This window comes from Tamandua tetradactyla, chromosome X (assembly GCF_023851605.1).
Source record: "Tamandua tetradactyla isolate mTamTet1 chromosome X, mTamTet1.pri, whole genome shotgun sequence".
In the NCBI taxonomy this organism is placed as follows: domain Eukaryota; kingdom Metazoa; phylum Chordata; class Mammalia; order Pilosa; family Myrmecophagidae; genus Tamandua; species Tamandua tetradactyla.
The window spans coordinates 155,685,514-155,948,854 of NC_135353.1; the positions used below are offsets into that span (position 1 = coordinate 155,685,514).

General features: G+C 42.1%; 2 protein-coding genes, 1 long non-coding RNA gene and 2 pseudogenes across 11 annotated transcripts; 3 read left to right on the plus strand and 2 right to left on the minus strand.

The window, feature by feature from the left end:
* The first annotated feature begins 22,953 nt into the window (after positions 1–22,953).
* On the plus strand, positions 22,954–156,751 carry ADGRG2 (adhesion G protein-coupled receptor G2). 4 transcript variants are annotated; one of them, XM_077145079.1, is made up of 30 exons: positions 22,957–23,013; positions 30,257–30,312; positions 61,775–61,821; positions 80,306–80,424; positions 108,907–108,942; positions 111,675–111,722; positions 111,821–111,844; positions 113,289–113,327; positions 115,257–115,298; positions 117,530–117,583; positions 120,591–120,646; positions 121,498–121,553; positions 128,486–128,525; positions 129,035–129,072; positions 130,609–130,703; positions 131,252–131,318; positions 136,389–136,780; positions 138,984–139,155; positions 139,343–139,499; positions 140,317–140,460; positions 141,146–141,268; positions 141,913–141,958; positions 142,081–142,184; positions 142,975–143,096; positions 144,419–144,687; positions 147,088–147,187; positions 147,773–148,056; positions 150,330–150,431; positions 151,218–151,370; positions 154,965–156,751. In XM_077145079.1, exons 3-30 carry the CDS (start codon positions 61,781–61,783, stop codon positions 155,147–155,149), a joined length of 3,108 nt encoding a protein of 1,035 aa, XP_077001194.1. In that variant the 5' UTR covers positions 22,957–23,013; positions 30,257–30,312; positions 61,775–61,780; the 3' UTR covers positions 155,150–156,751. The 4 variants fall into 4 exon arrangements, with proteins under 4 accessions (XP_077001195.1, XP_077001194.1, XP_077001197.1 ...); XM_077145080.1 differs by lacking the exon at positions 30,257–30,312 and having other exon boundaries at positions 22,954–23,013; XM_077145082.1 differs by lacking the exon at positions 151,218–151,370.
* LOC143671039 (kidney mitochondrial carrier protein 1 pseudogene) lies at positions 102,137–104,339 on the minus strand (annotated as a pseudogene).
* On the minus strand, positions 119,984–176,519 carry LOC143670346 (uncharacterized). The gene is made up of 3 exons (XR_013169329.1): positions 176,459–176,519; positions 175,510–175,646; positions 119,984–120,092 (listed from the first exon to the last, which is right to left on the minus strand). It is a non-coding gene; the product is annotated as an uncharacterized LOC143670346 (long non-coding RNA).
* Positions 160,984–241,439, plus strand: PHKA2 (phosphorylase kinase regulatory subunit alpha 2). 6 transcript variants are annotated; one of them, XM_077145074.1, is made up of 33 exons: positions 160,984–161,200; positions 181,318–181,476; positions 183,839–183,886; positions 185,037–185,205; positions 186,994–187,076; positions 189,356–189,436; positions 190,527–190,625; positions 192,651–192,797; positions 194,448–194,501; positions 195,097–195,219; positions 198,059–198,154; positions 209,570–209,677; positions 211,863–211,941; positions 214,582–214,716; positions 215,369–215,478; positions 216,633–216,777; positions 217,041–217,119; positions 220,611–220,780; positions 221,560–221,739; positions 225,309–225,397; positions 226,316–226,449; positions 226,851–227,007; positions 227,801–227,880; positions 228,255–228,333; positions 228,432–228,561; positions 229,187–229,288; positions 232,459–232,577; positions 233,421–233,450; positions 234,931–234,984; positions 236,802–236,972; positions 239,254–239,307; positions 239,945–240,145; positions 240,755–241,439. In XM_077145074.1, the coding sequence occupies exons 1-33, from the start codon at positions 161,123–161,125 to the stop codon at positions 240,923–240,925; spliced, it is 3,714 nt and encodes a 1,237-aa protein (XP_077001189.1). In that variant the 5' UTR covers positions 160,984–161,122; the 3' UTR covers positions 240,926–241,439. The 6 variants fall into 6 exon arrangements, 5 of the variants coding, with proteins under 5 accessions (XP_077001189.1, XP_077001190.1, XP_077001191.1 ...); XM_077145077.1 differs by lacking the exon at positions 160,984–161,200 and adding an exon at positions 163,707–163,838; XM_077145075.1 differs by lacking the exon at positions 234,931–234,984.
* On the plus strand, positions 179,011–180,500 carry LOC143670345 (elongation factor 1-alpha 1 pseudogene; annotated as a pseudogene).
* Positions 241,440–263,341: the final 21,902 nt, after the last annotated feature.

Genomic DNA, 263,341 nt, shown 5'->3' on the forward strand with positions numbered 1-263,341 from the left:
ATTTGTTATTTTTCACAAAAAGAAAAGAAAAAAAGTCAATTCTGATGATAAAAAAGACTTATTCCTTCTAGCCGCCAATGTTCTGGAGCAGCTAGAAGGAAACATCTGAGATGATGGTGTGTTGCCCATGACAAACTCTGAGATCTGTCCTGTAACTACTTGTCGAAGAGTGCTTTGAAAACTATTGCTTTTTTCTTTCTTTGCATTGTATATATATTATATTATACAATACAAAAAGTTAAAAAAAAAACAACTTGATTATTCCAGCAAATTTTAAGAGTAGCTTATTATTTCTACTTAAATAAATGTTTGGTACTCACATACTCAAACTTGTCTCACTAAATTGAAAGTGGCAAATGTGTTTTTTTAAAGGGTAGTCATGTTCTGTTGAACTCATGGTTTTAAAAAAATTCACGAGAAAAAATTTAAAATAGCATCAAGAATCAATTATTTATAATAAAGCTTTTGAAATAGTAAAAGTGCTCCAGAAATTTATCAAAATGTCAAAAAAGATTGAAAAACCTTTAGAAAACATAATCAGAATTTTCAACATTGTCTATTGTTTAGCTAAAATTGATCAAGCTTTTTCAGAATAGAAATGTTTATGAGAACTTCAGAGAAAGAATAATATTGAGATGAGCCTATCAATGCAATCTAGAGTTAAGGTCCTCTTTTTTGCAAAACCTATCTAGTGAAATGAGAACACAATTTTTAGGAAAACATATGAAACAAGGAGATAAAGTTTTCAGTAATCAAAGGTGCCCCAACTGTTTCACTTGAAAATACTGTAACAACTTACTTTAAATATGAAATCCATGATTCTGAAATAGTTCAGAGTTTTTTTAATATTATAGAATCAAAGGAGTAATATATTAAATTCTATTATTGGTGCTTGAGAAAAATGATTTAAATGAGAAGCAATTATGAAAACTTTATTTCTTGATTAAAAGAATAGAGCTTTAAGCCAAAATTTTAGGAAACTTTCTGAACATTTTATTTTGGAAAGAAGCCATCATATTCAGTTATCTTTGGTTGATGCAGTAAAAATGTAAATCAAGGAAAACGGAGGACATTTCCTGAACCCATGGGCCAAAGATGGGCCTGATGCCTGATTTTGTAGGGCCTGTGAACTGAGAGTGGTTTTTATATTTTCAAATAGTTGGTGGGGGGGGGGGGGATTTAAAGAAAGAGAATAGAATAATACCTTGTGGCACGAGAAAATGATATAAAGATTCAAATTTCAGTGTCCATAAATAAAGTTTTATTGGAACACAGCCATGCCCTCTCATTTACATATTGCCTATGACACCGGACTTGTGTGATAGCTATAGAGACCGTATGTCCTGCCAAGCCCAAATATTTACCATCTGGCCCTTTCCAGAAGAAGTGTGCCAACCCCCAAAGTAAAACATTTTAAATCCTTCCTCGGTAAATGTTATAATAGACTACCATGCAAAAATAGTGATTGGAAAGAATCAAATAAAACATCGGAAAATCTGGAAATTGAACTAATGTAAATGGGAAGAATATTCAGAGCTCATTGGCCACCCTGTAAAGCTGGAGCTCCAAAAGCAGTTTGGCGATGATATCAAGCCTTGTACAGCCACTTTAATAGAAGTTATGAAATGAAATTAGTTAAACGCTGGGAGCATGAAATACTTTTAAGAGATGTGGCTTAAATCGATGGTATACTAACCTAGGTGTCAATCATTTTCTACAGCACTACAAGAAAGAAATGTCCCACTATTAAAGTTGGCAGAGTAATTAGACGAAGGGGGAAAGTTATTGAATTTATGAAACAAAATCAAAATGTGAATGAGATTTAGATGATATTATAGAAGTCAAGAATTGTAACATACCCTTTGAAACCAAACTATCAATTCCAAGAAGAAATACTATTCATTTGCCTAAAAAATTATTTAAAAGTGGATTTGTTGCTTAATGACAAATAGGAGGACAAAATACATAATATTGAAACCTGAAACTTGACCAAATGGTTCCTGAATCTCTGGATTGAAGGAAAACATTTAAAAAGCTAAGCGACTAATTTTATATAAAATTTCAATAAATGATTTTCATGACTTAGTCATGAAGTGTCATGAGAATAAAAGAAATGTTGCATATAGAAAAATCTCAAGCAGAATTACAAGAGGCCAAAAGTCTTCAAATGTCAGTGCTATAAGTTCAGTAGGTGCTCAAAGAGGTTTCAGCACCAGGAACGATTTGACATTAAGATGAATTATTTCTGAATTGATACAAGTCACATATTGACTATCAATTTAACGGTGAAGTTGTCAGAAGAAACTAATGTTGGTTGCTGTGTCAAATCATTGCTCACTCGGGGGCATCATTTGGTACTTATAAGAACCCATGTCCAAACCAAAGACTACCCCAAGATTTTCTAAAAATCGACAAATAATTTAGAAATTATGAGAACTATCTGATGAACGATTTAACAAGCAGTTTTATAATAAATAAACATATGGAGTTTAGTTAGAGAGTAAAAGGAGTTATATGCATTTGGTTTTTTTGAATTAATACATTGTATAATATGTATCAAAATATACATTGACCTCTATCTCCATCTCTCTCTCTATATATATATCATATTGCTATATTTCTATATCCCACATCTCTATATCACTATACCTGTTGTCAAATATTTTGACCATCACTCCTAGGCACAACTAACAGTCAACGCTAATTTTCTGTCCTGGCCTCACCTTTTGGATGGCACTCATGAAATTGACTTCCCAGCTCAGACCTTGGCTCTACTCAAGAACTATTCTGGTTCTCCCCTGCAGCTGGCCTCACTGCCTCAGCCTGCCTCCAGTCCCACCCCTTTTAATCCAGCCCAGGCCTCTGGACCTTCCTTCCCTGGCACAGCCATGGGGAACACCCCCCACAAAGGAGCCTGTCCTCTTCCTTTCTGTCTCTATCAAAATTTGCTGCCTGGGAAGCAAGTGTCTGAACTCTCGGCCAGTATGCTCTTTTCCCAAGGGCCATTTTCATTTCACGTCTTGACTTCAGTTACAGAAGGAAAAGCTTTATTCCTTTATAGAAGAATTTCAGGCATTAAACTCCGATGGGGAAGAATTTTGGGAACTGAAGAATCTAGAATGCTAGTGTTTTATGAGTCCACCTGCAAATCAAAAAGAGAAAAAAACTTGGGCGTTTAACATATTATTTTTCCAGAGGGGGAAGGAGAAGTCCTTCCACATTTTTGGGTTTGGGCTCTATTATTCAAATGGCTTGTGTGAGTGTACAGCCTTAAATGAGATGAAGTTGCCGCCTGATACATCACTTGCTGTGTCCTGAATCATAAAGTCCTGCAGTTTAATGGAAAAGGCAGCTTTGAAAAGACACCGTGTAAGCCAGCTTTAAGAATCGTGTTCAAGGGGTCAGAGATCTTAACACTGATAAACTGCCCATAACTTGAAACAAGTGAATATGTCCGTATGTATCTTCAATAGCCCATACAATCAAAATAGTAGCTAACATTTATTGGATGTGTCTTCTATGCCAGGCACTGTTAAGCTTTAGACCAGCTCTGGCTCATTTAATCCTCATGTCAAACTTAGGAGGTAGGTACCGTTTTTATCCCTATTTGCACATTTTATGGTGTGCTGGGCATCCTCTACTCGAATGCCCCTTCCTGAGCCACCCTTGGCCCATCTGGACCCTGCTCTGTGCCCAGATTCCCTTTCCCTCTGGATTCTGTCTGCATTTGGCCAGTGGGAGGCACCACAGGAGACTGGGGGGTGGGAGGAGAGAGAGGTTGGGGATTTCTTCGCAGCTCCCTCCCTGCTCTGAGACCGAAGTTATTAGAGCACCTGCATCCTTTTACAACTACACCTCGGGTCCCTTGTCCCTTCTGTAGCCCTAGCGCTTCCTGGGAGCTGTAACATCATGTCATCCCCTGACTACTTCCCACTGAGGGTCACCAAGGGTTTTCCACTGCTGCTAGTAGGCTCCCCCAACATACCTTGTTGCTGGCATTAACCCTGCCCGCACCTCTGTAAATACGCTTTTCATTAAATTGTCGCCACCGATCCCAGCTGAATGTGCCTTCTGTCTCCTGCTGGAACCCTGACTATAAGTTAGTATTTGATCTCAGAACTATCTGTTTCAGATCCTTTCCACTTAACTTCCATACTACTGCCTTCTTATAAATGCTATATTTTGGTTCATTTATTTTGACACGTCTGTTAGTCTGTTTCTGGAAAGGATCATGATTTTATACATAAAGTTACCTGTCTTCAGGTGGGTGCTGATCTTTTTTTTTTGACCCTTGGCCCCAGAAACCATCTTCTAGTAGCTGTATGTAGGTATTCACAGATGTTTATTCTCTCCAAGGGGTTACTGCTTATTATTCATGAATGTGTAATTACACAGTCTCAAGGGCTGGTATTGAGTCTGACACAAGCACACATTATAGTAACCAGTGAGCAAGTTTTATCCCTTTAAACCAAAATAAACATTTGGGGGCATTTCTGGAAAATGCTAGGGAAATTTCAGCAAGATGCTGTTCATGGCTTTAGCAAGCTCTGTGTGGAGAAGGACCTTTTTTATTGGTACTAAAGAGGTTCAGCATCTCAATTGTGCTCCTTGGAAAACTTGAATATTTACCATATGAGTTAGTAGATCCTTGTGTCTGGGTGAATTACTATGCTTTTGAAATCAGGGCAGAGATAAGAAATAGAGGTTTAAATTGCACCTTTATACAAGCTCCCAATTGCTTAGAGGTTAAGTACGAAATATATACTTAAATATTTGTCCTGGGATCTATATGCCTAGATGTAACTCAGTGTCAAATAATGGTAAGACAACCACAAACATAATAGATTCGTAATATCACACAACGTAATCCAGTTTTCCTTTTCCCAACCCTCATGATTCATATTTTCTTAGCCACTGGAATTCTTACATATAGTTTCCAAGTTGATAGGGTTGATATTTTTTAGTGTTGGTGTGACTAAGCAGAGATAGCTTCTTGTTAGAGCTACATTGCTCCAGGCACCAGTTCACCACCTGGATTATGTTCTGCCATGGGCTTGTATACGTTAAGATAATTGTGGTTTATCAAAGTCTGATTCTTGATTTTTATTTCCCCAGCCCAAGACCAGGAAACAAACAAAAAACACAGGTTATAAGAATGTCAAACCCAAGTCTGAATGGCTCTTTTAGAGAGGTCTTGGATTTTTATCAAAACCAATCAACTTGATAATTGAACATATATTTAAACACACACACACACAAATTTTTTTTTTTGGCTTGAGCATTTAAATGAATGATTACAAAAGACATGAAAATAGCATTTTAATGTATAGATTGAATATCATTGCTGAGTTGCCAACGGAGACAAAAATTACAAGACACACCTCCTAATTTTTATGGATATTTAGGTTAGATTTCAAAAAGGATCTCAAAATCCCAAAGAAGATCAAAGACCTTAAAATCCTACCTGCATACCAAAAAACACGTAACAAATGCAAACATTCCTATTTTGAGCATTCCGTTCTACATATATAATCGGTGTTCAAAATATCATCACATAGTTGCATATTCATCATCATGATCATTTCTTGGAACATTTGCATCTATTCAGAAAAAGAAATAAAACAAAAACAGAAAAAAAAAATTTATACATACCATACCCCTTACCCCTCCCTTTCATTGATCACTAGCATTTCAAACTAAATTTATTTTAACATTTGTTCTCCCTATTATTTGTTTTTATTCCATATGTTCCACTCGTCTGTTGACAAGGTAGATAAAAGGAGCATCAGACACAAGGTTTTCACTATCACACAGTCACATTGTGAAAGCTATATCATTATTCAATCATTGTCAAGAAACATGGCTACTGGAATATTGTAACTTTTTTGAAGAGCTTTAAAATATACCTGATTTTATTTTTTTCCATGCCTATGTAATTAAAAGATATTAGACTTTTTGTAATGTAATTTTAATGAGAAGACCGCTTTGGAAATTTATATCCATGGCTACATTCCACCATGAGTTGTTCCTAATAATAAGACACAATGATTGTAAGACTTACCATTATTTCATGGACCACTAAGAAATAAAAATACTGCTAAGCAAGCTATTAAAAAAAAAAAAAATCCTACCTGCAGGTTTCTGCCTAAAACTTTGGGACAGATTTTCATTCCTCTAGGTTAAGTTTTTAATTTCTGTTGAAGTGCAAATGTTACCCCTGGAAGATATTGAATAGAATTAGATTTGGCTGTGTATAACAGAAAACCCAAAGAGCAATGGCTTAAGCACATAAGAGTATATTTTCCACTTACCTATAATAAATCCAGAAATAGGCAGTCTGATACTATGAGGGAAGTCCCACGATCAACTGGAACCCAGGCCCCTTTCCTCTTTTTGCTTTATCATCCTAAGCACACACATTCTATCTTCAAGTTACCCTCAGAATCCAAGGAAGCCATGGAGCTCAAGCCATCATATATGTATTCTAGTCAGCTGGAAAGAAGAAAGAAGGTAAGGAAAAAGACATATGCCAGCTTCGGACCCCTTTCTAAAGGGATTCTGAACATCCCATTTAACAACGTCTTTTTACATCACATTGGCCAACCCTAGCTGCAAGGTAGGCTGGGTAGTGTAGTCTTGTCACTGGACCCATCATGATCTAGGACAAAACTAGGACTCTATACTTAAGGAAGGTAGGCAATAAATGGTCTGAACCACAGAGGGATAACATTTTCAAATTTTTATCAGTCACTTATGCATTAGTGGGGATAAGTTATTTTAGGAGAGACAGAAAAGCAGTGGGATCTAAAAAGGGTAGAAGGAAGAGAGCAAAACTGGACTGGGAAAAGAAGGCTTAAGAAAAGATTCAGAGCTTGGCACCCACTAATCATGCAAGAAGAATTTGTGGAAAGGAGGAGGGAGGAAGAAAGGAAAAAAAAGGAAGGAATGAGAGGAGGAGGGAGGGAGGGAGGGAAGGAAGGAAGGAAGGAAGGAAGGAAGGAAGGAAGGAAGGAAGGAAGGAAGGAAGGAAGGAAGGAAGGAAGGAAGGAAGGAAGGAAGGAAGGAAGGAAGGAAAAATGGATTGCTCTTTTGTAAATGAACAATAATAAATAAAACAAGGTCTCTACCTTGTTTTATTTATTGTCTTATCCTTAAAAGGTCACCAGCACAGGCTCTTGTCATTTAGGTAGTTTTGAATGTAATGCTCTCCTTTCTTGGAGCTCTGATACATTTTGCTTTACCTTGATAATATCACAGCAACTTGTCATCATTTCCTCACTTGTATCACTCTCTCCCACTAAACCGCACATTCTTAATGGAAGCAGTATGGCCCTGAAGGGGACAGAAATTGGTTCCTTGGGGTGTGGGCAAAATAATCTTAGACATTATAATGGTTTGTGGTCCTGCAAAGGGCCACAGTATAGAATTAGCTATACATTGGTGGGGGGGAGGGGAGGTGTCAATTAGGAAAAAAATATCTAAAAAGTTCCTAATGGGGCGATAAAAAAAAAAAGGCTTGAGAACTACTGCACTAAACTATGATTTTCTAGACGTCTGGAAAGAAGTCACACTCATCTTTGTGTTCCCAGAACCTAACGTTTGGGGAACAGTTTGGGGTTAGCCCTAACCACTGCACTCAACAGCTTTACCAGAGAGCAAATAAGCTCGATCTGCCCATCCCAGAATGTATTCATCTCAAACAAATCCCATGCAAGGTAACTGATGGAAGAGAGACCAAAGATGCTGACAGAATTCATGTAGGAGAAAAGGAGTAAAAAAAGAAATACTTTTTAAAAGCACCCAGAGCAGGAAAGAAAAGGCCAAATTGAAGAATGTGGAAAATGTTCTGTGCCCATATCTCCTTATTTGTCTTCCTCTTCACCGTTTTATTTTAATATCTTCTTCTTTTCTCCTTTTGTTTAAATTCTTAATTCTGAGTCAACATGCAGGAAAACCGTGAAACTTCAAATATAATGTGTCGTTTGGAACACGGAGGGAAAATCTGAAAGGTACTTCTCACATCTGAAGCAGTGACTCCCATGGTTTTTTGAGTTTTGCTGTATGGTTGCTCAAACACACGGACAAACTGTAGATTCTGTATAAGCACACACACCCACATGCACAACTGAAGAAAAGTGTTCTGCGGTCCTGTTATAAAAGCCTAAAGAGAAATACCTTGGGTGCGGCTTTGCAGTTTTCATCACCCTAGGGAGCCACGGTATATTCTTTGGAGTTAAACAGTTCAATATCATTCATTCCAGATGATAAGCCAATGCTGTCTTTAATTGTTTATTTATTTATATGCTGTACGGCAGGGGTGCCATTTCATTCTTTTTCCCTGTGAGTATCCCGTTATTGCAGCACCGTTTGTTGAATTTTTGTTTGTTTTTGGTTGCTTTCTCTGTTTGGGAATTGAACCGGGGTCCCCCACATGGCAGGTGAGCATTCTACCACTTAACTACCCTTGCACCCCCTAATTGTTTTTAAAATAACAGCTTTTGTGAGATATAATGCACATAACATACAATCCAACACTTTTTTAAAGTGGAAAAGTCGATGACTTTTAGTATATTCACAGAGTTGTGCAAACATCACCACAACCAGGTTTAGAACATTTCGTGACACCCCCCCCCCCACCAAACAAACCACATCCTCATTAGCAGTCAGTTCTCATTCCCCCCAAACAACCGCCTCCCCCAGCCCTAGGTGATCACTAATCTACTTTCTATCTCCATAGATTTGCCTATTCTGGACATTTTACATAAATGGAATTATATAATACATGACTTTATGAATTATACAATATGTGAATTTACGACTGGCTTCTTTCACTTAACCTAACAAAGTCAAGATTTGTCCATGTTGGAGCATGTATCTGTAGTTTATTCGTTTTTATGACTGAATAATATTTTATTGTATGGTATACCGCATTTTGCTTATCCATTCATCAGTTGATGGGCATTTGAATTGCTTTACTTCCTGGCTATTATGCATAGTGCTAGTTTGAACATCAGTGTACAGGTTTTTGTGTGGACATGTTTTCGTTTATCTTGAGTATATACTGAGGAGTACAGCTGCTGGGTCATATGGTAGCTCTATGTTTAGCTTTTTGAGAAATTGCCAGACCGTTTTCCAAAACAGATGCACCATTTTACATTCCTGTCAGCAGTATATAAGGCTTCTAATTTTACCACATTCTTGCCAACACTCGTTTGGTTATTTGGGGGCGATGGTGGTGCATGGTCCAAGAATCAAACCCAAGTCTCTTGCATGGAAAACAAGCATTCTACCACTGAACCACCTGTGCACCCTTGTCTTTTTTTTTTTCCCCCATTGGCAGGCACTGGGAATCGAACCCGGGTCTCCAGCATGGCAGGTGAGAACTCTGCCTGCTGAGCCACGGTGGCCCGCCTTGTCTCATTGCAGTTTTGATTTGCATTTCTTTGATGGCTAATGATTTTGAGCATCTTTTCATGTGCTTATTGGTCGTTTGTATATCTTCTTTGGAGAAATATCTATTCAGATCCTTTGCCCATTTTAAAAAATGGTGTTACTTGTCTGTTTATTGTTGAGCTGGAAGACTTCTTTATATATTTTAGGTATAAGTCCCTTATATATGATTTGATTTGCAAATATTTTCTCCTGTTCTGTGGGGTGTCTTTTTCATTTTCTTGATGGTGTCCTTTGGAGCACAATAGTTTTTAATTTTGATCCCATACAACTTATCTATTTTTCTCTTTTATCTATTTTGAGTTAAATTTTTATGTAGTGTAAGGTAGAGGTCCAATGACTTCATTCTTTTGCATGTGGCTATCTAGTTGCCCCAGCACCATTGGTTTTCCCCCATTTAATTGTCTTGGCACTCTTGTTGAAAATTGATTGCCCATGAATGTAAAGGTTTATTTCTGGACTCTTAATTCTATTCTGTTGATCTATATGCCTATTTTTATGCCAGTACCATACTATTTTCATTAACGTAACTTTTTAGTAAGTTTTTTTTCTGTTTTGTATACTGTATGGCGGGGGTCACATTTCATTCTTTTTCCATGTGAATATCCCCTTATTGCAGCACCAGTTGCTGAATTTCTGTTTGTTTGGTTTTTCGTTTGTTTGTTTGTTTGGGAAGTGCTTGGGCCTGTAGTAAGTTTTGAAATCAGGAAGTTTGAATCCAATCTTGTTCTTCTTTGTCAAGATCATTTTGGCCATTCTGAGACCCTTGTATTTCTTTGCAAATTTTAGGATCAGCTTGTCAATTTTCTTCCAAAAAAAGCAAACTGAGATTTTTACTGGGATTGCCTTGAATCTGTTGATCAATTTGGGCACTACAGACATCTTTACAGAATTGTATCTTCCTATCCATCAACCTGGACATCTTTCCATTTATTTAGATTTTCTTAAATTTCTTTCAACACTGTTTTGTGGTTTTCAGAGTAAGAACATTGCATTTCTTTTGTTAATTTTATTACTAAGTATTTTATTTTTTTGATGCTACTTTATATAGAATTGTTTTCTTAATTCCATTTTCTAATTGTTCATTGCAAGTATATAGAAATAAAATTTATTTTTGTGTGGTGGTCTTGAGTCTGGCAACCTTGCTCAACTTGTTTATCAGTTCTAATAGTTTTATGGTGAATTCCTTGAGATTTTCCACATACAAGATCACATTATCTGTGAATATAGTTTTATTTCTTCCTTTCCAGTCTGGCTATCTTTTACTTCATTTTCTTGCCTAACTGCCCTGGCTAGAACCTCCTGTACAATGTTGGACTGAAGCAGCAAGATCAGACATCCTCGTCTTGCTCCTGGTCGTAGGGAAAAGCATTCAGTTTTTCACCATTGAGTATGATGCTAGCTATGGGTTTTTCATAGCTGCCCTTTAAAATATTGAGGAAGTTCTCTCTTATTCCTAGTTTGTTGAGCATTTTTATCATCAAGGGCTGTTGAATTTTCTTCAGCTGCTTTTTCTGCATTTGAACTATGATCATGAGTTTTTGGTCCTTTTGTTCTATTAATACAGTGTATTACATCAATTGATTTTTTTTTTTTTTTGGTATGCTGTATGGCAGTGGTCATATTTCATTCTTTTACCATGTGAGTATCCCATTATTGCGGCACCATTTGTTGAGTTTTTGTTTGTTTGGGTTTTGTTTGTTTGTTTGATTTTTTGGGAAGTGCATGTGCCTGGAATTGAACCCAGGTCTCCTGCATGGCAGGTGAGAACATCAATTGATCTTTGCATGTAAGACCAACCTTGCATTCCTGAGATAAATCTCACTTGGTCATGGTGTATAATCTACTTTACATGGTACTGGATGTGGTTTGCTAGTATTTTGTTGAGGTTATTTTGCATCTATGTTCATAAAAGGTATTGGTCTATAATTTTCTTTCCTTGTGAAAAAAAAAGAACATGCTTTGTGGGGTACATAACAATTTCAAGCTAGCACAATAGTTTCATACAACATCTTCTTGTTCTATATTTAAAAAACAATTCATTTAGAAGATTATTGACACTTTATCCTGAATATTTATTTTTCCCCCTCCCAAAACAAAAATTTTGTCTTACTATTATACTTTTTCTTTTTTTTTGAAGGGAATACTTTTCCCCACATTTTCCCCCTTGATTTTCTCATTTTTAGTCATACATTTAGTCATCATTCCAGAAAGTGATTTTTTTAAAATAAGAGAACGTAAGACTGTTCCTCAGATGCTCCAGGGACTATGTGTAAAACCATCAGTGACGCCCCTTATGAGGAAACTTCTCATTGTCAATGTGAATTTTTTGTGTGTCCCCAGGCATGGCTTTTGCATGCCAAAAACATTTTTCAGGGCGGTGCGACGGTAGCTCAGTGGCAGAATGCTCGCCTGCCATGCCAGAGACCTGGGTTCGATTCCTGGTGCCTGTCCATGTAAAAGAAAAAATGCAATTGCTCTCAAATCGTGCTAATCAGACTCCTAGCAATCAGTCCAATGATAATATGTTTGTTATATAGATTTAAAAGTAATTAATGAAAGAGAACATTAAAAAATGTATTTTTCAGAGACTAATTTGTGTCTTAGAGTTAATATTAAATTCAAATAGAATTAGCAAATTAAAAAACCGAGTTCTTAATCTTCTAATTTCATTGTACAAATCTCATTATTTTCCTTATAAATATAATTACCTTTCATTGATACCTTTTCTGAAACTTTTACAATTTAATTATTTTAATTAATTTAAGCCAAATTTATACATTCAATATATTTTATTTTCTATTTAAGTCCATCAAATGTTTTGTAACAACTTCCTCAAAATGCCACTGATTCTTATAAATCTAACTAAACTTCTAAATAAGTTCTTCTGAATGTTCTAATACTGTTTACAAGTTTATAAACTTGTCAACTCAAGCGTAAATTGAATATGCAATTTCAATTTACAGATTTTAAATTAGGCTAATCTATTACATAATCAAATAATCAAAATTATCTTAAACATTGCAAGTAAATATACACAGAGAATTCCTACACACAACCCCCAAATATTAATACTGTGGGTTTGATTGATTGATGAATTCATCTCTATACTTAATTGTGAATCTTCTTAGGGTTAAAGCAGTGTTCTCAAAAAGGGGCAATTTCTCCCCACACCTCTGCCCAGTGTAAATCTGGAGACTGCTTGGGTTGTCACAACTTGCTGGGGAGGGTGTATGTGCTACTGGTGTCAAGTGGGTAGAAGCCAAGGATGCTGCTAAACAGCCTATAATGCACAGGGAAGCCCCCAACAACAAAGTATTGTCCAGCATAAAATGTCTTGTGTCCATTTTGCAGATTGGGAAACTGAGTTCTAGGGAGATTAAGTGATTTGCCCAAGAACTGGGGCTGGCATTCTGACTCTAAGGTCTACATTTTTTCAGTTAGAATCACTGAGCCAGTGGTTCTCAACTCTGGCTGCACATCAGACCCACCTAGTGAGGTTTAAAAATTACTGATGCTGCCACCATTTAAATTGGATTTTGTCAGATGTGACCTAAGCCTAACCAACCATAATACTCCACTCCCCTCACACTATGGTTGGTTCAAGCCAGTCCAATCAGAGTTTGTTCCTGGGATTAATATACATTGAACTGCGGAGAGAAAGTTCTTTTTCTTCTCTGGGACTGCTATCTGGGCTAATACAAGCTGGAGGCGGGTGCCACCATGCCCCATGCTACTTAGGTTGTAAGAAACCCTCGTGTAGAAGGAGATTGGGACCAGCTACAGAAAGAAAGCAGAGCCAAGAGGAAAAGTGGGAGAAAGAATAAGAAACATCTGATGACATAATTTGAATTCCTGTATCTAGAATTCACTCCACCTCTCCTTTCCAGATATGAGTTGATAAATTCCCTTGCTTACTTCATTTGAAGAAAGTTTCTGTCACTCGCAACCAAAAGAGCCCTGACTTATCATATACTCACTAAATGAATAAGTCCCATGGACCTCTGAGTTCGTCTACTCCAGTGGCTCTCAAAGTGTGGCCCCTGGATCAGCAGCAGCAGCAGGAGCAGCATCTGGGACCTTGTTAGAGATGCAAATCCACACCTACTGAATCCGAAACTCTGGAGGTGGGGCCCAGCCATCTGCTTGGACAAGGCCTGGAGACGATTATGACCCCCACTAAGTCTGAGAACCTTTACTTGAATACATCCTTTCCATGCGATGTGAAACCAGCGGCCCAGCAAAGGGAGGTAACTTGTTGAAGGTCACAAAGCCAGTTAATGGTGGTCCCAGACCCTCTTAGCAATCCAAGGGCTGTGGGGTTTGGGAAAGGATGGCCACTTGGAGTTTTGAGGGAAGTAACACATGGATTGGCAAACAGGAGGGGGAAAATATTTTGGGTCAAATACTACAGTACGGTTGGAAATGCTTGCTGTGTGTTTCCACAGGAGCTTAGAGAAGATTTTACTCATCTTGGCTCCCCAGCTCAGCCAACAACAATGTGTTAAAGCTCCATGGCCAATGGCAGGAATCCAGGAGAGTCCTTTACATGTGCCAGCAAAGAGGAATTTCTTAGAAGAGCTACAGAAATTATGCTACTATCACATTTCACTTTGTGGATTGCAGGACTAAAGAGGGTAAAACAAAAAGCAGAAGACCAAAGTTATTCCTAAGAGTCCCACTTCTCCAATTGCGAGAAAGGGATTTTATTGTTGTTCTGACCAGAGCAGCAGGTTCCCGGAGGGAAACTGGGCACCTAACCTGGTGACTTGGAGAATAACTTGCGTTTTTTTAACTTTCTTTTTTTTCAGGTGGAGGGAGAGAGCAACAGTGTTCCAGAGTGTCCCTGGAAACTCTATTTAGTGGCCTTCTTTCCAACAATCTGTCCTGTGTGCCCTGGGGACATGGCCCCTCAGAGACAAATCTAAGAGAAGAAAGGACTTGGCACCAATATTTCTGAGGACTTCACTTAGTCTTTCCTTCTCTTCTGCTTGAATGTACAGGTGGGCATTGCAGGGAGCAAGGCAAAAGATCAAGGGCAGTTGCTGGCACGGCCGATTTTGCTAATAGTCAACATATATTTTTCCATTGAAACATTCATTCAAGCAAGGCCAATGCCATCCAGCAAGGCACCCAGTAAAAACCAAGCCAGAAAGCACCAAAACACACCCAAACAAAACAAAAAATTCCAAAGCATTACCATGTCTCTTCTAAATTCATGGCTCACACATGCATTTGGTTATTATGTGGTGACTATCAAGTATGTGCCAGGCACAGGTCTAGGCATGGGGGATACAGCAGCAAGGAAAATAGGTCATATCTACAAAGACTTTATTTCCACATAAGATCATATTCATAGGTACTGGAGCTTGGGACATCAACATATCGGGGAAAGGGGACACAATTCCACCTACAACAGTCATCAAACCTCAAGAAAGATCTGTTGAAGCTGGAAAAGATCCTGAGAAAAAGACTCACCCTATCAGTCAGTATGAGTATGATAATTATTGTGGTACAGACATCCAGCGCTCATCAACTATTTCATTTTCCATTTCCCAGCCTTCCTTGCAGTTAAGCTGGAGCCATCGGACTAGTTCTGGCCAACCGATTGTGAGTAAAAGTGACATGTGTCATTTCTGGGCTGAGAATTTAGAACTCCAGGTGCTGCCTCTACCGTTCTCTCCCCCTCCTTGACAGTCTTGGAATGACATGTTCCTGATGGCTTACCTTTCACATGAAGAAAGTTATCCTGTCCTGCCTCAGACTTCATGTGACTGAGAAATACGCCTTTGTGGATTCAAATCATTGCATGTTAGAGTTGTCCCTGCAGCAAAGCCTAACTTCATTTAACAAATACTTCTACTACATCCAGATACAGAGGTGAACACTGTAAAGAAAAAGGAAGCAGCAGGGTTTGCCCCCAAGGAACATTCAAACTCTAGCGTGGGCCCTCAAATTCTAGTTGAAGATAAAACTTAAGCTCAACATCCAAGGCCATGAAGCATCACTGCTTAATCAATGGAGCAGACAATGAGGGATTTGGGAATTCAAAGGATGGAAGGATATCCAAAGTTGCCCAGCATCCAGGCCTTGGGCAAAAAATTGTAGAATAAATGAAGGTGAGGGCAGAAGAGGCTTTGAAGAAGTAGAGTTTGAGCTTGTCCTTGAGAGAATTGTAGTATTCAGAAACAAACAAACAAAAAAATGAGCAAAAGACACTTTAGGTCAGGAGTGGGGCAAATGCAAAGTTAAAGCTATACACATGGACAAGGCACAGCCCAGGCAGTGTGCTGAATTCATAAAGGGGACTAGGTTGAGGACAGATCATGAAGGGCTTTGAGGGACAAGCCAAGGAATCTGGGCTTGATTTTTCAGTCGATGGGGAATGCTGTGGATGGATCTAGGCCAGTTGGACCATTCACGATTGATATACAGGGAAATCTGTTAGGAAGTTACTGCAGCAAGTAGCTACCAGGCAGTGAAGGCCTGAACCAGGAAAATGGGGATGTAGTGCCTCTGCCTTCAGAGTGGAGTCTATGAACCAGCAGCTTCAGCACTGCCTGGTAGAAATGCAGAATCTCAGGCCTACCCCAGACCTACACAAACACAATCTGCACTTTAGTAAGAACTCCAGGTGACTTGTATGCATATTGAAGCTTGAAGAGCCCTGGTATGGTGGAACCAGCTGATGGTGTACGTATCCTGAATCCACTCCTCTCTTACCCCACTTTTCTTTCAGATATTCACCCTCCCCCCATGTAGCCCAGTGACCCCGGACACACTGGCCCTTTCTGTAGTTGCAGAAGTTGGGTCTTGATGGGTTTACCCAGTGGTTCTCCAAGTGCAGTTCCTAGGCTAACACTATCAGCAACACTTGCGAACTTGTTAGAAATGTAAACTAAAGGAACGTAAATTTTTTGCCCGGCCCAGACTATTGAAGCAGACACTCTGGGATGGGCCCAGCAACCTGCATTAAAAAAAAAATTATTAAAGAAGTATATGAACAAGAGGGAAGCCAGGCAAAGGGCAGAGCTGAAAAGATCACAACAAATAGGCTTCAGAATCCTTGCACTTTGCCTCTGGTCTTCCTTTTCCCTGATGGAATGCATTTCCTTATGGTTTAAGCCAGTTGGATTTGTGGCTTCTGATCTTATAGCCAAAAATGCCCTAACTACAAGTGAGACCAAGGAAGTAGGGGGCTGATGGGCATACCAAAAATATTATTCTAGGTTGATGACAGATATATTTAAGAAAACACAAGAACGAGGTAGAATAAGTGTTACAACATGAGAAAAGCAACTTAGAGCAGATCAAATGGAGCATTATTTCATGCAGTGGGTCCCCCAGTTGGTGAATTGGCTAAAAATACACAAATGGTTAAAAAAAAGGGGGGGGGGATTTTTGTGGTGCTATTCCTAGGTGAATTGAAAAAATGAGCCTGGAGCATTTTGTGGTGCCAGAAAGTAAGGATGTGCTCAATAAAGGATGGGGTCCTGGGGAAGGGGCCCAGGAGTCACTCTGAAAGAGTTTCCAATGGCCAAGGCTGGAACAATTTGAACTACAAAATAAATAATGATAACATTAGATTATAACCCAGGGAATAATTATCCATGAATCTGCACCGATATAAAGAAAGAATTGAATAAGTGAAGAGCTGGGAGAGAGAGGGCACAGCTCTTTCTATAGAAGAATTCCAATGAATAAATGTAGAAGGAATGAGGGAAATAGACAATCACACCACAATAATACTTGGTGCAGGCATGATCCACTGATGGGTGCTAAAATTAATGGGAGTAGATTTAAGGAGAAACAGGATATTCTCATAGTCTCAAAGTATCTTCCCCAAGGGAAAAATGGATACCAAAGGCAAACTAGGCAGTGCTTGGGGTGTGTCTGCCCAGAATTCCCACCTGAAATGTGCCCTCTGGTTTCAGAGTCAAGTAAACCAAGAAATCTGGTTTCAAACTGCACGGTCAGGACTTCATGGGTCCTTGGAGAAACAAAAAGGGCCATTGCTGTTCAGAGAGCTTCAATTAAGACAGAGTCAGATGTGGCCTGGCCCACAGAGATATCCCCAGTCTCATTACTGAAGAACCCAATGGGCTCATTTTTCTCCCCCAGCTCCCTATCCTGACCCCAAGGCCCAGGATGGCTCACTTCCAGACAGGTTGGTTGTGATTTTCACAAGCTAATCACAGCTTGCAGATCCACTGGGTTGCCTTTAGTTTCCTCTGGATTTTTTGGTTATTTGTGTTGGCCCAGGACCATGCTGAGCTCTTCCCAAGTTGGAACACATTCTCAGAAAGGGCTGGTCCCACCACCTTCATCTCAGTTGAGGCCAAAGTCTGGTTTCATTTTTCATTAAACTGCCATTTGTAACTTTCATCGACAGAATGACAACATGTTCAACTGTCTCCATTCAGTAGTTTCATAAGAGAGCCTTTTGGTCTCCCATGAGAGTGTCTGATTTATTTATCTCCTCCATTGTGCAATATGTTCAGCACCATTACAGCTATCACAATGTTCTGGAGAAAACTTTTGCTGTATCACACAGTGACTTCACTCACATTTGCATGATCTGTTTCTTACCTAGAGCCACCAAAGCCTACATTACAGTGGAGTAGAATGGTCCCCTGGGACTTCAACTGTCTGGTTGTGGATGTGGCTGGGACGGTGTCTTGCCCATCTCCATATGCCCAGTGTCTGGCTGCTAGTAGGTGTGGTAGTCATCGATGCTGCTCACCAAATATTTCCCCTTGTAGGGCTGCACTTCCTGGCCCACTCTTCCTGGGCGCGACTGTGTAAACAGCTCTGGCTGATGAGTTGGGAGCAGAGGCATTGCACATCGCTTCTGGGCTACAACATTTAAATGCTTGTGGCACAGAGATCTCTTTTTCACTGTCGGCAATATGTGAGACGGTGGGTCCTTGAGTGACTCCAACAAGTAGATTCCCTCCCCCCTTCTAAGCTGTAATGAACATGTAATGTAAGAAATAAACCTTTATTGCACTAACCACCGAGATTTGTGGGGTGGTTTGTTACTGTGGCATGATCTGGGCTATCCTTATTGATACGGTACGTCTAAAATAAATGTTTCTTGAGTGAATGAATGACTTAAACCAGAAGGGACTTCTAGCAGTGGCAGCTGTAGAATTTTGTTAAAGGAGAGGCTTAGGGATAGCAATCTGATTACAAGTGTGAGGGAAGTGGCTAGGGGACTTTTCTTGTTTTGTTTGCATTCTACTCTGTCTTTACTTAGATGCCTTTTATTTGGGTTGTGGGAGTGTTGCTGGAGCTTATGGGGAGCCTGAAGCACCCCACGTCCATCCTTGGTACTATCCCTGGACTTTAGACTGACCTTGTCACACCCCATGTATTTTACAAACAGAGAAACTGAGACCTAGAGAGTCTATACCAATTAGTGGCAAAACTGGCAGACCTCGAACATCTCATTTTCTTATTCTCTGCCTGGTGCTTTTGCCATCGTTATACTGCACCTTACATACCCAGGCGTTAAGAGTGGCTTTAGAGTCCCACTGTTTTGGTTTTAAAGCCGGATAGCCCTGGGAGTTCTCAGAGAAATCGAGACCTCAACCAAGGGCCAGTTCAGTGCGTACAGCTCACAACTTTAATGCGGTACTTTGAAACTTATCACTTAGTTCTGTATATATGTTATATTTCACAATATAAAATGTTAAAAAAAAAAAAACACCTAAAACTCCTTCTCTCCTCAGGAAGCTAAATATAGAACTGCCATGTGACCCTGCAATCCCGCTGCTAGGTATAAACTCAGAAGAACGGAAAGCAGAGCTACAGACATGTGCACACTGATGTCATAGTGGCAGTATTCATGATTGTGAAAAGATGGATACAACTCAAGCGTCCATCAACCGATGAATGGATAGACAAAGCGTGGTATATACATATGATGGGATACTATTCAGTAATAAGAAAGAAGGAAATCCTGGTGCATGCAACAACATGGGTGAACCTGGAGGGAATTATGTTGAGTGAAATAAGCCAGACACAGAAGGACAAATATCCTAGGATCTCACTAATATGAACTAAACATAATGAGCAACCTGATGAAGTTCATATTTAGAATATAGGTAACCAGTAGAGTAAGGAAAGAGAGTGGGGAGCTGACACTTGCGCAGAATTTCTAATTAGTTTGGTTGTAAATGTTTGGAAATGGATACAGGTGATGGTTATATATTGTGAGTATAAATAAAAATGCTCAATTGGGTGTGAATGTGATTGAAAGGGGAAGTTTAGGGTTGTGTTTATCAGTAGAAGGAAAGCTAGATGAGGAAACATGGGCCCATGTCACACAGTGAACACTGTGGGGGACAATGACTGTGCTTTATTATACAAATATAAGAATGTTCTTTCATGAATTGTAACAAATGGGCTTCACTATTACAAGGTGTTAATAATGAGATGGTGTATGGGGAAAATACACATAATGCAAACGGTGGACTACGGCTACCAGTAATATTAGAATATTCCTCCATCAACTGTTAACGAATGTACCACACCAATGCTAAGTATCAATAATACGAAGGAAAAGGGGCATGGGGTTTTTGTTTTTGGAGTGATGAAAGTGTTCTAAAATTGACTGTGGTGATGAAAACACAACTCTGGTTATACTATGAGCCATTGATGTATACACTTTGGATGGATTGTATGGTGTGTGAGTAAAACTGCTTTAAAAAAAACGACAAAAACAAACAAACAGCAACAACAACAAAAAAACCTTTGCTGCATAGCAGAAGTACACACTCTAAGGAAGATGAATGCAGGCATTCTCCAAAGGAGGTGAAGCAGTTTCAAGTCCCCCTAGCATTATAAGGACTGAGGGGCCCTTCCCTCTCAGGCTACCCTAAGGAGGCATTGGTGAGCTGGGCCTTTTCTTGTTCTTTTCAGATGCTAACCTGCTAACCCTAATGAGCGCTGGGTGTGTGTGGGTCTTAGGGTCACTTCCCTCTCCCTCCTCCCTCACTTAACCTGCCTCAGTTCCAGTCCTTGCACTACCACTTGCTGGCTGTGGACCTTGGGAGAATCTATTTAACCTCTCTGTGCCTTGGTTTCTTCAGCCATGCAGTCCTCGGTTGGTCGCTGTGAAGATTTAGTGAATGAAGTATACACTATGTGAAAACTTGACATGCCTGGCATGTAGTGAGCATAATATTAGTTGTTGGTTGCTGTTGTTATTCCAGATCCTCATCCCATTGTCTTGACTTGCACCCAACTCCCTTGTTCTCTTGGTGCTGGATTTCCATTGGAAAATGGTGAATCTGTTCGAAGCCATCGTGCAGTCATTTTTAGACTCTTTGGCCCCAGATAAAGTGGCACTTAAAGTTCTAAGGGTAGAGCCAGGCTTTCGTCCTCTGCCATCTCCCTCTGCTGAGTACCCATGCCAAGGAATCCACGATGGGAGGGAGCCAAGGAGACAAGGATTTCTGCCCTTCCTACTCAGTCTGCCATGCTGACCGAGGTCTAGTGATCAAACCCTGTCACCGGCTCAAAGATTCTGTGGGCTCAGAACCAAAATCACCCACTCTCCAGCTGCTGGGACATCATCAGCCTGCAGGCTCTGGAGATATATTTAACTACAAGGCCTGAGCACACACAGCCTTCCTTCATGCTCCCAGACAGTGGCTGTGTAGGAGGTGTGTGACCACAGTGTAGATGTGTACGCACACCTCCTGAATTCCACAGGGCTGCCTCTTGGGGCCCTGGAATCCCAGCCTTTTCCCTCTCCTGTTGGTCCTGATGTCAGGGTCACATTGATCTGAGAGTGTGTGTCAAGGAGAATGAAAGCTTGGCTGGAGTGCATCAATATATGAATTTTTAATTTTAGGGTATGGACGGTTTCATTTTTGTTCTTTTTAAAATGCATTTCCTTAAAATGACTTTAAAAAAAACCACAAAAAAAACAAGATTGCTTCCAGGAAAAGGTTGCCCATTCTAGTCTGAAGCTTTAGAAATGGAGGCAACTTTTAATACGAGATATACATATTTTAACTTTTTATTGAAGTAAAACATACATACAGAAAAGTGCACCTATCATAAGCGAACAGCTCCATGAATTTTCACAAAGGTAAAAATTCGTGTAACCGAAACCAGATCAAGATGCAGGACATTGCCTGCACCCCATAAAGCCCACTTGCCCACTTTAAGCCTTTGGGGTAACATTGAGTCTGTTTATTAGAACACCTTGCCTCTTCCCTCAGCCTAATTATGCCTCCAGCTTTTTATATAACCTGGATGAGCTTCTTGACCTCCATTCCCCCTTAATTAAACCAAAGTTGCCCTGAAAACACTTTCCATTCATCTAACCAGCCAGAATGTTGTGAGTGCTAATAAGTTGGTGTTTGCAAAGCAAATTCAACCCTTTCTGCAAAAGCCAGGAGTATATGGCACAGTGGAGTGTCTGATATGGCAGAGCTAGCCCGGAGGTGCTCTGCATTCCGAGGCATATCTTCTGGGTTTTGTTGTAAAGAAAACAAAACACTTCCTACAGATTGAAATGAAAGACTAAGGTGCTTTTTGCGAATGGAGGGGTTATTTGCCTATAACCCAAGGCCTGGAGAGGGTAGTGGGGGCAGAGGTAGGAAAAAGAGGCTAGGAGGGAATTCAGAGCCCCTGTTTTCCCTGGTCTCTACAACTTACTTCTATAATAGAACGGAGTCATCCCCTTATAGGCCTCAGTTTTCCTAACTGTAAAATGGGATACTTCAACAAGCCGGTTAGATGATCTGTAAGTCTTTCCAGATCTAGTTTTTAATTTATCAAGTGTAGAGGAAGGAGATGCTGACAGAGAGAAAAGGTAGAGGGGACCAGGGACACTGACCCTCCAGCAGGCAGCACCCCGGGGACCCCCGTTTCTAGGTACTGCGTATATTATATTCTTCATCAGGAAACCATGGAGCTGAATCCTTTCCCCAAACATTCTCTGTCCCTTTCACCGCTCTCTATAATCCCCCTCCCAAGGGCGCCGACAGTTGATCGCTGCATTCAGGAATGCTCTGGCAGCAAGGCGACCTCGGGGTTCCTACCCATCACAGGGCACGGCGCAGAAAGCGGTGGGAAGGGCACTGGGCACCAGGGCGACTCCTAAAGGTGAGCAGCTGGATCTCGAGGTTGGGGCCATGGAGGAGAAGCGTGCCTGGCTGGAACCTGGGCGTCCGAGGGTCTCGGGCCCGCCGGGGTGGGTAGGCCTCTCCCCCCACTTCCCTGCCCACTCCCCATCCCCCCCATCCCGGAGCTCCCGCCGGGCCTCGGCCCGCCGCGCCGCTGGCTCACGCCCTCCTCCCTCTGCGCCCCGCCCGCTCCCCACCTCCGCGTCCAGCCTCCGCGCCCAGCCTCGCCGCCGCTGAGCGCCGGACGCGCCACGCCGCTGGGCAGACTGCAGGGCGGGCGGGCGGGCGCGCGGTCCGGGAGCGGCGGGGGCGGCGCCGAGCCCGCGGGGCGGGAGGAGGAGGGACACGGCCCGAGGGAAAGGGGAAAAGGAGGCGAGCCGGAGGGCGCCAGCAGCCACCCGTCGGTGGGGACCCGCAGGTAAGCGCGCAGCGCCGGCGTGGGTCCGTCCCCGCGGGGTCCTGGAGACCGAACCCGGGGGAGTTGGCGACCCGGCGCGGGAAGCGCGGGCGCCGCGCGGGGACCTGGAGGGCGACGGGACGGCGGGGTGGATGTTTCCTTCATCCGGCCGCGATTCTGAGCCGGGGTTCGGGGTCGCCCTGAAAGCGCCGAGCTCCGGGTGCCGGCACTCCGACCGCGGGAGACTGCGCGCCGTGGGAAAGGGGGCTCCGGCCGCGCGTTCTCCGAGGGTGGGGACTCGGATGTCCCAAGCCTTTAAAACTCAAACTCTCCCTACTCCTCGGGGAAACGGAGCCACGAACCTGGCTCGCGCGGGCGGTGTGCGAGCCGCGATTCCCGGGGGATTCCGTTTAGCGCGCCGGGCAGTGGGTGCGGCGGTGTCCGTGGAGCGCGAACGCGTCCCGGAGCCCGGCCGGCCGGGCGCTGCACTAACTGGCGGGACCCAGAACAGGTGGCCCCGGGCGCGGCGGAATGGAGCAGCTGCCCGGAGCCAGGGTGAGGATGGGGGCAAGGAGGAGGCTGGAGATTCCGAGGAATCGCGTTTCGACAGGGACTTGCAGGTCCCCCGAGACCCAGATGAGGTAGGCGGCAGAGGTTTTTCCGTGACCGCCTCTACAGTGACACTTCTCGGTCTGTATTGTGCACGCGAGTCCCCTGGGGATCTGGTTAAAATGCAGATTCTGATTCAGCAGGTCTGGGGTGGGGCGGAGAGTCTGCAGGTCTAACAAGCCCCCAGATGATACTGGTGCTGCTGGTCGAAGGACCAGGCTCAATATGGTAGGGTCCTACAGAAATCCTTTCTGTCAAACAGGCTGAAAACTTGGGACGGGTAGGAGACTGGGAGGCGAGGTCCCAAGAGTTTACAGCCTCACCCCAAACACACATTAAAACTCTTCCTATTCATAAAATTACAAAAGGCTTTACTTTTCTTATCAGGTTACTAGTGAAATATAGTGTCTAACAACAGAGCTGGCTTCATGGGCTTGCAGCCTGTACTTGGTGTAATACTCAGCTGTCCCTGCCTTGCAATTCTTCATGATTTTTGGACGAGGCCCTGTATTTTCATTTTTACACTGGGTCCCACAAATTGTGTGGCTGGTCTAATAGGCACCTCAGGTAGAAAAAGGACCGACCCACTTTTATCAGCGTTCCTGGTGGGTAGGTGATAGGGAGTGAAGGTAAATTGACTGCAGATTAGCCTGGTGTCACAGTTCTCCCAGTCTTTCCCAGCTTTTTGTCAGCTATTGCAAGACGATATTTAAATAAATATTTAAATAAATATTGCACGACAATATTATTGCTTTTATTAGTACTGCTTACCCCCAGGTTATTAATTGCTTAATTATTAATGAGCAATACAATTACTTTTGATGTCGCCATAATCAGTAAATTATGTGTCAAGGTGTGTGCTATTTCCAGAGGATTTGGGGAGTCTTTATTTAGTCTCATAAAGTTTTGCTCAAAGATCTAAAATGAGCTGAACATTGCTTGACTTGGCTGCTTTTACAGCTCAAATGCAAAGCTGGAAAGCAGAAAGGGGTCAAATTTTGTAGCTCTTCAGGGGTATCATTTTACCAGGCCCCAGTGTGCTGCCAGCCCCGATCGGATTCCCTCTGCTTTTATCATTCCCATATCCCTGCAAGGTGACTCTCATTAAGAAGGGGATAAACGTAGATTTAACTATTGAGAAACACTGAAGAAACACAGGGCCAGCATCAGTATTTTGTCCGTGAATAATTCTTGTCACTCAGATTCCAGGTGTGTGTATTTTTCTTAAAAAAAAAAAAAAAGTTGGAAGCATAGGAAAGAAAAAAATATTGAACTCTAATTATGGATATGATTTTGTTCAGTAGAGGGAGAGAAAGCCTGAGAAATGGAATTTCATTGGCGGCTCTGGCAGGGAAAAGAGAGCCGCTATGTTTTTGGTACCCGGAACAGCCTTCCAGAAATGGCAGCGTGGGTTTGCTCAGGTGTTAGGGAGACCCAGTGAAGAAATGAAGCTTTTCTTTGGCCCCTTGAGGGCTTTTTGTGGGGGGGGGGGTCTGGACTGGCCATTAGTTGGGACACAAAGTGGGGAGCGGGGGGGGGGGGGGGAGGGCTCACTACTTTATGCGCCTGCTGTTTTTACTGTTCAGATGAGGCTGACAAACACATTTTTTCCATTTTGTTGCCTGAGAGTGCCAAGTAACTTTCAAATACACGGTACAAACTGGGACAAGCACCATTAAATTTAAAAAGAGCTGGGGGGAATGTGTTTCTGTGATGTAATAGTTCAGAAGATAGAAAGGAGAGTTCCTGCTTTCAGCAAAAACCTGGGAGCTGGTTTTTATGGCTTCCTGAGAAAGGACTGCCTGCCTTACCTCAAGATAGAAAAAAAATTATCTTTTGCTAAAATACTTATGTAAATACATAGGTCTTTAATCCACCTGGAACTTATTTTCGGTGCGTGGTGTGGGGTAGGTGGTGTTGGAACTTAAGTGTATTGTCTAAGTACTGGGGGGAAATTATCATAAAGTAAGTTCCCTCATTCAGTTAAGAGCCTTGTGAACACTGTGTTCCATGTTATAAATCCATTTAATTAATTCTTGACTATTCCATAATTTTTAAATCGAGGTGTAATTTATATTAAAATTCACTCTTTTCAGTGTACAGTTCTGTAATTTTTGACAAATGTATATAGTCATATAACCATCACCATATCAAGATATAGAAACATCTCATTACTCCCGAAAAGCCCCTGTTGGCCCTTTATAATCAACCCCTCCGTATTGGCACCTAGTTACCACTGATCTGTTTTCTGTCCCTAGAGTTTCGTCTTTTCCAGAATGTCATGTAGATGGAATCATACACTGTGCAGTCTTCTGAGACTGGCTTCTTTCACTTAGCATAATGCATTTGAGATTCATCCATGTTGTTGAGTAGACCAATAATTTGTTCTCTTTTATTTGTTAAGTAATATTCCATTGTGGCTATACCGCAGCCTGTCTGTGCAGTCACTAACTTTGGGCGATTATAAATAAAGCCACTATAAATATCCACACAGAACTTTTCGTGTGATCATAAATTCTCATTTCCCTCGAGGAAGTACCTAGGAGTGGGATTGCTGTGTTGTAGGTTTAACTTTATAAGGAACTGCCAAACAATTCCAGAGTAGCTAAACCATCTTACATTTGCGTTAGTCCAGCTGTTCAGCATCTTCGCCAGCACTTGGTATTACCGGTTTATTTTGTTGTAGCTGTTCTAGTAGGCATGTGGCAGCCTCTCTTTGTACTTTTAGTTTGCCTTTCTCTGATGTCTGATGATGTTGAGAACCTTTTCACCTGCTTTTTAGCCATTCATATATCTTCTTTTGTAAAGTGTCTTTTTTATTAGGTTGTTTATTTTATTATTGAATTGTAAGTGTCCTTCTAAATCTGGATATGAGTTTGTATTGCATATATTTTCTTTCAGTCTGTGACTTGCCTTTTCATTTTCTTAATGATGTTTTTCAAAGCACAGAAGCTTTTAATTTTGATAAAGCCTAATTTATCAGTTTTTTCTTTTACAGATAACACCTTTATTAAACTGTCTAATAAATCTTTGTCTACCTCAATATCACCAAGATTTTCTCCTATGCTTTCCTGTAGATGTTTCATAGTTTTGTCACTTACACGTAGATCTGTGGCTTCATTTCAAGTTAAATTTTTTTTTTTGCGTGAAATAGGGTCGAGATTCACTTTTTTTCATATAGATCTTCAGTTGTTCCAACACCATTCATTAAAAAGACTGAACTTCCCCCAAATTGAATCCTCCTAGCCCCTTTGTCAGGAACTGACTGTATATATGTGGGTCCGTTTTTGGATTCTATGTGCTGTGCTATTGATTCCTATGTCCATCCTTATGCCAATACCACATTGTAGGTCTTACACAGTCTTGTAAGGTGAGTTTCTAGATCATATTATGTGTGTAATTTTAGTTGCTTTAAAAAATTGTATCCTTTCTTCCCATTTCATTTTCTAATCCCTATTGCCGGATATAGGAAGGTTATTTAATTTTTTGTAGTGTTCCATCATATATGAAGCCATTTTACTGAATTGTATTGGTTCTCATTGTTTTTTAATTGATTTTCCTGGATAGAGCATCAAGTTATCTGCAAATGGTAATACTATAGGATATCCCCCCACCAATATTTTTTTTAATTTTTTAAATTAATTTTAAAATTAAAAAAATATAGGACAACAAAGATACACAAATAGTTTTAACATACGATCATTCCATCCTACATATATAATCAGTAATTCACAATATCATCACATATTGCATATTTATCATCATTTCCTAGAACATTTGCATCAATTCAGAAAAAGAAATAAAAAGACAACAGAAAAAAATTCATACATACCATGCCCCTTACCCCTCCCGTTCTTTTTTTTAACTAATTGATTTTTTATTTATGATACATAACCACATACAAACACAAACATTCTTATCATATGATCATTCCGTTCTTGTTATATAATCAAGAGCTCACACTATCATCACATAGTTGTATATTCATCATGATCATTTCTTAGAACATTTGCATCAAGTCAGAAAAAGCAATAAAAAGAAGACAGAAAAAATTCATACATACCATATTCCTTACTCCTCCCCTTCACCAACCACCAGCATTTCAATCTAGTAAATTTATTTTAACATTTGTTCCCCCTATTATTTATTTATTTTTAATCCATATGTTTTACTTGTCCATTGATAAGGTAGACAAAAGGAGCATAAGACACAAGGCTCTCACAACTACACAGTCAAACTGCGAGAGCCATATCATCATACAGTTATCTTCAAGAAACATGGCCACCAGAGCACAGCTCCCCATTTTCAGGCAGTTCCCTCCAGCCTCCATTACAACTTGACTAACAAGGTGATGTCTATTTAATGCGTAAGAATAACCTCCAGGACAACTTCTCGACTCTGGAATCTCTCAGCCGTTGACACTATTTTGTCTCATTTCACTCTTCCCCCTTTTGGTCGACTAGGTTTTCTCAATCCCTTGATGCTGAGTCTCAGCTCATTCTAGGATTTCTGTCCCATGTTGCCAGAAAGGTCCACACCCCTGGGAGTCATGTCCCATGTAGACAGGGGGAGGGCGGTGAGTTTGCTTGTTGGAGAGAGAGGCCACATCTGAGCAACAGAAGAGGTTCTCTTGGGGGTGACTCTTGGGCCTAATTTTAAGTAGGCTTTGCCTGTCCTTTGCAGGATTAAGTTTCATATGAACAAACCCCAAGATTGGAGGCTTGGCCTATTGCTTTGGCTGTTCCCACTGCCTGTGAGAATATCAAGAATTCTCCACTTGGGGAAGTTGAATTTTCCCCCGTTCTCACCATTTCCCCAGGGGACTCTGCAAATACTTCCCTATTCACTTTTCAAATCGCTCTGGGATTTATCTGGGCATCACTCTGGACACACCTACAAAATCTCATGCCCTACGCAGGGTTCCAAGTACTAGGGTGTTCGATTAAGCTGTCCACATAAGTTATATTAGGAAATGCACTAGTCATGGCTCAGCAGGCAGAGTTCCCACCAATATTTTTCACCTTATCTTATTTTCTTGCCTTTGTGGCTATGCTTACCAACAGGATAATGTTAAATAGTAGTTTCTGATTTTGGTGGGGATGCTTCTAATAATTTACCGTTAAGTATTATGCTTGCTGGAGGGTTCTAGCAGTTATCCTTATTACCTTTGGGAGATTCTGTTCTGTTTTTAGCTCACTAAAAGTATAAACTTTGTTTTAAAAATGCCTCATTCTGCTTGGGAATGTTTTTTATTTTGCTTGGTTTTTCATTGAAATTGTAATGGCTTTGAAGCCAATCAGTCTTCATTATTTTAGAGGTTCGCATTTTGATCTCACTAGAAGAGAAGATGATGTAGAACAAGTCAGTTCATTTTATCTGGACGATGAAGAAAGTACCTCGGGAGCTTTTTCATGATGTTCTCATTTAGCTGGGGGTGGGGAGGGCAATGAAGAACGGAGAGAATGGGGGCACAGTTTATAACTTACTTAGGTTTTTCAAACTTTTTTGCCCACCATTCACAATGAGAACTGTATTTTCTGTCTTAACCCCGTACAAGCATACCTATGTATAACTGAAACAAAATCTCACCCAGTAGTGTGTGTGTTTTTCCTATGTGCAATGTATTATGATATTTCCGGTTCTCTTCCGTATGTTCTATTTCATTGTTAAATGTTGATCATGACCCTCTAAATATATTTTACCACCCTTTGATTTGTTTTCATGACCCACAGTTTGAGAAACCTTGGGTTATAACTTGTTCATTTCATTTTTAAGCCCCAATCTGCAGAATTGCTTCTGGGACAGATTCATTTAATATAAATCGTGTTAGGATGCAAAGTGAGTTCATTTATAAGACTCTGGGATAAGTGTAGCTCCCCATGTCTCTCTCCCGAATTACTGTGTAGCCCCTAAACCAGCCTCCCAGGTTTCACGCTCGACCCCATAAAATAACTTTCGCCTGCAAAATGCCAGCTGCTGCATTTACTTCGCTACCTGCCTGGAGCACTGTTGCGCCACCTATTCACGGAACTTCTTCCCTTGTTTCATTTGTGGCTTTTCTAGCCCTCATGCTACAGTCACGGGCCATCCCTTTATCCTACTTTTGTTTTCTTTTTGCCATTATTGCCTGCAGTTGTATTATTTAATTATTTGTTTGTTTATTCTCAGGACCTAGAACAGTGCTTGGGACATAGTAGGCGCTCATTAAACATTTTTGAATGACTGAGTGCGCTTAGAATCTAGAAGAGTCAGACACTAATCCTAGAAGAAATTGAGTACACATTGCCTTTCTGTTCAGATTTGGTGTGGAAATTTCTTTAGGTTAAACTTGGCATATACGTATATATATATATTTTCCTTTTTTTTGGGTGGGGAGTGGGGTATGGGCCAGGAATCAAACCTGGGTCTCCTTCGTGGCTGGTGAGAATTCTACCACAAGTCTACCCATGCACCCTTTGAAATAAATTTTAATGTAAGCAGTTTACCGCTCGATCATCTGGTCTCCATTACCTTTCTGACTTCGTCATAATAATAATAATAATAGCTAAAATTTATTGAGCAGGCCCCAGTCTAGGTACTTTGTATATATTAACTCATTTAATCTTGCCAACCTCTTGAGGCAGGTACTGCCAACCTCTTGATCATTATTTTACAGACGAGGAAACTGAGGCACGGAGCAGTTAACTACCTTGTCCAAGGTCATAGAGAAAGGTAAGTAATGGATTCAGGATTTGAATACAGACCATCTGATTTCAGAGCCTGTGTTCTCAACCACAGTGCTCTTCATTATGAGGATAGCAAGGGTCATCCACAATTCCTGACTTTTAGAGACATGTAATGCTTTTATGGCTTTTGTCTCCTTTCCGTAGTGGTTCTCATCTGAGGGTGATCCCTACCCCCTCCCTGCCCCGGGGAACATTTGGCAATGTCTGGAGACATTTTTGGTTGTCCCAAATGGGGGTGGGGTGGGGCTGGATGCCACTGGTGTCTAGTGGTTAGAGACTTGGGATGCTGTTAAACACCCTACAATATACAGGCGAGCCCCCCACAACAAAGAATGATCTGGTACACGTTGTCAGTGGTGTTGAGGCTGGGAAACTCTGGCTTAGCACAGTGGTTCTGAAAGCTGGCTACCCATTAGAATCACCTGGAAGGTTTGTTTTGTTTTGTTTTGTTTTTTTAAACATCAATATCTAGGTCTAACTCTTGACCTTAGTAAATCTGAAGTGAACTTTCATCAAGATCCAGCAATTCTACCAAGCTTGCTTAGTAGATTTGCTTTCCCGTTCTCCAAAACCAGCGGTTTCACACTTGTTTTTTCTTTCCTCTTTCGCTTCCCACCGCAGCGGCTGACTGGTTCGTATGCCATTGAAAACTAGCATTGATTAGCAAGGAACCTCCTATTCTCGCCACCCAAACTCCACCTTGCCCACATGTGTACAAATCCTCACTGCATTCCCCTCTGTTAACGGGAAAATGCTCTTTGCCTTCTCAAGGACAGAACTTTTTCTTTCTTTTCAGGCTTTTTATTTGGAAACAATTTCAGATTTTGCCAATAATTTGCAAAAATAGAAATACTACAAAGAATACTCATATATCCTTTATCCAGATTCATCTTTTAACATTTTACCCTATTTGCCTTGTCATTTGCTCTCTTGCTCCCACACATCTAATTTTTTTCTGAACCATCTGAAGAGAAGTTACATTCATCAAGGCTCTTTACTCCTAAATATTTCAGTATGAATTTTCTAAGAATAAGAAAATTCTCTTACATAACCACAGTGCTCTTATCAATGTCAGTAAAGTTAACATTGATACATTAGTGTTATCTAATCTACTGTTCCTATTCCAGTTTTGGCAGGATATCTGATAATGCCCTTTTCAGCATTTTCCCCTTTTAGTACAGGGCCCATTCTAGGGTTAGGTACTGTGTTCGATTTTCGTGTTTCTTAGGCTCTTTTAATCTGGAACATTTCCACAGCCTTTCTTTGTTTCCATAAGATTGATGTTTGGGATGAATACAGGACTCCCCCTCTTTTTTTTTTTTTTGTAATAGAACATTTATCATTTGAGATTTGAGCTGTCCTTGTGATTACATTCAGGTTATGCACACATCTTGACCAAATTCTACATAGATGATGCTGCACCTTTCTTAGGGTATCACGTCTGGAGGCCCTTGATGTCCCTCTACCCTTCATTGGTGATGTTAATTCTGATCACCTGATTATGATGTTTTTTGATTTTTTCCACTGTGTGTTACTGGTTTTCCCCTCCCTAATCAACAGTCTATGGGGAGAGAGAAGCATTCTGCTCCTCATCAATATTTCTATCTAGATTAAGCGCCCAGTGGTGATTTTTTTTGCCTGACCCAATCTGTAATAGGATGGCTGAGAAAGAATGATTTTCCAACTCTAGCGTGCCCTCCACATTTACCGTAAGAGCTCTTTCTTCTCTCCCATTTATTTATTCTCATATTTATTATTGGTATGGACTCATGAATTCCTCTTTTTTCAGTGGTTTATAATTCATTGCTGAAGTTAATTATTTTGGCACTCAAATTGTGAAGGACTTAATCTCATCCCTCTCTCTTTCCTCTTGACAATTCCCTCTCTCTGTTTTCTGGATCATTCCCAGCAGCTTACCATCATGCCCTAATATCACTTGTCTTTCAGAAAGCCTTCTTTTGACTCCACATTGCCCTCCAGTTGCCCTTCATACCTGTTCTCCCCTTCTCAGAGAACCTCTTAAACGGCTGCTCATACCTTATTGCCCCACCTTCTTCCCTCACCCAGTCTAATCAGGATTCTGTCCTGAGCGTTCCCCTGAGGCTTTTCTTGTCAGTCCTCAGTGAATTCCATGTTGCCATATATGCTGGTCATTTCTTTGATTTACCATCCTTGATTTTTGCAGCAGCATTTGAAATACCTACTCATTATCTCCTTCTTTGAACACTTTCTTTTTGGGGCTTCCATTAACTTCCACTCTCTCGGTTTTCCTACTCTTACTGGTAATTCTTTCTCTGTCTTCATTTCTGGCTCCTCCTTTTCTGCTCAATCTACAAAGTTTGACATTTCTCCAGGACACTGAGACTACCTTCTCTTCTCTTTCTATGTACTCTCCTCAGAGGACCTCATCTAAACCTATGGCTTTTCTTTCTACCTACATGCCATACCTCCAACCAGGAACTCTCCTACCACTCAAGACTTACTAATGCATGCAGATATCTAGTAGGCATCTCAAACTCAATATTTCCAAAGCAGAATTTTGTTTCGCTGCCACCACAGCCCCAAACTTGATCCTCTCCCAGTGTGACCCATCTCGGTATATGGCACCACCATCCAACCCATTGCTCAAGCCCCAAACCTGCAAGTCTCATGGCCCACATCCAGTCCATCAACAAATCTTGCCACTCTGGCTTCTGAAATATATCCCTAGTGTGTCCACCTCTCTGTACCCCCATTCCTTCTCCATCTCCTTCTTGGATGATTGTACTGGCCTTATATTATCCAATTCGTACCCCACAGCTAGAACACTTTTTAGAAGCATAAACTGGATCATGTCACTCCCTACTTAAAACCCTCCAGTGGTTTTGGTAAACCCAAACTGCTTGCCCTTACGTACCACGCTCTGTCATGTCCTAGCCCCTGCTTCTCACCTCTGCCCCTTGCCAGCCATACTCCTTGTTTTGAGTCTTGCAGCACATCAAGCTCTTTCCGTGTCTTTGTACTAACTGTTCATACTTCCTGGAATGTTCTCTTCACCTGTCCTCAGTCTTTCTAAGGCTGGTTTGGTATCATTCATTTAAATATCATTTGGATATCACCTCTTTGATCACCTGATTAAAATAGCCAGGTCACCCTTTGTTTCATTCTCACCTTATTTTAATTCTTAACATTGGGCTTAACATTGTCTTTTTTCCTGTTTATTTATTTGTGTATTTAGCACATGGTAAGCAATCAATAAATGTTCTTTTCTCCCATGAGTACACTTGTGTTTCTGGGGCTAGCTTCTGGTAAGGACAGTGACTGGAGTCATGTGTTAGGATCCTAATAATTAGTTTCCAAACAAAGAAGAAACATTTTTTACTAAGGGTAAAACAAAACTGATTGAATTTCAGAAATCACCCGTGTCACATTTTTTGAGTAGGGGCTTTTCCTGACCCTCTTTACCTACAAGATTGGTTCTCAAATTAAAAAAAAAAATTGACATTTACCTTAGAATTCAGGCATACAAATTCCCCAAACCTTTCATTTTGGACAGTTGCTTATAGATATACAGGTGGGAAGATTTGGGGCAGAATAGAAAAAATTCATCTGCCTAGGATTATAGTATAATTTGTGGTGTCCATTTCAGCATTAACTCTGGTGTAAAATAAGTGATAATCTGTGTGTGTTGTTGAAATCCGGAAAAAGGACACACACATAAATGTACTTGTACTTAGTCTGGTCTGAAAGTCTGTGCTGGTTTGAAAGAAAGTATGCCCCCTAAGAAAAGCCATGTTTTAATACAAATCTTATTTCTTAAAGGTAGAATAATCCCTATTCAATACTGTATATTTGAAACTGTAATGAGATCATCTCCCTGGTTGATGTGATTTAGTTAAGAATGGTTGTTAAACTGGATTAGGGGATGACATGCCTCCACCCATTTGAGTGGGTCTTGATTTGTTTCTGAAGTCCTATAAAAGAGGAAACATTTTGGAGAATGAGAGATTCAGAGAGATTCAGAGAGAGCAACACTACAAAGCAGAGAGTCCACCAGTCAGCGACCTTTGGAGATGAAGAAGGAAGACGCCTCCCGGGGAGCTTCATGAAATAGGAAGCCAGGAGAGAAAGCTAGCAGATGATGCCGTGTTCGCCATATGCCCTTCCAGCTAGAGAGAAGCCCTAACTGTGTTCGCCATGTGCCTTCTCACTTGAGAGAGAAACCCTGAACTTCATCGGCCTTCTTGAACCAAGGTATCTTTCCCTAGATGCCTTTGATTGGACATTTCTTCAGACTTGTTTTAATTGGGACATTTTCTCGGCCTTAGAACTATAAACTAGCAACTCATTAAATTCCCCTTTTTAAAAGCCATTCCATTTCTGGTATATTGCATTCCGGCAGCTAGCAAACTAGAACAAAGTCACAAATCGAATATATGGGGGAGGAAGATTGAGTGGATGTATATTGAAGTAGTGTTGGGGATTGAATCATGTCCCCCACAAAATTTGTGCCCAAACTGAAAGAGAGAGAGCCTTAATCCGATATGGCTGAAGTCCTTATAAGCAAAGGAAATTGGACACAACAAGGAGAAGCCATAGGAGTAGCCAAAAGCTGAAAGTCAATGGAAGCCGGAAGTCAATGGAAGCTGGAAGTCAACGGAAGCCCGAAGAGGAAGGACAAGAGGTTGCTATGTGCATTGCCACGTGCATAGCCATGTGATGGAGAAGCCAAGGAGTCCCAAAGATTGCTGGCCAGCCAGAAGATACCAACCTGGGAGGAAGCAAGTCTTCTAGCCTCTGAAACTGTGAGCCAATAAATTCCTGTTGTTAAGCCCCCCCATTGTATAGTATCAGTTTTAGCAGCTAGGAGACTTGAACAAGTGGTTTCAGTTTCCCTTTGGGCGTGATTTGAAGCTTTGTTGTGGTGTTTAAAAAATCTTGTAGCAGATTCAATTGGTACTAAAGCTTTCAAGGAAAAATCAATACAAATCAGCTTAATTTCTTATTTTGTCATCTAGATGTTTGATTTTTTGATACAATCTATCATGTTTTGGGATATTTGAAGAAGCCATTACCCTTGATCCAGGAGGATTTTTTTTTTAATTAAATTGGGCCAAGCACTCATTGTATTTAGAGTTCATACATGAGTCAAGACCTGTGCTATGTACCATTGTTCACTCTGTGCAATTTATCACTTATGCATCATCATTAGTCTTTTTCTTTCTAGCAATCATCCTTATGAAAGTAAGCGAGCTGAGTAGCTCTTCACAGATATATTTAGAGTCTTCTCATTTGACTCATCTGTGAAAATGGTTGTGTGTGTGTGTGTGTGTGTGTTTGTGTGTATGTATTTATTTAAGAGTAAATTTTGAAGTACAACCTACAACAAAAAAGTATACAAATCGGGAAGTGCGATGGTGGCTCAGTGGCAGAGTTCTTGCCTGCCATGCCAAAGACCTAGGTTCGACTCCCAGTGCCTGCCCATGCAAAAAAAAAAAGTATACAAATTGTGAGCTGAGTATACAGCTCAGTGACTTTTCATAAACTGAACCAGCACCCAGATCAGGAAACAACCTGAACAGCCTCCAGGGACCCCCTTCGTATCCATTTCCAATCACTACCCCTCAAGAGTAGCTACTTTCCTGACTGTAACGCCATAGATTTGTTTTGCCTGTCCTTGAATTCCTTATATATGGAACCTCATGAGATCTCAGACTTTCACTCAATATTATTTATAAGATTCATCCATATTGCTGCATGTAGCTGGAGTTGGGTCATTCTCACTGCTATATTGCATTCAATTATATGAATAACTATGATTTATACATTCTGTTGTTGATGGGCCTTTGGGTTGTTTCCAGTTTTTAGCTTTATGGCAAACACTCTAGTATGTTTCTACTGTGTGCATTTCAGCTGGCTAAATACCTAAAAGAATGCTTTAAATAGATTTTTAATAATTTTAATTGTTGTTAATTATTTTCTCCTGAATGCGGTCATCTTTGGACATAACTCACACATCTGTATCCCTATACAAAGTTGAGGCATTATTTTCCGTAACTTCTGAGTTGATTTTTAACCTTGGTTTTTAAAATTTACCTTTTTCTAGGAGTCTGTTTCTATGCTAATTTATTCCTTTACCAACTACCTACATCAAAATGTCATTTCAAAATATCTGAAGAATTTTGGCTTGCTTTTTTCTCTCTGCAGCACAAACCCACACAGTGGTATTTATTTGGAAATGAAAAGCACTCATGGAACAGCTGGATGTGTTTTACAGATTTGAGGCAAACATTTGTTCACCTGAACAGCCTTGGAATGGTACAAACTTATTAATTTTGCCAAGGAAAGGAAAAAAGGGAAAAAGAAGGGAAAGGAAAGGAAGAAAGAAGTAAATGAAGGAGATTTTGAAAAAGCGAAGTATGCTTTATTTATCTGCACTGCAGGCGGGTCGACACCGCTGTCTCCCAGGTTGCATTAATTTGCTCCATTCATCAAACCTTAAGTTATTTGACAAACTGGAGAGAGCAAATATGGCCTGAAATATGAGAAAATACATTCCACTTGCTTTTGGTAGGAGACACACAGCCCCTGAATGCACTTTTTATGCAGATTTGAGAACTATTAGTGAATAGTATCATCTGTAGCTGCGCTTTTCACATTCTAATGTGCAAAGGATCTCCTGGGGCCCTTGTTAAAATGCAGATTCAGATTCAGGAGCTGTGGGGTGGGGCCTGAGGCTTTTGCATTTCAGCTCCTAGGTGCTCCTGCTGGGCGGAGGACCGCACTTGGAGTCGCCAGGCTTGAGAACACCGCTCCTGCTCTGTTCCTGGAGATTAGGTATTGTCCGTTTAGGAAGGATAAACATTCCCTGCCCAAGTCTTCCCTGGGCTGGTCCTTCCAGCCCGCACCGAAGAACTGGGTCACGCACGGTCTGTCCCACAGCAGCAGACAAAGCCCAGCACTCTTTGAGCTTTTGTTCTAACCTCAAGTAGCAACTTCTTTTAAACTGCCCCCCAAACTTGGTCGCTCCTCAAACATTCCAAACACCTCAAGAGAAACTACTGAACTCCTCAAACACAGGCCAAACTGAAACACTCTCTCTCTCTCTCTCTCTCTCTCTCTCTCTCCCAGGTACTGACATGAAGAAAGGAGTGGGGTGGGGCAGGCATGAAACCAGCCTCTTTTCTCTCCTGGCTTCAATAGTTCATACTTTCTCATTCATTCCAGAGAGACTGAGTGTCCATTTCCAGGGCGTCAGTGGACGCCACAGGTGCCTAGCCCACTGCCCTCACCCTGACCGCTTGGGTGCCACCAGCGGGCCTTCTAGCTGCTAGCTGCTGTATTTCTCTGCCTCAGCTCGCTCACCTCACCCACGTGGCAGGCCCGAAGTGCCAGGGAGTGAACACTCCCCTACCCCCACCCGGGAGCAACCCCCTCCCCCCAACCAATGGTTGATGAAAGTTGGTAGGTAAATACCCTAGCCCCCTTGCCCTTAGGTAGAATACCTCTGAGACGGGTATTCTATGCTGGCTCCCAAAATTCCCTAGAAAAATTAAGCCCCTGTTGCCCTCAGTGGTGACTGGCTAGGTAGCATACCCTGTATTAGGTCCCTTCCTCCTTGCCTCCCCCTTCATATCCCCACTTACCTATGTGTTTCCTGGGATCACATCCTAAATAAACGACTTGCTCTTAAATGCTTGCCTCACAGCTAGTGTCTGGAGGAACCCAAATTTAGACACGGCTTTTCAAGGCCAACGTCAGGAAATACATTTTTTTGTTTGTTTGAATAAAACCCCATTGCAAGAAAACAACATGTGATCCCCATGGGGTTTGTTCGGGGGGGGGGGGTTAGCAGTGTCTAGGTGCTTTGTTGGTATGCCACCTACCTTTCGGATGGCTGGAAATAAGCCAGATAATGCATGGAGAGAGCGTGTTTGTGTTCCTCAGCCGTTCTGGGATCACATGAGGAACATGTGTCTCCCTAGAGGAACAGGTTTTGGTCTTTCTGATCCCCACCCCTAGAGTTCTGCCTCAGCGCCCTTGACCACATCCTCTGTCTCCTGCAAATCACATCCAGGCTACCTCTTATTTCTGTGCTCTTTTCCATGGGCCCCCCTCACTGGGTTTCTCTGTTGTGGGCTCACTGCATAGCTCCCTGGGACAAGGAGTCCTTTCTGGGACCTTCACTTTACTGTGTAGAGACCCTGGACATTAAGTTTCAAAGCCATGCCCTCTACTGTTTTTCCACTTTGCATCAGTGGCCACTGCTCCTCCTAGCCATGTCCCCAGCTTGTCCGTGTCCGCCTGTCTTCTCCCCTTGACTGAAGGTGGATCTGAATCTTGGCATAATTTAAGTCTCTCAGTGCACTTTAGGGGATTTTAGGGCTGCCTGGGTCCAAATTGGGGTTCTTAGTCCTTCCATGTGTTCATAAGTGTGCGCTGACCCAACCTTCTCCTTTCAAGTCCCTGTGTCCGGAGTTCCCCACTCAGGTTCCTTAAATGTTCAGTGCCCACAGCAGGTGGGGATGTTTGGGAGGATGGCAAACTGGGCTTGTTTGACCTGGCACTCTGGACTGGATTTCTCACAATCCAGCTCTGCCTCTGCCAGGGTGTCCCACCCGCTGGGCTACACACCCATCTCTCTGGGCTTCTTGGGGGCTATGATTAGGGACTCTTGGTCCTTTGGATTTGGGTTGATAAATAAAATTGATTCAAGGCCATCTCCTTCTTTTTTTTTATTTGTTATTTTTCTAAACACTTCCCCTTCCCCCTTCATCTTGTCACCTCCAATCCACTTTCTATCTCTGCAAATTTGCTATTTCTAGTCATCTCTTGTAAGGGATATCATGCAGTATCTACCCTTATGTGTCTTGTTCATATCATTGAGCAAAATGTTTTCATGGCCCTTCCATGTTGCAGCATGTCTCATAACTTCATTCTTTCTCATGGCCAAATAAGGTTCCATTGTGTGATTGTGTGCATGTAACGCATTTGTTGATGGACACTTGCATTGTTTCCACTGTTTTTTGGCTGTTGTGAATAATGCTGCTGTGAACATTGGCGTACAAGTATGTTTCAGACCCTGTTTTCTCTTTCTTTGGGTGTATACCTAGAAGTGGAATTGTCAGGTCATATGGTAATTCTGTGTTTAACTTTTTGAGAAACTGTCATACTGTTTTTCACAGTGACTGCACCGTTTTGTTATCCCATCAACTGTACTCTAGAGTTCCAATTTCTCATGTCCTCTCTAATACTTGTTATTTTGTTTTTTAAATAATGGACATCCTAGTGGGTGTGAAGTAGTATCTCATCATTTTAATTTGTATTTCACTCATGATTAATGATGTTGAGCATCTTCTCAATATTATTGCTGATTGCAGTAATGCTTAAATTAGTGCTTATTGGTCATTTGTATATCCTGAAAATTTTAATTGTTGGCTTTCACAATAATTTTAGTCTAATTAGAATTGAGAAAGGAATCTATGTGAGTTGTTTTTCCATGTGGATAATCAGTTGTGGCAGGACCATTTATTGATAAGTCGATCCTTGCCCTCCTCAAATGCATCTGCCATGGCCCCTCCTTGGCTATAGCAAGTGTCCATATATGCGTGAATCTGCTTCCAGGCTTGAACTTGGGTTTATTGTCTGTTTGTCTAACTCTGTGAGATTACTACATGGCCTTCATTGCTCTAACTTTCTTATAGTAGGTCAAGTCCTCCTTTCTTGTTCTTCTTTGTCAAATTGTCTTGGCCTTTTGATTTTCCATATACACCTTAAAATGACCTTATCAAGTTCTATAAAGAACCCCATTACGGTTTTCAGTGAAATTGCCTTGAATTTGTAGCTTTATTCATTTTTTCAAAAGTACTTCCATAGAGATTCTCTCATTTGTATCTCAACAACTTGGGAGGTAAGTTACTATTACCCTGTTTCTCAGATAAGGAAACATATTAAAGAAATTAAATGATTTGTTCAGTCCTGGCAAAGCTAGTCAATGGCAAAGCCAGGCCTTCTACTTCTTCTTTTCTTTTTTTAAAAAATTAAGTTGTAAGTCATGTACTATAAAATTTCCCCCTTTAAACTGTACAACTCATTGGTTTTTAGTAAATTCTCAAGGTTGTACAACCATCACCACTAACTAATTCTGGAACATTTCATTCCCCAAAAGAACCCTGCATCCCTTAGCTGACACCCTAGTCTCCCCTCCCCTTCAGCCCCTGGCAACCATTAACCTATCTACTTTTTGTCTCTATGAATTTGTCTATTCTGGACATTTCATATAAATTGAATCATACAGTGTCTTGTTGTGTCTGGCTTATTTCACTTAGCATCGTGTCTTCAGGGTTCCTCCATGTTGTAGCAGGGTTTAGAAGTGCATTCTTTTTTAAGAATTTAAGTCTTTTGACTTTGTCTGGTGGCCTTTTCACAGTTACGGTATTAAATCAATCAGTAAGGGGAAATTTATGTCTTCAAGGAGTTCAGGTTGCCATGAAATTATTACCCACGAGTCTACCAGTTAAGTGCTTCAGCCTCTCTCCTTGTTGGCATGCAGTAGGCATCCAAACATTGAGCCAAGTGTACCTGAATAGAGGATGATTGTCAGAGTTCTTTAGAATAATCTCGCCAATGTGGTTTACTCTGTGCTAAGCCAACATTTTGCTAAGCACTGTTTCTACTTTGGTAGATGGAAGTGGTATTTTCATCCAGAGAACATCAGGTAGGTAAGTCAAGTGTATTATATAGATCTTATTTGAAAGAATTATGTAAGGCACCTTAGATAAAGACTGTTTCTCTCTTTAGATGTGTACTTATTCAATTAACTTAAATATAAATGAGCTTGAATTGAACTGTGAAGAAAAAGTTTGAATGACCAACGTGACAATTTGCTAAGCCCTGAACTAAACTAGACACAAATATATACATTTTCCCTGCAAAGGCTGCTAAATCAATTCCTTATTGCTCCTTCAAACCACTCCCAGTGAACAACTGAACCCACATTTTCCAGGTGGGAAGGAGTATGCACAATTAGTTGATCTGGGAGTAAACTGCAAGCTTTTCTCTTAACTAAACCTAAATCAAGCCACTGATTATTTACTTGAAGTCCTTGATTTTAATTGGCTATTGTAGAAATTGTTTTATATAGCTTTAGTTTTCCAAATGTTCACAACCCACAGAATTGGTTTTGGAAATAACCTTTCCCTCTTGCCTGCAAGGAATCACAAAGTTATATTTGGGTTCATTTTCAGTGGCTTTTCTTTACCTAGGTCTCCAGATATTATCAAAAAAGATGTTCCCTTCGTTACTTGTATGTTTTTGCCCTCCTTTCCCAATAGTATGTCCAACTCCTTCAACATCTCTCCATTCATTAATCTGTGCATTCTTTCAACACATATTTATAAAGTGCCTATTATGTGCCAGGTACTGCTCAAGACCCCGGGGAATCAGCAGTGAACCAAACAAACAAGCTCTGTCTTCAGCGAAGCTTATTTCTTTGTGGGGGAAGCAGACAATAAATAAGTAAAATATACAGCGTGCTAAATGGTGATTAGGGCTATGGGTGTTGGAAAATTAATTGGGGAAGAGGCACAGGCAGTGTTGAGGGGTTACACTTTTAGATAGCATTGCTGTAGACAGGAGTTGGCAGATTGCAGCCTGTAAGCCAAATCCAGCATGCCACCTATTTTTATAAATAAAGTTTTATTGGAACACAGCCACATTCATTCATTTACAGAGTATCTATGGCTACGTTTGCGCTACAGTGGTAGAGTTCAGTAGTTGTGACAGAGACCATATGGCCACAAAGCCTAAAATATTTATTGCCTGGCCTTTTACAGAAAATATTTGCTTTCCAGTCTTTTGCAGAGAAAATGCAGATTTTTACATATAGCTTTTTTTAAAAAAAATATTTTTTGTAGACAGATCACACACATACAGTCCATACAGATATACAATCGGTGGCTCACAATATCATCACATAGTTGTGTATTCATCAGCATGATTATTTTTGAACATTTGCATCACTCCAGAAAAAAAATAAAAAGGAAAAACTCATATATCTCATACCCCTTACCCCTCCCTCTCACTGACCACTAGTATTTCCATCCTCCCAATTTATTTTACCCCTTATTCCCCCCATTATTTATTTTTTATCCATAATTTTTTGCTCATCTGGGCATACCCTGGATAAAAGGAGCATGAGGCACAAGGTTTTCACAATCACACAGTCACGTTGTAAAGGTTATATTGTTATACAGTTGTCTTCAAGAATCAAGGCTACTGGCACACAGCTCAACAGTCTCAGGTACTTCCCTCGCCACTCCAATACACCATAAACTAAAAGAGGATATCCGTATAATGCACAAGAGTAACCGCCAGGATAACCTCTCGACTCTGTTTGAAATCTCTCAGCCACTGAAACATTATTGTGTCTCATTTCTCTCTACCCCCCTTTTGACCAACAAGCCTTCTCAATCCCTTGATGCTGGGTACTGGCTGATCCCAGGAGTCCTGTCCCACATTGCCAGGGAGATTTACACCCCTGGGAGTCATGTCCCATGTGTGTGTGTGTGTGGGGGGGCAGTGAATACACCTGCCGGGTTGACTTAAAGAGAGAGGCCACACATATGATAACCATTTTTTTTTCTTTGCATGGGCAGGCACCGGGAAGCGAAGCATGGCAGACGAGAACTCTGCCACTGCCACCACCATTGCCCACCCCATATGATAACTTTTTAAAATTAGTATCCACATTGTGCTTTTCAGTTTCCAAAGTATTTTCACAAACGTTGCCTCATCTGATTGTTACAGCAGCCTGGCAAGGCGGGTATGCGTAGGTTTGTTTTTCAAGTGACTGAACCTAAAGCTCGGTAAGATTAGAGGTTAATGTGGGGCTGTTCAGGGTTGCTGGCCTTGTAAAGTGGAGGTGTTTAATTCCTAGTATGTGGAACACAGAAAGATAAATGCGGTGTGGTTGCTGAGAGTTTAGCTCTGGAGCTGGACTTCCCAAGTGGAAATCCTTGCTCTGTCACTGACCTCTGTAACCCAGGCAAGTTATTTAACCTCTCCGTGGCTCAGTTTACTTTTCTGCAAAGCAGAGTAAGGAGCCATGACACTCACTTCCTAATCCCCTTCAGCAGATGTTTGCTCACATGTTCTCTTTACATGATGCCTTCACAGGCCACCTCCCCAAGATTGTCACCCCTCCCCAACTTCCTATCCTCTCACCTGCTTTATTTTTCTACTTAATATTTATCACTATTTAACATACAGATCTTATTGAGTTACTAATAATGCTTTAGTATAAGTTTTGTTTCATTATTACTTGAATAGGGAACCTGCCACGCCCACCCCCCCAAATACTCAATGCCTGTAAGAAGATTTATTTTTCTGTTTTTAAGAATGACGTATGTTTATTGTGAAAATTTAGGAAATTACAGAAAAATCCAACGAGACAAGCACAACCCACCCATGTCCCACCCCCTAGAGTTGTCATTTTGATGACAAGAAGAAAGCAATTTCACACTAGCTAAAAGGGAATGCGTTTTCTATTCTACTCATATACCTTTATTACAAGCACATGAAGATCTACCATGTTTTTCTCTAAGTATTATGGTTTTGATTCTTTTAGATGAAGTTTTTTTTTCCACCCAGATTTTCATCTGAAATTGGTCTGAGAGAAAGTATGAAATCCCTGGTCCAGGCTCATCCTGACTTTTGAGGTAAAGAAAAACAAATCCTAGAAGTGCAGCTGGGTAAAAAGGAATGTTCCCCCCCACTTGGAGTTAAGATTTCCTGGCGCATCAGCAAAGCATTAGCCTGAATCCGGCCAAAAGTAATGTCTTAATAGCAACTATCATGTAGTGACATACTTTTTTATTTGCTGACTTCCTGTATAATTTTGAGTAAGTTGTACATTCTTTCTGTATCATTGTCTCCTCTAAGAAGATAATTTTAGGCCATAATATAATGGTGAGGAATAATTTCTCTCATTTGAAGTCTAACAGTTGCATAGGTCAGTCTCAGGGACAGATGCAAAAAAGTAAAAAAAGCACAGGGTGAATAAGAAAGAGAATATTTTTGTCCGTCTCCAAAGTTCTCATTGGAAAGGGTGGAGTTGAAAGGAAATGGGCTGAAAATGGGCTTGAAGTTCCAAGGCTGAAAAGGAAAGTCAGGCAACAGCCAGTGGGGTTTCTCAAGAAGAAATATCCAGTAACTTCCTAACCCCTTGAAAAGAAAGGTTGCCACACCCCTTCACAAAGCAAGATGGCAGAGCATTTAAAGGGGGCATATACTCTGGAGACAGAGCCCCTGCTTTGAATTCTGGCTATACCACTTGCCAGCCCTCAAAGTCTTGGACAGGTTAGTCTCTCTCCTAACCTCAGTTTCTCTATCTGTAAAATGGAAATAATAGCAGTAGTATGCATCCTGTGGGTTGTTGGAACACATAAATGTGCCAGTCCATGAAAAACACCCCAAAATCCCAGGCACATAGTCAATGCTCAATAAACAGTAATTATTGCTATTGAGTTAGGAATACAGATTGAAAAATATCATTTGATGGGAAAATGATTCTACCTGAATACAGAAGATGTTGCATAGTCATGCAAGTAAAAAAAAAAGCATATAATATCTGAAAATATCTGCTTTTAAATCTCAGTTTCCAGAAGTGTAATCAGCTGCCTTTTGTTATTCTCTTGTAATAGCGCCAAATTATTGACAAAATTGTCAAAGCATTTTCACATGTAGGATACTGCAGAGAAAAGGGAGGTGTAGGGAGGCAGGAAGATATTTTTATCAGGTTATTCCTAGAGATGACAGTAATGGTCAGTTTTTAATTTTAGCCCATCACGAATTGCAGAATAAAGCAGTCACTGTACCTTGGATTCCTTGGCGGTAGAATGGAGATAGTCATCATATCTGTGTCCTAGAATTCTTGTTTTGTTATAGGTAAAACACTCAGCAAAATGCTTAGTTCATAGCGTAAACAGAGAGATACCAGCTATTAGTATTATCACCTTTATTAGCCACTTAGAGTGTCAGGCACTCTGCTTGGGGCTTTACATACATTGACTATGGGTGCAATTAAAGGTACTTCTCTAGAAGAGACCTTCTCTTCATTCCCACCCCTTCAAAACTGCTCCCCACTAATGCAGATGATGGCAATGTTGACCACCCCTTAGTGTGGAGATCCTAATGGGCTGCCTAGCTCAGGAGGCATTTGCACTCAAATCCAGCCCAGATGATTGAATTAATGACTTAGTCATTTGTTGAAGGAATTTGGGGTGGGTGGAGGTGGGAGAGGAAGTGTTGGTGATAATGGCCAATATTTAATTTCAGCTTAGGGTCCAAGGTCACCTTTTAGGGGTTCCCTCTCAGATGTAACAAACATCCACTGGGGAGAGGAGTCTGCCCCTTAGTTTACCTGGTGAACTCAGATATATGTGGGCCCAGCTTGGACTCAAGTCAAGAGCACCTGAACCTCCTCCTCCTGCAAAAGCCCAGGCATTTTTCCCCTTGTGCAAAGACCTGTTTAGATCATCCCCTCCCTCGCTCAGTCTCTCTGCTCAGCCCCTTTCTCTATTCTCCATGCAGATCTGAAGGCAAGAGCCTGCTGGAGAGATGGGCTGGCATCAGCCAGGGAAGCAGGAGGCCTGGCCTTTACCATTGGCCAAGGTGTGATTGATTGATTGTTCGATTTGACAAGCATCTCTGTGTGCAAGGGACTCTGGACAGTACTAGAAAAGACGGGCTCAAAGATGAGTAGGATAGAATCCTTACCCTCAAGCAGCTTATGGCTTGGTGGAAGGGCTAAGAAGACCCGTCTACCGACCTTCACCTTAGGGGTTGGACAGGTCACCGTTCATCTGGCAGGGTCTCACTTTCTTCCACTGCAGGTGTTCTACTCTCTGATCTGTGAGGTATTACCTCCTATGATTCTGTGATTGGTCTTCAGGATACTCAGTTCATTCAGGGACTGGGTAAGTTCTGAGTCACCTCAGATAATTTGGACATATGAGTCCAAAGTAGCCAAAGGCCTCAACCAGGTTCCGAGAAGGTAGTTCTGGCTCTCGGGTGCCGCAGGGAAAGCCCAGGGTCATGTTCTTTCAGATAGAGGGTCAATTTCAGCTCCAGGCTACTCCGTAAGTAGGATGATCCCCTGGAAAGCCTGCTAGCTATTTGTTTGAAATTCCTTTACCAGGTTTGAAGCTTTTAACTCCTAATTAGCCATAAGATTTAAAATGTCATTGCCTCTCTAATTGAAGTAGAAAACTTTCGCAGTAACATCCACATAAATAGCTTATATATGTTTTTTTTTTTAATGAGGTATCTCCATGCACATACAGTCCATTTAAAGTATATAATCAGCGGCTCACAATATCATCACATAGTTGTATATTTATCACCATGGTCATTTTTAGAACATTTGCACCACTCCAGAAAAAAGAAATAGAAGAAAAAACCCATACATGCCATAACCCTTGCCCCTCTCTCTCATTGACCGCTAATATTGCAATCTGCCCAATTTCTTTTTTTTACTCCTCATCCTACCCCGTTATGTATTTATTTTTTGTCTTTATTTTTTTTACTCACCTGTCCATGCCCTGGATAAAGTGAGTGTCAGCCACAAAGTTTTCGCAATCACACAGTCACATTGTAAAAGCTATATCGTTATACAATCGTCTTCAAGAATCAAGGCTACTGGAACACAGTTCAGCAGTTTCAGGTACTTCCCTCTAGCCACTCCAATACACCATAAACTAAAAAGGGTATATCTATATAATACATAAGAATAACCTCCAGGATAACCTTTGAAATCTCTCAGTCACTGAAATTTTATTTTGTCTTCATTTCTCTTTTCCCCCTTTTGGTCAAGAAGGTTTTGTCAGTCCCATGATATTGGGTCCTGGCTCATCCCTGGGAGTCCTGTCCCATCTTGCCAGGGAGATTTCCACTCTTGGGAGCTGGATATCTGTCTTAAGGGCAGGTTTCCGGGCAGGGCTCTGGGGCTGTAAAGCAGGGGCTCTTATGTTGAAGGTTGAAGCTAGGTGGACATCCCAATTTTTAGAACTGCTCCTCTGGAAACCTCTGAGTCTGTCATAAGTCTCCTTAAGACTGCTTGGGCCATGATTACCTTGTCCAGAATTAGACTTCCCTTGCTATTCCACTGGAATGACCTGGGTGAAGCTGAGGACCTTAACCCTGGGTCATCCCCACCCTGGCCCAGGTGGCTGGACAGGCCAACTGAAAAGTGGGTGAGTGTGCTCTGCTGTGGCGAGGCACCTTCCCATTCAATAAATATTTATTGAGTAAATAGTATGTGCCAGGTACTGTGTGAGACACCAAGAACACACTGGTGAACAAGACAGATACAACTTTGCCCTGCTGGCCAGTGGAGCACTCAGACAAAGAAAAATATAAATGGACAAATATATGAAAGAATCATGAGTTTTAAAGAGAGCTGTGAAGCAAAAACTCAAGGAGCTGATGCACGGAGATGGTGGTTGACATGGAGACCCACTTCAGATAGGGTAGTCAGGGAGGGCCCTCTGAGGAGGGCACATTTAGGCTGAGCCCCAATGGAAGAGAAGAGCCAGGGATGGGAAGGGCCCAGTTTGTGTTAAGTCCCCCAGGTAGAAAAGAGTTTAGCAGGACATTAGAGCTGAAAGAAGGTGAGTGGGGCTGGAACTTAGTGAGCCAGGGAGAGAGTGGTGAGTGATGAGGTTACACCAGGGTTTCTCAACCTTGGCATTATTGACATTTGGGGTTGGATAGTTTTTTGTTATCTAGGGAGCTATCCTGTGCATTGTAGGGTGTTTAGCAGCAACCCTGGACGGTACCCGTACTCACTTGTTCTAGTTTGCTAGCTGCCGAGTACATGGTGAGCAAGGCATCATCTGCTAACTTTCTCTCCTGGCTTCCTGTTTCATGAAGCCCCCCGGGAGGTGTTTTCCTTCTTCATCTCCACAGGTCACTGGCTGGTGGACTCTGCTTTTCATGGCTATGTTGTTCTTCTCTGCTCTCTCTGAATCTCTCATTCTCCAAATTGTTTCCTCTTTTATACTCCAGTAAACCAATCAAGACCCATTCAAATGGGTGGAGAAACACATCTCCCCTAATCCAGTTTAACAACCACTCTTGATTGGGTTACATCTCCAGGGAGATGATCTAATTACAGATTCAAGCATACAGTATTGAATAGGGATTATTCTGCTTTTACGAAATGGGATTTTGATGAAAACATGGCTTTTCTAGGGTCCATACATCCTTTCAAACCAGCACACCACTAGATGTCACAACCCCCTCCCGGCAAGTTGTGACAATCAAAATTGATCCATAGATTACCAAATGTTCCCTTTGGGCAAAATTGCCCCAGGTTGAGAATCACTTGGATGGAGGGAGAGGCGAGCCCTGTCCATGTTGGGTTGTGTGGGCCATGGTTGAGAGTTAGGAGCAGATTGAGTTTAGTGGAAAAGCACTGAAGGGTTTTAAGCCAGGGAGTGATGTGATTCAATTCATCTTTGAAGAAGATGGCTTTTGACGCTCCATGGAGAGAAGCCAGTAGATCAGGTAAAAAGGTGCTTGTAGTCTTTTAAGTGACCGGGAGTGATGGCGGTGAAGATGAGGAGGAAGAGTTCAGAAGAATTGTGGAGATGGAATCAAATGGCTTGAATGTGGGGAATGAGGGAACGGGAGGAATCCAGGATGATCCTATTACTGCTCTGGTGGTGTCCTTATGAAATGAGGGTTACCTCTTTAATATGTTGCCCGTGCTTAGCAGTTGCCTGGGTTTGATTGTCTTTGAAAATCAACCAGTGTTATAAATGGCTAGTTGTTGGGGTGGTTGCAGACTGCCCTAAACCAATTTGATTATGCAGAACTCCCAGATGCTTTCTGATAGATAATAGTAACAGGCAAAGACAGTTGAAATAAGTGAGGGTTAAGGACTTCCATACAACTTTGTTAACAGAATTGATTAAAAAAAAATTAGCCTCAGCTCAAAGTCCACCCCACTTAAAGACATGCATTGAACAAACAGTATTTAGCAAGTAGGCACAAAACAGTTCTTACAGCTTGTTCTGTAAGCTCAGTTAAGTCCTAGCTTTCTGTCTAAGGTCTTCAGACCACACCTTGTATAAAAGGTTGTCACGAGGCTGACACAGTAACAGTCCAGAGGTAGGATTCTGTACCCTCTAGCTTTGTGCCATCCAATATGGCAGCCACTAGCCACATGTGGCAACTATTGAACCCTTGAAATTTGATTAGTCTGAGTTGAGATGTGCTGGAAGTGTAAAATGCACACCAGATTTCAAAGACTTAATGTGCAAAAGAGAATCTGAAGTATTTCATTCATAATTTCTCATATTGATTACCTGTTGAATAATATTTTACTTGCTACCAGACCCCAAAGACTCTCTGAAAACATTAGGTTGAATAGAATACAGTATTAAAATTACTTTTAGTGTTTTTTTAGCGTGACTACTAGAAAAAAATTTTTTTACATGACTGCTTTTTTTTTTTAACATGACTACTAGAAAATTTCTAATTTTATATGTGGCTTGCATTATATCTCTGTTGGAGAGTCCTGCTCTGGACTTTTGCTACTGAAGAGTGTGGTCCATGGACCAGTAGCATCAGCATCCCTGAGAGCCCCCACCATAGATTTATTAAAAAAAATAATCTGTATTTTAAGGCAAGATCCCCTGCTGTTCGAATGTACATTAATCTTTGAGAAGCTGTGCTGTAGCTGGCATCATACGATTACAAATCACCAGATATTGTGCCTAGGGGGTAAAGGTACAGGGCTTCATAGCTTCTTATACTCTGTTCAGAAAGGTTGAGGCATGTCTCGAAGCTATTTTAACCAGTTCACACATTTTGAAAACCAATGAGATCACTTTTTTTTTCCATGTCTAATGAGATCACTTTTCAGACATTCATCATTCTAGTTGATGAGTCACTAGTTTTTACCAGTAACAAATTTTGACAATCCATATGCTGATTACCAAAGTATGGGTTGTTGATCAAGGTATAGCTGGCAGAAGCACCCACAGGAGCCACCTCGGGAGAGTGAGCCTTCTTATATAAAGTTTGCTGACCACCCATAGAATTCAAGTTTAAAGGAACTGGCACACACATAATATCACACTGCTTGTTCTGCAGAATATTATAATGAGTTCTGAACCTTGGAACCTGCAGGCTCAATGCGCCTCAGAGTTCAGAGAGACTTTGGGGTCTGGTGGCAAGTAATTAGCATTGAGAGTAGTAACTCAACTCGGTGTAGTCTGCTTCCATTTCCTCAAAACATCCAGGGAGTTAATCTCTTACTGCAAGGAAAAAAGAATACTCCCATGCCACTTGGAACATCTCCATGTTGGAAAAATCATTTTTAAAAAATGCTGTGAAGCCACCCGTGCTGCATGAGTGCAGGAAGGTCATTTGGGAAAGGCAGTGTACAGACATTTGTGGGAGGTAGGATTTTTATGGGCTGTTTGTATGTCCAGTTTTTCAGTCTTCAGAGGACTCCATTCAGGCTGTCAATGAAAACCATTGAACCTGTCAAGTTGTTGTTTGCCAGGCCTTCTGGAAAAACACGCTGAAAAATCTTAGCCCTGGGCGGTTTAAAAATGATCATGCTAAAAAAAGAAGAAGAAGAAAAAAAAGGATGGCCTTGCTCTGGTATGAGGCCAGGGCCTGGGGCTGCAGCCAAGTTTCCCTGTGATAGAGGAGTTTCCACCATCGGAGCCTTCCCGCTATGGCTTTCCCCACCCTACCTCATGCCATCTGGACTTCAGAAATAATTCCACTTCCGGTGGGGCCAAGTACAGTCATACGAAGGTGATGCAAGTGAAAGGAGCAGCTAGTTTTGATGCTTTAAGAGAGAACATCCTGATGAGGAAGGAGAAAAAGAAAGAAAACAGGGAAAGGGTCAGCCAGCCGGCACCTGGGAGATTTTCTTTGATGTAGGAGAACTGTTGGCATGGCTGTGACTTCCAGTTTCTAAGAACGAGCAGAGCACACCTATAATCTAGGCAAATCCCCTCTTTGGCCATCTCTTCCCCTTTGTCCCTCCTCCTTTACCCTCTTCTTGCCAAACAGCAGGCCTTCCCAACTCAATGCTCCTATCTTGGCTGATCCCATTGGGTGCTCCCCAGCGACTATGCCTGGGGTATCCTTACTCTCCATCGAAGCTGACTTGCTGAATTAAGTCACACTCATCTGTGAACGATGACAGTAATTGAAATTTTGCCTTATTATTATTGCAGCAATGCCTTAAAAAACAAAAACAAAACAAGCCTTGCAAGGTGGTCTTTTAACTATCAGTTCAAAATTAAAGAGAACGTTTAGAGTAGGAGAGGAGTCCTACTGTAGAAGCAAGCTTTAATAGGTTTTCCAGGTCACCATCATCCTCCAAACCCTCTGATATAGAACTTGTTTTTCTGCCCGCCCCTCCCCCATCTCACGCAAGGTAGAATCAGTCACCCCCATCTTTGCATCCTCAAAGAGGTTCCTATATGACTGAAAGTGTTTACGGCACCATTCATCAAGGTGGAGGTGACCAGAGAGGTTTCTGGCCTTCCCAGAGCATACCCCTTTATCCTTTCCCTGAGCAAACCTGGACTGGCCCCCATTTAAAAGAGAGTCTTCATTAGAAGCCTCAACTTCCTGAAGCCCCTCTGAGAAGGCTAAGTGACTTATGGGTTTGGCCATATGGAAGTCATGGGCAGCCTTGAAAAGAGAAGCAGAGAAGCCTGATTGAATCAGCTCATGAGAGATTGGGCAGAGAGGACGTGTATTATGGCCAAGCCTCGGGCAGGTTCGGGGAAAAGTTTTGCCTTCTCTAACGATTGTTATGTTTTCTCATCTTACCAATAAGATTTCGGAACCGAAAATGATTTCCTTTTCTATTTGGTCACCAAGGAGCCATGTTTGTGGTTTGATAATACAAATGAGAAGACCTTTTATGACCTAGTTATTTGTTTTCTTGTTCTCCTCCCTGGTCTTTATCTCTCTCTCTAATTTGTATTTTCCTTGAACCTGGTTTTTTTTTTTGAGGGACAGTATGGGGAATACAAACTGCCATTTTGTCATGCGTGGTCCTGGTTGTCAGTTGCCTCTTAGTCATCATGGAACAAGAAGGGTCTCTAAATAAAAGTATTACTAACGATTCTGAGACTCAAGGCAACATGTAGAATTCCTCTTCTACCTCCCTGGAGACCTCCTGGGCTGGGTCCTGGTTCAAGGTGGGTTTGTGTAGTCCCTATAGGTGGATGGACAAAATTTGAGATGTGGAGAATGAAGGGTTAGTTCAGAAGACCGGAGCAGAAAAGAACGGCCTGTGCACCCTCAAATCAGAGCTCCACAACTGGTTTCCTGTGCTTCCCAGACCAGTCTGTGTGCCTGCCCCGGCATAGGAAGTGTGCGTTCTCATACCTGCCCCCTTGGGCTTGCCAATCCTCCTCCTGCCTTTGACCTTCCTCATTCTCTCCAGACCCCTGACTCCAAGCTCGTCTTTGTAAAGAAAGCTGTTCTCACCAGTTAATTCCAACCCCTATGATTTCTTCATTCTTTGCCCCACCTACCCCTGAAATTAGGCATTAGCTGTCTCCTATGCTATTTTTTTTGTCATTGATAACTTTCTTATTTTAGGGTTGTCTCATGTGGGCTGGTATAAGGGGAAAAGCTGGGAATTGATGTTAACCCTGTAGAAATTATACGTGACTATGAGGGAGAAAAGCATTTTGAGGGAGCATCCCATACACTTGTAACCTAGCACTGTGGAGCGCTGGGATGCTGTGGGGGCTGGGATGGAGAGCAGCAGATTGGGTTGCCACAGGGCCAGTGGCTGTGGGGGAAAGGCACACGGGGCAAGGTGTTGGTAACTTCCTAGCTCTGAGCTTCAGTTGCCTCAGCTGAAAACTTGGCAGTGCCTGCCACTCTCTCACCCTTAGTATCCAATCCAGGCCCAAGTCCCACCAACTTTTCCTCCTGAGTACCTCTCAAATATGGATCTCTTCACCAACACCACTGCCCCCATCCAAGTTATTGTTATCTCTTACCTGGAATACTATAATCACCTCCACACTGGTATAGAGCAGGGGTTGGCAAACTATTGCCCACAGGCCAAATCTGTCCCCCGCCTGTTTTTGTAAATAAAGTTTTATTGGCACACAGCCATACCCATTCATTTACATACTGCCTATGGTGACTTTCACACTAATCTGTACAGTTGAGTAGTTCTGGCAGAGACCCAATGGCCCACAAAACCAAAACTATTTATATGTCTGACCCTTTACAGAAGAAGTTTGCTGATTCGTAGTATAGAGGAAAAACTTACTCATATTTTGAATTTTCCTCCTTTTTCTGAACTCTAGTTTTCCTTTTATTTCAGTAGATTTTCTCAGTGTGCATATACATGCTATCACATAAACATCTATATTCTCTACGTCTATATTCTCTATTTCCTCACAATTTGGGTTTGTACCTCACACTTTGGTGTTTTTTTTTTTTGATTGAATTGCTCACACCTTCTGAACAGTGTTTGAGAATGGAGAACAGAAATACCTATTTCCACTCCATCCTTTCCCAATCTGTTTTCCATGCAACAGCCAGTGCAATCTTGTAAAAATGTGATTCTGAATACATTACCCTCTTTTTAAAATCCTTCCTTGACTTTCCATTGCTCTCACAACAAAGATGCAACTCCTTACCTTGGCCACCAAGCCCCTGCATGAGTGCGCCTTGTCTGTACTTCCAGCCCCATCTCTCGCGGCCCTCCCCCTCCCCCTCTGTGTCCTGCCCACCCTGGCCTTTTGACAGTTCCTTATACAGGTCATACTGCCATAGCAACTTTGCACAGACTTTGTCCTTAACTTGGTCTGGTCTTTCTCTGCCTCTTTGCTGGGTTAACTCTTCCCACAAGAAAGCTTTCCCTGACCCCCTAGGGAAAATCACACTGTCTTGTCTACATTTCTTGGTGTCAATTTTTGCATCGTGTCTCCCTTTTCCCCCTGCCCCCAACCCCCACCCCACAGGACAATAAGTTCTGTGGAGCTTTTTTGCTCTCCAGTGTATCCCTGGTACTTAGCACAGGACTAGGAATCTGCCTGGCAGGTACTCTGTAAACATTTGTGGGTCAAATGGGATAATGTATGAAAAGCATTTTGTCTACTGTAAATCACTGTTCAAATGGAAGGGACGGTTATTATTAAGGTGAGATGGAGGAAAAGTAATTCTCTTAAGTGGAAGCTTCTGTCTGCAGTTTAGGAACATAGGTAGGGAAATATCGGAAGGTGCTTGAGGCAGTGCAGTCTTCCCCTGCTCTTCCAGGGGACCACATTGGAAAACCAAGAAAAATCTGGACTGTGTTCCTGAAGGTCTGCTCCTGATTTGCACTTGTTGGAAGCCATTAAAATCTCTGCCTGCCTGGCATTTTGGTGGTCAGTTGTGAAATGCATTCACACATGTACCTCAAGAACAACTTTTCTAGGGAATCCTAGGGGAAGAAAAGGGTCTCTTTTAAAACAGCATCAAAAGAAAATGAATATTTATACAATCCTGACATCTAATTTGACCTTTCTAAACATTAATGTCATAACCACAAACAAATGCCAGGTTCCAGAACAGCAGGGAAAAATAAACTTTTAAAAAGTCCAAGAAAACATCATTCAGGGAAAAAAAATAAGTTAGAGTGGGAATAAAGTAAAGGCTATAAATGTGGAAGAGGAAAGAAAAGCATTTTAAGAAATGACCTTCTCCTGGATTCTGAGTTGTACTGAGTAGTTTGATGTCATTAGCAAGATGACCCTATTGATTTTCTTTTATTCATGTAGTAAACAAGTGGAAATCTAAGCACTTTACCACTCACAGTGCGTTGTTTCCTGTAGTTATAAATACATTTTCTGATCACTTAGCCCGGGGAACCATACGAGGGAAGGCCATGCCCCTTTACCCTTCCTTGGGTTTCTGGAGAAAGGGGAGGGCCAGAACACACCTCATTAGTCCACTCCCCAGGTCACAGTAAGAAATGATTGTCCTGGGGAGATTATCAACAGCTAATACCCAGAGATGGGCTGAAAAACTCTGCCAAGAGTCTACCCTAGGGACTGCTGGTCCCCAGAAAAATCTTGATTAATCATTCTGTGAGTGGGACCCACAGACCCTGAAAGGTCTGGCAGAGTCTGCTTACCTGGTGTCAGAGGGAATAGTTTAGAAGAAAATAGGGCAGACTGAATGAGAAATAGCTCATCCACATCTTATACACTTAAAGGGATCCTTGTAGATGGAAAAGAAGAGAGCAAGAAGAGTGGGGGGAAGTCATGGAAGGAAGACAAAGTAGAGAGCAGGAGAAGGAATGTGAAAGAAAAGAAAGGAAGAGAGAAGATATGTAAGTTAGCTTTTGTTATGTAACAAAACACTCCAAAACTTAATGGCTTAAAGCAACAACGATTTAATTAGTTCTCAATTCTGAAGTCAGCATCCTTGGCTGGGTTAAACAGGATGGTTCTTCTGCTGGTCTAAGTTGGGTTCACTCATATCTCTGCAGTCAGCTGCTAGCTAGATAATTCTGTTCCTAGGAGTTGTCTGGCTGTTGGCTGGAGCAGTGGGGGTGACTGGGCATGTTTCTTCCATCAACTAGTAGGCTAGCTCAGCCTTGTTGACATGCCTACATGTGGCTTAGGGTTCTAAGAACAGCAAGAGAGACCAAATGTCCATGATCAAGCACTTTTAAAGCTTTTGCTCCATCCTGTTTGCTAATGTCCCACTGGCCAAAGCAATTCATGAGGCCAGTCTGCATTCAAGGGGGCAGAGAAATAGACTCTACCTTTTGATAGGAGGAGTTGCAAAGTCACATTGCAAGTAGGCAGGCATACTGGGATGGGAAGAATTTATGGCCATGGGAAAAAATTATGGCCAGTGTTGCAATCTTCTACAGAAGGGAAGGGCTAGAAATTTCTTTTGCTGGCAAAGCCGGCAGACACAGCAATCTGGAGGTTGAGTTTGAGGCTTTCATATTGAATTAAAAAATAATATTAATAAATCACCAAATCCCTATCATCCATGGTTTATTTGTCAAGTTGGGCACGATAATAATTTAACTTCTTACTCATTCCCAGTAGGAGCAATAAAAATGTTATGGGCAAGAGTTTCCTTGTCTTTTACTCTCTGGAATTGAACTGAGGAGCAGCTAAGTATTTAGTATATCTCAAGTGGCAAATATATTTAGAAACAGACAATTTTTAATGTACTAGTCTTAATTTCTAGTCCAAGGCTCAAATATATGACAAAGACTTACTAAACAAAGGACAAATTTACATGTGTGATTTTCCTAGTTAACTTGATGGGACCCATCCTACTTGTACAATTGTTTCTACTTTCCTCATCTATGTATCTTTTAGTTATTAAATTTTTTTTCATTATTGAAGATGCTGTATCAAAACACAGTTTAAATAGAGAGAAATGTCAACATTGATTGTTACCCAGTGGAGAAAGAAGTTGAGAGATAATCAGAAAATGTCAGGCATGGCGACTGGGATTAGGGTTGCAGTAGTTATCTAAATTCATTTTTCCTGGTGAATTGTTCTCATAAAAATAGAAGGAAAGAAAGTTCACCTCTAACTTGGTATGAATAAAACTTAATATGGGACTTCATTTAAGAAATCAAATCTGTATGTATGCTTTCTATGAGATAGTAAATTTCTGCAATAGTAATTCTGAGAAGGAATTAATTCTTTGTGTATGCATCTGCTTGTGAGGGGGGAGTTGTTTACACCCTAAGGAGAGTCATGACCTGCTTTGAGGCACGTTTAGTTCTGCCATGTTAGGTAAAGGGCTTGTGGTTGCCAAACCTGGAGCATTGAGACTGGTGGTCAGTGAGTCATTGGCAGGTGGGTACTTTGATACCCCTTTCTGCTGCTCTGGGCAGAGGCAACCTGTAACATTCCCTCTCGTCCCAGGAATAGACTTGGAGATCCTCAAGCAAGGGAAGGGTTAGGAAAAGAGGGCAGTTGTTGGAGGAGAGGAAGAGACAACTGGAGAGAAAAAAACACTTTTGGTGATGTAGAAAAATAGCTTGGTGACGGTTGCAAGAGGTCCACCAGCCACTTCTCCTGGTATGGTTTGTCCCACCTCATCTCACAGTCTTGTCCAAGTGACTAAGAGATCATTTTTTTAGATATTTCTGAAAGTAATTCCAAAAGCTCTCTTAATTGCTTCTGCAATTTAATGATCACCATTACCAGGACATTCTTCCCTCGGGCTGTGGTGTGAACCACTTTTTTTATTGTTATCATCTTCTGCCCATGGCTGAGATGGAGAACACCCAGTCACCCTTTTCTTTCTGCGAGTGCCTATACATGTAGTGAATATTATTCCCAATCCATTTAAACCTCCATCTGAACATAAAAATTTGAGTTTCCCCCAACCTTTTCACAGATGGTACTTTAATACCTTCCATGGGTTTTCTGCTCCATCTCTCCAGCAAGAGCTCCTCTTGCTATCCTCTGCTTTGTTCTTTATGCTTCAGAAACATCAAACTGACTATAAAGTCTGGCCCACTCCACGCCAACCCTTGGTCCACTCCTCGAACCCTTGGTTCAGGCTGTTCCCTCTCTTGGGAATGCTCTCTTTGGCATGCTGTCTTCCATTTCTTCACGTAAAGGGAGTCATACATATTTGGGATGCAGCCTGATTGCTACCTCCTCGAGGAAGCTTTCCTGGATCCATCTCCTTGCCCCAGGTCAGATCCCTTCCTCAGCCCGCCCAATTTTACCAGTGATGGGACCTCCAGCTGGCTCATATGGCACCTTTAAAAAGCCCCGCATCCTGGATTCAGGCCCCAGTAGTTCCCTTGGCCAGGTGTCCTTGTGAGGGGTGCAACTTGCACAGCCATGCAGTGTGGCCCTGTTTGGGAGCACATAGTAGGCACTTGGTAAATTTCATTGAGCTTTCTAGAGCTGTCTCATGATTTAACTCCTCGTGAATGGTGGTACCCAGAATGGAAAAAACTAGCCTACACAGCTAAGGGTCCTATTAAGCAGGGTCCTGTCCGTAATGGCAGCACCATGAGGTTCTTGAACCACCTTTGTTTGCTCCTCGGTGAGAAGACCCATACCTTCTATATGTACCCATGAGCCTAACCTTAACTGTCATCTCCATTTGTGCAATTTGGTTTTCCTACCGTATTGGAGAAACTTCTCTTAGCTTACTTCTGGCTCCATCCCCAATTTATCAAAGCCTCTTTGTCCTCTGGTCCTTTCTTCCATGGAGTTGCTGTCATCTCCAGGAACTGCTGGCTGGTCTCTGTCCCTCAGTCTGGGGCACTAAGTAATCATTAGTTTCTAAAGTGCTGAGCCCTCTAGAACATGCATGTTCTAGGCTATTTTTTTCTGTTGATCCTTGGACTGATGTCACAGTCCCCTGGAGGACAGGGAGATAGCTGCGTGGGCCTGCTGTTACCAATGCACTTTCCCTGTTGGGGTACTGATTATCCTCAGGATGCCTGGGGTCGGTGCACCTCACCCCTACCCCCCCAGGCCTCTGCACAGTCTCTGAGCATGGGAGTTCTGATCCTTAGTTGCAGCCTTCCTGGGATCTTCTGCATTGGAGCAAGGCTTGAAGTACACCCAGAGACAATTACCTTCCCACCCAAACCATTAGTAAAGTGTGCTTGCCTTTTTTTTTTTTTTTTTTTTTTTGTCACACTGGTATTACCCTGGATTTTAGCCAGCTTGATAAATAGAGGACTAGAGGAAGTTGGATGCGTTCCCAGCCTCCCAGATGATGTCATGGTTTGGGGGGAATCTACAACAGGGGAGATTGCAGTTAATCCTAGCAATCGGTGAGTTTGTTCTTCTCTGAGAAGCTTCTCTGTTCAGTGCCATGTCTTATATAAGTTGATCTGGTTCCTTTTGTGACTTGTCCTTTCCTTTCCTTTCAATGATGTAAGATCCCAAAACATTGGCAGTCACTATGTTTTGTTACTGAAGTGCTGGTGGCCGATCGGATCTTAATTCCTGCTTAGTTTCTCTAGGAGACAGAAAGGATGATGGGTGTGTTGTGAGGAAAAAGGGGCAAGGAGGGATCCGTGGGCTGAAGGATGAACTAAATTTAAGCCTCTGCATCCGCCAGGCGTTTGCAGATCATTGTTTTTGACATTCTTTTCCACAACTTGCTCAAGTGAGTCTCTGCTCCCTGCTGGGAAGCTGGTTTCTTGGCTCTGAGACCAGAAGTCCTGGTGCTCTCAATTGGGCCTTCCTAATTGGGTTAGAGCAAGGCGAGGGCTGATGGCATTCCTTCCCATTTTCCCTCCCCCTGAGCTTCGCTCAAGGTTTAAGAGCTCTGTTTGGAGGATTTGGATGGCTTGGCCCTCCCTCTGTTTTGTTTTGCTTCACTAGAAGAAATGTATTTAAAGTATAAGTAATACATTAGTACATGTTTGTGTTCTACAGTGTAAAAATTTGGCTTTCCCCTCTCCCCCATCACACTTCTATCTGTGACTAGTTGATGGCTTTCTTCCAGGCTTTTTTGTATGTCTCCACCCTTGTCACTGTAAGAACAAACATATGCACATATAGCTTTGTTTCTTGACATGGTCTAGTCTATATATTATTAAGAAACCTGATTTTTTTTTTCATTTGACTTATTCATATTGACAACCTCTATATGTCAGTATATATAGGTCAACTTCATTGTTTTAAACCATTGCACAATATTGCTTAATATGGATATATCATCATTTAACTTAACTGTTCTACTGATAGATACTTAGACTTTCTTTTTTCCTGCCCCACACAAAGCTTCAATGACTGTGTGCATGTGTATTTTTGTGCATATGTGTAAATATTTCTGTAGGGACAATTTCGGGAACTAGAATTTTTGGATTAAAAGGTATGCACATTTAAAATTTCAAGACATAGTTAAGCCCCTCACAGTTTACATCTCTACAATGTGTTCATTTCCCCACATGCTCTCTAGCTTTGGATGTTACTAGGCTTTGTAATTTTTTATCCAGTGGGCAGAACAGATTTCATTGTTGCTTGCTGTATTTTTCTTCCTGAAAGAGTTCCAAAGGAGCAAGTGGAACCTCCTGTTGCTTATTAATAAACTTTATTACCAGGAACCATGAAGCATGCTTTATTGTGGTCATCAATAAGGTTTTGGAAGAGGTGATGTACTTGAGCTGTGAAAATTCTTCAAAATATTATGAGAAGTTCCTATGTAGAAAATCCTCAATTTCATGAATGTTACATGATATAATTTCTATATTCAAGTCACAATTGATTTATTTCTTTCATTATTTTAATGTTTTTCCATTGTCAATTCTGCATTCATTCCATGTTGAACACTGGGGCATGTGTTTGTAATTTGTTTATCCTTGGACAGGACAACATGGTTGGCCTTCATTTTTGTCTTTAAACATTGTTTGATTAAATTAAGCTTTGTGCTTTAATTTATTAAGGACATTTATTCAGAGCTATTTCTTATTTTTTTTCTCTTAAAGAATCTATTGTGATCAATAGAAATTCACCATGACTCCTTTCTTCTTCTGAATTCATATTCTGGATTTCTTCTTGAGTACTGAACTTCTATTTTAATAGTCTGTTGCCTGAAGCCAGGAGTATGTCAGCTGGTTCAAAGATGGCCCTATAGATTGTTGCCTTTCGAAAATCTTGATTTGTAAGTCATATGTCTGTAATTTACATGGGCCTAGGGGGTGGGAGACCCTTGTGTGAAGTGACAGTCATTTTCAAGTAATAGATGTACCAGTGTTTGGGTTTTTGAAGTAAAGTGTGATGGGATATTCTGAATGAGACAGGTCAAGGTGGTCAAAAATGTCTTCTGCTTGGGTGGACACACTTTACTTTCCCAGCCTGCATCTGACCTTCTCCCTCACTCTTGTCACTGCCAGTGCCTTTCCAGTCATCTGTAAATTGTCCCTATCCATCCCCACTGTCACCCTTTCTTCTCTGGACCAAAGTTAACAATCAACAGATAATTATTTATTCAGCCCCTTTATGGAGAAAGGATTCTGCCTCCAGCTTTGGGGGCCACAAGAGACATAAACGACATCAAGGAGTTTATAACCTAGGGAAGTTAGGTCACAACAGCATAAAAAGACACCTAACCAAGCCTGGTCTTTGAGGGGACCGCTGTCACCCCCACCTCCGATCTGGCCCCTCTGCTGCTGTTGATGAAGCCCCAGTCTGAGTAGTAGTAATATATGCTACTAAAGCATCGACAAGGTCAGTCCAAAACTGGCTTTGGGCTTGTCCTTCTAGTTTATAATAAGTTCCTTAAGAGCAGGGTTTGTAGCTCTGTTTCTTTTGTAACTCAACAGCCAACTTCAAGCCTTGCTATATAGCAGGGGTCCATTGGTTCTTGGCTGGTGGTCTAACTACAGAATTGAAGCATTATGGGACCAAAAAGACCCACCTTCCATTGATCGGATTTTCTTTTATTTTTATTTTCAGATTTGTATGCAGAGTTTCTCTATCTTTTCTCCTGAACATCCTGTCAGGTGAGTAAGGCCATCTTTATGTGCTAATGTCTTGGAAACGATTAACATGTTTGGTTTATTTTCAAAATTTTCACCTTTATTCCAAATCCCATCCCCATAACAACTTTATTATTCGTCTAGGTTTGTTTTGTTTTTAATCCCTCACTTCCACTTTGAGCCCTATTTTTTAAAGGTATTTTTCTTTTCCTTGGGGGTTCTTCTGTTGACCTGTTTCTTTATGTTTTTTTGCTTTTGAATAGACATTCAGTAATAGGTACAGACTTTGAAATTTCATTTTGCAGTCAATTCTGGAAAAGGAGAATGATCATTTACAGGGAATCATTTGGGCTTTTGCATCAAGATTTTCCCTTTTCTACTCCCTGGACTTGCTTCCCTGTCCCCAAAAGCCCTGCTCACATTTTGAATCGGACAGTTGATGTCTTACCTAAAGTGTGTGCATGGGCAGCTTGCAAAGGCTCCTCCCTACCAGAGGAGGAGCCCATTCCTTTCTCCCATTTCCTTTCTAGATAGAAATTCTGGACTCATTACTGACTTTTACTCTTCCTATTTCCTTTGAGACTCATAAATAGCGATTATTTCTGGGATCTCGTTGATATAAATCATTGAAATCTTGTAGACAATACAAATAGTTATCATTATAATTAATATAAATTTATATTAATATAAATTGTAATGGTTCTATTATAATTTATACAGTAAATAACCCACATCATTATTATTATAATAAATAACAATAAGCTATTATTATAAATTATGTTTGAACACCTGAGTAGGGTCACACAGCTAGTAAATGGCCGAGCTGGGACTTAATAAAGCAGGAGCTGACACGGTGTGATGATAAAAGCAAGGACTGAGGCAGGGCATCGGGGGGGCTTTTACTTTTCCCAGGACCTCATTTTCTATTAAATCTGGTCTTCTGAGCCCCTCCAGAATGATACAAATCCTGTGCCTCTTCACTCCCCCTTCCCCACTCCCGCAGTACAAATGAATACCCCAAGGATGCTTTTAAGGAATGTCTCTATTTCTCTTCTCTATGTATCCATCCAGGATTTTGCAGCAACAAATTCTGGACCAAAGCAATTAGAAAATCTGTTTTGAGTGCATGCATGCTGTGGGCGCAGTTGCATGCTGCAGGGGTAGGAAGGGGAGATCGTGTTCTGGTGCCTTGTTTTTGTTTTCAGGCCAAGTTGGGTCTCATGTTCCATGAGGACACTTTCTAGTGTCTTTTAAGTTAAAAAAAAAATCACTATTTATTTGCCCACACCAGTGACCAATGAATCTAAGTCACAGCTATAAGCTCTTGTGGGCAAGAAAGAGACCTGTTGTGAACCATTGATTGTATACTTTGGATGGACTCTATGGTGTGTGAATATATCTTACTAAAATTACATTAAAAACCAAACAAAGAAGAAAGATACTGTCTTGTTTATTGCAGTGTCTTGAACCTAGCATAGTCCATTGCATGTAATAGGACCTCCTATCATAAGTAATTGTAAAACTGGATGAATGAATGAATGTGTGAAACAATCCCCAAATCTATTCACCTTTAGCATTGGAGTGTGCCATAAACTTGTCTGCTGATAATAATAATAGCTAACACTGTTGACTATACTGAGATCGTTAGTATGTTACCTCTAATCCCTAGAGCTTAATTCCTCCGAGGTAGTGCGTATCATTACCTCCGTCTTTCAGATGAAGAAATTAAGGTCCGGAGAGGTTAAGGGAGTAGCCCAAAGTTAAGCTGTAAATGGTGGAACAGGGATTGGAAGGCAGGCAGATGGCTCCACCGTCCCTGCTATGAAACCTTAGGTCACTCTGCTCCAGTGGGTGTGTTCAACATACTTACTAGTAACACTGGGGGAGGAGCCTGCAGAGGGAGGGGAGAGAGATGAAGTAGGCTTTCTCTTTGCCTTGGATAATCCACACACAGATAATCAAGAGTATGCAGATTATAGGTAGGAGATTGGAGAACTACGGAGATGAAAGAGGGAGCTAAGAAAACATCACACCTTTCACAAAATTCTTTTGGGAATACATGTTTACTTTATTTTATTGTTATTTTTTTCACATGGGCAGGCACCAGGAATCAAACCCAGGTCTCTGGCATGGCAGGAGAGAACTCTGCCTGCTGACCCACCGTGGCCTGCCCTTTTTTTCTACATTTTTTTAAAAAATATATGTTTACTTTAAGTGTCTAATATATTTCTAATCTTGCATGACTGAGAGTGATTCACTTCTTGTTGAATGACACTCTTTTGTCTGCATTAGAAAGCACCTAATGCTGATTATGAAAATCATTTTGCACTGTAAAGAGGAAACCAATCATTTTCCTTCCTTTTGCTTCTAGAGACGTGAGAGCTTCACATTGCAATCATGCTGGGCATTCATCATTGACTTTAGTTTGGGCTGTGACAAATGATACACAAAGCTGCCGTTTTAGAGTTCACATTCAGCATTTACCAGTTAGCCTAGTTTCTCTCATTTTGAGGACATGTGTTTTTTTGTTTTTTTGTGTTTTTTTGTGTTTTTTTTGGCACATGGGAGACTGTTTCTCTTACTGCAGCAATCCTGGCTTTAGTTCTTGATGACCTTATCCTTAGAAAATTTTGCTGCTGAAGTTCGAAATGGTTCCTTTTATCCTATATTTATTCAAATTAACTCAATTTGCAAGATTGGAAATTGCTGCTAGACATTTCTGTGAGTATTCCAAAGAATTCTGGAAAAGGCTCGTTTGATTTATATAGTAGGTAAAACAGCGGGGACTTCCCTTGTCAAGTTTTGGCATCAGGGTTATGCTAGCCTGGTAAAAATGAGTTAGAATATGATCTCTTTTTCTTTTTTCTGAATTCTGTTAGTTTGGAATTCTCATTCCTTGACTACTTGATAGCATTACCAATCGGAGTCTGTGGTTTTCTTTGTGGGAATTTTTTTGAGACTTTTAATGGTTATATGTCCAGTCAGGTTTATTTTCTTGATAAGTTATATATTTTTTTTTACTAGAGATTTGTCTGTTTCTATCTACATTTTCAATATTATTGGAAGAGTTGACTCTAAGATCTTTTTTTTTTAAATTAGAGCAGTTGTATGTTTAAAGAAAAGTCATGCAGAGAGTACAAAGTTTCCATATACCCCCCCATTTTCCCCTATTATTAACACTTTGCATTAGTATGCTACATTAGTTACGGCTGATACAACAATGTTCTTGTAATTATGCTATTAATTTTAGCCCACTCTTTACATTAGGTTCTACTGTTTGTGTTGTACGGTTCTATGGGGTTTTGCGCATGTTTGTGGTAACTTGTATATAACCTAAAATTTCCCTTTTTATCCCTTTTGAAATATACAATTCAATGGAGTGGTGTTAATGGCATTCACAAAGTTGTGCCTCCATCACCATCATCCATTGCCCAAACTTTTCCATCATCCCACACAGAAACTCAGTACCAATTAAACATTAACTCCCCATTTCCCACCCACGCCAGGCCCCTGGTAACCGAGTCTCTGACTCTGTGAATTTGTATGTTCTGCTTATTTCGTATAAGTGAAATTATACAGTATTTGTCCTTTTGTGTATGGCTTATTTCAATCAACAGGATGTTTTCAAGGTTCGTCGATGTCGTAGCATGCATCAGAACTTCCTTCCTTTTTAGGCTGAGTGGTATTCCATCACATGGATATATACCACATTTTGTTTATCCCTTCATCTGTTGATGGAAACTTGGTTGCTTCCACCTTTTGGCAATTGTGAATAATGATGCTGTCTGTGAACAGTGGTATGCAAATGTTTCTTTTACCCTTGCTTTAGATTCTTTGGAGTATATACTTAGAAGTGGGATTGCTGGGTCATATGGTAATTCTATGTTTAACTTTCTGAGGAATTGCTAAACTGTTTTCCACAGTGGCTGCACCATTTTGCATCCCCACCAATATGCAAGTGTTTCTGTTTCTCCACATCTTCTCCAACACTTGTTATTCTCTCTCTTTTTTTAATAGTAGCCATTCTGATGCATATGAGATGCTATCTCACTGTGGTTTTGATTTGCATTTCCCTGATGGCTAATGACCTTAAGCATCTTTTCATGTATTTATTGGTTATTTGTATATCTTCTTTGGAGAAATGTTTATTCAAGTCTTTTGCCCATTGTTTTGGTTTGCTAAAGCTGTCAGAATGAAATATACCAGAAACAGGTTGGCTTTTTACTTATATACTTTTCATTAGGTTACAAATGTATAGTTCTAAGGCCCTGAAAATGCCCAAATTAAGGCATCAAGAGGAAGCCACCCTCTCTGAGTTAAGGCTGCTGGCATCCAGGTTCCTCTGTCATCTGGGAAGGCACATGGCAATGTCTGCTGGTCCTTCTCTCCTGGTTCTGGTTTCACAATGGCACTCTTGACTCCCGTGGGCCCTTCTGGCTTCTCCTGGGGCACTTTCTTTCTAAGCTCTCTGGGTTTTTACTTTCTTTTGTCCTCTTCATAAAGGCAATGCATGGTGTGTCACATCTCAATTGAAATAGACTAACTAAAAGGTCCCATCCTCAATAGGTCTGTCCCCACAAGAATGGATTAAAAGAACACAGTCTTTTTGGGGTACGTAACTGATTCAAACCATCACACACCTTTTTAATTGGGTTGTCTTTATGTTTTTGAGTTGTAGGAGTTCTTTATGTATTCTGGATATTAAATCCTTATCAGATATATGGTTCCAAAATATTTCCCCCCATTCTGTAGGTCGTCTTTTACCTGCTTTATAAAGTCCTTTGTTGCACAGAAGTTCTTATCTTTTTTATGTTTGTCATATTTGTAGTTATGTTACTTTTTTCTTTTCACAAGCATATTGGTTATTTGTATTTGTTCTCTCTCTCTCTGTCTCTCAATTTTGCCAGAATTGTCTTTTCAAGGAACAACTTTGGCTTTGCTGATAATCTTTATTTTATGCCTTTTTTCTATGTCATTGTTATATGCTTTTTTTTTAATTTCCTTTCTTCTCTTTTGGATTTATTTTGCTGTTCTTTTTTGAGATTTCTTGAGATGAAGCTTAACTCATTAATTTTCAGCCTTTCTCATTGTCTAATATGTGTATTTAAATATAAATTTAAATTTATATTTATAAATTTATAATATAAAATTAAATAAATTTATATTTAAATACAGATAAAATATATCCCACATGTTTTCATCTGTAGCATTTTTATTATTGATCAGGTCAAATATTTTCTAATTTCTACATTATGGTTTCTTCTTTGACACATCATTTTTTGTTAACAATTTTAACTTTTGTTGTTCTAGCTTAATTGTGTTATGGTGAGAGTATGTTCCTTTTCTTTTTCCAATTCTTTGAAATATTTTTGAGACTTCTTTTATGGTCTGTTTGGTTTTTATAAATATTCAGTGTACACTAGAAAAAAATGATATATTCTGCAGTGGTTTGGTGGGGAGTTCTATATATATGGTCTTTAAGTCACGTTGGTTACATGTGCCGTTCAAATAGTCTGTATCTTTAGTGAATTTCTGATTTGCTTTTTATCAATTGTTGATAGAGATCTATGATTCTCTCAACATGATTGTGAATTTGTTCTATTTCTCCTTGTATTTTGCTGTTTATTGTATTTTGAGGCTATATTATTAGTTGCATTCACATTGAAGTGTGTTGCCTTCCTATTGAATTGAACATTTTATGACTGAAACTTTTTATTTATAGTAGTGCTTTTTGCATTAAAGTATAATTTGCCTGATATTAATATCAGCACATTAATTTTCTTTTGATTCGTATTGGCTTCTTTTCAGTCCTTTTACTTCAAACTTATGTTTGAAGTTTACTTCATTATATTCCAGTTGCATTTTGTATTTTTTTCTCAGTCCGAAATCTTGGACTTTTAATCTTTTAGACTGTTTACATTTAATGAGTCATTGATATGTATGTGTTTCTAAATCTACCATCTTATTTCTGTTTTCCCTAACCATTCTTTGTTTCTTTTTCTCCTCTTTCTTGTTTCTGTTGGATTTACTGAATAGTTTAAAAATCATTTTCCTCCTTCTACCAATTAAAAATTATATGCCCCATTTCTAATCGTTAGTAGATACCCTAGAATTCACGACTACTTTTCAATGTCTATAGATAATTGATACCTTTGGCCTTCTCTAGGATAATACAGGGACCTTAGAAGACTTTAATTTTTTTAATTTTATATTTTTCATTTCCTAATTTATGTATCATAGTTGCCATGTTTTTATTCTTTTGTTTCTCACTTACCTCTGCAAGATATTACTGTTATATATAATCAAGACTACCCGAGACTGGGCTTCTGGAGCCTTTGGGTGTGTCACAGGCTTCAGAGGCTTCTCTCTGGCCCTTTTCCAGTCTCACCCCTTTCTAAAAGGTAAGGAGTCTATGGCAGCAAGAAGACATCCCCATTTGGAGCCTGCTTCCCTCCACCCCCAACACTTGCTTCTAGATCATGCTCTGGAAGCCCAGGACGCTGGAATTCCCTATTCAAACATTGTGTCTATTTCTAGGACCTGAGTAGGCTTCTTCCCCAAGGCAAACCATGCTGCACGTTTACATACCTCTAAACTCAACGGACAACCAAGGGGCAGGGCAGGGGATTGGATGTGGGGGTTGGGGTGTCCACATGCACATGCACAAAACCTCTTGAAGTCTAGGCTGGAGTCTTAGTGGGAAGAATAGTAGCAAACTGGGCCTCCCTTTGTACTTTGATCTGGAGCTTACAAATATGCTAGGGATAGGCCTGGCCATATACTAACAACTTTCCTTATTCCATCTTAGACTGTATGTCTTCTGTGTGACTATATCCTTTAGGATTTATTTTAGTGAGAATTTTCAGGTGATGAATAACATCACCATTTGTGTTTGTCCAAAAATGTCTCTGTTTTGTTCTCATTCTTGAAAGATTTTTTCATTAGGAGTAGAATTCTAGAGTGACAGTTACTTTTTCTCTGCACACTGAAGGTACTATTCCACTGCTTTCTGGCTGCCATTGTTGCTTCTGAGAAGATAGCGTCAATCTAACAGCTTCTCCTTTCAAGGTTAACTGTCTTTTTTTCCTCTGACTACTTTCAAGATTTTCTCTTTTGTCTTTGTCTTTCTTCATTTTTACTATGATGTGTCTAGGTGTAGATCTCTTTTTATTTATTGTGATTCTTTGGGCTTCTTGAATCTGTGTCTTGGTGTCTTTCACCAGTTTTGGGTCATTCAGTCACTATCCTTTCAACCATTGCCACTACCCCATCCTCTCCTCTTTGAATTTTGTTTAAATGTACATTAAATGCTGTTTTTCTTTTTCCCATGTCTCTGAACTTTTTTTTCATATTTTGTACCTGAAGGTCAAGTTTGCCTTATTAGGCCAACACCCACCCTCAGATTTAAGTGGCTCCATCAAAATATTATTTCCCACTTTGGCTTTGACTTTGGCCTGGTGATTCCTTACTATGTTGTCAGTTCTTTGACTTAAGAAAATGCTTTTCATATTTTATTCATGATTTTCAATTGTTTTTAGCAGAAGGTTTGGTCTAAATAACTTAACTCAGTATATTCTTGGAACACTGAAGAAATGATTTTAATTTTTCTGAGATATTTGTTATACTGGGGTATTTTAGCAGAGTTTAAATAGAAATTTAATCATGCTTTTACTAACAGTTTTCCCTTTATAAATAATATATGTTATTTCTCTAATTGAAGGGAATATTGAATGGCTGTTATTTTGTTAGGCGCAATGTTTTAAACACTGAGAGAGTTATAGATATAATAAACAAATGTTTGTTGTTTGTTTTATTTATTTATTTATAGGTGAGCACAGACTACTTAGTTGTCATAATGTCATTACTTAATTATATGGATAATGCTATTTTTCATAGTTTGTTTTACGAACTGAAGATATTTTTATAAAGCACTCTGTAAGTTGCTTTTATGATTAACTGCTCTGAAGATTTTTTTTCTTCATCCTTCATGTATCCTGATTCTTTTTTTCAAAGTGATTAAACATCCTCAAGGAAGACAACTTTGAGATTTTCTGACTTCTGTAATGGTTGAACAGTCTAGGTCAATTGCTTTTTCAACTTTTGTTCCAGCATTGTCCACACCAAGAACCTTTTCAGCACCATCCTTTCAAATTTCTTCTTGCGCTAGTCTTATTGGCCAACAGTAATGATTCAATGTAAATATCTCAAAGGCATGGAGTTTTCCAGAAGACTTAGGGAACAATTGTTATACTTCTTATTATTTGGGCCAAAAAGGTTGATAATTGCATATATCATAGCAGCTGTAGTGTAATCAAATATCAGTTAACTAGAAATAACAGAGAATAACTCTCACCCAGACCTGCCCTACAATTGTCTTAAGCTATTTCCCCTTTTAAAAATCTTTATTCTTTAATTGTTCTTTATCAAGATTAAAGATAACTAGCTACATTTATCACTTATGGCTATCAAAGTTTGTGCTGATGATGTATATTTACACAGCAGTGAGACTATTTGATGAAATTGAAGTGATTTGGAACAATTTCTTGGAGTGATCCAAGTCCAGGCCATGACATCCAGTCATGTAGCTTGTGCACTGCACAGCCCTACATGTTGCATTTACATCAGAGTTGACAACTATAAAATGGGACCCTGGGACAAAGTGAATTTGGTATAATCTTCAGTGAGTGGCTATATAGTGTTGAGATCTAGGTTTTGCAGTTCAAAGGCTAGCAGATAGTTTTCTCTGTACTTTGAGGCTATCTTGCCAGCCATTCTTTGCACCTTAAAAATTTGCTAAGAACCAGGGTCAAATCACTTTGTTGATGACCTAGAGAGCTTTGAACTATCCCAACTTGCACCGGAAAATGAAGACATGCTCCAGTTGAAAAAGATAAAAGTGACCTTTATGCATAATGAGTAAGGGTTTCAAAATCCATAGCTTTTCCTCTTTGATCAATGTCCCTAGACACCTATGACCCAGAAAGATGTTCCTTAAGTTATGCAAAAGTCAGTGGAAGCTGCATTATTTCACATACTATAGAATGTCTCCTTCTGATCAGGCTTCGGTTAGAGATAAGAATGAAGCCAATCTGGTTGAGATGAAGGTAAATCAGAATACAGGGGCAAGGATGACATTGTCTATATTTTAGAACTTCACCTACTGTATGAGACCAAAGGAAGAGAGCTTCATTTTGTCCCAAACCTAAATATTCTGTACAACATAATCTAGCTCAACCTGTATGGCTAGCTCATTTAAACAACCCAAACACATGGAATCCAGAATGGGAACAAGGGCTTGTAATTCTGTATAGCTTAATGTAATGCCCAGATACATCCCAGAGTATGTTGGGCAGATAAATAAAAAGTATTGGCAAAGTCTCTTAAGGGACTTCAGAAAAAATATGGAACTATTAAACTTTCCCATTGGGGAAATCCCTGATACCGTCTCACACGTTAGGGATTCCCAAGTCAATAGACCAAGCCCTTGATCTTGATGCTTGTTCTCATGAAGCTTATTTCTGTGGTGGAGAAACTAAGTGTACCCATAGTTATGCCTAAAAGTTACTTCTAGAAAACCTCTTTTGTTGCTCAGATGTGGCCTCTATCTCTCTAAGCCCAATTTTGCAAAGAAAAATAAATGTGGAAAGAAATGAAACAGAATAAGGTATCAGTGTCCAAGAGAGTTCAAATAGAATCAGGAGGCTGTTCTGGAAGCTTCTTTCTTCACCTGTAGTATGAGAATTAAACTTCTCTGATACCCTTCCTAGAGCGCAAATTAAATACTTCTGGAGCATAACTGAGCATTCTGTAGAGTTCTAGTTTACTAAAATAATAGCTTTAGTCTTCGTTTTAAAGGAGCAGTGCTTTTGTGTGTATAGATCAACTGAGTTCAAAAATGTAAAAATTATTAGTTTTTAAACATTTTATGGAACCTTTTTATTTTTTATTTATTTATTTATTTTTTTTTATTAATTAAAAAAATTAACTAACACAACATTTAGAAATCATTCCATTCTACATATGCAATCAGTAATTCTTAATATCATCACATAGATGTATGATCATCATTTCTTAGTACATATGCATCGATTTAGAAAAAGAAATAGCAAGACAACAGAAAAAGAAATAAAATGATAATATAGAGAAAATATAAAAATAAAAATAAAAAATACAAAAATATATAAGAAAAAAAACTATAGCTCAGATGCAGCTTCATTCAGTGTTTTAACATAATTACATTACAATTAGGTAGTATTGTGCTGTCCATTTTTTTTTTTTTTAAGAAATCATACCATTCTACATATGCAATCAGTAATTCTTAACATCATCACATAGATGCATGATCATCGTTTCTTAGTACATTTGCATCGGTTTAGAAGAACTAGCAATATAACCGAAAAAGATATAGAATGTTAATATAGAGAAAAAAAAAAAGTAATAATAGTAAGAACAAAACAAAACAAAACAAAAACCTATAGCTCGGATGCAGCTTCATTCAGTGTTTTAACATGATTACTTTACAATTAGGTATTATTGTGCTGTCCATTTTTGAGTTTTTGTATCTAGTCCTGTTGCACAGTCTGTATCCCATCAGCTCCAATTACCCATTATCTTACCCTGTTTCTAACTCCTGCTGAACTCTGTTACCAGTGACATATTCCAAGTTTATTCTCGAGTGTCGATTCACATCATTGGGACCATACAGTATTTGTCTTTTAATTTTTGACTAGACTCATTCAGCATAATGTTCTCTAGGTCCATCCATGTTATTACATGCTTCATAAGTTTATCCTGCCTTAAAGCTGCATAATATTCCATCGTATGTATATACCACAGTTTGTTTAGCCACTCGTCTGTTGATGGACATTTTGGCTGTTTCCATCTCTTTGCAATTGTAAATAACGCTGCTTTAAACATTGGTGTGCAAATGTCCGTTTGAGTTTTTGCCCTTAATTCCTTTGAGTAGATTCCCAGCAATGGTATTGCTGGGTCGTATGGCAATTCTGTATTCAGCTTTTTGAGGAACCGCCAAACTGCCTTCCACAGTGGTTGCACCATTTGACATTCCCACCAACAGTGGATAAGTGTGCCTCTTTCACCGCATCCTCTCCAGCACTTGTCATTTTCTGTTTTGTTGATAATGGCCATTCTGGTGGGTGTGAGATGATATCTCATTGTGGTTTTGATTTGCATTTCTCTAATGGCTACGGACATTGAGCATCTCTTCATGTGCCTTTTGGCCATTTGTATTTCCTCCTCTGAGAGGTGTCTATTCAAGTCTTTTTCCCATTTTGTAATTGGGTTGGCTGTCTTTTTGTTGTTGAGTTGAACAATCTCATTATAAGTTCTGGATACTAGACCTTTATCTGATATGTCGTTTCCAAATATTGATTCCCATTGTGTAGGCTGTCTTTCTACTTTCTTGATGAAGTTCTTTGATGCACAAAACTGTTTAATTTTGAGGAGTTCCCATTTATTTATTTCCTTCTTCAGTGCTCTTGCTTTAGGTTTAAGGTCCATAAAACTGCCTCCAATTGTAAGATTCATAAGATATCTCCCTACATTTTCCTCTAACTGTTTTATGGTCTTAGACCTAATGTTTAGATCTTTGATCCATTTTGAGTTAACTTTTGTGTAGGGTGTGAGATATGGGTCTTCTTTCATTCTTTTGCATATGGATATCCAGTTCTCTAGGCACCATTTATTGAAGAGACTGTTCTGTCCCAGGTGAGTTGGCTTGACTGCCTTATCAAAGATCAAATGTCCATAGATGAGAGGGTCTATATCTGAGCACTCTATTTGATTCCATTGGTCGATATATCTATCTTTATGCCAATACCATGCTGTTTTGACCACTGTGGCTTCATAATATGCCTTAAAGTCAGGCAGCATGAGACCTCCAGCTTCGTTTTTTTTCCTCAAGATGTTTTTAGCAATTCGGGGCACCCTGCCCTTCCAGATAAATTTGCTTATTGGTTTTTCTATTTCTAAAAAATAAGTTGTTGGGATTTTGATTGGTATTGCATTGAATCTGTAAATCAATTTAGGTAGGATTGACATCTTAACTATATTTAGTCTTCCAATCCATGAACACGGTATGCCCTTCCATCTATTTAGGTCTTCTGTGATTTCTTTTAGCAGTTTTTTGTAGTTTTCTTTATATAGGTTTTTTGTCTCTTTAGTTAAATTTATTCCTAGGTATTTTATTCTTTTAGTTGCAATTGTAAATGCTACAGATTTTTGAATGTTGATCTTATAACCTGCTACTTTGCTGTACTCATTTATTAGCTCTAGTAGTTTTGTTGTGGATTTTTCCGGGTTTTCGACGTATAGTATCATATCATCTGCAAGCAGTGATAGTTTTACTTCTTCCTTTCCTATTTTGATGCCTTGTATTTCTTTTTCTTGTCTAATTGCTCTGGCTAGAACCTCCAACACAATGTTGAATAATAGTGGTGATAGTGGACATCCTTGTCTTGTTCCTGATCTTAGGGGGAAAGTTTTCAATTTTTCCCCATTGAGGATGATATTAGCTGTGGGTTTTTCATATATTCCCTCTATCATTTCAAGGAAGTTCCCTTGTATTCCTATCCTTTGAAGTGTTTTCAACAGGAAAGGATGTTGAATCTTGTCAAATGCCTTCTCTGCATCAATTGAGATGATCATGTGATTTTTCTGCTTTGATTTGTTGGTATGGTGTATTACATTAATTGATTTTCTTATGTTGAACCATCCTTGCATACCTGGGATGAATCCTACTTGGTCATGATGTATAATTCTTTTAATGTGTTGTTGGATACGATTTGCTAGAATTTTATTGAGGATTTTTGCATCTATATTCATTAGAGAGCTTGGTCTGTAGTTTTCTTTTTTTTGTAATATCTTTGCCTGGTTTTGGTATGAGGGTGATGTTGGCTTCATAGAATGAATTAGGTAGTTTTCCCACCGCTTCGATTTTTTTGAAGAGTTTGAGGAGAGTTGGTACTAATTCTTTCTGGAATGTTTGATAGAATTCAGATGTGAAGCCGTCTGGTCCTGGACTTTTCTTTTTAGGAAGCTTTTGAATGACTGATTCAATTTCTTTACTTGTGATTGGTTTGTTGAGGTCATCTATGTCTTCTTGAGTCAAAGTTGGTTGTTCATGTCTTTCCAGGAACCCGTCCATTTCCTCTAAATTGTTGTATTTATTAGTGTAAAGTTGTTCATAGTATCCTGTTATTACCTCCTTTATTTCTGTGAGGTCAGTAGTTATGTCTCCTCTTCCATTTCTGATCTTATTTATTTGCATCCTCTCTCTTCTTCTTTTTGTCAATCTTGCTAAGGGCCCATCAATCTTATTGATTTTCTCATAGAACCAACTTCTGGCCTTATTGATTTTCTCATAGAACCAACTTCTGGCCTTATTGATTTTCTCTATTGTTTTCATGTTTTCAATTTCATTTATTTCTGCTCTAATCTTTGTTATTTCTTTCCTTTTGCTTGCTTTGGGATTAGTTTGCTGTTCTTTCTCCAGTTCTTCCAAATGGATAGTTAATTCCTGAATTTTTGCCTTTTCTTCTTTTCTGATATAGGCATTTAGGGCAATAAATTTCCCTCTTAGCACTGCCTTTGCTGCGTCCCATAAGTTTTGATATGTTGTGTTTTCATTTTCATTCGCCTCGAGGTATTTGATAATTTCTCTAGCAATTTCTTCTTTGACCCAGTGGTTGTTTAGGAGTGTGTTGTTGAGCCTCCACGTATTTGTGAATTTTCTGGCACTCCGCCTATTATTGATTTCCAACTTCATTCCTTTATGATCCGAGAAAGTGTTGTGTATGATTTCAATCTTTTTAAATTTGTTAAGACTTGCTTTGTGACCCAGCATATGGTCTATCTTTGAGAATGATCCATGAGCACTTGAGAAAAAGGTGTATCCTGCTGTTGTGGGATGTAATGTCTTATAAATGTCTGTTAAGTCTAGCTCATTTATAGTAATATTCAGATTCTCTATTTCTTTATTGATCCTCTGTCTAGATGTTCTGTCCATTGATGAGAGTGGTGAATTGAAGTCTCCAACTATTATGGTATATGAGTCTATTTCCCTTTTCAGTGTTTGCAGTGTATTCCTCACGTGTTTTGGGGCATTCTGGTTCGGTGCGTAAATATTTATGATTGTTATGTCTTCTTGTTTAATTGTTCCTTTTATTAGTATATAGTGTCCTTCTTTGTCTCTTTTAACTGCTTTACATTTGAAGTCTAATTTGTTGGATATTAGTGTAGCCACTCCTGCTCTTTTCTGGTTGTTATTTGCATGAAATATCTTTTCCCAACCTTTCACTTTCAACCTATGTTTATCTTTGGGTCTAAGATGTGTTTCCTGTAGACAGCATATAGAAGGATCCTGTTTTTTAATCCATTCTGCCAATCTATGTCTTTTGATTGGGGAATTCAGTCCATTGACATTTAGTGTTATTAGTGTTTGGATAATATTTTCCTCTAACATTTTGCCTTTTGTATTATATATATCATATCTGACTTTCCTTCTTTCTACACTCTTCTCCATACCTCTCTCTTCTGTCTTTTCGGTTCTGACTCTAGTGCTCCCTTTAGTATTTCTTGCAGAGCTGGTCTCTTGGTCACAAATTCTCTCAGTGACTTTTTGTCTGACATTCTAACTGGTAAGTGTCTTGGAGAACGCCTATTTGGGTCTAATCTCTTTGGGGTGCGCTGCACTTCTTGGATCTGTAATTTTAGGTCTTTCATAAGAGTTGGGAAATTTTCAGTGATAATTTCTTTCATTAGTTTTTCTCCTCCTTTTCCCTTCTCTTCTCCTTCTGGGACACCCACAACACATATATTTGTGCGGTTCATATTGTCCTTGAGTTCCCTGATACCCTGTTCAAATTTTTCCATTCTTTTCCCGATAGTTTCTGTTTCTTTTTGGAATTCAGATGTTCCATCCTCCAAATCACTAATTCTATCTTCTGTCTCTTTAAATCTATCATTGTAGGTATCCATTGTTTTTTCCATCTTTTCTACTTTATCCTTCACTTCCATAAGTTCTGTGATTTGTTTTTTCAGTTTTTCTATTTCTTCTTTATGTTCAGCCCATGTCCTCTTCATGTCCTCCCTCAATTTATCGATTTCATTTTTGAAGAGGTTTTCCATTTCTGTTCGTATATTCAGCATTAGTTGTCTCAGCTCTTGTATCTCATTTGAACTATTGGTTTGTTCCTTTGACTGGGCCATATTCTCAGTCTTCTGAGCGTGGACAGTTATCTTCTGCTGCTGGCGTCTGGGCATTTAGTCAGATTTCCCTGGGTGTCGGACCCAACAAGGTTGTAAGATTTTTCTGTGAAATCTCTGGGTTCTGTTTTTCTTATCCTGCCCAGTAGGTGGCGCTCGTGGCACACGTTTGTCTGCGGGTCCCACCAGTAAAAGGTGCTGTGGGTCCTTTAACTTTGGAAAACTCTCGCCGTCTGGGAGGTTCGCTAGCCGAAGTGGCTTGGAAGAGTGCCAGCCGGCCCGGGGCCTAAACGTGGGGAGGGTCGCTGGCTGCCGCAGCCCGGGAAAGCGCCCGTCCGAATTTCCTAGTTGGACCGGGGCGCCGAGCGTGGTGGGAGGACGCCAGCGGCAGCGGCCCGCCCGGGAGAGTGCACGTTCCCGGGGAGTCATGGGTTTGGAAGGGCACCCCCCCATCACCGTTCTCCGCAGCCTGGGGATTTCCGATCCAATTCTCTCAGTTGGTCCTGGGGGCCGCGCGTGGTGTGGGCGCCAGCCGCCACGGTTTGAGGCGACCGCCTTTCCAATTCTCCCAGCCGGCCCGGGAAGGGGGAAGGGAGTGACTCCAGCCACTTGCCGCCCCGCCCGGTAAAGCCCGCACCCCTCGGTGATCTCACCAGAGCGGGTTCTCTCAGCCAGCCAGCCGTTCCAGGATGGGGTACGCTGTCTTTTTTATCTCTGTCGTGGTTTTGGGAGCTGTTCTTTATCGTTTCTACTCCCCTAGTAGCTGTCCTGGAGGAGAAACTAAGATCCGCGCGTCTTACTAAGCCGCCATCTTCTCCGAAAGTCCTGGAACCTTTTTATGACATATATGTAAGTGTACTACTCAGTGAATTTCACCAATGACTGTGTCATGTAACCAGCACATAGGTCAAGAAATATTGCATGCACTTCAGAAGCCCCATTCTGCCTAATGATTACTTCTAATTATTAGTGTAACCTCTTCCCCTAAAGGATAACCCACTCTCCTGACTTCTCGCTTCATTGGTTATTCTTGCTTGCTTTTGTTCTTCATATGAATAGTCATATCCAACATGCATTATTTTATATCGGCTTCTTTCACTAACATTATGGTTCTGAGATTCATCTACATTATTGTGTATAACTGTAGCAGACACATCTTACCTCCAGAGAGACATCGATACGTCTTTGCATACTATCTTAACATTCTCATTTGAGTGACTCAGTTGGGAGGATCAATAATATGCCATTAGGGGCAGAGAAAAGATAAAAGTGCTGAAGAGGAGGGATGAATCACCGGCTTTTTACAATTTATTGACATTATTGTATTATTCATATATAATATAACTTATTAATTTAAAAAAAAATGTAAGTGGTCTTTTGAAGGAAAAGGATTTGTCTTCTGGTCCAAGATGTCATCATGCCATGACCAAAGAAAGAATCACTGACCTGCTATATTGGTGATGGTTATTAAGCTATTAAAGCTGAAGTTTCAAAAATACAAGATTTTTAAAGAGTGCCAGCTTTCCCTTGAGGCTGAGAAGCCATGATTTATTTATCCCTTTCTTTCCACCCCTCATCCCTTTCATCTTTGCATGCCTCACCCTGACTTACTTACCTTACTACCTTACCGTACTAGATGCAAAATAGGTATTTGTTGAATGAATGAGCAAAGAATACAGCTAACGTTTATAGCATTCTTCACAGAGCTGGCCACTGTGCAGAGATCAACTGTTTAATCACCACAGTAAGCCTATCAGGTTGGAGGTGCTGTCACAATTTGCTAGATGGGGAATCCTGGACATTGGGAAGAACTTGTCCAAAGCCACCCAGACATTCCGTGGCAGAGCTGAGACCTTTGAACTCAACTCTTGAGTCTCCTCCATTGTGCCTGCACACTCTTGCTTGGGCTCATGGAGAGCCTGGTTTGTCCTGGCCACTTCCCTCCAGGCTGTGTAGAGGGAGCCTGCTCAGTGGGCTCTCACTGACCCCTTGCTGTGCCCGAGCCATGGTGGGTTGTGATTTCCTGGCTGATTTCTTCCTACTTCAGCATACCATGGCAGCCTCCACTGCTGGGGCTGCCTGCCCATTGTATGGTCATGCTGCCAACTCCTTGGCCATCTGGGAACCAGATATGGTGTCAGTGTTTGCATGTCTCTTGTGTGCTATTGTCTCCCTAGCCCCACCTCACCTCCAGCCTGTGCATTTCTTCTGGTTAGCTCCCATTTGACCCTTCAATGTCATCTGGTACATATTTTGGCCCTCAATAGATGTTTGTTGAATAAATGAATAAATGAATGTTGAATGAGGCTTTTAAATTCAGCTCTGATAGAAACATTGCTTTTAACAAATGTTGACTCATTGCTCTCCTGACTACCAAAAATGCAAGCAATGATAATGAAATAAGATGCAATAAAGAGTAAATGCAATGCACCCATCCTTTTACCAGATAAGATATAAATAGGAGTAGATTATTTGTAAGAGTCTATGACACCTTCTGATTCTCTGTCTTGTCACTCTTTTTTTTTAATTGTGGTAGCGTATATAACACAAAATTTGCCATTTTAACCATTTTTAAGTGTACAATTCAGTGGCATCATTACACCACGTTGTACAACCATCACTACCACCCATTACCAAAACTTTTTCATAACTCCAAACAGAGTCTCTGTACCTATTAACCAATAATTCCCTGTTCCCCCTCCCCTCAGCCCCTGGTAGCCTCTAATCTGTTTTCTACTGTGAACTTGCTTTTTCTAGATAGTTCATGCATAAGTAGAGACATACACTATTTTTCCTTTTGTGTCTGGCTTATGTCACTCAGAATAGTGTTTTCAAGGTTCTTCTGCATTGTAGCATGTCTCAGAATTTATTCCTTTCTACAGCTGCATAATATTCCATTGTATGGACATACGACATTTTGTTCATCCGTTCACCTGTTGATGGACCCTTGGGCTGTTTCCACCTTTTGGTTGTTGTGAATAATGCTGCTGTGAACTCTGGTGTGCAAGTATTTGTTTGAGTCTGCTTTCAGTCATTTTGGCTATATGCCTAAGAGTGATTGCTGGGTCGTATGGTAACTCTATGTTTAACTTTCTGAGGAACTGCCAGACAATTTCCACAGTGGCTGCACAATTTGACATTCTCACCAGCAATGTGTGGAACCCTAGTAATTCAAAGGAAGCAGGACTGCAGGTGGCCGTGGCCGAGGAGCCTGTCTTTTGGGTATTGCTGTGTTTTGATTATGGCAGCTGAGATAATCTGTTTTCCCTTTATTTGACTCCAGGATGTTTTTCTCTGGCTGGCGGTACAACCACGTTGGCAGACCTGAAGAACTCCTAGTGACGTTGAAGGTATTCCTTGTCATCATTTGTCTTCACGTTGTTCTGGTTACATCCCTGGAAGGTAAGTGCCCATTTTCCATTCTTTCTCTCTTTATCCATTTGTGTGTTCATTTGTTTTTATCAGTATCCACTTGAAGGCTAACTTCTATATGGAAACTTAAGGGAGGCCAAAAATCATCCAAATGCAGGAGCTTGGTTTTCAGCAAAGGGGAGCTTTAGAAGTTTAGCAACAAGGAGGAAAGGTTCCTGAGGAAGGCAGTAAAAAAGCCAGCAAGATGGGAGCTGCCAATCTGTGGGTGCAGCTGCCTAAAGGTGACAGTTCTCTGTAAATGTAACGCCTCCTCATGAGGAGTTTGACGGGGAGTTGAGCATTACTTAAGGAAACATTATTGAGGACGCAAAGGGAAATACCTTCCTTATGCAGAAGAAGGTGGCAGGAACAAGGAATCTTCATTGGATAAAGTAAAAATCAAGCAGCAGACAACAACAAAAACAAACAAACCATACACACACATACTACAGGATAAGCAGAAAAGCTCTCAACAAGCTAAAACACAAATGGCAATTGTGCAAAAGTGGGCACTGCACCTTATTATCAAGAGGCCACCATGGTTTAAACAAAGAAATGGGAAGAGCTACATGTGTCCCGACTGCTTACAATGTTTTCAGAAACCAAAATGCTTTATCAATGTCTACCCCTTTCATCTTCTCAACCAAACCTGTGTGTGAAGGGGCGATCTTATTCTTAGTCCCGTTTTCCAGACCAGGAAGCCGAGGCTAAGAATGATGGGTAACTGGCACGAGGTTGTTAGGAAGTGGCAGAGCTGGGATTTGAACCCAGTGGTCTGGCGCTGGATCCTGTGCTTATAATCACAAAACCAGGGTTCTCAAACTTGCGCGTGGATCAGAATCAAGTGGATGGCTTGTTAGAACAGATCGTTTGGTGTCTGATTCAGTGGGTCTGGGGTGGGGCCTGAAAACTGGCATTGCTAATAAGCTCCCAGATGATGCTGATGTTGACGTGACTGGACTAGGAGCCATAGCTGACAGGAGACATAAATAGGAACTGAAAACTCCTCCGCATGTACATTGTGGGCTACAGTTTCTCTTGCTGTGGCTACAGGAAAGGAGACCCCAAGTGCAAAAAAATCATCAAAATGAAAGCTTCTTGTTACTAATAAGTGTTTTTGAAAAATTGTATTTAAAAATGATGAAAATGGACCGGTTAGCAAGAAAGTAAGTGGCTCTGTAACAGACCTGAACAGGGAAAACCTCAGTAGTTGCTGAAGGCAGCTGGAGGTGTTTCCTGCTCTGGCTCTTCGATGAATTGATTTCTTGGAGCAGTGGTTCTCAAAGTGTGGCCAGCAGCATCAGCAACACCTGGGAACTTCTTAGAAGTGCGGATTCTTGGGCCCCAAACCCAGACTGACTGAATCAGAAACTCTGGAGTGGGGGCCCAATGATCTGTGTTTTCATAAGCTCTCCCAGTGATTCTGATGCACACTGAAGTGTGAGAACCACTGTCTTAAAGAATTGGCTAAAACATTACTGCTGGCAGCATGATAGAGTAGAAAGGTGGTGAGACCTGAGGTTAGAGCCTCTTCGAACCCCGTGCCTGCTACCTACTGTTTGTATGATCTTGATTTGCCACTTAATCAATATGCACCTCTATTTCCTCATCTTTAAATTGGATGTAATAGTGAACTCCCCTAATGGGTTCAATATATGTAAAAATAAGCTCCATGAAAGCAGTGGGTTTTCTGTTTTACTTCTTGCTTTAACCGCACTGCTTGGAACATAGCTGGCATGTAACCGGCCCACAATAAATATTTGTTGAATGAATGAAGTGTTTGGGGATCTGGAAAGGACTAAATATGAGTTCTTTATTATCCTTCAGAGCTCCCACTAAGGGTGTTTGTTCATTCTTATTTAATAATCACTTTGATTGCACTTAAAATGAACCAGCTACTGTTCTAAGCCCTTATAAGAAGGTAAACTGATTTAAAACTCACTCAATAACCCTTGAAGTAGGCACTATTATTAGCTTCATTTTACAGATGAGGAAGCTGAGGCACATTAGAGGTAAGCAACTTACCCTAGATCAAACAGTTAAGAAGTTGCAGAGCTGGGATTCAAGCTCAGGCCATCTGACTCCCAAAGTTTGTATATTTAACCACTACACTACGTTGCCTTTCAGCATGCTTAACCTCTGCTCTCATAGGCTCAGTTGCTTGGTGGTCATGCACCTGCAGATTAAAAATAATGAGTGGAATCCGTAATTACGAGACTTGGTGGATGTTGGGCTAGATCACCCTGGAAGCTTGTAGGCATCATCTCCCTGAATAGCTTTGGACTGGGCAGATTCACTTTGTTCAGGTTGACTTCAGTTTGGTCTTAGATGGAGACCAAGGGGACTGACCTGCTTCTGCTCCATTGAGTAATCAGTTGTGCAGTAATGAACATCTGGGTTCTGAGAACATCATCCTTGACTCCAGGGAGTTTGCCCTCCAGATGGAGGCACATGACTATGACACATGATGGAATTAGAGAACTATACAACCATATAATACAAACTAGAGTTAAGTCCTAAATGTACCTGTTGGTGTTTAGGGCTCTAACATATGGCCCTGGGCCAAATCTGTGGATTTGGTTAGTTGAATGCAAAGCCATCTGTAGCAGATGCTTATCTATGCCCTGCCCATATCCTCTTGGTCTACCCCAGAGGTCACTTACAGTTCCTGTGCATACTGATGGCTCTTCTGTCTGATTGAGAATGTCTGTGGCCATGGGAGTGTGCTTGGCTTGGGTAGAGGATAAGCCAGAAGTGCCCCTGTCTTAGATTGCCAGGGCTGCAGACTAGTTGGCTTAAACAACAGGAATTTATTGTCTCATAGTTTGGGAGACTAGCAGTTCAAAGTCAAGATGTCGGCAGAATCAGTCACTTCCTTAAGTCTGTAGCATCCTGGAGGTAGCTGGCCGGTCATCCATAACTCAACCTTTGCCTCTGTCACATGGCTGTCTCTTTCCCCTTCTGTCTCCTACTTATTGTGTCCAAATTTCCTCTGCCTATAAGGACTCCAGACATATTGGATTAAGGCTCGCCTTGATTCATTTTGGTCTCACCTTAACTTCAAACATCTTCAGAGATCCTATTTACAAAGGGATTCACATCCATTAGAACCAAGGATTAGGACTTGAACTCATTTTTATGGGGAACATGACTCAATCCACAATAACTGCAAAATAATGAAGGATGGGAGTTGGTGTTTCAACTCATTAGTTTCCTTGTCCCTTGGTGGGACAACTCAGAGGCATGTTCTACATTGTCTGCAGGAGTTCCCCCACTGGATTGAGCCCGAGTTGCCCACAGCCATACCTTGCTTCTTAATGTATTTGTTAAGTTGGTTTTCCTCCCTGCCCTCTGTCATTTTCCCATTCCCTCCCTGTGCTTCCTGAAGTTATCCCCATTTGGAAACCTACTCATCTTCCAAGGTCCAGCTAAATATTACTACTGCTATAAAACCTGCCCTGCCCTCCTCAGAGGAATTAATTCTCTCTCTCTCCCTCCAGTGCTCCCTTTTCTCTTTATCCTTACCATATTATGCTTGTCACTTTGTGTCATCATTTGTTATGTACTTCCTTGGCATCCTGAGTCCTGTCAGTGCATTGTCAGTGTCACATGAGAAGAGAGAGTGCAGGGTTGGTGAGATGTGAGGAAAATAAATGATCACTGAGTGTCTGCTCTGGGCCAGGCCCTTCTAAGTGCTGTATGTACACCATCTCATTTAGCCCTCACAAAAACTCTTCACTGTGGGTATGTTCAGTCTCAGTTTGGAGGTGAAGAAACTGACGCTCAAAGAGATTAAGCACTTTGCCCAGAGCTAGGAAGTGGCTGAGTCAGGATTTGAAACCATGCCCCTTGGAATCTGTAGCCTATACTATTGACCAAGGGTGTACCAGGGCACCCTTGGTAAGTGTCTGAGGACTGAATGAATATGTCACTGAGGTGCAGAAAAAAGGCGGAGGGGAGCCTCTGTAAGCTGTTGGAGAGCAGCCGCTCCCACTGGCTCTGGGGTATCTGGACTGCAAACACAGTAGCTTCATCCTGGAAGCCTCAGTGATGACTCAGGAACTCTTGACATCAGGGAGAGGTAGGCCTGGCCCTCCCTTGTTAGGCCACTGACCAGGAGAGAGAATCCTTCAACCCTAACACTTTCTGTTGGGTAATTTGGTGATGTTTGAGGAAGTCATTTTTGGTCTACCAGAAGTCCAAATTGGCTTTGGAAGGTAAGCTCTAGCCTCTAGCTCTCCTGGGCTGTGCCAATGTCTTTGTGCTTGTGTGTGTGTGTGTGTGTGTCTTTAAAGGAGGTCTTCTTTTAGGTACAACTGTTCTATTTTCCAGTGGGTGAGATGACATAATAGTGGAAGATGATTATAATTTTTTCTTGCCGAGTTGTCTTCTGCATTTGGAAACAATTACACATTGAGCCAGTTTGGTGATCTCATGAGCTATAATCCCCAATTTACTCTCTCCTTGGGCCAGGCTAGATCTTTCTGTGCTGCAAGCATTTTCAGCAATAGATCACTCAACAATTCTCCCTTCTCCAAGGCCTCACTATCTTGTTTTCTCTCACCTTCTTGTGCTTTGCCAAACCTAGTATTTATATTTCTTTGCACAGCAGATAATGGAGCTGCAGGAGGTAGAGTATATGCTACTAAAAGACAGGAAACCTGTGTTCTTTAGCTTTGTCCTCCAGTACCAAAAACCATTCTGGTCTCTTCTCTTTTGATCCCCTACCTGTAAAAATGAGATTATAATTACTTACCATGGCATCATTCTGATGCTCAGCCAGTTTGAGAGTCACTCCAAACCCTATATCCCATACAAGTGTGAGGTAAGATATATGGGCCCTGACTTCTTCTCTGGGGTTGCAACCTTAGCAGGTGGAGGTAGTGATGAGGTATGAAAGAGACTCCAGATAGGTTAGGGGAGAAGCTAACAACAGGAGTCATTGGTCCTACTTTCCATTTGAGACCTCCTCACAGGGGTCTGTACAGAGGAATTGTAGAGCTGAGAAATGGTGGCTGCTGGCACAGCATGTTTATGCAGAGAGAAGATTGGAGATGGTGACCCATCCAAATCTCTCTCAGCTCCCGTGGGGCAGAGTAGGGATTCTAAATTGTCCTCAGGTTTCCAGTGAGTAGCTGTGTTGTGAGCAAGGGGCTGCTGCCATGGCTATGCAGGAAGTGAGACGTCAGGAGAGACTGTGGCATGGACAGCCTAGACTCTGGGGGTCAGAGGGAGGAACGTGACAGCAAAAGGGGAGACCCCTAAGGTCCGGGTGGAATTCTGAGACCATGCGGTACACTGGGCACAGCCTTCCATAATTGATGCCAGCCAGACACCTGAGAAGTTCACAGGGTGAGGGAGATCTCTGGGGAGGCCATTGAGAACCTGGGGCTCAGCACTGGGTGGGCTCATAGACTCAGGCCCCTTCTCCCTGTTACCATTCCAAGCCCACATGCCATCTTGACTTTTTACCAGAAACCATTTTAGAACAGAAGAGACGGAACTACCTTAAATCATCATGCCTTTGAAATGGAGGCTCCAAAACAAGGTATATCCCTCCTAGACATCAAAGAAAGTTCAGGGATTTTCATTTGCTTATTGCCATTATTGTTTAGTACATGTAAGCTGTGTCTGTAAATTTTAAACTTGCTTTAAAACTAATATATACTGACTACTTATGATGTGTCAAGGCACTCTGCTAGTAACTATTAAAGGCTGAGTCACCATTAAACCCTGACTTCTGCCCCTTCTCCTAATTTCTCTACTTAATTATCTTTTCAAGTAGGTAGAAAAAGCTGGTCAGGTCCTTAAGGGTAGGGGTGACATCTTTTTCCCTCTCTGTCCCCCATGGTGTCTATCACATAGTAAGTACTCATTAAACACTGGTTGGTTGACTGGTTGTGATTTGTGACACAAGTCTGAAGTCTAGAGAAACTGATACGTGGGCCTCTCACCTCCACTTATGAGTCCAGCATAATCCTTATCTGAACCCAGTGAGTTTGAATCAATGCATATTATTCCTGTAAGCTTTTGCATAGACTTCTGGGAGGTAGCTGTACTGTGACTAGACACTACTCTTGAGGAATGCATTTCCCCTCCTTTGAATGACGAAGGGGCATAACTGACTGCCTGTTAAGTTCTGAAACACTCAGACATTCTGTGAGCTCAGCCACCCAGTAGGGACGGTCTTTAGATTCCAAATTCATTTCCCTGGGATTCCTGGGATCCTTAAGTCTGCCTTGGACTCAGTATCATCCTGAAAATCTAGGATAGGTTCTCAAACTTGACTGTATGTTGGAGTCCCCTGGGGAGTATTTGCAAATCTTGATGCCTGGAAATTCTGATTTAAGGGGATATAGCCTGGGCATCGGGGCTCTTCAGACCTCCCCAGGTAATTCTGTTATGCATCCAGGAATGAAAACCACTCATTTCTGTAATTCTATTTTGAGACTCTTCTATCCGAAAGTTCCTAGTGTGAAGTTAAAAACCATTTAAAAGTCATATTTTTTCAGATTACATTTTTTAAATGAGAGGATTTCAAAAGCTTTTGAAGTTTAATGTAGCCAGTGACTCTCTTGATTTGAAGATTGATCAATGCTCCAGAAGTGGTTTTTGTTGACTTGTAAATCCCCAGCTTACCAGTGCTCTCCTTGCCTTACTCTTCCTTAAAAAGTCCCAGTGTCTCTTCATCAGATCCAGTACCAGCCGCTCATAATACTTATGGTAGCAGCAACATAGCTGGACATTTCTGAAGGTTTTCATGACTTACAAAGTACCTTGTCATACATCATCTCACCATATCCCCTTGAGGCAGGCAGAGAAGTTTTTAATAAACCCACTTTGCTGATGAGAGGACTGAAGTTCAAAGCAATGGAGGAAATTTCTTGGTTACCCAGCCAGAAACAGTACTAAGGTCCAGAAAGCAGGTCTCTAGAACTCTCTCTTCTATACCAACCTGCACAAAGTGCTTACTTTTTGCCACATGAATACGTTTGAGCCAAGGCCTTCTGTTACACTGGTGACTTTAACCAGGTTAATGTCCTTCTAGACCAGGGGTCTTCAGCCAACTTTTTCAATAAATGGCCAGATAGTAAATATTTCCAGCTCTGTGGGCTATACGGTCTCTGTGGCTGCTACTCAACTCTGCCATTGAAGCTCAAAAACAGCCATAGAATAGTCAATTCATAAACGAATGGGTGTGGCTATGTTCCAATAAAACTTAATTTGCAAAAACAGACAGGATACTGGATTTGGGCCACGGGCTATAGTTTGCAGACCCCTGATCTAGACAGGAGTGGCCCACCTTTTTCTTTCTGGCTAATCCGTGGCTTCGTAGGGTGCTCATCTCTTCCATATAACACAGGGGTAAACACTGATTATTCTAAGGCAAATCATGGAGATACTGTTCCTTGCCAGTGATTGATTTAATGGTGGTGAGTCACCCAGTTTTGACCAATAAGACAAGGGGGCAGGTCTGTTATATTTCAAGGGAAAGTTTCTCCACTCTTAAGATGAGACTCAAGAAAAAGCAGTTCCTCTTCTTCTTCTGGACCTGCGCTGTCTAGTACAGTAGCCACTAGGCACATATGGGTATTTCAATTTGAAATTTAATTAAAATTGAGCAAAATAAAAAATCCAGTTTCCCGGTTGCACTTGCCACATTTCAAGTGCTCACTAGCCACATGGGGCTCGTGGTTGGCACATTGGACAGCATGGATATGGAACATGCCTATCATTGCAGAAACTTCTATTGGGCAGTGCTTTACTTGGATGTTGTTGTGCTTGGATGTCATGTCTGAAACAGCAGTGACATCTTTAAAGCCATTGCACAGAGCTACCAAGGGGAAAGGCTGGCAAGTTGAAAAGTGAATATAACCTGAGTTTCTGATCTTTTTGATCCATTGAATTAATAGTCTCCTGACGACGAAAGAACAGAAGGATGGAAAAAGCCCGGGTCTTCATTACTATCCCTGAGCTGCAGGACCAACCTTAGAATTGTCCGTTTTGAGATTTCTTGTTAAGTGGGCCAAATGAATGCCCTTGTTCTTTATGTTACTTTTGTTGGGTGTTCTGTTCCTTGCTCCTGAAAGCATTTTAACAGATATGAGAATTAACTTTACAAAGGTGTTGTTACAAACTCATCATGTATTATCTTAGGGAATCCTGAAAGCAGCCCCATATGAATGTTTCCCTTATTTTCCAGATGAGGAAACTGAGGCTTGGAAAGGTTGAGTCACTTCCAGGTTTACCCAGCTGGCAACCACTTCCCCAGTTTTTAGTCCCTGCCTCAGTGGAAAATGGTTTTTATACCAGATCCTGACCAAAACTTTGCCATGATTCATTCATTTGGGGATGGATTTGTACCCCACAAAGGACTGGAAACAGACTGAGAGAGATCAGAAGAAGCAATGCTTGGCTGGGTTACTCTACTAGTGAGTAAGCTGACGTTCCAAGAGGACAACATACTGTGTACATGTACCTTGATAATGGGTGCATCCTTACTCCAAGGAAGTAACAAGTAGTGCGTTGGTCTTGGCAAGAGGTCTCATGTTCATAAGGTCACAGTCCTGTAAGAAAGGGTCAGGATAAATTAAGGATGCTTTTGCAATGATGTTGGGGGCAATATGTGTTAGTCCTTAATGTCAGTGTCCTATTTGACCTTTACTCTACTTTTCTCTTAGGAATGTACACAGCATAAAGTATAAGTTAATATAGTGATGTGGGATTTTGTTAATTTAAAGAAGAGAGAAAGGAAACTATAAAATGGGTTATAATCCTGCTTAGATGCATAAATTAAAATTGCTTACAAGGATCTGATTAATTGAATTAACATGAACACATAGCTATTGTTGTCTTTCAACCACACAGACATTTTTGCCTAGCTCCTAATATAAAATATGATTTGTTATCACACCAATTTGAAGTCCCAGTAAAGTCTAACAAATTTTGAGTTTTGCTGTACAGGCAGGAAGAGATGAATTTGAATTAGTGAGGAATTTTCAGTTACAGAATATTTTAGCAGTAGAATTTGAAAACTTTCAAATGAGTTGCATAATACCACTAGAAGGTAATCTTATTTGAGGCCAGGGACTTTGTTTTATTCACTGCCTGGCACAGAGTAGGCTCTTGAAAAATGGAATAAATGAATGAACTTTGGAAAAATCGCTTCATGTTTTTAGCTTGTGTTTCCTCCCTTATAGACTGAGGGACTTGGACCTGTTTTGTAGCCAGTTTCTTCCCAACTTAGGACCTATTTTGTAATTCTTTTCTTCCAGTGAACTCCAGTTTCTAAAAGATACTATCTCTTAAAGGATTTATTTAAGTAAAAATATGTTTTCCCATTTTTGTGTGGCGCATAGACATCTACAACTGTGTTCTGTGTTTGCGATCGGCAGTAGAAAACTGGTATTGAAATAATTCCAAACAAAGCAAACTTTTCACTCTTGTACAGTCTAACTTAGGTAAATAGACAGTTTTTGAAATCATGAAAATATAGTCTAAGTGACTCCCTTGCCAATTTTCTAGATTTACAATATTGTACTAGATGATTTTCAAATCTCCTTCTCCCCTGAAATCGACAAACTTTTGAGTTCTCTAATGTGTGTAATATGAAAGATGTCTTCCTATGATTCTAAGCTATGGAAACTTGAAATAGACAAGCACAGCATTGTAATAGATATTCTCACTTATCAGGCATTGGTATATCAATAAGAATGTTTCATAGTTATAATGGAGTCACATATGTGTGGGGTTTGGAAGAATCCATCCTCAATAATTTTTTAAATGCCTACTACAAATTATTGATGCCACGTTATTTGCATTAAAAAACACCATTTAATATGTAAAAATAAACTTCATCCAAGGTCACAGAATCATATAGTCTGAATTAATAATAATTGCAACTTAATTGTTGCAACTGCAATAAAATATTTGATAAATGTAATGTAGCTGTGATAAATGCAATGTAATTTCATTCAAATAAATCATTCTCATTTTACTGATGAGGATGCAGAAGCAGAGAAATGTAAAGAAACTTACTCAAGGCAGAGTCAGGATTTGAACCTGATCATTCTCCCTCCAGAGCAGTCTCTTAATCACATTGAGAGCTTGGTTAAGTAGCCATGTTCATTCATCCATTGGAAATTAATAAGCACAGGCATTTTGTTCATATGGAGAAGATAACCAAGTCAGAATTACAGATTAGTAAAACAAGGGATCCCAGATAAAACTTTCAACACTCAAGTCAAGCCAAAGACAGTATAAAGAGAAGACGTTAGCACAGGAGCCACAATGTACAAAAACCTAGGGGCCTGTTAAGGATCTTCAGCCCAGAAGAGCAACAGCAAAGGCTAAGGTTTAATATTGCTTCAAAACAGAAGAAATTAAAAAATCCAACTTTTCCAACTTGGTAGGATCCATCCTCTCTTAGTGATTTTTACTGGTACATGGTTGTTTAGAGAACCGAGTCTTTGTGAACCTTGAGGATCTTGGAAGAACCCTGGTATAGCTATTAGCTGGGAGCAAAGCTCAGAGGGTGAGTCACAAAGAAAGGGGGTAGGGAATCCACATTCAGTCTTGAAATGGCAAGGACTCCTCCCTCTCTAGTTCATATATATCGATTCCTTGACTTTTGATCTTGTCGGTATCACGAATACATGTATACAAAAAAACAATAAATTTCAAAGCGCATCACAACAATTGGTTGTAGAACAGATTTCAGAATTTGGTATGGGTTACAATTCCACAATTTTATTTTTTACTTCTAGCTGCTCTAAGATACTAGAGACTAAAAGAAATATCAATATAATGATTCAGTAGTCATGCTCAATTGTTGAACTGTATCTTCTCTGTCATGACTCCTCCTTATTCTTTGATCCTTCTCTCACTCTTTAAGGGTATTTAGGCTATGCCCATTCTAACTTTTTCATGTTGGAAGGGGCTGTTGATAATATGGGATAGGGGGATGGAACTAGTTGATATTCTCGAGAGACTGGCCCCTTTGCATTTCAGGACTTATCTGGTCCAGGGAGCCATCTGGAGGTTGTAGGTTTCTGGAAAGTTACGCTAGTGCATGGAACCTTGTAGAATCTTATATAACACCCTAGGTGTTCTTTAGGATTGGCAGGAATGGTTTTGGTTGGGGGTTGGCAAGTTATGGTAGGTAGCAACGCATAACTGAAGCTTGCATAAGGGTGACCTCCAGAGTAGCCTCTCAACTGTATTTGAACTCTCTCATCCACTGATGCCTTATTTGTTACACTTCTTTTCCCTCTTTTGGTCAGGATGGTGTTGTTGATCCCACTGTGCCAGGGCCAGACTCATCCCTGGGAGTCATCTCCCATGCCGCCAGGGAGACTTTCTCCCCTGGATGTTATCTCCCACATAGTGGGGAGGGCAGTAATTTCACTTGCAGTGTTGGGCTTGGAGAGAGAGAGGCCACATCTGAACCACAAAAGAGGTCCTCCAGAAGTAACTCTTATGCATACCTATAGATAGGCTAAGCTTTCTGCTACATACACAAGCTTCACAAGGGCAAGCCTCAAGGTCAAAGACTTGGCCTATTGATTTGGGTGTCCCTAATATTTGACACAGTATCAGGGGTTTCCCTGGTGGTAAAGTTTAACATTTCCATATTTTTTTCTCCCATCCCTGAAGGGACTTTGCCAATACTTTTTCTTTCTTTTTTTTTTTTTTCACATGGGCAGGCACCGGAAATTGAACCCGGGTCTCCAGCAGCCAATACTTTTTGATTATCTGCTTAATATATTCTGAGATGTATCCAGGTATTACATTAAGCTATAGAGGATTAAAGGCCCTCATTCTTATTCTGGGTTCCCTGTGTTTGGATTATTTAAATGATCCATCCAGACAGGTTGAATTAGATTATGTCTACAGAAAATTTAGGTTCTGGACATAATAAACCTTTCTTCCTTTGGTCTCAAAGAGTAGATGAGGTTCTAAACTATAGACAATATCTTCCTTATCCTTGTGTTCTGAATTACCTTAATCCCAACGTGATCAGCTTCATTCATATCTCTGGATACCAGTTTATATATATATATATAACAGCCTCTTAAAATTCAGAAATAATAATTACCACTCTGGACTACATGTGACTGTTATAAAAGTTTACAATCTAGGCCCCTACTTTCTTATAAGTATTTTCTAAATGAGACTATACAGTAATTGCTCTTTTGTTTCTGGCTTATTTTGCCTCACCAAATGTTCCACAGTTCACTCACAATGTTGCATGCGTCACAACTCCATTCCTTTTTGTAGCACCACAATATTTGATCATATGTATACACCATCGTTTGCCAGCCTACTTTCGGCCAGTGCATCCTTCAGCTCCCTCCATTCTTTGGGCCTCATATATAATGTCCAAAGTCAACAGTCCATCAACACTCTCAATTTTAGATAATTTCATTGTTCCCAAGAGAAAGATAACCAATAAACATACTCACCAAATAGAAAATCTAAACCTCTCCTTAACTCTTGTCCTCTCCACCCCCCTCACCCCCCATCCCCCGGCCCTTATTTATCCCTGGTGTTGCTGCAGTACTGTTGATGTTTAGACCATGTAACCTAATTGTGTCATAGGTTTTGTATTTTGTACTCTATATACCAGGGTTCAATTACAGAGAACCACTAGGACACACATATACACAGATTAATGGATTTATTGTAAGGCTTTGATCTTACACAACTGTGGGAGCTGGTTAAACAGTCTCTTTATAGCTGTTGATGCTGCATTTGCTGCTGGAGCTTGAAGTCTACAGGGCAGACAACTGAAAGGGGAAGATGCATATAAGATGGGTGGAGGAAGAATAACCTGGAATGCAAAAGCACGAGTTGGAGCCGCGAAGGGCAGACTGAAACTTGTGGTCGGTTCCTGCTGCCTCTGACCTTCTGGTAGAAGCCAAGTCCCTTTGTACCCCAATGAGGTGAGGTAGCAGGTAATTGAAACAATTGGCCTTTTATGACCTAGACTCAGAAGCCACATGGTGTTACTATACCACACCTTGTTTATCAAGGCAGTCACAAAGGCGCAATCAGGTTCAAGAGAAGGGACATGGACCTCACTTCTTAATAGGGGAGTGGCAAAGTTCTGGAAGAACTTGTAGGGTGGGAAATATTGTGATCTTATTGGAAGCCCAATCTGCCACAGGTGGTGATCAACATCTAGTAAGGCAGTGGACCTGGAGCCCATGGAGAAGTAGCTTCTGAGGCTTAAGAGTTGGATGGGCAGATGGAACCAGGAGGCAAGGGATGTCAGTTTTAATCCTGATTCTGTCACCAGCCATTTCATCTGACACAAAGTAGTCATCTTAGTGCCTCAGATTTCTCATTTCTAATATAAGTGGGTGGATTGGATGATACTCTTTCAGCCTTACTCTTTTCTACAAGTCTGAGATTGTGAGGTTCAGGAATGGTCTGTTCACCAACCCTGAAGCACAAGCTGTTGCTGAATCAGTGGTTTTCCATCCTCATTTTGCATCAGAATCATCAGGGCAGCTGTCAAAAATTCAAATGCCCAGATTGAACTGGTCAGGGGGTGGTGTCTGGGCATCAGTAATTTTACAAGCTCCTGGGCTAATTCTAATGTGCAGCCAGGGTTGAGAACCCCTGAGCTAAACTATTCTGTCTATCTAAGTGTGTATAGAAAATGTGCATAGGAAGTCAATAGCCAATGCTGTTTTTAAACTGCAAGTATAGCAGCTGCTTTTTGTGCCTTATGTCACATCTCTTTGACTGATTTCTGAATTCAGCTGCAGCCATGGGGGACAGTTCTGTGTTCTCAGACTTCTGTGTTGAGCGTGCTGAAGTTCTCTGCTTGACTGCCTTTGGGTTTTCTCCAAGTCCAGGGAAGCCTGCTCAGCAATCGCAGGAAGAGCCCAGGAGTTCAGGGGAGTTGATCAATCACTGGAGCAAATGTCAATCATTGGGGATGGAAGCCTTGGATAAAGGCCCTAGCCTCTGGTTTTTCCAATGGAAGCCATTCTCTGTTCCTCAGAGGTCTCTTTGGATTTGAGCTCCCACCACTCATGACAGAGACCTCAGTAATGGACTCTTCATTGGCTTTCCTCCTTCCTTGTCTCATTCTCCCTGCTCCCTCATTTCTTTCTCCTGGCCATAAACTTATTCCCACCTGAACCCTTGTCTTAGGCTCTGTGCCCCAGAGAACCTGTATTAGTTAGGGTTATCTAGAGAAACAGAATCAACAGGAAATAGCCATAAATATAAAATTTATAAAAGTGTCTCACGTAACCATGGGAACATTCAAAATCCGCAGGGCAGGCTGTGACGCTGACGACTCCGATGGAGGGTCTGGATGAACTCCACAGGAGAAGCTCGCCGGCCAAAGCAGGAAGAGAGCCTGTCTCTTCTGAATCCTCCTTAAAAGGCTTCTATTGATTAGATTAAATGTCACTGTTGCAGAAGACATGCCCCTTGGCTGATTACAAATGGAATCAGCTGTGGATGCAGCTGAGGCACTCATGATTTAATTCTTCGAAATGTCCTCATAGCAACAGGCAGGCCAGCACTTGCCCAATCAGACAAACGGGCACCACCACCTGTCCAAGTTGACACATGAACCTGACCATGACAGAACCTAAACTAAGATGCCAAGTGATTACTATTTGTGATCGGTTAAAGAGTGATAAGATTTAAGGGAAACCAGAAAAATACTCTCCTTATCCTAACCACTAGCCCCTCCAGCCCACCTTTCCAGGTGCTTCTGCACTTAAAATTCTGCCACAGAGACTCTTACTAACCCATAAATTGCAAATGCTTTGGCATGGATGAGTGTGTCAGCTGGTGAAAAGTGGAATCATCCTAGATGCCAGTGGAGCCAGGGAGGGGAGGGACACCAAAGCAAATGCTGTTTATAAATGTATTTGGGGGGGGAGAAAGCAGAGGCAACCTAGAACCTGCATTCTCAGGGGGGGCAATATTGTCCCCAAAGGGGTGAAAATTGGTTCTTGTAGGCAAACAATGGACCGGGACTTGTATGAGGCAACTAAGGGCTCTAGGGTACAAAATTGAAGAAGACACTCGATCCCAGGGATGTGCGTATGTGTATGTGTATGTGTATATGTGAATATACAGACATATGTACATATATAGTCATTGGATAGCAATGAGTGCTATGGATAAGGGGATGGACAGAGTGAGACGAAGGGGGAAAAGTGTTGCATTTTTAAATAGAGTGGTCAGGAATAGCCTCTCTGAGCTGGTGCCATTTAGGCAGAATTTGACGGTGGTGACAGGGCAATCCAAGGGCTCTCTAGAGGAAAAGGGTTCCCAGCATGGGGAACAGCAAGTACAAAGTTCCTGAGATGGCATATGCCTGGTGTGTGCAAGGAATAGCAGGGAGGCCAGGATGGCTGAGCAAGGGGAGAGTAGGAAAATATGGGGTCCAAGGTGCAGTGGGAATCTATTTCGTGGATAATGTGGAGAGCCCATGAAGGAGTATAGTGTAATGCCAGTGTAGTTAGCATTCAGCGAAGGCCAGTCTGCCTCCGTCCTTCCCTGTCCCTTGAAGCACTGAGCGGCACTCACATGTCATCAGACTGAAAGAGCCCCAGAAGCTACCAGCCTTCAGAAGTCAAACCAGCACTAACCATGGCTAGCATTATTACATGAAAAGCAGAACCAAGATATTCCATCATCAGCACTGGTGCTGACCAGCAGGGTAGATTACTGACTATATGTCTAATTTGGGGAGTACCCAATATCCCCCACCTGCCAGAAAGAGTTTTATGAGTATTTTGTCCCATTATTTCATCCTTCCTAGAGTGCATATCCCTCCTGGTAGAGCAGAGTGGACTCCCAAGTAGGTTAGCAGCTCTTTGCTTTTGTAGAACACAGACTGAGATGAGAAGGAGCCTAGTATGGTAGAGCTGGAGAGACTCGGCTCAGGTCCTAGTTCTGTCCCTTACTAGTGATCTTGGACAAGTTGCACAAGTGCTCTGTGCCTCAGTTTCCCCATCTATAAAATGGGGATAACTTCCCTTGTATGGTTGTTATGAAGACTAAATGAGTTAATGTTTATGAAGTGCCTGGTCTTAGTAATGCCATATAAAGCACTTTAATTTAAAATGGACTCCCTTGTGGGACTCTTCTCTTCCCAGGCAAAATGCATGTGAACACACACAAAGTTGCATTGTATTTCTGGGAATTTATGAACACTGAAATGCATCTCATAGACCCTTGGGGGAGGACCACCACCCTTAAACCCCTGATTAAGAAACCTGGTCAAGTTATTATCCTTTCCAGCATACAAGAGAGCCAAGATGAGTCCTAGAGGGACAAACCAGTGAGGGAGTGGGTGGATGGTGCTGTGTGAAGGTGGGAGAAGAGCAAGAATCAAGAGCTGAGGGATCAAAAACACAGCTTACCTTTTTCCCATGTTGGCCAAGTCCCACCTAAAATCGCTGATTGTTTGCACTTTGGGAAGTTCCATCAGCTAAGCTGAAGTTTTCTCTAATGATGTCATTACGAATCATTTAATAAATACATTGTGTAAGAGTACTTATCAAGCTGTGTGATGTGAGATGGTTATAGCTGAAGTAAACACATTTTGAATGTGCCAAATTAGAAATGTTTTCATTCATTGTCTTGGTTATGTAGTAAAAGCCGAAAATACAATTCTTGGAAGAACTTCTGTTGTCATAAGCCCCAAAGAACAAATATAATAACACACACAAAAAAAGCACATGTTTTGTTTGAGGTTCCCATATAAGACTGCCTAGGTGTGGCTTGTTTTTAATCATCTCTCTATGGAATAGTAATTCAATCCAGAGGAGGGCTGCAACCAGATTGCAACAAGTTTCAGTTGGGTTTGAGATATTTATGCAAGAAGGGCTAGTTGTATCAATTTTTAGATCCATTTCTGGAAGAGTAAATCTTTATCTTTCCTGCCCAACCTGGGGGTGAATGTATTGGGAGTAAACACTCATTAGTATAGCCACAGGCACAGGTTTAAGAAACTTACTCACATTTTACTTCTACATCTACTGCAGTGTCCAGTAGTGAGAAGGAAAACGAAAGACTCACAAACCCAGACATGACCTTGCATGATTTGGGAATCAGAAGTGAGGGAGTGGGGAGAGGACATTAGGAAAAGGAGGAAAAGTCAATAATGGGGTGTATTGATGTCACTGAGGTAGGCAATGGAGACTCACAATCATTGACTAGTTTATGTTGTTTTGACACATATTTAAATGGACATTTTAGCAAACATTTGTAAAATGTTAAATGATCTGTCTGTTATGATTGGCAGTTGTAACTACTGCTCTAAACTTCAGATCCTCAATAAAAGTCATCCAAGAGATATTTCCAAGTCTTTCCTTTATGGAGCCAGTGTAGGTCATTTTGCTTCTTTGCTCTCTGGTCCATTCCCCTGCCCTGCTTTGTATCTAGGAAAACAGAACTGACAGGAGGTATCTGTAAATATTATGAGATTTTTATAAGAATCATCTCACATGATTGTGGGGATGCACAAGTCTGCATTCCGTAGGGCAGGCTGCAAGCTGGGAACGCCAATGAAAGTTTTCAGTGAATTCCCCAGGAGAAGCTGGCTGGCTGAAGTAGAGATGGAAATTCTCTCTTCTGACTGCCGAAGTCATCCCTTCTCCTTCTAAAGCCTCCACTGATTGTGTGAGACTTCTCGCATTGAAGTCTCCTCAGGTGGTTGTGGATGTAATCAGCCATAGATGGAATTGACTTACTGATGATTTCAGTCTGCTAAGTGGCTTCACAGTGCCAATCATGCCAGTGCTTGCTTGACAAACAACTGGACACCAAAACCTACCCAAGTGGACACATAAACTCAGCCATCACACATGGGAGCCTGAGTGAGATATTAAAGCGTATTTCTCATATTCCTTTGCCAACTGGCTTCCATCTAGATTTGGTGAACACGTGCCTGTGGTAGGAGGTTGGAGGGCAGGAGGAAGGCTGACCTCACCTCCTCCCCTTGTTTCTCTGGCTCTAGAAGTAGCCACAGTTTTCCATTGTTGCTGGCGTCTGGATTGCTTCACCTTCCCGTGGTTGCTGTTTAGCTCTACCAGCGCCTTTGGACTATTTCCCTCTATTAAATTCTTGCTCTTGAACTACCTTCCACAGGCTCTGCTTTCCCGACCAATGTAGAGTCCTTAATGACTTCATCAGTCAATGATGAAACATTTGTGAACACCTACCATAGAAAGCACTGGAATGGCTCCCTGGAGGATAATGAACGGAAGCGTCAGGCAGCTTAGTATTTAATTGGGAAAAGAAGACACAGCTGAAAAGTTGAATAACAGTGCTCAATCATATATGATCAAATTCCAAGTGAATAGGGTAGTCAATGAATATTTTTAAGATATAAAGATGAGAGGGCCATCTCCATGGCTTCTGCGGACAGAGCCTGCTTTGGAGGGCTAGAGAGCTGACATAAAGGGGTCGTCTTCTAAAACTTCCACTTTTGTAAGACAGGGAGGAAATTGGGGGATTTCATTTGAAATCTCCCAACTTTGAAATGTTGGCAGCACAGTTGGCAAGATAAAATTTGCCTGGAAGCTAAATGCAGTCTGTGGGCCAACGCTGTGCATTTGGTGGATGGGTTACTGTTTTGTGGGAGACGTTGGATGCAAAGATCATAAAGAGATCTTAATGAGATCATTAAGGGATCTTCCAGTGAGAGGCTTCTGGGTTTTAATATTTCACTCAGATGTAAGAAAATCAAGGCCTGAGCTTCGAAGGGAGCAGTGGACATGAGAAGAAAGGACAGATGAGAGAGAGCAGGGAGTAATAATATAAGTACCCTATATTTATTTATCAGTTTATGGTCTATGGTGTTTGTCATTGGAAGCAGGATAGAGTCTCAGAGGTTAGGCTCTGAAGTCAGACTGCCTGGATTCAGACCCCAGCACTACAATGATGGAGCTGTGAGGTCTCCAACCAGCCACTAAACCTCACCCAGCCTCCATTTCTCAAGCACTAAAAAGGGGATCACACTAATGATATCTGCCTCATAGAGTATGTGGCTGATTAAATAATAAAACTTAGCTTTTAATGCGATAAACCTGGTGCAACAGGGATCATCAATGTTCACTATTGCTATTTTATCACGTTTATAATCTCTTCTTTTTTGCTTAGAACAATATATACTTTTTATGTGATATACACTATTTCTATCATGAGAATAAATATGCAGAAGAGGAATCTTTTTTTATATCATAGATCAGCAATGTTTAGCATCAGTGATTATACAAATCCTAAGCAAACAAGAAAAACTGTTTTCCTCAACTTGGTTATAAGACCTGGAAGTCCTTTTGCCCATATTTACGCAATATCTGAAAAGGAGAGAAAAGACTCGTGGCCACACTCCTAAAAACAAGGGGCGGATTATTCTCCCAATTCCTTTCTTAAGTTGTTTCTTGGTTAAAAGCCTCAACAAATCCCTTAACTTTTTCGGGAAGCAGAAAACAAAACCAGGTTAAGCTCCTGTTCTATAAGTTACTTAATAAATCTGCACTGAAGAAATGCGATAGTTTTGTCTTAAAAACGTACTTAAATTTTACAGTGAAGTTTGAGTTTCTTTTCATCCTGGTATGAATAGGTGCATAACTTGAATAAGTTGACGTGATATGGCTTGACCCTTTTTACATGGCTTTTTAAAATGAACTTGCTCCTACTGGTTTAGAAATTATAGGTACACTTTAAAAAATGTTTTCTACATACTGAAAGAGTGGTTCATAAAAAAGCAAATTCCTTAAACTCAAAAAAGAATCCCAAGGCGAAAGCCTCTCTATAGGAAGTCTTTTCTGCATCAATGGGATGTTTTAGCAAGAAAACAAAATTGCCTCACTCAAGGCATGGCCCCATGTCAGGAGTGAGGCCTGCCTGAGCTCTGCTCTCCTGGTCCCAGGGACCTCCGCTGCCATCTAGAGAGGGGCAGGGGCCAACATGGACCTTCCCCCCTAGTCTTTTAGCAAGGAGCCCACACCTTGGGAAGAAAGGAACCCCCTTCCTCCTTCCTTTCTTCTCTTAATGTCTTTGTCTCAGCTCTTACTTTTGGAAATAAAATTCTGCTTCATGGAATCTTTTTCAAAGGCAATGTTAATAAAGAAGGAAAGGTGAAACTAAATGCAAGGAAAATTGTTTGACTCCCAAGAGAAGCCATAGTCTTCTTCTATTCTACCTCAGTGGAGAAAGAATCCCCAAAGGCTAGACAGAGCAGGGATTGGCCTTGAGACTGGTCTGTCCTGGAGGCCCAGGTAGAATGAATGTAATGTTACTCTCAAAGGGAGGAATTGAAGGCACCCAAGTGCCTTTTCCTGGGCTGTCTTCTCCAAGTATGAAGTTCTTGGGGGCTTGCAGAATCATCCTTAATTTGGAAAAAATAAGATAGAGACAAGAGAGAAGAGAGTGATTTCTCTTCATCTCCTTTATAAGAAAAGAATCACGGAAAATTTTACATACCTGTTATCAGAAACTACATGAATATATGCTAAAGAAATAGTTTTAAAAATTTCAAGTAGTTTTTGTCCAAGATGGGAAATATTTAATAACTGTGACGTGAACTAAAGTGAAAACTGAAAGGCTGGAACAATTCACTCTTCAATTCACTAGCAATAATTTTTTAAAATGCAATTTTATTGAGATCTATTCACACACCATACAGTCCATCCAAAGTATATAATCAATCGCATAGTTGTTGCTAGCAACATTTTGATCAGCAAAATGTATTAAAACTTCAACGTAGTGCTTTCTTGAACAAGCTTTTGATAAGGAGCTTCCCTCACGATTACAGTGAGAACCCCTACAATAGTTCTCTCATCTCCAGCTACAGACTGTTAACAGGTCATGGCTACATGGCAGCATGATGTAAACACATTTATTCTACAGACAAGTGGCTGCATCATCATAAAAGGGGTCACAGCAGCTACCCTTCTTCATTTGACCCTCTGTACCACTTGATGTTATCATTCCATTTTACAGATCGGAAAATAGAAGCAAGAAAGGCAAATCATTTTGCTAAAAATCATAGAGTACATTACTTACATTACCTAAGACGGTACCCTAGCTGCTGTAGAATACCCCCCACCAACATGGACTTGCTGCCTCCAAGGTCAACACGTTATACTGCACGATGAATATAGCTGTTAATACTTTGTACCAATTCCTCACAAAGGTCAAGGCTTCAAAGGCTTAACAATCACTTATTATAAGTGAAAGATCCTGCTCAAATTAGAAAATTACAAAGCAGGCCAGTATTATGGAGATCTGCTTCTTGCACTGTTAATGCCCAGGGTTGAGAAGTTCAGACTACACATGTGAAATTTCTTCAGCTGATAAGACACCCCTAGACAGTCAGGAACTACTCCCCCCTGAAGAAACAGTTCACAGTTCCTGATGTTTTTTGCAAATTTTCTTTAGCAAGAAACACACATTTCATATGGTATTTTTGAGGTCCATGATCACTTCAATGGTAAGGACTCGTGTTTGGACAATTGCACATGATGCCTGTAAGCGCTTGATGAAGCATGTCTGATGCCAACACACAGCGATGTGAACTGACCCGGTCTTTGTCTGTTGCTTACACCTTGGAACCGTGAGGAACCCGGCAGTGGAAGCAATGTGAAATGCGGGAGGCTTTACTGATTTGGAAGGGATCATTTTCAGAGGGATGTCTCACGCAGCCTGCGACATGTCACAAATCCAATTTCTTCAACTGCTCATAGGTCACAAAGAAAATGATATTCCAAGGATCAAGTCTCAACCAATTTGGCCAAAACCTTTTTTTTTTTTTTTTTTTTACTTACTGTGTTTATTCTTTTGATGATCAAAATAAAATCAAAGCTTGTTTCAGGGGTGGGGGTGGATTCATTGGGAAGGGGCAATGCGTTTCTCCTGTTCAGTTATTCATGTATTTATTGACTATCTTTCTCACCCTGACAGAATGTCAGCTCTATGAAGGCAGGGACTTTGTCTCTCTCTCTTTTTTTTTTATATTAATATTTATTTATTTATTTATTTTTTAATTAATTAACGGAAAAAACTTTGTCTCTCTTGATCACTTAGGGCAGTGCCTGGCCCATAACTGGTCCTCAATAAATATTTGTTGAATGAATAAATTGGATGAATGCATAACTATTGAGTAAATGGATGAAGATACAACTTTGACCTTGGGATGAGAAGTCTGAGCAGGAAATTTAATCTGGGAACCAAGATCAGATTGGAGACTTTATATGGCATTATCCATTATCAAAAACATTCAACAAATATTTATGGAGCAGGCACTTCTTTTTTTTGTTCAACATAACAATATACAAATACAAACATTATTACCATATATTCATTCCACTCTTTTTTTTTTTTTTTTTTTTAACATGGGCAGGCACCAGGAATCGAACCCGGGTCCTCTGGCATGGCAGGCAAGTGTCCTTGCCTGCTGAGCCATCGTGGCCCGCCCGTCATTCCACTCTTGATATATAATCAGTAACTCACATCATCACATAGTTGTATATTCATCATCATGATCATTTCTTAGAACATTTGCATCAATTAGAAAAAGAAATAAAAAGAAAACAGAAAAAAAAATCATACATACCATACCCCTTACCTCTCCCTTTCATTGATCACTAGCATTTCAACCTACTAAGTTTATTTTAACATCTGTTCCCTCTACAATTTATTTATTTTTAATCCATATATTTTACTTATCTGTTGATAAGGTAGATAAAGGGAGCATCAGACACAAGGTTTCCACAATCACATAGTCACACTGCGAAAGCTATATCATTATACAATCATCTTCAAGAAACATGGTTACTGAAACACAGCTCTACAGTTTCAGGTACTTTCCTCCAGCCTCTCCATTATAGCTTAACTAAAAAGGTGATATCTATATAATGTGTAAGAATAACCTCCAGGATAACCTCTCCACTCTGTTTGGAATCCCTCAGCCATTGACTCTTTATTTTGTCTTATTTCGCTCTTTCCACTTTTGGTCGAGAAGGTTTTCTCAATCCGTTGATGCTGAGTCCCAGCCCATTGTAAGATTTCTGTCCCACGTTGCCAGGAAGGTCCACACTCCTGGGAGTCATGTCCCACGTAGAGAGGGGGAGGGCAGTGAGTTTGCTTGTCGTATTGGCTGAAAGAGAGAGGCCACATCTGAGCGACAAAAGAAGTTCTCTGGGGGGTGACTCTTAGGCCTAATTTTAAGTAGGCTTAGCCTATCCTTTGCGAGGTTAAATTTTGTATGAACAAACCCCCAGATTGAGGGCTTGACCCATTGCTTTGGTTGTCCCCACTGCTTGTGAGCCCCCAAGGGGGCTTTGCAAATACTCCAAAACCTTTTATGTAGAGCAAAAATATCCTTCATTCTTCCATGTCTGTAATGAGCAATGGAGAATCCCTGTGTAGCCAGGGCACCTGCCATCTCAAAGGACTCTGGTTCATCAGACGTGCTCTCACCACATCCATGGGGTTGGGGCCAGGGCCCCCACCAGACCACAGGGGATGCGTGCGCACGAGTGGGTAGATATAGCATTTCCCATCAGGTAAGAGACAATCCAATGCTTCTTGTGACGTTATGGACACGTAAGTCCACACCACCACCAATAGCAACCCTCTGAGCAGTTAGGGATACCCCCCTCCTGAGTCCTCTTTGTTCCCTCTTGCTGGTAGATGTTGATGAAATTCCCTATCACTCCTCCTCAGATGTTGCTGCTTTGTGCTTGCATCCGGATTTTAAAAACATCAATGGATTGGCAGTGGGTGAGCATATGACTCCAAAGAAAATACCACATAGGATATTTATCAGTAGGGTTTCACCTTTTGGCCGTTCAACAGTTGCTTCAAGCTCTGGTCAGTCCTATCTTGATGGTGCCAAAGGAAGCCTGACATAGCATCGCAGGAGCAATCCTCAAACCTGGTACTTTCAGCCCATCTTTTCTGCCTATCCTCTCTAACGCATGCAACCTGCGTCAATGCCTACTTTCTTTGAAGTTTGCATCATTTGTCTAGCCTTGAATCTGGAGATGTGTCCTGGTTAAATCAAGTGGAAAGGTGCCACATTCTGCTGTGGTGGTGGAAGCCAGCCCTCTATACGCAAGCAGCTTCCAGTGGGGGGCTGACTTTCTCACCGCTGCTCCTTGGCCTCTGCTTTATAGAAGCATAGCCTTCAGCAGGGTTTTCCCCGATGGCGATGGTGGCAGTCGTCCTGCCCCTCCTCCGAGTGCTCAGCTATGGCTGAGCCGACGGCCATGCGGGAGGTGGAGAAAAGCTCATAATCGCTATTTTAGCCTCACAACAGCCCCGTGTTACAGAGGGAAGAATGAGTGGGATACGATGACTGCAGGTGGGAGGTGGGAAAAGGGAGGAGTCCAGTGAGGTGGTGTCTTGTTCTGTAGACCAAACTTTATTGCTGAAGCTTAACTGTGAGTTTCTGGGCCCTTCATCTAACCCCTATGGGCGGTTTCCTCATAGAGGATGGTTCCTTGCAACTCCTATTCTCCATAATTTTAGAAAATTGGATTTCAGAGTGTAGGGCAGAATAATCACCACCACCCCCCCCACAAAGATGTCCATGTCCTAACCCCTGGGACCTGTGAATGTGTTACCTTACATGGCAAAAGGGACTCTGCAGAAGTGATTAAATTTAAGGTCTTTGGGATGGGGAGATTATTCTGGATTTTCTGAATGGGCTTAATTTAATCACACAAGTTCTTAGAAAGGGAAGAGGAAAATAGAAAAGTGAGTCAGAGGAATGCTATGAGAGAAGGACACTGCCACCCTCTCCCTTTCTCTTGCTGGCTTTGAAAATGGAGGCAGGGGGCCATGAACCAAGGAATGTGGGTGGCCTCTAGAATCAGCGAACAGCCCTTAGTTTACAGCCAGCAGGAAAACGGAGACTTCAGTCCTACAACCGCCAGGAACTGAGTTCTCCCACCACCCAAATAAGCAGGAAGTGGCTTGTCCCATAGAGCCTTCAGAAAGGAATGCAGCCAGTTAACACATTGACTTGAATCTGGTGAGACTCACGACCTACAGAACTCGACGATAACAAATGTGTGTTGTTTTAAGTCCCTAAATTTATGGTAATTTGCTGCACCAGCAATAGGAAACTCATATATGCAGTTTCCAGCTGAAACGATTTGGCTGGCATTACCAGCAATACTACTGAACTCAAGAACAGAGCAAGTGTGGAAATGAGGTGGGGTGATGAGGGCTGAGTTCCTGGATGTATTAAGTTGGAGGGGCAATGACAGAGCAGAGGGACATTCATATGGCAGTGCTCTGACCACATTTGGCCATGTGGGATTGGAGTTTGGGAGGTGGCAATAATTTTGAAAGAAAGTGCCAAGGAAATGATGTAGGGTGGGACTCTATCAAGGGGGCCAGATTCTTGAGTTTCCAGGTCCTCTGGCTCTATTTGGCTTCCATTCTAAGCCCCAGCATGCCAAACTCATGCTCATCATAATGGAATATAAGGACTTTGTTTTACAAAAAAATCACCAGGGAGTCATAGTGAGTAAATTTTATAGACAGATCACAATAATTTCATTTATTGACTTAAATTGAGACTTCAATAAATGAATAATGCTTTCAAATGTGCTCTTTGTAGGTTTCCAAAGGAAAATCTGAAGATTTTAATGTTTTCCTTTCTTTGTTTATGACTCCTTTTAACAATGGAAATGTTTTGTCTCCTAAGAACTGCATGTAGTTCAAATATAATGACTCACTGGGAATGACGACCACCTCTTTAGTTTAAGAGAAAACCCAAGAATAACATAGACTGATGCTCAGGAAAATATAAGGCCTATGGAGAGGTCAATGGGATGTTTACCATCAGAGAGCCCTGGAGTTTCCGTGATGGAAGAGGTCAGCTCTGCCTATGGGCTGGTCTCGTTTAGGTCTTGATCTACATTTTGATCAGGTCTTTTGCTCTTGGTTGTGAGTCCACGTGTCTCAAACTTGACTACCCAGGGATGGTGAACCAGTTTTGTGGATTTCCCAGAAACTTCCTTCTTTGTTCTAACCCTCCTCTGACCCTTGAATTGCCCATTTCCTCTAATATCTAAGAAAGAAATGTAACTCATATCAGCCTTGTGGGTACACAGCTCTGGTCAAAGGATTTAGCAGTGGAGAAGGTTGGCACAATTGGCTATGATTGGCTATGATCACCCCCTGGGCAAAATTGTAAAGAAAGCCGTATTAGCCTCTGTTGCCCTTCAACATCACTCTCTCCAGCCTTCTTCCCTTGTTCTCAACTCTTCCCAGCACCTTCTTGTTGCTCCCTGCCTGTGCCATGCTTCTGCCCATTTCGCCATTACCTGTCCACACTCAAACATTGCCATTCTCTGAGGAGCCCATATTGAATGTTGACACTCCCCAGAGATTTTCCACATAGTCCAGTATAGTAAGTCTTTTCAGCTTTTTAGAAATAATTCACACTACCATGTAAATGACTGGTTGTCCCTTAGTGCTCCTAGGAGTATTTTTAGAATTAACTTCTGTTAACTCAATAGACAACCCATTGGTGAAATATTAAGGTAACATAAGGGGTATGCTATATTGAAGGACAGAGACTAAGGTAAAGACGATTCTGATTAACATTGGTCACCGAGGCACTTAACGCCTCTGCCTTCATTTGCCTTGTTGGCTGCAGGACAATTGGGTAACTTGAGCACTCTTTCAGACCTGCTTTCAGCTATGATTTCAATTATCCCAGAAAGTAGACAGCACCCTATCACTGTTTCAGAAAGGGGCTCCTGGAGGCTACCAAGTATGTTTCACTGTGCAGTTTTAGTTCCCCAACATACTTCTTCTTTCTTTTTATGACATCTCAAGATACCACTATGATTTTTGAGTGGTATCTTGAGTAATAGTATTTTGACTATTCCTTTGTAAATAAAAGAAAGATAATTTGTAGGATAGTACCTTTTGTGGGTGAGGGTTTGGGGAAGTAACACTTTTTATGTACAGCAAAGCGTGGTATAAACTGGTTTAAGCATTCTGTGGGGCAGTTTGGCAACCAAAATTCAAGGACTTTCTGAAAGAATTAATTAAGTATGAATGCAAACATTTAGCCAAAAGATTTTATTGCAGCATTGTTTGTAATCATAAAAAATTGTACACACCAAAATGCCCATCAGGAGGAAATTTGTTGTATAAATTAATGGCAGGGTGGTGCAGTGGTGGCTCAGTGACAGAATTTTCTTTTTTTTTTTTATTTTAACATTTGTTCCCCCTATTATTCATCTTTATTCCATATGTTTTACTCGTCTGTTGATAAGGTAGATAAAAGGAGCATCAGCCACAAGGTTTTCACAATCACACAATCACATTGTGAAAGCTATATCATTATACAGTCATCTTCAAGAAACATGGCTACTGGAACACAGCTCCACATTTTCAGGCAGTTCCCTCCAGCCTCTCCACTACATTTTGACTAACAAGGTGATATCTATTTAATGCGTAAGAATAACCTCCAGGATAACCTCTCAACTCTGTTTGGAATCTCTCAGCCATTGACACTTTATTTTGTCTCATTAGTGACAGAATTCTTGCCTGCCATGCCAGAGACCTGGGTTCGATTCCTGGAGACTGCCCACGCCAAAAAAGCAAAAAAAAATTATGGCGGATCCTATCAATGAGATGTTACGCAACATCGAAAATGATGTTGTAGAAAACTGTTTCATGATCTAGAACATTGTTCAGAACATACTGAAAAAATATGATTATAAATAGTTTATGTGATATGACCCTTTTATATACATGTAAATACACACGTGCATATATAGATATACATGTATACATAGAAAGAGAGAAGATACATGCTGAAATATTAATGTTTTTACCTTTGGGTGGTAAAATTATGGGTGGTTTTTATTTTCTTCTTTTGATTTATCTGTGGTTTCTGAGATTTCTCCGATAAGCATGCATTGTTTTTCATAGAGAAAAATATATACTTAATTTTTTAAAGAATCTGAGCATTTTCACAAGATTAAATAACTCAGCAGTTTTTGTAGTTTACACACCCAGAGGACTCTGATCTAGTTTAGCTCATAAGAAAGAAGGAATGGCTTAATAGGTATAAAATCTGTGCCCAAAAGAAGCAGTTAATGGAAGTTTAAGATATGTAGATTTGCTTTGACAAGTTTTAATGGACATAGTAGCCAACAATGGAAGTTCTTAATCATTATTTTTAGTTTACTGTATACCAAACTATTATATAATAAAGTATATAGGGCATCCACAACAGTTAAAAATTGGAAAGAGTGCTTCACCGCAGATATATTGAGAGAATTGAAAAGAAGTGCTGATTAGTCTGTTGAAAATAGTAAAATCATCACACTACCCCCTTCTGGTAGCTATGTGCAACTCATTTTATATTCATTCCCTCATAAAGATGTGAACCTATGAATTTGTACGTAAACTAAACTAATTTTAAATCACTTTTTTTTTCCTCAACAGAGAAAGCTGATAACTCCAGTTTCTTGTCACCATCTGGTAAGAGTGTTATCTCATGACTTTGGGGATTCCTGGAAGATACTAGTCTAAACATTGTCTGTAATATGACATGGCCAGAGCAAAACTGCTTTCCTCCGCAAAATATAATTAAACGACCCAATGTCAAATTATGTCATTAAACATACACCTGATAAAAATATCATAGACAAGAGGACAGACATAATGATGCTCTTGCATTGCTGACAAAGCTGGGGAATAAATTATGGGTTTTAATTACGGTAGCTGCTTAAGTTCATCAAAGTTATTTTTTTTTTTTAGTGTTCTAGTTCACAGGTCTCCGAAAGAGAATCAAGAACATAAACATGCCAAAATGTCCTTACATCCCAGGGACAATATGTTCTCTTAAACCTACTCCCCTAGTACCTCAGTGAAAGAATATTTTTCCAAAGGCTTCTGAGGGCTTAGTGCGCGTGAGAATATGAAGTTGTGGGAAGGCAAATAAATTAAAGAGAAATACACAACCAGGATCAGTATTGGAGGAACCAGGAACAGAACCCACATTTGAGACTCCAGGCTGGAACAGGACCTTAGGGATGAAGTGGTCCAGGCCTGCCCCTGTTCCTTAGTCGGTGAGATAACTTAACTTGTCTAAGACCACACAGCTTCTCGCCCTTCATCACACAGAGCCAGAATTCCTGATTCTGTATTCCTTCGGGTATCACATATTTTCGAACAATCTTTTATGATAAGGAGTGAATCAACTCACATTCCATCCATACTTGTGTAAAACTGAGCTTCTACTGTTACTAATTCATTTATTCAAATCAAATGAATAATGATTGCTATTCGCCTGCACACCCTACGTTTCTGGAAGTCTTCAGATGTCTTCTCGTTCTCCTCTCAACCTTGCAATGTAGGAATAACTATAATCATGTTATAGACGAGGTTTATCATCCAGAAACTAGTTGTAGAGAGGCTAAAACCAGCCCATGTTCACACTTTCTCTAGAGTTAGACTATTTAAGTTTGAATTTGGCCACCACCAGCCCACCCCCATTGCTAGTTATGTGACTTTGGGCAAGTTCTTAACCTTTCTGTGCCTCAGTTTCCTCATCTGAAAATTAATTATCAAGATGAGATGAGATAACACATGTGGCTGGCCCAGAGTAAACCCTCAGTAAATAATAACTATCACTACTAGGAATTGTTAAGTAATGGGTCAAAGATTTGAATCCAGGACTGCAGGCACCCACAGCCCATGCTCTTTTTTTTTATTTTGTATGCTGTATGGTGGGGTCACATTTCATAATTTTTCCATGTGAGTATCCCGTTATTGCAGCACCATTTGTTGATTTTTTTTTTTTTTTTGGAAATGCACGGAATGGGACTCGAACCTGGGTTTCCTGCATGGCAGGTGAGAATTCTGCCACTGAACTACTCTTGGCAACCCTAAGCCCAAACTCTTTTGATGGTACCAGTTTGTCTCTCAACTGTAAATCTTCTAAGATAAAACGATCCACTATATTTTTCTACCAATAGACTAGCCTTTGGCAGACTTAATCACAGCGAAATCTTTGTAAAATCCTGTTTGCCTGGAGTGGGGAATAGGGTTTTGAGGGGGTACACACTAGATCCCATCACAGCCTGGGTGGGTGCCCTGGGGGAGAGCTCCTGGCACAAACTGGAAGGTAGGAGCCGGTGTACCATCCAGGCACTGGCAGCTGTGTCCCCAGATGCCATCCATCAACATTGAGAAACATTAGTAGTCATTAATTAGAAACCGGCTTTGTCCAGTCATCTTGTCCTGCTCGAAGAGGAAAGGATTCTGTATCCACACTTTGAAATTTATTGCTCAGGAGCTGTCTTATTTCTCAAGAAATATCCTTGGTAATTAAAAAAAAAAAAAGGTAGTAAATGACAAAATATGGAAGCAATAATGGGTGTGTGTGTTTCAGCCAATGCATGAACGGTCTAAAACAGGCAGGCCAGCCAAGTGACTGCACACACCCAAATTACGTTCTTACCGGCTGCTAATCAGGCTGCCGACTACAAAACTCATTCTGGTTGTAAGGGCTTTGGGTGTGCTGTGCCTGCCATTAGGTAGAGGTCAAGCCATAGGGTCTTTTTAATATTTAATCACGCAGAATGTGTGCAGTAGATCAACCTCTTAGCCTAAATGGAATCATTCCACAGGAAATTTATACCTTGATTGATTGTCTTAATTGCAACCATATTTTAAAATAATTTACCAGGAAATTGTGTAAGGTAGTAGAGTATTGAGTGGTAGAGACTTTTTTTATTAATCCTAATGCTTGCAGGGGAAAGAGGCATCGTCACAGCAGGATGGATCCAATGTGCAGATACATTCCATGATTGTAGTTTGGCAAGTCACTGAAAGCATAAAATGTTTTCTAGAGCTCTCTGGCTGATACATTTTGAAAGTAGTAGTTCTCGTAGTTCCTAAACTTAATTTCATACTATTTCAACGTAGCTGCAGGCATTGTGATCACGGGCTTCAGCTTCCTCATCTGCAGAATGAGACAATTGTACTTGTTGGGTCTCTCGGGGTCTTTTTCTGCAATTCTTTGATTGAATGTAGACCCCCTCACTGCGTGATTACGGGACTTGCAGATTGAACCATGTATTCTCTGATACCACTTTTTTGCTTCTTTTCATAGTTATAGCTCAAAAGGTCTAAATCCTTATAATCCAAAGATAATTGTTTCACAACATTCATTTGAAAATTTTGTCTTTTTTTCCCCCCTCCTGCAGCTGAATCATCTCTTGTCGGTATCATCCCCTTCGTCGATGGTGCTCCAGGCAAGATTTTGAAAATTTTTTTAAGCTAGATTTAGCCCAATTTGTTAAGTTTTGGATTTAATTATACCTTTGTATCGTTTTTCTCCTTGGGGCCAAAGAGGTTGAAACGACGAGCCTCAATGGTAAGATGTTTTTCTGAAGCAAGTGAAAATTGAGAACCCTTAATATGATGACAGGTATAATGCATGGCGTTGACAGTTTCTACTTCTAAGTTATTTCTTCACATGTTGAGTAGTTCCAATGACCACAAAAATGCCAAACAAACAAACAAGAAAGCAAAAAACTGTCGATTATGGAGAACAACCTAAAATTTCTGGTGAAATGATCAAATTCTAATTTAATGGAGGAAGATCACTCCTGTACCGCTTTAAAGACTCTATAAAAGAAAAGCAATGCTGACCGCATTTCGAGTACCCCATTTCACTTGGTTTCCAACACAATGGCAACAAGTTTTCCACAACAGATAGTTCAAATGTGAAAAGTACATCCAGTGACTTCACTGTGATTCAGCATGGATTTGGAGGCACAGAGCGTTCAAAGACAGCCTTTTTACAGCTGACTTGATTGGATTTTAAGTAGTATGAAATGAGGAAAAATTGGCTTCTTCATCATGCTAGAGAAAAGGGCATAGAACTGGGTTATATTTGAGGGAGGTGGGCAGGGCGGCACATTGTGTTCCTCCCCTCTTATTGCAGTCAGAACCCCACGTTTTCCGTAATCCCTTCGTTAAAAAAAAAAAAATCTCACTATGTGCTTGGCGATTAAGGAGCTAAACAATCATAGGTGCATATTGCATGGAGTGAAACTGTTTTAATTTCATATTTTGCCCATTTTTTAGGTGCAGTCACCTTTTACAGTGAAAAGAATATCTTGTAAATAGCTTTGGCAGCAATTTTTGGATCCCATTCTCTGTTTACTTTCTTTCTTTTTTTTTTTTTAGACATGATAATGTAACACATGGTTTTTGTTTTTTTCCTAAAATTCCATCTAGAAAAATCAATTCTAGAATGGTGTTCATTTTAAGAATTACTAATAGACTGGACTTTAAGTCAAGCAAGGTCAAAATGAGGTTTTCCTAAAAATTAGTTGAATATAATGTTCAAGTATTCCAAGTTTAAATTATGTAAAGATGGCTTTCTAAGAGTGTACCATTAGGTCAAAACCAATTAAGCATCCATAGGGCTGTATATTAAAGTTAATATTAAAGGTGGAAATATCATATCCCTTAGGGACTTTCATGATAGTTGAGAAAAAAAAGTGGCAAAGTATTAAGCAGCAGAAATGTGTTTATTTAAGCTCATAATTATAGGTGTGTTAACTTGAGTTGGGGAAAAATGTTTTGAATGAATGAATACTTGCCAAGAATTTTCCCTGGGGGATTGGAGAATGGATAGTGGCAAGGAGATGGCAGCTACTAAATACATTTAGTAGTGTCGATTGGCTTTTGCAAAACTCCCTAACTTCCCCCAGATTTCAGGAAAAATGAAATGTTGAAGGAACCCAGGAAGATGCATAAGTTCGTTACCCATGCCAGTAGTTATGCTTATTTTTGTTACTTTATTTCAGATGTAACTTCAAGCGTATTATCTACTTTAAACAAAACAGGTAATATCAAGTTATTTCTAAATACATTAGCATGTTTCTCTGGCTTCTTGAGCTTCACACTTGTGAGGGCTGCTGAGTTAGTAAAGAGATTTCCTTTATCTCCTTGTCCACTTCCTGTGCCTTCCAACTGTTCGTTTATTACCTCTTTGACTTTGACATTGAGTTATAGTTCTGGTAGCACTGCATTCCCAAACTCCCAAACTGTTATGGGCGTAGTACTCCATTTAAAATAACATATATCATTTTTTCTGATTATAGTAGTAATGCATATTAGCTATAAAAAATGGAGACATTAGAAAATACAAAAAAGAAAATAGGAATCATCTTTAATATTATTTTCCTAAGGTTACTACTGTTAATAATTTGGTATATTTCCATTCAGTATCATATATTCATATATATATACTGTGTATATAGCCTTTACAAAATAGTCATAGTTTGCATAGATTTTTGTATCTTGATAAAATTCCATAGTGTACTAAAATGTTGAACATTAAATTTGTTTCTGTTTTCTTAATAGAAATTATTGCAGTGAACTTCCTTGCACTGATATTTTTGCCATGTATACCTGATTTATTTAGGATACATTCCAAAGAATGAACATTAAGTTCACTCATTAAGGCTCAGTATTTTTAATATTTTAAGGCCTTTGATACCTACTGCCCAGTTGCCTTCTAGAAAGGTTCTACCTGGCAACATTCCTGTCAGCAGTGGATAAGGTATACCCTCTATGGCTAAACCTTTGCTGAAGGCGTATCAGATATTGTTGGATTTTTTTTCATTTCCTTTGGTTTTATTTTTTACTTTTTGATTATTAGTGAGGTTGAACATTTCCCCCCCCAAAAGCACATGTTTTACTAGAGCAAGAAGTTCATTTCTCAGTTGTATTTTGTTTGCTCTGGAAAGGAAAGATTAGCGCGAACAAAAGCATATATTTAAAGGGTTCTTAATTATGATCCAAGATGCTATCAGCCTCTATAATAAATTACTACCAATCATTGCCCATGGGTCACACACTGAAACAGAAACCCGTCAATAACACAGCAGCGTGGTTTCTGAAACTATCAGTATAACATCAACATTCTTAAGCGTATCTCCTAGTTTTGAGCTTTGCCTCTTCTTCAGAATTTGCCAGTTCATCCCAGGAGACAGAGCTTTTTTGCAAATCTGTGCCCTGAAAACAGTCCCTTTTATTTGGCCATCCTTTCAGCCAGGTTATCTGAACCTGGTCTTCCATTATTTGTGGGATGAACCAAGGTTTCTGCCTCCAGAGTGTGTCAAGAAGATATATCTAAGGTTTGCTTCTTCAGAGTGTATTGATATCTGCCTGTGAATCTTTGACTTCGAACAGTCCTGGTTCTGCTCTGGGCTTGTTGTGTGACCATAGTTGGATGGTCTTACCTCTCTGAGAATGATTTTATTCATTAAGACAATGGGGGTAAACTTGTCTTAACTCTTACAGAAAATAGCTGGGCACTTTCTCGATTGTAAACCATAGTAGCAATATTTTAGATCCTATTTACCGGGTTTGCATTCATTTTTACACTGCATCATCTGCTCTTTACAACCCATCACCTGAAGGTCCTTATAGTGACTTAATTCTACATATCTGAAGTGTAAGTCCAGATTCATTTGTCTAGCGGCCTCGCATGGAAATTGAAGTAGAATTATACAAGCAACGGGGCATTTGATGGGTGTGACCTAACTGGCTTAAACGTGGAAATCGAACTCTCAGACCCAACCCTATGCCAATGCTGTACGGTCCGCATATGTGATTCCCATTCATTCTGCTGCTGAGATGGCTGATAGTGTCATAAAAGTGTCAACGGTGTGATTTTCTTAGTAATTCACGAAAATGATACTCATGGCAAGTTGTTTTTTAAAAACAAGCAACAATTCTGCTCTAATATTTAAATTGCTTCTTTGCAGAAAAAGCTAAAATCACTATATTAAAACCCTTCAATGCATCAGGTATGGCTTATTATCAATATCAAGACTTTCTTTTTTTATAACTAAGGTAAAATGAAACAAATGGCTGGTGTTTGTTTTCTTTCTCTATTTTGCCTAACTTTTCAAAATGGAATCTGTTCTTAATGAATAGGTGTTTATACCCTGGGTACCTGAAGTTGTATTTGGGGCTGTACAATAATGATAAGCCACTGTCCTCAAGGATGTTCTAGTCTTTGAGGAGAGGCAAAGCAAATACAGGGACAACTCACATGACCGTGGGGGCAGGCACCGTCAGTCAAGGCACAGTGCTTCTGACATGGTTAACAGGGATGGGAGACAGAAGGCTTGGGGCTAATGAGTTTATCAACAGGATGCACCTAATGAAGGAAAGATTCTTAGTGGAGTGAGCTTCAAATTATTTTTAAAATCAAAGGAGGGTCATACTTTTAGGTTCCTATTGCAAGCTGAGGCACACAATGCATGCTTTAGAAAAGCTTCTACTTGAGTTAAGCGGGAGTTGGCAAACTATGACCTGTGGGCCAAATCTGGCCCCACTGCCTGTTTTTGTAAATATGATTTTATGGGAACATAGCCATGCTCATTTGCTTCCAGATTGTCCATGGCTACTTTTCCACTACTATGAACTGTAGAGTTGAGTAGTTGTGACAGAGACGACAGGGCCCGCGAAGCCTGACAGATTTCCTTTCTGACCCTTTACTGAAAAAGTTTGCTGACGCATGATTTAAAGGGCAAACTGGGGCCATGTGCTAGGGATGTAGTAGCAATAAGAAAGAAAATTTCAGTATGCACGAGCAGCAAAAAAGGCACTCTTCACTGGAAATGAAGATGCAGCTAGAATTTAGAAAAAGATAAGAACTTCCCGAATGGGCCAGTGGTTAGAAAGAACGTTGAAAACCTTACCTCCCACTATCTTTATAGTTTATGATATTGACAAGGTGTATATTTTAGAGTATGTTATATCCATAGGCTGGTATATATACGATACACTCTCTCTCTTTGTGTGGGTAACATTGACATAGAACAATATCGAATATATGTCAGGTAACTTTCGCCTCCCAAATTTGGCTTGCTCCACAAATTCCAACCTCTTAGCTGACATGTGATGCCTGCCCACCAAAAGTCAACTAAATCATTTTGGCAGAAACTCTATCACATGAACTAACTCAAATTATTGTTTTAGTTTATGTCCAAACTAAGTTTTCCCATAAGAAGGAACTAAGGGTTCATTGTGTTGAATGGAAATAAAATAGCAGTTGGGCATGGCTTACATAATTCTGACCAAACAAGATCTAACAAGGAGACCAAAATATTTCTTAGTACAACAACCTTATTTTCTCAGCAGTTTGTTTCATACATTGTCCACATTTGCCTCTCATATTTTTTACGAATTTCTTATGCTTCTCCAAAAGGATGCAGTTAATTAATGAAGGGAAGAGAGAGGAGTAAATGTTGCATGCTTTTTAAAGCAAAGAAAGGCTGTACTTCTCTTTCACCAGAGGAGAGAGTGCTTCTCAAATTAATGTAAATGCATTTTTTTGTTCTAATGTGGCTTATTTCATCTTCCACTCATCTCTGCTTCTTTTGTATCTCCTTGAGGTCTGTTGTCCTGTCCATCGTGCCCTTTTGCCCTTACTATACTTTCGATTTACTGGCCAGGATCGCCCACTAGATTGTAAACTCCTCGAGGGCAGGGTCTGTATTTGGAAACTCCTAAAGCTTGCAGAATAAAGTAGGTCACATATTTCTTGACTTGTAGTTTTTGCCCATATGAAATGATATCACGACAGTGATATTTCATTTGGACATTTGCCTGAGGAACTTGGACCAGCTTTAGAGTGTTCGTGGAAACGCTTACCTAGGAAAGGAAGTAGGAGCTATACTTAAGGGTTTTTCCATTTAATGTCTCTATACTCGATTTGTAGTCATGATGCTCTGTTCATACTGGACAGGAGAGAGACTGAATTGGAAATGGGACAAGAAAATTTAGGGGGGTGGTGGTGGATCAGATGCTGACATATTTAAAGAATAGTAAAGAATCAAGTTCTGTACTTAACCAACTCAGAAATGAAACTCTCTCACTCCTTTAGTCCTTGTGGAATTCATCCAGCCAACCTTTGCTTACAATATTTTTAGCCCACATCTGATGCCTAAATTGTAAGTTCTCTTGACAATGTAGTATTTATGTGCAGGTGTTGACATGCTTAACTGGCTGGGTTGTGTTTTCTTTGCAGGAGTCAAACTCCAGAGAAATATCTGCAATATGTCATCTATTTGCAATGACTCAGGTGAGTTCTTGTGTACAGTACACATTACTGGATAAATTAGCTTCATAGAGAAAAATGGTTTGTTTTTCTTCTGTTGAGTGTGTGGTGTTTGCCTCTCTGAACTGTCTCTTTTCGTACCACTTGGCTACTAAGGTTCCTGAATAAAAACGAAAGCAAGTTTCAGGTCTGGCTGAAATTGTCTTCCCATTTGCATAGCGAGATGATCGATGAGCTTCCTTAATACAAGATGTGAAGCCCTGCACTAAATATTTTTCACCATCATTTTAAATCATAACCCTTAGAATTAATTCATGAACATAATAATAAAATGAATAATTAACAACAGCAATTTCTTATATATAAATCCCCCAGGCTTTTCCATAGGAGCTTAAATATTACAGTTTAGAAACAGGATGTTGCCTTTTGCTAAAAATAAAACAAATTACTCTGCTAGAATGTTGAAACCTCATGTACACCTCGTTTAATTGGATGCCAATTCCAGGAGTGCCCAAAGTATATTTTGCCATCTCTGAGGCTGTTCGCTATTTTTAAAAATTGAGATGGAAATCTCTTGAGAACATGCTATTTTTAAAATGGGAATATTTTCCCTTCTGCCGTGGGCCAGAAGGAATGAAACAACCGCTTTTCTCACGTTGATTTGGCCCTCTGGGCTCCCTGCCTTGTTAAAACCAATGAGAGTAGATGTGAAAAACAGAAAAACATGGTGTGGCAAGTCGGAACTGGGCTAGAGGTTTGGGGAAAAGAGAAGAGGAAGGTAACAAGGTATTTTATGCTATTACAGGCTTATCGTGATGCCAGTGATTTAAAAACAATCATGATAGGGATGGTTTCCCTTTTATTCTGTTCCTTTTAACCATTTAACAGTTCAATAATAATTTGTTTGAAAAAGACAGGTAGCAATTGCACGTAAAATAAGTTAAGGGGATAATTTAGCAAACGTCCAGTTGAAAAGATGTTCCACAAACATTTTCTGTTGGTGTGAATGTGAGATTTGCTCACGTGAGCTTTCTGCTGATATGTTCCAAGTAGAATATAGCAGGAAAATATTACTGGTTTTGACTAAGAAAGAGGAAACCTCATTAGATACATTTCATTTTCATATGCTGTTTAATTCTCACTTCTCCCCACTACCTCCTCCCTCTCTCCCTCTTCTCTTACCCTTCTCTTTACTGAATTCCCCATAATTTCATTATTCTTGTGCTTCATCTGATTTGATCTGGTGACTAATGTCTTGTTCAGTGTTATTCTACGCAACGTTTGATAACTGCTTGACATTGAACGTTTAATAATAAAAAAAATTTTTTTAATTGGTCATCTTGAATGCCAGATGCCAGAAACCTGGTTGGAGTAATGTTTTCCCCAATTAAGTGATGAATTGACCATTTGTTTTAGTGTCTGGTGAAAACAGCCTCATCAGGGGACCAACGAACTCTTGCTACCAGAAATTCCACGGTGTCCTGCCAGAAACTAGAAACTATTATTTCTGGGTTCATTAAGGGACTTGGAGGCTGGTGAAGAAACTGAGAGCTGACCAGGAAAAGTTAGGCTGAGGGCCACAGGGTGGTGACTTCTTGGTTGCTTTGCTATCACCATGCTTCCAGCACATGCAAGAAGCTTAGTATGTGCTCAACAAGATCGAAAGATGAACTTGGAGAATGGTGGGATAAGGGAGAGAAATTGTGCGTATCGGTACACACACAACACACACATACACACGCACTAAATGCGTTTTTAAAAGCTCATATTTAAAAAAAAATGGATGAGGAATTCTATGAAGATATCAAGCATCTTTACTTTTAATAATTAAGTACTATAGTAATTGAAATTTCAGTATCACTATGTAGACTTTTCCTCAGTAGGAAAGTTGCTCATATTGGTGGATCACGTTAATCCCTGGTCTAGTGGCTTTGTCAGCCATTTTTCAGTGGAAAGGAACCATTGGGTACAGGGCTAGGGGAATTGGTCGTTATACCTTGTGATGCGGCAAGAGATGAGATGAGGAAGCCTTTGACCTTCTAGTCCAGGGGTTGGCATACTACAGCCCATGGTCCAAATATGACTTGCTCCCTGTTATTGTAAACAAAGTTTTATTGGATCACAGCCACACCCATTTGTTTAGTATATTGTCTATGGCTACTTTTGCTCTACTACAGCCGAGTCAAATAGTTACAACAGAGACCATGTGGCCCACGCAATGTAAAATATTTACCGCTTGGCCCTTTATGAAAGAAATTTGCTGACCCCTCCTCCAGGGTGCATGACATATTTGCCCTACTGATCAAGGGGCCAGCATACCATTAGGGAGTCTCCACTTAGAGTATACACTGTGGGAAATGGGTTGGCTGAAACTGAGTTCAGTATTTCAGTATTTCCCAAAGAACAGGATTTTCTGGAGTTTGTGGGGTGGAAGCCACGATGAGTTCTTCACCCGAGGAGAGGATCTGCTCTGCGCGCTCTTCAGATTTCAAAGCAAAATCTCAACTTTGTTCCTAGGAAAGAGAAAGCTGACCTAAAAAAGAAAGAAAGAAAAGAGAAGGAATTAATAGACTTAGTCCCCTGTTAACTGTTGAAAAACACTTTTCCCTCCCCCCATCTGTGTAACTGCAGCTTGCGATGATAACTTCAAGAGACTTTTTTGAGTTAACGTTAGAGCCGTAGTTTCTGCAGTCAGCATGTGGAGGGGAAGTGAAGTGCTTCATGGAAAGAGGGTAGGGATAGAGCTGTTTGGCAGATACATATTTGAAGAGGTACAACTCAGTAACTATAGACAAGAGGACACGTTTTCTCTCATACTGTGAGAATTGTCGCTTAAAATTTATTTTTTTTAAAAAAATTATATTGATGATCGTTGTGTAGCCTATTGATAGAAAAGAGAGTAAATATGAATAAAAACAAACAACTCGAAACTCGATTTATAAAGTAATTTCATGATCTTTTTATGTGCTGTATTAATCCTCAGGTTTTAAGGATGCAAGTCTCAAATTTCTTTCTGAAAATTTGTTTTTAGCGTTTTTTAGAGGTGAGATCATGTTTCAGTATCCTGAAGAAAGCAATGTTACCCAGGTAGGTCTCAAAGATTTTTCTTATTGCTGCTTTAAAAAGTAAATAACCATGTATTTAAAGATTTGTTTAAGGTTCTGATGATGGCATTTGGCATAATATCTACCTTTATGATCAAATTTAAATAAATTATATATTGAAATTCCCAGAATCACTGGCTTACTTTATTCCTAGTAACCATGGTATTTTGTTAATCATTGTATTTTAGTTTTCACTAGGCTTGCTGCTAATTAAGTTTCTAAATATGATATCTGTTTCTTGCCACTTACAATTTAAAATTATATTAGAAACTCCTGGCAATGAAAAATATAAGTGTTAACTCCAGGAAGAGTCTTCTGAAGCAGATTTTGTTCACCCCATGGGGGTATCTAGATCCAATAGTATCAGCCTTTGTGCAACCTATATTGGCTAGAGGACCCCAACCCAACGTGATTTATTAATTCAGCAACTATTTCCTGAGTACCTACTACGTGCATGGCAAAGAGCTGGGTGCTGGGAATACGCAACGATTGCTATCACATTTCACAGTTTCCTTTTTACATTGGGGGTCTTGTTACTTAAATCTGGGACCTCTCATGAAAAGAGCTTAAACAGTATTCTTTGGTGGGGGGAACAGAAATCGGTATTGCGGATTTGTTGATTCAGAATATTTTTTAAAGAAAGCATCAAAACAAAAACTGGCTCAGCCAATATTGATTTGATCATTGGATGGAAAATATTCCGTGTAGTTAGGATTCAGTTTTTGGGGTGCGGTTCCTCGGGTGATCGACAAAATCGAAGAAGAATTTCTCATTGGAGAGTGCAAAAAAACCAAATGTGTTCATTGTATTTTGATAATTTTGTGCTTCTAACAGAATCAAGACACGGCTAACAGCACCTACGTTGCAGTCCTTTCTCTAAGTGAATCGAAGTGAGTAATCTGCTGTTTGATTTAAAACTTAAAAAACATCAACTCTGGTAAGATATTGTTGCACTCTCTTTGCTTTTTGGAAACCGGAAGTCGGAAAAAAGACATATATAACAAAGGTTATAGAGATAATTAGCTAAGTGCTTTGAAAATTAACCATAGTCACCTGTCATCAACTAATATCCCTTCGAGGCTGTTCTCACTGGTTCTGTAGACAATAGACAAATTCAGTAACATCTTCATTTGAATTGACATTTGAGTGTTAATACGATCTGGTGGGCAGAATGGTCGAAAGAAGAGTTTGAGGTAGGAGTCTATAGTGTGTACCAATTGTTCATGCTTCATGAAAGTCAGTTCATGCTTTCATGAAGCATCAGTGACCCGAAAGTCAGAGACCTCGGTTTAAAAGAACAAGCACAGACAGTGAGAAATGCATTACAAATAGCTGCCCCAAGTTGGATAGTACATCAAAATGTTGGCCAGCGTGCATTCTCTACCAAGGGGGAGTCTAGGACAATCCCCGTGTGTTCATGAAATCTTAAAACACTCAAAGCCCTGTTATTTGCAATATGTTTCCTGCAACTAAGGGGATATGTTAATGAGTGATTGGCATTTCCATTTCCTCCCCGTCCTCGCTGAAAACTGGCTGCTGGAGCAAGTGGAAAAATGAAGCCTTTTTGCATGATTAATGTTTGCGTTTTTTCAAGTTTTCAATATCAAAACGTTCAGTTTTAGTGAAATGTTTATTATGTAAACACTGGTGTATGGGAACTATTTGGTCATGAGTGAAAATATGCAAATACATGTGCTGTACATTCAACAAGAAGTCTTTTGCATCAACGCCAAATATTTATTGAGCATATACAGTAGGTGCTCTGTCTGGGGAATATGAAGAATAAGATATGGCCTCTGCCTGAAACTTAATAAACACTGCCTTACCATTCAATAAAGTTTATGGTTAAAAAAAAAAAAAAATGTTGGTGCCTCTGTACCTGGGAGGGGAAACCTCATGTCTTTGCCTTTGTGGCAGGGAAATGATATCAGGTGAGGTTCTCCTACTTTCAACCTTGCTACTACTCACAAATGAGATTTTGTAAACTTTTGAACCTGATCTAAAAGCTCCAGTGAGTGTCTGTGATGACACTGAAGAGAAACACCTTTCCTAAATTAAAAACTCTTCTTATGGGACTTCCTTTCGGATTAGCATTTTGATCTGGCTGTTTCTGATGACTCAGCGATGCCAAAGTGGCAAAGAACATCATGAGTCCGCCTGATGGCTGTCAGACATCCTTACGGCTCCACCGAGTTTATAGTGGTAAAAAGCTAAACTAGTGACAACTGGGATTATGTGGGTATTGTTCGTAGCCTCTGTATCTATTTTTGACCTCCTGATGAAAAGTAAGTTGCATTTCTAACTAATTCAAAGTTAGTGGTGTGAAATAAAGAAGCAGAAGAAAGCAAGGCACCTAGAAGGATTTTAAAATTTACATAGGCAATAATAGTGCTAGAGTTGTAAGAAGCAACTTTCTTTTATGCAGAAACATAAACAGAATACAACTTAGCACACGTGTAAATGGTTATTCTGAAGTAATAGATGAGACTTATAGTTCAGTTTGTTTTAAGGTGTGTGTTGGGGATGGAATCACGTCCCTCATAAAAGGTATGTTCAGGTCGCAACCCCCTGGTCCTGTGGGTTGTGGACCCATTAGTAAATAGGACCTTTAGAGATGTTTTGAGTTAAGGTGTGCCCACACTGGAGGAGGGTGGGCCGAAATCCAATATGGCTGAAGTCCTTATGAGCAAAGGAAATTGGACACAGAGAATGAAGCCATGGGGAGCAGCCAGAGGCTGGAAGTCAATGGAACCCAAAAGAGGAAAGAGGACATACCACCTTGCGCATTGCTATGTGACAGAAAACCCATGGAACCCCAAAGATTACCTGCCAGCTGGCCCGAAAATACGTACCCTGGGAGAAAGGAAGCCTTCCTGCCTCTGAAATGGTGGGCCAACAAATTCCTGTTGTTCAGCCAACCCATTGTATGGTATTTATTTTAACAGCTGGGAAACTAAAACAGTTTTTGGTACTGGAAAGTGGGATGTGGCTATTGCAAATATCTAAAAATGTGGAAACAGCTCTGGAAATGGGTAGTGGCTAGAAGAATTGTGTGGGCTCAAAAAAATGAGTGAGACTTCTGAAATGGACTGTGCAGATATAGAACATTATCCTTATTACAGAAGGTACTAGTAGGCGCATTGATCTGCATCCTAGCTGGTTCTTCTATTTATAAATCATTTATTTTCTGCTTCACTCTATTACTTCTCTTCTGTTTTTCCTCAAATGATGTTTTAGGGTATTTCTTCTAACTTCTTAAGGTAGGGGGTCTATATCACTAAATTATTTATTTTATTTAATATAACTATTTTTCACAGTTTAAGGCTAATAATTTTCCTGGGAATAGTGGTTTAGCTTTGGGGCTTTGGCAATTTTTAATGTATCCCACTATTATTTTTTTCCATAATGTGCATTTAAAAAATTTGTGCCAAGTTTATTTAGCGGCCTTTCCCCTCATAATTTTCAGTTCCTAGATTATATTTTCTGGTTGTCACTATTTAATGGTTTTATTTCCTTTTGAATAGGTAATATTTGCTATCCCTTTCAAATTTTTTAGATATTCCTCCATCTTATTATATGAACCATTTGATTGCCAAGTCCATGAGCTCTTTAAAGATAGATTTTCTTTTTTGCTGGTATTTTCAAATATGCACTTGTTGAATAATTGTGGAATTCATTCTACTTTTTTTTTTTTTTTTGAGAAAGCAGTAAGGATTTTTATTGTGGAAATAAGTAAGAGACACGAGCGTAATAGATGATAAATAAGTTAAGTAGGCCTGAGATGGAGTCCTGCATGCTAAGCCTATATCCTCAAACCAAAATTTAGCTAAGTGCTCCTGCCCCCAGAGCCTAAAACATAAGAACAACCAATCATAACTTGCCAGCTCCCTTTTTCTTCTGGAGTTTAGGTTCCTTTAAGTCAAGGCTAAGCCAAATAAGGAAAACTATCCTGCACCAATCAATAAAATGATTTTAAAACTAGCTTGCTCTGCCTATATAGTCTTTGCTCTTTCTCTCACTCTACAGAGCTCCCCTTCATTTTATGGATTGGATATTGTGTAATTCATTAATAAAGTGTGAGATACAAAAAAAAATGAGTGAGAGTATAGAGAAAGTTTGTCTTGTCTTAGAGAATGTACATAATTCATCACGAACAGAATGTTGGTAGAAATAAAGATGTTAAAGGTACTTCTGGTGAAATATTAGACGGAAATGATGACTGTCATTGGAAATTGGAATAAAAGGTGATCTTTGTTATAAAATAGCAGAGAACCTGGCTAGATTGTGTTTTGATGTTGGAGGAAAGGCAGAACTTGAAAGTGATGAGCTTGAATATTTAACTGAGACTTTCAAGCTAAGTGTAGAAGGTGCAGCCCAGTTTCTCCTTGTAGCTTATAGTGAAATAGAGAAGAAAGAGATAAATGAAAGGTTGAACTGTTAAGTACAAGGAAACCAGCGATTCATAATTTGGAAAATTCTCCCCCTATCCAAATAGTGTGCTCCGAAACTAGGGCCAGAAGTGCCTCTACCAGGAACCTCCCTGAGCTCTTGGGAAGTGAGTCCCCAGGGGACAGGGCTCCATGTGAGGGTTTCACTGAACAACCCTTTGGTAAAGAGGGAGTGGTTGAGCATGGATCCAGCTAGCCATTCAGATGAAGTCAGGAATGGAAATACAGTTGTCCAGGAAGGATCTGTGGAAGGTTCTGTTGTCTGATGGCTTGGACCTGCTTGAACTGCATGCAAAGGTTACAAATTTTTTTGTAAAATTTGTATGAACAGAACCACTGACAGCCTGGGCAGGAAGGGACAGAGAAGGGGTGAATTGAAGGAAGAATAACCATGGAAGCTGAGGTCTGGACCCCACAGATCTCCTCAGGCCAGGAAAGAAGGCCCATCATGTGTATGGAAAGGGCCGGTCTGTCTCAGAGCTTGTAGGTGGGCAGGCCTTGTGCCCCCTTGTTCAGGGTGGCCTCTGCGCAAGCACTTGGAAAGGGTGGGGCTGCTGCTCCATCAGGCCCAGAGGACAGAGCATCTAGCCACAGATGGCTCTCAGACCTTGACATTTAATGAAGTTTGCCCTGCTGGGTTTTGAACTTGTTTGTGTGCCATGACCCCTGTTTTCCTTCCTGCTTCTTTCTTTTGGGATGGAGATGTTTATCCTGTGTCTGTCCCTGCATTGAATATTGGAAGCAGGTAACTTGTTTTCTTTAAAACCTTACAGACCCATCAGACAGGAATTTTGTCCTAGTACATACCATACCCATAACCGATTTTGATGATACTTTGTACTTATCATTGTTCTTAAATGGTTTAAAGCTTAAGGGATGTTCTGATGTAATGAATGCATTTTGTACATCGGAAGGACCTGTCTTTTTAGAAACTTTTAAAATATTTTTACTGATATATATTATAAATTCACATACTGTGTAATCATCCAAAGTGTATAATCAATGGTTCATAATATCATAAAGCTGCATCACAATCGATTTTTTTCTTTTTAAAAACTTTTAAAATATTTTTATTGATATGTATTATAAATTCACATACTGTGTAATCATCCAAAGTGTATAATCAATGGTTTATAATATCATCATAAAGCTGCATCACAATTGATTTTTTTTTCTTTTTTTGTGAAAAATAACATATATACAAAAAAGCAATAAACTTCAAAGCACAGCACCGCAGTTGGTCGTAGAACAGATTTCAGAGTTTGGTATGGGTTACAGTTCCACAATTGTAGGTTTTTACTTCTAGCTGCTCTAAGATACTATAGACTAAAATATCAATATAAGAATTCAGCACTCATGCTCATTTGTTAAACCCGACCGTCTCTGTATAACTCCACCATCACCTCTGATCTTTCTCCCACCCTTTACGGGTATTTGGGCTATGCCCATTCTAACTTTTTCATGTGGGAAGGGGCTGTCGATGATATGAGATGGGAGATGGAACTAGTTAATATTCTGGAGAGGCTGGGCCCTCTGGGACCTGTCTTTTTATGCTACTGAGGGCAGACTCTTGGGAATTGAATGATGTTTTCCACAAAGTGCACATTCAGGTCTGAGCCCCTGGTTCTGTGGTGTGAACCCATTTGTTAATAGGACTTTTGAAGATGTTTTTAGTGATAGTGTGCCCAAACTGAATGAGAGTGGGCCTCATTACAACATGGCTGAAGTCTTACAAGCAAAGGATATTGAACACAGAGAGAAGCCACTGGAGAAGCAAGAAGCTGGAAGTCAACAGAACCCGGAAGAGAAAGGAGAAGATGTCCCCATGTGCATTGGTATGGGACAGAAAAGCCAAGGAGCCCTGAAGATTGCCGGCCAGCCAGAGGTACTGATCCTGGGAAAAAGCAAGCCTTCTAGCTCTGAAATGGCAAGCCAATGAATTCCTGTTGTTAAGCCAACCCTTTGTATGGTATTTGTTTTAGCAGCCAGGAAACTAAGATGGTTACAGTTCACACTGTTGAGCACCTACTATGTGCTGGACTATGGGGGAGAAACCCAAGTCTCTGAGATGGAAAATTGAGTCTAGAGCAGTGGTTCTCCGCCCTGGTGGCATATTAGAATCACCTGTGGAAGCTTTTAAAAATTGTACTGCCCAAGCACACTCCATAAAAATTAAGTCAGAATTTGGGGAGTGAGAGCCAGGCATTGGTACTTTTAGTGGTTCCATTATGAAGTCAAGTTTGAGAACCAGGAGTTAAGATTCTATTGGGAAAGACTCAGGACACAAACATAACAATACAGAATGATCCCTACCATGAAGAGGGCGTGTATAGGGTACCAAAGGATGGTCTAAGTGTCTGAGTACAGAGCAGGCGGAGCGGCCATACCTGACCGGAGGGGGCAGGGAAACCTTCAGAAGGAAGGCAGCCTCTGAGCCCAGTTCGAGAGAAATGGCAACTGTTATCTTGAGAAGCTAGCTGACTACTGCAAATTCCTTCCCCTCATCCCTCCAGACTTTCCCTGAAGCTGCCTAGAATCATTGTCCATCCCTTAGAGCAGGTTTTCTTAACCTCAGCCCTATTGACTTTGGGGCTGAATAATTCTTTGTTGGGGGTGGGGGTGCACTGTGGGATGTTTAGCAGCATTCCTGGCCTCTGCTTAGGTCCCAGTAGCATACACCACACCCTAATGGTGAAAATTAAAAAATGTCTCCAGTCATTGTCACATGTCGCGAGGAGGGGTAGTGTCACCTCTCCTTGAGAACCACTGACATAGAATGAATTTCTGTTAATCAGATTTCTTCCAACCTAACTTCATGCAAAGCTCTGCTACCCAGATGAAATTAAAATGTTGATGGAGTGGGACTGTGAGGAGAGGAGTAGGACATCGTTAATGGGGAATTGTGGGGAGGGCGGGAGGGCAGAGCTGGAGAGTGGTAGAGAGGGCAGGCTGGGTCAGTTGGAGAGGAAATGAGGAAATGAGGAAGAAATCAGAGGCACAGGGTCTCCTGGGTGGGTGGTTTGCAGCTGCTCAGAAATTTTGCCTAGGGCCAGCTCTTCTGGCCCTCTGCCGGAGGAAGCTGCCTTGGGATTGATTGCAGTAGCCTAATGAATAACAAGATTGTTCAATCCTAATTTATATCTTGCTCTTGGTTAGAACTGATAGGGCTTCTGCCTGGTTAGTTTCCCTTGTTGCATGAATAATTTATTTCTTTCCCATAGGAATCTCTTATTATCCCCAGTGTTTCTTCGAAGTGAATGTTGTACGCAATAAATACCATGTGCTTAATTTAGTTACTAAAAATCTAACTTTTTTTAAATTTAACATCTCTAACAGTCTCAATGTCAATTTCTTTCCATTTTTTTTTTTAACAGACGATCAGTGCTCAACAAAACCCTGCAAGACCTAAGTGAGGTAATCATAGTACATCCTGTGCCTTGTTAATAATTATTGTTATAATTTAGGGGAAAGAGTGGAGTTCTGCATTCCTTGGGATATATGTGTTCAAATCCCCCCAAAGCTGTCATGCAGCAGACTGAATAGACTAGTTCTGTTATTTCAGAAATCAGAACTAGAGTCAATGGGTAGATATTAGGACGAAGGAGATCAGTGTTCAGACCAAATGTTACTTGAAATAAGAGCTCCAGGAGAATGAGCTCCCTTGTGTGAAAGTTAGCTCCCTGTCACTGGAGGTATCCAAGCAAATCCTGTGAGGCCTGAGTAGCTTTGGTGATACATCAGAAATCTGGTGGGAAGGTGCACTGGATGATCCCCAGGGATTCTTATTCTAAGATTCTGTGATGCTGTGATTTGTCCTGGGTTGTCTTATCTGAGATTTCTAACTGTCAAAGTAACTTATATATATATATATATTATATAAACATATATATATAATATATATATATATTGTTTGTTTGTTTCAGACTTATTTTATAATGTGTGCTACAGCAGAGGCCCAAAGGTCAGTTATTTTTAATACCTAAAAAAATCATTATCCTTTCATGAGAAATAAAGAATTGAGGAATCTTAATTAAGTTGCAAATTCGAAGGTAGTTGTCCAAAATAAACACATATGAATGGCAATCCCATTAATGACAATTGCTCCTGCAAATAGAAGAGTGCTTTATTAACAGTATAACAGTTTGTGAATTGGGCAACACCAGGTTAAAGGAGGTGTTCCAAAGCGTTCAGGGGGCATTGGGAATTTTTAGTCCCAAAACAAAAGGGAAAATTGTGGTTGTCAGGTGACTTCTATTTTAGTGGTTTGTTGGAACACAGAGGCAGCAGGAATCTTGTTCAAAGCTGATTGATCAGAGCTTAGGTTTCTTTTACTCCTCCTATTTCTTGTAAGCTTCATTTTGTAACCCAGGGCTGAAAGTCAATTTAGAGTTTCTTTCACAGGATTTATATGTTTTTATTTCTCTAAACACTCACCTTCCCATTTCTTTGTGAGGGTGATATTGGGCCATTTGCCTCTGGTTCTACGAGGTTTTAGGGTCATCAGTGTCCTCAATTTCAAGGGCCACCAATATAATCCTGAAATGGCTCCTGGTGAGCCAAGGGTGGGGGGTGGGGGGGGCCAGACAGGGAGGAAGGAGAGAGAGGGAAGGAAATGGTCGAAAAGAAAGAAAAAAGAAGAAACTCAAGAGTCCTTGAAGGGGAGAAGAAGGGTGTGTCCAACAACTATTTGGAGTTACACATATTCTTTTAGGTTGTGTCCTTTGGCTGTCCTGGCTGCAAACACCAAGGGTTTAACTGGCAATAATCTCACCACCATATCCATGAGAGTTCCAAGAAAGTAAAAGCCCTAAAAAGTAGCAGTTTCTATTCATCAGACCATTCATTGGTGCAAATAATGGCACGTCTTCCATGAATTTGTAGATTGAATCTCTAATCACTATACGTATTTGGTTCATTTCACTTCCCTTCTCTTGGTTAGTTTCTTAGTGTTTCATTGCAACATTACCTCTTTTTTTTTTTTTTTTTCTTCACCTAAACCAGGGCTAAAATAGAAACAAAGAATGTCTTAAACTCCTAGCAGGGTCATTGGTCCCGTTATCTGATAATCTAGATTGAATTGCCAGAGATTTGGGATTTAAAACACTTCAAGGTCCATCTCTGCTGGTATGTGAAAGGGCCCCCTTGGTGGAAATTCAGATGCCCGCAGAGACCAGGCAAGTAACCAGGCAGGGAAAGACTCTGAAGGTCAAGGTGTACCCCTGCCTGTTCCAGTGTGTGGGCAGGCAAAACAAAGCAGCAGCCTCATGTGGTCAGGGTCTCCAGGCTGCAGTCTTTGATTGTAAACCTCTCTAAATGTCTTAGTATAAAGGCTTTCTGGTAAAGTTTAGACCATGGCAGGCGAATATTGACGTGCGTATCAGGATGACGTTGCCAGTTCATGGTATCAATGAGTCCTTTCCTCACTTTAGGTTTGAAAAAACAACTGAAAATCTGTATGTCAGTTTCCAATTTAGTGACATTGTGGTTCTCTTTCCAGCACTTTAAATTGCACATTCACAATAAAACTGAATAAGACAATGAACGTATGTAACATAATGGATACTGTGAAAAATGCAAAGATTCGACCAATGGGTAAGCTATGTCTGTCTTTATTGCTGCGTTCATTACATGTGTGACTTTTGAGGTATTTTTTTTAATTGAAAATAGAATTAATAAATGTACATAGGTTACAGTTTTCTGTTTTGGCTCCTTTGTCCTTCGGCAATTTTTAGAGAGCTGGAGAAAGTTATGTTTCCCACTTTCTAATAAAGTTTCAGTCTATTGTGTTTGAGAACTTGATCCAAAGCCATATTGAGAGGGAGAACTCTGGAGAGTTCGCTGGGTTGCTAGTAGAATATATTTCCTTCTCAATTTCTCTTAGGAGTGATTGATATCAGGAGTGATTGATATCAAGTGCATAGAACCAGAAAAGAAAATCTTTATTCAATAAACATTTTTGAGCACTTGCTGCTTATATGTAATCTCCAATATAATGGCATCCAGTTTATCAGCTGTTTCAGACAAATATCCTTTCGGATGCAGTCGTCCTAAGAGCTGTGATACCTGATGGGTCTCAGCTTCTACTTTGCCTTGTTCCTGACCATACATTTCTTTTTTCCTCTGCTTTTTGTCTCCCCCAGAACAATGCTGCTGTTCTCTCAGGACGCCCTGCCCTTCCTCCCCAGAAGAGTTAGGAAAACTGCAGTGGTAAGTACCAAACATGCTGGCCCTTTTCCTAAAACACGAACATTTCATCACCATGCTGGCTAAGAATCTTTGGAATTTCAGAAGGGCTTTCAACTTGAGGGAAGAAGCACAGTTTTCTGTTTTTGAAGTTCCATTTGGGCCATTGCCTTGAACCAGTAGTTCTCAAACTTGGCTATACGTTGAAATCATCAGGTAGCTTTAAACAAATTCCCCACAGCCTCAGCAATAGAATATGCTGTCGAACTTTTAAATTTTTTGCCAGTCTAGTAGATGAGAAATGACATCTGCTTTGTTTTGCTCTTCATTTATCTTATTAACAGTGAGTTCGAACATTTTTTTTCATATATCTGAGGGCCGTCTTGGTATCTTTGTGAATTGTCTGTTCATGTCTTTTTCCCAGTTTTCTACTGAGTTTTTTTTTTTGTTTTTTTTTGTTTTTTGTTTTTTTTTACATGGGCAGGCACCGGGAATCGAACCCGGGTCCTCTGGCATGGCAGGCAAGCATTCTTGCCTGCTGAGCCACCGTGGCCCGCCCTCTACTGAGTTTTTTATGTGGAATATGTTGCAGATATTTTCTCCCAGTTTGTCAGCTGTCTTTTGACTTTGTGATTTTTTTTTTTTTTGGTTATTCAAAATTTTTAAGACGTTTATGTAGTTAAATATTTCAGTCTTTTCTTTTAATGTCTCTAGATTTCGAGGCGTTTAGAAAACCTTTCCCTACACCCAGGTTTTAGAGGAATTCACCCGTGTTTTTTTTAGTACCTATGTGTTTTCCTTTTTTACATTTAGATCCGTTTGGTGTTTATTCTTATGTATGGTATGAGGATGGATGTAAATTTATCTTTTTCCAAATGCCTACCCAGTGTTCTTAGCACCATTTATTAAAAAGCCCATCTTTTTCCTGGGGACTTGAGATGCCACCTCTGCCATATACCAAATTTTGAGATGTATATGGGTCTCATTCTGGACTTTAGCTATTAACATTTGGGGAAGCTGGGTAAGGAGTATATAGGAACTCTGCTATTTTTGTGATGTTTCTGTAAGTCTAAAATTAGTCCAAAGTAAAATGCTAAAAAATACTGATTCTCAATCTCTACCCTCAGAGGTTCTGATTTAATTGGTTTGAAAAATGACTCCTCCTAGGAGTCTCTAATGTGCTCCTGTACTTGAGAATCACTATCTTAAACTGATTGACTCAATGGCATGAATTGGGAGGTGGATGATGCAAAACAGTGAATGACTCCGAAGGACGTGTATGAAGTGATAACAGTATATGAAAGCAAATGAATAAAAATCTTCACAGGGGCTCATAATGATTGTCCTGGCCCCCTGGCCTTATGGATGATCTTTGTTTTTCATTTTGTGGCATTTTCTCTATTTTCCTACAATCAGATCAAAATTGTATTTGGAAAAAAAGGCATGCATTTTTTAAAAAATTGTTTTATTGTTTATTATTATGATCATTCTGTTCTACATATATAATCAGTAATTCATAATGTCATCACATAGTTGCATATTCATCATCATGATCATTTCTTAGAACATTTGCATCAATTCAGAAAAAGAAATAAAAAGACAACAAAAAAAACTCATACATACCATACCCCTCACCCCTCCCTTTCATTGATCACTAGCATTTCAATCTAAATTTATTTTAACACTTGTTCCCCCTATTATTTATTTTTATTCCATTTGTTTTACTCATTTGTTGATAAGGTAGATAAAAGGAGCATCAGACACAAGGTTTTCAAAATCACACAGTCACGTTGTAAAAGCTGTATCATTATATAATCATCTTCAAGAAACATGGCTACTGGAACACAGCTCTACATTTTCAGGCAGTTCCCTCCAGCCTCTCCATTACATCTTGAATAACAAGATGATATCTACTTGATGCATAAGAATGACCTCCAGGATAACCTCTCGACTCTGTTTGGATTCTCTCAGCCATTGACACTTTATTTTGTCTCATTTCACTCTTCCCCCTTTTGGTCGAGAAGGTTTTCTCAATCCCTTGATGCTGTCTCAGCTCATTCTGGGATTTCTGTCCCACGTTACCAGGAAGGTCCACACCCCTGGGAGTCACGTCCCACGTAGACAGGGGGAAGGTGGTGAGTTCGCTTGTTGTGTTGGCTGGAGAGAAGGGCCACATCTGAGCAACAAAAGAGGTTCTCTTAGGGGTGATTCTTAGGCCTAATTTTAAGTAGGCTTGACCTATCCTTTGTGGGGTTAAGTTTCATATGAATAAACCCCAAGATTGGAGGCTCGGCCTATTGCTTTGGCTGTTCCCACTGCCTGTGAGAATATCAAGAATTCTCCACTTGGGGAAGTTGAATTTTCCCCCTTTCTCACCATTTGCCCAAGGGGACTTTGCAAATACTTTTTTATTCACTGTTCAAATCACTCTGGGATTTATTGGGGCATCACTCTGGACAAACCCACAAAATCTTAAGGCATGCATTTTTTAATATGAAGCTTCTCATATGGGAAAGAAATCTCAGTGCAGCCTGTCTGCCCTGCACTAACATGCCCCATTAAGCTGAAGATAAAATTTCTGGAAGCATCAGGATTTGATCTAGAGACCATGGTCTTTTGAGGCAGCTACTGACCTCTGCTGGCTGTCCATTCAGAGAACTGTTAGAAAGCTGAAGCCCCACATAGAAGGGGGGGAGGGGGAGGGGGAGGGGCGTCAGGGCATGAGGGGGCAGGCAGAGTCTAAACTCAGGTAGCCCTGTGTCTAGCTAGGACTCTATTATTAACTAGCTGCATCTGGGTGCGAGAAGAGGCGCTTCTTTACCGTTTGAAGTCTGTTCCTCTTCTGTAAAATGAGAAGGTGGATTAGATCAGAACATCTCAAATGCTGCTGTGCATATCAGTTGCTGAGGATTTTGCTAAAAGACAGTGTAGGTCATGGGCAGGGCCTGAAATTCTGCATTTCTAACAGGCTCCAGGTGAAACTAATGCTTCTATTTCATGGCCCTCCATTGAGTGGTCAAGGTTTAGATCACAGAGCACAGTGGAGCACAGTGGAGCACAGTGGAGCACAATGGAGCGCAGCCCTGGCTGCACGTTGAAATCACCTGGGGAGTTTTTAAAAGCACAGATGCCGGGCGGGCCATGGTGGCTCAACAGGCAGGAATGCTTGCCTGCGTATGCCAGAGGACCCGGGTTCAATTCCAGTGCCTGCCCATGTTTTTTAAAAAAAAAGCACAGATGCCTGAGTCCCGCCCTCAGAGATTCTCACGGCATTGATCTGGGGCAGCCTGGGCTTTGGGATTTTTTTTTTTTTAACTCCCAGATGATTCTAATGTGGAGCCAAGTTTGCGAACCATTGGGCCAGCATTAGAGGATCACTCAGGGTCCTTTTTAATACACTGATTCTTAATATTGGCTGTGCATTAGAAACACCCGGGCACTTTTTAAAAATTCAGCTGGGTCAAAGTAGCCTTCTGTGGGTTGGAAAATGCTCTGTATTTCCATCTGGGTGGTGATTATATAGATGTAAACAGAAATAAAAATTCATAGAGCTCTAAATGTAAGATTAGGACACTTTACTGTATGTAGGCTGTACCTCAGTAAAGAAGCAAATACTGATGCCAGCGCCCCATCCCCAGAGATTTGCATTCTACTCGTTTGGAGAGAGAGGGCCCAGGCATCTTAAAGTGTTCCAGGGGTTTTGAATGCGCGACTGGAGTTGAGCGCCACTGTTCTGCTACTTCTACTTCGTGTACACCTCACACAGTGGAGGGAGGGATGGCTTGACTAGGACCCAGTGGCGAGAGCAATACACAGTAACACCCTCCTGGCTGAACCCAGGAAATGGGACCCTTGTGTTGGGGTGTGGGGTGGAATTTGGCTGCTGTGGAAAATATAAGGAAGTTTAATTTACACTTTGCAAAGCAACTTTACCACAACTTGGCCAGATGGGTTGCCACAATATACAATTAAGAGTGCGGAGGGTTGGAGAAGTTGGATGAATGGCCCAGAGAAGTAGTGAGAGCTGGTGCCCAAGCCAAGCCTTCTCAGTTCATTACCTTTCTGACCGTCTGATGTCACTTTGTCCACACTGCTGCCCGGTACCTCAGGGGGTACAGGGAGGCCTACAGCCAGGTTCTAGCCAAATTGGACAGAGCCAGCATTTCTTTTTATGAATGTGACTTGCCTTAGGCCCCTCAGCCTAATATTCTCCCATCCTCTTACCCAAGAGAGGCCCTAAGAACATACTCTCATTTGTGTTCCTAGTCTCCATCTAAGACTGGCTCCATCAGAGGCTTCCCTGGATAATAATTTGTCGCCAACTCTAGTTGCTTCCCCCTACCCAAGACTGGTGATCTTGTGCCAGATGGTGGATATCTTCTTAACCTTTTCAACCTTTGGTTCCATGTTTAAAAAATATACATGCCTTGGCACTGCACTTTCCCTGCTCCCCAAGACCAACTGAATCAGACACTGAGGAGTAGGCCATGGAAGTGTGTCTCATTTTAGAAAATCCTCTGGGTAATTTCCATGACCAGCCAAGGTTGAGAACCACTGGCCCAAACAACGTTGAGGGTGGAACTGATTTATAAGCTGGGGACCACCCCTTTGGCCCCAGCTTGATTCATGTTTTCATTTGCCAAACATTTCTTGGTCACTGATCTTGTACCGCTTACTACTTGGCCAGGTTATAGCAAATAAAAACTAACGGGTTCCTAGTATATGGAAACATGGGGCATTTCCCAGCTCCCCTCCTACAGGAGCCCATGGAAGTGTTACAGGGTGCCCTCAGTTGGGTGATAAGTGATCAGTCAGGTACGAACAGCAGTATACTAGTGAACCAGAGCTGGGAATTCATAACGGCATCTCCTTGCTAATTTCTCTCACAGGGAGTAGGTAGGTGGCAGAAGTGATGGGGTAGGGGGCCAGTGGCAGGTGGTGCACAGAGGGTGTGAAATGGTAGAGGCTGGGAGTGACAGATCCCCAGTGTAATCACATCACCTTGGGGGGTGTCCGATGGTTCCCAGAGGAGGAGATTGGCCTCTGCATTGTTCATTCATGGCTCACCTGTTTCTCTCTGATTCTTTCCTTTAGTGATCTACAGGACCCCATTGCCTGCCTTGCTGATCATCCACATGGCCCACCATTTTCTTCTCCCAGCAAATTGGTCCCAGTTGCCCCTCACGCCACCATTATTTCCCAAATCTCCAGTGCCTTCTCTGTTGCTGAGCCCCTGATACATCCACCTGTGACCCAGAACCCTTCCTCTGCAACCAGGGAGAGTCACCTTCCCTCTCCCCAGCCTTCAGCTCCCGTAGCTTCCAGCTCTGCTTTGTTTGTGCCCCCCCAGTCTGGAATTATTCCATCCCCTACGGCCCATCCCCATCTTTCCCCCACCCCACCGCCCGTGAAATCCTCACTGTCGTCTCTCACCACATCTGCTCCTCCGCATGTCAACACAACCAGAACATCTCTTGAAAATACAGGTAAATATGAGCAGCCAAACTGCTCCCAAGTTGCTTATGATTTTGGTCACCTGATATGCATCTGCTGACCTGCCAAGCCAAGATATCTGTAAAAACACACTGAGCCTTTCTTTTTAGAATGTTTGCTTGACTTTCAGCATTTTCCTTCAGGTGTTCATAGAGCATAGAATATAGTTGGGCTCAATTGCTTTGCCAAAGATAGTGAAGCAATAGCTCTATGAGGTATTTTTATCGGTATAGATATTTTTTATATTGATTTCCCCTACAAAGGGTTATTGGGTCACAGTGTTTCACATTCTGAATTGAAAACTTTTTGAACTTTTAAACAGAGCAGTTCCATTTAGATAGAAGGGAAAAAGAAAAAACTTGGTATTCCTGAAAATGACAGAATGACAGCTGGGGCTGAGCCAAGGTAGCCTTGCGGACGGGAGAAACCCCGGGGAGGCTAGGGTTTGGGTTTGCCGTGGCTCGCACAGGCAGACTGACCTGGGACAAGCCATTCATGCCTCCTGACCCAGCCTGTTCTATTCAAAGATTGAACTGAAATCCTCACGCTCACCACAGTACAGTAAATGCCCTGGAAACCATGAAGAGCTACCTAGACACAAAGTAAGTTTCGTGGGGAGGAGATAAATGGAAGAGGGAAAGAAGCAGGAGAAAGTCTGGCTATTAAATTCAGCATGTAAAGAGCAGTTCTTCCTCTAGAATTTGGAGGATGGGAGGTGTCTGGTGACAGTAGCGTTGGGGCTGAGGTTGTGATCTCGGCCTCTTCTGACATGGCGCCCCAGGAGATCTGGAGCTTCTGCCAGATGATTTGATAGTTCTTTGCATTTTTCCTGCTCTCTCTTAGATGATTTATTTTGTTAATATGAGAATTTTTAGACCAAGTCATAAAATCATTACGGCTCTAGTGAAGGGAAAGTTCAATGATTGGTGAAGTGCAAAGTAAAATCGAAGTTAGTTAGCCTGGGCCTAAGACGCCCCTCTTTGCAAAGCTATTCCCATAGGCTCTGAGGACCAACCTAATGTCCTACAGAAAAGCGGTCGTGGTGACCTCTTGCACCAGTGATTCTACTCCAGGGACTTCAGTGTCAGCTAGTGAGGCAACAGAAGCAGAGTGGCCTAGTCATGAAAGATAGGCATCGAGGTGTTACCTGGCAGCTAAAAGTAGATAAAACTTAATAGTTCCACAGGAGGAATGGCTAAAGCAGACATGACACCCTCCACACAATGACTGTTATGCAACCGTGTGCGACATTCGCGTGGCTCTACAGAAACAAGGGGATTTTTCAGGTCCTGGTGTGAAGTGAAATTAGCACAATAATAAATGTTCTATCAGTGTAACTCATATGAATAAGGATTGGGAGGGGTTATGCAAAGTAAAACAGCATGTTAGACTGGTGAAATTAAGAGATTTGTTTATTGTTAAAGACATGTTTAGCTCATTGTTTCCCAATTTACAATACTATTAAAAGTCAGATTTACAGTTGATAGTCCAGCTGGCCATTTCATAATATTCTCTTTTTCAGGAAAGACTTTCTAGTGGCCCACATAAAGTCCTGTACATGTGATATAAATTAAATGCAAGTCTATATGTGCTTATGTGAATATGCACTGATGTGCTTTTATATTTTGTAAGTCAGGTTTATTGAAGTGTAATTTATATAGAGTAAAATTCATGCTTTTTACAGTTCTGTGAGGTTGGATAAACACATAGAATTGTATAAACATCATCACAACCAAGTTATATAACATTTCCACATCCGTAAAGTTCCCTTGTGTCCCTTTGTAGTCAACACCTTCCCTGACAACCACTGATCTATTTCCTTATAGTTTTGGCTTCTCTTGAATGTCAGATGAAGACACTCATACAGTTTGCATGTGGCTTCTTTCTCATTAGCATAACACGTTGGAGAATTGGAGATCCCTCCATGTTGTTGCACGTATCAATAGTTTATTTCTTTTTATTGCTGAATAATATTCAGTTGTATGGGCGTGCTGCAGTTTGTTTATCCATTCTCCACTTGATGGACATTTGGGTTGTTGTGCTACTATGAGAAAGGCTGCTATAAACATTTATGACCGCGTCCTCTGAAAACACGTTTTCATTTCTCTGGGACAAATACCTAGGCGTGAGGTTGCCGGATCATAGAGGTACATTTCTTTATTATGTGCTCAGAAAATGACTTGGTCTTTGTTATAGAAATCGCCACCCCCAGCAGGATCACTTTTTCTGAAATTGAGAGCCAAGTGTCGCAGATGGAGAAGGCTCTGTCCTTGGGCGTCTTGGAGCCTAACAGTGCAGGAGAAATGGTCACTCGAGTCAGCAAGCTCCTTGGCTCCCCGCCCCTCTTGCTGGCGCCTCTGGCTCGAAGGTATGGTTTTACAAATTGCACTGTCCCCTCTAATGATGCCAATGCTTCTTGCATGACTTAATTATAACCAGATATGTTGCTCCCCAGTGATAGGTTCATGATGATTTCTCAGGTTGCTACTCTAGGTTCTGCTAGAGTGGAGCAAAAAGTGAGAGGGCTGAATGTGAACTGCCATCTATTTTTACAGATTGCTGAAAGTAGTGGAGGACATTGGCTTACAGCTGAATTTTTCAAATAAGACCATAAGTCTAACCTCCCCTTCTTTGGCTCTGGTTGTGACCAGAGTGAATGCCAGTAATTTCAGCACAACTACCTTTGCTGCCCAAGATCCTGCAAATCTTCAGGTATGTTGTAATTTATTGCAGAAAAATATTTTCTTGTATGTAAGTGTAGTCTTGGTTGTATTTCACAGTTGAGGCTATTACTGCTTGTCAGGGTGATGCTCAAAATATTTACCATCTGGAACAATGAGGCAACAGGGAATCAAAAAAGATACTGATCTTAGCTGGAGCAAAATCTAGGAGGTTGCTGTGGTGTGGCCCCATGTTAACCCTTTAGCAGCTGGACTGTGGAAGCTCAGGGGAGGAAGGAGGGTCTGGGGGAAGGGCCATGAAAGAGTGGGGCTCTCAGCTACTTAACATCCCCTTTCAATATTTTCACAAGTGTTATGACTACACTGTTTTGTGTAGTAGTACAAAATAGCTATCCTGCTTCTAGTATATTCTCTCAACCTATTGGAGGGATTGGGGCCTGGAAACTCCAAGTAAAACTTTTTTTGTTTTTGTCCTCTCCCCATTCTGGATTTAGTGCATGTGGTTCTATGAAGACTTGCCCCCCCCCCCGCCCCCAAGAAAAAGAAAGGTCACCAATTCTGTGTGTCTGCTGCTGTTGTCTCCCCAGCATCTGCAATTATCCTGCACTTCGGGGCTGTTTCTGTGGATCCTTAAAATGTTTCCTTTGTATTTGGAGGTCCTCATCTCCCTATGACCCATGACCTCTTTACTTTAGCAGAGATGAGAGAAACAAAAGTAAAATCCATTTTTTATCGATATGCCAGACCAAATGCCTGTACAGGATTCTCAGATTTAACTAGCTGTTGTGTTGTCCATCTCCTCATTATGCTAACTCCAGACATTTTTATATCTTTCACTTGATTTTCAGGTTTCGCTGGGAACTCAAGCTCCTGAGAATAGTATTGGCATTATTACTCTCCCTTCATCACTGATGAGTAATATACCCACTAATGATGTGCTGCTGGCTTCCAGAGTTCAGTTTAACTTCTTTGAAACACCTGTCCTATTTCAGGTAAAGTTGCTGCTAACTGCTTTCGGTTTGGGTTTTATTTCAAGGGAGGTGTGGGGGGGTATGTTTCTTTGAATCCTCAAAAATCTCAAGCCTGCTCTGAGTCAAATAAATTGCTCAAAAGTTGCAGTTTAGTTTTTAACACTTGACCTACTGATGGTGATGATGATAAATAACAATAGGTGACACTTCTATAGTGCTTTCCACATGCCACGAACAGTCTATAGCACTTACAAATATTATCTCCTTCAATCCTCTTAACAACCCTGTGAGATAGGAATTATTTATCCCTGTTTTACAGATGAGGAAATGGAGGCACAGAGAGGCTAAGTAACTTGCTCAAGGACACACAGCTTAAATGGCTTAATATTATGTTTCCTTAAAGATTCCAGAGGACCCCATTGTGTCCACCTGTGAAATTTATAGTGGAACAAGCTCTGCTCCTGAATGTGGTACCTTGGGAAAGTCACTTTACTACCTGACCTTCAATTTCTGTCTTAGGCTGTAAAATAAGCAACGTAGACTAAATGGTCCTTAGGCTGTAAAATAAGCAACGTAGACTAAATGGTCCTTAGGCTGTAAAATAAGCAACGTAGACTAAACGGTCCTTAAGGTTCCTTCAGGCACTAAAGCTTTCTGATAAGATTTCATCTTCCCTTGCCATCTTATTGACTCTTTGCTGTTCTAGGACCCTTTCATGAAGAACCTGTCTCTGATCAGCTATGTCATATCAGCGAGTGTTGCTAACCTGACCGTCAGGAACCTGGCAAAAAACGTGACAGTTGCATTAAAACACACCAGTCTGATCCAGGTAAGGAGGGGACAGTCTAGTCTGTTTTTGCTCATTGACCAGAAGCACCTTGTGCAAACTGTGCCTTACAAAGAGTGGTCCTTACAAAGGCAGATCCAGCTAGGGTAGTGTGGGAGGCTGTTTTCCAGCCCTGCAAGAGCCATCTAGCCACTCAGTTGAGTTTCAGCATGCCTAAGGGTTGACCATCTAATTTCCCAGAAGGAACCATGCCAAAGCAACTACTTACTGGCTGCTGAATTTGAGCTGAGGCTGCAGGTCTGATTCTTACATCCAAAGAGAGAATGTCTCTCAGCTCAGTTCTCATTCAGCAGCACCTTTGTTCTCGCTACAGTTACTCAAAGTGTGGTCCACAGACCTGCAGCCCCAGCATCCCCTGGGGACTTGTTAGAAATGTGGAGTCTCAGGTCCCACTCTAGACCCACTGCATCAGAGTCTGCATTTTCGCCAGACCCCAAGATGATGAGTTTAAGAAGTGCTTACCTCTGGGGCTCCCTTGCTTGGAGGGACAAGTATCAACTAAAAACCTTCCTTTGAAATTCAAGCACAAAATTCTGAAGTAAAAAATAGCAGCATTTGTTTCCAATTGCGTTTCAGTTTTTTCAGTTCAGTAAATTAATTATTTGTCATTTCTCTTTGAACTGCAGGATAATTTGACAGTGAGATGTGTCTTTTGGGACTTGGACAAAAAAGGTAGGTGCCAGACACACCCTTTTCAGTCTTGGGTGGGTAAGGGTGATGGGGCAGGGAGGCAGGGGGTGTGACTGGTGCTATGGCCTTGCTGATGGGACAGTCACTCTTCCCAATGCCAACAGGTGGCAGAGGAGACTGGTCATCCGATGGCTGCTCCGTCAAAGACAGAAGGCCGAATGAGACCATCTGCACCTGCAGCCACCTTACGAGCTTCGGTGTTCTATTGGTAATGTGCCAGTGCTACATGGCCTTACATTCTGAGCCTGCGGGGTAGCTGGCATCAGGCCATGACATCCAATCTGATGAATAACTGTACTAGATCAGCAGATATCGTGATGTTGTGGCAAAGCTATAGACCAGGGAAACTGCTCTTCTAATAAGCACGTGCACCAAAGGGAACTATTTGAACATGGAATGCGAGTACTTTTTCACATTCTGTTTTTATATTCAAGTTTTTTTCTTTTAAATAGCTAAGAGAACTAGTGGGTTCAGATTAAAATGGGTAATAATAGTCATTTAGTTTGCAGTGATCTTTGAAGGTTACACAAAACACACCGACATAAATGATCCTATTTAATCTTTCCAACAGCCCTGTAAGATAGGTGGAATGAGGGGTTGTTATTGTCATTTTATTGGAGTCAGAATTAAGAGTCATTTGTTAGGTAATTGTCCACAGTCATGGAGCTGAGAAATATAAGAGCCAAATTCAAGCTTTAGGCTCTTAGTCCAATTCTTGACGAGCACACCATAAAACAGTGCTCAAATGTATGGGTTTTGGAGTCTGCCAGATATGCAATCTCAATTCCTCTATTTCCTAGCTATGGAATCTCGGTAACTTACTTAACCTCTTTGAGCCTTTGCTTACTTCTCTTTACCTGATGGCAATCATGTCTACCTCATAGGTTTGTTGAATAGGCTATGTATGCGTAGACACCTAGAACGCTCAGTGAGTGTAAATTGTGACTCTTATTTATTTAAAAATATTTGATCATTGAAAGTAGTATTTTATTTTCTAGGACCTATCTCGAACATCTGTGCTGCCTGCTCAAATGATGGCTCTGACGTTTATTACATATATTGGTTGTGGGCTTTCATCAATTTTTCTGTCAGTTACTCTTGTAACTTACATAGCCTTTGAGTGAGTATCCACACCTGGAAACTTGTATTATAAGCTGCAGTGCTCACCTGTGTTGCCAGTCTGTGTTAATTAAGGGCTTTCCTCAGCCTACCTTATGCTGTACACCGTCTACCTGTATGGAAAATTATGGGCCTTTTTTGGTTTATAGAATTACTTCCTGCCACTAGTTTATGAGGTCACGGAAGGCAGGGCTTGTTCCTTAGCCACCTTTGAACCCTAGAACGATACCTGGTACCATGTAGACATTAAGTGTGAAATGAAGGATGGATGCACACCCCCAAATTCGAGAACTTATGATCTGAAATAGACCACAGCACCATGTATAGTATAAGAATGATGTTTAATAAATTAAGCTCTAAATTATACCGAACAAACACAAAAGGTTACATAAAGGCCAGCATAGAAGAATAAAGGGTATAAGACCTCCCTGAAAAAAAATAGATAACTTAGAGAGTGTGGCTTTTTAGGCCAAAGCACGAATGCCATCCCAAATAACAGTATCGCCTTCTTGGCTTCCTGGAAGGTTCCATTTGGTCACTTTTTGGGGGGTGTTCTAACAAATTCTGTTGGAGAAGAAAAAAATATGCAGTTTTATTTTGTTAACTAAATGAAACAATAGGTAGGTGCTGGGATTTAGATTTTGGACACTGATCAGGAAATGCACAAATTCATCTTCAGTGCCAAACTTAGGGTCCAGCTGCAAGTACAGACCTTCTAATGGGCCTTTGGAAGTATTACTAGTGAGACTAAATTACCATAAGGCTAGCCAGTACTTGGAATGATTTCAGTAGAGCTATTTTATACATATAAACATGTCCATGTCATCAATTAGCTTTATTTTCCTTTGCTTGTCATATGTAGTTATAGTTTAAGTTCTTTTTCCCTGATCTCATTTTAACTAATAGCATCAGATAATAGGGGAATTTGGATATATTTTGAAGATCTGAATATAATTACCTATTGTATGAGAAGCAGCAGTACTTTTAGAAGTAGTTCAGGAGAAACAAGGTGGGCATTTGGTGAAATCCACTACAAACTATTTAAAAGGATGGGTCAACAGTCATTGTGTAAAATGTCTCGTGGAAATTTAAAAATAAATTTCTGTATGGTATCACAGATGATTCTGTTTGGATTTTTCCTTTTCGTTATTGGTGGTGGTGGTTTGAATGCACACTCTCCCCACACACATATACCACGCCCTCACGTACACACCACCCAAGCAGAGTAAACTTATGCATATAGAAGTTTGCCAAAGAATAATAATAAACTGCTCAGAACTCAGAATGTTATATGCTAATTCTTTTCTTGTCCTTTCCATTTAGAAAGATCCGGAGGGATTACCCTTCCAAAATCCTTATCCAGCTGTGTGCAGCTCTGCTTCTGCTGAACCTGGTGTTCCTCCTGGACTCGTGGATTGCTCTGTATAACATTCGAAGCATCTGCATCTCAGTGGCTCTATTTCTTCATTATTTTCTCTTGGTCTCATTCACATGGATGGGCCTGGAAGCATTCCATATGTACCTGGCCCTTGTCAAAGTGTTCAATACTTATATCCGAAAATACATCCTTAAATTCTGCATTGTCGGTTGGGGTATGTCTACTTTTTTTTTTTTTGCATGGGCAGGCACTGGCAATCAAACCCGGGTCTCCGGCATGGCAGGTGAGAACTCTGCCTGCTGAGCCACCGTGGACTTACCCGGATATGTCTATTTTTGCTTGCGCCTTGCCTGGACTTTCTGTGCTTTCACTTAAGTGTTTTGATTTTTTAATCAGGTCAGAGCAACAAGGAAGCAGGTCACAATCAACAGGTTTCTAAAACTGCTTTCTACTCCTTACTTGCTGACCTGCCCAAAGAGTAACCTTTGCGAGTCTCTTTCTAGAACACCTGCCTGTTTCCTCAGATTGGGTATAAACAAACAAAAAAATTCTTTGAGGTCAGGACCTTGAATCCTCTTTGGTATCTCCAGCAACTAGAATTGGGGTTAGCACATAGGAAATGCTCAATAAATTGAAAAAGTTAGCTTCCTGGTAATGAGGTCAAACCCTCAGTCTCTAAGCTCCTAGCTGGCCTGAGTCTGTTTTGTGCCTCCCACATAACACATGCCTGCATCAAGGTCTGCTCGAGAAGGGCCGAGTAGGAGAATGTACTATAAAACCTAATGTCACTTCATCGCCACACAGGCACAGTAGTTCAGATCGTGTGACCTGTTGGTGGTGAGTCACAAAGTCTTGGATTCCCCAAAGACCTTGAAGATTTCTTCATTCAACTCCCCACCCAATATAGAAGCCTTCTCAACAGTATCCTTAAGACCATCTACCTTTGTTTGAACATTTCTCTTGTTGTGTAGCTCACTGCCTTTAGAAGAGAGCTAAGGACCATTTCCTAAAGCTCTGGAGTTCTGTTTCTCCTTTACATTCAGTCTGCTCCCTGGTGCCCTTTGCTCAGTGCTCTTGATTTTTGAATAGTTCTCAAATTATTCTGCCAGAGCGTACTTTCAATAACTCATAAGTAATACATAACATTGTGTATAATACCCTGTTTATCAAGGTATTTTCACACATGTAACCCTGTTTAGGACAAGCCAGTGAGGTTAGCACAGTAGTTATTGCTTGCTCCAGGTGAGTAAACTCGCTGAAAGCGATGACCTGATGCGTTCCAATCTACAAAGCGAGAAAACGACAAAACAACAGAGCCTGGTTTTCTGATTTCTTCTGTTGTGTCCCTTCCACTGTGTTACAGCCTTCATTTCCCTAGATCCTCTTCTCTTCTTCAAGCTAAATATTCCTTTCAATATTCCCAACACGCAGCATTACAGCCCCTTACCACCCTCGTCATCCTGTCTGTTTTATCTTTGTAAGGAGCAACACACTTTCCCCACTTGTCCCAGAGAGAAATCACTGCTCCTAACGTTGGCCATGAATTCTTTCTTCTGTATGGGAGACTGAAAGGTCAGATTACCTTGTCAAGGACAAGCTCCTCCAATCTCTCCCCCAACCGTGCGATATTTTATTTTTGTATAGGTGTCGCACTTAGGAAATCATCGCACGTCAGGTTCACCAGAAGGTACAGATACAAAGGGATTGCAATGAAATAGTATGCTAGATTGTGCCAGGGAGCCAAACCCGTCTATCAGAAGGGATTGTTTTTAATTTCCCAGACCCCAGATCAGATTTCAGGCTACACTGTGTGCACAGAGTGCAAGGTGGTGGCGTGAGGCTGGGGGGGAAATGGAGTGGAGAGGGAGAAGAACCCCTTCCCAGCTGAAAGCCTTTACAGCTGGGAAGAACCTTCTCCTGGTGCTGCCTCTTAGTGGAAGTACCTGTGGATTCCAGAAACAGCCAGCATAGAGGCAGTTGCCACCCTCAAATCAGCCAGGCCTGACACCTCTCTCCATCAAGGTGCTCTAGCAGTTGAGGACTTGTCAGGAGGTTGCTGGTAACCCTCCTATAATTAGTCTGTGGCTCACATTTGGTTTATATTTTGGGCCCTTCACTTTGCCTGACATCTGATCCTTAAAGTTACATTCCAGAAGAGCATAAGTTAAGGGTAGCTGCTGTAACAGATAAGCCCTGACATCTCAGTTGAAGACAATTTCTTGCTTATGCACAGTCTAATTAGTAGGGTTTGGAGGAATAACTCTGGACTTGCAGTCATTCAGGGATCCAAGCTGATGGAGGCTCTGCCTCAAGGCATAACTTCCAAGGTAACCCTGAATTTGTTGGTAAAGAGTGGAGGATCACTTGGGAGGTTTTTGTGGGGCAGGCCTGGAGGTGGAACAGGTCACTTCTGCCCATATTCCATTGGCCAGAATTTAGCCATGCACACACTTAACTGCAAGGGAGGCTGGAATATGTCTAGGAAAAGAACCCGGGTTTGGTGAACCACTAGCCTGACTGTGCCACAAGAAGGAAATAGAATGCGCTCTCTATTTTTTCTTCTCATAACTTTGGTTATTACAACTTTGTGTGACTGATGCTTCCCATCTTTCAGGTATGCCAGCTGTGGTTGTAGCCATTGTCCTGGCTATATCACCGGATAACTATGGGCTCGGATCCTATGGGAAATTCCCCAATGGCTCACCTGATGACTTGTGAGTAGAAGTCACAGTGCCCCTGGCCTCCACAGACTGTTAAGTGAATTGGAAAATAAATTCTCCAAGAAAATGGAGAATCTAATCAGCATATTAACTGAGGCACTCATCCTTATGAAATCCAGGAAAATTAACAGTAGCCTTCACAGTCACAAATGTAACAAGACAAACTAGTTTGAAATGCCGTGCTACCTACCTCTTAAGTATAAAACAACAAATTAGAAGGAAGTATTTTAAAAATATTTTTCATAACCCTGTAATAAAAATGAAATACCAGTTACATTGTATTAATAAAGATAACATGCTGTAGCATTACTAGGATATGCTGGGGTAAAATCCCGAATGTTTAAAATACCTATTTTTAAAATGCTTTTCAATCACCTATTATGAAAGTAACCGTCTTAGAAAAGAAAATGTCTTTGATTTCTTTGTTCCCTAAAGCCATAAATGGTTTTAACTTTTTTCTTTTGTACTTGCAGAAAATATTTCAGTAAAATGTCATAGGTTCATTGCCTCATTTTGAAATGCATTGCAGCATTGTGATATGTTGCCCCCTGTTTGTCTTTTCCCCCTCCCTAATTCCAGTTGCTGGATCAACAGCAATATTGTATTCTATATTACGGTCGTGGGCTATTTCTGCGTGATATTTTTGCTGAACGTCAGCATGTTCATTGTGGTCCTCGTTCAGCTCTGTCGAATTAAAAAGAAGAAGCAACTGGGAGCCCAGCGAAAAACAAGTATTCAAGATCTCAGGAGCATCGCTGGCCTGACATTTTTACTGGGAATTACTTGGGGCTTTGCCTTCTTTGCCTGGGGACCAGTTAATGCCGCCTTCATGTATCTCTTTGCCCTCTTTAATACCTTACAAGGTAAGCTCTACAGCACCAGAGACAGCCAAATGACCCCAGTCGAATGTAAAAGCCGAAGTATCCGAAAATATTTAGTAGATATTTTCGTTGAAGACAAGAGATCTTAGAGATAGATCTTAGACCAAGGGTGCTTTGAGATCCTGGGAGGAGAGGTCCTCAATAAATTCAAGGACTGCTTTTTCCTCCTTATCCTTTGTTATCTCATCCAAAAGAACATATGATATGCATGGGGACTTGCCAGGAACTCTTTGTGAGAAAGCCAATCGATTATTCTTCCTTTGCTTGGTGCCTTTTTGTTTGTTTTTATTTGTTTGTTTTTTAGGCTTTATTCTGAAGTAGTACATTCATACCCCAAAGTACGCATGCCACAAATGTGCCTGTGTGGGCTCACCACGCTGACCTCCTATGTCTATGTTTGAATTGGGGACAGTGGTAGCTGTGAAGGCCATAGACAGACCCGAGTGACAGCAGCCTCATCCTGAGCTTGGTCCTGAGACTTTGCTCTGAGGCCACCCTGCAGGAAAGGGCAGGTTCTGCACATAGCCCTTTGCTTCCAGGCTTCTCTTCTCTTGCTAACAAAGCTCAGCTGCAGTCCTGCCCTATCAGCATTCTTCAGAAAAGCAATTGACTAATTCTTTTTGGCAGGTGTTATAAAAGACTTGTCAAGTATTAAAAGCCGGGGCAGTCTATGAAGTTTACTTTACAATAACAATAATTCACTGTCCCCCAGTTTCTTTTCATTCCAGATGATCCGATGGGATGCCTTTGAGTTGTGTTCTGCTTTTCTTCCATAGAATTTTCCTGTTGCTTTTAGCTCCTGGGGCATCCTCCCTTATTTCTTTCATTTTGCTAGTTTTCAAAGCAATCTCAACCTGAGATTAAATTGAAATGTAGTGGTTTGGCCATCAATTATTATATTTGGAGGACACCAGTTAGTAGGCTTGTTGGTTATACACGTTGTTCATTTTTACCTATAATGTGCCAGTTTGTGAATTGGTAGGCCAAGGTGCTGAGCTTAGAAAGAACCCCCCCCTCAAAATCAGGAAATGATTTTTAAGGCTTTTGAGAAAAGTTTTATTGTGCCAACAATAGCATACGAAAAGTCCTAGACACTTGAAAAGGAAAGAAATGTGTCCACAGTCACACCAATCATAAATATGAAAGCAGGGCACCTACCTTGACATATTAAATGTAGAAACTGAGCCTTTTTCTTCATCCCCCTCCGATTCATTGTTCCACCCACCTCCCAGAACACCCTCTCATTAGCATATGAATGGAGAGAAGGAATTTACTGTTTCATCTGTAAAAGGGAACTGACGCCTAATTCTTAGGGCTTTGGGGTTGAACAGAGAAGAGGGATGTTCAAGTTCTGATTTTGGAATTGGTGATCCTCATTTTGATCAATCTTCTATAAGCTGTTTCTCCCCCTAATGCGACTAGGGGTAGCCTGCCAGGCTGGCATGTGAACAAAGCTGTGCAATATTCAAGTTATCAGTCTTTAGGTTAGGCACAGCAACCCCACTGGAAGCCTACCTGATGTCTTAAAATGAAGATTTTAAAGTAAATATATTGGGGGCTGATGAGAGCAAGAACTCTCTTAGAGAGTTCATTCTTCCATTCATTCAAGAACTGTTTATTGGATAGTGGCAGACCTGGGCTGTGAAGGGATGGGCCGGGGCCTGCAGAGTTGAGGTCAGAGGGGTGGGGGCGGGGCACGAGGGCTAAAAAAGCACATTTTTTTAGCGTTGCTCTCTGCATGCCAGGACGCCAGCGGAGAATTTCTCTGAGCAGGTTTGGCTGTCAGCGGGAGACCGGGAGGCAGGATGAGGCCCAGACAAGGGGTGCGAGAGCTGGGTTGGAGAGAAGAGGGATGCGAGTGTATGGAGGAGATGGCATTGAGCAGAATGGGGAGCTGGGTCATAGGTATGGAGGCGGGAAGAGGTGGAAGCCTAGGTCTGAACTCTGGGTCTGAATGGATGGCTTGTATTTCCAAGAGAGAGAATGCAGGCCCAGGACAGGATGTGAGAGGGGAGACGGTGAGCTCAATTTGGGAAATGTGGGATTATTATTCCTTTTCTAAACATTATTTGTCTTACAAAGACAAATGCCTTTCAATAGCAAGCTTTCCCTGAACTTTGGACCTTTCATTCAATTTGCAGCATTTTACTTTGCCAGCACCTGCCGAAGAATGTATCTTTTATGATCACGGGCATCCAGGTCTTAGTTTGGAATCCATTGCATTATGGTTTGTTTGTCTGTTTGTTTTCCCTTAGGATTTTTCATCTTCATCTTTTACTGTGCAGCAAAAGAGAATGTCAGGAAGCAGTGGAGGCGGTATCTTTGTTGTGGAAAGTTTCGGCTAGCTGAAAATTCTGGTAAAGATTGACCTTACTTTTTTCCCCTCCTAAATCTCAAGGTGAAGACTGTGTAAGTTAAGATACAAAGCAACCATTGCCAAAGGTCTTCCAATTCAGAAGTTGATGAACAGAGAACCTGCTCAGCAAATATGATTCTGAACACTAATTTAAAAAAATGACAGCTGGTGAATTAAAACATAATTATTCATATCTGAGAAGTTAGTAAGCAATAGAAGTGATGGACTGGCTGGCTGATTCTTAAATGAAGCAACACTGACATTTTTGGAACTTAATTCCTTTTGAGCTCATGGCTTTTATTGTTTTTTTTTTTAATCCCATTTACCCACAGCTGAATAACACCCATAAATACCACCTTAGGGTGGGGGGTGAGGTGAGGAGTCTGTACACAGAAAATGGTACAACAGACAGACATAGAAGTTCAGCCATTTCCATGGCCATAATCACAACACGGTTGATGTGTGTTCTTATCAAGACAGTGAGCGGCTCTGAATTACCACCTAATTTCAGTGGCTATTGATGGAGGTCATCAAATTAGCTTGGCCTTTGGTTCTAGGAGAATAGAGGTAACTTTTAACTGGGCAGGCATCTTTAAAGGACAAATGTATGTAATCTTAAACTAAAACACATTTTATCGCACCAACTTGTGCAATGTGAGAATGGGACTTCTCTTTAAGATCTTGGAGTGTGATATCAGTTGCTAGAACTTGTTACACTGTGATCTGTCTCTTGCATTTGAGCTTCAACGTACCGCCCTGTTTTTCTGTAATGCTTATTCTGCTGTAGACTGGAGTAAAACTGCTACTAATGGTTTAAAGAAGCAGACTGTAAACCAAGGAGTGTCCAGTTCTTCAAATTCCTTACAGTCAAACAGTAACTCCACTAACTCCACCACACTGCTAGTGAATAATGATTGCTCAGTGCACGCAAACGGGAATGGTATGTATGCCTCAATATGGTGTTTCTCAAGATAGTAGTTGTTTTTTTTAAGTAGTTTTGTCCTTTAATGGCATTTTTGCTATGCAAAGTGAATAATTTACCTATATGACTAGTGGATCAAAATGCAGGTCCCTTATAAAAGAAAAAGTTGATTTATCTAAATGAATCCACCTTAGGGCAAATGCCAGAACAACTGTTTGGTTTTTTTTTTTTTTTACGACTTAGTTTCTCATAATGGAACTTGATGATGATCTAAAAGTTTTAATGTTGCAGATCCTCATTTGCGTATTGCCCAAAGACTTCTCCTACTGTGCTGTTTCTTGTGAGAGCAGTACCTAAAATAGTCAGTAAGACCATGTCGATTTTTAATACATCTGTAATCGTACACCTCTTCAACACTTTTAAATCTTCCTATTTTTCCCATGTCAGGTTTGTTAATTCTTTCCCTCAATGGGCCCTGATCCCCATGAATATATCAAATACTGGAAGATGAATTGGATCAGTGTTGGTAACCATGTATGTCACCAATCTATGAACAGGTTGTTGCTGCTGGGCCGCCCTTACTCGTGAAGTCTGACATTTCTAGCTGAAACTTTCATTGCATTTTTTCTTTCATACAACTGGGCTGTTTATTACTCATAAACGCTTTTTCTTATCTATCTTTACCTTCTTTTGCTTCTTAATATATCTTTTGCATTTGTATAAACACTTAAATTCTGCTGGTATACTTTCCCCTCTGGAGTATACGATCACATTTGCCTTTATTCATTGTTTTAGGATGTTAGTTCTTTTTATAACTAATTCAAATAAAGTTTGTACCATGAGTCATACACCTACCAAATATTTTCCAATCTGCCAAAGATGGGAGGTTCTGCTGGTTTGTATAGATTTTTTAAAATGTAATAGGATGCCTCTAAATCGGGATTTCTGAGCCTGGCACAATTTGACAGTTTGGGCTGGATAACTCTTTGTTGTCGGGGGCTGTCCTGTGCATTGCGGGCTGTTTAGCAGCATCCCTGGCCTCTCCCCACTAGATGCCAGTGGTACCCTCCACCCAGTTGTGACAACCAAAAATGTGTTCAGGCATTGCCAAATGTCTCGGGGGACAGATCACCCCTGGTTGAGAACCAGTGACCAAAAAGATGAGGAAAAGCTGCCATATGGCCTCAGACCTTTACGATAGAAACCAGAGAGAGAGCTTTGGGCTCTATACCAAAGGGGTATATCCAGAATGGCTAATGGTAGATAAACGGAGTGGAGACAGTGGGAATCAAGGCTGGTTAATAAGCTAGTATGGGAAAGCAAGTTCTAAGTCAAGAAGTCAGAGGAGTGAGGTGGGTCATCAAGAATCCTGAGAATCACAACATAGCAGGAAGCCTACTGGCTTGGATAGAAATGTTTGGGGCTCTGGACCCAGAAATCAGATTTTTCCACATTCTGGAAAGAGCTCAGAGATGAAGCCTCATTTGCCTGGCCCTAGCAATGTGCTGTCATCCCTCAGGAAACAGGATTTGACAGAAGCTACAAATTTTGACATGTGTTTTTGAGTTGGCTGATTTGACATAGCTATTTTCGATGCCTGACAATGAGGATGGAGGTACATTTTTAAATGGCCAAGGGTTTAATACCATGTAATATGCATGTCAGATGGACTTCCCTGACTCCCTACTCCCCAACCCCAGGATCTGGGATGGATGACGGATGGAACAGCATGGGGATACCTATTGCCCACATAACTTAAAAATTCCAAAAAAGAAGCTGAAAGCTTAATGATTTGTTTATAATACCAGATCTAATTGTTCCTGTACCAAAATGTTCTCAAACCAAATGTCAAATCAGGACAACTGCCACAGAGAGTCACAGGCCCTATTTGATCTGTGTGAGAGATGGAGCTGTATTAACCATATCTATCACCTATTGTGTACAAATATTAAATATCTTGGTTAAGATCTGCCTTACTGGCTTGGGTATCAGCAGCCATCTCATTCAGTATTTGGGGCCACAAGCTCACGATTTGGAAGAAACATCACACATCGACTCTAGCACTAGTAAGCTGGATAACCTTGGGCACGGCACTTCTGAAACCTCAGTTTCATCATCTGTAAACTGGGGATGATAATAGTGTCCATCCCAAAGTGTTATAAATGAGATAATTCTGTTATTATTATTATTACTATTATAATTATATATATATGTATATGCATATATTTTTGTATGCTGTATGGTGGGGGTCACATTTCATTCTTTTTCCATGTGACTATCCCATCATTGCAGCACAATTTGTTGGAAAATTATTTTTTGTGGAAGTGCATGGGCTGGGAATCAAACCCGGGTCTCACGCGTGGCAGGTGAAAATTATACCACTGAACTACGCTTGCACACCCTATTGTAGTTATATTATGAGCTAACAAATGGGCAGCTTATTCAGCTTTCTATATCGTTTCCTGATGGCATAATAGTAAGAGGGATGGCAGCAAGTAAGCTAGAGCACCTCAGTAGCTAGGTTCCCCTATATTCAGAACCTGCTTGGGTGGGGAAAGCCCAGGTACAAACAACAGTTGCTGTAGAGTACCCAGCTGCTCTCTGGCCTGGCCTGGGCTATTGGGTTGGAATTGGTGGTTTCCTCTTAGAAATTAGTCATATCCTGATTTAGTCAGGGGTAGAGGTGAGGTGATAGTTTAGTCTGTGAGAGAGACGATTTCTTCTTATGACTATTGTTGTTTATCTTCCTCTGGTACAAGGTTTCATTGTATAGGAATCTTAGGGAACCAAGAAGCTTGCAAGTGTATGTATAGGAATTTCTGTTAACCTAAACCTTTCGGGGACACCAAAATATTATATTAGTTTACATTACACATATACTACTACTTGATGTCAATCTAGGACCTGACTAGAGTTAAGAAGTGGGCCTTTTAAAATAAACTACTTTGCCTTCCTTCATATCTTGTTCATTTCATTTAAAAGAAAAAAAAAACTGCCATAGAGAATTGATTTCTGTATCAACGTCCAATTTTTATTTTCTCACTTGGGAGTGGCCTCAGGGAAGGAATGAAAAGTAGATAAAATATGACACTGTATAATAAATATTTTTAAAAGAAGCACACAGGCATTGAAACCTGTAGGTGAGGTGCCAGTCTCTCTAAGAACATCCACCAGTTTCCATCCCCCTATCCCATATTGTCGACACCCCTTCTCAACATGGAAAAATTTAGAATGGACATAACCCAAATATACCTAAAGATTGGGAGAAGGATCAAATGAGAGGGAGGAGAAGGATTTAACAAATGAGTATGACTGCTGAATCAACATATTGATATGTCTTACAGCAGCAAGAGGAAAAACCTGAAATTGTGGAACTGTAGCCCATACCGAACTATGAAATCTGTTCTATAATTACTTGTTACAGTGTTCTTTGAAATTTATTGCTTTTTTGTATATATATTTCACAATAAAAAATGTTGAAAAGAAAACAATGAAAAAACCACACAGGCATGTGTTATGTGTGCATATTCAGGAATAAAGTGATGTTCGGGTTTATTTTTTTGTGCTTTCTGTGGCTACTTGATGACATCGAGTTTGGTTTTCCTTATACAGGGAATGCTTCTACGGAGAGGAACGGTGTTTCTTTCAGTGCTCAGAATGGAGACGTGTGCCTTCATGATTTCTCTGGAAAACAGCCCGTGTTTAATGAGAAAGAAGATTCCTGCAATGGTAAAAGCCGTATCGCTCTCAGAAGGACTTCAAAACGGGGAAGCTTACACTTTATTGAGCAAATGTGATTCCTTTTTCTAGAAACAAAGTGTGATGCTTGACAGTGTGAAAATTGTCCAGTTTTACCTGTTACACAATGTGAGATGTATGAAAACCAGCCTATCTTATACTAAGCAACCTCTGGAGGAGCGTTAGCTCACTAAGGGCAGTGGGTACTATTGGAAGAGGAAGCCGAGACATTATAATATGGTTTTCAGACATTTGTGATTTGATTCCTTATCCTTTATTGTAAAAGAAGATTGGTTTTACACAACATACTAAGAATAAGACTCATGTAAAAAAATAAAAATACATTTGAAAAGTAGGTAATTTCCAGGCACATTTTAAAGAGGCTGGGTTATCTTTGATAACATATGAAACAACTGTCGACTTCAACCTGCTGGTGCGTTTAATTGTGCATGCCTTTGTTATCTGTAAACTAAATTCTAGTGACCTAAATGTCAAAAATCTTACTTCTACATTTTTAATATTTATTTTCTACTGTGTAAATTTATTCCTTTGTAGAATAGTGATCGTCTTGTTTTGTTTAATGTGATAACTCAGAAAATCCTTGCTGGTTCAGTGAATTCTAAAATTCCTTCTGGAGGTTACATGGGATGTGAAATGTAGAAATTTCACTGAAATCAAGACATAACGACGTCAGCCAGACTGAAAAATCGAAGCAGACAGTGCCACAATTAGCTCAAACAGTGCCTTTGTTCGGGTTAGGAAAAGGTGCCCCACTGGTGGACATAGCCCCCTGGGCTCACAGCTTGGCACACAGAGTGGGGGCCAGATTTTCGCCCCACTCATCCCCTTGGCCATGCATATTTGTGCAGGATGCGACCTGTATGACCATACACAGTGCCTAATACCGATAGCCAGCCCCTGCCCTTATCCCTAACCACCGGATCCTGGAATCAGCAGCATGATGTTTAGCTTAACACCTTGGCCGCAGAGGGGATGGAACTGTAATCTTGACCATATGTCGGGAAAATTGTAAATGTGGAGGAGATACATACACTGCCACTTCTCAAATCCCCAGAGCCTTTCAGTAGAAGGGAGTAGAGTAGGATTACTTTTTTTTTTTGAAAAAGAGATGTATATAAGGAAAAATTGGTATTGCTGTTCTTTAAAAGTAAGGCAACTACATGGTACTCTGTTGATTGTTACGACTGGTACACTCTGGCCCAGCCAGGACTATAATTATTTTGTGAAATCTGTCAAGTCTTGAAGAGTGTACAGTGGCATGGGGGAGTAGATGGTGAACTATCCTGCAATGCTATTGTTTCTATATGTATTAAACCCTGATTGCTCCTAGTTATATAGGGTTTATCTCGCTTCCCACCTACAGCCTCTTGAGCACTGCCTCAAAGTATGTCCTTATTAGGAACATTTCAAAACCTTTAGTTAGGTCTCACACTAAGGCTCCCTTGCATATATTTCAAGTGACTGTTGTATCTCAAACTAATCATAGCAATTAGTATAATACATTTCTGTGAATGCTGATTTGCCTTTTCAATATTTCTTCTCAGATTTATTTAATTGTCTTATATTTATATGTTAAAATCAAGAAAAATGTTAAAATCAACCAAATAAATTTGCAACAAGTCTTTTAAGTTTAAAAACTCTCACAAGGGTGAAATGTCTGCAGTCTCTTTCCCTGACGGCATGATGTGGACAAAGTGGTAAAGATGTGCCCTTCACATCGTGACTGTGAAAATAGGACAAGGATTGTCCTGCCCGATGAGATGGGTTTCTGAGGTGTCTTCTCCGTTTTCCCATTATTCCTTCAAGATTATTCCTTTAACACCTGTTGTCATTCGCGGCACAAGCCCCAGATTCGAATCCCTCTTGTCTGTTTTTCTCAGCATCAAACAGATGGTAAGGACAGGATTTGGTTAGTGTGTGGGAGCCACAAATGGGGGACATCACTTTACTCCCACAAAAGGTATTTGTACAGTCTCCCAGACTCCTCAGCTGCTTCAAAGAAGGTGGGGAGACACACTCGGTTTGGGTGGGGGTGGGGCTTGTGAGACCTCAGAAACCAATTTCCTGAGGCAGACTGTGGAACTAAAGTGCACATAAAAGGACATACAATGTCTGGTGTCCTTTAGATTCCCCCCAGTTTTTTCCTATTGTGTCTGGGCTACAATCCTTAAATCAAACTCTCTTGTCAGCAGCTCTGCTTTTTACTTCAGGAAGGTAAGGGGCAGGACAGAGAGAATGTTCCTGAGAGGCATCGTTCTTTGAGTTTAAAGTTGGTCCCCCATTCTGAGGCTCTACTGTAAGGAGTTAAAGGTGGTGCCAACATTAGGAGGCAAGGAGTGCCAGAGCAGTGACCAGTACTGGAAGTAGTATTGCTTCAGAATACTGGAGAAGTTTGTGCCCCAAGCACACTGCAATCCTTAATCCCACAAAGAAACTCTGTTAACTTCAATAAGCAGCAAAATGATTGTTCCCTTCAAAAATGGCGGAATAGCTTCAACTGGGATCCTGGTTGTTCCCACCATGTTCACTTAGGAACTTGCAGGTCACTTTGCCAAATGGACTTGTTTGGCATCATTTTGTTCTCCACAACAGCATTTAAAGAACTGTTCTGTCTGTTCTGCCTCTCCGCCCCACTTCTGTCCCTGAAGGACAGGAAAAAAAAAAAAAAAAAAAGGAGAGACTGGGCATAAGGACATATTCTTAAATACTAAGTATTCTTATCACTACATTATTTTCTCCTCAGTCTCAACATACAGCATCAAGAAGTTGGGACAGCCTCACTTGAATACACTCCTCAAGAATATATTCTTTTAAATATATTTAATAAATGTATTCCTCACTTTGAAGAATACATTTTTCATACACGCACACATATAGAGAGAGATATCTCATGATATTTTCATGAATACACGTTTTTATGTTCCCCAGTGTTTCCTCTCTTTACCTCTCACTTTCAGAGTAGCTGCAGGAAGCTGGAGCAGAGACAAATTCAATATTCCTTAAAATGTCATACAAGACTAAATGATATCCATTAAACTACAATTAAGTTGTTACAGAAATAACTAAATTTGGCAAGTTGGTTATTTTCAGCACATTAATTCAGAATTGACCCTGTCCTCTGGGTCAAAAGATGGAAAGCTTTTCTTTAGTGTCAAAGACCTGAGCCCTCCAAGAGAAACATTTGTTGATTTTCACCGTGGGCCCTGACATGTGACTCACTGGCAACCCTCTCAGCAGAAGCACCCATGGCAGGATGATGGGCAGACCCTCTGGTGGGGGTCAAATAAGTCACCCCAGGGTCCAATTCTCAGTTTTCATCTTTACGAAGATCATGAATCGGCTTTCAGATACAAATAATAACATACCTCATGAGATACTATACCTGATTCTTGACAAATATTTGAGAAATGACTTGGAGACAGGTTTCCATTGAGTAACAACCAGAGAAAGGCTTCATGGATATGGGGACCAAGATATGGAGGTTTTGTATCTCAGGGACATAAGGATACTAGGATATGACACTGATTCTTATTTAGCACAGCTTTCTAGTCCAAAATGATTCACTAAAATTAGCTTGGAAACTTAAAAACAAAAAGGAGTAGCCATCCTTCTTCATTTGCATTTTATTTTATCCCAGAATTTCAAGTTTATTGAAAAAAGTTTATGTGCTAATATGTATTAAAGCACAGACAAAAGCCTAAGACTGTAGACTGGCTATATACCAGATGGTGTGTGGGTCTGTGTAGCAGAGTTTCAAAAGAATGAGATCAAGAAACTGAAAATGTGTCTATGCTGGATGGAAATGCCAGGAATGAGCACAGGTCATCAGTTATTTCTCCATGGCTACAAAATTGAGTCCCAAAGAAGCACTCAATCTGAACTAAAGCAATTTATTTTTAAGTTAAAAAAAAAAAAAAAAGCATTGATCACAGCTTTTAAATGCAGGAGAATACATGGGAATTCTAGTAAGAGTATATATTCAGATTCTAAAAGAATTAATGGTGATAGCATCTAATGTTATTTACCCCTAGATGGTAGTAAATTTTGCATGGAGGCATGTCACATGGACTGCTGCATAATTCAAAATCCAATAGTAAAAAATTAAGAAACATGTGAGCTGAGGAGGGTCTTAGTGCTTTAGGGGAGTGATGGTATAAAGTCACAGATTCACATTCTGGAATATCTAACGTGAGGTTGGTTAAGGACCAAAGATTAGGGGGACCCAGATGAGCCGGGCTGATCTTCCTTCATTCACTTAACCAACAATAATTGAGCTCCAAGTACCTGCTCAACACTGAAGCAGGCATCATAGATCAACACCTCTTCCAATAAGGAACTTGAACAATCCAGTTAGATAAACATGTCTCATCCACATATGAAAACAAATAATACGTGGCAATATATTATTGCTAAATGATAGAAGCAGCTATGATTTATTAAGTATTTTTCCATGAGCCAAGCATGAGGCCGAGTGCTCTATATTCATCCTCTTGGTCTTCACAGTCACCCTGTGAGGCAGGTGCTATTATTATCCCCATTTTACAGATGAGAACTTGAAGTTCAAAGAACTAAAACACCGCACCAAAAGTTGCATCACTTGTAAATGACAGAACCGGAGTTTAAATCCATTTGTTCTGTCTCTGAGTCCAAAACTGTTACTAAAGATAGTGTTTTGGGAATTCCGACATTGGGGAAGCCTATAGGAGAGGGTAGCAGGAAAAATAAGCTTCAGCTCAGTAAAGGAAAAGGAAGGGCTGACTGGCATGAACATACAGTAAATGCGTGGAGACTAGCAAGGGGCTTGCGGAAATAACGATTACATTAGCCCAGCGGTCCAGTGGAATTCGTCTGGGAAACAGATTTTCGTGGGCAATGAACACTGGGCCAGGGACTTTTAACTGTAATGAATGCCAAGTTTTAGGAAAACCAATTCATTCAAATGTACACCAGTAAGAGATGAACTGCTGCGAGTCCGGCCTGGGTAGGGGCACCCAGGTGGCCAGAGGGGGAGCTCGGGGACCCTGGCAGGGCCGCCCCGTTTTCCTTCCGTACTGCGCCCCACTACTTTATGTTCTCCTCCGCGGCGGGAACGGGCTCAGGCGCGGGGCTCCAATCCCGGCCCGCGGATGGGCTCCCGGTCGGCCTCGGCCAGGAGGTCGGCTTCTTCCCTCTCCAGCGGGCCCGGAAGCCCTGCCCGGGTCTCCTGAGGACCGCTCAGAGAAGCGGCCTCATGACCTGCCCGGAGCGGGGTTCTGCGCTGCAGCGCGGGCCTCCCCTTTTTCCTTCCCCCACAGGCCGAGACTCCGCGGGTTCCGCACCGCGGCGGGGGCAGGCCTAAAGGCGGAGCCGGCGCGCCCAGGTGGCCACCGCGGACCGACCTGTCTCTGCAGCCTCGTGCGTGGTGGCCGGTCAGGTAGCCGGCCGGCCGTGCGGGACGGGGGCTCGCGGAGGTGCCGCGTGCCCCGCCCGGAGCCGGGTTTCCCGCCGCTCTCGCGGGCCGCCCTCTTTACTTTTCCCCTCAGGCCGCCACTTGGACTGTTGCGCGGCGCGGCGGGGCGGGGAGTAAGACCTGGGGTTGAGCGCCCGCGGCCGGCGGGCCCCCTCCCGAACTCCGGGAGGGCTGACGGCCCGCCCCAGGACCGCCTCAAGACCACCCCAAGACCAAAGAGGCTTGGCTGGGGCCTCTTCACCCCAAGCCCGGAACCCATCCCCCGCCTTTCCCGCGAGGCCGCTCAAGACCCGCGACCGCCCGGGGCCAGCGGGGCCTGGCCGAGGCGGGGCCGCCATAGCGCCAGCCCCCTTCCCCGCCCCCGCGCCCTCCCTGTTCTGCGAGACTGGTTAGCTCGCTTTCCAATCGCCCTTTGCTTCTATCATTTAAAAAAAAAAAAGTCTCTACGTCCTCCCGCCCAGTCCCGTGCGTGTGTGGACACTAGGCCGGCTCGGCGGCGCAGCCCCGGCGTCCCACCTCTGCACAGCAGGTCGGGCCCCGCCACCGCCGGAGCATCGGGGAAATGAGGAGCAGGAGCAATTCCGGGGTCCGTTTGGACGGGTACGCGCGGCTGGTGCAGCAAACCATCCTGTGTTACCAGGTAAGGAGGGACCGCCTGGAGGGAACGCCCAGAATTGTCTCGTGTCATTCAGTCCCCTTTCCCGAGCCTGCGACCCTCTCTCGTGATCCCAGAGCTTGCGGTGAAGCGACATTCTCGTTAAAATCGTGTGATCACCCCAGCCCCGACTCTGTCCTCTTTACAAGTAAGGGGACTGAAAGGCTGCTGCGGCTGCTTTATACAGAGTTCTTGGGCCACTACTTGGGATCGAGGACAGAAAGACTCCTCCCTCCCCTCCCCCCTTGGGTGCCCTGGGTATTACAAAATGTTGTCTGTTTGCATTAACTCTGCTGCTTCTGGATGAGAGAGAGGATGTATTGTAGACTGGACAAAGGAGGCGGAGTGAGCACGGCGAACTCAGGACTGCAAGGACAGTAGACAGGAGTGAAGAAACTCCTAACGTTTGCATCCAACTCTAAGGTGTTGCTGCCGGGGCCCAAGAGTTGTTAGAGCCCATCAGTGAGAGCCTTAGGGCCGACTGTGGTTGCTGTTTTACAGGCGAGAAAACCCGGGCCAGAAAGGTTAGTAAGTGTAGCAGAGATGAACCTGAACCAGGTCCTCTGCTCCCATGTTCAAAGGGTCCCGTGAACTTGTCAGAGTAGTCTGAGGTATGAATATGCCTGCCATGTTTGGCATTACTAGGCTAAAAGTGTGTGGGGGCGCATGGTGTAAGACCACTGGACTATTTTTATTCCTAGAGAGGCAGCAGCTATTGCTTGCCTTCAATCAGCTATTTATAGGATCATCAGAGTCAGAGAAGGAAGTGGCACTGGGTGTTTAGAGGCCTGGCCTGTGTGATGAGGATAATGTTCACTCCCCAACCACTGGGCACTTTCCCTTCTTAACCAAGTTTCTCAAACCTTGTTTCCTCACTCAGGAAATATTTGTGTACCTACTATATGCAAGGTACTCTGTAAGGTGCTGAATTTACCAAGAAGTACAGTGACATTTATGCATAGGTTATCGGTCCAGAGTGCCTTACCTGAAAGCCTTACAGATCAGCACTGTCTGGATTTTAGAAAGGTAATATGCTTATACTGAATATTTTATAATAACTGCAGCGGGACCTGTGCAGCATCCCTTAATCAAACACATCATTATTTCAACATCAATATAGGAATATTCACCCTGATTGGGATAAGTTAAGACTGCAAATAGTTTCACTTCAGTTCAGGTCATCTTTTGCTACCAAATGAGTTTGCTGTGAACTTGTGAAAAAAAACTTTCAATTTTCAGAGTTTTTTGGCTTTTGAAATTACACATAAAGGATTCTGGTTCTTATTTCAGGAGCTATGAGGGAGGACCCCTGAGCCAGTTGTGGGTCAGGCAAGAAGTCCTAGAAGAAGTGATGCTCAAATTGAGCACTGAAGAAGGTGTAGGTGGGAAAATGGATATGATTTACTGCCTTTCTCTTTGGAATATATTATAATTATGTCTAAAAAGTGTTTTAAAATTCTAGTTGAAAGACCTTTCATTTCGTTACTGTATGAAAGGCACTGTAAGGAGAAATGATGAAGCTTAGGTTCTTGTGTCAGACCTGGGTTTGAGTCCCCAGCTAAGCCGTGAATGACATATATAAACTTTACTCAAACCTCTCTGAGTTCATGCCCTTGTGGGTAGAATAGAGATAATAACACCTTCCTCCATTAAGTTGTTGAGGAAAAATGAGTGCCCACTATGTTGCCTGGCATCTAGTAGATCATCAGTAAAGAGTGGGTGCTCTTGGTGGCATTATGACTTTGATATTGGCCACACGACAGTGCCCAGCCTCACCGTCCCTGCCTGACCACGGTGGCCCATGATATTCCCTTTCCTGGAGGCCCTGGCATGGCTACTGATTGCTTTCTGGTACCTGACCAAAATTAAATCCTTCATTGATGCAGTGAGAACCTTAAGCACAGGGACCTCATCCATTTCTTTGCTTATGCATCAAGTAGTGCCCCAGGCACATAAAAGGTATATGTAAGTCCTTGTGGCTAAAGTACTTCCTGCAGGCTCTCAGCCCTCCTGATGACCCAGTTATTGATCCAGGCTTGCCTAACCTCAGGAGCATAAAAACTATCCTCTCATTAAAGCAAATCTGCAGTATTGGACTTTCCTCCCCAACATTTTAGTGCTTGAAAAAAAAAAGTTGTCCGAACCATTACTTATATTTATTTTGGGGGTAGTTGTTGGAAACCCTTCTGTTTGCTCTTATTCTCCCTTTCCAGCTGCATCATCACGCTCTTCTGGCTAATCAGAATACTCTGAGCACAAGCATGCTGGGAAATCCCATGAGTCTCCAAGTGCAGAATAGTGCTCCTTCCCAGCCCTCCCACCCCCACCCACCTTGCCCCAGCAACCAGTATTCGCAGTGTAGAGCCCTAACCCATCTCTGAATGGGCATAAGCAGGTCATCTAACCACTCTGTAAACATGAATGAGTTGGATAATGGTTTCTAAAGTTTATACTATATAGCCCCATCTTCTCTGTTAGAGATAATTGTTTGTTCATATTCACTAACATGTCAACTCATCTCTTTTCCCATATCTGTGAAAGGGAAGAAGGTTTTCCGTTGTCATCTGCCAGATATACTTGCTACTAAATAGTATGTGAACCTTTAAGACAAAGAAGGAAAGAGGTATGTTTATAAAAGGGTCTTTTGCAGGTTTGATTTTGTAAATATATATTCTTGGGAGTATCTTCAAGAATTTGTTGACTTTTTAGAAAAAAATTTCTAGATTCACTTTGGCCCAGATAAGAAATTTATACTTCTGGTGAGATTGATAAGAGAAGGAGAGGGAGGAAAGAGGGATAAAAATATATATATATATTAGGAGCAAAAATGGAAAAATGCTATGATGATATTTTGCAGTACATTGGAAAACTTAAGCAGACAGTTTTCTAGATAAATGTTACCAACATTAACTCAACAAAAACTTACTCCTCGTTAGACTTAGAAGTTTTAAAGAAATTGAATGAGTCTGTTCTAGTTTGCTAGCTGCTGGAATGCAATATACCAGAAACAGAGTGGCTTTGAAAAAGGGGAATTTAATAAGTTGCTAGTTTACAGTTCTAAGGCCAAGAAAATGTCCCAATTAAAGCAAGTCTATAGAAATGTCCAATCAAAGGCATCCAGGGAAAGATACCTTGGTTCAAGAAGGCCGATGAAGTTCAGGGTTTCTCTCTCAAGTGAGAATGCACATGGCGAACATGGTCAGGGTTTCTCTCTTATCTGGAAAGGCACATGGCGAACATGGTGCCATCTACTAGCTTTCTCTCCTGGCTTCCTGTTTCATGAAGCTCCCCGAGAGACGTGTTCCTTCTTCATCTCCAAAAGTTGCTGACTGGTGGACTCTCTGTTTCATGGTGCTGTGACATTCTCTGCTTTCTCAGATTCTCCCCCATTCTCCAAAATGTTTCCTCTTTTATAGGATTCCAGTAAACTAACCAAGACCCACCCAGAATGGGTGGAGACACATCTCCACCTAATCCAGTTTAGCAACCACTCTTGATTGAGTCACATCTCTGAGAGATGATCTAAATAAAGTTTCAAACATATAGTACTGAATAGGGATTAGAAGAAACCGTTGCTCCCACAAGGTTGATTAGGATTAAAACATGGCTTTTCTAGGGTACATAAACCTTTTCAAACCAGCACAGCCAGTTACTAGCATGCTGTTGGCAATGCCTTAATCTCTGGGGAGCAACAATGACAACAGCATGAGGAAGATTCTGGATAGTAACTACTCCTACTAACATTTACTGTGCTTCTGGGTGCCAGGTGCTGTGTATCTTCAGTACTCCAAATGCAGTCTTCCATGCAGTCCTCATAATAGCCTAACAGTGTTAGGTACTAGCATCAGCCCCATGTTTTAGGTGAGGAATCCAAGACTTAAAGTGTGGGTAACTTTTCAGAGGGTCGCATGGCTGGTAAATGCTGGAGTCAGGAAAGGAGTCTGATTGACTGAAAATGTCACTTCCTGGTCAAGAGGGATACCAGGAAAAGAAAATGGCAGAAAGCCACCCCCAGTTTCTCATGCCCAACAATGAACCCCATGACCTTTCCCAATAAATCTGGGCCACCCAAGTTAGCAATCTAGGATTGAGTGTTTTGGGCTCCTTCTTTTTCCTCTCTTTCCTGTTTCTAATCCATCACTGAGCTCTGCTAATTTTACTTCCTGAACATCTCTTATTCCATCTGCTGCTGCTTTCGTCCCTACTGCTACCACCCTTCTTGTCTAAGCTGCCAGCCTGGTGAGTTTCTACCCTTACACTTGCCTGTCCTCTCCCTGCAGCCACCCCCAGTCCCTTCCCGTTATCTCCTCATTGCAGTCAAAGTGGTCTCCAATGCAGGTATACTCTCCCTGATGCACCCTTGCTCACATCTTAATCTCCCTTCCATCTCCATTCAAACAGGGAAGCCCTCCCTCTCTTCCCTTGAGTAGAACACTTTCTTCTACTCTATAACCTCATAGTGCCACATATGTCCTATTTGTAGCACTTAACTGAGTTGGAATTTACATCTATTTGTGTGATTTGAAATAAATTAATTACCACTAGACTATAAACTCTGTGGAGCAGGACTGCATTTTTTAAAATCACCATTTTATCCTTAGCACTTACTGCCTGGCAATTGTAGAGATGTTAAAAACATTTGTGGTTGAATGGATTAATGAATGAAATGAATCTTAAAATGCAGTCTGTTATGTACTGTAGCATTCAATAAATGACAACTTGTGTTATTTTATCAGTAAAACCTCTACTACACAACCTGTGTATGCCCATAAAAGGAGTATGGCCAAAGTTGCCGCAGTCTGTCCGTCCTTTGTCTTGATTCTATTTGCTCTGGAAGGAATATATTTAATAAACACTTTGAATGAAAAAGTTGACCAGGGGGAGCACAAGCATCCTGAACAGCACTGAGCCCACGTCAGGGTAGAAACGACTTTTTGTGCATGATGATGTTGTCTATCTGTGTCCATTTGAGAAAGGAGTGCTTGGCGATGACGTTTTCTCTATCCTTCTGGGTATAATCTGGGGCACTGTTTTCTGCCATCTCCTACTTTGACTGTTTTTGAGTGGACAAGGAGACTTTCGGTGCCCTTTTGAGACAGCCTTCAAATATTTTAATATTAGATAAAAACATTTGAGTAATTCAAGAAGAAAAAAACCTCTCGAATCTCCATTGACAGATAGAGGATGGCAACAACCCTTCAAGGGAAAGATTTAGAATTGTCTTAAGCTTTTCAGGAGCCCAAAAGATCTCTAGTCATATCATCTAGTCTCTTTTTATGGTTAAAGAACTCCAGTCAAGAAGTTGAAGGGACCTTTCAAGGTCATCCATCTCCTGTGCTGACAGCCCTGTGATAATCACTCTGGTTTGCTGCATCAGGCCAGAGGGTTGGAGATAAATACTTTAGGTGCACAGACAGCTATGATTGTCGAATAATGTCACATCCTCCTTACCTTCCATATAAAAATAGCAAAACCCTTAATAGGCCATTTCTTTATTCTACTTGATTTGGTTTTGCCATTGTCCTTGTCACTTATATTTAGATATCACTATTCATTAGTGAAAGAAATATCATACCTACTTCACAAAGGTAGGGAGAAAATAATCACCTGATCAAATGAGTTACAGACCCTTTTGAGAATTGTGAAGAAAGCGAATAGCCATCCTCTATGAAAAAAATGCTCACAAACTTTTGTCCAATGAGAGTCTGAACCTCCACACCCCCCCCCTAAGCCATCTGAGGACTCCTAGCAGCCTCTGGAGACCCCAGGTTAGGAGCCCAGATGCAGAGTGAGGCCTTGGTACGGAAAACCAGAGTCTCATCATTGAAAATGCTCTGGTACACCTGCTCCTCCTCTCTGGTCAAGTTTGTCAGGCAGCCCTCTAACTTCTGAGGACCTGAAACTCAGATGTGGGCCAGGAAACACTGACAGCCCTGCTGACTTGAATGTATCCTGGATTTCTGCGTGATCCCCACACCTCCCCATAGAGTTGTTGAAAAGGCAGAGTTAAAATCTCCTAGGAGAGTGGTAAAGTTGTTTGCACATTTGATGTAGCAAAGGGCCCAATGTGGTTTCTTGGATTGTAAAAGTTTAAGATGTGTGTTGGGATCTGAATAAGGCTAAACAAAGTAGATTCCTAAATTCTTGCTCCGAGCCCAGTTTATTTCCCTATAAGCCCATTTGTCGTATGAGTTGGTGTAAATGCCTGGGCCCAGCAGCTTGCAGCTTGTGAGCTGTCTGTAAACCCAAGGGAAGTTGTTAAGCAACAATTTAGAAAAAGGCATCACTGGAAATGAGAATTACAACTGTGATCCCCTTAGTAAAAATGAGACCTGCATATAAACTTAAATTTTCAGATTATTCCCTGAAATGCCTGAGGCTTATGTTATCAAATTGTATCAAAACTCCCCTTAAACTAATGTAAAAAGAAGTGTCACACTATCAGAGTCTCAAACAGATGAATCATTTTTGAACAAATGCTGATATATTCCCACTTTGAACACACCCAAGTTGAGGCATTCCCACAGCCCACCTCCCACCCCATTCCCTTTGATATTTGAAATGGTTGTTACTAAATACATTCTAGTAGGGCAAATGGATTTAACCAGGTTTTGGAGTTTTTGTGATAGGATTTTTCACTTTCTACTGTTTGCTTGACCAACATGGATTTTCAACATTGTCCTTCTTTCTTCTAAGTATTTCATTTGAAATATTCATTGTACTTCTCCTCCCTGGATTGACAAGGCATGACATGTGCTTTAACATTCTTAATCCAGAGAAAAAGGACCAAGGTAGGGTTAGCAGGCCTCGACCTCTGTCCCCTGGACAAAGGAAAGAGAGAATCCAGAAGTGACTGCTTGGGGACACGCCTGCTTCAGAGGAGGAGCATCTAAAGGAAATAGTTTCGTGGGGTGGGTACATACACAGGCCTAAGTACAGAAGCAGCGCATATGCAATTTTGGGGGTTTTTTTTGTTTCTTTTTTTTTTTACATGCAGGTACCGGAGCGAAGTATGTAGTTTGGAGGAACGGGTTGCTAAGGAGGACTTCAGCTGATTGGCTGGATGTGATAAAGAGGCAGCACATGATGTGCCTTGTATGACAATCTAAGAGATTAATTGTCTCATAGGCCCTAGAGAAACTGACAGGGCACAAAGTTGAAATTCTAATCTTTCCGTGACCACCCTTTGTGAGATATATGAGAAAACTTACCAAACAAGGAGATTAGTAAGGAGTTATTTCACTTTTCTGTGACTGACATAAAGGGAATTTATATTCCTTGGCCATTTTTGGTGAACTACAGCATCATCTCTTACCCCCAGTTCGAAATTGAATGGCAAAATGTTAAATGTAAAGTGTAATCCACCAGCAGTATTTTTCCTTAATAATTCCTAGTCTTACATGTCTTTAATAGCATCAAATACTGTTTTTATGTCTAGTTCACCATATCACCTAACATTCATAGTTGTATTGCAGATTCTTTCCATTGCAAATGACAGAACCCACCCCAACAGCCTTTAAACACAAAGGAGAATTTATTGCTCAAATAACAAAAGTCCAGGGGATTGTTCGGATGCAAGCATGATTGATTCAGAACTAAAATGACAGTAGCCTTTATATCATTGGCCTGTTCAACTCTGTATCGTCTTTCTCTCTGACAGGCTCATTCCCCATGATGACAAGGGCCCCTTGCAACTCCAGGTTACATCCTTCCAGATACCTCCACAGAAAGCAAGCTTTTTCTGTAGTAGCTCCAGAGAAAGTCCTGACTGAAAATGACTCTCTGTTGTCTAGCTTGTGTCATGTGCCCATTTTTTTTTTTAATATTTTGAGAAATCTTCACACATATACATTCCTTACATGGTGTACACAGTGGCTCACAGTACATCGTGTATTGTGTATTCATCACCATGATCATTTTTTAGAACATTTGCATCACTCCAGAAAAAGAAATAAAAAGAAAAAAACTCATATGTACCATACATTTTAACCTCCCTCTCATTGACCATTAGTATTTCGATCTACCCAATTTGTTTTACTCTTTGTCCCCCCTATTCTTTATTTATTTTTTAATCCACATTTTTTTTTTTTTTACTCACTGTCTCTTAGCCTGATAAAAGGACATCAGACAAGGTTTTCACAATTACACAGTCCATGTAAACGTTATATGTTTACAGTTTCTTCAAGAATCAAGCCTAGAACACAACTTAACAGTTTCAGTACTTCCCTCCACCCACTCCAATACACCAACTAAAAAAGGGATATCTATAAATCATGAGAATAACCTCTAGGATAACTCCTACTCTGTTTGAAATCTCTCACACTGAAGCTTTATTTTGTCTCATTTGTCTCTTCCCCATTTTGGTCAAGAAACTTTTTCAATCCCTTGATAGGTCCTGCCTTCCAGAATTTCTGTCCCACATTACTAAGAAATTTGCACCCTGGAGTCATGTCTCACGTAGAGAGGGCAGTGAGTTCACCGCCGAGTTGGCTTGAGAGAGAGGCATGTGCCCATTCTTGAGCTGTGCCCAGATTGCCATGCCTAGGTCACATGTCCTTCCCTGCAGCAGCTGGGGTCAGAATTGGGGGCAGTCAGTGATGGGGTAAGCCCTACCAGGGGTAACCCCACCAAAACCACACCATCAGAGCAGGGAAATGATAGGCCATTGCCAAAGACATTATTCCATTATAGGCATTTCCTCAGGAGGACAAAGTGAAAATCCTAATGGAACATACTCTCTCTGGTCTGCCTAAACCCTCCTTTCAATAGAAAAGGAAACCAAGCCCAGGAAGTTAGGCAATTTGCCCAAGACACATAGCTACTAAGTGGCAAAGCAGAGATTGGAACCCAGGTGTGTCTTTACACTGAACACAGTCCATGCCCTTGACCACTGCATTATCCCCATCCCATGCGTTTAAAACGCTGATCTAGCCAGGCTCTGCCCAGACCGCTGCCAAAATAAACCCAGAGACTGAGACCTATACCTACAATCTCTCCGTTCCATCTGAACAATTCCAATGATAGAAATATTTATATTTGGTTGAAATCTGACTTGATTTACTTCTTTGAGGAGTAACAAAAAAAATGCAATCCCTCTTTCAGAGGACAACCTTTCAATTCTTGAAGATGGTAACTGCTCTCTCATATACCTTTTCTAAACATGTTTTTGTCTCCTGTTCCCATGAACATGACTTTTAGCCTCTTCATCGCCCTGATCACACTCCTCTAGTACCTTCTACAATGAGTGTTCCTTTTAAACATTGTTTGTAACAAACCATGTGCTCTGCCAGTCTGGCAGTTCAGTGGGTCTCTTATTTCCTTTGCTCTGAAATCCTCCCTCTATTAACACACATTGGCTTTTTGGCAGCCACTCCTGTGCTGTTGGTTGGCTGCATTTTTACAATAGATGCAGTCAGTGTGACAGTTGAATATTCTTGTCTGAGTTGTCAAGATGTGGCTGGTCCCAACAGGCTCTTGTACTGCAATGATGGAAAGAGAAGAAACTCTGTTTGAATATGGGGTAAATGAATGTGAAAAGGTCTGATAAACCCAAATGTGGGAGTGATGGCTAAAAATTAGTTCAGCAAACACTTATAAACACATGAGCCCAAAGATAAATTCTTTGTTGAATTTCATCTAGTTTGTTTTGATCTATTGTCCAAGTCCATAAGAATCCTGCTGTTCTGGTATTGGCTCACATTCCTTTGCTGCTCTCACCTGCCCACCCTCGCTCACACACCTCCTATGGAGCAGCATTTAACTCCATCCAATATCTCTGCTCTCTTCTGTTAAATCTGCCCCATCCCCTGCCTGTAAAAATATCTTCTTTTATTGTCACCAGCCTAAAGATTGTGTAAGTATTGCTTTTAGAGTCCTATTGACTTTAGCTTTTTTTTTCATTTCCAAGTATGAAGTTATAATGTTGAATGTGTGTTTTTAAATTACACATACCATCACCCTGGGAAGTTGTGTACCTTGCTTCTCTTGTCACCCTGTACCACCACCCCTATTACAATTCACTGCCCTAACCTAAGGCAACTTCTGCCTCCTTAAGTTTAACCCCTGTCCTATGAGATTACTATTATCTGTCATCCATGTTCATCTCCGAGCCTAGCAATAAGCCATTTCCTATCCTTGGAGCAGCTCCCCTGTTTTACCCACTTTTCTACTTTCAAAGAACAAGGAAGCTGTACCTCCTGCTTGAAATATTCCCCAGGTTCATGTGTGCATATCTGACTTGCTTCTTTCTGGACAGAAGCATGGCATATTGTAAAAAGCACACTTAAAGCACTTATTTGTATTAGCGGCATAAAAAAGAAAAAAGATAATATCTACGTTTTAAGTATATTTGAATATATTACAGAATATAAATCATAAAAAAAATTAACCTTGTTATATGTTTGTTCCTTTATTTAGTCAGTACCTAAGTAGATTAGACCTTGTTTAGAGTGGGGAAAACAAAAAAGACAGACCTTGGGAAGCTTATAGCATGGGAACAGTGCTTGAGATTGTGCAAAAGACATCCCACATTCATGAATCAAAAGACTCAATAGCAAGAACCAGTAATTCCCAGGCAGATCTATAGATTTATTTACTTTTAATTATTTTTTAGATCTATAGATTTTACATAATCCCTGTCAGAATCCCAGCAGACATTATTTGTAGAATTTAGCAATCTGATCCTAAAATTCATATGGAAACGCAAGGGTCCCAGAATAGCAAAAACAGTCTTGAAAAAGAAGAACAAAGTGTAGTATTTTGAAATCGGGAAGTGTAGGCTGGCTTTAATGCTTCACTTTTCCAGACCGTGGGGTCTGAATTCCTTGAGGGAGGGATTCCATCTGAGCTGGGCCCCACCCCTCTTCTGGGGAAGGCACAGGCTCCAGAAAAACAAACAGGTTTAATTCTGCCCATGCCTGGGGCAGTTGGAGCCTGAGGAGTCCTGCAGGTGTATCTAAAGAGTAGTCAAGCCATAGAAATACAGCCAAAAAAAAGAAAAAGAAAAATCCTTTTCAAAGCAGAACCCCCGTTCCTCAGGTTTGCCAATCAAGAGCTTAAGTTGGTACGTTGCTCTGTGTGTCTCCAGGTCCTATGTGCCCCCTCCTTTCCTTCAGGGCCCAGACCTTTTCAAGTCCAAAAAAACCTCTGTTGTTTCGTTTTTTATTTTCCTTTTTCCGTCAGCCCTGCCTCCTCTGCGCCAGGGCAAAACCCAGCAACCTCTGCTTTTACTCCAGGTTCAGCTGAGCTGGGGGCCTATTTTTAGTAGTCAAAATTTGTTAATTGATTCCACAATTGGATCTTGGTTGCGCTCAGCCCCTGCTGCTGGTAAAGTCTCTTTCCTTTCCCCTCTGGGAAGCAGCCTGTGAGGGGAGGGGCGCCAGCCACCATGGTTTGGGGAACTCCAGGGGTGAAAGTCTCCCTGGCAGCATGGGAGATGACTCCCAGGGATGAGTCCAGCCCTGGCACCGTGGGATCAATAATTCCATCCTGACCAAAAGGGGGAAAAGAAGTGTAACTAATAAAGTATCAGTGGCAAAGAGAGTTCAAATAGAGTCGAGAGGCCACTCTGGAGGTCACTCTTATGCAAGCATCAGTTAGACATTGCTACCTATCGTAACTTGCCAAACCCCAAGCAAAACCATTCCGGCCAATCCTAAAGAACACCTGGGGCAATATATAAGCTTCTACAAAGGTTCCATGCACTAGGGCTATGTTCCAGAAACCTGCAACCTCCAGATGGGTCCCTGGACCAGATAAGTCCTGAAACCTAGAGGGCCCAGCCACTCTAGAACATCAGCTAGTTCCATCTCCCTACCCCATATTATTGACAGCAGCTTCCAACCTGAAAAAGTTAGAATGGCCGTAGCCCAAATACCCCTCAAGAGTGGGATAGAAAGATCAAAGGTGATGGTGGAGTTATACAGAGAAGGTAGGGTTTAACAAATGAGTATGACTGCTGAATCATATTGATATTTCCTTTAGTCTCCAGTACCTTAGAGCAGCTATAAGTAAAAACCTAAAACTGTGGAATTGTAACCCATACCAAACTCTGAAATTTGTTCTACAACCAGTTGTTGTGCTGTGCTTTTAAAAGTTTATTGCTTTTTTGTATATATGTTATTTTTCACAAGAAAAGAAAAAAAAAGTCAATTATGATGATAAAAAAATATTTATTTCTTCTACCCTCCAATGTTCTGGAACAGCTAGAAGGAAAAATCTGAGCTGATAGTATGGTAACCCATGACAAACTCTGGGATCTGTTCTGTAACTACTTGTTGAAGAGCACTTTGAAAACTATTGCTTTTTTCTTTCTTTGCTTTGTATATATGTTATATTATACAATTTTAAAAAGTTAAAAAAATCAATTTGACATATTTGTGTGTGGATCTATTTATGGACTCTCTCTTCTGTTCCATCCATCTATGTGGTTATCCTTCTCCTGTTGTTAGGTGTACACACATTTTGGATTGTTTTGTCTTCATGGTGAATTGACCCTTTTATGGTTATATAACATCCCTCTTTGTCCCTGGTAATTTTCTTTGCTGTGAAGTCTACTTTGGTTGTTATTAACATCTCAATTCCTTTTCCATCAATCTACATAATTACTCCAAAGGGTAAGAATTTTAATTTATTAATTTAATACTTCTTAATAAGAAAAAAAATAAAGACCAGTGCTTCATCACCATCTGAATCTCTGATCACTTCTAGTCCAGTTGGTCTCAGTTCCCCTGCAGTCAGCAGGTGAAGTCACTGTGATAGCATATATTATTGTTCAAAATTATTTGCTTCCCATCCCTGTGGGAGGATTATGCACCCCGACCATGTTGAACTTGGTAATGGAATGTGACTGGCTTTGGCCAATGCAGTAAGGGAGGAAGTGATAAATGTTCAGTTCTGAGTGGCAACTGTCAGAGCCAGCTCCTGGTTCAGTCTTTTCTCCTCTTCCCTGAGAACAGCAGTATTCTGGAAAGAAGCAGCTCTAATAGCTTGGTTCCTGGAGGGAAGATAAGGCAGAACAGAACCTAGCTGATCAGGGATGGACAGGAGGCATGAATGAGAAGTAAACACTTGTACTTATAAGCCACTGAGATTTTAGCATTGTTTGTTACCACAGTATAGGGGCCAAGCCCTAGGCCTAGTCCATTCTGGGCTTTTTTCCTTATTAACAGGAGCCTGCAAGGGCACTTTTCCTGGATTAGAAAGTGAGAAGAGATGGAGAAGGTGAGGCACAACCTAATGACTGGCGTTAAAGGACAAACTGCCCAGCTGTTGGCCCCTTGCCCTGGATGAAATGCAGTTTATAGGAGGCCCAGTCTCAACCCTGTCCTCATTGAGTTTAAGTCAGTCACTGTCAAGTTACCCTGCATCAGGGTGCCAAGACTCACAACGGATGTGTGCTGTCTCTAATCTGTGTTGAGATACCTACTGTTTATTATTCTCAGCTGTACTCAGAGGTGCCGTTTATTGAGACCTGCCTCATCCTCCTTCATGCCCTATGCCTGGTCACCTCAGGAAATATTTGTTGAGTACAAAATTGATGTTATTACAGAATTTGGCACTGATAGTAATTTAGTTCTTTCTTTTTTTTTTTTTCCAGGCAGAGTGCACAGAGAGTTTAGTAAAGTAAAGCAGAAAAAGAAGACTTAGATGAGTGAGCACAATTGAGGGCTGCAGAAGGGGAAGGGGCCAAGACCTGGGGGGGAAGAGGGTGCAGAGTTGACAGGTTTGTTGTTCAGAAATTTCAATGGAATAAAATATTTACCACCAACAATATTTACTGTAAAAATGAAAGAGGGCATACCAAGACATTCCTTTTTTTTGTAATAAAAATGATTATTACATTGAGCTCAGTATAACTCAAAAATGAGTTAGCTCATAGAAAAGCAAATCTAATCCCCCCAATAAATTAATGTATATATGTGTATGTGAATGAAAAGATGCTTAAATTTATTAGTAGTCAGGGAAATACAAATTAAAAAAATAAAAGTAATAATGAGATATCACTTTATACCCATTTAACTAAAAGAAAATTCAAAAAGCATAACTTGTTGGCAGAAATGGGGAACATTTACTAAGACTAAAAGGGCTCATAACCTCAGTGATCCTATTGTTAGGAATCAATTCCATAGAAATTAAAGCACTGTTCAAAAGAACATTTGTTATAAGGTTATTAATTGCAGTATTTTTGTAGTGGCAGAAAATCCTGGAAAACAATGTGTATTAGTTAGGGTTCATTAGAGAAACAGAATCAACAGGGAACACTTGCAAATATAAAATTTATAAAAGTGTCTCACGTGACCGTGGGAACGCAGAGTCCAAAATCTGCAGGACAGGCTGTGAAGCCGATGATTCTGATGAAGGGTCTGGACGAACTCCACAGGAGAGGCTCGCCAGCCGAAGCAGGAAGAGAGCCTGTCTCTTCTGAATCCTCCTTAAAAGGTTTCCAGTGATTAGATTGAGCATAACTCATTGCAGAAGACACTCCCCTTGGCTGATTACAAATGGAATCAGCTGTGGATGCAGCTGACGTGCTCATGATTTAATTCTATGAATTGTCATTGCAACAGACAGGCCAGCACTTGCCCAAACAGACAAACAGGTACCACCACTTGGCCAAGTTGATGCATGAACCTGACCATGACAAAATGAATACCCATCATTAGGGTAAAAGACCAGTTGCATTATTATACACATCTGTCATGGAATATTATACAGCTGATAAAAGTATGCATTTGAATTACACCAGAAGACTTGGAAGGATCTTTTAAGGTTTTGTTAAATGAGAAATGCAAGGTACAACAGTGTGTGTCATATCCTGTGATCCGTCCCATTCTTTAAAATGTCCTACCCCCCAAAAAACCCTCTATGTTAACAGGAATTTATGTACAAGCATATATATAATTATATATATATATGTGTGTGTGTGTGTGTATATATATATATATGTATATATATACACACACACACACACACACACAGAAAAAAAACACATGGAAGAATATATATAAGGTTGTTACACAGACCGTATGTTTAAGGGATTAATGTAAGGGAGGAGGGAGCCAAGCCAAAAAGAGAATAAAGACAGTTGAAAAAGATGCATCTATATGATTATAAGTATACATTTATACAATGCTATGTGGGGATGTAGAGGTAATGAAATAATATTCTCTAAATATTGGAAAGCAGCATATTGTTAAAATTCATTTCCGAAGCCATAGACTTAGCCTGTACTAATCTACCCACCTTCCTCCTGATGTCTGCAGTTTGCCTGTGTTCTTCTTTGGCTTGCAAAATTGCATCAGATGTGGCGACCTTTTGTTCCTCCTTCCACCCAGTGTAAGCAAAAGACCCCAGAGCTCTAAAGAGATGTGCTTGTATGGGGTGGGTCACAAGACTCAGCGGGTGAGAGTGCAGATGCCTCAGATACTGCAGGCTGCTTCTCTATGGTGGAATGAGGGGGACAGACAGTCTTACCTTGGGTGGGGATGAAAGAATCCATTCACCAGTTAAGCCCAAGCTAAAGAATAAAAGAGGTGACTTTCAGTTAATGTACAGTGCCATTTCATAATCCAAACCACACTCAGTCCTGTGTGTGAGTGGTCACTGCTGTGTCATCGGAAGGCCGTTTGTCTTTGCTGATGGGAATGTGAGGAAAGAGCTTTGAGTTCTTACTCTGGATCTCTTGATGATTTCCTGTCCCAAGGTTATCCAACAGGCCTCAGAACAGATAAAGATGCTTCTGTTGAACATTGCTAATAAATAGTGATTTTTAAAAAGAACACCAATAGTCCACTATTCAAATGAGACTTGTAACTTCACTCAGCCATTCCTAGACTTAATTTCAATTCTGGTTGACTTTAATATCATTGATTCAGAGTTGTTGACTGTAGAACTATGTCAATACACTGAATGCTGTTGTTCCTGATATCAATATAAATTGAGTTTTAGATGTTTTTTGTAGAGGCATAGATTAAAGGAGAAAGTCAAATATGTAATTCCTTAGGTGGTAGCATTGTAAACTATCCCAATTTTTTTTTTACCTAATAATCTTGGCAGTATCACTTTGAAACTACCCAACAGAGTTTTTTCATGAGCCCTCTTGTAAAATAATATGCTACAATTTTGAGTAATATTTTTTTAATTGGCAAGATTCTAACTATTACAATGCATATTTCTTTGCACTTTCAAGTAAAGGCTTTATCTTTACTTGACTCTTTCCTATCTTATCCATTTTATTTTTCATCACAGAGTTTTAATGACAGCTTTATGAGGTGTAATTTACATACCATACAGTTCACCTATTTAAAATGTACAATTCACCCTAGAATGAGCTGAGAATTAACATCAAGGGATTGAGTGAAACTTCTCGACCAAAAGGGGGAAGAGTAAAAGAGACAAAGTGTCAATGGCCGAGAGATTCCAAACAGAGTCGAGAGGTTATCCTGGAGGTTATTCTTACGCATTAAGTAGATATCACCTTGTTGTTCAAGATGTAGTGGAGAGGCTGGAGGGAATTGCCTGAAAATGTATTGCTGTGTTCCAGTAGCCATGTTTCTTGATGATGATTGAACAATGATATAGCTTTCACAGTGAGACTCTGTGAATGTGAAAACCTTATGTCTGATGCTCCTTTTAGCTACTATATCAACAGAAGAGTAGAACATATGGAATAAAAATAAATAATAGGGGGAACAAATGTTAAAATAAATTCAGTTTGAAATAGTGGTAAATGAAAGTGAGGGGTAAGGGGTATGGTATGTATAGTCTTTTTTTTTCTCTATTATCATTTTATTTCTTTTTCTAAATCGATGCAAATGTACTAAGAAATGATGAATATGCAACTATGTGATGATATTAAGAATTACTGATTGTATATGTAGAATGGAATGATATCTAAATGTTTTGTTAATTTTTTTAATTAATAAAAAAAGTTTTTAAAAAAATGTACAATTCAGTGTTTTTTTAGTGTGTTCCAAGCGTTTTGCAACCATCACCACAGTCAATTTTAGAAATATTTTCATCACCTCCAAAAGAAACTCCATACTCATTAGCTATCACTCCCCAATCTCCAACTCATACCCCACCTCCAGCCCCTTAGCAACCACAAATCTGCTTTCTGTCTTTACAGACTTTGCCTGTTTTAGACATTTCATATAAATAGAATTATATAATATGTGGCCTTTTCTGTCTGGTTTCTTTCACTTAGCATGTTTTCAGGATTCATCCATGTGGTAGCATGTATCAAAATTTGATTGCTTTTTATGGCTGAATTGTATTTCACTGTATGGATAGACCACACTTTGTTGATCAGCTCATCAGATGGGCATTTGGGCTCTTTCCGCTTTGTGGTTATTTTAAACAGTATTACTGTGAATATTTGTGTATAAGGTTTTGGGTGTAGGATGGACTTTCTAGTGACTTGGTGACCCTTTTAAATATCAGTGATAACATAGTAAAGTAGGACTTCCAAATGTCCTCTTGCTCAGTGCCTTGTTTTGAGGCACATAAAGTATCTGGTTTATAGACACGGTCAGCTAAGTGGCTAGCCCAGTACAAGGAGGTAGAGTGCTGAGGGTGGGGGTGGGGGTGGGGGGGTGGGAAGGGCCCAGGAGCCAGGTCTCTTGCTCCCAGGTTTCATGATTTACCAAGTGGTGCAGAAACATGAAGGCCAAAGGACCTAAAGGTTGTGATGAATGGATTTATAAAAATGCCTTGCCAGTCCTTTCTGTTTCCTGTTTCTTCTGTTTTGTCCTTTACAACAGTGTGGTCTGGTCCAAAGCAAAAGAATGAGAACTTAAGAGTTAGAAAGTTCCCTTTTTCGCAACGGGTTTGCCGCCAGAACACAGGTGTCGTGAAAGCCATCACTACATCTTAAGCCAAAATGGGAAAGGAAAAGACTCATATCAACATTGTCGTTATTGGACACGTAGATTCGGGCAAGTCCACCACAACTGGCCATCTGATCTACAAATGTGGTGGAATCGACAAAAGAACCATTGAAAAATTTGAAAAGGAGGCTGCTGAGATGGGAAAGGGGTCCTTCAAGTATGCCTGGGTCTTGGATAAACTAAAAGCTGAACGTGAGCGTGGTATCACCATTGATATCTCCCTGTGGAAGTTTGAGACCAGCAAGTACTATGTGACCATCATTGATGCCCCAGGACACAGAGACTTTATTAAAAACATGATTACAGGCACATCTCAGGCTGACTGTGCTGTCCTGATTGTTGCTGCTGGTGTTGGTGAATTTGAAGCTGGTATATCTAAGAACGGGCAGACACGAGAGCATGCCCTTCTGGCTTACACTCTGGGTGTGAAACAACTAATAGTTGGTGTTAACAAAATGGATTCCACCGAACCACCTTACAGTCAGAAGAGATACGAGGAAATTGTTAAAGAAGTCAGCACCTACATTAAGAAAATTGGCTACAACCCTGAAACAGTAGCATTTGTGCCAATTTCTGGTTGGAATGGTGACAACATGCTGGAGCCAAGTGCTAATATGCCTTGGTTCAAGGGATGGAAAGTCACCCGTAAGGATGGCAATGCCAGTGGAACCACGCTGCTTGAAGCTCTGGATTGCATCCTGCCACCCACTCGTCCAACTGACAAGCCCTTGCGTCTGCCTCTTCAGGATGTCTACAAAATTGGTGGTATTGGTACTGTGCCTGTGGGCCGAGTGGAGACTGGTGTTCTCAAACCAGGCATGGTGGTCACCTTTGCTCCAGTAAACGTTACAACTGAAGTCAAGTCTGTTGAAATGCACCATGAAGCTTTGAGTGAAGCTCTTCCTGGGGACAATGTGGGCTTCAATGTCAAGAACGTGTCTGTAAAAGATGTTCGTCGTGGCAATGTGGCTGGTGACAGCAAAAATGACCCACCAATGGAAGCAGCTGGCTTCACTGCTCAGGTGATTATCCTGAACCATCCAGGTCAAATCAGTGCTGGCTATGCACCTGTGCTGGATTGTCACACAGCTCATATTGCTTGCAAGTTTGCCGAGCTGAAGGAGAAGATTGATCGCCGTTCTGGCAAGAAGTTGGAAGATGGTCCCAAATTCCTCAAGTCTGGTGATGCTGCCATCGTTGATATGGTTCCTGGCAAGCCCATGTGTGTTGAGAGTTTCTCTGACTATCCTCCTCTGGGTCGTTTTGCTGTTCGTGATATGAGACAGACAGTTGCTGTGGGTGTGATCAAGGCAGTGGACAAGAAGGCTGCTGGAGCTGGCAAGGTCACCAAGTCTGCCCAGAAAGCTCAGAAAGCTAAATGAACATTACCCATAACACCTGCCACCCCAGTCTTACTCAGTGGTGGAAGAACGGTCTCAGAACTGTTTGTCTCAATTGGCCATTTAAGTTTAATAGTAAAAGACCGGTTAATGATAACAATGCATCGTAAAACCTTCAGAAGGAAAGGAATGTTTTGTGGACCATTTGTTTTCGTGTGGCAGTTTTAAGTTATTAGTTTTTAAAATCAGTACTTTTTAAATGGAAACAACGACCAAAAATCTGTCACAGAATTTTGAGACCCATTAAAACAAAGTTTAATGAGAAACGTGTGTCTTCTTTTGAAAGATCAGCCTTGAATTGCTTAGGCAAAAGACTTAACCTATTCTTGGTATTCCATCTGCGGAAATTTGATGGTTCAGGGTAAAGTTTTGTTAGGACAAAAATCTAAGTTTTTTTTTTTCCGCCTCTAAGGGGAAGGGATCAGGATGTGACTTAAGCTGTTTTAAGCATTTACTAAAATGCAGTGTTTTGTTGGTTGCAGCCTTGGTTAGTATGGAAAAGCAGAGGGTAATTTGTAATGTTTATAAGCTTCCTTAGGCCAACTTCTGTAATAAAGACCATGTGTTGGATATAGAAAAAAAAAAGAGTTAGAAAGTTCCTTAGAGATTTTCCAGTCTGATATTCTTATTATACAGATGAGGAAACTGAAGCCCAGAGAGTTGATGTGACTCTCCCAAGATCACACTGTTAGAGGCAGAGCAGGGACTGGAATGCTAGTCACTTCATTCCTTGCCCTGCACTCATTTTGCCCCTTAAGGATGAAGATTCATTGTTTCATGAGCAATGAGTCATCGTGTGTCTCTTCTCTAATAGAATCCTGTCACAGGGCTGCTGTCAGCCAGCCAAGAACAGAAAGATGCCTGGGTGCGAGACAACATCTACAGCATCTTGGCCGTGTGGGGCCTAGGAATGGCTTACCGCAAGAATGCTGACCGCGATGAGGACAAGGCCAAGGCTTATGAGCTGGAACAGGTAATGCGGCTGACAGCTATGTCTTGGCTGCTCAGCACCTTGCCCTTGCTCTGAAAATCTATGTGGAAGTAGCTGTGCAGAAATTTAGTGACGGCGTCTCCTCCATTTCTGCTATAGAATATTTTAGATGGGCTTTTAGGTGGTCTCATCCTTTCATTCATCTATTTTTCTTTGAAATTTTTCTCTCCACAAGACAGTAATGAAATGACAAAAATTACACTGAATAGGAAAATAAAGCGATATATAAAGCATCCAAACTTCTAACCCCAAAGCATCAATTTCCCTAACTAGCTAGATTCCTCTCACACATGCTCTATCAACTTTATTCATATGTATATGTATAGGAGGTGTCATTATAAACTAATTCAATTGTTATTAGTTTACAAATATGATTGTTTTTAAAAAATCAGCACACCAGAGCTACACATTCCAAAGTGTGCACTCTTTAAAACTGTTGTGTTAAAAGGTAGTATTTCTCCAAACAGTGTTGCCATTGCTTAAAGCATTTTTGAAACTTCCTATAAAAATGCCTTTCTAATTTGAGTCATTCTAGGAAAGCAGCCTTACTACTTTATAGTCATTTTTAATTTTGACCAAATTGATATTATCCTATTTTTGTGCCCATGTCACTCACCATGTGGCATGGTTGTTTTATAGTTTTCCAAAATCAGAAACCAAGATACCCACCAAAGCAAAGATCTGCTGTCACTGAGTATGTAAGGAAATCATCTGCCCCTGAGCCTGGGAGCACATAAGCATACACACACACACCCATACCTTTTCTGTAAGTGGTTTCTGGCCCTGGTTAAGGTTTACTAGTTTTGCAGCTCTGTGACTAATAGTAGTAAGGCAGGTATAGACCATGTTGTTTCCTAAAGCCTTTTTTTTTATTCCATGAGTGTGGTGAATAACTCAAGGAAACATCTCCCTTGATTATGGAAAATAACTCGGGGATCTTTCAGCGATCCTCAGTTGGGGCACTATTGCATTTTGGGCTTGGGCAGTACAGTTCTTCAGTGTGTGAGCCTATCTCAGGGCTTGCAGGACGTTTAGAGTCCCTGGTCCTACTCAATGCCAGTATCTCCTGCCTCATACCACCTGTCCAGCTCCCCCTTCATCGTGATGATAAAAATGCCTATACCCTCACGTCTCTAGCTGCTTTCTACCTCTGAGGGTGGTGATACCACACGCAGTTGGGAACCACCTGAAAATAACTTAAAATTTTCATGATGGAAAATAACTTATCTATATTTGAGGGGAAGTTAATTGACAAATGCTTATGCCAGATACTGTAGAAAATGTTAATTATCACGATGTTATTTATACCTTACAGTTAGGAGGTGACATTTTCTGCCCTGAGTTTATAACATAAAGTGGAATTATATTCTAGAATCCTAGGAGTTTAGAGGTAGAAGGATCTTGAGGATGCTGTCGTGACCCCTGCACTTGGCCTCCCCTGCAAACCAGGTGCATTCTGGAGAGAGGAGACACTTATGCCCCTGGGTAGCAGCTGCTTTCAGCCATGTGTGGAGTAGGGGTTTTAGCAGGGTGTTTTATGACCAGTCTTTAAATAGGCCTGGATGGTGGAAGATGTAGAGAGGCAACATAATGTATTGGTCAAGAGCATGGACTCTGGAGTAAGACTGCTTGAGCTGGTGTCCTCGCTCCCCCTACCCCTGCCAGCTCTGAGACTTTGGCAATGTTGCTTCCTCTCTCAGCTGAGCTTCCTCATCCATAAAGCAGGGTAATAAGAGTACCTGCCTCAAAGACAGTTGTGAGAATTAGAGATAATCTAGGCAAACTGTTCTGGGCAATACCTGGACATAGTTGTCTAATAGATTAAGTTAATGTTTTTGTTGTTATGTATGATAATGATAATAATAATTGTAATTGGTTTAAATACATCATATTATTAAGAAACTTTAGCTGCCATTTGCATTTCATAAGAACATGACTCAATAATCCAGTAATAGTGTTACAAATGGCTATTTCCTCAGAGCCTCATTACTTCTGGGCAGACGTGGTACACTTAATTCACCTTTACTATAATAAAAATAAATTACTAAGAACTATGACATAAAGCTCCAGAGTACAAGGTTTATAAAAATCATGTTCTTGAGATGTCAAGGAGGAGGCACTGGATTTTAGGGCTAGAAGATACTGTCTGACCCATTGGGCTAAGTTACTTCTTTGGGATGGAGTGAGGGAAATAATACAGATAATCAGACACATGTGTCTGTTAGGGAGCTGCGTTTTCAGTGGAGTCACAGGCAGTACTGACTTAATACCACGTGGAAGTAAGGAAGTTGTTCTAAGGGAACCGGGAACTGACCTTGAAGCTGACTCCGCCTTGTCTCTGCAGAACGTGGTGAAACTGATGCGGGGCCTTCTCCAGTGCATGATGAGACAGGTAGGTGCAAACCCACAGACGCACACTTGCAGATCCCTGAGCCAGCATTCCATGTGCTGTTAATCATGACAGCAAACATTCTTACAGCATTTTGAACTTTTCTCCTAAGAAGAGAAATTGAAAACAATATAATAGTAGAATTTCATTTTATTCTAGAATCACAATCTCAAAGAACACTATTTCTCAGAACCTCTTTTAAAGAGATACGTCTGTAAAAGGAGAACATTTTTTTAAATGGAGGAAATACTTTGCTAGTCACTCTTCAAAACCCATTTTTTATTCCACTGAATTTATAAAAGAGTATATTTTAATTTGAGATTAAATGTTTGTGTTTTTAAAACTTGACATTACCATTTGCCAGGATAAACAAAACAATTCATTGAGCACATACTATGTGCCAGACATATACTGAGGTACACAAATTTAAAGATAAATACCAAGAGAAAAAAAAAAAGATGGAATACCAAGTCCCAAAGGGACTTAGCTGCCCCATCATAGAGTCAAATGCACAGAGGATGATAGAGAAGCATGCTTTTCCTTTACATCAATTGCTCACTTTAAATACTTATCCAGTGACCCTATCCTCCACCCAGCCCTTTCTGGATTGTCACTCCTTATATGATAGGCTCAACTAGTCTGGTTCATCTGAGGCCGTCATCTGGCCAGGAGTCAGTTCCCCATCTAGTTTTCAGATGTAATTGCTCTTTTCCTCTCAACACAAGGAGACAAAAAGAAGAAATTGAAATAGATCGTCTGCCTCCCTTCTCTACTTGCTTATCTCCTCCCTCAATTCTTGCCTTCTCCTTTTTCCCCCTCCCCTCCCTCCATCTCTCATTGAGTACCTACCAGGTGTCACAGCCAGAGATATAAGATAAGGAAACCCTTTGGCATGATTCCTTGTCCCCGAAGAGCTTGTTAAAATCCCACTGGGCTGGGGCATTTCTGGTGAATGGGCAGGAAGAATCCCCCAACACAACGCCTCTGTTGTCAATAGCGAACCTCAGCTGCCCTGGTCCTTCTGGCTCCCGGAGGCAGCAAAGAGGTCTAGGTCCAGGTGATTGAGCCTGGGTACAATCTCGACCAGGTGTGATATCCCCTCCCTCCTCACCTTTAGCTATATGGAGCCAACGTGCCTTCTCTTCTGTCACAGGTGGATAAGGTGGAGAAGTTCAAGCATACACAGAGTACCAAGGACAGCCTGCATGCCAAGTACAACACGGCCACCTGCAGCACCGTGGTGGGTGATGACCAGTGGGGCCACCTCCAGGTGGATGCCACCTCCCTCTTCCTTCTGTTCCTGGCCCAGATGACAGCCTCAGGTGAGCCAGGCCAGTTGAGCCTATCGTTTAGGCAGTGACAATCCTGTAAGGCATGGGTGGCAGGTGGGGTCACTGGATCAGTATTTAAAGTGAGCCACTGATGTAAAGGAAAAGTATGCTTCTCTATCATCTTATGTGCATTTAACTCTATGATGCTGCAGTTAAGACAGGAATCCCATCTCCATCTCAATTGGTGATGTGCCCAACAGTCAGCCTCCAGTAAACATTTGTGGGGCAAGGGTTGTGGAGATAGTGCTGCTGGCTTCTTTCTGTTGATCCCGAAGCTTCTTTATTGCCACTCTCCCCCAATTACTAGAGCAATCTAGGTTTTGTCTCAACATTTCCAACACCTGAAGAAGTATCCTGCTCTCTCTTAGCTTTTACTTCTCCACAATAAGTAGCCCTGTCCCTTTAGGTCTGCCTCTCATCATCCTGGTCATTCTCATTTACCCAAAATTCATGTGAACAACATAATTTCCAGAACTCAGCAATGTGTCTGGAGTGCTCTGACTAGCCCATGTACTGGTGCTCTGAGTAGGCCAACAACTTCCCCACTATGTGTGCTGTGTGCATTGAAGCCTGAGTTCATGGCTCCTCTGGCAGCCTGGATAGCAGGCTTTCCAGACTCCAGGCTGCAGCTTGTCTTGGTGCACCAAATGGTTTCTCCTGCAGCAGAGATTAATGTGGGTGCTCCCATGGGACTTAGGCCACCTTGCTGCTATGTCTCAGAATCCTTTTCACCATCCTGTAAACCCATGCTCCTGGGTTAAGGTTTCCCATTTATTTCAGAGTGCAAGTGTGAGGTTCTAAAAGGATCAGTAATCAGTACATAGTATCCTTATAGCTTTGTGAATAACCCTTGTAGTTATAATAAGTACTTTTTCATTATGAAAGTGAATATAAGCTCACTGTAAATATTTTAAATATATTTTTATATATAACAAAATATAAAGAAAAAATCCCCTTGCCAATTTTCATTTGGATGTATTTCCTTCAATTTTTTTTTCTAGGCTATTTTTGTAAGGTCATATTGGATGCATATACATCATATTTTTATTACGTAGTGTTATAACTTAAGCATTTCTCCCATGATCTTACAAGCTCTTCATAAACATAATTTTAGTAATTTTATCGATGGATAGACCATAATTAATTAAACTATTTCTTTATTTCCGTTTTTGTTTTCTGCCATTATAACTGCTGCTACAAAACCAACTTTGATTTTATCTCTGTTTACTTCTTTCTGATAGTTAGATGTGATTCAAAGGCTGTTCATAACATATTACCAAATTGTTTACAGAATGGTTTATGAATTAGATTCCTGCTAGTGGTGTAAGAGTGTATGCCTTACTGGGCCTGTACAGCTGGCTTGAAGAATTCATATTTTAAAAAATATATGTACTTCCCACAACAAACTGTATTTTCAAGGACCTGAGCAGAAGCCCAGCTCTCTTGCTCACTGCTTGCTTTAGTGTGTCAATGTCACCCCCAGTCATTTCCTGGGAGCTGGCTTTCCATGGGGTTAAGAGCTGTTACCTGAAGTTTGGGCTTGACTTTTTAGGCCATGGGGGAAAGAGTACCCACCCTTTGGCTCCTTCCTTCTCTCTTTCTGAAATTCGACATTAACAATTATGGCTTATTTCAGACTTAATTTCTGATACCCTAGTAAGAAAAGTAAAAATGAGGCTAAAAGGGCTTATTTTCAAGTGTGTTATTTGTAACTGTAATCAGAAGCTCTATCTTTACAATCTAACTTCATCATCTCTTTGTTTGTTTTTCCTTTACTAGGCTTACGTATTATTTTCACCCTGGATGAGGTGGCCTTTATACAGAATCTTGTTTTTTACATAGAAGCTGCATATAAAGTTGCGGTAAGTATCAACCTTGGTACGCTTTGCAGGTGTCCCATTTATCAAAAAGAATAAAAATCATACAGTTCCTTGAGGGCCAGGCTATAAGATTGTATTACCTCAACACAAAGTACACATTTTTGTCCTGGGATGTAGGTGGGGACTTTTTTTTTTGTAACATACCACATATTCTGAATCTATTATGCTTATTTAAAATAACACTCTGGAATGTCCTGTGGAACGTATATAGGCTGGCCTGAAACAAAGCAGAAGAGGTCGACAGCCTCAGAGCCTCGGTGGAAACTGGGGTGCCAAAAGGATCACCCCAGCCTGCCCACAGGTAGAGGGCCCGAATGGGGACATGTGCCAGTCAGCATGTGTACAGCTAGCCTGCATCAGAGTCCTGAACCCAGGCCACATCTGCATGGTATATAAAACCCAGATCTTCAGGGGCAGAGCCTGACGTGTTTCTAGAGAACAGCTAAACTGAGTAAAACTACCTCTAAGGAGGTCATTTAAAAAAAACAGAAACCACTATGGTCTAAAGCAGGGGTTGGCAAACTTTTCCTGTAAAGGGCTAGAATGTAAATATCTTCAGCTTTGTAAATATTTGGTCTCTGTTGCAGCTACTCAAAAGTAGCCATAGACACTATGTACACAAGTAAGTATTTTTGTGTTCCAGTAAAACTTTATTTACAAACTCAGGTGGCAAACTAGAGTTGGTCCACAGGCTATACTTGCTGAAACCTGGTCTAAAGTAGTGATTCTCAACAAGATGCAATCTCCCCCTCCCAGGAGATGTTTGGCAATGTCTGGAGACCTTTGTCACAACTGTTGGTATGCTATGGTCATCTGGTGGATAGAAGCTAGGGACACTGCTGAACATCCCTCAGTGCACAGGACCACTCTCCATGACAGAGAATTATATAGTCCAAAATGTCAGTAGTGCCAAGGTTGACAAACTCTTATCAAAAGAAATTTGAGAAGTCTTTGTGGAAAGAGTGGGACTTCAACTGGACCTTGGAGCATGAGTAGGGTTTAGAGAAGAAGGAAGAAGGAAATGGGGTGGTGTTTGAGTGCAGGAATAGTATGAGCATAGACACAGAGGCAAGAACAGGCCCTGAGTATGTCAGGGGTGCTTGCAGAAAGGGATGTGGAGTAGAGGAATAGACTTGGAGTGAATGTTGTATATTGGAGAATAGTAGGAAATAAAGTCAACATATGTGAGTAGGGTTGGGGCAGTGGGCAGAGGCCAGATACTGAATGGTACAGACATCTAGAGAGAGATATTTGAATGTCATCCACTAAGGGATAAATAGTTTGCCATTTCAGACACTGAAGCAGGGGAGTGAGCCCATAAAAGCAGTTTTTGAGGATGAGTCACTTGGCTCTTGGGTTGGAGCAAGGAAAGGCCCAGATGTGAGGAGTCCTGAGAAGGATCCTGGGCTCAGCTATAAGGCACATGTGGCAGAGAAGAGTCCAAAGTTACTCTAGTATTTCAAAGTCTAAATTCCCATATTTTGAAAAGGTTCCTCTTTGGAGATATACATATATAAATATGCAAACAAACAAGATGGCCCCATTCTTGAATTACAGTCTTTCCATAGTGCACTTCTGTTGTGGCAATTTAAAGCAGTGTCAAGTGCTTGAATTTTTTAAATGAAAATATGACTTGTAAAAGTTAGGTCCACATGCATCCACTTGTTTGTGCAGACAGAATGTTCTGAGCCAAATCGTATTGGTTTTAATTGCCATGTAAGTGCCATGTTTTGTGTCTCAGTTTTGCCTTCGGCTCCAGTTCCTTGCTGAGCACTTTTCCCCCAAGGAGTAATGCTACAAAGAGAGACTCGGTGATTTTAAATGGTTTAGTTGGCTTCAACTAGTTATATAACTTATTTGTTACATTTCTTTTATTCCACCTGTCAATTTAATGTATGTTCAGGGAGATTAACTGAATAGAGAGCCAGTGTTTTCTTTGCTTTTAAGATAAACTATTTTGTTTCCTACAAATCTGGAGTTTCTTACAAATCAATAACATTGACGAGTAAGAAATTTAAGAGTGTTTTACATGCAGTTTTGTTCCACTTGAGTATTTACTTTCAAAATGCTGCACAGAGGTCAAAATGAACTGAGGCCAAGGCAGAACAGAGCATGAGTATGCCTGGTCAGGAACTGGGGAGTCTTTGAGAAGAGATACTCGTGTTTCATTATGCCTGTGCTATCATAACGAAATCATTTTTCCTTAGCACTTCTATTCTATCTCTTTCTCCTGCTCTGATAACCACCTTTTTCTGCCCCAGGATTATGGAATGTGGGAACGTGGAGATAAGACGAACCAGGGCATACCAGAATTGAATGCAAGCTCTGTAGGAATGGCCAAGGTAACTGTCGTCTTGTTTGTTCCTCTTTCTGTGCTTTTTCACTTGCTTCCATTTGCTTCTCTTCATTAAGAATTTGGATTACATCTGATTAGCGCATTTTTCATGTCAGCAAGTATGTGCAAATTCAAGTGGTTATGTCCTCCAGCCAACTGAAATCATAAGTAAAAGTATCAAAGAATGGAGGTGTCTGCAGATGAAATCTGCCTGTGGCAGAAAATAAGTGCACCCTGTCCTTGTTATCCATTGTCATTACCCACGAGTTTAAAGTCTTGCTGGATATACGATGTCCACTCTTCTTTTCGGGGTCATTAGGGAGGGCTAAAGAATATGACTACTTTGTAGTCTGGGTCTTCCAAGTTCAGAAGTCTGCAGGGTCAGGCAAGTACCGTAAACGAGTGTAGCCAGTCAGACATAAAAATTTGAGGGGGTTTGGGGAACTTTCTCCGATTCAATATCATTTTTAAAATACTCTTCAAGCCAAACCCAACACACCTGTAGGGGCAGATTCAGCCTGTGGGCCCCCAGTTTGCAGATCTTTCTGTAGACATTTAGCAGGCTTCCTTCCCTGCCTCCTTCCTATGACCGAAGTATATATATTTGGACAGAATGAAGACTCTAGAGCTAGAATTGTTAAAAAGCAACAATAAATGTGTTCTTTTAAGGTGGAATGACTAAAAACATGTTTATTACTAAAAGAATGAACTTTCAGAAGTGCCAGACATGCTAATGTTAGAAGAAGTGAACCGCTCAAATAGGTGAAAGAAAAGCTGACCATGAATCTAATACCATACATATGCAATGTCATGAACTTGTTAACATTGCTTTTTTGGTAGAATTCTAATTTCACTTTTGGAAATAATTTTCTGTTTTCTCTTTCTTGGTTCCTGTAGTGAGCAGCAACATACCGGAAAACTCAGACCCACTGAAAGTAAAGATAGAATGTGGCTATAGGACTATTTAGCTAGATTTTAAAGACGTTTCATCCTCTTTGGGAAATGTGTGTGCTAGATTGCTTGATGACAGAGGAGTACCAGATATGGGAGTGCATGTTTCCTATCAAGGAAAAAATAACTCATACCTGTGCTTGTAGGCAGCACTTGAGGCAATTGATGAACTGGACCTCTTTGGAGCCCACGGAGGCCGCAAGTCAGTGATCCATGTCCTGCCTGATGAGGTCGAGCACTGCCAGGTAATAGCTCAGCCTCTGGTGTTCCAGAGAGTAGGGAAGGAGAATCCTGGAGTGGAAGACTGAGGCCTGGAATCAGATTCCCTGCCTTTCTTCCTAGCTTGGGTATGCTTGACTTCTTTCAGTCTCGGCTTCCTTATCCATAGAATGGGGATACAAGGACCTTCCCCTCCTGCCAACCAAGGTGGTTGCAAGGATCAATCAGATAAATCAATCTAGACCATTTGTCAGAGCACTTGGTACGCCAGAAAATACTATGTAAACATAAAACACAATGATACTCTGTACAGAGAGTCAACAATCAAGGCAATCTTGTTTTGCTGGAGGCAAAATCTATTTTATGTTTATGGAGCACAGAGGAGGTTTCCCCACAGGTTTATTTCATGATGCCCCAAATCGAATGACTGGCAACTACTAGTTATTTGGAAGGCTTGGAGATGGGTGGAATGGAGAGTAGAGGAAAGATGGGGTAGGAGAAATGGCAAATTAATAGAACATCCATGAAATACAGATCAGAGAAAGAGTGATTTGATACTGATTGGGAGATTCCATCAAGCAGGCAGTAAGTCATCAATTGCTTAGTCAACCAGTGAACTCTTAGTTAGTGAAGACCCACTTTGTGCTCTGTACCATGCCAGGCCCAAAGGGAGTCAGGCGCATAAAAAGTTGTAAACAGAGTTTCCAGTGGGAGTGCATGTCTCCAGGCAGAGTAGCCTAAGAAAGAGTGGCTAAAGAATCAGGCATGGGGGTGGGCCGCGGTGGCTCAGCGGGCAAAGTGCTTGCCTGCTATGCCGGAGGACCTCGGTTCGATTCCCGGCCCCAGCCCATGTAACAAAAACGGAAGAACAAAATACAATAAAGCAAGAAGATGTTTGGAAATGTTTCCCTTTCATCCTTCCTTCCTTCTCTCTGTCTTTCCTTTAAAAAAAAAAAAAAAAAAAAGAATCAGGCATGGGGGTCAGTTGACTGTAGAAAGTGAAGCTTTAATCTGAAACTGAAGGTTTCTACCATCCTCACCCCACTCTCTAGCTCATTCCGTTTCCCCCCATTAAGTAGTCCTTAATGGGGAGTATAATATTTTTTAGTGGTGTACAATTTCTTTGCCTTTTCATTTTAATTAAAGTCAGTTCTTCACTCTCTTTCCTATGAATCTTTTAGTAATGAAATGTATACTAAGTGCTCTTTGCTATTAGTACAAAGAGTTATTTTAAAGTAATAAGCAAAGTAAATCCATAGTTAAGCTGGTGTGTGTCTTAATGGATATGTAGTTGAATGGAAATCACATGAGCCTGATGGACCTGGGGCAGGATGCTTTTAGAGTTTTGGAGTCTTCAAATGTGAATTGAGCATGACACACTAATGCCTTTTTCCCATGAAGGATTCTCAGCATTCGCTCCCTTCTCTTTCCCCAAATTTCCTTCTAGTTCTAACTTCCTTTCATTTAAGAGTATCTAATCCACTTACCTTGCAATCAAGGCCATCTTATAATGCTACCAAATAACCTGTTCTTTCTCAGACTAAATTCAGTCTGTATCCCATTTTGCCTGAGCATTTGTGAGGTTTTCTGGATTTGACTCTTCTAAATGGTTTTTGGCCCACCCAATTCAGCTGGTCGCATGCCACCGAAACAAGACACTTCTCCAGGCTGGCCCTGTAGGTGTGTTCTTCTCTAGTTTCTGTTCTCTACCTTCACAGCCAGGGCACCCTGGCCTGCTGTCACGGGTAACCCTGTAGTTCTGGCCAAGTCGACAGAGAGCATGGAAGGAAGGGGGCAGCAGTTGTCAGCAGGTGCTCCAAGCAGGATGGGGCGCTCCTTGATCCCCTGCTTCTCCCCCAGGAAACAGGAACCACTGGCTGGCCTACAAGGTCTCCTAGCAGGGGCCATGTTGTCTTTTAGGACAAAGCATGGACTCAAAATTGGCAAATGCATTTGAAAATTCCTTTGGGGCTAAGAATGCAATATCTAGATAATGTATCTTACTAGTAGTGCTGCTCCAGATTAAAGCTGCCTTTTTGCTTTTCATTTAGTCTATTCTGTTCTCCATGCTGCCAAGGGCATCAACATCTAAAGAGATTGACGCTGGACTTCTTTCCATTATTTCTTTCCCGGCCTTTGCGGTAGAAGATGTGAACCTTGTGAATGTGACCAAAAATGAAATCATTTCCAAACTCCAGGTAAGCATGGGTCACACTGGTGCTTCTGCCCTGTATTAAGTGTCACTTTCACACAGTGACATGGGGCAGCTTACCGCTGGCTTTGTTTATCTCAGTGGTCTCAGAGCAAGGTGTCCAAAGCTGAGTCAACATGCATGAACAGGAAATCTTAGCGTGATGAAGTGTCTTGATTCTATTTCTAAGTAGCAGTGCTTGAACTCAAGCCAGCACCTTTGAACCTCAATTCCTTCCACTACTGCACTTCTGAGGCAGAGCTGCTTAACCCTTTAGAGGTCACTGATGACCCCTTTGGGACTCTTGAAAGCTAGGGAGTCACTGCCAAAAAAAAATAGATGTGCCCCAATGTCCCCAAGTTGGCACACAACTTCAGGAGACTTAGTGATGCAGAGTGAAATTGAGGTTTAAATATCTCTGCTCTCAGGTGAAATGCAGAAACACATTACCCTAAACTGAGAATGTTATTAAATACTTCAGACAATTGAAATCATAGGTAATATTATCAGAGAATCTAGGTTTCGTAATCTGAAATCTTCATGTTGATTGTCAGTGAATAATGCTTTTATCTCTTGGAAACCAAGGGGCTAAAGGATCTTGGCATTCTCTTCCAAGTACTGATAAAACCTGAATTTACTTTGCTTATTACTTTAAAATAACTCTTTGTACTGATTACAAAGAGCACTTGGTATTCTTTCATTACTAAAAGATTCATGGGAAAGAGAGTGAAGGACTGATTTGAATTAAAGTAAAGGTAAAGAAATTCTTCTGGTGTCATGTCCCAAAAAGAAGGTGGCTATATCAGTTATGGTTCAGTAGAGAAAAAGAAACTGCTTTAAGCAAATGAAGTAGGCAAGGCAGGAAGTTAATGCAGAGAATGAAGTGTTCCTAAGAAGTGCAAGTTCTAGGCTGAGCCTCCTGGGATGAACAAGACGGAGCTGGCCACTAGAGTTGTTATTGCTTCATTGGCCAGCATTAAAGCAGCATCTGCTGTCACCACCTTGACATCCTTAAGGAACTGGAGAATAGACACCCAAAGCTGCAGTCCAGGGTTAGGGAGCTGGATTAAAAAGCTGCTGCTCCCTCCCCTCTTTCTTAACACCCAGGAAGCTGGAGAGGAGCCCTGTGGCAGGGAAGCCAGTAGTGACAGTCAGAAGGGCAGGAAGGGCCTCCCTTCCTCCCTGTCCAGTCTCATAGGAGTGCATCTCAAGGCTAGAGCCTCCTTTATAGCCACAGCCTAAGTACGAAGAGTCTTGGAATGTCACTTTTAGCTTTCTAGCCTTTCAAGTAGAAGAAATTCAACCCAAATATCTCCCTTGGTGGTTTTTCCACAAAATGAAGGTCGCTTTGCATTTTTGGGTGTCAGTACATTGAAATGAAAGGAAATGCATTCATTGAACTCTGTGTGATTACTCCTACAGCCCTGGTCATCTAATGGGTGGTTTTGGCATTCTCTTCCAAGTACTGATAAAACCTGAATTTACTTTGCTTATTACTTTAAAATAACTCTTTGTACTGATTACAAAGAGCACTTGGTATTGTTTCATTACTAAAAGATTCATGGGAAAGAGAGTGAAGGACTGATTTGAATTAAAATGAAAAGGTAAAGAAATTCTTCTGTTGTCATTAAATGTAATGTACTTTTTATCTCATTAGGGGCGTTATGGATGCTGTCGCTTCCTTCGAGATGGTTATAAAACCCCAAGAGAGGTTGTATTCAATTATTGTTTCTTATGACCCATTAACTGCTTCATATCTAAGTTGCCATTGCTTTGTTCTCCCTCTCTTGATTATATGTTGGAATATTGGAAAGGAAGTATTAATTTTGGAGTCAGCAAGTCTTGTGTTGGGCAATATAATAGTAAAATCATTAGGAGGACAGCAAGCTGGTAGTTTAAAACCATCTTGTAGATAAAGATGAGCAGTTCTGTGGCTAACACATTTTTTTAAAGGCCAACTGTGGCCTCTTCTTTGGGTTTCTTGGCCATGGTGATTAATGATATAAATTAAATAGGACAGTCTACCAAACACTGTGATGGGAAAATTGCTATTTATTTGTTAGAGACCTAGGAATCTTTAATATAATACACTACCAAGGAGTGGCATGAATATTTCAGATATACTTTACTGAAATTTTTACCATGGAAAACTGCCAAAAATAGCATCTTGCCATTAAAGTAGAATCTCCCTAATCATAACAAACTCAAGACTGCATTGAATCAAACATGGAAGGGAAACTCCAGGGACAATGGTGTTATATAGGCAATCTGACACTCCTTTGAAAATGTTGAATATTTGATTCCAGGATCCAAACCGATTACATTATGACCCTGCTGAACTTAAGCTCTTTGAAAACATTGAATGTGAGTGGCCCGTGTTCTGGACATACTTCATAATAGATGGAGTCTTCAACGGTGACGCCGTGCAGGTAAAGAAATGCTAGGTGCCGTGTTGATAATGAGCATTTTCATTCCACTGGTGTGCTAACTATTATTAGAACACAGGGTTTTGGAAACCTTCAGAGTGCTCTTTTGGCTATCTGCCTTCACTTAAGAAACTATCCCAAAACTCAGTGGCTTGAAGCAGCAACTGTTTTATTTATTTGCTCATGATGCAGCAGTTTAGGCAAGGCTCGAGGCAGGGACAAATGGTCTCTGCTCCACTTGGTGTCATAAGCTGGAACAGCTTGATGGGGCTGGAGGATCCTCTTCCAAGATGGCCTCACTTTCATGACTGGCAAATTGGTGCCAGCATCAGCTGGGAGCTTAGCTGGGCCATTGGCCAAGGTCTTGGTTCTTCTCCATGTGGCCTCTCCACCTGGATAGTGTGGGCTTCTTACAAGTGTGATCGTCTCCAGGCCTTAGGCTTTTTACATGGTGGTCGTCTTCCCCCAGAACACAAAATCAAAGTTACCAAATTTTCTTAAAGCTTAGGGCTGGAACTGGCATAGAGGCACTTCCGTCATATTCTGTTGGTTAAAGTAGGTCATAGGGGCCATCCCATGTTCAAGGGGAGGGGACTACACTAGGCATGGGTACTGGGAAGCGTAGCTCATTGGGACCATCAAAGAATAGTCTGTCATAGACAGGCTTTGTTGTTGCTGCTGTGCTTTTCAAATCAGCCGGTAGTTTCACTGTCTTTAGCTCTAGTGTACTGGTACTCTCGGCTAGCATCTTATTTCATGTAATAGCCTCCTGACTGGCCTCCCAGCCTTTCTCCACATGCATGTTAGAGTGATCTTAATAAAAGGCAAATTAGGTTGTGCTACTGCCTTGCTTAAAAGCCTTTAATGGCTTCCTGATGGCTTTTGAGATAAAGGAGACATTTTTCAAGTATTTTGTAGTGTTGGCAAGATCTGGCCTTTTGCCCAGTTTCTTTACTTTAGCCTAGTTTCTTCCTGCTTACTTCCTTTCTTGAGTTCGTTGATCTAAGCACGTTGAAATTGTTTTAGTCCTTTGAATAGTCCATTTCTCTCTGGCTGTCTTCTCAAATGCCTAGACCTTCTTTCCATCTCCAACTGACCCTCCCTCCTTCACTTGGTTCTTCATCAGTATTCCTTGTATTAGGAAGTTTTTGTCTGACCCTCAGTGCTGGTCAGGTACCCCTTTTATTTGCCACTACAGCACCCAGAACAGCATTTAATTTCTTACTTACATGTCAAGGGACTCTAGTAGGGGTGGTCTCTTATCTAGTTCCCTGACATATTCCCTATGACTAGTACATAGGAAGTGCTTGGTAAATATTGGTCACTGCAAGATTCATTTGTTCAAGACATATTTCTTTAGCATCTACTTGATGCCATGGGCTGTACTGAGCCCTGAGCACATTTTGTTGAAAGAATAGACCTGTCCTTGTGCAGCTTCTGTGCATGCCTGATGAATTCAAAGACTTTGCTATTTTTTCGTCCTCTTCTGATGAACTGTTCTGGGGTGGAATGAGCAATTTAAGATTTACTTTAGCTTTTGAAAGCTGCCCTTGCTCAGGAATGCCAAGGGCTTCAGAACTGGCAATAAGCTTGAAATGTTAATGTTGCCTTCCCCCATTGTTGATTCTTTCTCTTATGTTTTAACAATTATCTTAGGTCTTATGCTTTATTTCTTTTTATCCTATAACTGAAAGATCTCAAAAAGATTGAGTTTGAATTTCAATTGTGAACAGGCTTGATGATTATCAGAGGGAAAAACTAGAAGTGAGAAAAAACCGACTATGCTTAGTATCTTGTTTATAAGTTTCACAGAATGGATATACCACCCTTCTGCCTCTGCTGTTTGTCTGACCATCTCTTCCACTTGTTGCCAATGACATTTAAATAATAATTCACTCACGGTCATGCTGTTTCATATATATACGTATATATAGTTTTTGTTTTTTTTTTCACATGGGCAGGCTCCGGGAATCAAACCCGGGTCTCCAGCACAGCAGGCAAGAATTCTGCCACTGAGTCACCATTGCCCACCCCACCCATATATTTGAAAAGAAAAGAAATGAGATCTGGAAGGCATTTGACTGAGCTGTCCAAAGAAGGGACATGTTGAATAGCTGGGTGGCTGGTTAAGGATTTTTTTCCCCTTCTTGCTTCTCTCTTGTAATAGATTTATATCACTGTCTTTGTATTTGATTGAAATTTTGCTTCAACAACTTTTATCCTATTGAGCAGGGCATCTTAAGAATCAATGTACATGGATCACCGGGCATATATTTCCTTTTTTTTCACATCAGATGTGTTAAGCAACTATTTCTTGAGTAATACATGCTTGAATGAGTGCCTTTCAAGTACAAAACTACCTATAGGTAGAAATGGGATTTGTGGCTTAATATATGGCCTCTGCCCCAGAAGCGTATAATCTGGTGGTGAGACAAAATTTAAACACACACAAAGTGAATTAGGAGTGAAAGATTTAAATTCCAAGTTAAAGAAATGTGTCTTATACGCAATGTGGATGTGAGTATTCTATGAATTGTGGGGACAAATTGGCCACTGCATGATGGGGTGTTCTGTCCCTTTCCCTTGAAGCTGGACAGGTGGGGCTGAGTTTAGGTGTACTCCAGGGAAGAACAACCAGGTGTGTTTAGTGGCTCCTAAACTGTCCTCACGGGTCCCAGTTCCTTCTGCCCTCTTTGAGCTCAGGTATTTGTGTACTTCTTTCCCCTTTGTCCTAGCTCTAATCTGTTTGATGCCAAAAGAGCTGTTTTTCTATGCTGTACTGCCATTACAGTGTTAATGACAAGACTTCTTTCACACTGTTTGGGATGGTGCTGTTTTCCAGGTCCAAGAGTACCGAGAGGCCCTGGAGGGAATATTACTCCGAGGCAAGAATGGGATCCACCTGGTGCCAGAACTGTATGCCATCCCGCCTAACAAGGTAACCAGATGGCATGGAGGTTTTGCACAGCTCCACTAGAACTAAGGGAGTTGGTGATTGGCCAGTCAGCGTTTTTCATTCCCCTTTTAGGCCTAACTAGGAGAATTGGGCTTTAAGCCATAAGTAGTTCCTGTGTATCACAAGGAGTTATGGCTTTGGGTGAACACATCATGTGTGCTTCACCATGGGTGCCCTTAGGAGGTATTAGTTGAGGGCCTTCCTCTGACACCAGGTAAAACTGACCCTTAAAAGCACAAAACATAGTTGTATACCATGTTTTCACACATGTCCACAGAAGCAGCAGCCAGACAGGATCTCCCTAGGAAGGTGGAAGGGAGAGAGGGATACACAGGGACAGGTGAGCCTCCTCTTTTGACTCAAGCAGTTCCCAAATTAGGGTTTGAATGATCAGTTAGAAGACCTTCCACATCAGGGAGAGAGAAACTGGTCAGCTCCAAGAAGATGCCCAAAGATAGTTCTGTTCTCCCCAGTTTCCTAACTTGGGCCACAGTGGCAGATATATTTTGGTGGGAAGATTGTCCTGTAAACTTCTCATGTCCAGAAGAAGGAAATTCTTTTTTTTTTTTTCTATTTCTGAAAAGTAAGTTTTGGGGATTTTAATTGGTATTGCATTGAATCTGTAAATCAATTTAGGTAGAATTGACATCTTAACTCTATTTTAGTCTTCCAATCCATGAACATGGTATGCCCTTCCATTTATTTAGATCTTCTGTGATTTCTTTTACCAATTTCTTGTAGTTTTCTTTGTATAGGTCTTTTGTATCTTTAGTTAAATTTATTCCTAAATATTTTGTTCTTTTGGTTGCAATTGTAAATGGATTTTTTTTTCTTGATTTCCCCCTCAGATTGTTCATTACTAGTGGATAGAAACACTACAGATCTTTTTTTTTTTTTTTTTTTTTACATGGGCAGGCGCTGGGAATCGAACCCAGGTCCTCGGGCATGGCAGGCAAGCACTCTTACCTGCTGAGCCACCATGGCCCGCCCACACTACAGATTTTTGATAGTTGATCTTGTAACCTGCCACTTTACTATACTCACTTACTAGCTCTAGTAGTTTTGGTGTGGATTTTTCGGGGTTTTCGACATATAGTATCATATCATCTGCAAATAGAGTTTTACTTCTTCCTTTCCAATTTTGGTGCCTTGTATTTCTTTTTTCTTGTCTACTTGCTCTGGCTAGAACTTACAACACAATGTTGAATAACAGTGGTGATAGTGGACATCCTTGTCTTGTTCCTGATCTTAGGGGGAAAGTTTTCAGTTTTTCCCCACTGAGGATGATGTTAGCTGTGGGTTTTTAATATATTCCCTTTATCATGTTGAGGAAGTTCCTTTCTATTCCTATCCTTCAAGTGTTTTCAACAAGAAAGGATGTTGAATTTTGTCAAATGCCTTTTCTGCATCAATCGAGATGATCGTATGGTTTTTCTGCTTTGATTTGTTGATATGGTGTATTACATTAATTGATTTTCTTATGTTGAGCCATTCTTGTATACCTGGGATGAATCCTACTTGGTCATGGTGTATAATTCTTTTAATGTGCCACTGGATTCAATTTGCAAGAATTTTGTTGAGGATTTTTGCATCTATATTCATTAGAGAGACTGGTCTGTAATTTTCTTTTCTTGTAATATCTTTGTCTGTCTTTGGTATGAGGGTGATGTTGGCTTCATAGAATGAGTTAGGTAGCTTTCCCTCCTTGTATTAGTTAGGGTTCTCTAGAGAAACAGAATCAACAGGGAACACTTGCAAATATAAAATTTATGAAAGTGTCTCACGTGACCGTAGGAACGCAGAGTCCAAAATCCACAGGGCAGGCTGCAAAGCCGATGACTCCGATGGATGGCCTGGATGAACTCCACAGGAGAGGCTCACCAGCCAAAGCAGGAATGAAAACCTGTCTCCTCTGAGTCCTCCTTAAAAGGCTTCCTATGATTGCATTTAGCATCACTAATTGCAGAAGACACTCCCCTTTGGCTGATTACAAATGGAATCAGCTGTGGATGTAGCTGACGTGATCATGACCTAATCCTATGAAATGTCCTCATTGCAACAGACAGGCCAGCGCTTGCCCAATCAGATGAACAGGTACCACAACTTGGCCAAGTTGACACCTGTCCTAACCATGACAGTCCACCCCTTGTCAACTTGGCACTGATATATATATATATATATATATATCACCTTAGACCATACTTAATTTCCAAATGAAAACAAATAAGCACACATTTTTCTTTTACCTGACAATACTCAACTGTCCTGCATATAACTGGAAACACATTAAATCTCTCCAGAATTGGGTGCAAATCCTTGGGCAACATTCATTCTTAAACTTGATATCTTACCACTTAAATAGTATAACACAAACAAAACAGCATTACAGTCCTCGTTTCTGTAATTGATCACGTGGTCAAAGTTCATATTTATCACTACCTTCTTTCACTACTACCCATTCCATGTTCCCTTTACCCTCAGCAAGCACTTCAGCTGGCCGTGGTTCTTTGCCTGGTGGGGTGACCCGAACCTTCATTCCTGAAGTCTCAGAGCCATTAGTGGTCCTGCCTGGATTGTGTTGTTGCAGTTTTCCATTGATTTTAATCACAGGGCATGGTAGTACTAATAGACGCCCCAGGGGATCTCCTATATTCCAAGAAAACTCTTCTTTACCTCCATTATGTAGTTGCAGTCCTACTTCCTTCTGATAGTCAGGGTCAGTTACCCCAGACAATAATGTAATCCCCTTCTTGGTGTGTTGATCCAGAGGCACAAGTAGCCCAAAGTGGCCAGGTGGCAATCTTAACTTCCAGTTCAGTGGTATCACTGTTGTTTCTCCTGGAGAAAGCACACCCCGTTTTGGAACTAAAACCTGTAGACCAGCAGAACTCAGGGTAGCAGGGACAGGAAGCAAAAATTTTCCTAGTGGATCACTAGTAGTAATAGTGAGTGGCACCACACCCATTTCCACCCCTTGGTTCCTGGACCCATGGATCCTGGCTATGGGAGAAACAGCACCATACAGCGGACGCTGATTCAGAGCATACAGCTTCCTGGAGAACATTACCCCAGCCTTTCAAGTTTTTGCCACCTAGTTGGCACCGTAATTGAGTTTTCAAAAGGCCATTCCACCATTCTATCAATCCAGCTGCTTCTGGATGATGGGGAACATGGTAAGACCAGAGAATTCCATGAGCATGTGCCCATTCCCGCACTTCATTTGCTGTGAAGTGTGCTCCTTGATCCAAAGCAATGCTATGTGGAATACCATGACGATGGATAAGGCATTCTGTAAGCCCACAGATAGTAGTTTTGGCAGAAGCATTGCGTGCAGGGAAAGCAAACCCATATCCAGAGTATGTGTCTATTCCAATTAGAACAAATCACTGCCCCTTCCATGAAGGGAGTGGTCCAATGTAATCAACCTGCCATCATGTAGCTGGCTGGTCACCTCGGGGAATGGTGCCATATCGGGGGCTGAGTGTGGGTCTCTGCTGCTGGCAGATGGGGCACTCAGCAGTGGCTGTAGCCAGGTCAGCCTTGGTGAGTGGAAGTCCATGTTGCTGAGCCCATGCATAATCTCCATCCCTACCACCATGACCACTTTGTTCATGAGCCCATTGGGCAATAACAGGAGTTGCTGGGGAAAGAGGCTGACTGGTATCCATAGAACGGGTCATCTTATCCACTTGATTATTAAAATCTTCCTCTGCTGAAGTCACCCTCTGGTGTGCATTCACATGGGACACAAATATCTTCATGTTTTTTGCCCACTCAGAAAGGTCTATCCACATACTTCTTTCCCAGACCTCTTTGTCACCAATTTTCCAATTATGGTCTTTCCAAGTCCCTGACCATCCAGCCAAACCATTAGCAACAGCCCATGAGTCAGTATACAAACGCACCTCTGGCCAGTTTTCCTTCCAAGCAAAATGAACAACCAGGTGCACTGCTCGAAGTTCTGCCCACTGGGAGGATTTCCCCTCACCACTGTCCTTCAAAGACACCCCAGAAAGGGGTTGTAATGCTGCAGCTGTCCACTTTCGGGTGGTACCTGCATATCATGCTGAACCATCTGTAAACCAGGCCCGAGTTTTCTCTTCCTCAGTCAATTCACTGTAAGGAACTCCCCAAGAGGCCATAGCTCTGGTCTGGGAAAGAGAAGGTAATGTGGCAGCAGGAGTGGAAACCATGGGCATTTGTGCCACTTCTTCATGTAACTTACTTGTGCCTTCAGGACCTGCTCTGGCTCTATCTCGTATATACCATTTCCACTTGACAATAGAGTGCTGCTGTGCGCGCCCAACTTTATGGCTTGGTGGGTCAGACAACACCCAACTCATGATAGGCAACTCAGGTCTCATGGTAACTTCGTGGCCCATGGTTAAGCGTTCAGTCTCTACTAAGGCCCAGTAGTAGGCCAAAAGCTGTTTCTCAAAAGGAGAGTAGTTATCTGCAGCAGATGGTAAGGCTTTGCTCCAAAATCCTAAGGGTCTGCGTTGTGATTCTCCTATAGGGGCCTGCCAAAGGCTCCAGACAGCATCTTTATTTGCCACTGACACTTCCAGCACCATTGGATCTGCTGGATCATACGGCCCAAGTGGCAGAGCAGCTTGCACAGCAGCCTGGACCTGTTGCAGAGCCTCCTCTTGTTCAGGTCCCCACTCAAAATTAGCAGCTTTTCTGGTCACTCGATAAATGGGCCGGAGTAGCACACCCAAATGAGGAATATGTTGTCACCAAAATCCAAAAAGACCAACTAGGCGTTGTGCCTCTTTTTTGGTTGTGGGAGGGGCCAGATGCAGCAATTTATCCTTCACCTTAGAAGGGATATCTCGACATGCCCCACACCACTGGACACCTAGAAATTTTACTGAGGTGGAAGGTCCCTGTATTTTTGTTGATTTTATCTCCATCCTCTGACACGCAAATGCCTTACCAGTGAATCTAGAGTAGTTGCTACTTCTTGCTCACTAGGTCCAATCAACATGATATCATCAATATAATGGACCAGTGTGATGTCTTGTGGGAGGAAGAAACGATCAAGGTCTCTGCGAACAAAATTATGACATAGGGCTGGAGAGTTGATATACCCCTGAGGTAGGACAATGAAAGTATATTGCTGACCTTGCCAGCTGAAAGCAAACTGTTTCTGGTGGTCCTTACTAATAGCTATTGAGAAAAAAGCATTTGCCAGATCAATAGCTGCATACCAGGTACCAGGGGATGTATTGATTTGCTCAAGCAATGATACTACAACTGGAACAGCAGCTGCAATTGGAGTTACCACCTGGTTGAGTTTACGATAATCCACTGTCATTCTCCAAGACCCATCTGTTTTCTGCACAGGCCAAATAGGAGAGTTGAATGGGGATGTGGTGGGAATCACCACCTCTGCATCTTTCAAGTCCTTAAGAGTGGCAGTAATCTCTGCAATCCCTCCAGGAATACGGTATTGCTTTTGATTTACTATTTTGCTTGGTAGGGGCAGTTCTAGTGGCTTCCACTTGGCCTTTCCCACCATAATAGCCCTCACTGCACGAGTTAGAGAACCAACGTGGGGATTCTGCCAGTTGCTCAGTATGTCTATGCCAATTATACATTCCGGAACTGGGGAAATAACTACAGGATGGGTCCGGGGGCCCACTGGACCCACTGTGAGACGGACCTGAGCTAAAACTCCATTGATCACCTGGCCTCCATAAGCCCCCACTCTGACTGGTGGTCCAGAGTGACGTTTTGGGTCCCCTGGAATTAATGTCACTTCTGAACCAGTGTCTAATAATCCCCAAAATATCTGATCATTTCCTTTTCCCCAATGCACAGTTACCCTGGTAAAAGGCCGTCAGTCTCCTTGGGGAAGACTTAGAGGAAGGTTAATAGTATAAATTTGTGGCAGTGTAACAGGTTTCTCCCCCATAGGGGCCTGGCCTCCCCTTCATTCAAGGGGCTCAGGGTCTGTAAACTGTTTCAAGTCTGGAAATTGATTAAGGGGCCGTGACTCTGTGTTTTTGTAATTCAGGTTAGACTTCTGTTCCCTTGACCTAGAACTCTTTTGTTTATACAGCTCCAACAAGAATTTAGTAGACTGCCCTTCTATTGTATTTCTAGGCACCCCATGATTTACTAGCCAATGCCACAAATCTCTGCGTGTCATATAATTTTGATGCCTCCTTTGAGTTTGTTGTCTATTATAATAGCCTCGTCTACCCTGTCTTTGGTGATTAAGTGCTGCCACCTGGCTTCTGCCAACTCGGGATCCTGTCATCCCCATTGTGTTTAAGGATTCCAGCTCAGTGACAGCAGTTCCTACAATAATATCTGACCTACAGAGAAGTGCAACCACAGAGCTCTTGAGGGATGATGGTGCTAGTCTCACAAACTTATTTCTCACTGTTCTGGTAAAAGGTGCATCCTCTGGACATTCCTGGGGTGTAAGAGCAGGCTTTGCATGATAAATCCACTCTAACATCCCAATCTCTCTAAGCCTCTGGATCCCCTCATCTACATTATACCAGGGCAGTTCTGGCATTTCAACCTCAGGTAATGTTGGCCACCTTTTGATCCATGTTTCAACCAACCACCCAAACAAGCTGTTAACACCTTTTCTAACTGCTCTAGCTATAACATTGAATGCAGAATCTCTGCTTAGTGGGCCCATATCAATAAATTCAGCCTGATCCAGCCTTATATTCCTCCCACCATTATCCCACACTCTTAAAATCCATTGCCACCCATATTCCCCTGATTTCTGTCTATATAAATTGGAAAACTCACACAGTTCTTTTGGAGTATAACGTACCTCCTCATGTGTGATACTTTGTACCTCACCTTTAGGGGCCTGTTGGGACTTTAGTCTAGTTATAGGTCTAGAAGAAATGAGGGGTGGTGGGGGTGGGTCATGAAAAGAATTAGAAATATCTTCCAAACCATTTGCTTCAGGGCTTTCATTTGCAGTTTCATCTGGTGAAACAGGAATAATAACTCTAGAGCTAATCCCTTCAGGAGGAGGTTGGGTGGCCAATTCCTCAAGGCAGGCTGGAGGTGGGGCGGCTATGTCCTCAGGGCAGACTATTACAGGGTTATCTAAAGAAGGCTCAGCATGGTCTAGGGTTTCAACCTCACCCCCAACATCATTATCAATCCATATGTCACCATCCCATTTTTCAGGGTCCCACTCCTTTCCAATCAATGCCCTCACTTTAATGGCAGACACGATGCAAGACTGAGATTTCAGTTTACGTTGTAAAGTTGCTACTCTAACAATAAGATTCTGAGTCTGATTTTCAGAGATCTCAAGTCTATGGCTACAGGAAATAAGATTTTCCTTCAGGATACTCATAGAAACCTCTACATCTTTCAGATGGCGCTTAAGCTTCTCGTTTGAAGCCTTAAGCCCATCCCTTTCACCCTTTAATGTAGACAGTGTATCTAACAACCAACCAACATCTCTATAACTCTTATTTCTACAAAACTCTGTAAAGGTGTCAAAAACATTATCCCCCAGAGTCTGGCTTCGTACAAGTGAAGCATTAGGAGAATCGAATGATGATATTTTGACTATCTCCTTTGCCAACTCAGTCCATGGATTGGGAGTGTCATTCTGATTACGGGAATCAGAGTCCTTAGTGTCTCTGAGTCCAGTCATAAAAACCCATTTTTAAGATTCTGTTCCTTAAGAACCACTCCTGGTACCAAGATGTATTAGGGTTCTCTAGAGAAACAGAATCAAAAGGGAACACTTGCAAATATAAAATTTATGAAAGTGTCTCACGTGACCGTAGGAACGCAGAGTCCAAAATCCACAGGGCAGGCTGCAAAGCCGATGACTCCGATGGATGGCCTGGATGAACTCCACAGGAGAGGCTCACCAGCCAAAGCAGGAATGAAAACCTGTCTCCTCTGAGTCCTCCTTAAAAGGCTTCCCATGATTGCATTTAGCATCACTAATTGCAGAAGACACTCCCCTTTGGCTGATTACAAATGGAATCAGCTGTGGATGTAGCTGACGTGATCATGACCTAATCCTATGAAATGTCCTCATTGCAACAGATAGGCCAGCACTTGCCCAATCAGATGAACAGGTACCACAACTTGGCCAAGTTGACACCTGTCCCTAACCATGACACTGCTCTTCAATTTTTTTGAAGAGTTTGAGCAGGATTGGTACTAATCCTGAAGGCAATCAAGAAGGAAATTCTTGATTCAAAACTTTGTCCGTCCAGTACTCTTGTTGCTTTGAAGCTTCACTTTTGCATTTGGGGGAATGAAAAGGCCTTCAGAGAGCAGTGGCTTCCCCACAATTGGCAATCTCTAGGAGATTGTAACCAGCAGAAACCTGTCAGGCAGCACCTTGGATTTAGTGGTTGAATCAGGTCCACACACACACAGACCGGGACTGTCAGGGACCTTTGAATGTATCTAGCTCTGCTCAGAGAGGCCATGGGAACTGTCAAAGCCCAGGCAGCCACTGGGCTTTCCCCTGGCACCAGATCCCAGACTCAGGACCTCCCCACAACCCCACACGGCCTCCTAATGGGTGCTTTACCTCCAGGCAGTGGAGCGTATCTGCATAGCAGGTGCTCTCACTGGGCTTCCGAAAGCAGTAGTATAGTGCACCTCCCTTTACTTTTGCATAGAAAGGAAATATTCAAGGAGTTTGGCACTTGAACTTTATTCCTTTTGGCATCATCTCATCTATAAGGAACTATTGTGAATTAGATAATTGAATCAATTAAACCAATGAGAAATTCAAAGAAAGGAGCTGAGTTTCTCTGAGAAATAGAATAATGTTACTAGGAGCAGTTCATCCTTTTGAATTTATAGCAGCCTAGGCAGCCAAGCTGGTTCACAACAGGACTTACTGAGCTGTCCCTCAAGGTCACTGTATTGTTCTGGTGGTCTCACTCAGCCCTGCCAACTTGGACTCTTCACCCTGGGCTCCAGAATCTCGATGGGCTCCCTACAAGGTCTCTCAGAACTGATTTTGTTCCAGAGTCAAGGGCACAACTTTGGAAAAGAAATGGTTGCCCCTCACTATACAGATCAGGTCACAGAACCTGCAAGTGTATTTCCCTCTACATGTCACATACCTAGACTTCCTGCAAATGCATTCAATTTACATTATGGGATGTGTATGTGTTGGTGGAGGATGGGCTGATGGGCTGATGGGAGGGTAGGGGAGTCACTTTTAAGTAACTTCTTTCTTTCTTGAGGTTGCTCCTTTTCTGGGATTGAGGCATTTAGCAAAACAAAATTAGTAATCAGAGGTTGTTTGGGACCTGAAAGCAGAGCAAAGGAAAATAGATTACTTCAGGGGCATTTTACCTATTTTTATGGTAGAGGAATAAACATCCCTTTTCTACTAAAAAGTACATTTTAGTGACTATCACGAGTGTCAGGTGTTTCTTTCTGTTGGACGATGCTGGACACACATTTAAAATGTTCTACAACTTTCTTACTTCTGAACTTCACTCTGACCTTTGGGTTTCTGTGTGACATTGCAACATCCACCTCCTTCTGCACCCTGTTTATGTGTGTGTGCCAGGCACTGATGTCGGACACTTTTATGTTGACCACATTTTGCATTGGCTGCTTCCAAATGACAGCTGGGGATATTCATTCATCATATCAGTAGCATGTGGAGACCATTCAGGGGATTCCTACAGATAGTGCCACCACCTTTGTACAAGTCAGAAAAGGGGCCTTGTCCTCAGACTGGCCACAGTCCCGAGCCAGGGCATACAGCTTACGTTTAAGCCTCATTCCTTTGTTCTGCAGGGCATGCGTGTGTAGGGCATCACCATATACAGCCCCCTTCCTTTACTTCTTGCTCTGCCAGACTGCTTGAGGCTAACAAAAGTATGTCACACAGGCAGATGTAGAGCCACTATGCTGTACCAAGGCCCCAGGCAAGGAGCTGAGACCTACAGGTGGTTACCTCGCCATTGCTACCTCAGCAAGCTTGCTGTCTGGTGGGGCAAAGAGGGTCTTGGAGGGGCTAGTCGGGGAGGTGGAGGCAGACCGGAGCAGTGGTGGCAAGGGTCTGGTGCATTTGAGGACCCCATTTGGTTTGGAAGGATGGAAGTGGAGAGAGGAGGGCAGAAAGATGCTTCCAGAGGGAGGCAGGTGCTGCTGAGGTGGGTGGGATGAGGGCAGGAGGCCATCTTTGGGCCTAGACAACTTGTTTGCCTTCTGTTCTTTGCATCTAATATTTTTCAGTCTTGATCTTTGCTGTCTTTCTTGACATTGATTATTTTTTCAAATAGCCTTAATGTGGTGTCCGATTGTGAAAGTAATCCTGTGTACTACAAAACTTCTAGGAACTATGTAAAGAAGAAAATGAAGATTTATCTCTAATCTTTCATTTTGGAGAATCTCCTTTCACACTATATCCTGTTCGATAATTTGATTACTAGTGAGGCTTAATTCTGTTTAATTTACACATGTTAAGCTTTTTACAATGTTTACTATTACTGTAAATTATTAAAAATTTGCTTCAGATATACATAATATCAGTTACCATGTAATTTTCCCCTTTGGAAAGGGATAAGTGTTTTCCATTTCCTTCTGTTGAGTTATGTTTTCTGAAGGAAAAAAGTGGCCACTAACATTTCCCCCAACCCATATTATAAAGATGCAAAAGTTAGAGTGGAGTTTAGAGGAGAGGAGTTGCAGACTAACTTTTTTTTTTTTTTTTTTTACATGGGCAGGCACCGGGAATCGAACCCGGGTCCTTGGGCTTGGCAGGCAAGCATTCTTACCTGCTGAGCCACCATGGCCTGCCCTGCAGACTAACTTTTACAATGTGTAGCCAGCACTATCCATCAAAAAGAAAACTATAGCGTATTTTGGTGAGACTGATCCAGTTTATGGAGGCCCAAAAGGAGGATCACTGATCTAGCAGTCCAGTTGTTTCTCCTCGGCAAATAGTGCCACCTCCTGGTGGCAAGAAGAAACCAGCGTTAGCACCCTGAAGAGGCACTGCTACTCCTTTGGGCTGATGTTTTAGATTGTTTTACCCACAGTACATCCAAATGTGTAAACATGAGTTGGGAAACATCTTATTGCCCCGAGCTTGCACAAAGAAGGCAGGCCAGACTTTCAGTGCCTGTTTCTGTGGTTCTGGCCACTAGGATGCTTGTAGGAAGAGCCCTGGCCTGGAACTGGGTCTTGATTAGAGTTCACCGTCTACCACTTAGAACTGTAGTCCCCAGGCACTCCAGGTCTTAACCTTCTGGGCCTCCAGGCCACTGTTTCCACTCTCAAAGGATCAAAGGAGAGATGATGTATTTGGTACCATTTTATAAATTCTCAATGCATTTCCCAACATAAGATACCTTTGGTCTTTTTATTCCTTGACATACTGCCTTCTTTTGATTTTTCTCTCTTGGCCAGGTTGATGAAGAGTATAAGAATCCTCACACAGTGGACAGAATTCCTTTGGGGAAGCTGCCCCATCTGTGGGGTCAATCCTTGTACATCCTTAGCTCGCTGTTGGCAGAGGTAAGGAGGCATGGTATCTTCTCAGTCTGGGTGCAGGGAATCTGGAAGAGCACAGGGTTTCTCCACCAGGTCTGGCTTTAGAGCCAACTGGACTATGTTGGCCCCGAGGCTTACTCCTGGACTTGTATGTTCATAATTTATACGAATCCGTCTCTGTTCCAGCTTCATGCCAAGTACTTTCTATCCCCCTGCTGCCAGCATTCCTGGTGTGTGGCTAGAACTTGTTCGTTGATGCCACAGGAGGCTGGAAGCTTCTGGGCTGGCCCAGTTCAGGATATCCGTGGAAAATTCCAGATTCAGGATACTATTAGATCTGAGCTATTCCCTGTCATAGTCTTAGGCACACAGGTCTCCCTAAATGAATAGGCAGCAGGCAGGTTTTTCTGTGGTCAATTTGGTTCTCAGGTGTTCCCTCATACAACCCACAACTCCCCTTAAACCCCACAGAAGGTCTATAGCCACTGACTCATGCTTTTTTGTGAAGCATTTATTTGCCCCCAGGCTTAAACTTTTAAAACGTGAATGCTTTTGAGCCATCTAAAAGCCCAATCCTGCTATCCTAAGTGTGGGTGAGTTTATCAGATGGGTTTAGCCTTTACTGGGGGCACCTGCCCAGATGAGCACTCTGGAACCCTGGGGAGGGCTGTTGGGAAAAGAGCCCACAGCCTTTAAAGCTGGCCTGGTCTTGTGTTGCCTGCCAGGCTCTAGAAACAGGGGAGGAAGTGGTAGACAGACTACCACCAGGTTCTCAGTATATAAAAGAAGATCAAAGGTAGAGCTAGCATCAGGGAAGCAGCCTTGAGGAGCTGTAGTTGCCAAGGTGGAGCGATTATTTCTTGGGCATGTGTAGTCTCCACTTTCATGGCCATGTCCTTGTGGGTAAGGACCATGTCTTACACTTTTGTCTTTATTAGTTTGGAAAGCATGTCTGTCACCTTTGGGAAGCCAAGGCTGCCTCTGACTAGCTCTGTGACTTCTAGCAAGTCACTTAACCTCTCTGGGCCTGTTTTCTCGACTTTGAAGTGAAGAGGTCAGACCTGATCATTTCTTTGCTACCTTTCAACTGTGTGTCCATATCCATGAGATGGGAAAATAATCAGCTGTTTCAGTTTACTAAAGCTGTTGGAATGCAATATACTAGGAATGGGTTGGCTTTTTCAAAAGGGATTTATTAGGTTCTACAGTTCTAAGGCCATAAAAATGTCCAGATTTATAGGCATCAACAAGAGGATGCCCTCACTGAAGAAAGGCCAATGGCATCCGGGGTTCCTCTGTCACATGGGAAGGCACATGGTAATGTCTGCTGGTCCTTTTCTCCTGGGTTGGTTTTAAAATGGCTCTCTCAGCTCCTGTGGATCCTTCTGGCTTCTCCTGGGGTGTTTTCTTTCTCTTAGCTTCTCAGCTCTGAGCTCTCTCCAAAAATGTCTCTCCCTTAAAGGACTACAGCAAGAGGATTAAGGACCCACCTTGAATGGGTGGGTCATATCTCCCATGGAAGTAACCTAATCAAAAGATCTCACCCAGCAATAGGTCTGCCCCTACAAGATTGGATTAAAAGAACATAGGCTTTTCTGGCCTATGGTCCGATTTAAACCAGCACACCTGCCTCCCATTTCCTCTGCTCTAACGTAAAGTCCTTAGTCTGGGCCCAGCTTTGGGTCCAGTTCCTCCCACAATGCTTTGTCCCTTCTCGTGGTGCTCAAGATCATTTATAGAAGCTGCCAGGAAATCCATATTCAACCAAAGGGCACCCTTTACAAGCAGGCAGGGGCGCTTAGTGTTTCAGAACCGTCAACCTGGGCCTAGTCCTGCCTTGTGGTCATTACCTCCGTTTCCCCATCTGTAAAACTATGATGACAGTAGCAGCCTCCCCATTTTGTAGTTAGGAGGCCTAACTGAGACAGGACACATAAAAGGGCTCAGGAAGTATTAGTCACCATGACTAATACACTCACAAGATGCTGGAGTCTTTTACTAGCCTGCAGGTCCAGGGGCCACGAATATAATATATATTTATCAGTGGCAGTTTGAACTCTGTAACAGAGACAATAGGGAATTCACTGGAAAAATCTAAAGGAGTAAAATGCATGTTTTGAGCTCCAGAATATTTCATTTTCACACTTAGATTTCAGGTGAAATTTTAGTGTGTCAATATTTCACAATGTTAATACTCCTCTTTCCATAGGGCTTCCTTGCCACTGGAGAAATTGATCCCTTAAACAGAAGATTTTCCACTTCAGTCAAGCCTGATGTTGTAGTACAAGGTCTGTGAATGTGTTTACTATTCATATTTAACTTTGCAAAACAATTCAGATTGTTCCCTAGTTTCTTAACTGAATTTTTTTAAAGTGTATATATGCTTTCCTATGCAGCAGTTCTGTGAAATCCCTTATATAACTCAGTAGCTCCCAAAGGCAACAATATTCTTCCCAACCACTCATTGAATTTCTACAAAGCAATTGTTTTCTTAACTCTAAACCTTGATTGCATCTGGGACACAAGCAACTCATTGATCCTTGTTTTTTATAACTATTGTTCTTTGAAAAATAGAACATGACCCTGGTGAAAACTCAGAACACAAATGAGGGTTCATTCACTCCTCCCTTTGAGTTCTGCCTCCTTTACAGAGCTCCAGGCCCATGTGTTCACCTGCCTGTGCCTGCCCACCCTCCCTTCCAGCCAGCTCCTCTTCCACACAGGTGGACGAACAGCCTGAGTTCTGCTGCGGCTCTGGCTCCACCAAGCCATGGGACTTGCCCTCTCTGGGCCTTGTTGGTATTTGCTGAATGGGGAGCTCCACATCCTCCTTGCAGCCTTATTTTGAGGATTAAATGGGACTGAGATGGGGAAATCCTGGAGCAGGCCTGGCCCTTGTTGCGCGCCCCGACTAGTCAATTCCTCTTCTCACTCTTCCTCTCACCAAGATCCTCCAGGGAAGCTCTGTAACATTTTGCATGACTCCTAGGGCACTGACATGGCATATTCGATCATTGCATGCTGTGTATCTACCTTATTTCTTCTAAATTAGACATAATTTCTTAAGGACAAGGCCCATATAATTTTTGTAGCTTCTATGTCGATTGACATACACACTCAGTATGTTACCAGACAGTGTTGAGGGCCACTGACTTATTTCGCAGTGCATGCCCATGACAGCAAGACACTCCACAGGTCGTTACCCGGTCAGTACTGTGTGCCAGGCCCTACACCAGGCTTGCCTACCCGTGGCTCCATTCTGATTAGGTGAAAATTGTGATTATTATTATCACCCCTTCTCATGCATGAGGCTTAGAGGGTAACTAATTTACTGAAGGACCCCCAAGTGATGGCTGGAGGTGTGAACCCATTTCTGCCTTCCAGACAGACTGATGACAGCCTGACCACACAGTCCATGTGCTGAACCAAAGCTTGTGCTGCCAGTTGACCCTCTAAAAGACCCTTTTCAAACTGCAGTCTGGGACCTGGTGATGGGCCCTGACCAGCATTTCATAAACTACCATATAATAGAACAGAACAGAAATCATCAGAGGGTCTGATATGTAGGAAGGGTGAGTGCAGTTGCCGAAACTTGTCTATTTATGGCTCTCTTAGAGCGTGGGCCTCTTTCAAAGCCTCTACTCTAGAAGAGTAACTTCTGTATGGAGCGTAATCACTGTGTTGGTTTTGATAAATGTGAATTTCCGCATGTGATTGGAAGCCTCAGAAGAGACAGATGTTAAGAGAAGCCACCCACCCAGCCCTGCCTCTTGGCTCGGGACCTGGAGATTAGGGGCCAGTCCCTGTTCAACCATAACTGGCCATTGAAGCATGCAGTGTTTTACCCACAGGTCCTATGGTGATGATCAGATGAGAGAAGGGATACTAAAATGCTCTGAAAAGAATCACATGCTGTGTAAATAGAAGGAGACAACATTCAGGCCTCGATGGCATTTGTGTGGATCATGCTGGAAACCCAGGCTACCATAACAGGAATTGAGGCTCTTTCCTCTGGCCCGAGCGCTGTCCTGGCCCCTCCAGTTCTCAGCAGGCTCTCTGCTGAAGCTGAACACCACACTAACCCCTCTGTGGCCAGTGCTCCCTTTTCTCCAGGGCCCGCTGCAGGACTCCATCACTCTGCCAGAGCACTGTCCCTTCTCAAAAAGGCCAGAAGGACTGGTACAGAGGTATAGCCTGTTTATCCCTGCTGTGGCCTCCAAGTGGGGCCACTAACCTCCCAGGCCCTCTGAGCTCCCTACCTGTTGCAGAACCAGATGCTCAGCCTCATCCACCAGAGCTGGGCCCTAGCCAGTCCAGGGTAGTGCAGAACTGGCCTTGTGGTTCCGGGTGGGCCATGCTGCCTGCCACCAACATCCCCATTAGCAGGCCTACTTGTCTTTCTCTCAAGAGGGAAGACCCCCCTCCAAAAAAAAGCATCCCCTTGCAGCAGACTCCATCCATATTGTTCTTCCTGTCTCCGTCCTTTGTGAGCAGGGCACAGACTTTTCCTGGCATCTCCTGAACGGAGCTGTTACCCCTCCTAACCTGAGGGCCCGTCTATGTTACGTGAAGAGAACACAAGACAGGTTTAGAATAAGTGCAGACCCAAAGGGAGGCAAGACATCATTTGACATGGGGTAATTTGGCTTGGGACCTGTGGAAGGTAATTTCTACAAGTTTCTTGTGGGATTCTAGTATGTGCACATGGAGGGCCCTTGATCAATATGTAGCATGGGTGCTGAGGGGAGAGGATGAGGAACTAGGAAGGACAGCACCAGGATGAGTGCTATTATTTTCAAACCTGACCAGTGCATGGGAGAACAGACTAGTGTGTGTATCACAGGCAGGAAGAAGAGAGAGCAATAAAGCATATCGGTGAAAGACAAGAGTCACAATCTAATGCAGATTCTCTCTCCATCTTGTTGCAGTTACTGTTTTGGCAGAAAACAAACGCATTAAGGAGTTGTTGAGGAAACACGGGATAAACATTCAAAGTATTGCTGATATCCATCCAATTCGAGTCCAACCAGGGCGGATTCTTAGTCACATCTATGCCAAGCTTGGTATGTTTGGGGAAATAACAGGGCATTTTTGGTGAGAGAGAACTTGGTTCTAGGGTTTGAGTCTGGGGGGAGATCAGGATGTGTGTAAATTTTAAAGAATTGGATAGAACACCAAAGCAGGTAGTTTCACCACTTCGGGCATGAAGAGGGATGGGTAAACTAACATGTTCTTCTCACATCTGATCAGTACATGGTGCCGTGGTTAACCAGATCTGTTGCAAAATAAAGAGCTCAATTTTGAAAATGCACAACTGAGACAGCCATTTGTGTCTTTATAACATGTCCAATTGTTATCTATAGTATCAGAAAATGCTCATTTACCTATTAAAAATGGGAAGACACACTCTTTATCTTAAAAAAAAATCTGTTTAGGATTGTGGCTCAATGATAAATAAATTAAACATTAATAAAGGCCTTCCATGTGGATGTTGGACCAGGTACCATTCACATATGTGCATGGAAAGAATGGGCATGGGATTTGTTTATTTTTGTTTAGCATAGTCTCCATTTTAAAGCAGGACTATGAAATGAGAAAAACCCGGACTCCAAAGTGGGTCGTCTGACATAAAAATAACCCCAACCTTAGCCTGAGTCTCTGGATTTGTTGTTACCAGATTTGCTCTAACTCCAATTTCTCTTGTTTTTCAAATAGGACGGAATAAGAACATGAAGTTGAGTGGGCGACCATATCGGCACATTGGTGTCCTTGGAACATCTAAACTATATGTGATTAGGAACCAAATCTTTACTTTTACACCCCAGGTGAGAGTCGCTGGCCAGCAACAAATCAACAAGCATTCATCCTTTGGTTAAACTATCTTTTCTGTCCGGTGGGGTTTTCTCCTTTGAATGTGACAGAATTTTGCATGTTTAGTAGAGACATATAAGATAAGATATCCTCAGAGCTCAATAAATGTTTGTTAACTTGAATCGAGGGTGCCATCAGTTCCAGGCAAGAGTATTTGTGAAATCCACACAGCTTTACAAATTTCTTAGTGATGTGGCTCCTGACCTGCAGCCCTTGTGCCCCCAATTGCAATACTCCCACATCTTTCTATGGGCTGTTGTCTTACCCTCTGTGTAGCACACAGCTGAACTGTTTTTCAGGCCTCAACCCCCATACAGGAATACTGAATACACGCTTAGCCTTCTGATTATGGAGCTTTCCTTTAAGTTTTTGTTCCCAAGATCGTTAGTCCCGTGAAGTACACACCCAACACTTTCCTTTCATGTGGGCAGCCAGAAAGACAAATGGCAGGCTTGCACTTTCAATGTGGGGCGCAGTCTCCACTTAACCTGGGCACCTGATTGTCTGTGGGGTCTTGGGTCGGTAGCCCTAGGTTGTTCTTTTTCATCTTCATCCATGCTTCTCACTTCACTTGTGAGTTATATCCCTTGTTAAGGAGCTTCAGTCCTGCAGCGGTGCGTGGACTTGTCCAGGGGCCAAGAGAACAATTTGAGTTTCATCGACATCAGGCCACAGTCCCTTTAGTTCGCATTAAAAACGTCTTCGGGCAGGTATAACACTGTCTCTACATCTTACCTGCTCTCTTGCTTCAAAATCATTTCCAAACCTAGCAGCCCTGGAAAGAGTAGGAATTAAGGAGTTATTGATTTGCTTTCAGAGACAGTGGTGTCAGAAAAGGTGCTTAAATCCCCTTCTGAGTAGCTGAAAATAAATCTAGGAACACGCCTTTCCCTTCCTCACTAATGAAGCGCTAGCTCCTCAGCCCATGACAGATTGATTGGTCTGATGGGGAGGACAGCAGCCCCATGGTCAAGCTGAAGGATTAGAGCCAGGACTGAGCCTTTTACCTGACACAAAATACAAGGATTTGTGTTGCCACTGATGACAGCTTATGCTGTCTCAAGAAAAAGGAAGGCTGGCCTTTTACCTGTTCTGTTTTTACTTTCAGTTCACTGACCAGCATCACTTTTACCTGGCCCTGGACAACGAGATGATCGTGGAGATGCTGAGGATTGAGCTGGCCTACCTGTGTACCTGCTGGCGGATGACGGGCAGACCCACGCTCACCTTCCCCATCACCCACACCATGCTCAGTAACTTCGGGAATTTGATCTGGCTGATTCATGCCCCACTGTTGATTTGGGCCCTTTCCAAAGTTTTAATGTGGCTCCCATGGAAAGAGCTAAGTACTGGAGGAGGTTCTTAGAATTCCGGTTCTTATCTCAGAAGTCTTCTGTGCCATAAGTGTATTAATTAGACTGTGCTCATTAAAACATTTAGGTTCATGCCCCCCCTAAAAACTGATTGCCAGATTAAGGAAGCCAACTCATTGTTGTTGTTTTTTTTCTCCCCTCAGCAAATGATGGCTCAGACATTCATTCTGCAGTTCTTTCCACAATTAGAAAGCTAGAGGATGGATATTTTGGAGGAGCCAGGTAATTTGTGATTTTTTAAAAAAGTAAAAATAACATTGACCATATTTTAGAAGTCTTCTGCTGCCTTTTCCAATCTTTCATATTAATTGTTGAACATAGAAACGTGGAATTCTAGAGTAAAAAGGAAGTTAATTTCTGAAACCTACAACCTCCAAATGGGTCCCTGGACCAGATAAGTCCTGAAATGCAGAGGCCCAGCCTCTCCAGAACATCAGCTAGTTCCATCCCCCTATCCTGTATTGTCAACAGCCCCTTCCAACTTGAAAAAGTTAGAATGGGCATAGCCCAAATATCCCTAAAGAGTGGGAGAAAGGTCAAAGGTGATGGTGGAGTTGCACAGAGAAGATAGGGTTTAACAAATGAGTATGAGTGCTGAATCATTATATTGATATTTCTTTTAGTCTCCAGTATCTTAGAGCAGCTAGAAGTAAAAACCTGAAATTGTGGAATTGTAACCCATACCAAACTCCGAAATCTGTTCTACAACTAATTGTGCTGTGCTTTGAAATTTATCGCTTTTCTGTATATATGTTATGTTTCACAAAAAAGAAAAAAGTCAATTGTGATGATAAATGCACAGCTATATGATGATATTGCGAACTATTGATTGTACACTTTGGGTGATTGCATGATATATGAATATAAAATTTATATCAATAAAAATAAATAATTTTTTAAAATTAACATTTATCTAATCCAGTACCCATATGAAACTTGAATCATCTCTAAAATAGCATTTGGGGAAGGGGATGTTTGTTTTACTTTTATGGGTGCCAGAAGGCCTTGACATAGAGGGGTGAGCATACCAAGTCTCTGAAATGGCAGTCTCCTTGGAATATATCAGCATGATTACAGTGCATGTTTTTTATTAAAAGGCATGGAAGAAAACATCCAGTGCCTGGGATATAGGGGCTCAATAAGTGCTAGTTGAATTGAGTGTGTTATTACCTTAAGAATAATTCATTAAACTTCACAAATTCTGTACTGGCCCTGAGAACAGAGCATTTGAATCAGCCTCCACAGACCATTATCCCCTGACCCTTGGTGGAGTGCGATCCATTCCGGTGGGCAGGCTATCCCTTCCTACCTCAGGGTGCGGCGGAAACACCCAGGTGTGATGGCTAGACAATGAACGACAGGAGGCTCTCCTTCCAGGGAGACCCCTTCCAATTTTGAACCTTCTGTCACAAGGCAGAACTCTCCTGTGTGGTCCCTAGGTGCTGGTCTCTGTCCCATCCCTCAGGACCTGTAAGGGTCCCGTATCAACTTCGCCATGCAGCCTGGCCTTTCCCTGGCTCAGCAGGGTTTGCTTGGTCCTCAGTGTAATACCGATTGCTCAAAGGGTTTGGCAGTTGAAGTTACCCCTTCTTCTCACATCCTCCCTCTCCAGGGAACCCACTGCCACTGGAAAGCCACAGGACTTTTACCTCTGGACTCAGCTGCCTTTATAAAGCCAGGTGTCCCAGCCTCTGCCCACATTGCTGGCTGAGGGGCTTTCCTGTAGCCGTTACGGGTCCTCACTCCCAGCCCCTCCCGGCCTCTCTCGGGAGTGTAGGTGGCACTGTCCCCAGCATTTTTCCGGCTCCCTTTTCAGGGCTAGCCCCACAACTGCAATCTGCAACCACTGTTGTACATTTTACTTCCAGTTTGTATGAGTTGCCACTTGGAAGATGTCCTCATAGCACAGAGAAACTGTTATACAGTTGTAATTCACCTTTAAAAAAAATTTTTTTAAAAAGGAAAAGTAAAGAAATCCTTTTATTGAAATATAAGCCTTGGAAACATAATCCTGTCTCCATTTGGCAAGCACTTACAGCATAGTTGCCACTTTGTATGTGCTCTCTCATTTAATCTTCACTTTATGAGGTGGGCCGTGTTCCCATTTTATGAACAAGGAACCGTAGGCTCAAGAGCCTAGGTGCAGAGGGGCTGCGGGACGCCAGCGCGCCTCTTCCAGCCTCTGCATGTGCTGGGTGAGTGCTTGCCCTGGAACCAGGGGGCCTCCCTCGTGCATTTAGACAATGGCAAACAATTAATGTAAAGAAACCTAAATGCCTAGCTGCCATCACGTACTCAAACTGGGTTCTTGATAATTAAGGTTTAATCTCATTTTGGCTTTTAGTCCAGGCCTGAGGATTTTTTTAAAAATGGAACTCACCTTGCACGCTGGACTCTCCCACTTAGGTCCACTTGGAGTAGCTTGCTATCAGAGGCCTGGGTAAATTGCTGCCCTTCAGCCTTTGAACTCTCTTTAGCCTAATAGACCTAATTCCTCTCAGTCCTGTTTCTCAACCCGGGGCAAAACAATCCTTAGAACTAGCCCCCTGGCTCTAGGAGAACTTTTCACATAAGGGAAGGTTTTTCTTTCCCTCTGACCTTCTTGCTTAATGTAGTGCATTTGCCCTTTAAAGCTTAAGCACCTGTAAATTAATTTGCATCACATGCCAATTTACTCCTTAAACGTTCTTCTCAGCCATGTGAACAAATCCCTAACCTGCTGGCAGGTCAGAGGCATCCTATAATTGTTCTGGTACCCAAAAGAACATTTTAAGAAGCACAGTGGGGGCTTGCTTTCTATAAGGTAGAAATCCCACCTCCTCCCAACCTCTGCAGAAACCTCCCATGCTGCCAAACTCTGCTCCAGTTGTCGGTGAAATCTTCCCCAGTTTAATGTAATAGAGCCGCTCAGAGCGTTTCTTCCATTCTGGGGATGGTCTACCTGTCGCATTCCTTCTGGAGAGAAATTTGGCTCTGGAAAGCATTATTATAACACTCCTGCACATCTGTGACCACGTTAACAGTCACAGGGACACAGGAACAGCAGTACAGACAAGATTGGCTTATGGTTTTGTTCTGGGCTAGTTGTTTTAGGGCAAAAGATTTAAGGATTAGTTCTGGGTGAAAGTGGTTCACTCAGTATATTTTGTAAAACTTCTGGGTTAGTAAATTAGATTTGCATTTTGGTTTGATTTGGGAGTAAGAAATCACAGTGAGTGATTCACTTTTGCTCTTAATGTACTGTATGCTTCCACTTTGTCCTTTCTCTTGAATTTTTGTTTTAATTTCTTAGCCAACTACTTATCTGAAACATTCTGCAGAGTAAAATATTTATTGATTCTGGCAGAAGGCTCTACCTGGTTGTGGAAAAATCATTCAGTGATTGTTCAGGCCCAAACCAAGTTCATACAAAGCATGGGCCAGTGCTGTTGTGAGACCGAAAAACATGCCAGGCACAGAAGCAGACATAGATTTATGAGGGCTTACGAACAGGAGAGGGTCTCCAGTGGTGGCAGTCTGGAGTGTGATTATATTCCTTTCTCTCCAGGGGGTTGTGTTCTTTCTTGACCTTTATCCTGGTCAAGCAAGCTATTCCATGTGTGGGGTTTCATTCCCATTTAGGAGAGGGTTCTGGCCCTGGGCCACCACAGTGATTCATAGCTAAACTTTGTCCACACTACACCTGTGCTTCTAACACATTGTTTCCTTGGCAGGGTCAAATTAGGGAACCTTTCAGAATTTCTCACCACTTCATTCTACACATATCTGACCTTCCTGGATCCAGACTGTGATGAGAAGTTGTTTGAGGATGCCAGTGAAGGAAGCTTCAGTCCTGATAGTGACTCTGATTTAGGAGGGTATTTAGAAGACAACTATAATCAAGGTACGACTTGGAACAGTTTGGTGGGTGATTTATTAAATCAATTTAAACTTTGAAATTGTGATAAAATTACCATACAGCTCAAGCACAGAAAGCAATGGGTAATTAAAATAGTAAAAAAGAGATTTCTGAAATTGCATGTATAAAAATGAATAAAAATGCCAATTTAAAAACCTAAACTGACAAAGGGTTTCAGGAAAGAGGACTTTTCACAAAATATGTTCTGAAGACAGAAACAGCTTGAATTTTCAAAGCATGGTAGAATGATCTGGGTTTCATTGACTATGAATGCTGAAATCCCATGTGAATTACACTTCTCACATGGAACAAGCTTTTGGATTAAAGTGATTTGTGTTTAACTTTTAGATAGTAGTTGGGATTGGGGCTAGGGGTTCTATAATGCTTAGCTCATCCATGACACGTTAAACCCAAAAGACCAGATGTTGGCTGCTGGCCCACAGACTATCTCACATAGTACTTGGTTCACGATATGTGCCACTCCATCCAGCTAGCCTATTTTGTGATGATGTGATGTAAGCATTACCTTGACTTGCATTTTCTTTTCCCCGGATGAAGTTTCTCCAAACAATAAATTTGTAAGTGTACACTTTATCTATGTAAATTTCTTTTTTCCATCTTCAGGGGCAGGGGTACAAATCTCTTATATCCAAATGTTTTCTTTCACTAAATCCACCAAGTGCTTCATGTCACACCCACACTAGCATGCATTTTAGATTATTCCTGCAGCTTGTTTTCATTAGCTCTTTCTCTTGCCTATCCAGTTACAGAAAGCCAAGATGAACTGGACCAGTATATCAACCACCTGCTGCAAAGCACATCTTTGAAGTGCTATCTGCCCCCACTCTGTAAGAAAACAGAAGACCGCCATGTTTTCAGTGCCATCCACTCCACCCGTGATATACTTTCTGTGATGGCAAAAGCAAAGGGTTTGGAAATTCCATGTAAGTTACTAACATTATCCTGGATGTCATGTCCCACATAGCGGCGAGGGCAATGGTTTCACTTGCAAAGTTGGACTTAGAGAGAGAAAGGCCACATCTGAACAACAAAAGAGGTCCTCCAGGCATAACTTTTAGGCATACCTATAGGTAAGCTAAGCTTCTCCACTACATGCATAAGCTTCACAAGAGTAAGCCTCAAGATCAAAGACTTTGCCTATTGATTTGCATGTCCCTAATGTTTGACACAGTATCCAGAGTTTCCCTAGTGGTAAAATTTAATAGTTCCATATTTTCTCTCCTATCCGTCAAGGGGCTTTGCCGATACCTCTTGATTATCTGCATAATATACTCTGGGGTAACATCTGCACATTTTCATGTTGGAAAGGGGTATTGACAGTATGGGAAAGGGGGATGGAAATAGTTGATGTTCTTGGAGAAGCTGGCCCCTCTGGGTTTCAGGATTTATCTGGCCTAGGAACCATCTGGAGGTTTTAGGTTTCTGGAAGTAATCTTAGTGTATGAAACTTTTGTAGAATCTAAGAGTGCCAGTGTTATTTAGGGTTACCAGGAATGGTGTTGGTTGGGGGTTGGCAAACCATGGCAATTAGTAATATCTAGCTGAAGCTTGCATAAGGGAAGCCTTCAGAATAGCCTCTTATCTCCATTTGAACTCTCTTTAGCCACTGATACCTTATTTTGTTATATTTCTTTCCCCTCTTTTGGTTAGGAAGACATTGTTGATCCCACGTTCCACGGCTAGACTCATCCCTGGGAGTCATGTCCTATGTTGCCAGGGAGACTTTCACCCCTGAATGTCATGTCCCATGTAAGGGGGAGGGTAATTATTTTCCTTGCAGAATTGGTCAACCATTCTTTCTTTAAATACTTTTTCTGCCCCTTTGACTCTCTCTTGTCCTTTCTTGGATTCCACTGATTTGTATGTTGATATGCTTGATGGTGTCCCACAGATACTGCAGGCTCTGTTCATTTTTCTTTATTATTTTTTCTTTCTGCTCCTCACACTGGATAGTTTCAATTCCCATGTCTTCAAGCTTGCTGATCCTTTCTTCTGCCTGTTCAAATCTGCTATTGAATCCATCTAATGAGTTTTTCATTTCAGTTACTGGAGAAAGTTTCTGTTTGGTTCCTTTTTATTTCTATTCTCTATTTGGTTCAGACATTCTCATTTCCTTTATTTCTTTGTATATTAATTCCTTTAGTTCATTGAACATATTTAAGACAGTCGATTTGAAGTATTTGCTTAATTGTTCCAGTATGTGACCTTCCTCTGAGATTGTTTCTAGCAAACAGTTTTCCTTGAATGGGCCATACTTTCATTTTTCTTAGTGTGTTTTGTCATTTTTTGTTGAGAAATGTACATTCTGTATATTGTAACTCTGGAAATCTAGTTCTTTCCCACTTCTGGGATTCCTGGGGGTGGTAGTTGTTATTGTTGTTGTTATTGTTGTTGAGGGTTGGAGCCATCTATTTGTGATTTTTCCAAACTGTTTTCGCTCCCAAATGGGGAATGGGAAGAGAAAAAAGAAAAACAAAAATAGGGACTGCCTGTTTAAGACTCCTTTGCCCTTTTGCCTGAGGGGAGTTGGAACCATGGCTGCCCTCAGAGCCAGCCCCACAGTGATCTGAAGTAGCTGATCAAAAGCAGTGACCAGCAATCAGACCACACACACTCAGATTTTGGAGGACTAGTCCCCACTGCTGCCTGCCATATGGATGGAAGTGGTTACACACAGAGTGAAATTCGCTGACATTTAATGTAGATTACCAGCCTCTTTGTCCAGGTCTTCCCTGGATGCTGCACAGTGTCCCACTAGATTTTAAAGTTTCAAAATAGTTGATTCAGATTGTTTCTGCCAGTTCAGTTATTGTTTTGATGGAGGGACTAATTTCTGGAGCTTCCTGCCCTGCCATCTTCCTATAGTTCCCTGTCTGTTTCTTTTTATGTTTTCTTCTCCCTACATTTCATTTCTCCCAAATTGCATTTGTTTCTTTGTTTTGGTCTCTATTTTCCACATTAGAGTACCAATGCCTGGTGCTTCTTGGTTATCTGCTCATGCATAAGCCTCCCTTGAGGATGGAACTTCTTGACTTGGGGTTATATGGGTATAGGCTGGTTTGATTATACAGAGATACTATGCAGTCTCCAGTTTGAAGGTTAAGGGTCTGGCTGCTAGCATTCTGGAAGCTGAGTGCTATATAGTCACTTAATCCACCTAAAAGAATACCCAGGCTTTCATATGTGCTGGTTATTCCCTGTCCAGAGATCTTCCTCTTTTACCCTCTTAGGAGAGCCCCTCTAGTCTCCTGTTAGCATACGAGAGGCAGCTGGCAAGCTGTGTGAAGTTGTGGAGGACATCTAGGGAGTTCCCTGCTTCTCAGACAGCTTCTCCTCAGTCTTCTTTAGTTTGGACAACCCCTTGGAGCTCCCAGTTCCAGAGGTATAAAATGCCACAAGTTCTTGAGACTCTGGAAGATTCTGCAATGAAAACCTAGCTGGTTCTTGATTTTTCCCACTGCAGATCTGGAATTTGGTCATCTTGGACTTGCTAATTCAGTTATGTTTCATCCTCATCCATCAGCTTTCCCACTCTCAAAATTTTGTTACTATTGTTGTCACTCCTTATTTTCCCTATTCTTGAGGATATATGTCTTTTTAAAAAGTTTTACTCTTTTCTATAGTATTAGTGGAGTTCTAGGAGGAAGTAAAATTTAAATGTATGTTCAATCCACTAGTGTAACCTGGAGGTCTATAAGTGGCTTTTAATAATTGGTTGTTTTTGTTTTGTTTTGTTTTGTTTTTTCACATGGGCAGGCACCGCGAATCGAACCCAGGTCCTCTGGCATGGCCGGCAAGCATTCTTGCCTGCTGAGCCACCGTGGCCCGCCCTTGTTTTGTTTTTTGTTTGGCATGGGCAGGCACCGAGAATCAAAGCCGGGTCTCCAGCATGGCAGGCGAGAACTCTGCCTACTGAGCCACCATGGCCCGCCCCATAAATGCCTTTTAAATATGCATCATTTTGATCTTGAAAACTTCCTATTCTCCCAAGATGATATGCTATAGCCTGGAAGACAGGGATGGCTTAATGAATAAGTATTGATAGCAGTAACATCCAAAGGTGGTTAAAAAACAGAAGCCATACCCCCCTGCAATGACAGAGGGAAACGTGTACTGAACAGGAAGCCAGGACACCTCAGTTATGGACACACCACTAACCTTAGACAAATGGTCCACTTTCTTGGGTTCTCAGTTTCCTCGACTGAATTTCTAAGACTCCTTCCAGTCCTAAGATGATATGTCATTTTGCTGGAATTCCAGGGGCGTGTATAGTCAAATTCATCTTCTTAAGGCAAGATCCATATCATGCTAATTTCTTGGTCACAGATTTAGCACATGCCATGGCTACCTGATAAATACTGTTGAAATTAATTATGCTGAGTAATCTTTCCTTTAGTTGGCCTGTCCTAGATGAGAAGTAGCCACTGCACCTCTCAAAAGAAATCTTTCACCCTTTTTCCTCAGAAGATCTCTTAATTCTTTTGTTTTCTAGTTATTCCCATGACTTTGCCAACTAAAGTTCTAAGTGCCCATCGTAAATCACTGAATCTCGTTGATTCTCCTCAGCCACTCCTTAAAAAGGTAAAGTATTTGGAATAGCTAAAAAAAAGAAGTCTAAGACTCTGCAATACTGGTTTTAGTCCCAAGAAAGTTTTTTAATGGTTGTACGTGAAAGAAAGCCTTGTCTTTCTTGTTATCCAGGACTTTGAGAATTAGACGCCCTGAATTTTGAAGCAAACGCAATCACTTCATTGCCTAAGAACTGATTTGTGTTCACATGTCTGTTGAATTTGATGCAAGATTTATTTATATTTTGAATGTAAATAAAGTCTCCTCCCTGCCTGCCTGGGCATCCACATCTTTGTAGCACTAGAAATAAAGGCGCTTACTACCTGGCCCACTCGTACCTGTGCCAGCCAGCCACCGTGGCACTACTTTCAAAGCAGCTCCTGGGACCCTGTTCTTAATGCTTTTAGTGTAACATCAATTTAATATAAAAGCTTCCTCAAGGAAAATAAAATATCACTGTTCTCCATTAGTCCCCATACTTTTTTATTTTATCCAGAAGTCTCCTGATTTTATCCACATGAATAGAAAGATTCAGCATCTATTGGAGAATGTTTTTAACTGTAACTTCAGTTTTCAGTTGTTTATAATCATGTACAATTTTTCATTTGGTTTTCAAAAAAAACCATTCCACTCTAAAGGTAACTGCTATCATGGCCTTTAACACCATAGGTTAGTTTTTCCTGTTCTTGAATTTTGCATAAATAAAACGTACACATATTTTAACATGTTCAGTCTGGTCTCTTGTAAACATTAAACAGCACGGTGATTAACTAATCAAAATTAGTAAAAGCATATAAATCAAAAGGTGCAAAGGTTCACTTGAAAACTGGAGCCCAGCCAGCCACTGAGTCCAGGTTGGCGTTTCCCTCCATTAACTTCAGAGAGTCCAATGTTCAGCCCTTCTGTCCGTCTTGGCTTTTGCTCGGCCAGGCTCCCGAAGGTGACATCCAGTGGCCCAGGGACGACCATGGTGACGTGGACTGTGAGAAGCTGGTTGAGCAGCTGAAAGATTGTTCTAACCTACAAGACCAGGCAGACATTCTGTACATCCTCTATGTTATAAAGTAAGTTTATGGTGTTTGCTAGGTTAAGCTGTGTCAGTTCTCCTTGACTTTTTCCTAGTCCTCTTGGCCTTCTGGAAAGCCCAGGGCATGTTATATTCACCCCAATTGCTGAGGACCACCATGTATGTGACTTTTATCCCCGTCTCTGCCTCCTAATGTGGGCTTCCCAGGATGAGAAGGCTGCATGAGTATAGGAGTTCAGTTTCCTGACATTAGGCTTCTGTTTCAAATGGACAGAAGGGACACATTGGTAAGATTGAACCCTCTCTGTGATAGTCAGAGGCACTGAGCGTGCCCCAAGTTCTTAGTAAAGTAGGCTGTGCTAGGCATGTTTTCCTGCAAGAGAATCCAGCCTTTAAGCTTTCAGTGCCAGATTTCTGGGTTTTTCTCTCTCTTGACAGGGGACCCAGCTGGGACACCAGTCTCTCTGGACAGCATGGGGTCACCGTTCACAGCCTCCTCAGTGAGCTCTATGGGAAGGCTGGCTTGAACCAGGAGTGGGGTTTGATTCGCTACATCTCAGGCCTGCTCCGGAAGAAAGTGGAGGTCCTTGCAGAGGTCAGCACGACCACGCTGTGCTTATCAGTTTGTCCTCTCTCTGGCCCCATGCCTCCTTCCTCTTCCATCTCCAGTCTTCCTATAATCAAAGCTTGTGGCAATCATCACTTGTTTGTAGAGGAAAGCAGTTATTTAATTAATAGTTGAAGCAGGTCCTCCTCCCCTGACCTCCCAATGCCCTTGGAAGGAAATGAAATTCAGGTTAATTACTTTTGTTCCTTCTTAGCTACAGGAAAATAAAATGAATATGCTCTGTGACCTGGCTTCTTCTTAAGCAGGACTCGCTTTTATATCTGCACACCCACGATACACTGATGATTAATGTTTATAACCCCAAGACCCTGCAAAATCCAGAACCACTTTCTAAAACCTTAAAGTAAGATTAAATTATATTCAGTGTTATAGTACAGAGATGGCATTTATGTATGTGAATAATTGGGAAACTAGTGATTTAGGATGTAATATGGTAATTAACCCTTAACATCAGCATCTTTGGCCTCACAACAGCCTGTCCTCTCTGGCTGATTTCAAGGAGCCCGCCGGGTTTGGAGGGTGGGTGTGCCCACAGATGGATATCCACAAGGCAGCACAGCAGAGACACAAAGATCTCCAGGACCCAGCCCCTGCCTGCGGTTGCTCAGTCTGGAATCTGTATATGAAGTTTTCAAATAAATTGCACCGGGATCATAGAGGTTGTAAAGCTAACTTTGTGGTCTTCCTGGTGATAACCCTGTCCCGTTGGCTTCACTAAGCTTGCTTGCACTCTCTCCCTGCCCTTCTCCCACATGGGTAGGCCTGTGCAGACCTGCTGTCGCACCAGAAGCAGCTGACTGTGGGCCTGCCCCCCGAGCCCCGGGAGAAGACCATCTCCACGTAAGTCGTTGGCTCTGGGGACCTCAGACTGGGGTGGCAGCCATAGTGGAAATGCCAGTGTTATCCATCGTCCAGCCCAGGAGGAAGGGTCTTTATTTTCCTTAAGCCTTTTACTTTGAGATAATTTCAAACTTAACAGGACAGTTACAAAAATAATACATCCTGTATACAGAGAATTCCCCCAAAATCCCCATCCCCTACATACCCAGCTCTGCCAATTTTAACATCTTGCCATCTTTGCCCTATCATTCTGTCTGTCTGTGTATCAATCCATCCGCCTATCTATGTTGAAAGAGGCTCTCTGTCACCTGGGAGACTTCATCCTGGGAAATGGGGTATCTTCATTGTATGTGTGACCTGCTGCTCCTCCCCAGGCCTCTTCCCCCGGAGGAGCTCACAAAACTCATCTACGAAGCCAGCGGGCAGGACATCAGCATCGCCGTCCTCACCCAGGTCAGGGGCCGGGCTGGGGAGACAGAGACAAAGTGGGGCCCTCGAGGAGCCCACCTGGTCCCTGAAATGCCGCCTCTCTTCCCCCACGTCTGTGTTAGGAAATTGTGGTCTACCTGGCCATGTATGTCAGGGCGCAGCCCCGCCTCTTTGTGGAGATGCTCCGGCTCCGGATTGGGCTCATCATTCAGGTCATGGCCACGGAGCTGGCACGGAGCCTCAACTGTTCAGGTGAGAGCAGCTGGGGCTCCTGCTCAGGGCTCAGAGCCGGGCCCCGCCCTCCACCCCACCACCCTGCTCACGTGGCCTCGAGCCAGCGCCTCTGACCCTTTGAGCGTGCTCATACTTTACCTGGCTCTCTCATTCAGCCATGACTTCCACCCAGCCATCCGCACGGGGTGTTTCCTACCGTAAGTCAGGAGGAATGAGGTGCCAGCGATGCTCACCGTTCAAATTGCAGAACTGACGCAGAACCTTTTGTTCGGGTCCTCACACTTAATCGCTTCCTCTCTTTCCTTGCTGTGAGATCCCGCCCCTCGTTTACTAACATCTGTACTGGGAGACGCCTACCAACTTAAATATATAAGCCAATTAAGAGATCACTGCAGGGTGACCAATTGTGTGTCTAAGAATGGAAAAACACATGCTTTACAACTAACATTTTAACAGCAGCATTTAGACTGCCCTGAGAACCGAGTGCGTGTCAGCCGGTCAGCAGAGGCTGAGGTCCTCCTGAGCTGGGAGGCTGGCCAGCTGCAGCCAGCTTTGTCACCTGCCCAGGCCCATTCGACTGTGCCTCCCCGCCCCTGCCCCCCAAAACCTGTGTCTGTGACACTTACAGTGTACTTGTTTTTAGGAGAAGAAGCTTCTGAAAGTTTGATGAACCTCAGCCCTTTTGATATGAAAAATCTCCTGCACCATATTCTAAGTGGAAAAGAGTTTGGTGTTGAAAGAAGCAGTAAGTAAAGAGCACTTTCACTCTAGGGGAGGACCAGAAAAGGCTGACGGGAGGGTCTAGCATCACCCCAAACTCCTTTAGATGCATAATCAACATCAATAAGAGATTTGGGGCAAAATGTAGGAATATATGGCTCCTGCTTGAACAAGGGTGACAGAGGCCTGGGCTCAAGGGTCCTACATATAGGCCATTGTGACACCCTTGTAGGATCCTGGGGAGAACATTTCTTCCCCATGCTGTCATTGCATCTGGGTGTGGTGTGTTCCTCTCCATGCCCTCACCTGCTGGCTCCCTGCTCTGTGCCACAATCACTCTCCCTTATGTACAAGTGTCAGAACCCAGGGTGGTACGATGAGAGGGCCACCTTTCATGTCACATAGTGCTTCGGCATTTGGTTTAGGTAAAACTTCCTCACCCAGACCCCACGCTTTCTTCTCAGGCAGGGAAAGGAACCCTTTACGACCTCACAGCCCCGGCTGGCCAAGGCAGTTCACTGCCTCCCCGTCTCGCCCGCTTCATTCTCATCTGTACCAGCACCCCACTGGCGGTGCTCAGGAACATAATCACCCAAGTCCGGGTTGTAATTCTCTTCTCAAACGCACCCTGATTATAATTGAGGCAATTATCATCTCTCCTCCTCATAATAAAGTAAATGATTTGCAGACACATTTTTGAATTTATTTCATCAGGCCAAAGAAATGAACTGTGGGCTGTCGTTCCTTTTATTTAATAAGAAGGACACTGGGTACTTCATGTTTCCCCAAACATGTGCCAGCCAGCAGACAAAGACAACCTCATGCAATCAGATACGTTTTGATAGCTTTTCTCCTTTCCTGAAGGAGTGCTCAAGATCCCTTTCCAAAAGTGATTTTCCATTATTTCAAAGGCACTATCCTTGAAATGTAAATGTACAAGATAAATATTTAATAGGTTCTGCTCATCATAATAGCATGCATGGCTTCCCATAGATAATTACTTAAAAAACATTATCAGATGTAAAGCTATGGATGCTTCTGAGTCCAGGAACAGAGGAATATCATTTGAAAACCATAAACATGTCTAATTGCAAGCAAGGATGGAAGGGATGCTGTCTGTTTTAATGTAACATCATTTGTTAATCATCCTTTGTAATTGTTCAGTTTTTATAAATTAGGATGCTCAAATAGGCTTAGAATTTTGATTAAATCCTAAGATGTCTGAGATAAATATTTCCAGTCAGTCTTGCCCCATGCAGGCCCCCTGGTGGCTTCCTGGACCCCTTTGGCTTCTGCGTTCTGCTCCCCTGGTTTTCCTCCTCCCTCTCTGGCCACTCACTGTGCTTCCTTTTTGATTTCCTCCCTCTCCGCTGCCCTTTCACTGTAGGTATTCCTGGGCCCTCTGGGGACAGCACCCTGCTCTCCCACGGTTCCATTGGAGGGCTGGTTGGGAAAGTGGGCTTTGCAGCAGGTGCGCCCGAGGAAGTGACCTTGGAGCAAGGCTTGCAGGATGAGAAGAGTTTGCCCTGTGCAGGGGAGTGGCAGGACGGGGAGGGCACAGCATGCAGCATGTGCAAATGCCCAGTGCCATGGCCAGCCCAAGGTGGAGAGCTGAGGTGGCCGGGTAGGGAGCATGTCAGTAGGGCCCCCTCACACTGCTGCCTTTTATTGTTATCTATATATTTTTATTTTTAATTTTTTTATTTGAGAAGTAGTGGGTTTATAGAATAATCATGTGTAAAATACAGGATTCTCATATACCACCTTATTTGTCTTTATTTAAGAGCTTTAATGAGTCTTAACTTTTAAAAAAAATTTTACAAACACCCCCCTCCTCTTTTCTCCCATTCCTAGTAACTGCTAAGTGAATTTGTCTCTGCAAATTTGCAGTCTCTAGTCATTTCTTATAAGTGGGATCATACAGTATTTGTCCTTAGGTTCCTTCCTTGTGTCACTGAGCCTAATTTCTTCAAGGCTGTTCCATGTTGCAGCATGCCTCAGAGCTCCATTCTTTCTTAGTGTATGTCCTGTCTTGTTTATCAAGTCAGTAGAGCTTTGTATGGCACTGCAAGGATTGTTTGGGCTTTATTCTGAAGACAGAGCTAGGCCTCAAAGGACTCTGAGCAGGTAGTGACACAATTGCATTGCCTTCCAGAATGATCACTGTGCCCATGGTGCCAACAGGGCCTGGGTCAGAGATGGGAGGGCGTCCCAGGCTGGAACAGTAGGTCAGAAGTGAGGTGGCAATAACCAGGACCACGGGCAGCCTCCCTGTTTCTTCTAAAATGGGCACCGCTGCCTTTCTTGCCAATTCCCAGGCAATCGTGTCTTCTCCACCCCCCAGCCCCCTCCTCGGCATGGCTCCCTCTCCCTCTCTAGTCCCAAGGACCCTCCATCAGGCTCAGCCTTCATTTCATTTTGCTCAGGAAGCCCTCCCTGACCCAGCCCTGGCCTGGCATGGGGCCTCTGTGTGCTGCTCCAGCCCTGCATCCCTGTGCTGGTGTCACCTCTGAGTTCTGTGGGCTGCACCCTATGACAGCAGAGCTGCCCAAGTGCCCCCACGTGACTGGCCTGGGAGCCACAGTGCTCCTGTCATACCCCTCTCTGAGTGCCTGACAGTGTTGTCATTTCCCCAGGGACCACCGGCGTTCCTCAGGTCATACAGGTCAGAGGGCCAGAGCCTGAGGAGGTTAGATGTGAGGCCTACACTTTAGTCATGACAAACCCTTCAGAAAAATACAAATTGGATTGTGCGTATTGCTGACCACTCCTGAGCTTGAATGCCATGCAATCATTAAAAACATTAAAAACATACATAGTCGAAGAAAACAGACCAGAAGGGTAACTTTTAAAATGTCTTAGCACTGAGCAGTGTTTTTGCTTGCTTATTTGGTCTCAGTTTTCTACAGGGAAGTTGTGGTATGAGATGAGGGAAAAACGATTCAGAAACATATCCAATTCCATCAAGGCTCTTACGTCCACTGGTTTTTTTCTGCATGCTGCTTAAGTGATTTTCACACTTTTATCCTTTCAGTCAGGCATGGTTCTAGGTGCTGGCAAGGAGTACTGGTCAGGGTGTGGGAGGCCCTTCTCTAAGGGAGGTTATCTGGGAGTGGAGGAGAGAGATGCAATCCAGCCCAGCACATGGCAGGGGGTCTCCCTCGGGCCTCAGCTACATGTGTGTCTCCCCTCCAGTGCGACCTATCCACTCCGCCACATCCAGCCCTGCCATCTCCATCCATGAGGTGGGACATACCGGAGTCACCAAAACAGAGAGGAGTGGCATTAGCAGACTGAGGAGTGAGATGAAACAGGTGAGAAGGGCACTGCGGCATGTGGCACAGGGAGAGGGTGCTTTCCCTGTCTGCACTCTCGTCAGAGAGTGACAGAAACCCAGGGCAGGCAGCACTCAGCCCACTCTCTGTGCAGGGATCAAGAGCTGTTCTGACTTGGAACCCGAACCTGCCCCTGCACCCAGATCTCCCAGAGGTTTTCACGGGCACCCACATAGGCTCTTCCTCAACCTTAGCATGTTACATAAATGTTCTGGAAAACACCCATCTCTGGGTTTGCCTGTGTCCCCCAAAACCACTCCTCCAAGTGGGCCACAGCCCTTTAAAAAGTAGAGTCATTCAGAAAGTAACTAAATCCTCTTTCCATCAGATGTGTCCTCCAAACAAAACAGCAAGAGGGGTGCGAAGATAGAAAGGAGAGCTCACAATACCTGTTTGTCACCATCCACAGGGGTGGTGTTTGTCTATCTTTGTTCACCTTTATTTAATTCACATAAAAATCCCCTTGTACTGCCTCCACCAGCCTGCAATTCAGTGTCTTTTCAGTCCTAACATGTCAGGTACTAGGCTGGAACTAGGACAGTGTTTATCAAACTTTTTTACCATGATCCTCTGTGGGAAATCTAGTTTCCTGTTTGGACCTTGACCAGCAGAGACAAATGCACTCCAGTTTTCTTTTCCATTTCACGGAGGTCAAATGCTGGTCATGATGACCCAATATACTGATTCCCTGACCTACTAATGGGTCATACCCTACAATTTGAAAAACACTGCTCTGGACTATGTAGAGGGTGCTAGAAGTAGCAGGGCATTCTTTATTTGAAGCTAGCTTTTGTTTATTTCCTGATATATTTTTACTTTCAGATGACTAGGAGATTTAGTGCCGATGAACAGGTGAAACATCATTGCTTGGCTTGACCCTTTCCTGTTTGTGTTTCTGGTCTGACTGTGGAAAGCAAGGCTGTGAATTCCGACAGGCCGAGAGCACATACAACGCTTTGGCCACAAGACCAGCTCGGGTTGAGGTGACCCAGCAAGCTGCAGCAGGCAGCCCCGGGGACCGGCAGAGGGCTGGAGAAATGACCTAGCCCCATGCCTCTTTTTTAAAAATCCATTTACCAAACTCTTGGGGCTTGTGGGATACATCATGAAATCAATAGTCCCGGGCTCTGCCTCTGTGGGAGTTCTCTTCAAAATGAGGGAAATAAATAGTGAGGGAAAAGTAAAATGTAGTCATTAGTTACATCAGTACAGAAAATCCTGCTATTCCCACCCCCCAGATCACCAGGAGGGGGTTAAACCAGAATGAAAACCGGTACAGGCTGCTGTCCTTTTCTAATACCCTTGTAACATACTTCCTCCAATTCTTTCCAGAAATTGGAGTCACATTTCTAATGATTTAGCATCTCCATGACTGAGAGAGCATAGAGGAAATGTACAATGATATGGAAATGTAGACTCTACACAGGGTCTGAGGGCAGAACATACTGGGGCTGTCATTTGCATCTGTGCTCATTCAAGGAAGGGACCTACTCCCAGGACCTCTTCCTTTGCCAGCCACTCGGTGGCACCATCCCTCTGGCTACCCATATCCCAGTGGCAGCCAACTGCTGGTGAAGATGGGTGGGTCCTCTCGCCTCCACTCAGTGCTGTCCTTGCCGGTTATGGGGACCAAATGATGAGCTTTCTTCCTCGGTGGGTTGGGATTCAGTTAGTCAGTACAAGTTTTGCATTTGGCCACTGACATCAAGGAAATGCATGATTATCAGTTTGAAATGTAATAGGGGCCATGGCATTTTAAATTGCGATTCCCTTTTTCAAGAACACCGCGTGTGCATGTGTGTGCTCACGTGTGCTGCCCATGCAGGGGAAGGGTACCTTCTAGAGTTTTGGCTGAGGAAATACTTGTTTGGCCAAAGGTCATCAGCCTGATCTTATTCATTCATTTAACAGATATTTATGAATGCCTGTTAGGTACCAGATGTTTAAGTAGTGGTTAGGGGTATTTTGTTGACCTATGTAGATTTTCCCAGCTCTCCTTATAAAATATTAGCCTTCCATGGCCATGACTTTGGCCAATAACCCATGGCCTAATTTGACTAGATACCCTCCACAGATGACAAAAACCCAGTGACATTTGCTATTAAAAGTAAGACCATTTACCAAGTTCTCTTTTAAGTAAAACCCCACAGCTCTGCTCCCCAGGGGGTGGGGGGGGAAGGGTGGTTCTGAAGCCACGAGTTTGCTTGTGTTGACAAGTGAGAACTTCTCAACTCTCCCATTCTCTGCTATTTCAGTGCTGCTCCATGCTCCTCCTTTCTGCTTTCTGCTGGTGGCATTGCCCATTACTGAGTCATTCCTTTTTGTTTTGTAGTTCTTTTCTGTGGGCCAGGCCGTGTCCAGCAGTGCGCATTCCTCCAAGTCCGTGGTAAACCACCCGTCGGATGATCGTGACCCTCAGTGTCTCCTTGTTTTAGTGTCTGAAGTCCTGTGATGCCTTTCTCTTGCTCCCTCCTCATCGTTAATGTCCAAAGATTTGAGCAGGCTTTAAGTGTTTTCATTAGAAGCTGAGGGGTCTCCTTCACCTGTAATTTTAGAGTCTAGTAAGACCAAGAAGTTTCTCAAAATGAGCTCTGTTTTCCATTTTGAGCGATTTCTCAGCTCTTGGCTTCTCACCTCCATGGGGTGTGGAGGGGCCCTCTGCTCACCATTTCCCAGGAGCTTCCAGAACCTCAGGGCTTTGGTTCTAGGGCCTTTTTTATTGAGCCATGACGGTCAGCTCTTCCCCACACTCGCCAACTGGCAGTCGGCACACAGGATGCCCCTGCTCAGCATCAGGCGCAGGTCGTGTTCAAGAGGACTAGGAAATGCTCTGATTGCAAAGGCAAGGCTGAATCTTCCTCCTGCAGCTAGAAGGAGAAAATCAGCTGAGTCATTGATGAGTGCAGCTGTAATTACTTTTATTTGTATCTAATTGTTGCCTTATTTAAATGGCAGTAATGAGCCCAGTGGAATAACCCAGCCTAACTGCCTTTTCAAAATAAGATCTGATGAAGTAGGAATGAGTGCATGGAGAAGAACCCCACCCCCTGCCCTGCTAGAATGGTTAACATCTGGATTTCATTTTTAAACCTTTACATTTGATGCTGTCCATTCAGAAAGGAAAGTACCCAATAGTCCAGAACAAAGAGAATGCAGAAGGGCAGACGTTATCACAGGCCAGGGGCAGCTGGGCTGCAGCAGGGGCGCCTCTTTGGTCATGGGCTGGACTACTGCTGGCCGTGTAGCAGTGCTCCCCAGAGGAGGAGGAAGGAGAGGACGCCTTCTTCCTCTGCTTTAGAAAAACAGAGGTTCCCAGTTCAGAGGGGACCTTTGCCCCAAATTGGGATAAAGCCAATGCTGAAAACAGGAAAAATAGAAAGTGGGGTTCAAAAGGATGGGTGGGTCTACCATAATCAGAGAGATACCCCATGCTAAATGTGGATTCTGAGCCTTTGCTTTTTGTCATTGGCTCCAGATCCTTTTCCCCCTGTATTATGGGTGGCATTCTTGAAGGGTACCCACGTGATGAGGCGAGGCCCATCACACCATGGAACTGCAAAAGGGAAGTGTACACTTTGGCATTTCTCTCCCTGGGCCGCGGGTACCTCTGCAAGGCTCCCACGTTCTGAGGGCCCAGTGTCTCCTTCCAGGCTCTCCTGCAACCCCCACTTCAGGGGACCCAGGCTACTGGGCTCCCAGTACATCCTCCTAGAAGCACTCCTTGTAGTAGCAGCTGTCCACAGGCCAGGCATGGCTCTCAGTGTTCCAGATCTCTCAGCACAGCTCTCGGAAGAAGGTCCCCTTGTGCCACTCACCCCTTCACAGATTAGACCGAGGCCCGGAGCTAGTGTCACTGTGAGGGACTTGACAGCTGCAGTTAGGTCATGGCCAGTGACACTGCTAGGGTAGAGTTGGGATTTGAACCTCAAGTTGCCTGATTCCAGGGCATGCACCCTTACATTTGGGGTCCTTGGCATGCTGCACTGCCTGTTTGGGGCTGGGAGGAGTATGTGGAAGAAATAAGTAAGTAACCAAACTGGGAATGAAGGTATGAATTACTCTTTGAGAAATGAACCAAGTGGAATGTGGGCACATGGAATTCAGGTAGTTTGGATTGTTGGTTGAACTGTCTGTTAGGAGAGGTGTGTTCAGCCAGGCACCTGTTGGGAGCCTTCTGAAGGCCATGTGCTATCTGTCTTGCAGAGGTCCAGCACCCCGTCTTCACCCACTGGCACGTCATCATCAGATTCTGGAGGGCATCACCTTGGTTGGGGGGAGCAGCAGGGCCAGTGGCTGCGTAGGAGAAGGCTGGATGGGGCCATTAACCGGGTCCCCGTGGGATTCTACCAGAAGGTGTGGAAGATCCTCCAGAAGGTGAGCTTAACCACTGTGCTGTGTGCTGCATACCCCTGGGGAACCAAACCATCCCCCCAACTCCCTTTGCAAGGCCCAGTGGCATCTGCAGGTATTGGGTATGTGTCTGCAGAACCAACAAAACACACAGCCCCGTCCGGGGGGAGCCCTCAGCTTAGAGCAACTTTTCCCTACCCAGTACCTTTGGCATTTGGAATGGGATCTTTCTCTGCCTTTGGGGACTGTCCTGTGAATTATGGGATGTTTAGCAGTACCTCTGGTCTCCACCTACTAGATGCCATTAGCAACCTCCCATTTGGGACAACCCAAAATGTCTCCAGGCCTTGCCAAATGCCCCCCTAGGAGGGAGGGCAAAGTTCCCCTGGTTGAGAACCCCTGGATTAGTTGAAGAGAGAGGACCAACACTCCCGAGCCTCGGCAAGTAAGACAAGGTGGTGGCCCAGGCTGTGTGGGACCCACTTGGCCAATTTTAAGGAATGCAGAAAAGTCAGACGATTCACAGACCTGGAGAAGGCAAGGAAGGCTTAGGGCCAAAATAAGGTTCAGGTCAACATGGAAGACCCAGAACAGCCCCCACAAGCCTTGGCCCTGGGGCAACGGTTAAGGGGGAGCCTGGGGCCATCATGAGACTTGGAGTTATGATCTGGTATCTTCTTGGGGCCTGGAGAGGGCTAGCCCCCCACCTCCTGCGTGGCCAGGCAGGGGGGGGCAGCCACGTGGTTCAGCAGAGTCCTCAGGCCCTCCTTGAGCAGGGCTACAGGCCAGGCCCCGAGGGCACCTGAGATCACCTGGGCCCTGGAGCCACAGTTTCCCATACACCACCTAGAGATCAGGGACCCCCGGATGCCTCTGCCCTTAGCCAGCTGCTCCCTCTCGCCTCCTGTGCCCATTGGAGAGGGCTGTTCCTCATCTGCCCAGGGGCTAAAATCCCTCAGGATTATCATTGGAAACAGACATTTGGAAATACAGCCACAGACTGCGTCAGAGGAGCAACTGCCAGGGAGCAGTTGGGGTGGGAGATGTTGCCTTTGTTTTCTGCACCCCAATTTCTGTCTTCCCACTAGATTGGCCCCAGGGCATCTGTGCCTCTCCTTGGGCCTATCCCAAAGCTTGTCTTGTCTCTCACATGGAGGGACAGCACGTCTCGGTTAAAAGCGGCTGTGCAAGCCAAGAGCTGTCAGCAGGACTGATTTTTTTTTTCTCCAAAACTATTTTTGTTAGCTCATTTCATAGCGGAAGAGGACAGAGAAAAATCATCCCAAATGAGTACACACTACAGACCCCTTCCCAAAGCCCAGTGTGCTTTATGACCACTTCATCATCAGCCGTTGGTCTTTCTGCAGCAGGGGGCCCTGGCGCCTTAGGGAGACTTGGACCTCTGCCTTTGAGAGTCCCGAGGTCTCCCTTCCAGCCACCACTGGGCTGGGTGTGGAGCTGTCAGAGCCAGCCCTGCACGCGCCCAGCTGCCCACACCAGCCCTGCAGAGGCCTCTGGGGTCTCCATCAGTGTTAGTGACTGTGCCAGTGAGAGGGCAGACAACTGCTCCCTCCTTAGTGCCCCCCCCCCCCACACGAGACAAAGAGGGTGCAGCTCTCCTGCTAGGGTGCTGGAATTTAGAATCAAGCCAATTGGACTAAGACAAGCTATTCCTAGAAAATCTCTCTATCCTTCCTGGGGTGTCACATGCTTCCATCCGGACTTCTACTGGCTCAAGACCAAGAAGCTTTTATTATGAAAAAGCAGCATTTTTTTATTGAGCTGGCACTTAGTATTTATATACATGGGTGTGCATGTGTGTGTCTGTGCATGTGCTTGAGTCTTTGTGATTGGTGCTTACTATAGAAATCTCAAAAATAGATGCCTGCAAAGGCACAGAAGCACCCCTACACCAGCAAGAGCCATGAAAATCTCCCTTTATGATGGCACCAAAGGGGGCCGCCAGATCCCAGTTGCCAAGTTAAATGCTGCGCCTCCACGGATGAGAGTGCAGCAGCTCCCTTGGGCTTTGTTCTTGCGAGATTCAGAAGATGCCTGCTGGTTTCCCCAGAATTGTTCCATCGAAAACACAGCCTGTGGACAGTGAGAACAAGCTCTCTAAAAATAACTCTTGACAGTCTGGTGCGTTCCAGCCTTCGTGTAGGTTTCCAGGGCAGAGTGACTTGAGGTGTGCCTATGTGTGGACACACGAGTGCATGTGTGCGACACACACACACACACACACACACACTCCTAGATTGCATTCTGGAATCTGACTGAAACTTGGTGTGTGTTCTGCCTCCAGTGCCATGGTCTGTCCATTGATGGATATGTCCTCCCATCCTCAACGACACGAGAGGTAGGATGAGAAAAACTCAAACACTGGCCTGCCGACCGGTTCCCATAGTGCTTTATTTCATGGACTCTGAACATTCATGCTGCTTGTTTAAAGCTTGTTAGAGACAGGGTCCAATCTTTTAACCATTTAACTCTGAAATGTTGCAAAGCATCTTTCCCGCATTTATTGGTGTCACGTTTTCTCTTTCCTTGCCCTCAGAAACAGCATGTTTTGACAACCAAGATCTTCCAATGCGCCTCTATAGGCACAGGCCCCTGAAAACCCACGTTAAAAGTTCTGTGCTGTGCCCACTCAGCCTCATCTGGCTCTGGCTCTGGCTCTGGCTCGTTAGAAAACAACCATCTTTCCTGGTTTATCTTCCCCTAGTCATCCTTAAACAATTGATTTCTTTTTGTTTTTACTCTGTGCAAAGCACCTTGCTATATGCCACAAGGAATAATGAAGAAGCCAGAGAAATAGGAAAGGGCCCTTGCTCCCTGGATGTCACTGTCAAGGGGAGTAGGACAGGACAAGGCAGGCTGTGAGCCCTGAGGAGAGCCGTAAACCTGTAGTCTAGAGGGTGCCAGCTGGCGAGGCAGGAGAGGGCCTGCGGGTAGCAATGGCCCTAGGGCTGGTAGGCCTCTCCCGCCCTCGGCAGATGACCCCACAGGAGATCAAGTTCGCTGTCCACGTGGAGTCGGTGCTGAACCGTGTGCCCCAGCCCGAGTACCGGCAGCTGCTGGTGGAGGCCATCATGGTGCTGACGCTGCTGTCGGACACGGAGATGAGCAGCATCGGGGGTATCATCCACGTGGACCAGATCGTGCAGGTGGCCAACCAGCTGTTCCTGCAGGACCAGGTGGGCGGTCACCCCGCAGCCAGGCAGCTGGCCTGGCTGGTATTTGTCTCTCATGAGGTCGGAGACTGTGTCCAATAGGAGAGCATGTACACCAACCAAGAAGATGACATCACAAATGGGGACAAAATGTCCACCATTTATTTGCTTTAGAAAACAGTCCCATGGCCACTTGGGCAATCTGAGAACTCAGGGGAGGTGGGGAGGTAAACAGGCCAGGGTACAGCCTGCCTCAGAGTAGGTTTTAGTCCATACCTCACTTCTTGCTACAAGTGTGGCCCTGGGTAAGTCACTTCCCCAATACCCCCAATCGAGGTAGAAGACATGGTCCTCTCCTTGCAGTCAGTGGTGAGCTGCAGATGAATGTCTGGGAAGATGCAGTGCAGTGCCTGAAGCAGAGGCAAAAATCCTCCCCAAGTCAGACTGTCCTCCTTCAGGGGGCTCTCCTGGCAGTTTCTCATCATGAGAAGGAAAACACCAAAGGCAGCCTTGGGCTGGGTGCTTCTAGCAACCTGCCCCTCACCGGCATTGCCAGCCTCCAGCAGGCAGAATCATTGATGGAAGTGGAGTATGAACCCACTCATCCTTTCCCTCTGCTTTTTCCTGCTGCAGATGTCAGTTGGAGCCATGGACACGCTGGAGAAAGACCAAGCCACAGGAATTTGCCACTTTTTTTATGATAGTGCTCCCAGCGGGGCTTATGGGACGATGACCTACCTAACAAAAGCAGTAGCTTCTCATCTGCAGGAATTGCTGCCAAATTCAGGCTGCCAGATGCAGTAGGGCTGCAGCTGTCTGTAGGGCCATGCTCCCAATCTGGCATGGCCCCCTAGCCCCATTGGGAATTTTCTCCTATTCCTCAAAATCCTGTGTGCTGTTACAAAAGCGTATCTCATCAGAAACACTGGCAGGGAAGTGATGGCAGCACCGACCTGAAACTAGTATGTGTTCAAGCCACAGATAGGGCTGCTGAATCCTGTGCTCCCCCAAGGGCACTGTGGGATCATTTTCTCAGTTCTTTTTGCTGGAGCATTTGTCATAGCATCTGGTCTCATGGACTCTGAGGAGGAATTGGTCTCTTTTGAGTGGAGAATGAACTGAGAAGCCAGCTTAAATTGGCTCTCACAGAGAGTTCCAGAAATAGGTTTGATAAGCAAGTGACACATCTTAAAGATGGCAAGATCTTTCTAACAGCAGTAGCTAGACAAGCAGACCTTGACAAGGGGAGCATCTTAGCAGGATGCAGGCTGTCTGTGGACCAAACTGTCTACCAAATAGAAAAATTCTTTCTGTCAAATTTTGATTTTTGTGCCTTGCTTTCTTGGTCTTGTGTTGTTTTATTGGTGTGGCTTCCTTCATGTAATGTAATTCTCTGTCACCAAGATTAAGAAAGTCTCTCCCAGTTAAATTTGGCTCATGGCATCCATGGATTTTATCCTGGCAGTCCATGAATTAGGGGTTTCTCCTGTCTAATTAAAAATCCCACACCTTTTGAAATCTAGCAAAAGAAAAGGAAAGGTGAGGAGCCAATTCTTCTAATAACTAGGTGGTAAACCGTTATTTTAGGGCTGGAGCAGGTAGGAAGTACCTCTGGCCAAGCTGGAGCTCTGGTGATTTCCATGAGAATGCAGCTCCCTACCTACTACCTGCTGCCCCGCCCCATACCCCCGCACGGCTGAGGGCCCTGGCAAGTTGCAGATGCTGCCAACCTGGGCTCTGGGTGAACCCAACATGTGATAAGCATGAGTCAGCACATGCCATGAAAATTAGTGGTGTGTTCCCCAGAAACAATGCTTCCCTCCTATAAATAGATCCAGGCTCTGAACTTGAACCCTTTCCATAGAAGTACTTTCATCTTCACACTCTCAGGTAGGTGTGGCTGGAGGTAGTGGTCACAGAGGACCAAGGACAAGTCGTGCAGGGTCCTGGGAAGGGAGTCTCTCCAGGCCCTCTCTTACCCTGGGGAGAGGGGCGGACAGGACAGGAAAAAGAGTGTCTGGAAATGAGCTTTGCAGGACAGCTCTTTGCCTTGTGGCCAAATGTTGAGAGCTCTGTCTAGTTGGGAGGGATGACTTAGATTTGTGGAGCCTCTTTGCCTCTGAAATGGAAACTTGGTTGTTGGTTCATTTCCTTGGGCATTTCTGTGAAGGAGAAAAGATGCAGTAGCTGCTTTGAGGGAGTGTGGCTGCGCCCGGTGCCCTGAGGCAGGACGCGGTCCCCAGGGCTACTCTTGCAGGGAGGAGGGCCAGGCTGGCCTTGAATCTCTGTCCCCTATCCTGGTTAAGAGCCACTCTTCAGCCGAAAGCCAGTGCTTTGTAGGGCTCCTAGGAGAGAAAAGGTGGGACCCAAGTCTTGGTGTGCCTGTCTGGGCTTGGTGATGTAGGCCCCTTCCCAGGGGGTTCTCAGTGCCTTTGGTACCTATTTCTTCAAAACCACAATTGTTTCCTTGCTGAGGTACAGAGTAGCTTCATACAGAAAAATCTCCCCCAGATTCTAACCGCTCCCCACTTCTGCCACTCCCACTACCAGAGGCGGGTGATTTAGGGGAGTCCATCTTATTCCCTCATGTGTCATCCTCTGCCAGTGGGTGCCTCTTGAACATTCTGCAGATGGACAAATTGAGGCACAAAGAGGTGAAATAACTTGCCTGAGGTCACCAGGCTGCTGGGCTCGGTGCCTGCAGGGAGGAAGGCTGAGGCTAGGCTGTCTTGCTCAGGGACAGAACTTTTCTCCTTGACGCTGAGTTCAGTTCTGGTCCAAGCCAGCGAGAGCCAGTGGGGCAGCCAGCTGCTTTGCAACTGAAGATATTGAAAGAAATTTTCGTTCCTGACTCCACGGGCTTGTCCTCCAAGACAACATTCTAACCCTTCAGCCCTAGCAAAAGTCAAAATTGGCTTCTTGGCCCTGAGGAGAGAGAGAAAGAGCATGCCTTCCCCCCCGCGCCCCCCCACCACCACGGTGATGGCAATGAACCAGCCCAGGGCCAAGCCTCTAGAGGCTGCCTGTCCCACATTCGACTAGTGGGGAAACTGAGTCACACCAAAGCAAGGACAGTATCAGGATAGGACCCCTGTCGTCCCCCTCCAACCTGTTTTTCTCTGTGGGGACCTCAGCTGCTCGCAGAAGGGATGAAGCCTCAGAAGCATTTTCTCCGTCTTTGAAGCTGACAGCTTGATTCCTGGGGAAATGCAATACTATTTCAGGATTTCAATTTAAAAAGGATTCAAAAGAGTGAGTGGAAGGCTCTGTTGAATTGCTTCTGATGGCCCTTCTCGGCTGGCGAGACCAAGCGCCACAGCTGTGCCTTTTCATGTCCTCCAGACACAGGTGGTTGCTTTAAATGAGCACCTGGCTCATTTGGGAGGGTTGTAACTCTTCCTGGGCTTCCTCCCAAGAAGGAACTGGAATTTTCATGGCTTCTACCTTTCTTATATGACCTGTGCTTGAAATGATCCACCAGAGAGTTTGTCAGATGAACTGTATGGCTCTTGTTTCTGCCAGGTCTACCTTGAAGACACCAAACAAACAAGCAAGGTAATGAAAAGGCATCTAAGGAGCCTGGGTGGCTGTGACTCCGGGACCCTCAGAGGCAGAAGGAAGCCAATGAGCTTTTTAGGAATAGGCACTGATGTCACTGCAGCTCCTCCTGTGCCCCCACTGACTGCCCCCCCACCAACCTTCCCTCCAAAGGCCTTGGGGTATTGTGGGAGCCTGTGGGGTGAGACACGCAGAGCCAGGCCTGCAGGCCAGGCCACCCACCTGGGCTCCAGTATCAGCCACTTGGAAAGCCCACCTTCTCCTTCATCTCCTCCCACTGACTCTGGCCTTGCCACACTGAAGCCTCCCTCCCAGGGGTGCGGGCCTAGAGGGCCGAGCCCTGCCTCAGGAAGTCATATGTGCCCAGTCTCACCCAGGACTGTGCAAGGAGCAGGAGGCAGCCCCTGTCATGCCCCACGTCTCAGGGGCTCGGAATCTGTCAGGAACTCAGCACAAGATTGTCACCTCTTCTGGGGTACAGTGAACTGAAGGAGAGGTTGTTATGCATTAGCTGCCTGGGAATGCTCCCTGTGTCAAAAAAGGAAAAGAAAAGAGAGCCAGAGATCAGGAGGCAAGAGAAACTGTCAGTTGATTGATGCCATTTATTTCTGGACAAGCGGGCAGGAGGCTTAGCCTCCCTTGATGTGCATTAAAGGAGAATCAGCTCAGCTCTATTGACACACGCACAAATCGGGCAAATAGCTTTTGTCTTTTCTGGTTCCTTGTTGTCAAATGGTATAAAAGCCCCCACCCTGCCCCCTCGTGCCATCATCTTTCAAGGTGACTCCTGTGCTTTTGAAGTCCCTGCCATCTGTGCTGCGTGGCTCTGCACTCCATAGGGTATGAGAAGCCGTGTTCCCAGAAGGCCTTCTGTTCTCCTGCACTGGCCAGGAGAGAAAGCAGTGACATCACCCTCTTGGAGCCTCACTCTCCTTTGTCACCCTCAAAAAGCCATTTAGGGAAAGCTGTATCCTTGAGTTAGGAAGAGTTCTCAGGGTCACAATGAGAACTGGACCTGCTAGAGAGACTATTCTCAAATCTAAAGTGTGGGGTGTTTGGTGGTTTGGGAGAGGGCACGATTCCATCAGAAAACTGTTTTCTTTTAAAGCAACACTGGCAAAAATGCCTTCTTAGAATGGTTGGGATAATTGGAATCAATGAACTCTGACACGTAGCTCAACCTTATTGCACTAATTCATCTTTCAGAATAGCTTACATAATCAGAAAGCATCAGCTGTGTACATCCTATGGGGCAGGCACTGCTAGGCACTCAGCAATATGGGCTCATGTAGTGGGAGACTTGAAAAAAAAGAAAGGAAAAAAACACCTATTTTGTTTTTGAAGACCTCAAAGGAAGCCCATTCTCCAGCCTCCTGAGGTATTGGTTTCTAGCACTGGTCTATCAGAACATTCCATATCTCAAAATCTAAATCCTGGCTTCTGCAGCTTTGGCCCATCTCCCAGCAGGGTGGTGCCAAACCCTTCCACCTCCACGCGGTGATAGAGGCCGCGTCCAGCTTGTCTTCCACATAGGACAAGCTGCATCTGAACTGGGCCCAGGCGAGTGGCTGTGCCATCCACACCTCCTTCTTTCAAAGACCTTTCCAGGCACAAATCCACAATAGACTTGCCAAGGATTCAGCACCTGGCTCTTAGCTCTCATAGCCTCGGCATCAGGTCAGAGTTCTTATTTGCAAAAAACAAGCCAACTCAAGCAGGCTTAAGTAGGAAGTACATTTATTAAAGAGTCCTGGGTAAGCCTGTCACTAGAATGGGATGCATCAGTTACTAGCTGGCAAGGCAGGCTGAGGCAGGTGTGGTACATTGGTATAGATGGGGTTTTTAGCTGAGAGTGAGGTTAGAAAAGCTAGTGTCTGAGATCAGCTGCTAAAGTGGAGGTAGGCTCAGTTTCAAAAATAGGGGACCCCCAGATACAGGAAGGTGTTCAGAGGCTGAGCATCCAAAATGAAATGCCCACTGTGGCCATGACCCTTGGTTTTTATTCCCTTGTCCATGAAAGAAGGACCTGGGTGCTTGATCTGCCTCTGACATCAGAGAGGTACATCCTTGCCCTTTTTGAGACGGTTGTGCAGCAGGAATGGGGCTGTGGGCCATGAGGGAACACACAGGCACACAAAAGTAAAAACCTAGCACCGAGCTGCACGCTAACAGAAGGCCAACTATATGTTCTCCCTTTGGGTAGAACCATCCCAAAGCCCTAGGGCCTGGATCACCACTGCTGCCCAGAGACCATTCAACAGTCCACCTTGCCTGGCTTAGCTTCCAAGGAGGAGTCAGAAAACATCCCACAGAGCCCCAGAGGGATTGGCCAAAGGGCCTTGTGCTTTTCATAACCGGCAGTCCAGTTCGATTAGCCTTTTTCTGGACCCTGAGTGACAGCCCATCTGGGACCAGATGCAAGTGATTGTAACATCTTTCCTTCTAAGTCTTTAGCCAGCTGGAGGATTTAAAAATAAAGAATTGGAACTGATTCATGATATAAGCCTCTCTCCTGACAGTGTGAATAATTTCCCCCAGCTGTCACCAGGGATGGTTCCCTGAAAGTTCTTATAAGCATCAGAGTCACTCTCTTCAGCTCAAAGGAGGTCCAGCCATCTCGATGCCCCCACTCCCCTTTCCCTCTCTCCCTTTCCCTCTTAGAAATAGGTAAAAGTTCCCTCCGACAACTCTCTTTCCTTCATTAGCCATAAGAGATCCACACTAAAATGGCCCAGCAGACTCCCAGGAGGTTTTGAGAGTGCCATTCCACACAACATCCAGAAGAGAAGCAGCCATGTCAAGTGGACACCCGTGATTCAAAAGCTGTAGCGCCTGAGCTGCCCTTTCAGCCCCAATCTCACAGGAAAGGTCTCTGGAGTTTTCATCCCTAAATGAATGAGCTAGTTTGTGCTAAGGTGGTGATCACTGTTCCCCCTCCACGTGTATGTTGGTGTCCGGGACCCCTGGTTGGCACTGGAGTCCAACTCTCCTGCTCTTAGCCCATGCTCCTCACTTGGCAGGCTGTGTGCAAATGGCTCCTGGCCTAGTAGGAGAAAGATACACAATGAGCAAGTCAGTGGTGAGAGAGGGGTCAGATGACAGCCCAGTGGGTAACAGGGCTTTCTCAGAGACAGGGAAGGGGTTGCTGAGCCGAAGAAAACACAGGACCAGAGGCACACCAGGGCAAGACAGACTGGGAGACCAAGGCCTCTGTAAAGGAAATGGTGAGGGGCTTCCTGGGGTCAGCAGGTACCTGGAGAGGTGGCTTGGGGGGCTTGGGCTGGGGATGCCATGTCCTGCCACCTGATGGATATCACCACCTGTCTTAGTTTCTTGGGGCTGCCACAACAAAGTACCACAAATTGGGTGGCTTAAAAAATTCTTTCAGTTCTGGAGGCCAGAAGTACAAAACAAGTTCTCAGCAGGGCCATGTTCCCTCTGAAGTCTGTAGGAAATAACCCTTCCTTGTCTCTTCCTAGCTGCTGATGGCACCCAGCAGTCCTTTGCACTCCTTGGCTTGTGGCCACATCACTTCAACCTCTGCCTCCATCTCCAAAGGCCTTCTCCTCGTTGCACATCTTCTGTCTCCTGTGATGACCCTTGTCATTGGATTTAGGGCCCACCCAGATAATCCAGAATGATCTTATCTCAAGGTCCTTAACTTAATCACATCCACAAAGACCCCTTTTCCAAATAAGGTCACATTCCCAGGTCCTGGGAATTTGGATGTGGACATAACTTTTGGGGGCCAACATTCCATCCAGCCCCACCAGGACTGGCCCCATTTGCACAGTGATGCCAGGGGGCAGAGAAGGATGGCCCTAGCACTGCTTAGGGGAAATGTGCATGCAGGTGTGTTGCCTCTTCCCAAGCCCTCCTGTGTATCCAAAGGACCCTGTCACACCGTATGGGTCAAGGGTGAGTAAAAGTTCTGAGCCATGGGGCAGGAGCTTCTAGAGCATGTCGGAAGCTACGAGTACTGAAATATTTCTCATAGATGTCAAAGCACGGAGCTGGGAGTGAGGCCCAGTGCCATCTCCAACCTCCCTGAACCTCAGCCCAGGGGCGGAAAAAACAACCCCTGCTGCTCCTCCCTCTTCTGCCCCACACAACAAGCGAATGAGTAAGAGATGGCTAGTGTATGATGGCAAAGCCATGGAGAAGAGTACAACGGGGACAAGGAGACCTGAGGGTTCGGGATGGGGGCACTGTTATATGGGAGAATCAGAGGCCATCTCTGTTAAAGTAGGATTTGATCGAGGACCTGGAGGAAGTCAGGGCGTAAGGCCTGCAATTATCTAGGGGAAAGAGTGCCAGGCAGGGAGAGAAGCCAGCGCAAAGGCCCCAGGCTGAGTGCTCCTAACCTGTTTGAAGAACAGCCAGGAATCCTGAGGCAGGAGTGGAGTGGCTAAGGGGGAGGGATACAGACTTTAGCTTTTGTTCCAAGTCATTGGGGGATTTTGAACAGAGGAATGACCCAATTATCGACCACCCCTCCCAGAGACATTTGCTTTAAAGGGAAGCAGGGAAATAGGCCAGTAGCTGGAGGCAGAGGGGAGAACAGCAGGCTTGGAGGGACCACCTCTGTGATGGCATGAGAGCTGAAGGGAACAAATACTCAAGGCAACTGAATCTACTTCCGCTCCTGAGAAGGCCACCCCCTCCTGAGCATGCCCTGCTTTGCAGCCGTTTAGGAGGAAGAATCTGGTAGCTGAAAAGTGGAGGCAATTAGACGAAGGAAAAAGGGAGAGAAAACTATTTCTGTTCCTTCCTCCCATCCCCCCACAAGCCTCAGGCTTAGCAATCCCTGTGGGCCTTACGCCTTTGTCAAGCAGAACTAGTCCTGTGCAATTGCGTATGCACATACACATATCCAGAGACCATCCTGGCCTGCTGCCCCTTCTTCAATGGAGTTAGTACCTGCGAGTCAACAAAGGCAACCGTAGTTGGGGATCTGTCCTAGGGTTCACCCTTCAGACATGGGCTCTCTGTGCTCTAACCTGTCCTCTCAGATGCTTTTCTCCATCACAAACCCGGCTGGTGACAGACCTCTCCTCTGACAGCCTCGCCCACCTGCCAGCAGCTGGCTTTCTTTCAAGTTGGGGCCTTAGAGAGCACTAGTTACAGACTTTGGGGCTGAGGTCTTATAAGGTTCTAAAGGCTTCACATTTGGCAAGTTGTTAAAAGGCTGCTTTCTCTGCACTTTAAATAGATGTGCTGTGCTGAGTTTTGAATTTGACACATTTCTTTTTATAAACTAAAAAAAAAGCACAATCAAAAAAAAAAAAAAGAAAGAAAGAAATGTAGTGAGTCATCCACTAGAGGAAGGGAGGGGAACTTCTGCTGGGAGGTATTGGTCAGGGGAACATTCCAGAAGGCTGGGCAGAGGGTATGTACCTCAAGGAGTAGAGAGTGGAAACAGAGGTAGGAAAGTTGAGACTAAGATGACTGGCTCTGAAGAGTTCCTGGAATAAGGGACTTTGTCCTCAGGTTGGTCTTATATCTGAGGTGCTATGGTCATTGGAGTTATGTACCCCAGAAAAACATATTCTTAATCCATTTTTGTGGGTGTGAACCCATTGTAAACAGGACCTTTTGATGAGGTTACTTCAGTTAAGGTGTAGCCCACCCAAGGGGTGGATCTTAACATATTCCTGGGGATCTTATAGAGAAGGCCACAGAGAGAAAAGCCACCAGAAGAAGCAAGAAGCTGGAAGTCAAGAGAAAGGAGAAAATGCTATCATATATGCAGTGTAATGTGAAGGAAAATACAAGGGCCAAGGACCACCGGCAGCCAGCCCCAAGAAGCCACAGTCTTCAGCTGTGACGCTGCAACTGTGGACTTTTCCTAACCTCAAACTGTGAGCTAATAAAATCTCGTTGTTGGAGTCAACTCAGGAAACTAAAACAGTTTTTGGTAACAGAAAGTGGGGTGCTGCTATTGCAAATAACTAAAAATGTAGAAACAGCTTTGGAATTGAATAATGAATACAGGCTGGAAGAACTGTGAGGGGCCTGATAGAAAAAGCCTAAATTGCTTTGACGAGACTATCAGTAAAAATACAGATGTTAAAGATACTTCTCATGAGGGTTTAGAAGAAAAAGATGAATGTGTAAGTGAGGAAAGGTGACCCTTGTTATAAGTTGGCATAAAACTTGGCTAAATTGTGTTCTGATGTTGAGATTGGAAGGCAGAACCTGAAAGTGATGAACTTGAATATTTAGCTGAGATTTTCAAGCTAAGTGTGGAAGGTATAGCCTGGCTTTATCTTGCAACGTAAGTAAAATGTGAGAGGAAAGGGATAAGCTGAGAATTAAACTCTTAAGCTTTAGGAAACCAGCGATTAATAATTTGGAAAACTCTCCCCCTATCCAGATAGTGTGCCCTGAGACTAGGGCCAGAAGTGGCTCTACCAGGGACCGCCTTGAACTTTTGGGAGACAAGTCCCCATGGGACAGGACTTCATGTGAGGGTTTCACTGAACAACTCTGCTAAACAGGTTGTGGTTGAACATGGATTTCAGGAGAAGTCAGGATTGGAAATGCAGTTGTCCAGGAAAGATCTGTGAAAGGTTCTATTATCTGATGGTTTGAACCCTCTTGAACTGCACACAAAGCTTACAAGGTTTTGGCAAAATGCTTCCAAGCAGAACCACTGACAGCCTGGACTGAAAGGATCAGAGAAGTGACAAATTGAAGGAATATTGACTTCAGGAGCAGAACCATGGAAGCCAAGGTCTAGATCCAGAAAATCTCTTTGGGCCAACAGAGCAGACCCACGCATGTGTATGGAAAGGGCAGGCCCACCCCTATGCTTGGATGGGTCAGGCCATTTGCCCCATTGTTCCAGGAGAGTGCTGCCATCCCAATGATCAGAGGTGGTAGGGCCTGTGTCCCATGGTTTTCAGAGAGCCTGGCTGCCACCCCAATGCTTGGAGAGGGTGGGTCCTGTGCCCTAAAGTTCATGGAGAGCCTGGCAGCAATCCTGATGCTTAGAGAGGGCAGGGCCCTCATCCCTGTGTTTGGGAGAGCATGGCTGCTGCTCAAGCATTTGGAAAAGGTGGGGCTGTTGCTCCATCAGGCACAGAGGACAAAACATCAATCCACAGATGACTCACAGACCTTGAAATCTAATGGAGTTTGCTGTACCAGATTTCAGAATTGTTTGGGGCCCATGACCAATTTCTTCCTTCTATCTAGAATGGGACTGTTTATCCTACGCCTATCCCACCATTGGACATCAGAAGCAAATAATTTGTTTTCTAGGTTTCACAGGTCCACAGACAGAGGGTAATTTTGCCCCAGGACAAACCATACCCATAACCAATTGTGCTGAGACTTTGTACTTAGCATTGTTATTGAAAGGACTTAAGACTTTTGGGATGTTGTGATGGAATGAATACATTTTGCATGTGGGAAAAATATATCTTTTGGGGGGTCCAAAGGGCAGAGTGTGGTGGCTTGGAGTTATGCACCACAGAAAAACATCTTCTTAATCCATTCCTGTGGATGCAAACACTATAGATAGGACTTTTTGATAAGGTTACTTCAGTTATGGAATGGTCCTGTGAATGAATCTTGGTCCTATTACAAAGTCTTGACAGAGAAAGTCACAAGGAGAGACAAGAAGCCAGAAGTCAGTGGAACCCGGAAGAGAAAGGAGAAGACGCTGCCATGTGCATTGCCATATGATGGAAAAGCCAAGGACCAAGGATCTCAGGCAGCCCCAGAACACCACAGTCTTCTGGGAGAAAGCATTGCTTTGCTGACACCTCAACTATGCACTTTTCCTAGCCTCAAAACCATGAGCTAAGAAATGCCCATTGTTTAAGCCTACCTATTCCATGGGGTTTGCTTTAGGAGCCAGGAAATGAAAACAGTTTTTTGGTGGTTTTTTTTTGAAAAATCAAGGAAGGCCGAGATTTGAACTGTATGTATGATGGGGTAACACAACTCTCAGATATCGGTAAAGAAAACATTATCATCATCTTCCAATTGCTTAGTTAGGGTATCAGCCCTGGAATTTCACAGATGGACAAAGAACATTGCATTTCCCTTAGAAATCTACCTCAGAAGAGACTCTCATTTCCTTGGTTCAGACAAGGTTTCAATGGTAGATAAGCAGAGAAATACTGAAGGGGAAGGGGGCTTTCATCTTAGTTTATAGGGATTAAAAAGCTCCATTCAGGCCTGGCTGAGCCAAATCATGTTTGCCAATGGGCAGCCCAGTGCGGTACCATGCATAGCAGAAAAGAGGCACTCGGCTGGGCCCCAAGTGTGGGTCTAAACTAACTGTGGTCTGGGGTCTTGTCCTTGTCCTTTCCTGCCTCTCTCAAGGGTCCATTTCAAGATCAAAGGAAATGTTAGTGCTTTGGAAATGCAATGCTCATAACAAATAGGGCATCTGTTTTCTTGTAGACACAGCCACCCTAGAGAGAGCTTAACCTGCAGCAAAATTAGTCTGGAGACCACACTTGGTTTGAGGTCTCACACCCCAGTTTGACTACCTCCTGAGACCCCTCTGGCCAGTCTCTGCAGGCACTCTGGGGTCTGATAGGCCTGAGTTAAGAACCCAACACTGCTGTTTAGAGCTGGGCACCCTTGGATTATGCATAGCCTCTTGACGCCTCAGTTTCTTTCTCTATAAAATTGGATTGGTGATTATATAAACAGTCCACATTTGGTGGCTCTAGAGATGAATGAAATAATGTATATAATAAAAATGGATGGATATTAATGTCATCATAATGTTCATTAACCACTGGCATATAGTGGAGGCTTGGTAGACAGTGGCTGCTCTCACAACCAGTTATATATGGGGGCTGCGTGGCCATAGATGGCAAGTTACTCTCTGAGCCTCTCTTCCTTGTTTGTCAAATGAGGATAATGGTTTTAAGTAGTCGTATCTGTAAATTTTGCAAAGCATTAAAAATTAGCTAATAGGTGTAGAGGTCCTGAGACTTGGTAAACATTCCATGAATTTCTCTTAAAAATAACCTCCAAATGCCTCCTCTCCACTCTGTCATCACTCCAGCCAGTTCCAGTTCCTCTGGAATGATGTTAAAGGGTTAGACGAAAGAAGTCTGAGGATTACTACTGATCATGCCAAGTCCTTCCTCAGGTATTGGCATATTACAAGTCATGTTTTAGCCTCTGTGAAAGCTCTAACTTGCCCTCCAAGCAAGACAGTGTGATGGAGAGATGAAAGGGGAAAAGACATGGGAGAGTCAAAGGCTCTGAACCACCAACCCATGGTCTCTCCTGCCCCAGTGCAGATTGTCAGTGCCTGGGGCATACATTCTGAAGACCTGTCTGCTCCCAGAATGCTCAAAGGTAGGATTGGACAAGAAGACAAATTCTGCAATTAAGATACTTGCAGCTGCCCATCACAGACCACCCAGCCATCAGAAGCTCAAACAACAAAGACATTTACCTCATTTAACAAGAAATCTGAAGCTAGGAAGTTGAAGAGTAAGTTCAGTGACTCTACAATGAAGGATCTAAGCCCTTCCCTTCCTTCTTCTCCATCATCTTTAGAATGGGATGTTTTCTCTTCTCATGATTGCAGGCTTGCTGCCACAGCTCCAAGCGTCACATCCTTAAAAGGCTACAGCCCAACCAGGAAGAGAGAGGAAAGGTCAGGGTTTTCTTCTTGAGTCTGTCTCTTTCAGTCTCTCTCTCTCTCTCCATCCCCACCACCAACTCCCAAACCACTTCAGGCAAGGAAATCTTTCCCAGAAGCCCCCTAGCAAAATCCCCCTTAATTCTAATTGGCCAGAACTGAGTCACACACACCTATTTTAGACTAATCTGTGACAAAAGGCAAGAAGAATTAACTACTGTGGTTCTAAATCTAGAACTCTTGTGGTTCTTGGGGAAGAAGCCACCTTCCAAGGCAACACTGTCAAACACGTGAAACAAAAGTGGGCTCCCTGTGAGTGAGGAAGAGGAGAGGTGGCTACTGGATGGACAGCCTCCAGAGTCTGCCATGTACACTCAGCCCCCTAGGTCATTGTCTTGGCTTCTTTTCTGAAGTCTGAAGTGTCTCCCACCTTGTGTGGGGACTTGGCAGCATCATGAAAGGCTTGGTTCACTGAATACTTTAGCCTCTCCTGCTTGGTTTCCATCTATGCTATGCCCCTCACCCAACACACACTCCTCCTGCTCCCTGCATGCCCCAGGCCCCATGTCATCTGGCTCCAGGATTATGATCTTTTTGATGCAACTTAAGATCTACAAGTGCTGCCAGATCCCCCCAGCCTGCCTTCTCCCAGCCTCAGACACAGACACAAAGACTAAATAAGAACTCATAATTGTGCTTTTGCTAAAAGTAGGGGAATCCGTGTCCCCAAGATTTAGACCACAAAGAAGCAGGAAGTGGGTCTTCAGCCTTGCTTCTTTATAAACCATGCAAAAACCTGGTGAAGGAGTAGATTTTGCCAGTGAGGACATACTTTGTCAGTTGAATCCCTCTTCTCGAACCACCCATCTCCATGACATACCTATACACACTTTTGAAAAGCTGCCACTCCATCAGTTCCGTGGGGATTGTAGCATGTTATGGCTGTGGTGGAAGGGGGTTCAGAGTCCTACCTTTATCTGTTCATTTCCTGGCCACCAAGATGAGCCATTGGCAGTGATCCATCCTCTGCTGCACTCTGCCACATGGAAAAGTGCTAGGTTATAGTATCCTGTTGTTTGGTCAAATACTGGTCTATGTGTTTCAATAGGCTTTGCACCTACAATCAATTAATTATACCCATAATCAGTTGATTGCATGTACAATTAGTTGATTGCATCTACAATCACTGCAGGAGAGAACCCTCAGCAATGTGAGTAACCTCCTCATCCAATCAGTTGGAGGTCTTTAAAGCAAGAACAGGGCTTTAGAGATCAGAAGAATTTCTGGTTTAACTTCAACATTTGCTGTTGCTGGAATTTATAGCCAACCAGCTTCACCTAAAGAATTTGGACTAAGGATTTCACCCACACCTTTATTGGAATTTCCAGCCTCTGACCTTACCCTGTAGAATTCAGACTTGCCAATTGCCACAATCACATGAGCCAATTCCTTATAATTAATCAATCTCAATCTATCTCAATCTCTCTCTCTCTCTCTCTCTAAATATATATATATGCACACACACAGACATATATCCTGTTGGTTCTGTTTCTCTGACTAATACAAGAAGCTTTGTTTGAACTTGTCCTATGGCTGCTGAGCTGCCAAGGGCCCCTGTGGACTTGCCCTTCCTGTGACTGTGCAGAAGCTGTTCTTTCTCATGCTCAGGGCAGTGAGGGTCCCCAATGAAGGCACCATGAAACTGGGAGTTGTTTCCCAAGCCCAGATTACTTGCCACCAACACATGCATCAAGGGTTAGATATTGGAGTTAGAATCCTGAAATCTCAGGGTTGGAACAGACCCTCCATCTCCAGTCCACCACCAATCTGATGCTCTGTCTCCTGTACAACAGCCTCTCTAAGACCAGCTCTAGTAATGGGAAATATCACAGCCTTTCATATTTGAAAAGCTCTGCCAAAAAGAACATTCTGCAATCTGTCTAAGGGTCTCTCTAGGTAGATTACATCCACCCATTCTAGTTACCTGCTAGGACCTCACTGAACAAGCCTGACCCATCAACAATGGGGGAGGTTACACAATCAACTACCCACTGCAAAGTTCATTGAGGTATACACTGGGAGGTTGGCAGTTCTCCTTCTGTATGTCCTATGTCAAAAAGAAAGCTGTTTTGTTTTGTTTTTTGTTTTTTAACAATAAACAATGAAGATTGAAAGGACTCATAGAATGTCAATGAGGAGTGGTAAGGAAAGCCCCTGCCTTGACATAGGAGAACAAATTCTCCTAACTTAAAGAGCAGAACACAGGCAAAGGAGCAAGAATCAGACTGATGTGTCAGTAAAAGGTGGATATAAGAAGACAATGGAGTAATGTTTTCACAGAATTGAAACTAAAGAACACAGTGCCTAGAATTTTCTATGCTGTCAAATTTCCATTAGCACGATAAAGATATCCCTACGCAAAACAAGACTCAAAAGTGTTTGTTTGGCTAAACAAAGACCTACATGGAAGTGAGTTTTGTGTGGAGTTCTTAAATATAAGAAATCTATAAATTAAAGGTGGGCAAATGCCTTGGTGAAATAATTTATTGTCTTTAAAAAGTAGCCAAGGGCAAAGAAAAAGACATACCTAGATACCAAAATACCTAGAATTAAAAGTTCAAATAAAATCAACATAATGGGGTGGGCCATGGTGGCTCCGCAGGCAGAGTTCCTGTCTGCCATGCCGGAGGCCCGGGTTCGATTCCCGGTGCCTGCCCATGCAAAAAAAAAAAAAAAAAAAATCAGCATAATGGAATATGAGGTGATGGGTGGACACCAAGGAATGTGAAAGCATGTGAAGTTCTTTTCTTATAAAGGGTGATAAAGATAGCAATTTAAAAATAAGTAAGAAAAGAAATACAAAGTGTGACAAATTAAAATAACATGAGTAGATAATATAGTGCCAAATAAGTGTATAATACAATAAATAGAAAGTGATTGGGATAAATTTTAGAAACATAGATAAGGTGGGACAAACCAAAATATACATGAAGATGTTAGATGCAGCTATGCAGACCAAAGATTAAAATAATGTAAATGGACAACACTCACCTGTTCAAACACATATGTTGACAGTTTGGAGTAATATAGAGAGACTGCTGCAATTTATAAAAGACACTCTTAACCTTTCATAAGAACATGAAAGGTTAAAAGTAAACAGATGAAAAATGACATGTCAGGCAGATGCTAACCCAAAAAGAGCTGGTATTCATGTCAAATAAAATAGACTTTAAGACCAAAAAAAGCAGTACTAAGGATGGAAAAGATGACTACATAATGATAAAAAGCGAAATTCACTGAGAAGGAAGTTCCATTTTAAACATGTATGTACCCACTATAATAACTTCAAAATATGTGATGCAAGCATTTATAGAACTACAAGGAGAAATCAAGGAATCTGTCATCTTCGTGGGAGATTTCAACACATCTCTTTTGATTATTGGTCAGGCAGACAAAAATATCATTAAAGATATAGCAGGATCTGAGTGACACAATTTGAGCCAGCAATTTCAGAACACACATTTTTTTCAAGCACACTCAGAAGCATTAAACATTTGATTATAAACTAAGCCATAGAGAAAGAGTCAACTAATTAAAAATAAATAAATATCATGCAGACCATGATCCCTGAGCCTTAAAAAAAGATAAATAATCCCAATATACTTGGAATTTTTTTAATTGATAAATAACTCATAGGTTAAGGAAGGAATCATAATGAAAATTTAAAAATATCGAGAAGTCAATGAAAGTGTTACATATCCAAGCTTGTGAAAGAAAGATGTAGTGCTTCAGGCCAAATATTTTTAACTTTTTTATTGTATAATATACATATATACAAAACCAAGAAAGAAAAAAGCAATAGTTTTCAAAGCACTCTTCAACAAGTAGTTACAGGACAGATCCCAGAGTTTGTCATGGGCTACCATACCATTCTCTCAGATTTTTCCTTCTAGCTGCTCCAGAAATTGGAGGCTAGAAGGAATAAATATTTTTTTTATCATCACAATTGACTTTTTTTCAGGTCAAATTTATAGCATTAAATGTTTATAATAGAAAGTAAGAGAGGCTCAAAATGAATGAGCTAGGTTTCTATTCTAAGAAGTTAGAGAAAAAAACTCACAAAGATAATAAAGACAAGTACAAATTAATGAAATAGAAAATAAAGGTACAAGAGTAATTAACAAGGCCCACGCCCCGCAGCGGAGGACCCGCCCGCCCTCCGCTCCCCTCTTTTGTCCGCAGGTCCGCCGCGGCGCCCACGCCCCGCAGCAGCGGACCCGCCCGCCCTCCTCTCCCCTCTTTTGTCCGCCGGCCCGCCGTGCGGCGCCCATTCCGCCTTCACCGGCTCCTCCGCCACCAGCCTCGACAGCCTTGCCACCCTCACCTTTCCTCCTCCAGAACAGGTGCTGGGGGAGTGGAGATAATACAGAGCGGCTCCAGGAGCCACGAGGGAGATCAAGGGGACGGCGTGCCCCATCCTGGAACGGCTGGCTGTCTGGGAGAACCAGCTCCGGTGAGATCACCAAGGGGCACGGGCTTTCCTGGGTGGGACGGCAAGCGGCCGGAGTCCCTCCGTTCCACCTTCCCAGGCCAGTTGGTAGAGTTGGACGGGCGGTCCCCTTGGGCCGCGGCGGCTGGTGCCCCCGCCGCGCAAGGCCCCCCGGACCGGCTGGGAGAGTTGGGTCGGAGGTCCCCAGACTGCAGAGAACGGTGACCGGGGGATCCCTTCCAGGCGCATGGCTCCCCCGTCCGGCTGGGGGCGGTGCACTCTCCCAGGCTGCGACAGCTGGTGCCCTCCCGCCACGCTTGGCGCCCCGGGCCGACTGGCTGGTTCGGCCGGACGCTCTCCCGTGCTGCGGCGGCCGGTGACCCTCCCCGCATTCGGGGCCCCAGGCCGGCTGGCACTCTTCCAGGGCGCTTCGGCTGCCGAGCCTCTCCTGCGGCGAGAGTTTTCCAGAGTTGGAGGACCCACGGCGGCTTTCACTGGTGGAACCCGTGGACGGACGTGTGCCACGAGCGCCACCTACTGGGCAGGATAGGAAAAACAGAACCCAGGGATTGCACAGAAAAATCTTTCAACCTGTGGGGTCCAACACCCAGGGAAATCTGACTAAATGCCCAGACGCCAGCAGAAGATAACAGATCACGCTCAGAAAATTGAACATATGGCCCAGTCAAACGAACAAACCAACAGTTCAAATGAGATACAGGAGCTGAAACAACTAATGCTGAATATATGAACAGAAATGGAAAACCTCTTCAAAAACGAAATCGATAAATTGAGGGAGGACATGAAGAAGACATGGGCTGAACATAAAGAAGAAATAGAAAAACTGAAAAAACAAATCACAGAACTTATGGAAGTGAAGGATAAAGTAGAAAAGATGGAAAAAACAATGGATACCTACAATGATAGATTTAAAGAGACAGAAGATAGAATTAGTGATTTGGAGGATGAAACATCTGAATTCCAAAAAGAAACAGAAACTATCCGGAAAAGAATGGAAAAATTTGAACAAGGTATCAGGGAACTCAAGGACAATGTGAACCGTACAAATATACGTGTTGTGGGTGTCCCAGAAGGAGAAGAGAAGGGAAAAGGAGGAGAAAAACTAATGGAAGAAATTATCACTGAAAATTTCCCAACTCTTATGAAAGACCTAAAATTACAGATCCAAGAAGTGCAGCGCACCTCAAAGAGATTAGACACAAATAGGCATTCCCCAAGACACTTACTAGTTAGAATGTCAGAGGTCAAAGAGAAAGAGAGGATCTTGAAGGCAGCAAGAGAGAAGCAATCCATCACATACAAGGGAAACCCAATAAGACTATGTGTAGATTTCTCAGCAGAAACCATGGAAGCTAGAAGACAGTGGGATGATATATTTAAGTTACTAAAAGAGAAAAACTGCCAACCAAGACTCCTATATCCAGCAAAATTGTCCTTCAAAAATGAGGGAGAAATTAAAACATTCTCAGACAAAAAGTCACTGAGAGAATTTGTAACCAAGAGACCAGCTCTGCAAGAAATACTAAAGGAAGCACTAGAGTCAGATACAAAAAGACAGAAGAGAGAGGCATGGAGAAAAGTGTAGAAAGAAGGAAAGTCAGATATGATATATATAATACAAAAGGCAAAATGGTAGAGGAAAATATTATCCAAACAGTAATAACTCTAAATGTTAATGGACTGAATTCCCCAATCAAAAGACATAGACTGGCAGAATGGATTAAAAAACAGGATCCTTCGATATGCTGTCTACAGGAAACACATCTTAGACCCAAAGATAAATATAGGTTGAAAGTGAAAGGTTGGGAAAAGATATTTCATGCAAATAACAACCAGAAAAGAGCAGGAGTGGCTATACTAATATCCAACAAATTAGACTTCAAATGTAAAACAGTTAAAAGAGACAAAGAAGGACACTATATACTATTAAAAGGAACAATTAAGCAAGAAGACATAACAATCATAAATATTTACGCACCGAACCAGAATGCCCCAAAATACGTGAGGAATACACTGCAAACACTGAAAAGGGAAATAGACACATATACCATAATAGTTGGAGACTTCAATTCCCCACTCTCATCAATAGACAGAACATCTAGACAGAGGATCAATAAAGAAATAGAGAATCTGAATATTACTATAAATGAGCTTGACTTAACAGACATTTATAGGACATTACATCCCACAACAGCAGGATACACCTTTTTTTCAAGTGCTCATGGATCATTCTCAAAGATAGACCATATGCTGGGTCACAAAGCAAGTCTTAACAAATTTAAAAAGATTGAAATCATACACAACACTTTCTCGGATCATAAAGGAATGAAGTTGGAAATCAATAATAGGTGGAGTGCCAGAAAATTCATAAATACATGGAGGCTCAACAACACACTCTTAAACAACAAGTGGGTCAAAGAAGAAATTGCAAGAGAAATTAGTAAATATCTCGAGGCGAATGAAAATGAAGACACAACATATCAAAACTTATGGGACGCAGCAAAGGCAGTGCTAAGAGGGAAATTTATTGCCCTAAATGCCTTTATCAGAAAAGAAGAAAAGGCAAAAATGCAGGAATTAACTGTCCACTTGGAAGAACTGGAGAAAGAACATCAAACTAATCCCAAAGCAAGCAAAAGGAAAGAAATAACAAAGATTGGAGCAGAAATAAATGAAATTGAAAACATGAAAACAATTGAGAAAATCAATAAGACCAGAAGTTGGTTCATGAGAAAATCAACAAGATTGATGGGCCCTTAGCAAGATTGACAAAAAGAAGAAGAGAGAGGATGCAAATAAATAAGAACAGAAATGGAAGAGGAGACATAACTACTGACCTCACAGAAATAAAGGAGGTAATAACAGGATACTATGAACAACTTTACGCTAATAAATACAACAATGTAGATGAAATGGACGGGTTCCTGGAAAGACATGAACAACCAACTTTGACTCAAGAAGAAATAGATGACCTCATCAAACCAATCACAAGTAAAGAAATTGAATCAGTCATTCAATAGCTTCCTATAAAGAAAAGCCCAGGACCAGACGGCTTCACATGTGAATTCTATCAAACATTCCAGAAAGAATTAGTACCAACTCTCCTCAAACTCTTCAACATAATCGAAGTGGAGGGAAAACTACCTAATTCATTCTATGAAGCCAACATCACCCTCATACCAAAATCAGGCAAAGATATTACAAAAAAAGAAAACTACAGACCAATCTCTCTAATGAATACAGATGCAAAAATCCTCAATAAAATTCTAGCAAATCCTATCCAACAACACATTAAAAGAATTATACATCATGACCAAGTAGGATTCATCCCAGGTATGCAAGGATGGTTCAACATAAGAAAATCAATTAATGTAATACACCATATCAACAAATCAAAGCAGAAAAATCGCATGATCATCTCAATTGATGCAGAGAAGGCATTTGACAAGATTCAACATCCTTTCCTGCTGAAAACACTTCAAAGGATAGGAATACAAGGGAACTTCCTTAAAATGATAGAGGGAATATATGAAAAACCCACAGCTAATATCATCCTCAATGGGGAAAAATTGAAAACTTTCCCCCTAAGATCAGGAACAAGACAAGGATGTCCACTATCACCACTATTATTCAACATTGTGTTGGAAGTTCTAGCCAGAGCAATTAGGCAAGAAAAAGAAATACAAGGCATCAAAATTGGAAAGGAAGAAGTAAAACTATCACTGTTTGCAGATGATATGATACTATACGTAGAAAACCCAGAAAAATCCACAACAAAATTACTAGAGCTAATAAATGAGTACAGCAAAGTAGCAGGCTACAAGATCAACATTCAAAAATCTGTAGCTTTTCTATACACTAGTAATGAACAAGCTGAGGTGGAAATCAAGAAATGAATCCCATTTACAATCGCAACTAAAAGAATAAAATACCTAGGAATAAATTTAACCAAAGAGACAAAAAACCTATATAAAGAAAACTACAAAAAAACTGCTAAAAGAAATCACAGAAGACCTAAATATATGGAAGGGCATACCGTGTTCATGGATTGGAAGACTAAATATAATTAAGATGTCAATCCTACCTAAACTCATCTACAGATTCAATGCAATACCAATCAAAATCCCAACAACTTATTTTTCAGAATTAGAAAAACCAGTAAGCAAATTTATCTGGAAGGGCAGGTTGCCCCGAATTGCTAAAATCATCTTGAGGAAAAAAAACGAAGCTGGAGGTCTAGCGATGCCGGACTTTAAGGCATATTATGAAGCCACAGTGGTCAAAACAGCATGGTATTGGCATAAAGATAGATATATTGACCAATGGAATCGAATAGAGTGCTCAGATATAGACCCTCTCATCTATGGACATTTGATCTTTGATAAGGCAGTCAAGCCAACTCACCTGGGACAGAACAGTCTCTTCAATAAATGGTGCCTAGAGAACTGGATATCCATAAGTAAAAGAATGAAAGAAGACCCGTATCTCACACCTTATACAAAAATTAACTCAAAATGGATCAAAGATCTAAACATTAGGTCTAAGACCATAAAACAGTTAGAGGAAAATGTAGGGAGATATCTTACGAATCTTACAACTGGAGGCGGTTTTATGGACCTTAAACCTAAAGCAAGAGCACTGAAGAAAGAAAGAAATAAATGGGAGCTCCTCAAAATTAAACACTTTTGTGCATCAAAGAACTTCATCAAGAAAGTAGAAAGACAGCCTACACAATGGGAGACAATATTTGGAAACGACATATCAGATAAAGGTCTAGTATCCAGAATTTATAAAGAGATTGTTCAACTCAACAACAAAAAGACAGCCAACCCAATTACAAAATGGGAAAAAGACTTTGAGACACCTACCAGAAGAGGAAATACGGATGGCCAAGAGGCACATGAAGAGATGCTCAATGTCCCTGGCCATTAGAGAAATTCAAATCAAAACCACATTGAGATATCATCTCACACCCACCAGAATGGCCATTATCAACAAAACAGAAAATGACAAGTGCTGGAGAGGATGCGGAGAAAGAGGCTCACTTATCCACTGTTGGTGGGAATGTCAAAGGGTGCAACCACTGTGGAAGGCAGTTTGGCAGTTCCTCAAAAAGCTGAATATAGAATTGCCATACGACCCAGCAATACCATTGCTAGGTATCTACTCAAAGGACTTAAGGGCAAAGACACAAACGGACATTTGCACACCAATGTTTATAGCAGCGTTATTTACAATTGCAAAGAGATGGAAACAGCCAAAATGTCCATCAACAGAAGAATGGCTAAACAAACTGTGGTATATACATACGATGGAATATTATGCAGCTTTAAGACAAGATAAACTTATGAACCATGTAATAACATGGATGGACCTAGAGAATATTATGCTGAGTGAATCCAGCCAAAAACTAAAGGACAAATACTGTATGGTCCCACTGATGTGAACGGACATTCGAGAATAAACTTGAAATATGTCATTGGTAACAGAGTTCAGCAGGAGTTAGAAACAGGGTAAGACAATGGGTAAT

Excerpts from the sequence above, each read along its gene's own strand:
- ADGRG2 (XM_077145080.1), top strand. The coding sequence starts at position 61,781 with ATGCAGAGTTTCTCTATCTTTTCTCCTGAACATCCTGTCAG. Across the intron at positions 139,500-140,316 it reads AAGATCCTGCAAATCTTCAG|GTTTCGCTGGGAACTCAAGC; the intron begins GTATGTTGTAAT and ends CTTGATTTTCAG. Across the intron at positions 148,057-150,329 it reads CCTCTTTAATACCTTACAAG|GATTTTTCATCTTCATCTTT; the intron begins GTAAGCTCTACA and ends GTTTTCCCTTAG.
- PHKA2 (XM_077145074.1), top strand. The coding sequence starts at position 161,123 with ATGAGGAGCAGGAGCAATTCCGGGGTCCGTTTGGACGGGTACGCGCGG. Across the intron at positions 183,887-185,036 it reads TCCAGTGCATGATGAGACAG|GTGGATAAGGTGGAGAAGTT; the intron begins GTAGGTGCAAAC and ends CTTCTGTCACAG. Across the intron at positions 187,077-189,355 it reads AAGCTGCATATAAAGTTGCG|GATTATGGAATGTGGGAACG; the intron begins GTAAGTATCAAC and ends TTTCTGCCCCAG.